This window comes from Macaca mulatta, chromosome 11, assembly GCF_049350105.2.
Source record: "Macaca mulatta isolate MMU2019108-1 chromosome 11, T2T-MMU8v2.0, whole genome shotgun sequence".
Lineage (NCBI taxonomy): Eukaryota > Metazoa > Chordata > Mammalia > Primates > Cercopithecidae > Macaca > Macaca mulatta.
This window is the reverse complement of record NC_133416.1, coordinates 72,444,123-72,732,480: the sequence shown is the minus strand read 5'-3', so window position 1 is coordinate 72,732,480 and position 288,358 is coordinate 72,444,123. Positions and strand designations below refer to the sequence as shown.

At 38.4% G+C, this 288,358-nt stretch overlaps 1 protein-coding gene, 1 long non-coding RNA gene and 2 pseudogenes across 4 annotated transcripts in view; 3 read left to right on the top strand and 1 right to left on the bottom strand.

The window, feature by feature from the left end:
* The window catches only part of LOC144332945 (uncharacterized), a 134,334-nt gene extending 71,073 nt beyond the window's left edge, over window positions 1-63,261 (top strand). The window contains exons 4-5 of one of the 2 annotated variants that reach the window (XR_013401205.1): window positions 23,551-23,628; window positions 62,753-63,261. This is a non-coding gene — a long non-coding RNA (uncharacterized LOC144332945). Of the gene's footprint in view, window positions 1-9,417; window positions 10,349-23,550; window positions 23,629-62,752 lie in introns of those variants that run through there. The other variant, XR_013401204.1, reaches the window with a different exon arrangement.
* Window positions 63,262-94,375: 31,114 nt separating this feature from the next.
* LOC717674 (large ribosomal subunit protein eL32 pseudogene) lies at window positions 94,376-94,872 on the top strand (annotated as a pseudogene). The gene has a single exon (XR_001448072.3). The product of XR_001448072.3 is annotated as a large ribosomal subunit protein eL32 pseudogene (transcript).
* Window positions 94,873-98,709: 3,837 nt separating this feature from the next.
* Window positions 98,710-260,059, bottom strand: MSRB3 (methionine sulfoxide reductase B3; the record flags this gene model as incomplete). Its single annotated transcript, NM_001257851.1, is given in 6 exon segments — window positions 98,710-99,590; window positions 108,957-109,054; window positions 208,049-208,077; window positions 239,992-240,069; window positions 241,666-241,774; window positions 259,929-260,059. Coding segments are annotated over 6 exon segments (558 nt in total). The 3' UTR covers window positions 98,710-99,422.
* LOC144332985 (keratin, type I cytoskeletal 18 pseudogene) lies at window positions 154,437-155,215 on the top strand (annotated as a pseudogene).
* Window positions 260,060-288,358: the final 28,299 nt, after the last annotated feature.

The window sequence follows — 288,358 nt, the reverse complement described above, 5'->3', positions numbered from 1 at the left end:
TAACAATTAAATTGCCTACCACTCCAACTGTCATTCATGACTCTAACTTGCTCTCTGAACTCTTGTTTACCAATTCAAGAAAATACAAGGATGTTTTGCAGAGGGTGTAAGCATGTTGCAGAAATAGCAATGACGGTCTTTTTCTTGCTTCCTCAGGACTGCCACAGCTTTGTTGGCCATGCCTGAGCAAAGTTTTTTATAAAATGACCTGGGACTGGGCATTCTGCCCATGCTCACACCTGGCAAATCGTAGCCTCCCCTCCTTGGGAACTCGGATGCACACTGAGTTCCCGTTTTCTTTGACTGCAGAACAGACAAGGACCAGCTGGTTAGTGCTGACAGGGTTCACACTACTGATGGGAACACTACTTAAGTGTTCTGCATTTGCTCATTATTTATCAATGGGGAGATATTTTTCTGGAGAAAAGCAAGTCCTTTGTCTTCTATAGAGTGGAAAGTCTATTATTCCGATGGGAGATGACCTAGGAAGGAAAAGTTGATCATTCATTTCCCATGTGTAAAGTCCCAAGTGTAATTCCCCATGTGTGAGTTTTTATTTTAAAGATTTGAGTTCTAATATAAGAAATGAATTGTGGCCCTAGAAATACCAGATACTTAACTGTTTTCTGTAGCAATATAATTTTTAATAGCCAAGTATGTCATTTTTCATATACCAGGTTGCTTTTATCACCAATTTGAAGCATATATGATTGTTATAAGTATTATTAATTACTTGTATATAACTTTATACTGAAAATAACTTCTGACATCGTTGGCCTCAAGACATCCAATAATGCCATGCCGTGTTTCGTGTGTGAGTATAGAGAGAACACGTTCCTGTGTGGGTGTGCAAACCTCATTTGAGTCTGGGGACTCTGAGACATAGAAAAGTGGAGAATCAGGCACTTAGCTGATGAAGGGGTAGGGAAAGAACCTCTAATGCCTGTCCTGTTCTCTCCTCAATATTCCACCTATTTTCCAATATTATGTGGGACAGCATAGAAAGAAATTAAAAATAAAAATTTCTACACCTTTACCTGAAATTTGAAATTCCCAAGCTTTTATCCTTTCCTTCCTACAACTCTTCCATTTTTTCTTTACCTCTCCTTCTCTGTCTCCACCTCCTCCTCCTCTTCTCTTCTCCTCTTATTTTGCTCTTTTTAGTCTTGTTAGATCAAATATCAGGTTCTCTTTTGTCTTTATTGCTCTGTTTAACATTGAATATTCATATTCATCCAAGTAAGCTCATTTTTGCATGTTTCCCAACCAAGAAACTAACAGAACATAATAGAAATGTAACTGATACTAAGCTATTGTCCTTGAAACAGATCTCATTACAATTATATGTAAGAGATATTTAAAAATAGCTCTAAACCAGGAGGCATATTTATGGTCTTCTGAAGATGAATAGACTTATTTATAGGTGAAGAGTCATTCTGTAAGATAAGCTAAAATTAATCATACTGCTGAATTTTCAAAGAGGTTAGAGTCCAAATTAAATATAGAAGGGCAAACCAGTTTCTTCCTCTTATGTATTTTAATGAAGACTAGAGAGGCTGGAGAAATATTTATATTCTTTTATTCATATTTTCAGGATTGCCTCATGTCTCAATTTTCTTCCCCCAAATCTCCCCTTTAAGTGAGGGGACTTCAAAGTGAATATGGAGATTCTCAACTCCTCATATCTTTTTGTTTAAAAGGGAAGAATTAATGGGGCTGAAAATTTAAAACAACAGATGTACTAAAAGTGTGATTACTGCTGTGAATAAGACATATGGGGGAGTCCCACTCCCTGTGGTTGAGGGCTGTGGTGGAGGTCTGATTCCATCCCAGAGGAGCTGAACCTCAAGCCGCCACTAGGAAAGGACTGCTGATTTCCCTCAGCGTGAAGAAGATAAGGAGCCATTGCTGTCTAAACGTAGCTATCTCGCTGCTTGTGGTTAACAGGAGACCCTGCTAAGAATTTGGGGTAATTCAGTTAAAAATGACTATTGGAATGTGCTGTGTGGTAAGGGAGAAAATCTACTTCCAAATGACTTGCCACATGACTCTGATGGAATTCAAGGGCAGAGAGGAACCAACTCTTCTAGACTTCTCCGCCGATGGCAACATGGTGAAGTGAGCTGCACTGCAGAATCCGGGGTCACAACAGTTCCAGTTGTGCTTAAATGCTATCTCTTCCATTCTGGCCCCAGATATTTTTTTTCTGTCTCTCGACAGAGCTACATAGCTGAGTCATGACGCCTTGAGTGAGAAAACAGCGTCTTCAGACAGTGGCTGAGATAAGAAAAAAAGTGAAGTAGAGTCCCCAGCACAGTGGTGTGTATGTTGATATCACTGAGTTATGGACTATTTCCTTTTAGCCAGTTTCAAAAGATGACTTTCTCCATATGCAATTAATTCCACATATAACTACAAGAAACTGCATATTTCAGAACAGTTGTGTCATCAGTATGAATGTTTAAACAAGCTCTGTGGTCTCTTTCCCACAAACTGATTTAACATGTATATAAAGAGGCTTTGGAATGAGCACTTTACATTTGCTTCTCAAACTTCAGCGTCTGTTTTCAGTAAATATTGAAGATGAAACTTGCCTCATTCATGCCTGGAGCTCGGGCCGGTTACAACTAAGGAATGCGGTTCCTGGGTTTCTCGTGAATAAAATTCTCCTGTTGTGAACCTAGCCTTTCTCAGGCCATGTCAACAGCAAAACAACAGAATGGATGTGGAATACAGCACTTGTGGTCAATCTGTTGAGCTGGCTACAGATTATCCTAATTAATATCCCAACAGTGGGAGTAACACAGACCCACGTTCAAATTCTGCCTCTATCATTTATAGGTGGAGTGCCCATATATTTGAGTTTGCCCAGGGTGGTTTCAGCTCACTCTTACTGCTCTGGTGTAATTATTGTTAGCAATTCCTTCCTATTTCACATGTGTCCCAGTTTGAGCTATAATACATATGCTCACTCTACTCATAGCAACACCCTGCTGAGGTCTCTGTGTCCTTGCTTTTTACGGGTACAGCAGTATGTGTTGGGGTTCTATTCTAGAGACCAATTTCATATGACAAAGTCATCAAAACTGATTATAAAATAACTTAATTAAAACACAACTACATATATGGTATAACAATTTATTGAAATATTAAGATATGGTTTTTCTCCCCACACATCTTTTTCCTTCTTTGCTGATTTCAAGTAGGAACCAGTTCCTTGTATGCTCCTTTGCCTCAGGGACATTTTGCAGGATGGAAGGGGAAACCCCTGAAGCCCTCTGTGACTATTTTTGTCTTTTGTAAAAGCCTCAGACCCTTGAAGAGATAATGTTAAGTGCCCCCTACTCCAAAGAAGAGAGGCAAAGGCACTGGAGGGCAAAGTGAGGAGAGAGAAGCTCTTCTGCCTAACAGGGTAGAGGAGGAAGGCTGCAGACCCCTCTAAGAAAGCAAGCAGAAGAGGTGCTAACTAAACCCATCAGTTTTAGGATCAGCTTTACAATTTGCAAGGCCCAATGCAAAATGAAACTGTGGAACCTTTTGGTCAAATTTCAGGACTTCAACAGAAGAGCACTAAAACAAGCTCAGGGTTTTTCTGAGCAGGGGACCCTGTGAGACTACCCATGTCACTTGTGCATAAAGCTAGCCCTGCCCAGAGGAGATGGTCCTCAGGGCGTCTAGAGGGAGGCACTTTCCTCAAAGCCTTCTAACCACAGACTGGCACCACCAAAATTCAGGGCACACTGTGGGCTTCACAGTGGGATGCCAGTGATACCTTGAAAAATTGGAGGTTAGAGCTCCTTCCTCAATTGTCCTCATCCCGAGCAAGCTTTCCACGTAGTGGTATGGTTTTGGGAAGGAGAGGGGGCCCCCAAAAGGATGAGGTAGATGTTTTTACCATCTTTGAAGGATGGAGGCTGAGAGTCAGAAAATTAAATTGATTTAAAGAAATGAGGAAATTGATATGTTTTGAACACTTCAGTTTGTAGACTAAAATTTATTCAACGTATGCTTTTATAAATATTTAAGTACATAAAACCAAATGTTTAATATAAGATCCACATTGTAAATATTCCTTTGAGAGTATTTTTCTGCATGGACTGGAATGACTGAGCTTCTTAAAATATAAGTGCATGAAAGGGAAGGAAAGATGCCTGCTTTTTCTTCACTGCTGCAAGGACTTTTGATCTCCATTTAAAATTCAGATTGTCACAAACATTTTTCTTGTCCATTTCATGTGCAAAAATGCTCTAAGAGTCATTGAATGGTAGATTCTGTGAGATGAGAAATTTCCATGGCTTTGGTAACTGATTATAAATATGAGCATCTCATTTAGGAAGGAGTAAATGTTTTTTTAAAAGTCACAATTCTCTGTAATAGTATGATATTTGAGCAAGTTCCTTAACCTGCTATATAGTATTATTATCTGTAAAATGAGGATCATACCTCTTGGGTTGTTGTCAGGACTAATGAGGTGACATACACTGTACCTGGCATACTAAATGGTGGATCCAGGACATGACTCTGCCATGTTAGTCATATAATGGGGACCCAATTTCTAGTTTGTGGTTACTTCAGGCTGCTTCTTCTTCTCCCTCTTCCTCTTCCTTTTCCTCCTCCTCTTCCTCCTCCTCTTCTTCTTCTTCTTCCTCCTCCTCCTTCTCCTCCTCCTCCTCCTCTTCGGTTGTAAGAGAACCCCCAACCACCATGAAGTGCTGGATTTTTTTTGTTTTAACATTAAGGTAAATTGCCTTGTCTACAAAAGGACAAGGTAGCGCCAATCTCCTCAGATGCCCATGGACCATGGAACAGATTATTTCATGCTGCTGTCAGTCACTCTTGGCCTTGGGCAGACATTGAATCATTGGGGATTAGAATCAAAAAGGACCAGAGAATCATTGCCTTCACTGGTCTTCGAAGTGCATAGCTGGGAAGGGCTCTGTGGAGGTGATTTAGGGACTTTCTAGGGAGCCCAAGGGGCCCTCTAGCATATGTGGTCCCAGACACCTACTTCCCATTTTGCCAGAGGAAACTCCAACAGTATCTGTTTTATATATTGGCCATCTAAGTCAGAGTTTAACAAAAGGGCTCTGCAGCCATGAACATTTGAAAATCATGGATCTGGTCCAACCTTGTAATTTTAGAGTTGACGAAATTTCGAAGTAGAAGACTAAGTGTCTTAACCACCATCACATAACTAGTTAGTGGCAGAGCCAGGAGTAACCCAAGGTCAACTCCCAGTCCTGAACAGTTTTCCTTCTAGCAGGCTGCCTCTTGCTGAAAGATGAAGCTAAAATCGCAGATGTTGCAGGGTCAAGATTAACACCTTGCAAATCAGATGTACAAAAACAGTAGCTTATTTATTTTCTATAACTGATTTAATCTTGCTCTGAAGCTCTCATTTCTACAGATGGTGGAAATAAACTTGCTAAGTTACAGTCTCTTCCAGGGTGAAAAAAAGGGGACGAGGGCTTACTTTACTCAATTTGATGCTGAAACTCCCTATCAGAGTCTATTCTCTACTTTCTATAGGTCTCCCCTTCCGTCCTTCTTCCCAAAACGATGTCTAGATAATGGAGAAGTTATGGATCTGTTACTGGAAAGGGGTGTCAATCCAGACCCCAAGATAAGGTTCTTGGACCTCTGGGCAAGAGAGAATTCAGGGTGAGTCCGTACAGTAAAGTGAAAGCAAGTTTATTCAGAAAGTGAAGGAACAAAAGAATGGCTACTCTATAGCCAGAGCAGTGGTATAAGCGGCTCAATTGAGTATACTTATAGTTATTTCTCGATTATTTGTAAACAAGGGGTGGATTATTCATGAGTTTTCCAGGAAAGGGTCAGAGATTTCCCGAAACTGAAGGTCCCTCCCCTTTTTAGATTATGTAGGATAAATTCCGAATGTTACCATGGCATTCGTAAACTGTCCTGGTGCTGGTGAGAGTGTCTTTTAGCAAGCTAGTGCATTATAATTAATGTATAATGAATAATGAAGATGACCAGAGGTCACTTTCATTGCCATCTTGGTTTTGGTGGGATTTGACTGGCTTCTTTACCACATCCTGTTTTATCAGCAGGGTCTTTGTGACCAGTGTCTTATGCCAACCTCCTATCTCATCCTGTGACTAAGAATGCCTGACCTCCTGTGAATGCAGCCCAGTAGGTCTCAGCCTTATTTTACCCAGCCCCTATTCAAGATGGAGTTACTCTGGTTCAAATGCCTCTGTCATGTTCTCATGGAGGCAGGAGGAGGGCTGTATAAACTTGCAGGTTGTGTTTCTCTGCAGGTTGCTGCTGCTGTGCAGCTGAGGTACAACCCCTCTCGTTCTCTGGATATCAGCCTCTTTTCTCCCTACATGCGCTGTGTAAGTGTCTGCAGCTGGTGTAATTTGTGGTCTGTTCTCTCAGCATGGGCAATCTATGGTGATAGCTCCCATGGAGCTAGGCCATCTCTCCCTGGGAAAATTCTAGCCAGGGTACTGGTGCCATGGGAAGGCCATCTTCAGAACAGAACTGGCTGCTCTTTAGGGAAGCTTCTCTTTATCAGGCACCTAAACGACTGAAAATTAACTAGAATGCTATACATTCTTTCCTTAACATTTTCTTGAAGTAGAAAATTAAAAGCAGACACGTAATTATTTTGAAAAGTAAGTCTTCCTGTTAAAGACAGCAGAGTAAAACCACTTACGCCATTCCCCTTTCTAAAAATCCAATGAAAACAATAAATGGAACAAAAATAGAAGGAAAAAAAAATCTCCCCATCATGAATGAAATGAGGAAACAGCTATAATCCCAAACCACAAACTCTGAAGGATACCTGCCACATATTGTGAGCATGGATGAAGATAAGGGAGACCCTTAATGCTGACAAATGCTTCTTTGAATCTCAAACAGGATATATATTTATCTAAAATTAAGTGAAGTAAGCTAGAAAAGTCAAGCCAATTGTTCCTTGATTAGAGAGAAGGGCATGAATAAGACCAGGGGAGAACAGAGACTGTCCTTAGACATATACTGAGTTTGGAATGCTACAGATTATTCTCTTTCTCCTTTGTACTTTTCTGAAATTTTTGAGTTTTTTTTTTCATAAATACTTTTTGCTGAAATAATAGTCATTCTAATAATCAGTAAAAGCTAAACAACCACCCTCCACCCCCACCAAAAAAAATAACAACTGGTTTTGTTAACTCTACAAAAGGGTTAAAGGATAATAGCTACACTGGAAATCTTAGAGAAGGACAGCCTTTATTATAAAACCCTAATAGGCTATAGAGTATAAAAAGATAAATCAGACCAGAGTCTGGAAGAAGGGGGAAGAATAAATTGAAGTCCAAATTGTTCTGCATTTAAATATGGGCTCAAGTAGTAGGACTTGACTGAGTTTATTACTCCCAACAGTCAAACAGAAAGAGAAGGAGCGAGGAAACCAAGAAACAGTGGAATTAGGCTGGGAGTGGAGGAAGTACTAGAACTTGGGTTGGCAGAATTCATCTTTGTAGTTCAAGAAGCCTGAAGTTTTACAGTTATTTGCATCACCTGGATAGAAGACTTTCTTGGCTTTCTAAGCTTTCTGTCACATCCATAAAGATCTTGTTTTAATTTACTTGTTTGTTTACTTTATTTCTTTATTTCATGAGGCTGAATAGAAATGAAGGAAACCAAAGGAATGATACAGTACTTGTGGGTAGGAAATGACAACAGAAGTCTGAGCTCTGAATCAGAGCTAATTGGGGAAGCCATGAGCTCCTCCCATCTTCACCCCCAACCTACCCCTTCCCTGTTCCAAACTCCTTCCCTACACCTGCAAAGGGGTTTGAGCCACTTGAATCTGCACTTCAGCTGACCTCTAGATTAACTGCACTATAAGCTTTAGGTTGGGAAGGAGAAGGACAGAGCTGTTTTGACTGAGTCCAGGTAAAGGTCATTGCAAGGAGTAGGGAAGAAGAGGCAGTGCAGGGAGATCAACATGGCTTCTGTTCACAGGTGACCACTCTCCATTTGAGGCCACCTGTATCCTATCTACCCACCCACTCTCACCATTTCTAGACCACTTTTCTTCGCCCAGTTCATCAATCAGAAGTAAAAACAAACAAATCCAACAGGTGAGAAAGAGGATAACACAATGATTCTTAATGGTATTTGGAGACCTTCAAGGTCTCAGTCCTTGCTAACACACCTGAGCAATGTTTTAAGTCCAGAACACACTCCTCATTTTGAGGTCTTTGTTCTGAAAAATCTTCTGTCTTAAATAGTAAGGCTAATGCTAATTGTTTAAAAAAAAAAAAAAAACAACAACTATTACTACTCAAAGCCCAAAGCTCAAAGACAAGCTGTCTCCCAATACCCACTCCCAATTATACAAACGTAAAGAAAAAATGGGATAACCAAGATTTTGTTTTAAACTTTCAGTTTAAAACATAGACTCAGCATTCCTGAATGAGTAGCAAATAGCAAACCTTGCTGAATAGGGATAGCAATGACACTTACTTGGTTGGTGATTCTAGAAGCTGCTCTCTGGGATGATCTTCTTGTTAATGATCCCCTACGGATTCATCTTTGATGGGCAATAAAGAATTGCTTTCTTGAGGGACACACAGCTTCTGCAGACCTCTTCATGCTAGTGTGGGTCTAGAGGCCTGGAATTTGTTTTAAAAATAAAAATTATAGGCTATTTTCAGGCAGGCTTGAGGTGTCTTTGACAATGTGGTTTCCTAAAAATCTTAGTTGGCTTCTGTTCTATTTGCTTCCTATCAATTGTATGTGTGTAGACACAGTCAAAGATGCTGTGTGTAGACACAGTCAAAGATGCTGTGTCCACAGTCTTTAAACCTGAAGATTCTTGCCCCTTTACTTCCAACATCACTGATCTATCCTTTTCTAGTTCTTCTTCAATGACTACTTCTTTGAGACAATTTGAAATCGTAGCTTCTCATGGGGAAACACTCCCCTGAACTGGAACTTTTTTAATAGGTTCAAGGTTTCTTGCAGAGAATCCTTAAATAATGGGAGAAAGTCCAGTGGGCATGCCTTGCAAAATAATAACAATAATGATAACAATAATAATGGGAGAAGGACTTCAGGTCTTTCTGGTTAAGGTTGCTACTTTGAAGTCATTATTTCTGCTGCTTTGGTGCAGATAAAGAAGCAGTTGGCTTTGTCAGTGTTTCAATGCCCCACGTCATGGAGCTTCTCTCCATATTGGGTTGTGGCCACAGTCAAATAGCACCTGCCTTAGGAAGGCAGCACTGGAATGTTGTACCATATGTAGTACTTTGTACATAACAAAATACACTTTGCCTTCTGTCTTCCTGCCTGCATTGAGCCCAATTCTGCATTTTTTATTCTTATAGATTTTAGATTGACCTTACTTTCATGGACCAAATTTATTAGTCTCTTTTCTTTCTTCCTTTTTTCCCCCTTTAGTTGCAAACTATAGAAACCATTTGGGTTGGTTTGAGCATAAAAGGAAATTACTGAGAGTTATTAGGAGCTCGGTGATTCATTGGGAGGTCTGGCAAAAAAAGAAGCTCAAGGCTAAGTTCATAGGAACACAGCCTGGCATCTCACCCAGAAGAGGATTGATGAGGATTCTACTGCCTCCACAGCTCCTGCCATCATCTTCATCTGCACCATAGATGCTCAGAACCCAGTCTGTGTCCACATGTTGCTGACTTCCTAATCAGAGCTTCATGTGGGTGTATTTGGTTGGTAGAACATAGGTCCCAGACCTAATCCCTGGGAGCTGCAAGGGATGCCAGGAATTTCTGCCCTGGAAAAATAAAACTCACAATGTGGGAAACAAAGAAAATGTACAGCAGGGGTTTAACAGAATGACAGGTATCTGCTAATGAGAACATTGATGAAAAAAAAAATTTTTTTAATAATAAAAAGCACAGCAATTTTCCCTTTAGAGCCCCAGAAAGATTCAGGCCTTAGAGGCACTAAGTACTATAGAAAATGAGGCTGAAGCATGGGGCTGAAACTTGGTTTGGCTGAAGGTCTGCAGAAGGTGGAGCAGTTTAACCTCTAGGTTCCCTCATCCACCCCCATGCAGCCAGACAATTATCCCTCCACCCTTCTCTTTTCCTTCCCTCTTCGTTTAGAAAACTAGAAGTTTATTCTCTGGAGAAGTTCCAGGCTCAGTGACACCAGGTCAAGGTGCTGAACCGACAACAATTAGATTAAGTTAAAATCTGCTTGATAAGTGTACAAGTAATCTATTCTCAAAACCTAAGAGATGTCTTCAGTTATCTCTAACTATATGCCAGCAGTAGGCCTTCTAGGAAACTGTACTATGATTCTAGGAAACTTGGTTGTGGGCTGGGGAAGGACAATAAAGAGGATTGTATGATCATCTGCTTCTGTTACTGGAAAGGGGTCCCGATCCAGACCCCAAGAGAGGGTTCTTGGATCTTGTGCAAGAAAGAATTCAGGAGTCCATAAAGTGAAAGCAAGTTTATTAGAGAAGTGAAGAAACAAAAAGATGGCTATTCCATAGACAGAGCAGCACTGAGGGCTGCTGGATGGCCATTTTTATGGTTATTTCTTGATCATATGCTAAACAAGGGGTAGATTATTCATATGCTTTCTGGAAAAGGGGAGGTTCCCAAAACTGCGGGTTCCTCCCCTTTCTAGACCATATAGGGTAACTTGGATGTTGCTATGGCATTTGTAAACTGTCATGGCACTGGTGGGAATGTTTATTAGCCTGCTAATGCATCATAATTAACGTATAATGAGCAATGAGGATGACCAGAGGTCACTTTCATCACCATCTTGGTTTTGGCCGGCTTCTTTATGGCATCCTGTTTTATCACCAGGGTCTTTATGACATGTATCTTGTGATACCAATCCTGCTGACCTCCTATCTCATCCTGTGACTAAGAATGTCTAACCTCCTGGGAATGCAGCCCAGCAGGTCTCGTTCTCATTTTTACCCAGCCCCTACTCAAGATGGAGTCGCTCTGGTTTGAACGCCTCTGACATTTCCACTCTCAAGGAATGGTGTTTTTATTCTCTTCTCCCCAAAATGTACTTGTGGTCGTTCCCACTGTTCCATTCCACAGCATTTTAGGAGGTTCTCAAGAGTGTCCTAAACAAGCAGAGGAGAATGGTAAGCCTTACCCAGTCCTAGTTTAAGAAATGAGTGAAATGAGGTCTGAGTTATTTCACAGGTGAGCTAGACATCCTCGAAATAAAGAGCCAGAGTATCAGGCAAATCATCTAACAGCTAAAATGAGCGTACTTCTATTCCTAACTAAAGTTTATATTCCCGTGGTACAGTTGGCTTTCCCAGGCTCTCGGCGTCCATGCTGTCTCGGCGCTATCTCGCAGCCTGACGCCACGCGCCATCTGCTGGCCTTGAGCTGTATAGCTCTAGAGTAACTTCAGAGGCCACGAGGGAACAAAGAGCACTCGCCTCCTTCAAAGGAGCTCCCACAGGCCCTCCGTTTGCTTCAAGTGTAGGACTGAGCAAGTCCAGACCACTACCTTAACAGGTATGAGGAAAATGAAGACTCTCCTATTTTGGCACGTATCTCAAAATTGTCATCATTCACTCAAAGTTCATAACCACAGAGACCTTCCTACTTATTTTCTCAGGTGTTTTGAAGTTTTGACATGGGAAGAAAATAGCGCTTCTAAAAACATAAACTAGACTAATTCAGAGTGCTCTAATTTTGACACCGACCCTACTCTCAAAGCACATGGCATCTTCTTTAAGGAGTTGTGAATCTTAGATTCTATACCAGCCTAAGTGTTGCTAGACTGCATTCCATCAACTATCTTACCTGGCTTCCAGTCTTTGTTCCCAATTGTTTATAAACCAACCAACCAACCAATAAAAGATTATCTCACAACGCACACACCCATATTTGATCTAATAATCCAGTAAAATGAGTGCCAGAAAAATAATACAAATATCCTTGTATATTAAGAAATACGTTTAAACTAGTCTGGCCACTATTTGCAAGTTGTAGCACCAAATGCAAAAACAAAACCAAAAACGTACAAATAATGTTTTCATGGCTCCTATAGTCAATCTACATGCAAGGGCCTGGAATTCCAAAAGCCAAGCCCATCAGTCTGGAATGGAGAAAATTTCTGAGTCTTGCTCAGTCAAGTCACACGTGCACATTGGCTGCTGTGAAACCAAAATAACCAATTGATTCTTTCTCTTACATTTTGTACAGTGGAATAAGAGCTATTAATTTATTAAGCAATTGGCTTGGAACCTTCCCTGACCACTCTTTGCAAAGAGAGAGAGGTCTGGAAGACTTGTGGGGAGTGAGGAAGTGATGGTACCTGATATTTTCCAATTTTCTGCAGGTCATTGATGGAAACTTTGACCAGTATCTTTGTTCCTCCCTCAACATATGGCCATCCTAAAAGTTAAGGCATAGATTTCAAATTCTCGAGTCAGTTTTTGTATTTAGGTCTCCAAGTACAGAGAGAAACTGGCAGACAGGGTTGGAGAAGTATTGAGAACTAATTTGGATACCCTGAAAGCTGAGTTCTAGACCCAGTGTTGCCAGCAATGAGCCAAGAGACCTTTCACGAGTTAATTTACCTTTCCATGTTTCAATTTTCTAATTCCTGTCCTTATTCCCTTCTCGCCACTCTGAGCCCCTTCCCCTTTCCTGACTGGGTAATAGGACAGGGAGCCGGAGAGGGTCTGTGAAGCTTCCTCCTTAACGTCCTAGAGTAATGGGTCTCAGTCTTCACTGCACAGTCAAGTCCCATGGTGCGTTTTTCAAACTTACATACCTGGCCCTTCCCTCTGCTGAATTCTGGTCTGCCCATAATTGCTCCCTCCTTTCTCTTTGTTTTCCTTTCTCCCTTCCTTGTTTCCTTTTCTATACCTTTCTGTCTCTGTTAGAACTTCCTTTTCCTGGTATCTAGCCAATCTCCTCATCCTGTTTTACTTTACTGTCCTAAGATGCTGTCTTCTTATGCCTATGTGTACTTTCTTTAAAAAAAAAAATGTTTAAAAATCATTGTGTGTTTGAGTGGCTGGGCTCACTGAAAAAATGTTGGAATATATTGTAAAGCACATAATGATGATGATGATGATGATGATGAGCTATGGTTTATTGAGCACTCTCTTTTTGCCAGGCAATGTTGAAAGTCGCTTCACATGTATTCGTTCATATAACACTGTGTCAACCCCATGAGGTAGGGACTATTATTATTTCTATCTTGCAGGTAATGAAACTGAGGCACAGAGAAGTAACATAAAAACAAAAGCTAAAAATTACCGATAATGCCATGCTGAGAATTCAAAACCACCCAGCATCCCTGTTTCTGAATGAATGGTATGCCTCTTCCTTCATGCATACATTTATTCATTCAAAAACCACTTATGCCACAACTCTGCATTGCCCTGGGGCCAGTTGTGGGGATCAAAGGACCCTTTCCAATAACTGCATTTGAAATGTGGCCTTTTGTCACTGAAGGCAGAAGGAACTTCTGGTCAGTGGAAGGAGAACTAAGATAAAATTCACCACTATCCTACATCCCTACTCCCATATCCAGCCATATGACAGAAATTCAAAAAAGAACTCAAGCTCTTGCCAAGAATGGGCTGTCCAGTGATGGCAGCAACTGTAACACACACACACACACACACACACACACACACACACTGCATGTTTAATCATGGAAAAATGCTTATGACGTATTAAAGGAGAAAAGAAGTCAACAAGTCAGAAGGTGCAGTATAACAGCAGACATTATAAAAAGGCCCAGGATCAGGGGGTGGGGAAGTGCAGGGGCAAATGTATCGAAAAATAATTTTTTTAAAAAATGAGTGATTCTGCCTAAGATAGATTTTCTTTTTTTTTTTAAATTACCTGAATTTCTGCAGTGAAGATGCATTACTCATGTGTTTAGGAAAAAATAGTTAATCATGTTATCTTGTAAAAAATGTTGCACAAATTGTTTAAGAGTTAATGTCAACAAATTATATTCAGGTGAAATTCAGAGTTTCTGATTATATTTTAAAAGGGAAGAAAACTAATATTTATTGGCTAAGCTTATTTTTTTTTTTTTTTTTTTTTTTGAGACAGTCTCACTTAGTCACCCAGGCTGGAATACAGGGGCATGATCTTGGCTCACTGCAACCTCCACCTCCTGGGCTCAAGCGATTCTTCTGCCTCAGCCTCCTGAGTAACTGGGATTACAGGCACCCACCACTAAGATCAGCTAATTTTTTTGTATTAAATATTTTTAGTAGAGACAGCGTTTCCCCATGCTGGCCAGGCTGGTCTCGAAATCGTGACTTCAAGTGATCTGACCACCTGGCCTCCTAAAGTGCTGGAATTACAGGCGTGAGCCACCCCACCCAACCTGACTAAGCATTTTCTCCTGCATTAATTTTATGCAAGTTTCAGGGCAATCTTGTTCAATTGTTTCGGGGACAGCAAGTAATGTACCCAAGGTCACTTGCCTGAAAAGGGTCAGAATGCCCAATTCCAGCCAACTCCCAAACTCAGACTCTGTTCTCCAGACCAACAGTGTTTCACCATTTTATTTTCTAATCTGAGCATAATATGCTTTCATCTGTAACAGTGGCTTTTTAAAGTAATAATGGAGGCTAAAGGGTGTGGAGGGAGGCAGGAGGTACATCTAAGGGTCAGCCGAAGGCCCCCAGGTGATCCAGATCTGCTTACTCTGCCCCCAGCCTCTCCAAGAGTATAGTATCATCAGAGTACTGATGGCCTGCAAGTTCGACAACTTGATTTCCAGGGTACTGAGAAGGCCCATCATGCCAGCAAAATACCTCCCCAGAGACACCCTTTGGCTCAAGGTTCTTTGTGCAAATGTGTATGAACATAAAAATGCCTTAAACCACATCACTCCTGAATATAAATAAGTTTGTCAACTTATCTCTCAAGTAGTGAAAGAGAATGACTATTGAACATCCAGAGGAAGACAGATACCACGAAAGGCAAGAAGGACATTGAAAAGCTACTAGAATCTACATGTCCTTCTTCACGGTCCTGCCAATGGCTGGACTTGATTATAATATTTAGGTTTCGATGTTTATATCCTGTCAAGGGAAAGTAGAATATCACATTCTATCAAGTCACTTGAAAAGAACCACTGATTTACAACTCCAAGGCACTAACAGTGTGTTTGATTTAAAGGAGTGTGTCTATGTAACTGGAATAAACACACCACACTCCAGAAAGTCTGCAGATAGCTTCTCTCTGAGTAAATGGCAGAGAAGAACTAAGACATGTTTATATTCCTTCCCTTCCCTAAGGGTTATCAGGGCCTTTTTCATCACGTTGGATGGAAAACAAATGATCAAAAGATGGATGACCCCACGTCCTTTCCATATCTCCTTCTTGGTATGCCAAAAGTCTTTCCAGCAATGCAGGGCAAGCTAATTATTTTCTTCTAATCAATCAGCTATTTTAATGATGTGTGACACTCCAGATCTATCAGTACCATTAAGATAATGCCTGTTCTGTTAGGCAGCAGCCAGTTTATAGACAACTCACTAGCCAACCTGGACCTTTGAAAACTCTAAACTCATGTTCATCTGGGTATATACTCCAAGGCCTCAAAGGAAAATCAGACCCGGAGGCAGTATCTGGGCGGCCGTGACTCAAGGATTATTACTAAATGCAGGACTGCTCCAAAGGCCTCCCTCAGAATTTGTAGTTCCCACAGGTTCCACTGAATTTTTTTCTTGGCCTTCAGGAGAAGTAGTTGTTTTTATTATTTTTTCAATTTATCCCTGAGCATAGGTAGGCGTTGCCTTCCATTCCACAGAACCTCAGAAACTGTTGTCCGAACAGTTGCTTTTCAGCAGCGTGCAAAGAGATAGAAAGATCTGGAATGTTGCTGGGGTATCCCAGTCCTCTCCTTGGGAAGAGGGATGAAATGGACAGGAGAACATGAGGGTCCTTGGGAAGCAGGTCAAGAGAGATAATGTTAAAAAAAAAAAAAAAAAGTTGGGAAGTCTGGCAGAAATGTGGACCTAAGTTAATTAAAAGACATTCAGTTGTGATGCTCACATTGCCTTCAAAGACGAAGAGCTTTCCTCTTGGACTCTGTGCCTGGCGGGGAACAGTGCCTCATTTTCAAGGGCCCGAGTTCCCAACCATGGGGGAAACAGAATCCAGTGGTGGCCACTGGGGGAAGGAAGCGTGGTGAAAATGGACCTGGCAGGCTGTATGCCGCTGCTGCTCCTCCTTCTCCTCCTCCTCACTTTCTCTGCTGCTTGAGCACCTCTAACTGTCCCACACGATCAGCTGGTGAGCTCACAGGTCTCTGTCTCACTGGCTGACAGTGGCCCTGATGAAATGTTTCACCTGAAGACTTCACATCCCTCTCCCATTAGGTAGTAATTGCACTAGGGCCGTAGGGAGGGGGGCACTGGTCTGCTCGGCCACCACTGGAAGCAGCTTTTGTTCCGGATGGTTTCAGCTTGAAAATCTGCCCGAAGAATGCTTTCCTTTCAAAGGATTGGGAAACCCTATTTCGGCCTGGGTACAAGCTGCCTTCACTTCTGAGTGGGGCAGGCAGTGGGGTGGGAGCATCCCATCCTTCCTGTTCATAGACCATCCTTTGTTCAGCAAGAGGAACCAAGGGCAGACATCGCCGCCAAGGAGTGGCCAGCTTTCCCTGGGCCCTTCTCTATGACATATATAAAATCTGTAGGCTCCCCATGCATGTGTATATCATGTGAATATCATATTCTGCACTAGGGCTAAAGATGGAAAGAGGAATAAGATAAGCTTTTTGTCCTCAGAGAATTCACAGTGAAAGGGAAGGAGTACAGGAAGATACACACATAATTACAAAACAGAGGTCTATGTGATAGTGTGAAGACACAAAAAAGAGAATATAAGAGAAGCTTTCACAGAAGGAGAAAGGGTGGTGTTGGTTCTGGAAGTGGAATGAGTAGGAATTTGGAGATCAGCCAAGGGTAAAAGGGAGCCCAGATAGAAGCAACTGCATGTGGAAAAGTAGGGAGGCGTGAGGAAGTTATGCCCTATGCAATCACCCCTGCTCTCTGTAAGAAAAATTAAGGAGAAAGTCAAACTTGTATATATTCCTTTAATATTTTTTTGCATCATCCTAAGTTTCAAGTGCAAGGGTGTGGTGAGTAACCATAGATTTATCCTACCTGGATCTTGCAGTTTATTCCAAGAGACAGACAAACAAATAAACAGGTGCATGCATTACAGCTCAGGACAGGTGCTTTGAAGTAGGCAACCAGAGTTCTGTAATAGATAACAGAGGAGGATTTGCCCAAGTCAGGATGCTAGTGAGGCCTCTTGGAGTCGAGGGGAAGAATCAGCCATTGAAGAGCCTTCCAGTCTAAAGAAACAGCCTATGCTATGGTCCTGAGGCAGAAAGAAGTTTGGAAAATTTGAGGGAATAAGAAAAGGCCAGTGTGGATGGAGGTATAGGGAAAGAGGTTACATATAGGAGATGCCTTTGATGAGATGTTAGGGACCAGATCATGAAGGGACTTCTAGGTCAAGGCAAAGGGTCTGGGGTTTCTTCCAAGTGCAAAGAGAAGACATGGAATAGTTTTAAACAGGAAAGAGACATAATCTGAATTTATCTGGAAAAAAAAAAAAAACTGCTGGCTTTTGTATGGAGAATGCATTTGAGGAAACCTAGAGAAAAATTAGATCAATAAAGAGGACTTTGCCTGTACCCCAGGTGGCTCCGCCAAAGGTAGCAGCAGTGGAAATTGAAGAAATGAATGGGTTTATGATATTAATTTGTCATTCTGGTTCTGTTTCTGGTGTCACAATACTTTCTCTTTTTTGGATGTCATAATTTAAACCCCTCAGAGAATAACACGTCACTTATCTTTATTCTTCTACCGTAACAGGTACTTGACATGTGTCCTTGGTCTAGAAAAGAAGGAGGAGCCACAGATGGCTGAGGTGAAGGCTCCAGCTCAATGGCCTGTCATTACAAGAGGCTCTTGGAGCTTCTGATCTTCTTTGCCTGTCTCTATGCCCAACTCTGTCTAGAGTGTGCACCTCGGCATGGTTTTAAAAAACAGCATGGAGAAAGAGAAGTTGAGGTCAGTCTTTCTCCTCCAATCACAAAGTATCCATTAAAAGCCATTCCCTCCATAGAGCCTTTTCTTGCTTCCTGAGATCGCATAGAGGATTCTCCTGGGACCAGCTTGCTCCAGGCATTTCTGCAGGTGGTCAGAGCTGGACTGGACTGTTACATTGTCTTCTCTCCATCCTTGACCTTGAAGCCTTTCAGATTATCCTCCGAGCACTGCTCCAAAAGCCCAAGAGTGCATACAGAAGGGAATCAAAAACGCTCAGGGTCGTTTATAATGTATAATCTAGCGCCTTCAAAAACTCTCGAGGGAAGCCTCAGTCATCTTCAGGTTCCTAACTCACTCCTCAGAAAGTCTCCACACAACCTCCCCTTTTGATAAATATAAAGATTTAATTTATGTCATGTGCTTTTTGATCCAACTTCATTAATCTTTCATTATACTTTGCAATAAATGGAAGACAATTGTGCGTGTGTATGTATGTGTGATCTTCAGTATACAGAAAACATTAGCGGTTATAAAGCACTTTCCCATACATTTTCTCATTTAGTCCTTGCTACAACCCCATTTTACAGATTAAAAAATGACTCTTAGAGAGACAAAATTATTTGGTTATCGGCATACAACTTATAAATTCCAAGAAAGTAGAGGCTGTGTCTGCATTGTTCTTCATTATATCTCCAGAGTCTGGTACAGTGTCTGACACATAGTAGACATTTGATAAGTATTTGTTGAGATAATTAATTAATGAATTAATGATGCCTTGACACATCTGGGATTAAAATTTTTAATTCTAACCTCTCTATCCACCATGTATTTATTCCCTCTGATAAAACAGTGGGTCTACCTACAGAACTCAGAATAAATGAATTATTCAACTCTGTCTTGTTTTTTAGAAACATTTTTGTGTTATACACATCAAATCCATGCCCTGTATTAGTAACTCTACCCATTTAGTAATTTGTAGATTGAACAAGGCCAGGCAGAGAGGAATTCCCAGCCCATGGGTGTCTCACTGTGCTCTGGCTCCATGTCCCTTTGTGGCTCTATACATCCCTTCTCTCAACTCCAAACCGAAAAATATGCCTGTGTGCTCACACAGTTTTCAACACCATTTTATGGAGTGCACAGTCAGACTCCCTGCATAAGTTCAGGATTGTCTTTGGGGGCTTTTATTGCCAAAAGTGGTGTTTTAATGCATAGTAAGAGGCCAGGTTCAGTGGCTTATGTCTATAATCCCAGTGCTTTGGGAGGCCAAGGTGGGAAGATTACTTGAGCCCAGGAGTTTGAGACCAGCTTGGGCAACATAGTGAGACCTGTCTCTACAAAAAAAAAAAAAATAGCTGGGCATGGTGATGTACACCTACAGTCCCAGCTTCTCGGGAGGCTGAGGCAGGAGGATCACTTGAGCCCAGGAGATCAAGGCTGCAGTGAACTGTGATCACACCACAGCTCTCCAGCCTTAATGACAGAATGAGACTTTGTCTCAAAAAAAAAAAAGAAAACATAGTAAGGGCCTCTGATAAACTATATGTCACCATAATGTTCATAGCCATTGCTAGGTTTCCAAAAGGAAGAAAGAAAGGAAGGAGAGACGGATTCACAAAAAGTGGTGCTCTTCATTGCATCAATAGGGGAACAGACAGGTCACCCTTCTACTCAAGAAACCTCAGAGCAGCCTGCTGCTTAGTTGACTAGTTTTTTCATTTATTTCTGTAGAATGAGAGAAGGTTGATTGTACATTAAATCCTTGCTGACCTGTGGCTAGGAGCTGAGTAGGCTGACACATCTCATCAAGTCTTGGTTATTCATGTAAATATGATCTACTTAATGATTGATTTATCCTCAGAGAATTTTGAGTCCCAGGCCATTTTTTTCTTGCCCCTTTCCTCCACTAATATTCTTGGTAAATAAAAATAGAGTGGTTTTATAAACACTCTTTTAATAAACCCCAGAAACTGAGCCAAGACTAGCATCTACAATCCCACTTTCGGGAACAGGCCCCCTTTCCTCAGATCATTATTCCTTGTGAAAATACCACATTCAGTTAAACAGACTTGCTGGTGTGGTCAAATAAAATGGTAAAACACAAAATAAAAAACCTTTTGTATGTAGGAATGAATGAAGTAAAATAATTCTCCTGCCAGCTCAAATACATCTAAACATCTCTGGAGTTCCATGACCTTCAAAATAAAGATGAATTTGTGAAGATTAGCAGTGACAGCCATGGGAAGGAGAGAAGGATAGCAGAGCCCAGCCAAGCCTTTAATGAGGAAAAAAGAATTCAACCATTGAGAAGTCAGAGGCCCCAAATCCTGCATATAGCAACTGAATATAATATAAGCTTCCCATATCCTGCTTGTTACCACTGTGCCCTCACTTTAGAAAGGCCATATTTCTAAAACAGAATGAAAATCTTATGCTATCCATATATAAAACATATTTTTCAAATTATGAAAGAAAATATATGACACACATATAACATAATAAAATACATTTAACAAAATTATGTATATTAAAATATGTGTTAATATATACCTATATATAGGATGCATATATAACCTAATAAAATATATTTAACAAAATTATATCTATTAAAATATATGTTAACATATGCCTATATATATAATATATTAACAAAAAAGTTTAATATGTAGGCAAGCTGAAAGTAAGATTATGATGGCAAACATATATTTAATGCTTGCTATGTGTCAGGCACCATCCTCAGTATTTCGCCTATATTAACTTATTTGATCCCCACAACTCCATGAGAAAGTTATTGTCACAGTTTTATAGCTGAGAAAACTAAGGCATGGAGAGATTCAGCAACTTCCCCAAAGTTATACAGCTAGTAAGTGGCAGAGCTGTTTATTTTAATTCCAAGTGGTCAGAATCTAGATTCTACGCTTTTAATCATTACTCAAAGAGCTCAAAACGGAAGTTGAAAATAAAATTTCTTACAGACATGTTGGAAGTGGAATACTCCTAGGGCTTAGGGAAGTATCAGCTATGCAGGACTTATGTTGAAAGCACTATGTGTGCTGTAAAGCTAGATCCTAAATTCTGCCTAAATCTAGGTGCTTGGAAGTTCTGTCTTGATAAAACACTAGGAAAACTCTATCCACCAGGTCAGGTATGTGGAACTGCAGAAGAGGGGAAAGTCACTTATGAGAAACAGAAACCCCAAGACCACCCTGTCCAATGGCAGGTTCCAAATTAATGCTACCTATATAATACAAGAATGAGAAATTAACATAAAAACTGGTCCACAAGCAAACTTTGTACCTCTTCAAAGAGATGCCCCCTATGAAAAATAACTCTCCCTGAAGATGAGCTCACAAGTACATAATAAACTTCCATGAAAGACTGAGCAAATGCACAAGAATAGAAATAGTTGAGAAATCTGAAAGAGATTTTTAATATGCATTTAAAAAATATTCATGAGAAAAAGAAAGAAATGTGCAAAAGTTCTTGGGAAAAAAAAGTGAGAATTTTTTTTTAATGGCAAATATAGGTTCTAGTAATGAAAAATATAGTCACTAAAAATACTTTAGAGCCTGAATATATGAGTGAAACAGCAAAGTGACCTCCTAACATTTACCTCTAATTTACTAATTTTCCCTCAGGGAAACAATTTTCAAAAAGATAAAGACATTAAGCATATAAAAGAGAAGATAAAAAGACATGGAGATACAATGAACAACCCAACATGTGGGCAAGAGGTATTATTTGAAGACAATGGTAGAAATATTTTCAAAATTAAAGAAAATTATAAATCCTTAAGTTGAAAAAGAACATGGAATCCAAAAATGATAATTAAGCACAAATCTGAACCTAAACACATATCATTGAAACCACACTACATGAAAATTAAGATAAATTTACCAGAAAGAAAAGACAAATTACCTTTAAAGCAAAGATAATTAGATTATTAACAGATGACTTCTCATAAGCAACAATGGATTCCAGAAGACAATGGAATAATATCTTCTCTGTGCTTATGGGATACGATTATTATTTTAGCTTTTTATATCCTGTTAAAGTTTCACTCTTAAATGATACAAAAATAAAGATATGTTCAGACTTCCAAAAACTAAAAATGTTTACTACTAAGGCCTTCATGGAAAGAAATACCAAAGGATATACTTTAGCAGGAGCAAAATTTAACCCAGAAAAAACAAACGAAGTGCAAGAAGCATTGATGAAAAAAGAAACATATGGAGAAATTTAGGTTAGTATTGTTGGTGGAAATGCAATGCCCTATCGGCAATAATACAGATGAGGGAGAGTCACTTTGGTATTAGGAAGTCCTGAGGTACTTGTCTAATTCAGAGGAAAACTTCACTGACAAACTTCACACTGAAAATTATGTCATAAATGTAATGGTAAAATACACTAATTGAATGCAATAGTATTTTCTAGTCTGTTAACCAATCATTTCTGAATCCCTTGAGATATTTTTTAAAAATATGGATTTCCAGTCCCCCTAGATGGTTCTCATTAAGTGTATTTTGAGTAGGCCTCTGCTTCTGTATTTTTTACTCCACACCCCACACCCACTAATTTTGCTGAACAGTCTTGTTGACAGACGAGGTCAGTGGGGCACACCATCTGGGTTCTTCCTCCTTGGGTCTCCAAGATGGAGGGGCAAGCTGTAAGCCAGAACACACTGTAGAAACCAGTGTGCCATAAGGAGAAGCTCCCTGGGCAAGTGTCCTGAGTTTGAAATGGGGAAGGTCTCTTTATTCTCCCTGGCATGTAATGTTTTTTCAGGTGATAGGTTTAAGGAGGTAATTTAGTAGATCCCAATAATCGGAAACAAATTATTTTGAAGTGACAATTTAAATTGGGTATTGGCAGGAATTAAATATTTAGGCATAATGAGTATAATTGAGTATCAGGAAGTGTTTTTTACAATGATGTAATAACTGTTGGCATTCTGTGTGTAATAGCAGGAAGGTTTAAGTGTTTGAAGTGTTTGAACAGCCACTGCTTGTGAGAAAGTGCTTTTAGAAAACATGTAAAAGTTATTAGCTCCCTTTTTAGCCTTGAAAATACAGCTTGGGTCTGACTAAAATTTGATGTCACTTCCCGGATCCTTGAGTAAAAGTCTCATGACCTATTTATGAAGAATTTCAACTGGTGGGGCCCAGCTTCCCCAAACTCAGCAATAGATGCCCTACATATGAAGAGGCATGCAAGGCCTATATGAAAAGCAAATCCACCTCTTTTTTTATACTGGTATACTGAATTTGGGAGATTTTTTTTTAAGTGTGTAGTGTGTTATATTAAAACCCTCCCTCTTTATTTGAAGACCTCGGAGTATGGAGCAGTTGGGATTTAGAAACCATGACCTTTACCTATAGGGTTGAGCATACCTAGTGTTGGATTAGAGAAGAATGATCCCTCAGTTCTTCCCATTGTAGGCAACCCTAAAAAAGCAAAGTCCTGCCAATTCAACCACAATGTATTGCTATTACTACTGTGAGTGTTTCTGCTCTCATTAGACTCTGAACACCTCAAGAGTGGGAGATTGGTCTTGTTAATCAGAGAAGCTCCAGGTCTAGCCTAGTACCTGGCACATGGTGAGTACCCAATAAATTTATGTTTTTGAGTGAGAGTGAATGAATGAAGCCCCGGGGTCAATGTGCTTATTGTTATCTCAGAAAAAAAAAAAAATTTATTTCCTCTCCTCTTTAATAATCCTCTGCCCTATGTAGCTTGGGCTAGCTCAGGACTTGGTTCATACAGATCTATGCTTTCCAATATGGTAGCCACATTTGGCTATTTATATTTAAATGAATTAAAATTAAATAAAATTTCAGTTCCTCATCACACTAAACACAGTTTAAGGGCTAATAGCCACATATAACTAATGGCTACTGTATCCAATGGCATAGCTATAGAACTATGCAAAAGGTCTATTAGATAGGGCTAGTAGAACTCCTAACTGAAACCCCTAGAGCTCTTCAGCCATCTCTGAATCTACCAGTTATTAATTTTATGACTGGGTGAACCACTCAATTTCATATGCACAAGCTGTTCCCTCTGCCTGAAGCACTCTTCCCTCCTGTGGTATCCTAATTACTTATCATCTTTTAAGTCTCAGCCCAATCATTATATCCTCAGCTAGGTCAAGGCCTTTCATAGTACCTTGTCCAATTCCTTGTCAAGGTTGACATTTTATTTATTTTTATGTGACTACTTGATTAATATCTGTCTCTTGGGCCAAATTGTTAGACTTGGAAGGACAGGAGCACGTCTGGTTTTGTCCAGAATGGTATCTCCAGTGCCTAGCAGAGTAAGTGGCATGTAGTGAAGGCACAATATTTATTGTAGAAATCAATGAATAAGCCATCACTGTCTTTACCACAGCCACTGCAAGTGATTGATGCTCTGCTGGACTGATGCTCAGCTGAGACACTCAGGTAAGGCCACATATTTTTCACTGGATCATCCTTTCAATTGCTCTCAATGTTCATTACCTTTCCTTTTTGCTTATGTTAAATATTCCCAACAGCACTCCTGCTGGTTCACCAGCATGGTTAAGACTTTCAAAGTGAATAAATTGACTGTGCCAATTGAACATTCACAAAGTTGGAGATGAGCACAGCATTCCATTTAGGCTTTGAAATAGGCACTATTAACCTTTATATACAGAAGCCACTCATCCAAACTCTTCATCAAGTCAGAAACCTGATACTGATACCTTGAATGGTTTTCTGGAAACTCCCTACTTCCAGGGTTTAACATCCAGCCCCACTCTCAGGATTATGTATGGGAAGTTAGAAAACATATACGTCAATGCTCAAAAATTCTATTAATAGCCACATTTCTTCCAAGTGCCCCAGAGGTTTGCAACTGTCTGAGCATTCCTGAACATCATCCTAAGTCTCTTGTTTTAATGGAAACTAGAGGAAATGGGGATAGTTCCAGCTGAATGTCCCCTGAAGTGCTCAGGTCTGCACATACCACAACCACTGAGTACAGGCAGACCAAAACAGCAACAGAAAGGGCCGCCTACTTGAGCTCCTGTGAGCCTTCACGTCTGAGTTCATGTAGCTCTCACTCAGAAACGGAAGTGGAAAACCAAATAAAGTCAACTCCATGGAGGTCCTGGGGACTTAACACTGAGCAGCCACACGAATACCAGAGTGATGCATCATGATTCATGTTATTACAATAAATGCCTAAGAAAGAAATAAGGATTTGGCACTTAGTATAAAGCATTGGCAAGACAGCTCAAAGTTTTCTGCCTGCTGTAAAGTATAGCCTGGGACATTTTCATTCATTGAGCAATATGCATTAGCAATGTTATCTATGGTAGTAAAGGAGTAACTCATAAAGCTTTATTAAGTGATGTCAAGACTCCTTCCTCCCCGTGTTCTTTTCTTCTCTGGGAGAGGCTTTAGAAAAGACATTAAGTTTTTATTTCTTTTCCCAGTGTGTCTACACCAGCCTGATATTAGAGGATGAAACACATAGCTAAAGGATTAACAATCTAGAAATCACCTTTCCCAAAGTGACTCAGTTTGGGAAAGAAGTGCTGGGAAAAGCAAAACAGGTACTCTCTTGATTTAATTCTATTCCTATTTACAGAATAGGCTCTATAAAGGACAGAAACAAGTCATATCAGAGAGCATTCTTTACAGCAAACATTTAGGGAATAATGGGAAAAAAACAGACTCCAGCTGGTTCTCTAGGTCTTCATGAGCATGGGAAAGGGTGTGATGCCTCACCAGAAAAGGGTTTTTTTTCTCACTTAGAAAAACGAAATAATTAAACTTGCATCTCCATGGTGGCTCAGCTGGCTGGTGGTGGTCCAGCAAACACATCCATGCTGGTTCACTTTGTGATGGACACATCATTGCTGGCAAATCAACTGTGTGATGACTTGTGTCACTCTTCAAGGTGGCTGAAATACATAGGGAAGGTGTAGGCTATTTATCTTATACAGAGTGAACACCTCTCTGATGGATGGCCTTATGGTATGGATTCTTGGTTTAGAATCAAAGACTTGAAAGGGATCTTGGGAAAAATTCGCCTTCTTTTCTCCCTGCTAATGTGAGAGTTGCCTAGACAGCATCTCCCACAGTTTTGCAGATCTACATTCTCAATCAACAGGAGTCAGAGGAGAGATCAAGGAGAAGAGGAACACATTTGGAGAGCAATGACTGTCCAGAGCAAAGAAAGGCCTTCCACCTTCTCTCCCCAGGGTTCCCCACTTCCTCACTGTCTCGCCTGCCTTTAGGTTTTTGCATATGGGATTCTTTCTAATTAAGACCCACTCCACCTCCAATTCATCAACATCCTTGCCTGGCTAATTCCTACTTTCCTTGTAGGCCATCCCTTCTGCCAAGAAGCCCTCTCTGACTTTGCAAGATTAGTTTCTGGTGCTGCCACTCCTCTGGCTCCTCCCACTAGGGTGACCAACTGTCTGTTTGCTTGGGACAGAGGGACTTCCTGGAATGTGGGCTTTTAGTGTTAAAATCAAGATAGTCCTGGACAAATCAGAACAGTCACCCCACCTCCCGTGCTCCCTGTGCTTACCTTCCTCAGACTTAGTATCTGCCAGTTTGCTTTTAGCACTGTAGACTGTCACTTTCCTGAGGGCAAGGATGGTGCCATTCATCTCTGTTATCCTGCTAGCAAAGGTCTAACACATGAACAAGTAACCAAAAGCCACAACTGCAATAGCTCCTCAGTGCTAGATAAATGAATGAGTGAATGTAAAATCCACATCTTTTTTTCCAAGAGGTCTCTCATTCCTGCTTCTTGCCTTTGCGGTCCTTCCTTAAATGCAGGCATGGTTCCTAAGATGTGCTGCGGTACCTCCCCAGCCAGCACCTAGAACAGCTCATGTGTGCTTGCCAGAGGCTCCTGCATACAAATAAGGCACTCTTCTTCCCTGCTCCCACTCATCATTTACCCTTAGTTACTAATATAAGACTAAGGCCTAGGAAACATTTTTATTATTGCTCATTTCTTTGGCTACCATTAATTGAGAGTGTATGTGTCAAGGACTATGCTAGGTCCTGTCATTCATTTTTAGATATACCATTTTCCAAATAAGGACTCTGTAGCTCAGAGACATTAAACAAGTTGCTTAAGGTCCCAGTGTAATGGAACATACGGTTACAGGTGACCGGGGCTAGAACCCAAGCCAAAAACGTGACTCCAAGCTTATGCTTTTAGCCACTATCCTCTGTGGCCAGATGCTTCCTGTAGCGTTGTGGGGAGTCAGTCTAGGGAAGACTTTGCTGTCCAGTCCACAGCACGGTAAATTGAGGCAAGGGAAACACAGGGCCTGTTTCTTCATCCCTTGCCCATTACTCAGAATGAGCTTGGCCCCTTTTGGTTGAAAGGAAGCATGGTTCAGAAGAGTGTACCGGCCGGGCGCGGTGGCTCACGCCTGTAATCCCAGCACTTTGAGAGGCCGAGGCGAGCGGATCACAAGGTAAGGGATCAAAACCATCCTGGCTAACACGGTGAAACCCCGTCTCTACTAAAAATGCAAAAAAATTAGCCGGGCGCGGTGGCGGGCGCCGGTAGTCCCAGCTACTCGGGAGCCTGAGGCAGGAGAATGGCGTGAACCCGGGAGGCGGAGCTTGCAGTGAGCCGAGATCGCGCCACCGCACTCCAGCCTGGGCGACAGAGCGAGACTCCGTCTCAAAAAAAAAAAAAAAAAAAAAAAAAAAAAGAAGAAGAAGAAGAAGAAGAAGAATGAACTTCAGGGAAGCCTAACACAGAGGTCTTTTGAGAGAACTGAATAAACAGCTGATAAAACAGGAAGGCTCTCAACCCTTTTATCTGATAACTGCGAAGCTGCGATGGAGCGAGGGTAGTCCTCCTGTTCAAGGTAGCAAAGTCAGACAGTGGCACCGACAGGCCTGCAGCCCTAATCCCCTGACTTCCTGCCCATGTTTTCCCCCTACCTTCTACCCCCATTCTACGACTATAAAAAACACACAAGGCTCTCTTTACCACATTCCTCAGGTTTTAAAGCCACTGCTCCCGCTGTCCTGCCTCTCCACTCCTAATGCTTTTTTCTTTCTTTTTAACATTTGAGGAAGAAAATGTTATGGCTAACTGCATTTGAATTCCACAATGTCACTGTAACATGTAATAAATACCTTTTATTATTTATTACCAAAATGCTTAGGGGCTGTGGAAGACTAAAGGCTATTCTGTTCTTTCTGATGCAGCTCTAACAAGTTTATTCCAGTTACTTGGGGGAGGGGGCACAGCGGGCTCGGTAATTTAATCTTCTCAATGCCACAGGCCATGTCTCCGTGATTTTGCTAGAATTGTATGTGACTGGAAGATTTGTTTTAGCTCCATCTTTGCAGCCTTGAGGATGGCAGATTCTCAAAAACACCTATCCAGCCCAGCAGCACCACCTGAATGAGCAAGGGGGGAACCCAATGAGCAAGAGTCTGGGTCGCTCCAGAATCTACAGCAATCAGACAATTCCGTTTCAGGGTAAGGGCTGCAGAAAGCACTGCACATTCAGAGTTAGCCGGGCAAACTAACTTTGGCGATATTTTTGGCACTTTTAAAAACTGTGGCTAAAACGACCCAGAGACTATGAGCCCTCCACATCCCACTCCCATAGCCTTTCATACCTGCAACCCAGGAATTTTACTTGCACTAAAAAGGCATCTTCCAAGAGGACCTATGAACTTAAAACAAATGCTGTTTAATTTGCCATTCATTAGGGGTGTATCTGGATTGATTTATTGCGCCCTTCTGACCCTATGTCTTTGGAACAGCATTCCTTCACGATTACACAGGGAAAGGACCCAGGCAGGACTTCCAAGGATAAGCGTAGAAGGCCACAATGATACTTCAGATTGCTGTGTATCGGGTAGCCCGAAGGAAATGCTTCGCCCAATTCAACGTAGAATGCACATGAGCCAAAAACTGTTTATAAATTTTTTGACCCAGGTTTCTCGAGCCTTTCCTAAGGGATGTGGCCAGTACAGACCACTATTATCCAGATTATGGGCTTTTGAGTACTTCCACATTCAGGATATTCTGAGAATGTCTAACCACACACAATTGATCACAGAAATTGCAATCCCTTTTGATCCCGAGGAAGGAGGAAGTGAGCTCTTCCTGGTAACTACCCAGCAGCAGCAGAGAGAGGAGGGGGAGGGAAAGAGAGAGAGAAAGAGAGAGAGAGAGAGAGAGAGAGAGAGAGAGAGAGACAGAGAGAGAGAGAGAGAAAGGCGTGGTGGGGGGGTGGTGTGGTGGTGTGGGAGGGAGAAATGCACCAGGGAGAAAATAAATTTCTACTGGCAGCTCAATAGGCCAGTGGTAATCAGAAAATGAGAAAAACCTTGTAAAGCTCTCAGACGAGCCAGGCTACAACAATTGCCCTTTAGAAATGAGATCAACGGCCTCTCTTGTGGGTGGCACAAGTATAATTACTGCAATTAAGAGAAAAGACTACAGTTTTTTTGTTGTTGTTGTTTTTTTTTTTTTTTTTTTTTTTTGCTCTTAATGTATAAACAAGCAATTCCGGCACTTGTAAGCCAAAAAGAATTGGTACATGGCTTAATTCTATCTACTACTGTGACTCTCCTTGCTTTAACTGGCTTCCAGGAAAATTTCATGAGCCTTTGTGGTAGTGGTTTAGTTAAATACACACATTTACCTGGAGGCAGGCTGTGGGAGGAGAGCAGAGTGCTTTCACTGACTATCCAACTCCCTGCAGACCAGTTAGCCCCCAGGCTGCCCGACCAGAGTCCGTGAGGCTGGGAGGAGAGGGACTCTGGCTGAGGGTCTGTGCTCCTATACTTCCCGTGATGCCTTGAATACTGTGTCCCCTTTGGAGCAGCCATAATTTCATGTGACCTCTACTTCCTGCATTCCTCTCCCAGTCTCCCTTCCTCCTACCCCTAAATGGCATGTGTTGGGGTGTCTAGCAAGCATCCAACTCTTGTTCTGTTTTCCCACTGAAGCCCAATGGCCATAGAAGAAGTAAAGAGGAGTCTGAAGCAGTGGATGAGCTGGAAAGTTTCTCATTTTCTGTGGTTGGGGGCTACTAGGAAGCCCCTCTCAGCACCAGCCTCCTCACCCAGTGGCTGACATTCTACTATTTGTGAGTGGCTGGCTTCCCTAAGGACTGCTTAGGATTTATTGGTGCAGTTAAATAAATGAATCCCTGGCTATCCACCATGGAACTCAGCTACATGGAACTGCTGCTGTGAAAAGAGCTTGATTGCAAATCAAGGCCTGCAAATTCTCTAGAGGATGACTTCTGACCTCTCCCTGAAGAATTTGGTGCATGCTTCATATAGCTGTAACTCAGATCATCCTAAACATAGTCTCTGCACATAGTGACAATCCATCCAGCTATTTTCTCATGATGCAATAACAGACCGGCAGACAGAAATTTAATTTTATTGATAGAAATTTATATCTTTGGTTTAAGAATTGCCTTACATTGCACTTTTGAAATGCAAATGTTTTTGCTTTCCTATTTTGGCACCCATGAAAAATAAGAGGAACTTTTCTCAAGATGAGGCTGATAGGGGAAATGTCACTGGCTAGGTTGGAAGACCTGAGTCCCTCCCATCATCTCTGTAGGGAACCAAGAAGCTGCCTGTGTGGGCTTTCTCACCATCTTGTACTCCTAGGGCAACACTCTCTTGCTTATCCAGGTTGTCTTCCTTACTGAATTTTTACAGGAAGCTCTCACTACTCCCTCATACTTTCACAGAGCTCACCTAATGGTCCTCTTGATGATTCAAAAGAGGTTAGAGCTGGTCGGGAACAGCTGGTATAGGCTGGTGAACAGAGTGATTCCTGGCCAGCTCTCTGGGATGAGTTGAGGGCCAAATCAGTATGGCCTACCAGAAGGTTCAGCAGGGAGGGGCTTTGTAGAAGCCTTTTTCTCCACACTGGGCCATTTATCAATGCTACTGAAAGCCTGGGCTAACCCAGGGTAAGGGGCTGAACTAGCATTTCAGAGGAAAGAGAAACCAGAGGTCCGGTAGGAACTGGGAGTCACCCAGTGCAAGAGAATTATGGTGGTTTTCCCTCTATACCCTCCATGAATGCTTAGGTGGCACTGTGGCCCACCAGCTCATTCTGGCCCACTTCACAGTTGTCACCAATCTTCAAAGATGACTCAATATGGTAGTAGATGGGGTAGGGGGAGTTGAAGAGTATGGGTTCCACATGCTTCCAACTGCCCCATCCTAAGCTCCTACCCTATTCCTTCTATCTTTTCTGACTGGCCTCACCCTCAAACTCTTCTGCCATTCAGACCCTTTTCGCTTCATAATTTTTGCTTGGCATCATTTGATTGAGAAGTCTTAATGTCTTTGGTTATTCAATGTCCTTTCTCCATACAACCTTCCTAGGTCTATGATCTTGGAAAGGTCCTTAACCTTTCTCTGCATTTGTAAATGGTGCTAATTACGCAACTTCCTTTGTTGGGTTGCTGTGGAGTTAAACTAAGAATATGAAATGAAATTATACACATATGTATATATACATATATATATTTTTTAATTTTTATTTATCTATTTTTTGAGAAAAAGTCTCACTCTGTCACCCAGGCTGGAGTGCAGTGGTATGATCTCAGCTCACTGCAACCTCTGCCTTCTGGGTTCAACTGATTCTCCTGCCTCAGCCTCCCGAGTAGCTGGGATTACAGGGCATGTCACCACAGCTGGCTAATTTTTGTATTTTTGGCGGAGATGGGATTTTGCCATGTTGTTCAGACTAGTCTCAAACTCCTGACCCCAAGTGACCCATCCACTTCGGCTCCCCAAAGTGCTGGGATTACAATTGTGAGCCACTGCGCCCAGCCTAATATATATATCTTTAATAGCTACTCAATACCTAACTGCTATTAGAAGTATTAGAATTAATCTTAACAAACACTGTACTATGTCTTTTTTTTGTTTCCTCTGAAAATAACACATTTGTGTAAAGGTGCCAAAGATGTGCCCAAGGACTATCCTTTTCTTTAAAATTTATTTAGCAGCCAGGTGTGATGGTTCATGCCTGTAATCCCAGCACTTTGGGAGGCCTTGATTTATGTCAGGCACCACCTGTAGGAATTACAATCTAAGCCATTCACTTAAGTTTCTAGCTGACTGCTGGCATTCACTTAGCACAAAATGCAACAGAGAAGATTACAGGAATGCATCGCCAGAGACTGCTTATGTAGACGGTGACAGAGCTAGCATAGGGGAATGCATTTCTGACGATGGTTCCACCAAGTAGTAGCAAGAAAAAGAGATGGAAATAACAGAAGAAAAGCAGCAGAAAATTGCAGAAAAGGCTTAGAAAAATGTGTGGAGAGTGGCTTTAGAGGGGGTTGGGATCTTGGAAACCATATGCATGACTGTCCTGCAGGACTGGCCCTGGGGGCTCCTGGTGAGGAATGTAAAAGCCTGAATGGAAGGACTCTGCCTTTGGAACTTGCTCTGAGACCTGGTGTGGAGTTTGGTGACCCCTAGAACACAGGATAAGCTTTTGGCTTCAAGTCAACCTGCACTTCATTGGGCAGAGGAATACTTAATACTAAGTGACAAGACAAAGCTATTTAGTGTCAGATTTTTGCCAGATCTTTCCATCTTGAAGCTTAAATTCAAGCCAGGGCCAGAAAGAAAGACTCGCTGTCGGGTAAATGTGGCTCAATGAGGGAGTGGGAGGTTGGGAGTTTCACCACTGATTCACCATGGGACAATGAACCTCTTGGAGAGCCTATTAATGATGACAAAGCTAGAGAGAAAAATCTTTAGCACCCATTAAAAGCATGGCCATTCCAAATGGTTTATGACAATCTTTCTGGGAAAATAATGTACAATTGAAATAACATGAGAATCAATGGGAAAATGCGTAAGTACACAAGACTCCCCTCCATCCCCAACACCCTATAATGTCATATCACATCACAGAAAAGAAAATAGAAAGAAAAATGTGTCTCTGGAGAGTTTAACAAATCTCAAGCCTATTTGTCCCAGGACAAAAATGTTTACATCGTATATCCAAAGTGCCATATTAGGAAATTGCTTTTCTGCAAGGTTTTTCTCAAATGGGTAATGAGCAAATGGATCCAAAATGATTAGGAAAAAAAAAAAATTATTTCTGTGGTTCTTCAAAGCTTTTTTACAACTCTCAGTTTCCATCTCAATGTGCAGGCAAGGGTAGGGTGGCTGAATAATGCTTGCTCTTTATGGGAAAAAGAAGGCAGGAATGGTCCTGGGACTCTAGTGATATCTGTGGAAGGGTTCCAGCCCCTCTGAGGAAAAATCAAGCCACCCAGCAGGGGGACATGCAGGGAGAATGAGGCCTTTTGACCCTGGCCTAAATAAGTTGACTGGCAGAGAACTGGCCAAGGTCCTGGGTCCCTGCTCAGTGAGAAGCTCTACTCAGCACACAGAAGTTTCCAATGAATATCTCAATGGCCAGCAGTGTAAATGCTGAGAAGGCTCTCTGGGGCGCTTTGCTGGGTTTGAATTTCAACTCTACCACACATTAGCTGCATTGCCTCAGGTGACTTACTAAACCTCAGTTTACTCAAATGTAAAATGGAGATAACGAGCCAAACGCGGTTGCTCATGCCTGTAATCCCAGCACTTTGGGAGGCCAAAGACGGTGGATCACATGAGCTCAAGATTTCGTGACCAGCCTGGGCGACATGGTGCCTCATCTCTACTAAAAATGCAAAAATTAGCCGGGTGTCATGGTGTACGCCTGTAGTCCCAGCTACTGGGGTTGCTGAGGAAGGAGAATCACTTGAACCCGGGAGCTGGAGGCTACAGTAAGCCGATGTCATACCACTGCACTCCAGCCTAGGTGACAGAGTAAGACCCTGTCTCAAAAAAAAAAAAAAAAGGAGATAATGGTGCCTACCATTAACACAGTTAATAAGTATGAAGCACTTATCACTAGCACTTATAACAATGACTTGCCCATAATAAGTGCTCCATAAATGTTAACTATTCTTGCTATTTTTATTAGCTTGGGTTGCCATAACAAAATACCATAGACTCAGTGGCTTAGACAACAGATATTTATTTTCTTACAGTTCTGGAGGCTGGAAGTCCCAGATAAAGGTGTTGACAAATTTAATTCTTGGTGAGGGCTTCCTGGCTGGCAGACAGACATCATCTCAGCTATGTTCCTTGTTGTGTTTGTGCCCAGACAGAGTGATCTCGCTCTTCCTATGAGGACACTAATCCTATTGGATCAGGGTCCCACCCCTTATGACTTCATTTAGTCATAATTATTTCCTTAAAGTTCCCATCTCTAAATACAGCCACATTCGAGATTAAACCTTATTTCAGTATATGAATTTTGGAAGGACACAACATTTAATAACTGATATTATTTTTATTATTGAGATTAGTATTATTCTTACAAAAGTGTACTTGTCTTGTCTTCAAAGATGTCCCAAAGTATATGTTTAAAAATCTTGGGTTAGGTGAGCCCATTGCAGAACTCTGTAGTAGGTAAAGAGGGCTTCTGCATTCCCTGCATTGAACCAAGTTCAGTTAGCCATCAGAGACCCTTGACCAGACTGTCAAATATCTTTAAGCTTCTAATGGCCCAGGATGTTCCCTCCTGCCTGCGTACAAAACCAACAACTACTGCCACACACAAACACACCTCAGTCTCTGAGGCCTTTGGTTTATTCCCACTCCTGATCTTACTGACTATGGGATACAAGGGATTAGGAAACTTGTCTTTGTGGGACATCCCACATTACTGTGGCTAAAGGCTTCTGCATGTACAGACATCTCCTACCTTTTAGGCCTCAACAAGACAGAGGGCAAGGACTGGTCTACCTCATGGCTCTCAGGCTCCATGCTGTATGGAGCATGTTTATGGCTGCTTTCTCCGGGCTTAGCAATTTCTCCCCTGATTAATAGAGAATACATCTGGAAGGTCAGGGCCAAACTCCTTAGCATCCCAAGATCCTTTACAGTCAAGTCTCTGCTTAAGTTCTTCTGGTTCATTCCCCACTAGTCCTCCCCACAGACATGCCTTGCTCCTCTACACTCACGACACTTTGCATGCTGTGCTGCTTATCCAGAAGGCTTTTCCCATACTCCTCTTCCTGGCAAGTTCTACTTAAAAGCCACATCTTTGGTGGACTTTCCTACACTTCGTTTGGTAGAGTGAGATGTGTGCTTTGCTCCCATGACACTTATTATTAACCTGTGTGACCATCTTCCCAATCAGATCACTTCTTGATGCTGTGTTCAAATCCCTACCATAAAAACTGTGAATGTAATAGATGCTTGCTAGGGATGAATTCTTTTAAATTAGCTTTTAAATTCTGGAGAAGCTCCCGGCTTTTGTGAATGGTGCCCACTGGAGGTGTATGGTACTCAGCCTGTGTGGCCATTTGCAGTAGCTCATGGGGTGAGGCTTTCCTGATACCTACAATGATGCAGGCAGTACCCATGCTTTCTGTAAGCGAGATCTCTGCAGACAACATGCAACCCTTTCATGACAACATTTTAGCTCTCACTTTTAAGTGGCATGACATTTTAATGACTATAGGCTTAATTCTGCCAAATTAGGTTTATTCTCTTTCTCTGTTAAGCATTTCATTTTGAAAGTCTTCTGCTCACTCATTGACTTATTCCAATTCCAAGTAACTTTCCCCTACACTCTCCACCTTTTGTGAGGACAGGGAGAATTTTTCCTTTATAAATGAGTATGTACCTTGATTATTCATTCATGCACTAGTGAGTCGCAAATGAATTAAGTTTGATCAGGTGAATCTATTGCTACTTTGACTTCATTCATTCATTTAGAAAACCCAAATACATCTATGCTGGGGACTGGGCCAGAGATGAAGACATCTTCTCCCTGCCCTGAAGATGTTCACTGCCGATGATTTTCCTTCTGGCTGCCTAGTCCCTCCATTCCCTCAGGGCATCTGGCTCACCAGTTCCTAGATCTGGGAGGGAATCTATTTCAGCATTAGCAAAGGGAGATATCTCGTCAGAAGGAACTCTCAGGAGCATGGTATTTTTACCTTACGGTGGACTGATTCCCTGTTTACAGAAGCAGCACTGAGCTGCAGTCAATTGCAGTGTTTTCTGATGAAAAAGAGAACATATAAGTCAGAGGAACAGAAATGTTAGGGATAATCAAGCCATAATTGTGCTCAGCCTCTGGTCCCCTTTAGGGAGACCAAGTATCTCTCTTCAAGCTGAAAGCTCCTAGTACAGTGCAGACCATGATGCCTTTTGGGAGAAACACTGATGAAATCACCCAATGCAAGGTGCCCAGCCAGCATTCCAGTCATTGTTGCTGCCTAACAAATCAGCCCAAAGCTTGGTGGTTTAAAAGTTGTTACACTGTCTCTCTAGGTTCTACGCTCAGCTAGATGGTTCTCACACAGGCTTTCTCATGCAGTTCAATGGCTGCTAAAGCTGGAGTCATCTCAAAACCTTTTTCACTCATAGGTCTTGGGTTGATGCTGGCTATTGGCTGAGACCCCAACTGGGGGTGTCAGCTGAGCACCTACACATGGCCTGTCCATGTGGCCAGGGCTTCCTCATAGCTTAGTGGCTGAGTTCCAAGAGGGAGCATCTCATGAGGACCAGGTGGAAGCTGGATCACCTTTTATGACTCAACCTCAACATTCACATAGAGTCACCCCTACCACATGCTATTAGTCAGCCAGATTCAAGGGGAGGATATATAGACCTCCTTCATGGGAGCAATCAAAGAATTTGTAGACATTTTTAAACCACCGAAGTTAAGCAGAGGAAATCATTAAGATATCATGGAATGACTATGACCAAATGAGGAATTTGTGTCTCATTGGTAAAATAAAACCAAAACACACTCTTGGAACAGAGGTTGCAGATTTTAATGTGTTACATCTGTTGCCCTAAATGCTAGAAAGTTCGGACAATGGCATGACTACTGGCCTGGAAAGTAGATTGTTTTCATTCCAACGCCACTGTTTGCATTTACTATTATTAGTTGAACTTGGGCAAGTTACTTAACAGCTACGAATCTCAATTTCTTTATCTCTATGATGAGGATAATAATACTGTCTATTTTGTGTGGGTGTGTGGGTCATGGATATTTATAAGAAAGCAATGAGATAAAGAATTCAAAAAAACGTTGAAAACGATGATTTCTAATTAATATAAGAAATCTAAAATGTTTTAGGAATTTTATTCTTACTCTTCCTAGGCCTTGGTCTTTAAAAAAAAAAAAAAAAAGTCTGTGATAATGACGTGTTGGAATAGGTTAGTTTCTCAGACTTGGTGATATAAGGACACATTTCAAGGGAAGAATAACTTTAATAGACTCCTGAAAATACATCTGTGGGCCCTGAAGACTCCATGGATCCTAGTTGGACAAACAGTGACTTAAGGAACTAAAGTCTTATGACTTGAAATGTCTCTCAATTGTAAATCATTAGGGCAAACAAGAGGATCTTTTTTTTTTCCTTTATAACCAGTAAAATACGTTTTAGATTATAATCAAAATGAAAACCACAAAATTAAAAGACAATTACTCTAGAGCTCTGTGACCCTGGAGAATATGTCTGTGAACCTGGACCAGATGATATTTCAGATGCTGTCCATTTTGCTGCATAAGTCTGTGGTTTTGTAGGGTGATTCACAGAGCTGGCTTTTCCACTAAGACATAAATTCCTGGAGAGAAAGGATGTGTCCCAGAACTCTTTGAATCTTTCAAGGCGTTTTGCATATAAGATGTTCTCAGTAATTTTTGATTGAAAGGAAATACAAATGGAGAATGGCAATGAAAATAATAAATAGGGTAATATATGGACATTTAAATTCCATCTTTCTCCCAAGCTAGTGCTTTAATATTGGCCCCACCCCCAATCCAGCTCTTCAGTGGAGAATGCCAGCAGCCTTGCTCTGAATTGGCTGTTTCAGGATCTATAAGGCTGGCACAACCCATTAATGGCAAAAACCGCAATTACTTTTGCACCAACCTAATAATTCACTCAATGATAGTGTGTTGCATCCAATCCAGTTGACACTAGTAGAAAGTGCTTTAAACAAAACTGATTGGAGGGAGAATTCAAAACACAAAATCTTGCTCTTGGCCATCAGGTCCTGCATGATCTGGGCTCTCTCTGTCTCTTGAGCCCCACCTGAACCCACTTTGCCTCACCTCTGCTGTTCCCTCTGTCCAGAACCATTTCCCCAAGCTCTTTGCTTGCATATTTCCTATCTATCTACCAGGCGTCTGTTTCAATGCCTCTTCCTTGCATCCTGAGCTCCTCAATCTAAGCGAGAACCCCTATTGTATGTTGTCCCTCTTGGAACCCTATATCTTTCATTTACAAGCACTTATTTATATTAGTTTTGGTGTTTGTTCAATTTCTATCTTCCCCACTAGACTGTAATCTTCATGAGGGCAGGAATGAGGTCTATTTTGCTCATGATTGTCTTCCTAACAGGTACTAGTATAGTACCTGGCATAAAACAGGCATCTAAATGAATATTTGGTGAATGCATATGTGAAACAGCAAAAGAGGAAATTTTTAAAGCATTGTATGTTTGTGCAGCACTGTGTTAGTCAAAAGAAATCGGTAAGTTTCTCAGTCTTTTGAAGGAAAAGCAAAAAACTTCTCTAAAACTAGGATTTCTCTTTTAAAACCAGCAGTCCAGCCTCTGTTGCCTGTCAAGCAAGGCTGTGTTGGCCAGATTGATTCAAACCAGATCTACTTCCAGGCCCTGCTTCACACCGTTTCCAATAGGATATGAATCAGACAAGATACCATCAACCAAGCATTCAGTCAGGAAACAGGGCCCTGGTCAGCCTTTTCGGGTGACCTGCCTTACACGGCCAGGATCCAGCTCTAGTGACAGCATCCATTATAATGCTGAGGAATGAGAACACACTGAAACCTCACAAAATGTGCTTTGGAGCCAGGCGGCCGGCAGCCACGGGAAGTGTGCTAAGTGTGGAAATTCCTTCAAGCTTTTCAAGCAACTCAAAGTCATAAGCTAAGGAGAGACTTCAAAACTCCAAAGAGAAATTCCACTTTCCTTTTCCTCAGCTCCGGTCTTTCCATTCCAAACACGAGTCCTGCTGGTTTGAGCCACTTCATGAATGTGGGATTGTTAGGGTCGTTCCAGAGACTTGCCACTATTTTTCTTAGGTAAAAAAAAAAAAAAAAAAAAAAAAAAAAAGGAAAAAAGAAAAATTGGCATACATGTTCTCTTTCATTTGCCCTGAAGAAATCAATATCCCAGTCTGGGGTTACCAGCTGTGGTTCACATATACCCTGAGGCACAGCTGCTTTATTTTATAGCTGCCGACATTCTTCTCTAGAGCTCCCAACCCTCTCTCTGGTCCAAGCTCAAAGATGGGCTTATTATGTAGTCAGTGCTTTGACGAGGTCCTTCCTTATGAGCGGTTACAAGGACTTACCGTAAGAACCCAATTCCCACCTCTCACCTCCACTCACTTTTCCCTGTCTGCCCTGAAGCCATTCTAAAGAGGCAGAATGCTATCTATTTTGCTTTAAAAATTCAAGGAAATTAAATGTTGTTTAATTACTGCCTCCACCAATTGCTAACTATGGGTTTGGAGAGAAGTTCTTTTCTCTCAAGGCCTCAATTTCTTTACCATAAAATGGAAATAGTCATTGCATATACTTCATAGGGCTGTCATAAGATAAAAAGCCATGCTGCAAGAAAAGCGCTCAGCACAATATGGTAGAATAAAGACAGTCACCAATTCTTTTTTGCCTCTTTCATTGAGGGGTAAAATCTAATTTCTCTCCCTTTGATTATGGACTCATCTTGGTGACTTGCCTGATATGTAGATGTGGTGCAATTGATATTCTGAGACAGCCAAGGTTAGGTCCTAAGAAACCTTCCAGCTTCTGCCCAGTCGATTGGAACCCTCATTCTGAGGAAGCCAGCTGCCACGTGAGAAGTCCAGCTACCCAGAGACCACTGTGCTGGAGAAGCCCCAGTTAGCCACATGGACAGGCAGTGTGGAGAAAGAAAGGAGGCTGGCTTTTCCAGCTCTTCCAGCCCAGCACTGGACATATCAAGGAAGAACGTTCATTTCAGTTCCACAAGATATACCTTGCAGAAGAATCAAGGAGCCCAGGAAACATTCAGAACCAAGGCCCCAGGCACATGGTCCTAAGGAAGCCATCCCAGCCATCTCCAGACATTCAAGTCACCCAGCTGAGGCCCCAGTCAATGTGGAGCAGGGACAACAGTTGTGAAGCTGTCCCTGTAGTGCCCTGCCCAAATTTCTTACCCACTTAGTGTAGTTTCATGTCACTGAGTTTTGGAGTGGTTTGTTATGCAACAATAGAAAGCTGGAACATACAGTAAACCAAGTGGTCATTATTACTTAATAAAAATATTATTATCAGCATTTGCGGAAGATGTCACGAATGCTCCATTAAATTCCCAGCTTTGCTAACTGCAAGGCACAAGCTTGTTGAGGGCATGTGGGGTCAGGAGGATTATAAAGCCACAGAAGATCTCAGGGTTCCGCACTGGGCTTGGCATTCCATAGATGCTCAATAAAACACCATTCTTTCACAAATGAGTATCATTGATCATGAATTTAAAATGTCATTATTTCATGAATGAGTGATAGACATCGTTTATCTTGATACGGTTTGTATCTGTGTCCCCACCCAACTCTTATAGTGAAATATAATCCCCAAAGTTGGTAGGAGGTGATTGGATCATGTGGGTGGTTTCTCATAGTTTAACACCATCCCTCCTTGGTGGTGGTGTCACGATAGTGAGTTCTTATGAGATCTTGTTATTTTAAAGTGTGTGGTACCACCCCAGTCTCTCTTTTGCTCCTGCTCTGGCCATGTGAAGTGCTGGCTCTCCCTTTACCTTCTGCCATGATTGTAAGTTTCCTGAGGCCTTCCCAGAAGCCAAACAGATATCAGCATCATGTTTCCTGTACAGCCTGCAGAACCGTGAGCCAATTAAATATCTTTTCTTTATAAATTACCCAGTTTCAGGTATTTCTTTATAGCAGTGAGAGAACAGACACATCATTTTGGAATATCAATTTTACTTCAAGATTATTTTTTCTATCTACCAGATTTTATAATGCAGTAGAATATAAAAGTCTTTAAGATAAAACACGAGACGGCCAAAAATTACCTGGTAGGTTGGCCATTCAGGTTCTGAAGCTGCTCTGTATGGTTATGATTTCCCTCTCCCCTACCATTGGGAGTAGCTATGTAATTTATTCATTTAATAAATAGTTGATTGCTTCCTCTGTGCCAGACACTATTGTGAATGCTAGAGACAGAGTAGTGAGCAAACAAAAAGTACCTGTCTCTTAGAGTTAGCATTCTAGATGTGGGAGATAATGAACAACAACAAAAAAATCAGGTAAGTGTGTGATTTTGAGTGCTCTGGCTGGCGAAACACAGAGCAAGGGGAGAAGGACACAAAGTGCTAAGAAGGGGTAAGGATTTGCTGTTGTTAAAGGATGGAGAGCAAAACCCTCCTAGGTAAGATGACATTTGCGCAGAGACTAAGGAGGCCTGGGAGTGAGTCATGAGTGAAGTGGGTGCAGAGCACAGGGCACAGCACTGTGAAGCCTATGCAGGGAACAGGCAGAGGATAGACAAGGGAGCACTGTGCCTGTAGTCATAAGCATCTCAGGGAGGTACAGGGAAAGAAGGCCAGAGAAGTGGTTGGGCTGGGAACAGGTCTTAGAACCCCTTATTATGGGCCATTGTAGACTTTGGCTTTATTTAGATAGAAGTGGGGATCTACTGGAGGGTTCTCAGTGGAGAAACAGTATAAACTGATTTTCATTTTAAGGGAGTCCCTCTGGCTGCTGGGTGGAGAATAAGCTGCTGGGAGTTGGGCAAGTGCAGAAAGAAGGAGAGAGGTTGGGAAGCTATTGCTGTTGGGAAGCTGATGGAAGGGATGGTGACTTGATGAGGAAAAAGCTGAGGAACAAAGCTCTGGAAAATAAGACCCCCCACTCTGCCTCTGAGTGTGGCGAAACCAAAGGAGGAATCTCCATCTCTGCAGTGCCCGCCTCCTTGGAGTCTTACCTAAAATTAGAAAAGCAGCAACAGTGTAGACATTTCTGATCCTGCGGTGGGTCCACCAGAAGTAAGTCATACATGCATGCATGATTTCAGCACTCCTGATTCTCACCATCTTTGAGGGAGATACTGGCATAACTGACTTTTATTCATAGCCAGTCAAGCACTGTTCACATGCCAGGGAGGACAGCTTCTTTCAACGGCATCCCAGGAGGCTCCATTACTTCCAACCATGTAACTATCATTCAAAACGTGTTGGCCATGCATCCTCTTTTGAAATTGCCCTCAGGACTTGCATGTAAGCCTCAAAAGGAAACCAGTCACATTGCTGTATAAAAGGCACTTCCCTTTTATTTTTTTAGAAGAAAATAAAAAATATTGTCAGGGAAATTAGGGCAAAAACTAGTAGTACCTTCATTTTCCTAAGATACTTCGACAATGCAAAAGTAACAGCCAACATTTATTGAGCATTTACTATGTACCAAGCACTCTTCTAATTGTCTTACATGAATCAACTCATTTAAACCTCTTTACAACCCAATGAAGTAGGTCCTATTATTACCCCCATTTTATTTTTTATTTTTTATTGAATTTGATTTGATTCGAAGTTCCGGGATACATGTGTAGGACATGCAGGTTGGTTACATAGGTAAACGTGCACCATGGTGGTTTGTTGCACGGATCTACCCATCACCTAGGTATTAAGCCCCATATGCATTAGCTATTTATCTTGATGCTCTCCCTTCCCCACCCCCCACGCCCTGCCCCCCACAGACCCCAGTGTGTGTTGCTCCCCCTCCCTGAATGATGCCTTTTTTGACTCAACAGGATTCTACAGTTTTGTCACTCATCTCTCTTCTGAGACGCAGCTCCTTTTGGCTTTTTAATGTTTCCATTTGCTGCAGAAGCTTTCTCCTCTGTTTTTCATTTTAGCATATCCATACATATTTTTAGATTTTTGAAAGTTTCAAAAAATTGAGGTATTTATCTCCCTAGCACCTAGTACAGTACCTAGCATAAAACAGGCATCTAAACAAATTCCTGGTGAATACATGAAACAAGCGAACAGGGTTGTTGTTTTTTGCAGCACTACGCTAGCTTTTAAAAATTAAGTTGAATCATCTGGACAAATTCTGGGATAACTGGCTATCCAGAAAGGGAAGAGAGAAGATAGAGCTAGTGGGAAATGTGGTACAGACAGATGAAAAGGAAGGGTCCTGAACTCTCTGTCCCCTTGGGCCTGTGGTAAAATGCAGTCTCACTTAACGCTAAGAACAAATTAATTGACTCCCTCCTGCTGGTTGGGGTTTAGCCGGAGAGAGAGTAAAGAAAGAAAGAATGGTAGGATTGTCATTTCTGACCGGTGGTTAGATGGACAGGCTGTTCCGAAGGCCTAGCTTCAGTGCCTAGTAACAGTTACCTACCAAAGGGGCTGCTTGGAGGCATGTCAATGGTGGCAGCACCAGTGACTCAACCATGCAGGCACAGGGCTGGTAGAACAGGGCATAGGGTGTTTTGGTTCTCTATCCTTACATCACAAGCTACTCCAAAACTCAGTGACTTAAAACAGCCATATGTTGCTTCTCATGTTTTCAGAGGCCTGCTAGACTCAACTGGGTGGCTCTTACTTGGGGTCTCTGATGCTGGAGTTATCTGACAGCTCAACGGACTGGACATGCAAGATGGCTCATTCACATGGCTACAACTGATACAGGCTGTTGTCTGTAAGTTCAGCTGGGGGCTGTCAACTGGAGGGCTTCCTTCTGGCCCCTTGCCAAGTCTTAAGTTTTTCATAATTTGGTGGCTGGGTTCCTAGGAGAAGTATCAAGATTGAGTGATCCAAGATACAGGAAGTAGAAGCTGCTAGTCCTCTTAAAGGAAAGGCAAAGAATTGTCCCTTTTGCTACACAATGTCCCTTTTGCTATATTCTATTGGTCAAAACAATCACAGGTCAATTCAGATTTTAGCAGATGGAAGATAGACTTCACTTCTTAATTGAGGTGGGGCAGGGGGCAGTGGAAAGAGCATAGAGCACAGAGGGAGGGAAGAAATTGATGCCAGCCTGCTTTGAAGACAAACTACCACATGGATTGTCTCCAGAAAGTACCACCTTGATTCAGTGAGGGTCCCACTGAATGGACTGAAACTGACTGTCGGAAAATGGAGTAGTTATGAAGAAAATTTAATACATAAATTTAAATAAACCCCTTTAAAAAAAAATCTCAATTCTGCCCTCTCTCCTTCCCAGTATTGCTCCCCACTCCCCAAACATACACCTGGAGGCAGAATGAGGTAGGTCAGAATTCCAGCAAACCAGCTGGTGGAGCTGAGCTGGAAGTAATGGACTTATGTCATTGTCTTATCATTTGACTATTCCCTCCGGCTGGTATAGCCTGGATAATCACTTGCTGCACATAAGAATTCAGACTTAAAGGACTACAATTTACCATCATCAAGGCAATTCAAAAGAATGTACTGTAGGTTTGAAGACAATTTCCAGAGAGACATGCATTCTCGGAATGTTTTCAGTAATGGCAAAATCATTGGAATAAGGGGTTGAACTCCTCCCTGGGGGACCATGCTCATTAAGATGTATGTGCTCAGGACTGTTAAAATTCCAACTCATTACCTAATAGTTGTACCTTATGCACTTGGATACCTCTGAAAATGCTTCTGGCCCTTCCATTTCAGTCATAACAACCAACTGACAGTCTCCTATACCTTTGAGAGGCCTTAACAGAATATTGCTTTAGCAAACTTATAAAGAAAAAGGAAAAATACTCAAGATGTAAGTACTATTGATAATCCTTTCTGTTCATTTTCTTTGAAGTAATCTAGGATATATGAAGAATGAATTCTTCCCAGCCTTGGGGTCAGTGCTCAAGTCTTCATTCATTCTTTTCTCTCATTAATTTGAACATTCCATCCGTGAAAAAAGATAATTCAATATCAAGAACAATTCCAGAGCCGAAGCCAATAGTGTCTTGGAGGCAATGTCAACCAACATTCATTAATAACTAACATTTGTTCTTCAGGCTCTAACCCAAGCATCCCTTCCACTGGATGCTTCTTCTAATCCCTCTTTCCTGTGGTAGAGTCAAATCATTCCCACCACCATGCTTCCTTTCCTCTTCTATGAAATCATTTAACTCTTCCCCCACCCCCAACTTCTTTATCCCTACATTTTGAGCAGCTTGAGGTCAGGGACTATATTGCATTTATCTTTGATGCCAAGCTGGGGCTACAGTCGTAAAGGCTCAACTAGGGATAGAGGACCCATTTCCAAAATGTCACGTTCATATGACTGCCGAGTTGATACTGAATGCTGGCAGAAGGCCTCAGGTCCTCAACAAATCGACTCCTCCATAGACTGCTTGAGTGTCCTCACAGCATGGCAGCTGGCTTTTCCCAAAGTGAGTAGTGTAAAAACAAGGCAAGCGTCACAAAGTCTTTTATGACCTAGCCTCGGAAGTTTTTTTCATCATTTCTGAGATATCATATTGGTGACATCCCTGTTCAGTGTGGGAACAGACTATGCAAGGAAAGACTCTTTGTGGACTAATTTGGAGGCTAGACACCAAAGGTGGCATAATTTTCAAGAGCCATTTATGGTAAAAGTTTGTTAGCTGAACAGACAAGGTTCCTGCTTTTATAGAGCTCATGTTCAAGGTGAGAGGAGACAAAAACAGTGAAGCAAATTAGTTGAGAATTTCATCCAGTGTTGAATGTTGTAAAGAAAACTAAGCAGGTAAGGTGAGGTGAACAGGGGTACTGTTCTCTAGTGGATGGTCAGGGAAGGCCTCTCGGGGAAGGTGACATGAATTAGGATATGAATGAAGAGAAAAGGTTAGTCCTGCAAAGATCCAGGAAAGAGTGTCCCAGACAGGAGGAAGAAGAGCCAAGATCCTGAGGCAGGAGCATGTATGATGTATTCAAGGAATGGGCAAAGTAGCAGGTTAAGCATGGAAGAAAGTAGAAGGAAACAAAGTCAGGGGTGTGGCAGGGGCCAGAACAAAGAAACTTGTAGGACAGAGTAAAGAATTTGGATTGTATTCTAAGCATATTGAGAAGCCATTTGAGAGTGTTAAGCAGGTAAATAACATGATCTGATTTACATTTTCATTCGCTCTTTGAGAGAGAGATCCTTTATGAGGCAATTGCAGTAACTCTACAAGATGTTAGTTTGCACTAGGACTGCAGCAGAAGTGATGGGAAAGGTGGTAAAATCAGCACATATTTTATGCTGGGTTCCTAGAAGCGTCCCAAGATTGATCCAGGAAGTAGAAGCTGCCAGTCCTCTTAAAGGAAAGGCACAGAATTGGTACAATGTATCTTTTGCTATATTCTGTTGGTCAAAGCAATCACAGGTCAGTCCAGATTTTAGCAGACGGAAGACAGACTTTACTTCTTAATGGGGGGTAGTGGGGTGTGGAAAGAGCATAGAGGATGGTTGCGACAGAGAAGAATCAATGATAAATCTACAGTTTTTAATTTGACAAATAGGATGGTGCTGCCATTTACAAAATGGGAAAGACTGGTAGATTATCAAGTTTTGAGAGGGGAAAATCAAGAATTCTCTTTTGGACATGTTGATTGGAGGTGCCTATAGGTTATCCAGGTGAAGTCAAGTAAGATGTAAGATAGATCTGTATAGACAACAGAGGATGTAATCTAAGCCTGGTGTGCATCTTCATGTGCACAAATTAAGAGAAATCTTGGTTGTATGATTTCAGAAGAGAAAGAGTGCATATTCCCACTGGGCATATTATGAAGGATTCATGGAGGAGGTGGTGGCATTGGGGCTACCATTTCAAAGGGAATTTGCCAGTGGGAATCATGGAGGAAAGTTTAAAGACCACAGGAACAATTTGCAGGGAAGTAAGAAGACCAGTTAGGAGACTGTTACAGTAGTGGATTTGAGGGTTGATAATGGAAGGGACAGTGATGGACAGCTAGAATGAAAAGGAAAACATACATTCCATGCACCTTACATAGGCAGTTGAAAATAACATGAAAGTTGACTAAGCTGGAAAGAAGAGGGAAGAATCAAAGAAGACTAAAGCTTTGAAGTGAAGAACAGTGTTATGATAGGGAGATGATTTGGGGTTTTGTCTGTGGAGGGAAGGGATGAGGAGAAGCGGCTGGGGAAAATGAGGAGTCTACAATGCCAGCAAGATACCTAAGTGGAAATGCCTACTTTGGCTACTCCAAAAACAGGTTTGGAAATACAAGCTAGGGCTTTTGCTACCTGAAAATGTTCCTGAAGGTTAGAGGAAAAGACTTAGTTAAGAGAGGAAGAGAGGAAGAATAGAACTTCCCCAGGCTAGTTCAGGTGGGCAGGGCCAGTCACTCAACTCCATAGATCACAGGCAGCTCTCAAGGCTGATCCTTTTGGCTCTCTACTCCCTTGGACTCATGACTCACTTATTCTCTCTTAGAACATAGAAGGTGCTCAATATTGAATACATTTCTGTGAGAAGTGACTATCATTCCACAACTGCAACTGACACTGGAGTCCCCTGTGTTCTGCTGTGGCTTCTACCATTGTCACTCCTGAAGCTGGGCATCTCCTTGCTACTCCTGGAGACCCCAGCATTACCCTTTGCACTCCTTGGAGGTTTCTCCTTCTATCATTGCTGCTTCTCACAGGGTGTATGGATTCTCTCTGAGCTGCTTCCAGCTCCCTGGTTGGGGGTGAAGATGTTAGCTGTTTAATTTAGACTCTAACTCTCTCTCATCTTTTGTGGTTTGTTACTTGTCCTACTCCTCTATGCACTGGGCATGTGGGGGCAGGAACGGGGCTCCACAAGTTTAAGTTGAAGGAGAGAGGCCTAATGTCATGCTGGGCACACTGGGCACCTTGGTCCCTCCCCGGATACATTAAAATGAGGCATGTGCATTAAATGTGTATGTTTGGGTGGGGAAGATTTATCCTTAGCAACCCCACACATTTCTCTTATTTACATAAAAATGAAAAAGAAAATGCTTTAGCAGGAAACTATCCCTCAGTGTCAAAAGACACTAGAGTGAATAAGGCAAATTCATGGAACATTTTACTTTAGGGAGATGGTCTGGGCATAAAGTTATTGCAGCCCCTGCCTCAGACATGGGTTAGCTCCTCAACAGACATGACTTGTTATAATGTAGTATCTGTCACAGTATGACTTGATTTGCCCCTGGGAAAGTGACTGGACTGTCACATCACACCCTACAAGTTAAAACTGCTCATGTTTCTTGGTTCTGACCCAGGGCCAATGACGCCTTCCTTTTCGGCGATGTCCAGATGGGAGTTTGAGGGATTGTTCCATCCTTTCTCATGAATTCCCATGTCAGTTTCCTCAGGGGACAAAGCGAAGGCTTCATATGAGTTGCTGTTTAGGTTCTAGTCCCCAAGCATGTCCCGCTCCTCATTTTTCTTCCTGTTGGACTGCTGTGCAGTCCGTCTACTGTAAGCCTTATCAGACAACCCATCTCTTTTTTCAGTTCTGCAGAACAACTTGTCCTCCTCTCCAACAGCATCTGAGCATTCAAATCAGGGGGGCAAAAATGTATCTTTCCCATTTTTGTTTTGAGACATCAGGGACCTGCATTCTTTAGTGAATTCTCCTGCATCTTGCATGACCAAGTCCTCACTGGTAAGCTCCACTTTCTGCTTTTCCTCAGGCCTCACAACTCTTGCTCCCTCTCCTGTAATCAAAGGTTAATCTCCAGTTCTCTGGAAAAGAAAAACGCCATCTTTCCCTGCTCACCACTCTGTGTTAAGGTTCTGAGCAGAGTTGGGCCGGATTCCATCCACAATAAAGGGAGATGGAGGAACCCTGTATTAGTTTGCTAGAATGGCCGTAACAAAGTACAACCAACCGGGTGACCTAAACAACCGAAACTTATTTCACACAGTTCTGGAAGCTGGAAGTCTGAGTTCAAGATGTTGGCAAGGTGGGTTCCTTCTGAAGGCTGTGAAGGAAGGATCTGTTTCAGGACTCTTTTTTTGGCTTGTGGATGGCCGTCTTCTCTCTTCACATTGTCTTCCCTCTGTCTATGCCTCTGTGTCCAAATTTCTACTCCTCATAAGGGCACTAGTCACACTGGATTAGGGCCCACCCTAACGGGCCCTAAACCCTTACTTTAACTTAATTACCTTTTTAAAGGCAATTACAAATACAGCTACATTGTGAGATACTAGGGGTTAAGATCTCAGCAGATGAATTTTTTGTAAGGGGATGGGAAGGGGCACAATTCATGCATTACAGATCCACATTAGACTCTCGAGGCTGGATCTGGGGCCAGGCTGAGCCCTGGTTGAGAAACAACTCCATCTCCGAAGCCTACAATTCATGGCCCTGCTGCTCTCCTGCTGCCATAGCAACCTCTTGCACCCACTTGCCTGTCCAGGAGTTGCCTTCCCACTGGGAAAAGCTCATGACATTTGTGCTTCTTTCAACTCTGAAAGGTGGATTATGTCTCAAATCCCTGGGATAATTACTGCTCCTTCACAGTCATTGGAGGAAGAGGTAAAAGAGGAGAGAAAAAGCCCATCAAAGGGCATGATGTCACATCTCTTCTGGGCCATTCTTTCCTTTTTACTTACTCATTGGACTACACTGAAGACAGGGGGTGAAAGCATGTGGCATGTGCCTTTTGCCGGAGTTCAAATCCCCTTCCTTAATGAAGCCATCCCTGTCTATTTCCCACCCACTCTCCCACCCTGGCTGAAAAACCCACTTTCTCCTCTGGATTCTTGCATTCCTTATACATGTGTTTACTTGAACACTGACCATATCACTATGATGATTTACGTATCTGTCTATCAGTGTACACCTTGTCTGTGAGAAGAACTATCTCTGTGTCCCTGGCATCAAGCACCCATGACACAGGTGACACCATGACATTTATCCAATGTTGAATGACTAAGAGTGAACAATGGTCCACGTATCTAAGAAGATGTTAGTACTAATACAGTACAGCCATGGTGGAAAGCCCAGTCACTGTGCGTGTAACTTCAGGTCCTCCAAGAAGCAGACACCAAGACAGGGATTTGGACACATAAGAGGTTTACTGAGGGAAGTGTATGTGGGAGAGAAAAGGTTGAAGGGAAGATGAGCAGAAAACACAGGGAGAGGGAGGGGAGGACAGAAAGGTAACAAGGTAGGAGAAAGTTGCAGGCTGTAGCACAATTTCCAGGAACTGCTGCCAGGCTGACGGGAAGTCTTTGAGCTAAAGTCGCTGCTGGAGGAGTCCTTGCTCTCTTAGGGATTGAATGAGCTTGTGTTGGCATCCATATCATGCTCTGTCAATGGCCTGGAGCAGCCCACAGGAAGCATGGCCTTGGGTCAAGCAGAGTAACATGGTGAGAATGTGGATGTGGACTTAGAGCTTGGCAGCTGGGGTCATCAGCCAGCTACTCTCCATCACTCTCCCTGAAGCAAGGGGTCTGAGTGGCACCATTTCATGGCAGCCACAGTACAAAATAGTAATAATAGCAATAATTAATAATAATAATTAGCACTTACCAATATGATGCTATGTGTTTTCTATGCATGATCTCATCACTGCTCACAACAACACTAAGAGGTAACCCATTTGACAGATAAGGAAATGGAGGCATGAAGGTTCTTCCCTCAAGAACCCTCTCCACTGAGCTGGCCAGAACCCAGTTGGCATCCATATCATTCAACTCTCTGATGCCAGGAACAAACAGGGGATGGCAAACGCCTACTGCCAGCCTCAGCCTGCTGCCAGCAGCAACTCAGTGGCTCTGTTAGCCTCTGGACTCACACCACCCTTCTGTGGCTCAGCGTAGGCCTGAGCCTGTGCCTACATTCTCGTGCACATTTTGTGCGGTCCTCAGAAATGTGCCTTCTGAGGTCTGCCGATAGGGAGAGCGTGCACTACTGCCTGCGCTAACAGGATTGAGCTTTATGTGACAGGAAGACTAATATCGGCCCTGAGCCATGTGCTGCTGGAGAGGAGTGTGGATGCTCTTTGTTAAGCTCCCGGGGTCTGGAAGGAAGCAGCTATGCTCTTGTTTAATTCCATATGAGCAGCTTTTTTATTTTTACAAATAGTCCTCTTGCTGTTAGGGAGTGAGTGAGCGACATAAATCATCATCATGTCTTTAGCAGCCAGGATTTCTTGGGCATGGTCCTCATTAAAGTCTTTAGTTGCTGGGTTCCTGGAGACCTTCCTTTGATACCTAAAAACATCAAACTGAAAAGGCCATGGTGAAAAGGAGGAGGAGGAGGAAGAAAGGGGGTGGAGAGGAGGGGGCAGAAGCTCATGAGGACCCCAGAATTGCTATTGGGAAACAGCAAGGCAAAACTAGGATTATTATTCACAGCTACAAAAAAAAAAAAAATTCAGGAGCAGAAGCAGCAGGAGCTATAAAACTGTCCTGCTGAACAGAATCCAATATGCTGGGACAAAGAGAGAAAGCGGCCTAGGCCAGGCGGGAAGGGTGGCTTCTTTCGGTGATTCACAAAAAAGGAAAAGTTCTCTGAGCCTTTCCCTCCCCAGACCTCAGCCCAGCAGGCCCCGGCCGTCAATGAACTAACCTTTTCCTAAGGCCTTGTCTCCCTGCTGGGCGGGAATCCAATCCCCGGGCAAAGGTCACTGAAAATACCATCACGCTGTTGGCAGTGGCTGTTCATTCACAAAATGAGCCCCTTTGTGATAAAAGCGGGGAGAGCAGACCCAGGGCTTGTGTGCATTCCAAGCCGATGGAGGAGAGCTGCCAACGCGCTCGTCAGTGGGAGCCCAGCAGCACATGCGGCTCACTTTACACGATTGATGTGGCCCTGCAGAACCATGTACATCGAATTCCTATAAATCAAATCACATTTTAAATGCACCAGGGGAGCCGGCCATTTAAAGGAACCCTGCAGTGAATATTTTTGAAAAGTGAAAAATCACTGCTGAATTGATCTATTTTGCCACGAAGTAACAAATATTTACTGAGTGCTTATAACGTACCATGCAAAGCACTAGGCGCGGTGAGCATTTCTTAAAATGGGATGTCCCTGAGCCAGGGAAGAGCCCTTGGAGAGGGTTGTTTTGGGTTTTGGTTAAACTAGGATGAGCTAAGTACAGAAGCAGGAGGAGAGACTCCAGCTGGAGCCATATCCTCATGTCACGGCTAAAGGATCCACCAGTTGGTCTCCCTCTGGGTAACCAGGCAATATTTCTCATTCATGATGACAAGCAATGCTTAGTGTCTTTTTAAGATCTGAAGGAGGTTATGGCCAGAGGCCCAGGGGAAAGGCCAGGCCCTCCTATCAGGGCATACAACCTGAGTCAGTGTCTGAATCAATATCCACCAGTACTGGCAATCATCTCTTTCTGTGGTTCTTTCCAGGAAACTCACTGCCAAGCTTATTCCTTCTTGGCTCCTATGTATTGTTGGTATATGTAGAAGGAGATTTGTATATAACTTGAGTTAAATCATATCTGCAAGACATATATGTAAGTTGTAGCCTCTAACATTTGGGAAATGCATCATGCTTGAAAACACTTTCAAAAGAGACCGTAAGATAATTGAGGCTGTGGAAAAACAAAACCAAACAAAAACATTTTCCTGGATTGAACCTGGGGATGAGAACACAGACTCAGATGTGAGACTGCCAGCACTGGAATCCCAGATCTATCATGTTGTTATATGACCTCAAGCAAGTTATTTATCAGCTTCATATTTTGGTTTGCTTACCTGTAAGATGGGGATATATAATAGAACCTACCTCAGAACATATTTGTAAGGATTAAATCTAAAGTGATTTTACATCTAAAGGCTTAGTACGTGCTCAATAAACGTTCATTATCATGACGTTGTAGTTCACTTAAAAAGTAAAACCCTAGGCTTATGTTGCATAGTTTTAGAGGCTGACTGTATGGTAGGAGCTGGTTGTCAATTGGATGAAGCATCATAAAGGAGGGACAATATGTGCACTAAAGTATTGTCATTGTTGGACTTCATATGTCTCCAGAGGAAAATGAACTCTGCAATCCAAGCAGTGTTTTTGCAGACACTATTTAGAGAAGCATCGTTGGCATTTAGAATGGAAAAGGGATCTTTTAAAAAGATCACCTGGTCTAAACTCTTAACTTTATAATGAGGAAAAACAAAACAAAACAAAAAACCAGAAGTAAGAGATTTAGCCAGGGTATACATCTTGGCTAAAATAATAATAATAATAATGTCTATGACCTTCCAATCCAAGATGCTTCCTGGTTTTAAAAAGGTTTTCTCCAAAGCTAGAATAAGATGCAATGTGCTTCATCAGATCACCTTACTTTCCTTTGGTAAGTAGCTAGGTTATAAGCAGAAACTGTCAACAATCCCTCTAGATATAATTGGGGGGCAGGACAGGGAATAATATACTGTCTCCAGGAAGAGAGAGACAATAGACAGGTAACAGGTTTCATGATAGGGTTCTTGTTTTTAGGGGTAAAAGTTTGTCTCAAAGTTCTAAGGAGAACTTTGATGGTGACAGTCCTCATCTTACAAAATCGGAAAAGAATACAATGAGATGTTGGTGTGCCGCTGACACAGTGTTAGTGTTTCCCACACATGGAGGAAACTTGTCGCTGGACAAACGTAGATAACATTCAAGGGACCACCCCACCCAGCCAGGAATCAGAGCAGGACAGCCGGCAACAGCACACCAGTTCTACTCACATGAACCATTACAGAGGGGGGATTGTTACTACTCAACCTGAACCTCTTACCATGAGCAGAGAAGATTTAGTGGCAATAAATCCACATTGGCCAAGCAATTGTGGATTTACCATGAACAGAAAGAATTTTTTTTTTTTAACCTATAGCAACTCTGTAGGCTGCACATGCTCCCCAGATGCTGTCTCCTTCAATGTTCTTTATTAAAACAGAATGTACTGAGATAATGTCTCTTGGAAACCTCTCAGGCAAAGCACAGATCCCAGGGAATTCCCAGAGACCTTCCCTTGCATCTGGGTCGAATCCACAGTGCCTTCAGGAATCTCCTTTCCTCTCCAGGTCTTCTAAAACATGTCATCCCCAGCACTGAAGCAGAGACTTGAGCTCATTTATAACCAATGACAAGATCATCTCTGGGCTGGGGCTCCCACCCACATTTTCTTCCAGAGCATGCCTCCATCTGAATGTCTTTCTCATCCAACGCCCCATGAGCTCCATTGGAAAAGTGTCCCAGCTACATTTAACTGTGCTTGAAAGTTAAAGCCACAGCATTCAAGGTACAGTCAGCCCTCCACATTTATGTGTTCCCTATCTGCAGATTCAACCAATTGCAGATAGAAAATATTCAGAAACAAAAAAGCAAAACAGTAAAAAATACAAATAAAAACAATATAGCACAACAATTACTTTACATAGTATTCATGAGATGATTTAACGTATATGGGAGGATGTGCATAAGTGATATGGAAATAGTGCACCATTTTGTATCTGGGACTTGAACATCTACAGAGTTTGGTATCTGCAGGGGGTCCTGGAACCAATCCTCTGCAGATAGTGAGAGGCAACTGTATACACTGAATTGAACAGTAGACAAAATGATGTCTCCAGTCAAAATAGAAAAAAAATAAGGCTTGGACAACCCAGCCCCAGGCCAGATAAAATCAGAATACAGATGCCAACATGAATAGTTAGATTGGCAAAAAGTGCAGTTCAAAAGTATACGTGAGGGCCAGGCACAGTGGCTCAAGCCTGTAATCCCAGCAATTTGGGAGGCCGAGACGGGCGGATCACGAGGTCGGGAGATTGAGACCATCCTGGCTAACGTGGTGAAACCCCGTCTCTACTAAAAAATACAAAAAAACTAGCCGGGTGAGGTGGCGGGTGCTTGTAGTCCCAGCTACTCGGGAGGCTGAGGCAGGAGAATGGTGTAAACCCAGGAGGCGGAGCTTGCAGTGAGCTGAGATCTGGCCACTGCACTCCAGCCTGGGCAACAGAGCGAGACTCCGTCTCAAAAACAAAACAAAACAAAACAAAAGTATACGTGATAAAAATTCAAAGGCAGTTGGAAATGCTGCAGAAGGCAAGGAAGAAAGCAGTGCGTCTCCTCTTGTGGGGGCCACTAGGAGGTGACCAGCATAAGAGTTGAGACAGCATGAGAGTTGAGACAGAGAAATAACTGAACTGAGTTTATCTCCCTCTGCAGAATAACCCACGTGGGAAGCTTGAAAAGGGAGAAGAGGCTGAGGGAAGCAGCTATGTATTGGACAGGTGTGCTGTGTCAGGGAGACACTGTTAAATAGTTAAAAATGTGGCTGTGAAATTCCTAGGGTTGATATTCAAAGAATGAAAGAATGAAAATCATAGGCCAAGCTGCAGAGGTGTATGTCTGACTGTGGTACTAGCAGGAAGCAGGAGAGCAAGTCTTGCTGAGGTGCCCAGAGGAATCCTAACTTCTCACAGAAGCATGAATGTCCATGGATTGAATGCCAAACTCTACACCTGAAGAAAACCAGACCCTACAGTGGAAGGCCACATGGCAATTCTCTATGTTTTTGCCTTTGTCTCCACCCTGCCCTCTGGAAAGTCAATGAGCACACTGGACAAGTGACCAGGGACTCGGTGCCTCCTTGGAGAAGACAGTGACCCAGTGGGGAAAAACAAATGATAAGGCTCTCAAATCCTGAGAAGGGGCTTTGATGTCAAACGGATGGATGCAATGCAGGGAGGCAATGAAAATGAGGAGAAAGTCTGGAAACATCAGTGGACCACAAGCTTTTGAAAAGTAAAGGTAGTGTCTTCCTCATTTTCATATACCTCTGCCACGCCTGGCTTTCCTGCTTTGCGAGGAGCTGCTAAATCTAATGTCATGGAGGGACACTGTGCATGGGTCTTGTCTAGGGTTGGAAGTTATTTTTGCACTTACCAGTTAGTGGCTTCAGGCAAGTCTGTTTGAATCTGTGTTTCAACTTTCTCATCTGCAAAGTAAAAACCACGTCCACTGCACAGAGTTGTGGTGGGGATGATAAGTAAAGACTTTTATTTAGAGTGTTGGCACATTGCCTGGCACAGATAAAACTTGCCATCATCTTTGTCTTCATCATTGCCATCTTCCTCCTAGTTCTCCCTCAAGCCCATTATGGATATGTGTTTCAGGCAGGAACTGATATTTCCATCCATGAAGGGGGGCAAGCAATATCTTCCACCTATTCCGTATGTAATAACGGCAATAATGACTAAGTACCTGTGTGTCTGCTCTGCTGAGTTCTAGAAGGAACTCCTCCCAGACTGCTAATGTGTGAAATTGCCACCCCATCTCCCCACTCTTGCCTTGCCTTCTCTCCGTGCAGTGTTCTGTGTAGCTGCCTGGGAACCCCGCCCCTCAGGTCTACACCAATCAGGACAGGCAGAGAAGGCGAAGGAAAGAAAGAGCGGGAAAGCACCAAAAAGGATAATCCCCAACACCAGCCTTTTCCACCCTCGTGGCAGAGCCTCTCACCTCTATAGCCCAGGCTTCAGCTTCCCTCCTGGCCCCTTCATTCCGACATACCCCACCCACTCCTTCGAGGAGACACCAGGAAGACATTAGAGTCTGGATTTTCCCCAACCAGCCTTGTAGGTGACTTCAGGCCTTCATGTCTCCGTAGTGCTGTTATTATCTCTAGGGGAGTAATTCTCCTCGCCTAGGTGGTCTAAGGGAAAAAGGAGGAAACGGGGTGAAGGGGACAGCTTCTTATGCCTTGCCTGTTTCCCGTTTTTGTTAGAGATACAGACCCTTAGAAAGCCTCCCTGTGCTCAGGGAGGTGAGAATATGAGACTAACTTCTATTTCCACTACTCTCAGAGTGGGGCGAGGCCACATCGAGGATGCCTGTCCGAAGCAACATGTGGAGGCTGTGTAAAGAGGAGCAGGCAGTTCATTCCTTGTGGATCTGAGGGGAAAGGGGAGCCGAAGGCTAGGGCTGAGCAGGGGATTCGCATTAACGAGGTTCTCCTCACCCCTCCCGATCAGCTTTGTCCCATTGGCGTTCTTACCCAAATCCCTCAGAGTCCGGGCTTGTGGCTCCTGAGCTGACAGAGCCCCTAGGCTGACTGTGCCACTAGAAACATCACGAAATCAGAGAGGAAGTGCTTGTCTTGCTGTCTGGGCCAAGGCTGGAAGGCAGCGTAGGGCTGGGGAGGAGGGAGTATGTGCCACCTTCTGCCCAGGCTGAACTCAGGAAGGTATTTGCTAAGGCGATGCTGGGAGTCATGGTAATGATACCATTGATACCAAAGCGATGCTGGGAGTCATAGCCCAGATCCTGAGAGCACCAGCCTGGAAACCCAGTCTTGCTTGACATAGCCCATGCTCTTGAGATCAAAGAAAACCCAGAAATCTGTGAGAGGCCATGTTTTCTATCCTGTTGATTCTAGCAACTTAATCAGATGGAGAGGAGGACCAATCCACAGAGTTTTGGGAAAACAAAGACTCAAGGGAGAAATGCCTCTTATAAAAGAGTTTGACATAACCACGGTTATACTTCCAAGAATCTCTCGTAAGTCAATAATCAGAAATGCATAAAAATGGATATAAAAGATGATCCACAGACCATTATCTGAAGAGAGAAAAACTGGAAGGACCTAGTTTATCAATGGCACAGGATCAAGTAAGTCTTGGTATGTTCAAACAATGAGGCTTTATTCAGTCAATCTGCAGAAAAATGTTTAATAACACAGATAAATGCCTAGAATGTATTAATAAAAAGTAGGATACAAAGCTATATGTTTAGTATGATCTCAATTACATAAATATTTACACATAAAAGACCAGAAAAAAATATAGGAAAACATTCACAATGATTTTCTCTGGGGCATATAGATTAGGACTGATTTTTTTTCATCTTTATATGTTCCTGCATTTTAAGATTTCCTATGATTAACACATTTAATTTTTCTGATTATAAATGTGTTTTAATTTCTAATTAAATAATGATAACATTTTTTTAAAAGAGAGAAAATTCCCTTTTTGATGACCAAATGGGGCTTCATTATTTCTTCCCTCAACAACCAATCTGCCAAGAAAACAGGGGCAAGTCATTGAACTCCCTCTGTAAAAATAAACAGCATTGGCTTTAAATTTTGTAACTTAATTACTTTTAAGGTCTGTATCTGAGTTCTGCTGTCATGAGAAAACCCCATGATTTCCACCCCCTACAAAGAGTTAGCACTGAGGTCATTTCTAAACCTCCTTCATCCAGGTACTTAGACTGCTGAGGTCATGTGAATATTAATATTTATCTGAAGTTATGTGATTTCCAGGGAAAGTGCTAAAAGCACCTCTGCAACCTTGAGAAACTCCCTTTGGGCAGCAGGACAGCCTCAGTCAGTAAACAGCATGCTCTTCAGGAAACCAGCAGTTCCAGAACCCTGAAGGACCCCAGCATTGGTACCAACAGCAGACACTGTTCGTGCTTCTTTTTTCAATCTGAAAGGACCAAGATTGTTATTATTTTTAAATACCTGTCTCCTCTCTTTGTCCTGGCCCTCCTTAGGGCCACCTCACCTACCTCCTTCCAATGTGGTACCAGTAAAATATAGATCTCCAGATAAATTTGAGTTTCAGATGAACAGTGAGTAAAATTTTTGGTGTAAGTATATCTCAAACATTGCTTGGGACATACTAAAACTTATTCACTGATTATTTAAATTCAGGTTTAGCTGGTGTCCTGTATTTTATTTGCTCAACCTGGTAAGCTTCCTCCCCGACAACCTCCCACCCCCATGCCACTCTGGTCATTCTCTAATGCTGAGAAATCACAAGAATAAAAGTAAAACCCTTAAGGAAACCAACCAGTTGCCTTAGAAACAAAAGAAGAAAAAAAAAGCCCTTTGCTAATCAGGATTTCCCATGACTAGGTATTCAAAACTGTAGACTTCAAGAAGAGGGAGAAATAAATTCTCATTGGGTCCTTTCTAACAGCTGAAATTATCATTAATATTATTTTGAAAAAAAAAAAAAGAGTTAGAACCACTCTTGACAACAACATTAAATAGTGTTGTGGTCCAAGCTGGCACATTTTGGATTGCTTTGAATTAATTATTCTTTTATCAGAGCTGCTTCCCAGCTTAGGGTTTAGGAATAACCAGTTCTTGCTCACCTGTGTTGCTAAGTGCTAATGAGTCTGCACATGTATTTCTGCCATAGGACTGACAACAGCCATCCCAGACCACTGATGAGTTTTCTTGGAAAATAGGTAGGCCTGTTCCTGATAAATACCATTGTTGTTGTTCTTGTTATTGTTAATAATGACATTTTTATCACCTCATGTATGTAAGGCTGTAACAGATCTTCCAGTTACTCTGCACCAAATACACTGAGTTCTTTATAAGTTTTCACTGGGCTCAAGAGACTGAACAACATCACCCAGCTATCCTTCTGCCTCTGAAAAGACTGCGTTCAAGTCATGCCAGCATGACTTGAGTCTCCTCAGCTGTGAAATAAGGTCATGGTGAGGATGACATGAGTTAATGTATGTAAAGTTCTTAGGACAGTGCCTGGCACAAAGATGAGGTCCACAAGGGTTAGTGATTATTAATATTATCCTTTTACATACTCTTATAGATTGTCTCAACGTTTCCAGAAAACAATACATCAAAAATCTTAAAGCTGTTCTTACCATTTGACACAATTATTTATAATTTTGAGAAATCTACCCTAAGAAAATAATTGGAGATGCAGTCACACAAATAGGTACAAAGAAATTCACCACATGATGTTATTTTTTTTTTTTTTATGGCCAGACACTGGTAGCAGCCTAGAGTTTAACACCAGGGAATTATCAAATAAACAGTGGTCTATCAACATGACAGACTATTTGCACAGACGTGAAATACCATGTTTTTAAGGAATACTTATTTAATGTCATGGGAAATAATTAGAATTAACTAGAAAAAAGGATAATAAAAATAGTTTTGTTTCATCCCACAACCTGCAGTGACAGACCCTGGTTTTGACTACAAGACAAGAGCTATTAGCTATGTCTTTGCTTTTTAGATTGAGTTATACTCAAGATAAGGGGCAGAATCCTTGGCAAATTACATATGTGTATTCTGTTTAATGGAGCAGACAGGAGAAGCACAGATGACTACAAGGTCATTAACACATTCACAAGTCCAAGAAAGGTAACAAGTCAAGTGGTGTAGAGAGATGGCTAATGGATTTTCCCCGATGCACTGCTCCAATTCAATGAGAATCATTGCTTGCTCGATGTGCTCAAAGTGACTCTGAGACTCTGTCCCTGTTCATGAGAAAACGCACCGTGTTCAATTAGTAATGCCTGCTGTGGACTCAGAAAAGTGTGCTGGCAAAGGTACAATGTATATTTGCCATCCCTGACACTAATGATAATGGCAGCTAAGGTATCAAAGAAAGGTGAATTTATCCAAGAAAGATCTCAAGGAAGATTCCAGATTCTTCATGAAATTAGTCTAGAATCTTTAATTGTAAGTATATAACATGTCACACTGAACATGAGCAAATTATTGATTAGATTAGGAAGAAAAGCTGGAGACCACATAGGTTAGCCTGGAGACAGAGAACAGGTGGATAGAACACATCATTCACCACGTTTGTCGGGAAGTCATGAAAAGCCAGCATTTGGGGAAATCTTTGTCAGGACCAAGGAGAGTGCTGGTAGCAGGAGTCAAGACAAGGACAATCGAACTTTATCTCTTTTAATAATCTCAATTCCTTCATATGGTAGAAAATGTGGTCCTTATTTTACCAAGAGGAAACCAAGGCTCAAAGATTTTAGGGTCAACAGCTAGAAATTTGCAGAGCTCTCCTTAATCACAGGTATGTCAGATGACAATGACTGGAGTTTTTTCTAAGCCCCCACCCACTTCTCTCTGACAGTAAGGCACGGCCCACTACCCCTGGATTATGGAAGGATTTTGCCATAGTCTAAAATCCAAGGCAGAAACCAGATATCTAAATATTCTTAGCTTGACTATTTCTCTAATTTGCTCTCATCACTATATTTTCTTATCAATGTTATCTGATTTGGCTAAATCAATTAATGATCAATTAATAAGTTTTTAATAGCCACTGAGATAAACAGTGATCTCACTGAATCTTCACAACCATCCCAGACAGAATGCCTAAGAGCACAATGATGGTGGAGAATACCCGGTTTTGTCCAGCAGGGTGGGAGATGAGGTGTGTACTGAGAAGGTCAGAGAGAATCCTCCATGCCCACAGGTACTAAACAAGCCCCGGGTAGACCTGCGACCTGGCCCAGCTCTAGCTTCTCTCAGCATGGACTCAGCAGCAGGGTTGCCAAAGGCCAAATCAGATTCAGTAAACACAGACTTCTGCGAAGCAAGTGCTCTTGCTTTCACTCAGTGTCAGCTGGGAGCTGCGTGTGCCTTGAGTACTAAAAAGTTCTGCAGAGAGGCCAAGTGCAGAAATCTGTGCCTGAGATTTTCTACTTTTACAAGAAGAATGAGCATATGGGGCGCTCAGCCAAGGTCAACCTGGAATTGGAAGGCTGAGCCCAGGCTCAGAGGAGCCAGAGCCAAGGTGGAAAGCTCCAGGCGCTGGGAGGGCAGGGACAGGGGGCTGGAGTAGAAGGCCAAGTGCAGGAATGTTTATTGAAAAGAACCCAGCCCTCACACCTCAGGGATTTGGGAACTGGCCGTCTGCACTTGAGAGTCCTGCCAAATGAGTTCAGCCATTTCCACTTCATAAAGGTCTTGGTGCAAAAACGAATGGCAAACTCAGCCATGAATGTGATTTCTAAAAGAAGGTTATTGAAAAAAAATCATCTGCTTTTTCAACCCTCTCTTCTGGTGGTCAGGAGGAGGAAAGAGGAGGGAGAAAAGTCTCTGGACACTTGCAAACATACCCATCAGATTCCACAAACTACTATGCAGAACAAGGGAGTGTCATATCTTCTAAGATTTCTCACCAGAAGGAAAAGGCTAAAATCTGAGCCTAAATGAACCTGAGTATGCATCTGGTTGCCAGGAGAGAGCAGTAGGGATAGGAAAAAGGAAGAGCCATCCCTTTGTGAGCCCAAAACAACATGACCCCCAATTGCCCCCGGGTGACAGAACTTCAAGGTTTACATTAGACAAGCAGCTCGAGGAAGAGACATACTGATTACATATCTAATTTGCTGTCACTATCTTCATGACATCACATATGTCACTGTGGTTTTCCAGATTACTCTCGACCCTGTAGAGTAAAAAACTATTTTCCCTGATGACTCAGTTTGAATTTTTTGTTGGCAGGGGTTTCATTTCCTTACTTCCTGTCGGTCTCACTTCTTAGATCTTTGTTGGGGTCTTTGGCGCCTCCCAAACCCCCAATCTACAGGAACTTTTTCCAGACTGCAGAATCTTCTGGCATTTCTCCCTCCTGATCTCTCAAAATGATATAAAGCCTCACCAAATGATCTGGCATTGCTGCTTCTGGAGATAGCTCTAGCCCAGCTCCCCACACCCCAACCCCTTGATCTTTTTCACTGTGTTCAAAACTAGGCTAAAGTGAAGTCATCACAACTGCTCTTTCAAGCTTAAGGAATTTGATAAATGAAGTTGTGTGGGGTCCTGGCAGGCAATATGCTTGAACAGAGCACAGTGATCATCTGCGGACCACTCTTTATCCCTTTATTGTAGACATGTATTCAAGTTCAAATTGCTTTGTTAAACCTTTTTGTGTGTCTCTCTTTTTATATTTCAGCTTTATACAATTATTTCCAAATCTTCCAAACTGACAGTGAGGGAGAGTAATTTGAAAGGACTGCTCAACTCACATCATTTGAAGATTTGCACCATAGCTGCATTTTTCCAATTTCCTGGCATCTATTCTGCTCTCCTGGACTTTTCAAAAACAATTGTAAGTGGATGAATAAATATAATAACTGATTCCATTGATACTCTTGGACCATCCTTTGGACTTTCTTCTTTTGGACATTTTACAGTTTAAAATGTATTTAGCATCTATCGATGTTTCCAAAAGAAGGACTCAAAGTACACACTGTCAAAGATCTCATGGATCTAATTAAGGATAGGGAACATGTACAGAGTCATACGATGTCTCTACACAGAGGGGATAATTCCTGAAAGAAAGAAGAAAGTTAGCAAATTCCTTAATCACCCTTATGATTATGACTATGCAATTGAATTTGTCTACTGCATCAGCTTTGGGAATAAAATAAGGCCGTACACTTTTCAGTTTTTCAAAGAAAATGTCCTGTCTTGCTATCAAGAGAGCAAATTTTCTTTTTCCCTCCCTGGGATCCTTTCCCCTCTTGTGATAAATACAAGCACTAATGGTAGGTCTGATCCTAACTGTCCCAGAGAATTCAGTTTAATCAGCAGGGGAGATTTCAGCTCCTGTACTGTGAGCGGCATCTTCTGGCCCGGCGACATCCCTGGCGGGCCAGCAGCTTTGCTGCACTCAGTGCCTCAGACATGCATTGTCAACTCCAGTGGAACTGGAGCTGGGTTTTGACACTACCTGCAAAAGGTCTGCGGACTCAGGTTCTTCCTTTATAAGCCAAAACCCCTTTCCTTCTGCCATCAGAAATGCTTCTTCTTTGGACTGGATTTTCACTGAATTAACAGGTTAATTTGGGGAGAATTGATATCTTTTCATGTTGAGTCTTCCCATCAAAGAACATAAGCTTCTGACTTTATTCAGGATTTCTAGCATGTCCTTTAGTAAAGTGTTATAATTTTCTTCATATAGGCCTTACCTATTTATTGATAGATTTGTTGCTATGTACTTTAGAGTTTTTGTTCCTTCTGCGAATAGGGCCTTACTTTCCTTTATTTTCTAATTGAGCATCACTATATACCCCAGATAGCATATATATGACTACCTTGATGAACTATTTTCCTGGCTCTAAAGGTTTTTTCACTTGCACTTCCTGTGTTTTCCAGATGGACAGTGTGCTATTTCAAATAAGCATACATTTCTATTTCTTATATTGTTGTAATGGTTAGGACCTTCACCATGTTGCATGATAGCTGATATCATTGTCTTATTTTCACTTTAGCAATCTGCTTTAGTATTTCACCAGTACACATATTTTTTATTGTGGTTTTATTTTAGCTACCCTTTATGGAGTTTGAGAGAGAGAGAGAGAGAGAGAGAGAGAAAAGTCTTTTTAATCCCGAGTTTGCTAAGATTTCTTATTACGAAAGATGTTGCATTTTATCAAATGCAAAATCTCATGAAACACAGGGCTTTCATAACAACTCTTGGTAATTCAGAATAAAGCTCATTTTGACCACAGTTTTTTATGCTTTTGCAACCTTTCCAAAATAACTGATATCACAGCAAAATATCAAAATATCTGTAAATAAATGTACTTCTTGGGAAAAATGGACCTTTTTCTTGTCATGATGGAATTCTATTTTTAGAGTTTTTAGTGGGGCATGATAAATAAGGAGTGTCACTTATTTTTCTAGATGACATCCATAACAATAAAATAATACAAAAATATCAAAATTGTGAGTACTAAAACCCTTATAAATATCATTTCATACTCTGATGAAGAGAAGGGCACTTCAAATCCTGCCTCTATAAAGCTAATCAATTCCCCTCAATCTGAGTGTTAAAATGCTTTTTCCCTTCACAATATAATTTGTCTCTCTCCAACTCCTAACTCCCCAGACCTAGTCTCAGAAAAAAGACCAGCCTGAAAGAAAGATTGTAGTTCTCCTCCATACCCAGGAATCATACTTCACTTAAAACAAACAGTTGGTAAAACTGCAGACCCAACAGGGATGGAACACTCAACAGCTTTGCCTTTCATGTGGAGAAGAGGGAAATAGGCTGTTGTAGAATGGGGACCAATATTAGCCGATGTCTGGAAATGTCAAAACGATTAGCATGAAATACTAAACTCATGTGAAATCAGGGCTCTAATGGTGTAACTCCTGAATGCTCTCTGTACCATATTGCACACCAGGATTAAGAAAACAGTCCTTGAGTGTTTCACAATAGTGCCCTCTTCACAGCTGACCTTGTGTGCTTTCCAAAGTCCTTAATTCTGCCACTTTCAGCATCCCTGTCTCTGCGGATTTACGATGTGTCACCAATATTATTACTTTCCCTGTTTCCACCCCTTCCACCCCAAATATCGTAGGCATTGTAAGTAACACATTTCCACAGAAGGGTGCTGAAAAGTCAAGAAGCAGAATTTCTCAGCAAGAAGAGCTGTAGGTAAAGGGGCTCCTCCTCACCCTCTGGTTGGCACTCAGGAGGCTTTGTAGACTATAGGGAAAAATGGAATAGAGTGAACAAAGACATCCCAAGGGCGACAAAGACAGTTAAGGGAGGAGATTGCCTGCCCGCCATTTCCCAGCATGGTGAGTACCAACCAGCCCTGACAGCAAGAGAACTCTTTGAACTTTGTACATGTGATTCCCTTAGCAAGCAAATCAGCACCCTAACTTCTGGGACTCTGGGATACCTGGTAGCATGGAAAAGGATTTGTTCATCTGTGCCATCACCAAATCAACCTGTACAGTGGAGAACCAGCCAGTCCTTCTAGTCCACCATCACCTTTGTGAGAAGTCAAAAACTGACTGATTATGAAATGATTTCCATGACAAATTTCCATTGATCCTTTTGGGAAAGAACTGCTATTACCATTCTTATCTCTCTCTGATTATATAAATGTGGGGCTCTTTTTACTCTCTGGGTATAAAATAAGTACTTTTTGACTGACTGATTATTCCTCCCTTGCTGATAATGCAAAGTAGAAGTAGGTCAAATGACTGCTGGGCTAATATCCTGCTGTAACCTGATAGATAATCTCAACCAGAAACCCTCCCAATTCTGCATCAGGTTGTGGCCCTTGTGGTGGATGCTAGGGTGCCCAAACTAGATCACCACCCGCTTCAGGACCAAGGCTTTCAGTCCCTCTGCTTCCAGGAGCGTTGGTTGCAACATCTCACAGCTGCGTTTCTAAGAATTGCCTTCTGCTGAAGGAAGCTGCCTTGTCCAAGACTGCAATGTCTCACTGGGGCCAGCTCATATCCAATGCCTGGCCAATGGGGTGGGTACAAAGATCTGGCTTCCTTACCTCTATGGGGACAAGTCTGAGGGGCCAGTTCAGTTCCAGAATTCCCCATGAGATCCACTAAGGCCTCTGGTGCAAAATGTGTTATAATGCAGATTCTCCCTTTGCCCCATTCTGCTTCTTTCACTTGCTCACAGATATTGGTCCTGCAACTGCATGTAAATTTCCATCTCAGAATCCCTTTTCAGGGAACTAAGCATAAACCCCTTCCTCCTCCTGTTGTTTGGTTTCCAATTTCCTGTCTGTTACTCCTTCTTCATATAACAGATATCTCTATCTATACATACATATATATTTTGTGTGTGTTTGCATTGCAGGAGTTGCAGGGGCATATAGATCCCTTTCACATTTAGTCAATATCCAGTCCAATCAGGGACTGTTTCCAATGATAAAAATCTGACTGAGATGGCTTAACAGAAGGGCTCACAGACTGGGAAAGTGCAAGAAGTAGTCTGACTTTAGCAGCAGTTTGATCAGGCATTCAAATGATGTCACTGTGACTTATTTCTGTCTCTCTATTTCTTAGTCTGTCACTGCCCTGTTGGCTGAATTCTGAAAGAGCCTGTATCAATTAGCTATTATCACAATGATGCTGCCTAACCAGCAACCACAAAGTATCAGAGGCATTCAACAATGAACATATCTTTCCCATACATCTGCCAGACAGCTGATGTCAACTGGGCTTACTCAACCCTGTGGGAGGGCTGGCACAGTGAGACTCTGAGTGGCTCTGCTTCACATGAGGCTCTTGCTAAGCTTGGCTCCTCAAGGTTGGTTGGGAATTCATCTTAAGGTCTGGCTGAGAGGGCAGGAGCTACCCTGAGAGACTCTTCTCATAACCGCTGTAGAAGCATAAAGAGCAAGCCCAACGGCACCAGCACATTTCACGCCTCTGCTGCGTTACATCTGCTGACATCTCATTGGCCAAGGCAAGTTATATGGACGAGCCCAAATTTAGGGACTACTCAGATAGCAAGTCACATGGCCAAGCTCAACATCAGGGCAGTCAAGAGGAAGTGGGTGGGGGGAAGAAGGTAAGATATGTAAACAATCATCAGACCTAACAGAGTCCTTTTCCCATTTCAGTCCCAAAAGACACAACGTCCTCAGCATTTACCTCTTCCCAACTTCAGGTCCGAGGAGATGAATGCCTGTCTCAAGCCCCAGCCAGAGTCTCCTTGCTCCTCACTCGCCCTGGTGCATCCTCAGCCTTCCCTGCACCAATCACTGTGACAAACAGGATCACAGGCACTGACTCAGGCACTGACTCCCCAGGCACTGACCAGAGCTGGGGAGGTGGATCACCTCATTCAGATCGCATGGGTTAAATTCCACAGACGAATCTGAACACAGTTACCAGAATGACAGTCAACGCATCTTGGGCTACAAGAAACCACAAGGGTCCACAGTAGAGACCTCATTCTGCCTGCCCCCAACCCTCAGTTCCCCTTCTCCGAATGCTGGGGCTGTTTCTCATTGGCTTGTGTTCATAACACTTCCATTCTTCCCACGGGGTCTGCCCAGGAGAGCCTTGTTGGGACTCTGGGCGCCTGGGCTCAGCCTCCCTCGTGCTTGCCTCTCAGGTTGCCCTCCTCAAATACTCCCCAAATTTCTCTTTCTCTTAGCTTTCTTTCTCCAGATGGCCAATCTCAGGCCACAGATTTCTCTATGGGTCCCTACCCTGGCTCTGCCCCCTAGAGTCAGAGAGCTCGCTGACATCAACCGTCTCTTCCCTGCATCATCTTGACACCTCTGTCTCCAGCTCTGGCCCAGGACTGGGTTGCCATCTCCAGGCACACTCCAGCCTCCCTGACACCCAGGTCTCTGGACTCTTGGCTGCCCTGGGGCCTTGTCCAGGTCTGTTGTATGGGAGAGAGATTTATTTCCTTGACGTTTTAGGGTCAAGGAAAAGGGAAAAGACTTGCTTCCTGGAGATGTGCCAAGAAGGAGGCGACCCACCCAGGAAACAAACAAGAACCTTTTCTCTGTAGTTTTCCCTGCTTCCCCATGTCAAGCACTCCCTGCTCCCCGTGAGTAAAAGGAAAGCTGTCAGGATCAAAGGCCTGTATTTGTGATAAACTGCTGCTGGCTGGACTCAGGAAGGACTGTAAGCACTTTAACTCTTTGTTACCCACTGTGTGCTGGCTGCACTCATAAGACTTCTGAAGTCACGTTTCAATAAATGAAACATCTTTTCATAAGCAGAGAGCCATGCCAACTGGAAGGTTTGAAAGAATGATTAAGGACTCCAAGGGCAACAAACTCCGCCTTGGAGTATTTCTTGATGTCCTCTGTTGCTTTATAATAGATGATCTAACATATTTGCCCCAGAAGAGAGAAAAGACTAAGAACATGGGTCCTGGAGGCACTCCTTAGCTAGGAGATCTTAACTAAGCCACTAGACTCTCTCTACCTCTGTTTCTTCATCTGTAAGTTGGAGCTAAGAATTATAGGGCTCATGTGTAGTTGGGAGGAAAAAGTGAGATACTTTATATGACACATTTACCCCAGTGTCTGGCATATAATACAAAAGTGTCATTAGCTTTCACTGTGGTTATCATCATTACCATTTTCATTATTCCAAAGGAGGAGAGTGGGCAACACCAGGCTTGTTCACTCCCTTCAAAGGCAAAAGTGACAAGATGTGCCCAGCATAATCAGGAATTACACAGGCTCAGAGCCCAGGGTCTTTCAGCTTCTGTTACATTAGCATGTGACAGGAGATTTGCTGTGCCTCCCAAGACAACAAAATGTCATCATTTTCCAAGGGAAAAATGCCTTATAGCCTAAGATTACTAAGCAATCATGCAGATGGAACTGGGAGGAAGACTACACCATGGATCATTCCCAGACCTCTTGTTCCCTAATTACTTTCTAAGGACTCTGGTTTCATGATACAGCCATGAACAAGAGGGGTTTGCAATTGAATGGAAGAGATAAATACCATAGATACATTGCTAACTCTATGTCTGCTGTGAGGCTACACAAATATAAATCAACACTCTGGAAGGATTTTGCAACTCTGCACTTGCTTATGGGTACTTGAAATTCTTCATTGCAGAACCCATTTTACATTACTGCGAACTCAGGGCAGAGTTAAATAGTTGAGAAAGCACCCAGTGCTTTTGAAATTCTAAATTGTTCCATTAAATTCTAAATAAGGATAACATGAAACTTTGGTAGTTTAGCCCTGGCAACTTCCAAGACATTTCACTTCTTGTCAAATACATGTTATTAATTTACTTCCATGGGGTTCCAGCCATTAAACGTTTCTGATACCACCACCATCATTCAGTCTCTGGGTCTGGAACCGTTACGAACCATAACACAGCAAATGAGGACAGCCACAATGTCTGAGGAAACCACAGTGAACCACATGTCACTTGTGGCTATTTTCCTAGAGCCAAATTAAGGAGAAACGGGATGGTTTCAAGAAGCAGACTGTTAAATTTATGGAGTGAAAAAATATCTTACTTTTAATTATAGTCTAGACTGCCTATCTTGGCAACCATCTCCCCCAACAGAGAGTAATTTGCTGAATGTGGGGTCAGTAAGACAGCAACAAATGAGAGACCACTTGTCTTAGCACCCTGTGGGAAACCCACTTCCTCTCCATTTGCTGAAAAAGCCAAATAGATAGAAAATTAATGAAGGGCAAAATATTCAGATAAGACTCTTATCTAGAAATCCAGTAGAAATGGCAAAATGGCAATGATAGTACTTCAGATTCTTTACTTATTCCTATGATATTTATTTTTATTTATTTAACTTTAATTTTAAGTTCAGGGGTACAAGTGCAGGTTTGTTACTTACTTGTGGGGGTTTGTTGTACAGATTATTTCATCACCCAGATATTAAGCCTAGTAAGTCCCTATAATATTTGTGTGAAAGTGAGAACTGCCATCATGACTGGACTTAAAATATTGTCAACTGGAATAACATTCTTCGTTGATTGTAAGGAAACCACTATACCTAAGATCCTCCAATTCTCTCTTGCACCAATGAGTTTTAAAATGTTAGAGCATAAAGGGGGTTGATCTATTCAAAGAATTCTGGCAGAAAGTCAGATTCAAAAAACATTAGACACTTCGGCTTTGAGAAAAGTAGGCATCAATGAAGAGGGAAGAGGGAATTGAGAAGTAACACAGCTACCAAGAGAGTCTTTCCTCACTAAAAGGCAGAAGGAGGAAGAGGAAACAGAAAACAAGAAGAAAAAGAGAAATGGGAGGGGCAAAGGAAGAAGAGAGGTGATAAGGAAGGAGAAAACAAGGATTCAAACAGACTAATGAAACCAAAAAGCACCTTTTAAAAATTAATTAATTAATTGAATTGACAAATTATAATTGTATATATTTATGGGGTATAATGTGATGTTTTGATATATATAAAATTGTAGAAAGACTAAATCATAACTATTTAACATATCTATCACCATGACACCTTATCATTTTCTTGTGGTGAGAACATTTAACATCTATTCCATTAACAATTTTGAAATATATCATTATTATAAACATGGTCACCATGCTGTACGGTAGATCTCTCTAAAATGTATTCTTTCTATCTGAAACTTTGTACCCTCCGACCAGCCTCTCCCCTTTTCCCATACCTCCCCAACCCAGCGCCTCTATGAACCACCATTCTACAGTCTGTCTCTGTGAGATCAACTCTTTTAGATTCTACATATAAGTGAAATCATACAGTATTTGTCTTTTTGTGCATAGATTACTTCACTTAACATAATGCCTTCCAGGGTCATCCATGTTGTAAATGGCAGGGTTTCCTTCTTTTTAAAGGCAGTATAGTATTCCATTGTGTATATATTCCACATTTTCTTCTTTTATTCATCCATCATCCATTAATGAACACTTGGGTTGCTTCCATATCTTGGCGATTTTGAATAATGTTGAAATGAACATGGAAGTGCAGATATCTCTTCAACGTATTGATTTCGATTCCTTTGGGTATGTACCCACACAAAGCACTTTATGTTAATCCATTTTCTTCGATTGTGAAGTTTTTCCTGTTGCCACTAAAACAGCCTCTCACAAAGAAAGACCCATCATTTAGAGAGAACAAAATGAGTAGTAATTTACAATTCAAGGAGAATTGAAGGAACATTGATTCGATACCTGCCAGACAGCCTATCAATGCCACAGTGGCAAAAGATAAGACATCTGATAAGACCCAAAGCTCTTCATTGGTTACATGGACCCTAAGTGAAAGAGAGCTGTAGTCAGACCTGGCACTAACTTTTTGCAGGCCCTGAAGCAAGATAGAGGCACTTATACCTTATAAATAAATATTTTAAAATTTTAAATCAAGCTCACAGACTTTTACATAAAACATTTTTTCTGTTTCACAAATTTATGTCCATAACGTTTGACAAATACTGCTTCATAAGAACAAAATTTTAAAATATGGATAAATATATGTTTTTTAATGATGAAAAATCAGTACAATAGCAAAAGAGTAAATTTTTTTATTATTGGTCAGGTATGAGTATTCTATTGATGGCCAATGATGTTCAGGTGCGTAATAAAATGAAAACATACATAATTCATAATTTATTATGTATGAATTTCATAAAATTGATGGTCTTTACCTTTAAGTAAAGTCTATGTTCAGTTGATGGTAATGATATGAAGGATTAAAATATAAGTAAAATCATGTTCAACATATAGAAAATTTGGACTTTTTCATCAAAATGTATATTAAAGTAAATGTTAAATATAATTCAAATTATTTTTAATTTATAAATTGAAAAGTTGTCACCATTAACACTCAACATTATCTCTTAAATTTAAAAAGCAAAATATAAATTATAATTGATAATAAAGTTTTAAATCATACTTATTTGAGAAAAGCTGAGTTTTTATCTAACTTTTTGAAAATCTTTTTAAAAGCAATTTTCTTAAGCCAGGTGCAATGGCACACACCTGTAATCCCAGCTACTTGGGAGACTGAGTCAGGAGGATCACATAAGCCCAGGAGTTGAGGACTGCAGTACCTTATGATTGTGCTTGTGCAGAGCCACTGCACTCCAGCCTGGACAACATAGTGAGATTCCATCTCTAAAAAATCCAAAAAATTTTAAAAAACCCTTTATTGAGGTATAAATGACATACAAAAACTGCACATATGTAATATATACAATTGGATGAGCTCAGACATATGCACATGCCCAGGAAATCATCACCATAATCAAGGCAATAAACATATTCATCACCTTTAAAAATTTCCTTGTGCCCTTTTATTCATTTTTTATTTTGCTTATTTTTTGTTTTTGTGGTAAGAACACTTCATGTGAGGTCTACATTCTTAACATATTTTAAGTACACAGTATGGTATTGTTAACTGTGGGCACTATGCTTACAGCAGATCTTTAGAACTCATTTATCTTGTATAACTGAAACTTTATACCCATTAAACAACTCCCCATTCCCCACCTCCACTCCCTATCCCTGGCAATCACCATTCTATTGTCTGCTTCTATGAACTTGATTGTTTTAGATACCTCATATCAGTGGGATCATGCAGTCTTTGTCCTTTTGTGACTGGCTTATTTTACTTAGCATAATGCCCTCCAGGTTCATTGACATTGTTGCACATGGCAGGATTTCCCTTTGAATGATATTCTATTTATGTATATACCATACTTTGTTTATCCATTCATTCACTGATAGACATTTAGGCTGCTTCTGTGTCTTTGCTACTGTGAATAATGCTGCAATAAACATGGGAGTTCAGATGGTTGTTTCAATTAGTTTAGATATATACCCAGAAGTGGGATTGCTGGATCATATGGTAGTTCTATGTTTAATTTTTTTAGAAACCCCCATAGTGTTTTCCATAGGGGCTATATCATTTTGTGTTCCACCAACAGGGCACAAGGGTTCCAATTTGTCCACATCCTCATCAACACTTGTTATCTGTTGTTTTGTCTTGTTTGATCATGGCCATGCTGAGAGATGCGGGGTGATCTCTCATTGTGGTTTTGATTGGCAATTATCTGAGGGTGAGTGATGTTGAGTAACTTTTTGAAAATCTTAATTAACCTTATTCAACACTTTTCTAAAAGTAAAATTAATTTTATTAATTTTATTAGCTAAAACCAATTTTAACTAATACAGTATCAATTAATTGCCAATGTAAAGAATTAGTGTTTTGTGCATTTCAAATCAAGACATAACACATACAAATTCAACAGAAATATGCATTGTTTAATGGCATAAAATATTCCTCAGCCACCATGCGTAATTGTTGTGAATACACAAAAACTTACAAGCACTTGTGGAACCATCTTTTGGGACACAAAATGAGGCAAGTAAATGGACCCTCAGGGCTACGAAAATGACTTTTCATTAGTCATAATCAATAGATTATAAATACATAATCTATTGCATTCATGCCAAGAAAGAAGGATTTGACAAGTTAGTGAAAACTGTGTTCTCCCTAACCTAGGTGCCACTGCCTCAATCCTTCCTTCATTCAGATGTAGTGTCAACTTCAATCTCAGAAGTAGAAGGAACCACAGACCTTCGCAGCATTTGAACCATCAGTCATTGTTCACAACAAAGGGCAAAAATATGGAGAATCCATTTCGTGGGTCCTGAACAAGTCATGAGAACAGAATTTGTTTGGGGTGACAGGTCATATTGTCAAATACTTGAGAGCAAAGTGCACAGTTATTTGTGATATGTTGGGGCTTCCAAAGCCCAGAGCAGGACCATCTTGCCTGGGTATAAGGAAGGTACAAGTTGTGGTTCAAGTTCAAGGCAAAACAAAGGAAATTTAAGTCAGATTGTAAAATTGTATATGCTCTAACTATTCTTTTATAGTTCTTTAGACTTCATTTTTACCTATATATTTTTCCCTACATAATTCTTACAGTGAATAGTTAATACATGAAATTATGACCACTCAGCATGGAACCTTGGGCCAGTCACTTTTTCCTCTGTTTTCTCATCTGTAAATGGAGACAGATGAACTAACTATATAATTTCTCTCTTAAAATTACTAGCTTTTGAGTTGCTATCTTCTTGCTTAATAAGAAGGAATTTTTAGTGAAGGAATAGCAAGGGACTGTAAAGTCAGTGAGACCTCGTTAGCTCTGTGATTTGCAGATCTCGTCTTTCTGGACCTCAGATTTCATAAAATAGAGAAATGTATGACTGCCTTAGAGGGTAGTGCTCAGGACTAAATGAATTAATATGTACTAAGTGCCAAGCAGAGTGCCGTATGCACAGGCAATGTATAGCAAAACTCACATTTGGAAGAGACAGCAAGAAGAAATATGTGCAAGTGTTTATGTATGTGTGCATGATGTGTGCATGCCTGCACATACACATTTATTGGAAACATTGAGGACATAGAGCATGGGATCTGGGGTGGGAGTGGTGGGGAGTGGATTGGAACTCATGGAGCTAAATAAGAAATTGCTGATTGCAGAATTTCATTTTGTATTTAGAGAAAATCCCTCTAGAAATTATGGGAGGAGCATCTATGTTTCTGAGTAAACATTTTTTATTGAAGTGTAACATGAACACAGAAAAGTTAACAATTCATAAGCATGCAGTTCAAAACATTTTCACTGAGTGAGCACACCTGTCTCAGTCCATTTTGTGCTGCTATAAGAGAATACCACAGACTGGGTAATTTAGAATGAATAGAAATTTATTGGCTCACATTTCTGGAGGCCAGGAAGTCCAAGATCGAGGGGCAGCATCTGGTGAGGTCTTTCTTGCTACACTATGCCAACATGGGATGACAAAGAGGGTAGGGAGAGAGAAAGGGATTTAACTCACTCTTTTTTTTTTTTTTTTTTTTTAATTTGAGACACAGTCTCACTCTGTCGCCCAGGCTGGAGTGAAATGATGCAATGATGGATCACTGCAACTTCTGCCCCTGGGCTCAAGGGCTCCTTCTACCTCAGCCTCCCAAGTATCTGGGACTACTGGTACATGCCATGATGCCCAGATGATTTTTGTATTTTTTTGTAGAGATTAGGTTTTGTTATGTTGCCCAGAGCTCAAGCAATCCACCCACCTTGGCCTCCAAAAGTGCTGGGATTACAGGCGCGAGCCATGGTGCAGAGCCACTCCTTTTTAATAACAAAACATGCCCTAAACAACAAGATTAATTCATTCATGAGGGTGAAGCCCTCATGGCCTAAATCACTTCTCATTCAGCTACACCTTCCAACACTGTTGCATTGTGGGTGACGTTTCTAATGAACACTTTTGTGGCATCATTTAAACCTCAGCAACACCCATGCAACCAGCATCTAATAAAAAAATAGAACATTTTCAGTACTTACACAAGCTCCCCTTGAGACCCCTCCTACCTAGTCACTAACCACTGCAACAGCCCATGTGAAAGGTAACCTCTGATCTGGTTTCTACCTCAAAGATTACTTAGCTGATTTTTGAACCTTATATAAGGGAATTGTATAGTATGCACTCTTTTGTGCTTGGCCTGTTTCTCTGAATACTATGTTTGTGAGGTTTATCCATGTTGTTGTGTACAGTTGTAGCTTTTTAATGCTTAGTACTGTATAGTATTTCAGTGTATGAATATATCTCTATTATATTTCTCTATATAATTATATATAATATACAAATATATAACATGGAGATATATAATAGAGAGATTCACACACTGAAACATACATATCTCTATATCTCATTCCTCTCTTGTGGCTAGAAACATTTTAGTATACATCTTTCGGTGAATATGCTTGGGGTACACCTAACAGTGTAGTTGAGTTATAGGGTATGCATGTATTCAACTATTACAGATACTGCTGAACAGTTTTCCAAAGTGGCTACTGCTTTACACTCCCACTAGCAGCACAGGGAACTTCAAGGACCTAATTTTAAGATTCTGACTGAGAAAAGGACCCTACACATTTGCTTCTTGTGCTGTTGGTTTGGTGTTGAATTATAAGTGACTTTTCTTTCATTTCTCCATTTTGGCTCTCTATGCCATGTGAAAACACACAAAGCCCTCCCTACAAACCTTCCCACATCCTCTGGTGCAGTGTTTGCCATAGAGTGTGTTTGTGGCAGTGGACAGGGGAGGAGGTTCACTCTCCACTTTCCTAAAGTTGAAAGTCCTCTTTGGTGACTGTATTAGTCCATTTTCATGCTGTGTTAATCTGGTGGCCTGTATTAGTCCATTTTCATGCTGCTGATAAAGACATACCTAAGAATGGGTAATTTATAAAGAAAAAGAGGTTTAATGGACTCACAGTTCTACACAGCTGGGGAGCCCTCACAATCATGGCAGAAGGCAAAAGGAACATCTTTTTCAGATAAACAAACAAACAAACAGAGGATTTGCCTTCAAAAGACATTGACCAAAGAAACTTCTAAAGAATGAATGAACTTCAGGACTAAGAAAATGATCTCAAAAGAGACATTTAAAAAACAGAAGAGAATTGTGAGCAAAGAAATTAGCAAACATGTAGGCAAGCTGTCATTATCTTTATGTATAGTCAGTATAATAGTGTTTATTTTGTGAGAGGGGAAAAAAGTAAAAGAACTAAAAGTGTATTACAAAAATATCCAAGTTGAGAGGAGGATGCTCAATGCTAAAGTACACTAACTTTGTTGAGTTGATCCAGATATTGAAAAACCCAGATATTGTTAAGTTCACTACACATGATAAATTCCAATGGCAACATTTTAAAAAGAGAGGTTATGACTTTCTAACTAGTAGAACAAAATAAGTGAAAAAGTAAAGAAAATCGATTTTTCCAAAAGCATTGCAAAAGCAGAAAAACCTAAAGCACAAAGTAATATAGTTTAAACAAATTCAAATATACCAACGGTCCTAATATTTATACTATATTAACTCAAAAGAGATTGTGAAAATGGATTTTAAAAAAGAACAGTCCCCCTACCTACTATTTAAAAGAGACTCGCCAAAATATAAACTAATGGCAAGATTTAATGTAAAAGGTATATTAAAAAAATATATGCCAACCTCTATCTTTGTTTATGGGTTGGAAGAATTAATATTGTTAAAATGTCTATACCACCTGATATGGTTTGGCTCTGTGTCCCCACCCAAATCTCACATTGAATTATGATCTTCAGTGTTGGAGGAGGGGCCTGCAGGAGGTGATTGGATTATGGGGGTGGATATCCCCCTTGCTGTTGCATGGTAGTGAGTGAGTTCTCATGAGGTCTGGTTGTTTAAATGTGTAGTGCTTCTCCCCTTCACTCTCTCTCTCTCTCCTACTCTGCCATGTGAAGATTGTGCCCACTTCCCCTTCACCTTCTGCTATGATTATAAGTTCCCTGAGGCATCCCAGCCATGCCTCCTGTACAGCCTGCAGAACTGTGAGTCAATTAAACCTCTTTTCTTCATAAATTACCCAGTCTCAAGTAGTTCTTTATAACAGTGTGAGAATGGACTAATACAGAAAATTGGTACCAGAAGCGGGGTATTGCTATAAAGATACCTGAAAATGTGGAAGCAACTCTGCAACTGGGTAATAGGTAGAGATTAGAATAGTTTGGAGGGCTTAGAAGAATACAGGAAGATGTAGGAAAGTTAGGAATTTCTTAGAGACTTATTGAATAGTTTTGACCAAAATGCTGATAGTGAGATGGACAATGAAGTCCAGGCTGAGGTGGTCTCAGGTGGAAATGAGGAACTTATTGGGAACTAAAGTAAAGGTCACTCTTGTTATGCTTTAGCAAAGAAACTGGTGGCATTGTGCCCCTGCTCTAGAGATCCCTGGAACTTTGAACTAGAGAGAGATTATTTATGGTATCTGGTGGGAGAAATTTCTAAGCAGAAAAGTGGTCAAGATGGGTCTGGCTGCTTCTAAAAGTCTATACTCATTTGCATAAGCAAAAAATTAAAAATGACCTGAAACTAGACCTTGTATTTAAAAGGTAAACAGAGCATAGAAGTTTGGAAAATTTGCAACCCAACCATGCAGTGGAAAAGGAAAACCAGTTTTCTGGGGAGGAATTCAAGGCTGCAGAAATTTGCATGAGTAAAGAAGAGCTGAATGTTATTAGCCAAGACAATGAAGGAAATGCCTCTGTGGTATTTCCAATATCTTCATGGCAGCCCCTGCCATCACAGGCCTGGAGACCCAGGAGGGAAAAATGGTTTAATGGGCCAGGCTCCAGGCCCTGCTGTTCTGTGCAGCCTCGGGACATGGTGTCCTATGTCCCAGCTGCTACAGCTCCAGCTGTGGCTAAAAGGGGCCAAAGTATGGCTCAGGTTGTTGCTTTAGAGGGTGCAAGCCCCAAGCCTTTGTGGCTTCCACATGGTCTTGGATCTGTAAATGTGCAGAAGGCAAGAGTTGAGGTTTGGGAGCCTTTGCCTAGATTTCAGAGAATGTATGGAAATGGCTGGATGTCCAAGCCGAAGTCTACTGCAGGGTTGGAGCCCTCATGGTAAACCTCTACTAGGGCACAGCAGAGGGGAAATGCGGGGTTGAAGCTACCACACAGAATCTCCACTGGGGCACTACCTAGTGGATCTGTGAAAAGAGAGCCAGCATCCTGAGACCCCAGAACGGTAGATCCACTGACAGCTTGCACCATGCAACTGGAAAAGCCACAGATACTCAATGCCAGCCCATGAAAGCAGCTGTGAGGACTGTAACCTGTAGAACCACAGGGCCAGAGCTGCCCAAGGCCTTGGGAGCCCACCCTTGCATCAGTGTCTCCTGAATGTGAGACATTGAGTCAAAGAAGATTATTTTGGAGCTTTAAGATTTAATGACGTCCCCACTGGGTTTCAGACTTGCATAGGGCCAGTAGCCCCTTTGTTTTGGCCAATTCCTCCCTTTTAGAATGAGAACATTTACCCAATGCTTGTACCCCCATTGTATTTTGGAAGTAACTAACTTGCTTTTGATTTTACAGGCTCATAGACAGAAGGGACTTGCCTTGTCTCAGATGAGACTTTGGACTTGGACTTTTGAGTTAATGCCAGAATGAGTTAAGACTTTGGGAAGGCATGATTGTGTTTTGAAATGTGAGAAGGACATGAGATTTGGGAGGAACCAAGAGCACAATGATATGGTTTGGCTCTATGTCTCCTCCCAAATCTCATACTGAGTTATGATCTTCAGTGTTGGAGGAGGGGCCTGCTGTGAGGTGTTTGGATCATGGGGGCAGATTTCCCCCTTGTTATTCTCATGATAGTGAGTGAGTTCTCGTGAGATCTAGTTGTTTAAAAGTGTGTAGTGCTTCCCCTTCACTCTCTCTCTCCTGTTCCACCATGTAAAGATTGTGCCTGCTTCCTCTTCACCTTCTGCCATGATTATAAGTTTTCTGAGGCCTCCAGGCTGTATTAGTCCATTTTCACATGGCTATAGAGAAATACCTGAGACTGGGTGGTTTATGAAAGAAAGAGGTTTAACTGACTCACAGTTCCAGAGGCTTAACCGGAAGCATGGCTAGGAGGCCTCAGGAAACTTACAATCATGGCAGAAGGGGAAGGGGAAGCAAGCACATCTCATATGCCACCGAGAGAGAGAGTGCAGGGGAAACTACCATTTATAAAACCATTAGATTGCATGAAAATTCACTCACTTTCATGAGAACAGCATGGGGGAACCACCCCCATGATCCAGTCACTTCCCACCAGGTCCCTTGCTTGACACCTGGGGACTACAGTTCAAATTACAATTCAAGATGAGATTTCACTGGGGACACAGAGCCAAACCATATCACCAGCCATACCTCCAGTATAGCCTGTGGAACTGTGAATCAATTAAACCTCTTTTCTTCAAAAATTAGTCTCAGGTAGTTCTTTATAGCAGTGTGAGAATGAACTAATACACCACCCAAAGTGATCTATGGATTGAATGTAATCCCTATCAAAATTCCAATGGCATATTTCACAGTAATACGAAAAATTCTAAAATTTGTATGAACCAAAAAGGCCCTGAATAGCCAAACCAATTGTGTGGGTGAGCATGCCTGTTCTCCCACCATCAAAATCTGTTCCTGGTCAAATGTCAAAAAGTAATTTATACTGAGATATAATTAGTCTTGAGTGACAGCCCATCTCCTTAATGGCTTACTATTTTAACAGAGATCAAAACAGAATACTGTTAATAGTAGTAGCTCATTTGTTAAGAATTTATCATCATCTTCTTTTGGAACAATAATACAAGATAGGGTATATTAATGTTTCTATTTTATAGTTGAGGAAACCAAAGCCCAGAGAGCTTTCATAACATATTTAAGATCTCCCAGCTAGGCAAGAGGGGAACCCAGGGGCCCAACCACAGAATCTGTGTATTTGCCATGCAGGATACAGTCCTGTGAAATTTCAGCACACTGAATTCTGCTCCACCTACAGCAGCCCCGGGAGGGTGAGCAAGTTAGAGCAGGATCTGCACAATACTGTACCATGCTGCCTTGCCATGGAAAAGCAGAAGCTAGAATGGTGGAATTTCAGGCAGCAGCCAGTTGGTAAAGATTTCATTCTGGGGAAAGAGCTTCTGTAAGACCCTGGAATTATACACCCTGGAGGCTGTCCCCATATTGACTCTTCCTTTGGCTTCACTGGGTAGCAATTGAGCCCCAGTGTTCAGCGATAGTTCACAAAGGACTCTGGGCTCACACACGCACTGGCCTAACTCAGCAGAACTTCTCTGCAGATGAACCCAACAACCTCACTGATGGGATTACAGGAGAAGCTCCTTTGGGTCTGCAGTCTGAAGTTCCAGGGAATGCAACCTACAACCCACACTTACACCCAACTCCAACCCCTAGTAAAGACCATTTACCATCCTCTGAAATACCCTCCCTCCCACCCAAATCTCTCCCATTTGCTTAGGCTCTACTTCCAGATATGCCTTTTCCAGGAACCCTTGATCACTTCTTCAAATAAGGTTCAGGTCTCTGCTCCAACGTCGTCCCCCTGAGAAAGGCCTTTCCCAACTACTACCCTGGAGTAGCCCCTCCAATTACTCTCCATCTTACCAGCATGACTTATTTTTTCAATGCCACTTTTATCTATCTAAAATTACCAAAGCAGTATCTTGAGTAAAAAGAATAATAAAGCTGGAAGCATCACACTACTTGATTTCAAAATACACTACAAAGCTATTGTAATAAAAGCAGCATGGTACTTGCATAAAAACAGACATACAGACCAATGGGACAGAATAGAGAGCCCAGTAATAAATTCACACATTTACTATCAATTGGTTTTTCACAAAGGTGTCAAGAACACAAAGCCTCTTCAGTTAATGATGTTGGGAAAACTGGATATCCACAAGCCCAAGAAGGAAACTGGACTCTTATCAGACACCATATTTTAAAAATCAACTCAAAATTGGCCAGGCACCGTGGCTCTTACCTCTAATCCCAGCATTTTGAGAGGCTGAGGTGGGTAGATCACTTGAGGCCAGGAGTTGGAGACCAGCCCAGCCAACACAGTGAAACCCCATATTTACTAAAAATAGAAAAAATTAGCTGGGCCTAGTGGCACACACCTGTAATCACAGCTATTTGGGAGGCTGAGGCATGAGAATTGCTTGAACCCAGGAGGTGGAGGTTGCAGTCAGCCAAGATCATACCATTGCACTCCAGCCTGGGTAACAGAGTGAGATTGTCTCAAAAAAAAAAAAAAGTCAAAATGAATTAAAGACTTAAACAAAAACTCAAAATATGAAGTTATTCAAAGAAAACATAAGGAAAAAGCTTCTTGAGATTGGTCTGGGCAATTGTTTTTTTGGATATGACCCAAAAAGCATAGGCAACAAAAGCAAAAACAGACACATGAGATTGCATCAAACTGAAAGGCTTCTCCACAGCTAAGGAAACAGTCAACATAGTCAAGAGACAACCTACAGAATGGGAGAAAATATTTGCAAACCGTACATCTGATAAGGGTTAATATCCAAAATATATAAGGAACTCAACTCAACAGTAAGAAAGCAAATAACCCAGATAAAAATTGGACGAATAATCTGAATAGACATTTCTTAAAAGAAGACATACAAATGGCCAACAGGTGTGTGAGGAAATGCTCAACATCACTAATTATCAGAGAAATGCAAATTAAAACAAGATACTACCTCACGCCTATTAGAATGACTACTATAAAAAAGATTAAAGCTAAGTGTTGGCAAGGACGTGAAGAAAAGGGAACCATTGCATACTATTAGTGGAAATGTAAATTAGTACAGCTATTACAGAAAATAATATAGAAATTCCTAAAAAAATTAAAACCGGAACTACCATAGGATCCAGCAAACCCACTGCTGAGTATATATTCAAAGAAAATAGAATCAGTGTATCAAAGAGATACTTGGACTCCTATGTTCAACGCAGCATTAGTCACATTTGCCAAAGTGTGGAACCAACCTAAATGTCCATTGATGAATGAAGAATGAAGAAAATGTGGTATATAAAACGCTGTCATTTGCAATAACATGGATGAACCTAAAGGACATTATGCTAAGTGAACTAATTCAGGCACAGAAAGGCAAATATTGCATTATCTCACTTATATCTGTAATCTAAAAATACTGAACATAAAAGCAGAGATTAGAATGGTGGTTGCCACGGGCTGAGGGGTAGGAATGAGGAGATTTGTTCAAAGGATACAAAGTTTCAGTTAGACAGGATGAATAGTTTCTAGAGGTCTATTGTATAGATGATGACTATAGTTAGTTATGTGTTGTATACTTAAAAATTGCTGAGAGGAGATCTTAAATGTTCTTACCACACACACAAAATAAGTATATGAGATGATGGATATGGTAAACAGGTTCATTTATTTCACAATGTGTGTGTATATATATATATTACATTGTATATCATAAATATACACAATTTTTATTTGTAAATTATACTTTGATAAAGTTGGGGGAAAGATGACAGATAGATATGATAGATGATAGAGACAGCTAGTTAGATAGACAGATAGATATAGATAGATAGACAGATACATACATACATATATATCAGCGTGTGAAAGCAGGAATTGCTACATTTTTTACCAAAGAAAATAAATACCATCCTAATTTCCAGGACCTGTGACTATGTTACCTTACATGGCAAAATGATAGGATTAGTGCCTTATAAAAGGGTTGGAGGGAACTAGGTAGGCCCCTTTTTGCCCTTCTGCTCTTCTACTATAGAAGAACACAGCATATCTAGAAAGCATCCAGCAAAGACATTTGACTATAATGCCTATGCTCTTAAATGGAGGTCTCCAAACTTCTTGATCCTACACCTCCATAAATGAAAAATGTTAGCATGTCTACCTAATATGTACATTCACTTTTAAATTATGTATGTTCACTGCTATAGTAATATAGTATTCAATTCTAAAATACATGCAAAGTGAACAATTTTAAAAGATGAGAAAAAAATTTAAAACATGAATTTTAAAATAATTTTAATGTTATTTAAGATGGCATAAAGATGTTTACCTTTACTGAAATAAGATGTTAATAATATCTTTAATGACAGCAGTGTGATTTGACTACATCCTTATTTTTTAAAACCTGGGTTTAAGAATTTGTGAAACAGTGTTTAAAGGTCTGGATCTAAATTCAATTTATCTTAATATTTGCGGAAGTGGTTGACATAGCTGAAAACTGCATTCTACAACAATGTCCCACATGGAAAGGTGCATGTCAGGCTTGCTTACAGATCATGATACTCATTTTTTAATCTCAAACGCTGGTGTACAGTGGTATCTGTGGAATTTTGACCAGCAGGTCTTCATATTCTCAGATGTCAATGAGTATGACTAACAATTATTCAAATAGAAAGAAAATATTCACATATTTTAAAAATACTTAAAAAGTTTTCAAATGCCATTGAACAGCGTTAAAAACAGGTTTTAAAATTCTGATCTCAAGTTTTTTGAGCATGCAGTTATGAAAGATTCTTTAAGGTAAGACACAAACATGAGATTCTTTAAGGTAAGACACAAACATCTTTTTCTTCAATAAAAATCACACAATGGAAGCAGTTCCAAACATTCATTTTCAAAATGCTTTCTCCAGACCTGATTTTCTTAAAAAAAAAAAAAATAATAAAATAAAATAAAGAGCAGCAGCAATTATGCATTGTTGACATGGCATTTTTACCTGAAAGAATGGATTGAGTGTATTTTTCAAAGATAATTTTTAAATAGGATACTACGGGCAGACAATTGTCATCACAGAAAATGTTGGAAAATTTAAACTTTTTAAATTTAAATTTTAAATTTTAACTTGGAACTCATTTTTATGATTGTTAACCCTTTCATGAAATAGACCCAGTAAGTATAAAATATTTTCTTGGAACTCTTAAAAAGAACTCATCTTGATGAATGATAACCCTTCCATGAAATAGCTGGCAAGTATAAAATATTTTCATAGATATTATTTATCTCACTGCAAGGTATTATAAAGATTTGACTGTATTTCCATGACCTATGTTCTAAAATTAACCACACACAGTAGCACTTCTGGCTTCAGTCCCTCAGCTGAGCATTTGTCTACAAGTAAATAATGCATTGGGTGACTTTCACATGCAGCACTCTTTCCAGAACCTTCTCGTGGAATCTAGAAACTGTGGAATCAGGAATCTTGTGGAATCTGGAATCTCATGGAACATTCTTTTCCCCAACACTCCAGCCAAAGCAGCCACCTCACTGGTGTTCACACCTAACAGAGTTTGCCATAAAGCATTATGTTTATTAAATTGATTATTTCCATCTTTTCTTTTTTGGCTCACAAAAAAGTTATGCATTATTGAAACAAATGCAGCAAATACCATAAGCCAAGATGTGCTAAAAACATCTACTCTTAATGCAACTACAAAGGAAATCTCTGCACTATGTAATTGGTTTGAATACTTGCTTTTTCACATCTTCACCATGCTGTGTCTGCATCTTCCAATTGCATTTACTTTCAATAAATACATTTTAGTTTGTGACTATTGTGATAATTTATTATACAAAGTGGAGATATCACTGTCACATCCAACTAAAATAGAGTCAAGAGGCCTTGAAAAAAACATGCAGGTGACAAGGGGACCACTTAAATAGAAACAACTTGCTGTGACTTCAAGACTAGTTTGTTTGTTTGTTTGTTTGTTTGTTTGTTTCTTTTCCTTTCTTTCTTTCTTTCTTTCTTGCTTTTCCTTTTCTTTTTCTTTCTTTCTCTTTCTTTTTCTTTCTTTCTTTCCTTCCTTCCCACCTTTTTCTTTCTTTTTTTCCTCTTCCTTTCTCTTTCTTTCTTCTTTCTTTCTTTCTTTCTTTCTTTCTTTCTTTCTTTCTTTCTTTCTTTCTTTTTTCTTTCTTTCTTTCTTTCTTTCTTTCTTTCTTTCTTTCTTTTTCTTTCTTTCTCTCTCTCTCTCTTTCTCTCTTTCTTTTTCTTTCTTTCTTTTCTTTTTTTTTTCTGACAGGGTCTCTCTCTGTTGCCCAGGCTGAAGTGCAGTGGCACAATCACTGCTCAATGCAGCCTTAACCTGCCAGGCTCAAGTGATCCTCTCACCTCAGCCTCACCTGTAGCTGGGACTTCAGGTGCATGCTATCATTCCCAGCTAATTTTTTAATTCTTTAATTTTTTTTTTGAGACATGGTGTCTCACTGTGCTGCCCACGCTGGTCTTGAACTCTTGGCTTCAAAAGATTCTACTATCTCAGCCTCCCAAAGTGCTGGAATTACAGGCATGAGCCACCACACCAGGCCAAGATTAGTTTTACTGAGGTAGTAACTGTCACCACTGACCAACCAGAGCTCCCCAGCTCAGGCATAGCCACAAGTGTTAACAAACTTTCTTTCAAGACAATTTATGTAGTTTTTCTCTCTCCCAACAAAAGCCCAAACTTCTCCTTTGTTCTTTGGACACACCAGGGGCCACCCCAGTCTGTTGAGTGTGCCCTGACTTGTAATTCTGTTCTTTGAATATTCACAAATAACACCTTTTGCTTGGGAATGCATCCCTCCATTTTTATTTGATATTGACACTGTCTTCTTTCCAGATTATGGTAGTTACTGTCCCTGGGGCAGGAAAAGCAGTTGCAGAGAGACCATCTTTTCTATGCCTGGGTGAATGGTCATATCCTTTCTACTTTTGGATCCACTTCCAACACTTCACCCTTTGCTCTTTCAATGTTGTGAAATATCTCCAAGAGGTGCTCTACGGAGACGTTTTATTTTCTTTTGACAGTGTCACTTCTTCTGAGGCATTTTTATCCTTTCCATCACCTCCACTTTCCTCATTAATGTCAATAAGTTTGCCTTCACTATATTCTCTGGCTGCAAACCTAGAGTGTCTCAAAGGATGGCAGTGTGGACATCCATGATCCCCTGTTTCTTCTATAACGCCATTTATGTTAGATTCTATTTCACTTCCAGCATTATCGCTTTTCATTTCTTTGCTGCATTTTCTTATTTGTTAATACCTTATGAAGTTTTTCACAGTTAATCTACTGTGATAATTGAAATTTGAGCTGTGTTGCTGGTAGACTAGTATTATTTAATGAAGCTGTAACTAAAATTTGTGCATAATGGAATCATGCAAAGTGATGACTACCTATACTGTCAAAGCTTATTTTATTTAATTTTTCTTATTTTAGATAAACATTTTTATAATTAGTTTTAAAGTTTTCCCTACCTCCCAATACAATGTCATGTGTATTTGTGCTATTCTGGGCTTCTAACATGAACTTAAAGAGCTAAACAACAGAGGTAATCATGATAACTCCAAGACATAAGTTACATTTTAATAGGGCCCCTAAATACATAAGTACTGTGGGAATTTACACAGGATCTGTTGGATGACATCCTTACCCCAACTACTGAGTCTTGGTTCCCATATCACTCTCTCTTCATAGGTAAACTATGAAACTACTTCTTTCATTGACTCTCTAGTTAAGCTTTTATCTTCTGACATTGTCTTAGTTATTTGTGTTGCTTTAACAAAACACTTGAGACTGGGTAAGTTATAAAGAACAGAAATTTATTTCTCACCGTTCTAGAGTCTGGAGGTCCAAGATCAAGGCACCAGCAGGTTTCGCTTGTATTGAGGACCCAATCGTTGCTTCCAAGATGGCACCTTGTTGCTGTGTCCTTTAGATGGGTTGAATGCTGTGTTCTTCTATAGTAGAAGAGCAGAAGGGCAAAAAGGGGCCTACCTAGTTCCCTCCAACCCTTTTATAAGGCACTAATCCTATCATTTTGCCATGTAAGGTAACATAGTCACAGGTCCCGGAAATTAGGATGGTATTTATTTTCTTTGGTAAAAAATGTAGCAATTCCTGCTTTCACATGCTACAGTGTGTCTGCACTACATCCTGCAGTGGATTCCAGGTACCCAGATTTATAATTTCAAAAGGTCACTGACTGCATTGTGGAGGCTAGGAGGAGGGGAGAGAGCCTGGAGACAGGAAGCCAGTTTGGCAATGCTGCAGAGGTCCAGATAAGCTCTGCCCTGAGCAGAGGGAGTAGACCAGAGGTGTAAGCAGGTAGGAAGGACCTGACAGAGTCTGCTTTCTTCTTAGGTGTGGGATGCACAAATGGAAGAAATGGCACTGAAGCCTCTCCCTAAGCTCTTCCTCCTCCTCCTCTTCCTTTGGTTGTCTCTCTCTTTCTGTGTATATACATACAAGGTATGCCTGTAGGTATGTATGTGTGTGTGTATATATAAGTATATGTGTCCATAGACAAACACACATACATATATACACATATACATATAAATACACACACATACATACATACAGGCATACCTTGAAGATATTCTATGTGTTCAGTTACTGATCATGGCAATAAAGTAAACATTTCAGTAAAGCAAGTCACACAAATTTTTTGGTTTCCCAGTACATATAAAAGTTATTTTTATACTATTGTGTAGTCTAGTAAGCCTACAATAGCATTATGTCTAAACATTGTACAAACCTTACTTAAAAATACTTTATTGCTAAAAAATGCTAATGATCATCTGAGCCTTTTTTTGCTGGTGGAGGGTCTTACTTCAATGTTGATGGCTGCTGACTGACTGGGGTGGTCGTAGCTAAAGGTGGGAGTAGCCATGGCAATTTCTGAAAATAAGACAGTGGTGAAGTTTGCTGCACTGATTGACTCCTCCTTTCATGAACAATGTCTCTGTAGCATGCAATGCTGTTTGACAGCATTTTACTCATAGTACAACTTCTTTCAAAATTGGAGTCAGTACTCTCAAACCCCACTGCCGCTTTACCAACTAAGTTTATGTAATATTCTTTTGTTGGTGGTGTCGTCTTAGTATTTTTAATTTTTGCTCTTTTCCCATTTATATACTTCCTTGTAAAAGTTCATGTAATGTTCTAAGTCCTATATTGCAATTTCAACAACATTCACAGCCTCATCCCCGGGATTAGATACCATCTCAAGGAACCACTTTTCACGCTGGATGCAGTGGATCAGGCCAGTAATCCCAGCCCTTTGGGAGGCAAGGCGGGAGGGTAGCTTGAGCCCAGAAGTTTGAGACCAGCCTGGGCAACATAGCAAGAGCCTGTCTCAAAAAAAGAATAATAATAACTTTCTTTGCTCATTTCTAAGAAGCAACTCCTCCTCTGTTCAAGCTTTATCATGAGATTGTAGCAATTCAGTCACATCTTCAGATTTCACTTCTAATTCTAGTTTTATTGCTATTTCCACCACCCACCACCACAGTAATCTGCAGTTACTTCCTCCACTGAAGTCTTGAACCCCTTAAAATCATCCATGAAGGTTGAAATCAACTTCTTTCAAATTCTTGTTAATGTTGACATTTTAACCTTCTCTCATGAGTCATGAATATTCTTAATGGCATCTTGAATGGTGAATCTTTTCCAGAAGATTTTCGATTTACTTTGCCCAGATCCACCAGAGGAATCACCATCTATGTCAGCTACAGCCCTACATAATGTATTTCTTTTTTTTTTTTTTTTTTTTGAGACGGAGTCTCGCTGTGTCTCCCAGGCTGGAGTGCAGTGGCGTGATCTCGGCTCACTGCAAGCTCCGCCTCCCGGGTTCACGCCATTCTCCCGCCTCAGCTTCTTAAATAAAAAGACTTAAAACTTTCCCCTTTGATCCACAGACTTCAGAGTGGATGTTGTATTAGCAGGCATGAAAACAACATTCACCTCCCTGTACATCTCCATCAGAGCTCTTGGGTAACCAGGTACACTGTCAGTAAGCAGAACTATTTTGACAGAAATCATTTTTCTGAGTAGTAGATCTCAACTGCAGACTTAAAGTACTCTGTAAACCATGCTGTAAAGAGATATACTGTTATCCAGACTTTGTTGTTTCATTTATGGAAAACAGTCAGAGTAGTTTCAGCATAATTCTTCAGGGCCCTAGGATTTTCAGAATGATAAATGAGCATTGGCTTCAGTTTAAAGCCACCGGCTACAGTAGACCCTAACAAGAAAGTCAGCCTGTCCTTTGAAGCTTTGAAGCCAGGCATTCACTTCTCTCTAGTGACGAAAGTCCTAGGTAGCATCATCTTCCAATAGAAGGCTGCTTCATTTACACTGAAAGTCTTTTTTGGTGTAGCCACTTTCATCAAGTCCCTTGGCTGGATCTTCTGGATAACTTGCAGCTTCCCCATCACACTTGAAGCTTCGCCTTGCACTTTTACATTATAGCACTGTTATATTACACCTGGCACTCAAACCTTATGAACTAGCCTCTGCCAGCTTCGAACTTTTCTTTTGTGGCTTCCTCACCTCTCTCAGCCTTAATATAATTGAAGAGAGTCAGGGCCTTGCTCTGGATTAGGCTTTGGCTTAAGGGAATGTTGTGGCTGGTTTGATCTTCTCTCCAGATGACTCAAACTTTCTCTGTATCAGCAATAAAGCTGTTTTGCTTCTTATCATTCATGCATTCCCTGGAGTAGCACTTTTAATTTCCTACAAGAGCTTTTTCTTTGCATTCACAACTTGGTTAACTGTTTGGTGCAAGAGAATTAGCTTTAAGCCTGTCTTGGCTTTCGACCTACCTTCTGCACTAAACACTAAACTTAATCATTTCTAGCTTTTGATTTAAAGTGAGAGACATGTGACTCTTCCTTTCACTTGGACACCTAGAGGGCATTGTAGGGTTATTCACTGGCCTAGTTTCAATATTGTTGTGTCTCAAGAAACAGGGAGGCACAAGGAGAGGGAGACAAAAAAAATAACTGGTTATTGGAGCAGTCACAAAACATGCATTTCTTAAGTTTGCCATATATATAGGCTCAGTTGGTGGTGCCCCAAAACAATTATGAGCGTAACATCAAAGATTATTAAATGACAGATTGCCATAACAGATGTAATAATAATCATTAAAAAGTTTGAAATATAGCAAGAACCACCAAAATGTGACACAGAGACATGAAGTGAGCACATGTTGCTGGAAAAATGGCACCAAAAACCTGCTTAAGGCAGGGTTGCAGTAAACCTTTAATTTGTAAAAAAAAAAAAAAAAAAAAAAAAAAAAAAAAAAGCACTATATGAGGAGCACAATAAAGTGAAGCACAGTAAAATGAAGTGTATCTGGATATATATACACACACACACATATATACATATATATGTATATGTATATATATATGTCTTAAAAAGGAGGGGGGAAGCAAATGCAGAAAAGCATCTTATGAGACGATCCTAGACAACCACTACTTATCAAAATAATTAGTTCATCCCTTTTCTAGGGGAGGATAATTCATGCTTCTCCCAGTTAGTTTTCATTACATTTAATTCACACTTCTGCATAACCCTATGCAACATGCCAGTGTTATGCATAATTAGCTGCATGTCTGTTTTTCCAGCTAATTGCATGATGCAGGGAGTCTCACTCAGTTTGGGGTTTCCTGTGCCAAGCATGCTACGTGGTACACTAGTACGTGCTCAATAAATCATGCTGAATGGATGAACTCCATATACTAGAGGGATAGGCTGGAAACAGAGACGGTAGTTGGTTTTGTTTGCAATTTTTGTTGTTGTTGTTCTTTGTTTTGTTTTGATGCTGTTGGTTAGTAAGGTAAAGTTTGTGATAGTACCTAGCAGGGTAAAGATTCAGCATTTGTAAAATTTTGACATGATCTGCAATCCACATTAGAATTCTGGGATTTGGTAGTGAGGAAAAAACACTGAGGAGATTTGAAGAGATCTCTGTTTCTTCCCTAAAGGCCTTTTCCCTAAGGGCATAAATAGAAGTGTTGGGCATAAAGAATCAGGAACCCCACTGGCCATGTGTGGGGAAAAGGCCCCTCCTATGTAATTGGATGTAAAAAAAGAAAATCTCTTTTAGACAGGCAAAGGGTTTTGGCTGAAGTTCAGCGAAATACCTATTCTAAGCTGAATTTGGGTATAGCCCTAATAATTACAGTTACTCTTTAGAGAAAGAGCCCAAGAGGTTTACCTGGAGATTTTTTCCAGATGTAAGCAGGTATGCGAGAAGCGCAGTAATGAAGATGTAAACCGGATGAGGCCATTTTGTGCCCCATAGTCTTTCCTCCAATCGCTCGAATGCTAGGAGATGTTCCCCAGCAATCATAAGGATGATGCAACACAGCCGTCTAACAAACACCAGATGCCTGAGTAGCCTTTTAAGCTCTGGTGTTAAAGAGAAGGGGGGAAAAACCCCAAGTTCGAATGCCTCTGCAGTTATCAATCTGTCATGAATTGTAATCAGACAGAAATAAACCTCTTTATTCCATCAGTTCCTGGGATAGGTCCATCATGTGTGCTGCAGACAGGTTCTGAGTGTGGTGAGAGCCCTCACAAACCTGTCCTCCTCCTTCACCCTCCCATGGTAGAGTCTGACTTAGCGACACTGGTAAAGGTGCCCTACCCCCACCACCTGGGCTTTATATCTTTTTGGATGAGAAAGGATGAGCTGGATCAGCTATGCCAGAAACTGAATATTTTGGTTAAATGCATCTTTAGTATCACCTCTATTCTTTCCTTTTTCCGTATGAATCCCGAATAGGACTTTCTTTTGCTGTGGTAGTTAAAATTATCAGGAGTGTTACTTGGGTGATGGATGCACTAAAATCTGAGAATTTGCCACTATAGAATTCATCCGTGTTACCAAAAACCACTTGTATCCCAAAAGCTATTGAAGTAAAAAAATTGTTTTAATTTAAAAAACAATTATTAGGAGTGTTAAAGTTAGCCCTTTGAAGAAAAATATGAAACTCTCTGTCACCAAAGTGTAAGAAAATCAAGACGTACAAAGGCTTAATTAGGCCTCTCTGAAATAACACAGTCTACAATGCAGAATGTATCTTGGAAGTGTGAATTGCAGTTAACTTGAAACAAATAAGAAATGCTATCTACATTTTCCCCCAGGTTCAAACTCACCACAACTGAACACTATCCAAGCAGCCAGTGTCGTACATGGGAGGCAGCCCAGAGTGGAGCTAGGGGCTCAGTGTTTGAAGTCACAGGAACTTGGATTTCAATTTTAGCTTGGCCATGGACTAGCTATGTAATTTGTCTTAACTGTTTTGAGCTGTTAGCACCATCATGTGTAAAATGAGGATAAGACTACCTACCGCACAGTAGAAATAATTGATCAAGTGCCTGACTTATTGACAGAGGTTATTCAATCCACAGTATCATTAAGGTAAAAAGAAATCCTGTGGTGGGATTGAAGGCCTTGGAAATAAAGTTCAGGCAACTGCAACTTAACAATTATGACTCTCTCCTGGGCTGTCTTTATATATATAACCTCTTTTACTTTGCTTTCTAGTTATTTACACTTCTATACCTTGCCCATGTCAGGGCTGTGCTGAACTAAGCACTTATTAATTATTGATCAACTTGCCCTTCTGCTTATTCCAGAAAATTTGTCTGGTTCCAGTCTCACCTGCATGATAATTAGGGTGAGTGAGTATATGTTTACTGGGAATAGCAGGGTAGACATTGCAGGGAGGAGAGTTGAAAACCTTGAAATAAGAATGAGGCTCCTTGGCCAGACGTGGTGGCTCATACCTGTAATCTTAGCACTGTGGGAGGCTGAGGTGAATGGATCACATGAGGTCAGGGGTTCAAGATCAGCCTGGACAAGATGGTGAAACCCCATCTCTACTAAAAATACAAAAATTAGCCAGGCATGGTTGCCTACCTGTAATGCCAGCTACTTGGGAGGCTGAGGTGGGAGGATCGCTTGAACCTGGGAGGCAGAGTTTGCAGTGAGCCAAGATCATGCCACTGCACTCCAGCCTGGGCAACAGAGCAGTGAGACTACAAAAAAGAAAAAAGAAAGAGAGAGAAAGAAAGAAAGAGAGAAAGAGAGAAAGAGAGAAAGAAAGAAAGAAAGAAAGAAAGAAAGAAAGAAAGAAAGAAAAGAAAGAAAAGAAAGAAAGAAAAAGAAAGAAAAAGAAAGAAAGAAAGAGAGAGAGAGACTTCCTGGCATCTGTAATCTGACAAGTTGGTATGGCTTTGTAATCAACTAAAACTTAGGAAAATCTCATGTGGGCTAGGAATCCGATTTGGTTCCCAAATTTCAGGTCACCATGGTTTTATTTCATGAGGGTTCCATAAAAGCTCCTTACATCCACAGGACAGCCTTTCAGGTGTTTTGGGCAAGGGGTGTCAGAGCTGCCTCATACAGAGCTTACAGTCATTTTCAGGCCAATTCCTCCTAGACTGGCCCACAAGACTGACTTCTGGGAGTAAGTGGATGGGAAGCATTCTTGCCAGAATATTCTTCTATGGCAGAGGGCTTTTTCAGGTAAAAAATCATCAAAATATGGTGAAATTTCAATCTGCTGTGCAAAGCACGATGAGCTCTGGTTTGAAACCTGTATGGGGTGCTAGTAAGCTTGTCCCAAACACAGTTTTTAAATTCAACCTTTTTTGAATGCCAGTATCTTCCAAAAGTCATTTTGTTGTTAAGATCTGGGTAACAATAACAGTTTTCTGATAAAAAAGAGTTGAAGATTTCAGTACATGGCACCTTTGAAGAAATCTCTTAAATGGTTAAAAAACGTGATGATAATGTTGAAAGGAAGCACAAGAGAATGGAAGAGATGGGAAAGGTGATACGTAAATTTATACACTGAGGTCTGCTCTCTAATTCTTGGAATTACTGTGATGAACCCTGCCATGGATATCCTGTGGTCTAGAAAGGCACTGGGAAGCACCATTGGGCGGGCCAGGCTCAGTCCAGAAATGCACATAGGAATTAAGGTGGTGCTAGTGAATGAAGACAGGCTAGTCCTCCAGGACAAGACAAATGGGCAGTGAGGAACGAGAAGAGCTAAAAGGTATGACATTTTGGAAAAACTATCCACCACCCCTATAGAAAGAAAAGGGTGGCAGCCATCTCCTCCTCGGCATCATGGCCGCCCTCAGACCCCTTGTGAAGCCCAAGATCGTCAAAAAAAGAACCAAGAAGTTTATCCGGCACCAGTCAGACCGCTATGTCAAAATTAAGCGTAACTGGCGGAAACCCAGAGGCATTGACAACAGGGTTCGTAGACGATTCAAGGGCCAGATCTTGATGCCCAACATTGGTTATGGGAGCAACAAAAAAACAAAGCACATGCTGCCCAGTGGCTTCCGGAAGTTCCTGGTCCACAACGTCAAGGAGCTGGAAGTGCTGCCCACATGCAACAAATCTTACTGTGCTGAGATCACTCACAATGTTTTCTCCAAGAACCGCAAAGCCATCGTGGAAAGAGCTGCCCAGCTGGCCATCAGAGTCACCAACCCCAATGCCAGGCTGCACAGTGAAGAAAATGAGTAGACAGCTCGTGTGCATGTTTTCTGTTTAAATAAATGTAAAAACTGCCAAAAAAAAAAAAAAAGCCATTTTCGAGGGTCAGATATAAATGCCTTTAAAATTAATACTAATTGAAGTTTTCTCCCTAAAAGTTCCAAGGCGGTGGTTCTCAAATTTGAATAAACACAAGAATCGCATGGAGGGCTTTCTAAAATGCAGATTGCTAAGGCCCCAGCCCAGAATTTCTGATTAAGGAAGCCCAAGATGAGGCCTGGAAACTTGTATTTCTGGCAAGTTCCCAGGTGATGCTGATGCCTCAGTGTCTGAGGACTACACTATGAAAAGCAGTGCTCTAAGGCACACTACATAAAGTTGCTGGCCTGTGAATTTTAAGATCCCAGGAATATGACTTAAAGAATTGGCTGAAGAACAAAAGTCTTCATCACCTCACTTCTGCCTCCTAAAGTAAATAAATCAACAAAACAAAACAACTCAACATTTCAACAACAAATAATACAATACCAAAACTCATCTGTAGAGATGGCTTTTATCAGTGAAATCATCTGTAAGCAGTGGAAAGCTCCTAATATACTTCCCTAGAGACCAATCCTCGACGATAGTATAAGTTTTCTGTCAAATTTTTTTAACAGAAGCCAAGGCATCAGCGTGGTATCATTCCTGCATTTTTACCCGCAGAGTTTTCATGGTGGAACTCCCAAATCCATGTTTTAAGCAAAGAAACATACACAAGCTACTGAAGATTTTGCTGAGGTGAGGTGAAGGTTGAGTAATTCTGCAAATGTTTCCCTTTCCTCCAGTCTTTCAGATCCCTGGAGGCCTCTCCCAGGGCTTGTGGTATGGAGAGTTGGACCTGACCCTACTGTGAGAAACCCAACTTTCAAAAACTGCATCAGATGAAAGGCTCTCTATACAGACTACAGACTTGTCAGCTGGTTAGGGAGGCAAACAGAACAGTCTGCTACGAACTCTAGTCCATGTATCTCTGCTGAAAATAAAAGGAGTCTTTAGGAATCAAAGAAGAAAAGATTTTTATAAAGAAATTTTATTGCATAATTCTTGTATACAATAAACATAGGAAAAGGGTTTTTAATGAAAATTCATGTCATTTTTCAAAAGTTTTGAACTGTCTGGAGAAAAATTATTACAAAGCTATCTAAGGCAAAAATAATATTTAACCTTCAAAACAAAAGATAATCCCTGTTACCATTTTTTTTTTTTTATTTAAAGCAAGACTTTTAAACACAATTAATACGGAGAAGTTTTCAAATTGCTACGTCATTTGCATTAAGAATTTAAATGCATCTAAGAAGTGAAGAGTATAAACACATGGGAATGTTCTCTAATACAACAGATATTGCTTTCTTCAGATCCATTCTGTTTGAACGTAGGGCTGTACTTTTTGCATTTTCTAATGGTACAGTAAGAGCTGGAGTGCAGAGAGGGAAAGTCCCATGCACTTCCTATGTTAAATGGCATAACTCCCACAGATCACATACACCTCGCCATATTGACTCAGTTCATTGCACTCCATATCCTGCAAAAATAAATCTAGTGCTCGACAGCTGACATTATTGCTCACTGACGTTTTAGTAATATATTTCTTTCACGTAAGACAGAAATATACTGAAATTTGATACCACTTAAACCCAAAAGCAATCTGGAATTAAACCACATGCATACATCCCACTTTTTTTCAATAGATGTTGCGTTTTTCTTAAAGTTGATCCTGGAAAATGTGGTAAAAGAAAAACTGGCTTTCCTTGAAACAAAGACTAAGGATTAGAAAAAGAAGGGCTTTTTTTGAGTGAAATGTTAAGCCCTGCAACATAAATGAAGGAACAATGACAATCCAGTCTCTGTGGAGAGGCAAGAGGCCTCTGATTGATCCTCCTTGTCTCCCTCAACACTGTGGCCCACATCCCACGGACCCCAGGGGAGGCTATCCCACAGAGCTGGAGCAGCCCAGAGGTGCTGTGTGTGCCTCTGAAGGATGGGCTGCAGGCTGTGGCAAAGCCCGAAGAGACCTATTTCTTTGGCCGCCCCAACATGGAATCCTGGGGTCACTGGGAAATACTAGGGCTTTCTCTGTGAGGTTGGGAAAGACTTCCAGGATGGTCTGGACACTGATGGCTGAGGTCTGGTCTTAAATTTTACACCTCATTTCTAGAAAGACGTGAAGTGTACGAATTCCCGAGTGAATCTAGGGCCCCGGGTGAAATGTCTTGGAATCTGAGGGAGCATCTGGATGCTCAGATGGAAACCTCTTATCGGAGCATCCAGATAAGATCAGGGCTCATCTGGAATCAAGCGTACATTACTATAAAGAGTCTACCGGGATGTCAGGCTTCTTAGAAAGGTGCCTGTAGAGAGAGACATGGAGGAATGTGGACATGGCCACACTGACACTGTTTGTCACAGCTTTTCATTCTAATTTCTTCTTGTTTCTTTAAAATTGTCAAATGTCCCTCTTCTTTTTTTGTCTTAGTGCTTACAAGGAAAGCTGTCAGTCTTCATAAGCTTTCAAAGAGTTACAAAAATACATACATATTTTAAACTACAATTCAAGATTAGCATCCAAAGCTACAAACACGATGTACAATCATCACACACCATACCTTCACACCTGGCTACAGCACTGTTGACTTATATCACCGTTGTTTATACTTGTGAAAACTTTATTGTGCACAGTGACATCCATTCCACCAGACTTAATGTTATAAAGCAACTGAGCAGAGCTTCTCAAAGTAAAACTAGCTGTGTTGCTACAAAGGAAAATTCTGGCTCTTGGCCCAACTGTTTCCATACCAATCAGCTAAGTCAGCCTCCTCTCTGCTTCTTTCCATTTCAAATGCCTGGGCTTTGGCCTTTGAGGCAATTAGAACCAGATCAGTTCAATTTTACAACACTGATCTCAACTGTATAGCAATATAGTGAATTTGCCCTGAGAGTATCAATACATTTTACAAATACTATGAGTCCCAGTTTATACATGAAGAAATAGGCACAGAGAGGCTAAATGGCTTGTCCCTTGTCACACAGAAGATTATGTTGAGTATGAAACTTGAGCTTCCGTTTTAGCTTTCCATGTGAATCCCCATGTCTCTCCAGAGGTCACCTGGAGCTCCGTGCACAAGGAACCCCCCCTTGGATTCTGTTTGTTACTTGTAGTGTCCTGTCAGTTTTTCTGCCCAGCACTGAATTTTTCAGTACTCAAGACTTCATCCTTGATCTTCTCTGCTCTCTCTCATTCCTGCTGCCTTGATGACGTGTGTTGCCCCTAATATTTTATTTTACACAGTGGAATTTACCAAAATGCCCTTCCAGCTGCAGCTGCTTTTAGGTGTGGAGAGAAGGACTTATAAAAAGGTGATGGACAGGCGTTCTTCTTTTTGAATTTTACACCAAGTGGGGCCCAATATTTTACAGTTGTTTTACATTCCAATGCTGCTTTCTTTTTCTTTTCTTTTCTTTTTTTTTTTTCTTTTTGTCAGAATCTCACTCTGTTGCCCAGGCTGGAGTGCAGTGGTGTGATCTCAGCTCACTGCAACCTCCGCCTCCTGGGTTCAAGCAATTCTCCTGACTCAGCCTCCAGAGTAGCTGGGACTACACACATGCGCCACCATGCCCAGCTAGTTTTTGTATTATTATTACTATTATTTTTGAGACAGAGTCTCGCATTGTTGCCCAGGCTGGAGTGCAGTGGTGCAATCTCGGCTCACTGCAAGCTCCACCTCCTGGGTTCACGCCATTCTCCTGCCTCAGCCTCCCGAGTAGCTGGGACTACAGGCGCTCGCCACCTCGCCCGGCTAATTTTTCGTATTTTTAGTACAAACGGGGTTTCACCGTGTTAGTCAGGATGGTCTCGATCTCCTGACCTCGTGATCTGCCCGCCTCAGCCTCCCAAAGTGCTGGGATTATAGGCGTGAGCCATTGCACCGGGCCTCCAATGCTTTCAATGGAAAATAAAATAAAATAAAGGCCTAACAGTGAGGTAATGTTTACTTCTCTGCCACAACACTCAGTATGCCCCTTCAGATCTGGCAACAATTTAACATAAGGAAAGACTTTAGACCTTCACACCCTTTTAGCGAGGAAAAAAAAAAAATGACCTTAGCTCAAACTTTCCACAAAGCTGAGCAGTCTCATTAAGACATCACTCCATCCCTATCTTAGGTGGGTCTGTGCAAAAGCCTCAAGGCCATGTGTCTTGCAGGTCTCCATGCCCTGCACTGCCCAGCTCTGGTCTCTACACTGCAGAGGAGATCTCTATTTTCACATTTGAAGACCATGAACCCTCTGCTTCTGAATCAAAGGGGGAAAAACTGCAAAAGAAGCCATGTGCTCAAAGAAAAGAATGCCAAAGGGTATAAGTGGCTTGTGAAGAAGTTTCACAAAGCTGTCTCCATTTGCTAAAGCTATAAACTGTTATTGATCTAGTCAATAGCAAAATACATGGATGGCCAGGGCTTCTGTTTAAGCAAAAGAAGAAAAAATATCAATAGCACAAAACTGCCCTTATAGTTTTTGAAAAAATATATCTATTAAGATAAACAATTTTGATTTTTTCAATAAGCTGTGCATTAAGTACACTTTGTTTCCATCACTCTCATTACTCTAGAGCTCCGCTTTGTCCACCTGGGCTGGGCTGGCGACCCCACTGCCTCCCTCGGCGGCGTCACTGCTATCCGCAGGTGTGAAAGACAAGGCAGCCGAATTTATGCAGTATCTTTTCCCAGTTGGACGAGGCCCATCATCAAAAATGTGCCCAAGGTGAGCACCACACTGCAAGAGAAGAACAAAACATCAGGGAAAAGCATGTACAAAGCAGGCTTTGAGAGGAATTCACATTAAGCAGTTTAAATGGATGACCAGCCTGTAGAGAAATGAAGGAAACCATCGTGGATGATTTCTAATCCGCCTGTCAATAGCCGCAAAGATGGTTTCTGGCAGGCTTTGTGCCACATGCTGAGAATAAAAAACACCAGAATTGTGCATATCAGAAATCGTTTAAGAGCCACTGTATTTTTTGATCTGTGAAGTCTCTCAGCCGGCTGAAAAATGACTGCAGTAATTTTATGAATCAAGTTGACCCTTGATCTTCCCTTGTAAGAAACATGGCAGAATGAAATCTTTCCCCCTGGCATTACTTTTGGCTTTGGATGGGTGGGTTTCAGATATGCAGAAGTCCACTGAAAAGATACTGTTTAACTGGCCATGACAGAGGTGATGTTTGCTTTCATGGGCAGTAAAACTTAACATCAGACAAGCATTGGATGTTCTTGGAACTCAGCGAAGCAATGGCAAGGCTCAATGGATTTATGTCACAGTCACCAGGGCTGCAAATGTAGCAAAAGGAAACATCTCTAGCGTACACAATTGTTTTTTTCCTGGCTTCCAATAAGTAGAGTGTCATGTTGGCTTCTTTATCCAAATGAACTATAATATAAAGAAAAGGAATAAGCTGTTTAGCTAAAATCAAGTTTACTGACTATTCAAAAAGCTGGGGAAGAAGAGACATAAGGTCTAGACAGAGGCAGAAGGAGCATCATGTTGGTGTTTGAGAGAAATCCAGCCCAGAGAAAGTTTCTCCAAAAAGGCTGGCTCAGTGAATACCCCTACACTAACTGCGTTGATGCTGGGTTCAGCTCCAGGAAAGGAAGGTACATGTCACACTTAGATATCTACTACCCTCTTCCAGCAGGGACAGGGTGAAGGAAATGGAGACACTGGTGCACCATATTCAAGCAGGTTGTGAAAATCCATCATTTATCATGGAACAAAGAAGCCAAAGCCTGGGGTAAATGACTTCCATTCATTCACTTATTAATGGAGTGCCTGCTATATGCCAGGCACTGTTGTACACTCTGGAGTACAGGCAACAATACCTGGCCTCATAGAGCTTACATTCTAGTGGGAGAGACAAACAGTACACAAGAAAACAAGTGAACTATAAAGCATGGAAGGTAGAAAGCAATGCTAAGGGAGGAAAAAAGGAAGGTGATATGAAATGTTAGGGTGGTGAGAAGAGGCCTACCTGGGGTGACTTTGGAATAAGGATCTGGAGGAAGTGTATCTCTAGGGGAGGGCATTTTGAGGACAGGGAAGAGTCATGATTTAGGTAAGAGTATGAGAGAAAAAGCATATCAATGATTCGTTAATTCTCACTGTGCTGGTTTGGTGTATAAAACACTTACAAGTTTCAAGGGAAGAGTATGAATTGACAAGGGACTGGGGCTGAGATACCAAATGGAGATGAAGAGAGAAAAATGAGGGAAGGCGCTCATTACAATGAAAAGCACTAGAATCTTAGTTTCGCTGTTGAACATGCTAAGCTCAATTCTCAAGCGTTCCCTAGTTATTAATAAATAGCAGAAATAGCAACTTTGACTGTATGGCACTTCCATGTTAAAAGTGCATTCTCATTTCACTGCCAGCAAACTCTGTCAGTTTATTAAAGAGCTAAAAATGAACCCTGAACTGATTTGATCTATTGCCTAGAAAATATGAAACAGGCCTAAAAAACAAATCTTGTATTATTTTACCACATTCTATGCAGGTTTAGGTAATATCAAGGCTGACAGCTCAGATTGCTTTTCCTTTCTATAAACAATTGATGCCAAATTTTTAGGCATCCACAGCTAAGATGAACCAGTAAAAATACATATGCTTGCCCAATGGACACAGGAAAACACCCATTTCTGCCTGCCAAAATAGTCAAGGTGCCGTCCAACGGGAACTAGTGCTCTCGGTGACCAGTGTGGGTGCACAATTACTGATCTCAGATGCAGCTCCAGCACTTGGAACACTTGGCAGTTAAGAGATGAAGTTTTCACATACCTACAAGCCTTAGGGGTGTGTGTGTGTGTGTGTGTGTTTAATGAGAGAATGCAGCTATCTGGGAAAAATAAGTGATATTGCCTTTGCTAATAATCTCTTGAGCATCTTTAGAAAATATTTCTATTTATTCTACACCAAAAATAAAGCATAGTAAGGATATATTTGAAGGTGTTTAAGAATAAGTTATACGGTCTTAATTTCCCAAATCATATTTTAAAAATCCAAATTATAGTAATTGAATCTGTTGAATTGGGTTTTCAACCTATAGTTTCATTTGCTAATCTGGAACTAGTATTCTGGTTAAATAGAAAGGAAAACACTGATTCTAGGTGTGTCCCTAATACAAGGCAAAAGAAAAAGGAGAAGTGAGGAAGAGAAATTATAGTTAGAAAAAGACAATGAAAACCATTTGCTAACAAATATATGGGTTGAGGATGGAGGTAGAAAAATCCTCAGAAACAGATTGAGTCCCCTGAAAATGATAGTTATGGCTTCATTATACTTGCCACAGGGTGCTCTGGAAGACTCACAGCAGCCTTAAGTTACTGAGGGAGTAGCATCATCTCAAAACATAGAAAGGTGTTCATCCGTATCTGTGGCACCACATACATGCCCACCCCACTGCCAACAAAGCCATTTGTCTGAGGGAAGCCTAACCATGCAGTACCATTCGTGCCTCCTCCCACGTAAACCTAGTCTCCCAGAAAGGACTGTTACCTGGTTTCTTTGAAAAGTGCACAAGCCTTAAAGGCTCCTTCCTGAGAGGATGCGCATGGAGCCCATTCTTTGCAGCTTCTAGTCCTGGGAAAGCTGGGAGGATAAATGGTAGTTGCCAGAGATGCATTGTTTCTTTTAGCTGCCTGCAAGCTCTGCCTCCCAGGTCCCAGCCAACTGGCAATGTGTTAAGGTCTCTCAGCACAATTGGTTGTAACTGAAATAAACTGGTTGCCCGATGAAGAAATCGCTGAGACCTGCTGTTAATGATTTATTTCAGGATAGAATCTTTAGTGTGCATTTTGAACGTTATTTTTAATGGTTATGTGTTTCTTTATTTCTCAGGTAAATGTACCTGAATATTCTGGTCTTCATTCTGAAGAGCATCAGATGATTGTTTAAAAGAAAAAATTTGAATTCTCACAAGAATCCTTTGTCACCTAAACCTCCTACTCAGAAACGCTGGCAGCTGAAGAATCTGCAGAGAACCAAGGGAAAGGACCCCCCTAAAATAAGTGTTTGAGCATCAAATTTAACATAATTCCTTAAAATCTGACTGCAGCTCTCAATTGTATACATAAGAAACACAAATAGTGTATTCAACACAGTTACATTTTTCTGCACTGATGTATTTCCCACTGTCTTAGAGGTTTTTCTCCTAGCTATTCCTAGGATGTTCAGGCTTTATTATTGTCATTTTCTCTTAAGTGTTTGATCTATGAAATGAAGCATTTTCAAAGCAGGGCTTTTACACTTGGGCACATGGGGCAGGATGGGAAGTTTTAAGAAAAGCAATCTACTTTGCCAGTAGTATTCTATTTTCTCCCAGTGTTATTGAAGACACTTGTGTGTAAGTGGGGGCTTTTTTCCTCTGTGCTTGTGATATTAATCTTTTGCCAAGGAAATGACTGTGAAGTCACCAGTTTAGCATTATGATTTTACTGAAAGATCAAGAAAAAGAGAGATGGGCTGTGAGTCTGAAGCCCTATTGTAACATATGTGTATCTTTAATCATCAGCAATATGTGAGTTGTCATCTGTAGAAGATTAATAAGGTTTGGGGTTTTTACCAAAAACTACTTAACTTTTGAAAAATACTTTCTATTGGTGCATATTTACCTTTCTGTTGATTTCGCTGACTTAAAACAAATTAATAATGATCTTAAACAAACTTAAGGGACTACACCATAGACTCAAGCAGTAATAGCAGAACTCATAAATAGACTCCAACACGGGCAATTTCAGAGATCTGATGGTTTCTGCAAAGAATATTACAAAAAGTTAAGTGATTTATTAGTCTCCCATTTGCTCCAGATGTAGAATTTTGATCTGAAGAGGGACGAATTCCCCAAGTATTCTAGAAGGAACTTACTTCACTGAACTACAGGTTAAACTGTGGAAATCTTACCTCTTTGCACTGAATTTAAACTCCTGACAAAGTGTTGCTTAACAGGCTGGGGTTGGAGGATTAGGGAGAGGCTGTCAAATAATTATTCATAGTAGTCAGTGAAACTGGAATAGAAGCGATGTATTTTATCACTAGTTGAAAATATAAATTAAATTAAGGAAAATTCTTTATGGCTGCAAATTGTTACAAAATGGCTGCAGCTGGAGGGAAAATACATGTGCCCACCAAAGTGAGTAAATTTAAGATGAAGATCCTCTTTGGAAGAGATAACTGAAATGTAATTCCTCAATTCAGTAGGTGGAATAACGAAAGAGAACAAATACAATTGCAACCAAAATCAGAATATAACAGGGTACCCATAGGCAGCAATTATAATGAAGACAGTGAAGAATCTCTCCCACCCTTGCTTGTTTTCAGTGCTGTCAATGCAAAGATTAGGCAGTGTGCTATTTCCTACACAACAATTCTTTTAGAAGAACCTCACTGCAAGACTTGTAGAAAAAGTAGTGACAGGACTGAACCAATCTTAACTCTCTCAGTAAAAATTTACTAAAAACATTATCTGAGAAGCCACTGGACACACGGACAAACCTCTTTACAATGTACTGTAAAGAGGTGGTAGGATATTGGCTCCCAATGAGTCTACAATTCCTATGCAAATATGAAGCCTAATTCACTGCATGCATGGTGTCATCCCTACCACAATTTTTTTTAAAAAAAGAATCCTAAGCACTAAAGTGAGAATTAGGTAGGAACCAAAAGAACAATGAAATATTGCCATATTGCCAAACTGCTGATCAGGTTGAGTCGATTTACGTTTTGTCCATGAAAGCTCAGTTCATTTGTAGAAGTTGGCAGTTAAAGGTTCTTTGTATTTAGATATTACATCTTTACCAAAAGGAGAGAAATACACCACATAATATATCCAACAGAAAATGTCTACAACACACTAAAAGCATCTAATAGATTTTTTATAACACAAAACATATTGAGGCAATTCAGTCCAGAGAAAAGATAAGCCACATAAATAAAAAATACAACAATGATTTTAGAAAGAGAGCAAACCAGGTAAGTTTCCCACATTATCTCACCAGCAAAAATAATAATAAAAAATAATAAAATAAAACCCTTAAAAAATGGGAGAAGTTGGCTGCATAAATGTCTTCTTTTGAGAAGTGTTTGTTCATATCCTTCACCTACTTTTTGATGGGTTTGTTTTTTATCTTGTAAATTTGTTTAAGTTCTTTGTAGATTCTGAATATTAGCCCTTTGTCAGATGGATAGATTGCAAAAATTTTTTCCCATTCAGTTGGTTGCCTGTTCACTCTGATCATAGTTTCTTTTGCTGTGCAAAAGCTCTTTACCTCAATTAGATCCCATTTGTCAATTACACCATGGAATACTATGCAGCCATAAAAAAGGAAGAGTTCATGTCCTTTGCAGGGACATGGATGAAGCTGGAAGCCATCATTCTCAGCAAACTAACACAGGAACGGAAAACCAAACACCACATGTTCTCACTCATAAGTGGGAGTTGAACAATGAGAACACATGGACACAGTGAGGGGAACATCACACACCAGGGCCTGTCGGGGGATTGGGGACTAGGGGAGGGATAGCATTAGGAGAAATACCTAATGTAGATGACGGGTTGATGGGTGCAGCAAACCACCATGGCACGTGTATACCTATGTAACAAATCTGCACGTTCTGCATGTTTCCCAGAACTTAAAGCATAATAAAAAATAATAAAATAAAATAAACGGGAGAAGTTCTGAGCAAGAGAAGAGACTACATGAACTGAAAAACTATAAGGTAAAAAAAGATAAAGAGATAATGAAAAAATAGTGCTAAAATGAGAAACTAGGAAGTAAAATACAAGTGACTGTTCTAGCATGGGAACTATTAAATCTTTTATTTTATCAAGTCAAGGTAAAAAATGATGCTTAGAAAAAGGAAAATTTTAAAAAAAAGAAAATTGTAAAACAAAAGGAAAGTAAATGTGCATGGAACACACAAATAAAAGACAGAGAAATTGAAATGAAAGATACCCAGTCCACTTGAATTCAGTATGCTGTTTTTGTGCTTAGGTGGCAGACACCCCCTCCTCCATCCACAAGGGCAAGTGTGTGGCACACATACTATTCGTTAGTGCTGGAACCTCATTCTCTCCTACGTGGAACTTACTTTACTCCAAAGTATGTATTTTCATACATGCCTTAGCAGAACAAATTCCTCTCCCTCTTTTCTTTAAATTTAAGAGTTCTATTTAAGAAAGGGTCAAACACTTTCTAAATATGAGAAGTGAAGGTTGTGGAAAAAGAAGTCAAAAGGGAGCAGGTCTGTAATGGTTCATCATACAACTGTTAGGAAAGAACAGGAACAGTCACCTTGGGCTTTAACTGCGGGGCCAACAGCTATCCTTGGTTTAGCTTGACTTCTTTTAGGAATGTTGCCTAATTTTGGCATTGTTTGTGGGTTTCATTTCTCTTTGGTCACTGTAGGATATCTTAATAATGATCTTTCCTAGACTATTACTGATGTTATCTCTGTGACTGGCACAGAGAAAGAAAGAAGTTTATTCCAACAGTGAATTATAAGAATTTGTCACAAAGAGATTGGAGAGTAGGGTCATAAGGAAAGTTAATATCTTATGCTTCATTTTTCTGTGGCTTTTAAATTTAGTTTTCATAAGATTCAATGTTTGAAAATGGGTTCTGAGTGAAAACGAGAAAAAAACGATCATGTAACAGCATTTGTAGCTTGAAAAGGAAAAGAAACAATGATAAGTCTTAAAAGAGGTTTACTAAATACTGTGTACCTAAGTTACAAATTAATGTGAGCCATCCTACTTATAGTTTACCTTTTTGTGACAGTTATAAAATCATCGATCAAATTTAATTGAATTTAAAGTAAATTGCAGGTTGGGCACGGTGGCTCATGCCTGTAGTCCCAGCACTTTGGGAGGCTGAGGTGAGTGGATCTCTTGAGCTCAGGAGTTCAAGACCAGCTGGGCAACATGGTGAAACCCCGTCTCTACCAAAATTACAAAAAGTTATCCGGGTGTGGTGGTGCGTACCTGTGATCCCAGCTACTTGGGAGGTTGAGGTGAGAGGATTGCTTGAGCTCAGCAGGTGGAGGGTGCCGTGAGCCAAGATTGTGCCACCGCACTCCAGCCTGGGCGACAGAGTGAAACCCCATTTCAAAAACAAACAAAAAACAAACAAAAAAATCCCCAAAACTAAATTGCATTAAGCCAACTGCTGGAAGATCATGGGATTTTTAAATTTTAATGACTCTTTTCAAGCTGTCTATCTATCTGGGCACCATAAAGAGCTCTGGAGAGTACCCTAATTCAAGTCTCAGCTCCGCCACTTAAATCCACATAAACTGACCCAAGTTTAATTGTTCTCTTTGTGCGTCAGTTTCCTCAACTGTAACATAACAGAGAAAAAAAAGTACCTACCTCAGAAGGTTATTGTGAGCATTAACCAGAAGAGCTTTTAAAAATGCTGCTCCCCACACTAAACCCGTCCAATTACATTAGACCCTCTGTGGGTGAAACCCAGCACTAGAAAGTTCCACTATCACCATCAGAGACTCCATTCTGAGAAACAAGAGTGAGCTGAAAATGTGATTCAGATAAAATATGAAGTCTAATTTTCAAGGGAGAGAGTAGTCCTCACACTTGGAGGACAGGAAACTTGCCAGTCTTTTTTTTTTTTAAATAAAAACAAAAATTCATCAGACGGTTAGGTTCAAACCAATCTCCCTCCCTACTTGGTAGTAAATATGCCACCTACTCCCTAAAAATCTTGTGCCTGGTGGAGGGGGTTAAAGAAAAATGGATAAAGGGCAGGTAAAGAATGCTGAGGGAGGCCCATATGGAAATCACTTTGCTATTACAGCTGCCTGATCATGCCCCTGTACCTCTGATATGTCCAACAGATTCCCCAACAAAATACCCTGTGGGGTCAATAACTTTCAATGCCACAATATTGCAAACTTTACATTTCACTTATTTAAAGCAGATTAAAAGAACAAGACTGACTTCCATAGAATACGCAGCTGCTCTTATTCCATGTAGATGGAGATTCTATGTCTCTGTGTTTAAGCACAAAATACCCACAAGTTCAAGTATCTCGATTGTGGGTGTCAGATTAACTATTTTTGCCTCCTCCTCAACACATGCTCATTTGTTTCCTTAGAGCCAGCATTAATTTGGTTAGAGCAGATGGACAGAACTAATTAGAAAATTATTGGAAATGAGGATGTCTGTATATGAGGAGAAGCAAAAAAGGAATTACCTTATCTCATATAGCTGACCTACCACTGAACTTTCACTTCCCACAGCCTCTCTTCAACCACCTTCCTCACACCCACATAAAAAAAGCCATTTCTGAGGTCTTCCTTGATTGTCTTTGGATCACTGCCATTAGAGGCATTCTGACTGAACAGTGGGTACACAGAACTGCAAGGAGAGGGAGATTATCAAAAATATCAGGTTATACAAAGCCACATAATGAATCTTCATATGCCCCAGGAACAGCCCACTCTTCACTTTACCGAGCCAATTGAAGATGATTTTTTCCTACCACTGATTTTGTTTAATAGTGGTGAAGCCAATAACTGGCTTTTACTTTATTTTATTTTATTTTATTTATTTGACATGGTCTTGCTCTGTTCCCCAGGCTGGAGTTTTATTTATTTATTTATTTGACAGGGTCTTGCTCTGTTGCCCAAGTTGGGGTACAGTGCACGATCACAGCTCACTGCAGCCTCCTGGGCTGCAGCAATTCTCCTGCCTCAGTCCCCTGAGTAGCTAGAACTACAGGCATATGCTACCATGCTCTGCTAAGTTTTAAAATATTTTCTGTAGAGACGAGGTCTCACTATGTTGCCCGGACTGGTCTTGAACTCCTGGCCTCAAGTGATCCTCCCCACTCGTCCCTCTCGAAGTGTGGGATTACAGGCATGAGCTATCATGCCGGCCTTAACATTCCACTAGACTTGCTAAACACCTGAACATAGGCATCCCTCGGACTTCATATAGACTTCGTCAAGCTTGTCTGTCCTTCTTGTGACCAGTCACTTGGCCTTAGTTGCTATATTTAGCATAACCAGGAGTCCTGAAAGTGTTTGCAATGCAGAGGGAGCAGTGTATTGGATTTTCAGAAAGGATGAACTCACCTGAGAGCAGCTTGTTTCCACCCTGTGCATCCCATGGGAAAAGTCATCTGTGAATGTGATTGCCTCAGAACCGATCACATCGTGGAATGAAGGCCAACCTGGGGCACAGCAGGCACAAGAACCAAAGCAGAGACGAGAGTTACATAGCCTTGGGTTAGAATGCATTTTAAAGAATACTAAGCAAATAATGAAAATCCTTAGTGTATGTTTAACATTTCAACCTGAAAAAAAGAAAGGTCAAAAGCTGAAGGAAAATATATTTTACAAGAGTACAGTAATTTTTTAACCCCTTCCTCACATTCAGATTACAGTTGCATTGGGGTTTGGTGCTTCATGAGACATTCTTAGACCATCCAATAGTTTTCTAAAGCATCCTTGAACTTAGAAGGTTCTCTCTCACCACTCTTTCTCTTGTCTTCAGAGTCACTGGGCATGGCCCTGAAGCACTAAGAATCTTCCATTATGATGTTTTCCAAAACACAATTAGTTGGTCTGGCTGTTAACTTTTCAACTACTCCATGTCTCCTTAGAAAGCAAGCTTTTTCAGTACTTAGTTTAGATAGTTAAAATATTTTTTAAAAAAAACAACTATCCTGTTATCACCATCCTCATCTAATTTCCTGGAACAAGGGCTATCTGGAAATCGTAGCATCTATCTACTTTTATGGGCAAGAAGCTTGTTCACTTCACAGGCGACTCATAGAGCATCAGTCCTCAGACATCTCTGGGTAGCACCTTGTCTCAAAGAGCATCTAGTTCCAATTTTTATTTATTCTAGTGATTTTAAAAATATATGCACACTTTAAGAAACTTGATGGTAAATGGATCATAAGATTGTACAAATGTTTTGAGTGTACAGTCAGGTTTTATTGTTTTTATGTTTTTATGGCATGTTTTTATGTTTTCCCAAAATATGTCTGGAGTTACTGAGCTGAAGCCTGAATCCCCAAAATGATGAAAGAGGGGCGATATTGCTGAAGTGCTGGTGCATTTTTTTTTTCTTTTTCACAAGTCAAATTTACTTCTGCAGAAAGGAAGAAGCTTGTTAAGAACCTGGTGCTTTGTGGTAATACATCTATTGAAAGAAAACAGAATGCAAACTTCAACAACATGATTTGCAGTTTCAAACAAAACAAATCAGATTAGGCCAAATCCCCCAAGTTCCCTCATCTCCCACAGTGCAAGAGTATAGTATTGATAGTCAGTGCTAGATTTAACACCGAGAGTTTTAACACTTTCCAATTCCTTGATTTGAGCTCAAAATTGCTACAAAGCACCAGGAAAACCTTAACTTTCCAGGCTATACCCTTTCACAAAAATTAATTATGCTGAGACATACTAGTATTCTTAAGAAAATGAGTATCTTCCCATTTTCTAAATTCTAAAGAGAATTTCAATATATTCCAGGCTATAATATTTGGTTCACAATGGTTACTTGACACATTTAGGGGTTCTTCTTTGTTAATAATAGAAGTGCCAATTGCTAGTGAAAACAGGTTTAATGGTGATATTTGAGGACATTGAAAAATAAAGTCATTTATCTATGAAAAGAAAGAAAACGTTCTGTATTTTCCTTTTTAACCTTCAAGGGCATAACTCATTTAATTGCAATTTAAGGCAACTAATATTATGGGAGGGACACACTTGATTTAGTAGTAAACAGGCAAACAGGTTTAGGAGTTTCGTTGTTGTGTTAAATTTACTATAAAACTACCTTACCCCAGCACCACATAGTCCTATTCCTAGAATTCAAAATAGGTATAGAGAAATAGATATACACACATATATTTTTCCTTTATGCTACATTGCATCTTATATTTATTTATCTTGTTCTAGACATCACCCTGGATTTGTAATTTATTTTCATGCCTTCCTCCCTAACTAGTTAGTGAACACCTTGAAGGCAGAGTCTAACCTCATTGACCTGAGTATTCTTATTGCCTAACACAGTGTCCAGTACAAAGGCACAACTCAAATGTTTCTTAAACTGATTTCCAGTTAGCCTTAAATAAGCAAATGAGATCAACAATTACAGCACATCAGAGAGTTCCACAAGAAAGAGAAAGAATAAAATCGTACTGCTTACAGACTAAATTAGGAAATGTCAATGCTAGTTTCTCACTGCAGTACCCAACTTGGCTCAATCACTGTAATTAAGCCTCTTTATGTAGGGGAGAGGTTTACTTCTTGTGTATTTAGGAGAGGAGAAACATGAAGTTCATATAGTTCACTCATTTTACAAGGTTTTGGGGGTGGGAGGGAGGAGAAAGATAAGTTATTTGCCAAGGTTACACAGGCAGTAAGTAGCAAAACCAAAACTAGGATATGAATACTCTGACTTTAGGACTCTCTTCTCATGTTCTACTTTCTTCCTCAATTTTTTCTACCTGAATTAGATATGCACAGGATTTTCCAGAAAACTATATTCAAGAATAGAGCAGGATGAGGGAGGTTGAAACAGAGTGCAGGTCTCAAAAGATTTCAGTGTTTCTGGGAAACTGTTGATGCTTGAATAGTTTGTTGTTTACCACGGCATTATTTAAACATTAGAAGAGACACTCAAAAAATAAAAATAAATAAAGATATTTCAAAACTCCCAAAAACTCACAATCTCCCTTTGCCCTGTAGAAGAGATGGCAGTTTTCAAAATGGAATATTCAATATGTCAACCCAAATCTTGATTAGTGGAGATGGACAGGAAAAACCACGCTGGAGACTGTAACTCCCTGTGGTGGAACACACATTTCAAAAGAGAATCATGACTAACTTGGCCAATAAGGTTAACAAAGGAGAATGCTGAGTTGCTTTGCTAGACTTCTCAGAAAAAGTGACATTCTATAAAAGAGTACATCAGAAAGGTAAGTACTTAATGACAATCAAACTAAGAAGGACCTTCCCACAATAATAAATTGTCTTATGGCAGGGAAGCCACAGTGATGACAGCACTTTGAAAACGGAATTCCCTCATCATGTGAAAGTATTTAAAGAAGGAACTCTTCACTGCTGTAAAAATCCTCAAAGGAAACCTTGCCCCCACTCCTAATAATAAGGAAAGTGCTTCAAAGGGTGATAGGCAAAGACTGAAGCAATCTGCGTCTTGTTGAGAAAATTATCTTGAGCAAAAGGGTGGGGGAAGGGGAGTGTGTTTATGTCAGTTTTGACATTAAAGAAAGATAATCCATCCTCCTTTCTCTAGGATTTTCCTTTTGGTCTTCCAACAAAACATTATTTGTTTTGGATGCATTCCATGCACTTTTTAAAAGAAAAGTCATGTGAAAACCTGTATAAGCAGTGTCAGTTCACCCCACCCCCAATACATCCCTTAGTTTCTATTTGATGAGACTGGATTAGGCCTATTATAATTTCATTTCAAATAATATAAACTGTACATTTTAGATATTAGCCTATTATTATCAAGCCTATTATTAGCCCTTATTTTCAATAAATAGTTTCACCCCTCAAAGAATTCCCATCTCTAGATAGCAAATAAATATATGTAGTACAACTGAAGCAGGCAGGTTGAAATATGGCAGTTCTGCCTCAATTTTATTCACCTATCAGGCCACACTCATCTGCAGATATAATATCATACTACTCATATCATGTGAAGCAAGTCCAGAATATGCTCATCTTCGTCTCAAATATAAGAGCAAGTGATCCAGATTAGTTGTTTTAGCTTCTTTGGTTGGTGCTTGCTATATCATCTACACTAGAATGGATTTTTTTAGATTGCAGTATAAATAATTATTCCCCCTCCAACCCATAATTGAATAATGGCATAGCTCTCCAGTAGTATTCTGTTGACAAATTCTAAATGCTTCATGCCAACTGCCTCATAAGGAAAACTTTCTTAGCTCTCCATCCCAATCAATCCCACCTTCTTTAAAAAAATCTGTGAAACATGTTGTTAAAGTTAGCAACAGAGTGTAAACAAGTTGAAGCCAATTCTATCTGTATCATGTCTAGAAAATGTGGCCCTCATTGTCCTATTCTTAATTTAACAAGAACTGCTATTCAGCTTCCACTTCCCCTAATCCTTCCCCACCCTAAAATAAAAATTAGAAACCTTGGTAGTCAGCTACATGACTCATCTGTAGAACCTAGCAGAAACTACTCATGAATGAGAACTTATTGAATTGAAAGGTAATTACACATGTTTTGTTATTTTCAAATGTAAAGTAAGTTTGAACACAATGAATCCCACTGGGTTTGGGTGATGATTCAATAATGATGATACATATTTTAGCACAGTTTTGATGAGACAAGCTGGAGGTATAGGTCCTTATTTGTGTGTGTATCAGTCCTCACAGCTCTCTAATTCCAGGCCATATTTCTTTTCTTTTTTTTAATTTATTTATTATTATTATACTTTAAGTTGTAGGGTACATGTGCATAACGTGCAGGTTTGTTACATATGTATACTTGTGCCATGTTGGTGTCCTGCACCCATCAACTCGTCAGCACCCATCAACTCATCATTTACATCAGGTATAACTCCCAATGCAATCCCTCCCCCCTCCCCCCTCCCCATGATAGGCCCCTGTGTGCGATGTTCCCCTTCCTGAGTCCAAGTGATCTTATTGTTCAGTTCCCACCTATGAGTGAGAACATGCGGTGTTTGGTTTTCTGTTCTTGTGATAGTTTGCTAAGAATGATGGTTTCCAGCTGCATCCATGTCCCTACAAAGGACGCAAACTCATCCTTTTTGATGGCTGCATAGTATTCCATGGTGTATATGTGCCACATTTTCTTAATCTAATCTGTCACTGATGGACATTTGGGTTGATTCCAAGTCTTTGCTATTGTGAATAGTGCTGCAATAAACATACGTGTGCATGTGTCTTTATAGCAGCATAATTTATAATCCTTTGGGTATATACCCAGTAATGGGATGGCTGGGTCATATGGTACATCTAGTTCTAGATCCTTGAGGAATCGCCATACTGTTTTCCATAATGGTTGAACTAGTTTACAATCCCACCAACAGTGTAAAAGTGTTCCTATTTCTCCACATCCTCTCCAGCACCTGTTGTTTCCTGACTTTTTAATGATCGCCAGGCCATATTTCAAAATTTGTAGTATTCGGATTATTTGTAGCTGGAATCTGCTAACCTTACTGATCACAATTTACCTTATCACCTAACTCAAAATAAATAATCCAACTCTCTGTGTAGTCCCCCTGCTAACAAGAATTGTTTGAAGCTTACAGCCCTGACTCTTGCCAAATTATTTAATATTCACTTGAACTGATGCTTCAAGTATAACTTGTATCTCACTTAAAAACTGATTCTTTATTCCCCTTCAAAGACCCATTTGGTTGCAATATAGTCTTCCAAAAATTTAAGTGGTAATCAACCAAATATGTGCATGTGGTAGAAAATCAAACAAGATGGATCATAATGAAACATTCCCTGTCAGTTTCGCCATATCCACAGGAAACCATGATAAATAGATTTTCTGTTTAATTCTTTAAAAATATGCTTATGCTGCTGTCTCTTGATTATTTCATTTTAAACCTGTGCTGTCCAATACAGTAGTTATCAGTCATGTCATTGTTTAAATTTGAATTAATTAAATTTAAATAAAATTACAGTTCCTCAGTCACACTAGCCACATTTCAAGTTCTCAACAGCTACAAGTAGCTAATGGTGACCATATTAGACAGCACAGATATACATATAGAATATTCCCACCAAGATTTCCACAGACATAGAACATTTCCATCATTGCACAGTGACGTTTTAGACATTATGAATTGATTTCTTCTTATGAAAGATTAAGATTTAGCATTCTTACCTACATAATCTCCCCTCCATTCCCCTTTCCAATCTTTTAATACTTAGGTTATTTTTAATTTCTTGAAAACCTCATTGGGTAATGTCTGCCTCTTGAACTAGAATGTAAGTAAAAATAAAAGCAGAGAGTTTGTTTCATTTACCACTGCATTGGCAACAAACTAAAAAAGTGCCTGCTACATAAAAGGTGTTCCAAAAAAAACTATCTCATAAATGAACAACCAAATGCATGAATATCTAGCTTAAGTAGATATTTAGTAGCTTAAGATAACAGCATTCGGCTCCCCACTCTCATCTTCCTTGGCACCCTCATCTTCCCTCCACCTATCCTTTGCCCCATTCCAAAGACCAACCATAATTAAGTTTTCCGTGCTTTTCTATAGATTCTAAGAGTTGAAAATTAAGCAACATTATTTGTATTATTCTGTCAAATCCTTACTGCAACAAGCAATCCTAGGAGACCAAAAATTAAATTAATTTTCCATTTTTTCACAGCAACACTTGTTAAAAGGCATGCCATGCTTCTTTTTATTTTTGTTTGGATTATGACTTTATTACACAACTGTACAAACTTCTGTATTCAAAGTTTTACTTTTTGAGTTTTTAATTACAAACATTTCAAGCATATGCAAAAGTATACAAATAATAGACTAGGTGTCCACAATTTAACAGATGTTCACTGCCCAGGTTTCACAGATATTACCTTGTTTTCTATATTGGCTTCAGGTTTCTTTCTTCCCCTCTTTCTCCAACAATTACAGCAGATCTGCCTCTAACCTTATTCCCTACTCTTATGCCTCCTGGTACTCCAAAGACAATTACTTACCTACCATTCCCACACTGATTTTGATTCATCTTCTACATATGTCTATATCCAGAAACAATATATACTGTTTTAAATGTTTAGAATTTTATATAAATGGTATTGAATTGTAGGTATTTTTTTGACAACTTATTTTTTCACATTATTGTTGATCTCTGGCTTTCTTGGTAACCATATCATCTTATTTTATAAACAAAGTATCTTTTCAAATATTCCTGAGAATATTAACTAGAGAGTTGTTTTATTTTAGTTTTTCTATGATTCTCTAAAATATCTCTGCTCCTTCTGGGGCAATTCTTCTCCTTATCTTGATTTTTAAATTTCAAGTTCTTGGTTTCCTTCATATGTCTTTGGTGATCTTTGATCAACAGTTCCTATTTAAACATGGAAGCAAGGTCAGTTATCCTACACATCTGATGGAGGTTTTCTCTGCTATTAGATGTAGTATGGGTCTGTATCCTTAGCCAGCCTTTCCTCTGAATATAAAAGCTGCCTGGGAACTCCAGGACTGCTGTCGTCAGTTGCTGATGGACAAGGTTTCATCCTGGGGTTCCCTGAATACCTCAATGGGGAATGGTTTACTCTGGAATATCAACACCTCAATAGCAGCCCCAATTATCCCAGACAGGCTGTTTAATATCTTAAGAGAGCAGTCTTCCAGGCTTGTTTTCTTGTAGGTAACTAATGATCTGTCATTCTAAATACAAAGATAAGGAAAATATAAAACTAGTCTAGTTGTTCTTTAGACTTTCAGTTAAGCATCTTGTTGTCAGGCCCCCATTTTGCTCTTGCAAATTGAAGAATTGAGTTCCGAGCCTTTTTGTAATTCTGCTGGGCATCTGCAACAACTCTTGTACATATTTTGGGCTGCAGCTTTCTTTAATCGGTCATACCCATTAATGCATTTCCACCCATTTTTTTATTTCTTGGGAAAACTTTGAGCTTCCTTTTCTACTCAAGGCTCCCTACCCCACTCCAATTCTCTTTGCAATGGATTTCTTCTACTTTTACTCCTTCTACTCTTCCTCTTCTTTTTCTTACTCTCATTTTGAAAGAGGTCTCTTGTGAGAGAGGGGAAACAAACATGTATGCTCAGTTTATCATCTTGAATAAGAAGGTAAGATTTTTTTTTAATAAACTGCAGACATTAGTCTCTTGATCTAATATTTTATTTGAAGAAGCAACAAATTTGAGGCATCGTAATTTTTCTACTAACTACAATTACATTTTAAAAGCCTTAATGATAAAAATATCAAAATCAGTGTAAGTTTTAGCAGCTTTAACTGGCTCAGATTTCACTCTGTGGCTAAAAATGGATTATGGGTTAGCTATATGAGATTAACACAAACTTTTATGACAACTGCAATGGCATCTGAGTTAGAATCAGTAGGTTAGGATGGTCTCTTCATTGCCTAGTTCAGTGGAAAGGAATTTCTTAGACCACTTTTCAAGTTTATATTTGCTTGGTATTGTTTGAGAATTTCTTGTATTTCTTCCCTCCTGCCATTGCAAATATAAGGACGTGTCCCCCTTTATGCTGATGACATGATTTCATTACTTCAAACAAACAGTAGTGTCAAGAAGCAAACTAGTTCAGTTCAGACAAAGAGTAAATATGACTAAAAGAAAATCACTGGTTTTGGCAAACATTCTCCCATGCTTCATTCAGCTTTATTAAGAGGTATCTGAAATAAAAAATGATACTTAAAATATTTATCTTGGCCAGGCACGGTGACTCACACCTGTAATCCCAGCACTTTGGGAGGCTGAGGCAGGTGGATCACCTGAGGTCAGGAGTTCAAGACCAGCCTGGCCAACATGGTGAAACCCATCTCTACTAAAAATACAGAAATTAGCTGGGCGTGGTGGTACATGCCTGTAGTCCCAGCTGCTCTGCAGGCTGAGGTGGGAGAATCACTTGAACCTGGCGGGTGGAGGTTGCAGTGAGCCGAGATCGTGTCACTGCACTCCAGTCTGGGCAACAGAGTGAGACTCTGTTTCAAAAAACAAAAACCAAAATATATCTATATATCTTGAAAAGTAGGGAATTTAGAATATACATAAAATTAGCATAAACCTATAGACTCTAAAAATTCATGCAGATAAAAATGCAAATAAAATTTAAATGCAACGTACTATTCAAAAATTAACTTTATTTTGGTTAACAGGTTGCCCTGCTTTCTCATCTAGTTGTCCAGGAACTCAGTAGTTGTAAATGGTGGTGGCACTGCTGCCAGGGGTATTCTGGATAAAATGATGATTGGGGTCCACCTGAAGGCTTTTAAGCAGCCTAGTAACATGATCAAATTTGTATTTTAGAAAAATGGTTCTGAAAGCAGGCTGGAGGGATTCGGGATAAGAGGGAACATGGAAACTTGTACATCAGATGAGAGACTATACTGGAACAGAAATAATGAAGCTTTAACGGGACTGGGAAGTAGGAGAGAGTTTACAGAGCAATCAAGAGAGCAAAATTTACTGATTTTGGCGACTGCAGTACATGTAGGGCAGTGAAGAAGGGCAGGATCACATTATTACTAGGTTTCCAGCTTGTGTAACTAGCTGAATCATGCCAGAGATACATTTTCACAGAGAAAATAACAAAATCAGTTTCTTGTGGATCTAGGAGACAAAGGAATATGTGGGCTCAGAAATGAGAGCCAAGTTCTAGATGCAGATTGGAAAGTCATCAAAACATAAAAGACAGTAAGGTCCTGGATAAAGATATGTAGGAGGGATGAATATAAAGGGAGAGGAGAACCAGACAGGTATTTAAATGTTGAGCAAAAGAATAAGAGTCAGTAAAGGAAAAGAAAAGAGAGCATTTCAAGAAATAGGAAGAGGACAAGGGAATCAGGACAGAGTCTGAAAAAAGAGAAAATTGCTTAAGGATAGAGGACAGACAGCAGTCACATAATCTACAGAAAGGACAAGTTAAGTAAGACCTGAGAGACACTGCAGATTTCAACAATGAGTATTAGATTGGAAAGCATAGTGAAGAAGAGACAGTGAACAGAGACTACTCTTTTACAGCTTGCAGGGAAGGAAGGCTACAGGAAGAACACAATGAGGTTTATTTTAAGATATTTGGAATCAAGGTCCCTATCACTCATCTGATGTTTCTGTGTTTTCTGAAGTGTTCAAATGTCACAATATTACTTTCCTAATGGAATTTTTGCAATAAAATTAGTGACATAAAAATATTTAGACCTGTTAAAAAAATTTTAAGCATTACTTAAATGCTCCAAAGGATACTGAACAGAAGCCATATTTGAAGGAAGAATACAAGAATATTTTATTTTTATATTTTTTAAATTTGTTTGATGTTCCTAATATCTTGTGGTCCACCAAACTGAGAGTTATGGCTGTAATGCTTTCAATGACCATTGTAATCTGTTTTGTTTTTTGACACAAAGTAGGTGCTCAGTCAATATGTCTGGAGAAATTAATCCAGAGCTTTCATTCTAGGTCAGGCTCCCAGGTCAAACATGTTTGCAGCACCCAGTAGTACTTTTTTTTCAAGCCATGTATAATGGTTTGCAATTATTTACTTATATGGGTAATTTTTGATTGATGTTTGCTTCTTTCACTAAGTACTATGAGACCATGATTACTTCATTAACTACTACAACGTCAACACCAAGCTCATGGAAATACTTCTTAAATGAATTATAAAGAAAATATCACATATTTCATTATTTACATTCTATTTACAATATTTGACTTAATTAAAAGATAATAACTTCCCACTTAGAGCAGTCAAAATTACAGAGACAGAAAGTAGAATGATAGTTGCCAGGGGATGGTGGGAAGATGGAAAGGGGCATTATTATTTAGGGGTCCAGAGTTTCTGTTTTATAGGATGAAAAGAGTTCTGAAATTGGAAGGTGGCGATGGTTGCACAACAATGTGAATGTATTTCATACCACTGAACTGTACACTGAAAAAGAGTTAACATACTAATTTTCTTATGTGTATTTCACCACAATAAAAAATCAGAGAAAAAAAAATGATGATGACTAACTATAAGCCAGGATAGAGAACTCTCCCCAGGAACTGAATCAGTGAGCTCCTTGATCTTGGACTTCCCAGCCTCCAGAACTCAGAGAAATAAATTTATTCTGTTTAAGCATGCACACACAAGAAGAATCCCTTAGCCTGAATATGACTATCACTGGGTCAACTGAAAAAAAATTTTTTTAACTAGGCAAACAATTTCTACTGTTTTACTTTAGATTTTTTTTTATAAATATCAAATTTATCATGTTTACTTTTCCTGCCTATCAAAAATAGTGCACTTCTTCAAAAAATGATTAACTAGTTCAGATGTACAAACCGTGTAGCCTTATCACCCATAATCATTTCAGGCATTTGAATCTATTTAAGGACAATATGACTAAGACTGTCAAGAACATTGAGGTGTCCCTGGGCACTGTGAACATCTGGTATCTATTCTCTTTGGAGATTAATAATGTAGCTGTACTGCAGTAAGCTTTACTAATTCCTTTGAGCCCTGCACAACATTTTTAAATGGTTCCAAACACACAGGATCTCTAATTGGTATGGATTTCATCCACAGTTTTCTTGCAATCTCAAAATATCTCAGCAACTCCTAAGCAGGAATTGACAGGGGCCAGCTTCCCTATTTCCCTTTGTGAAGGCAGCTATTAATAATATTTTTTCAGGTTCAATAAAATTACTGAACTCAAACCATTTCAACCAAAAACCTGGAGAGGGAGACTTTATTTTCCCTGGCCTGAACACTGTCTCTTGCTACTTTAAATCACAGTTAATGTTTTTAAAAATATATCTTACACAGAAGTCAGTTGTAGACCTTCAGCATCAAAGGACCTGAGCCACATCACATGTAACAGCCTGATCTTTAGCCATAATTTCTAAATGTCATTAAAAAATGTCTCTCAAAATGGTTTTAAATTTAGTGTTGACCTAGTAACCTTGATCCAAAAACATTCAACTTTAGATGATTATTTTATTTTGCTTCCAAAAGCTCTTCAGTCCAGTGAGGCATCCATTAGGAAGCTTCACAAGGAGTTTGAAGTTTGCTTAGAATTTATTAGCTACATCAGACAGGAAGATGGTGATGTGGGTTGCTTGCTGAGCAAAGATTATTTACTGTGCTTAACTGCCCTTAAAAATACAAAGTGAGATATAGGATGGGGAAATTCAAAGAAATACAGATTCTACTCTCAGCAACATGCAATTCAGACTAAAAATGAAATAATGATCCATTCAACTGCAGTCCTGAATTAGGGCTATTCACTACAAAGCATTATTTGGGACTCTAAGACAAACTAATACTTACATTTTTTGGTTGGGTACTTATCAAAAATGTCAGAGTAATTCCTCTCATAAATATATGTACCTGATGAAAATGTAAGATTACTTCTGAGGGGCAGTTAAGTCTCAACATTCTTTCCCTTATCTAAACTTTCTCCTGACATTTTTCTCTAACTGAAACCTCTCCAACTTCTGAATAGGCTTTAGATCTTTATTCTAGTATATATATTTTAAATACTACAACCTGAATTTCCTTGTTTTCATAAATCTTCTATGATCATTCACTGATCTACAACACCTTTTTATGATATATCAAAACTTAGTCCACCTACTAAAATTTAAATTCTGAAAACCATTCTTGAAAATACTGTTTTCAACTATCTTTAGAAACAGAAGAGATTGCTCAGAAAAGCTATTAAGAACAAATATTTTAGGACAAAATAATTACTTAGAGTTGTTTACATGACAATGGTATTTTGCCTTTGTGGCAGGCAGACACATGGCAAAATTGAAGCAATTTAGAAAATACTGTATGTTCCCTAATATATTAATTTTAAAAAATAGATTATATCGAAAAGGCATGAAGGAACCTACATCGAACCAAAGCATATTCTATTACCACCCCTTCTTTTTAAAATCCTTTAGGGAAATCTTTGCCGACCTCCAATGCTCTACTTTGTCACATACGTATCACTTTCCAATATACCGTAACTGTTTATTATGCTTTTTGTCTCCTTTATTTTCCCAGCTAGAATGTAAGCTCCAGGAAGGGAAAGATAATTGTTTTGTTCCCAGTGTATTCCAAACTCCTCAAATGCATTTTGGTTGAATGAATTTTCTATATACATTCCTGTTACCCTGGAAATCTGGAAATTAAAGACAATACTAGCTTTGGTTTTAAAATACACAGATACAAGTCTTTGTAACAGAATTAGTTATAGAGTCTCCAGGTAATCTATTAATATTTATTGAAGAGTTTGGCACCTGATGACAGTCTTCTCTAAATCCCAAACAACTGCCTACATTCTAGGAAACCTCAATGAAGGTAACCTACTTATCACTCCTCATATTGACAGCTCTAGGAGTACCTCAGAGAACTAAACTAAGTTCATAGAGCCAGGGTCCTGCAACAAGACCTTTAGGTACCAGGCACCCTTGCAATCTGACGGTTTCAATGGCTTTGCAACTGACCACTGACAAGCTTAAAGTGCGTTAAAATTAGATGTCATCACATGAAGAGTGTTGAATCTCAGATGGATAAATTTGGCAAAGACACTATGGTACTGTAGTCATATTTTAATGTGTCCACTGGACCTCTGTTATCAAAAAAAAAAAAATGAAATTCAATAAAGGTCCAAGCATACCCATAATATAATCCATGACCCACACTTTGACATATTATTTTGTCAGTTGTGCAGTAATATTTAAGTCTCACTCCACTAAATGGTAAATTATTAATAGGCAAAAGATATAGCCCCTTAGTACTCAGTAGGCCCTAAATAGATAACTTGTTAAATAAGTGAGCCAACCTGGGGCTGAAGAAAATATTAACAAAAATTGTGAAAATGATATTACAATCAATCAATTTCTATATTTCAGATATTTGTAATAAACATCACCTCGCAAGTATTTATTACTACTTATGTCACTAGACCAGAGTAACCATAGGTTACTATTTCTTGGTAGTATACTGTGGGCACCTATGAGATCTCTTTGATCTTATCTAGTTCGGGTGGCACGAAAGTTTGGAAGCCTTAGTCAGAATCCACAAACATAAAGCACTGTAGTACTATTACAGCATTATATAGTCTTTTGATATTTGGCTTCCTTTTAGTGTTTAAAAAATTACAAAAGTCTCAGGAAGGTATTATTAAATTTTTATGCATTGTTATTTGTAATGGCTGTTTCACACAATTTTTACCTCTCAATTAATCTCAACTTTTTGCTTAGTCTCTGATGTTTCCCTTGGTTTCTGGCCTCCAAGATACCTTAATGTTATTATGCATTGTTGCTTTTTAAAAATCTTATATGCATATTTATTAAACACATATAAATGCATAATTGTGAACATATCATACACATCTTAAGTACAAACTTTATTATCTTTTTTCTTGGTCCTTTTCCTCATCTTATAGAAAACCTATGTTAACAACCTAAAGAGGGTTCTACCACATTTTTGTTCATGTTTGTATAGCCATACAAATAATAGACATCTACATATACATAAATGTAAATGTTCTAGTAGCTGCATAATATTCCACTGTGCAACTCTCTCCTGAATGACTGTGTTTCCAACTGTTTTTTCTCTATGAAACACAGGGCAATGAAATCCTTGCATATATGGTCTTACATCCGGTGGAATTTTCTATCATCATAGGACAAATTCTTAGGCCAAAGGGTAAATGCTAGGACAAAGAGTATTTTGCATTTAATAGATATTTCTAGATAGCTTTCCAAAACTAATACAGTTAAATACTCTTTTCTCCATGCCCTCAGCAACAATAGGTGTTGTAGTTTTTATAAATTTCCAGTAAATTATTACCAGTAGCTAATTTAAACAAAATTTGTATTTCATTGACTATGTGTAAGGTAGACAGCTCTTAATGTTGGCGATTTGAATTTGCTCTTCTGGAACTTGCATCTTCATATTCTTTGTCCATTTTCTATTGGGTTAGTTGCTGTTTTCTTCTTAACTGATTAACAGTTCTTTATAAATTATAGATATTAATTACTAACATCTGCATTATAATTATTCTTCTATATCTATTGTTTCTGTATTTGACTTTGCTTTTGATTATTTTATTCAAATATGCCTGTCCCTTTCTTTTGCAGTTTCTGGGCTACCAGCCTTGGTTAAAAAGAGTTCCTGCCCCTGAACTATACACACGGTATCCTATATTTTCACATAGGATGTTTGTTTTGCATTCAGATCTTAATCAGGAATTTCACTAAGTATACGCTATAATATTATAATTTTATTTTCTTCTAAACAGAATACCAGTTGGGCTATCAACAAATTTTAAACTGTTCATTTTTGACTAAGTTGAAATACCATGTTTATAAACTGTTGTTTACACTGTTATCTACAAGTCTGCTCTACTAATCTATTTGTCTATCCCTATGCCAATGTAAGTTTATTATGGTGGCTTTATAGACTGGTCTTATATCAGGAAAGGCAAGTATCTACTACTGTATTTCTTTTTCATAAATATCATAAATATTTCTGCTCTAGGTTTTTTTCTTTAATCAGGTTTATTATGAGTTAATCTATTTTTTTGATCTTTCAAAGAACCAACTTTGGATTCTTTGTTCTTTCTACTCTTGTTTGATGTTTTGTTTCATTAGTTTTAGCTTTTATCTTTATTCCCATCTTCCTAGCATTTTATTGTTCTTTTTATAAAGTTCCTTTATTTTTCACTTTTTTCTATCATAATGAAGGTATTCAAGATTACAACATTTCCTTTAAGTTTAATGTTCATTGTATCCCATAGAGTTAGGTATTTATCTCTAGTTTTATTGGATTATTATAAAAATACAGCCCATACAAAATCTCTAGTTTCTAAAATTCAAGATTTTCCTTGTAGTCACACACATGACATATCATCTTTTAATGTTCCATGAGAATATAAAATTATATTTTTTATTTGAAAGATGTTTTTTATTTGAAAGATATTTCATCTATAAAAAAAGTTGATTTTACTATTTGGTTATCCTCTATCCTTATTTAGTTTGACTACACATATATCTCAATCTGACAGAGAGATCAAAGTTATCCACTATAACTGTGTATTTTTAAATCAAGTTTTCTTTCATTTCTAAGGTTCTGATTCATATATTTATTATTTATGTTAATTTATTCCTATAGGTTTATGATTGCTCTGTACTGTTCATGGATAGTACCTTTTTATTGTCATATAATTCCCCTTTACCTTCTGCACTTTTTAGCTTAATTTTCACTCTGCCTGATATTAATATTGCCATTCTGCTTTCTGTTTTGTTTGCCTTGGCCTAGTATATTTTAACCACAAAGCTTTCTTTATACTTTGTTTGCTTCTTGTAAGTAGCAAATAACTAGAACTTAACCCAATCTCTGACAATCTGTCTTGTAATGGGAGAATTCAGTTCATTCATATTTGACTTAACAAGAGACATACCTATTTTCCTTTCATTTTTCCTTATATTTATCCATTTTATGTTGTGCTTGTCCCCCTTTTTCTGCTACTCAGATGAAATTCCTATTCATTCCATTCTTGTCCATTATTATATCATTTTCCTTTTTGTATGTGTATGCTTATAAACAAAGAATTATCTGCTGTTATTGGAAAATCAGATACCATTTCCTCCATAAAGACCCATTGTCTTCCATATCAAGATGCTATATCCTCCCTTTTCTGCTTCCCTTTCCTCCCACCCAAGTAAAATAAAGCCTTTGGAAAACTCTCATTTTCCTCCACTCTGCCTTCCTCTCCTGTAGACGTTATCTGTAGATGTTATCCAGCTATCTTTCTATTTTCCAGGATTGCAAATGAGAAACTTAATGCTAACCTGACACTTCTCTTGTAAATTTGGAAGCTTATAAGATTTTGTGTTTATCCTTAAAGTTCGGGAATATCATCTTACTAGGCTTTACCTTGCTCATTAATCGTATGTAGAATTTAGTGAGCCTATTCAGTCTGTAGATTTGAGTGGCTCTATAGGTCTCCCAAAAAAGTTTCGATTATTTGCATGTTAAGCCTCCTGGATCTATCTTCCAAGTCTCTTAATTTTTCTTTCATGATTTATACCTCTTTGTGTTTTTGCTCTGTGCTTTGAGATATTTCTTCCAATTGATCTTCTAGGCAACGAATTTTGGTCTCAGCAGTGGCTTCCTTCAACTCACCTACTAAATTGTTAAGGTGGGAAATCATGATCTTTTCAAATCTCCAAAACACTTTTTGGGGACTAGACATGAATTCCCTTAATTGTATCAGAAAGAATTTTTCAGCTGCAAACAAACAAACAAACAAACAAAAAACCCACAAATAAAAGTGCCTTATGCAATAAAGGAATTATTGTTTCACATAACAAGGAGTCTATATTCCAGTGGTTCCATGTTGGTCAAGTCAGCGGCATAATTACCTCATCAGGGCCCATGTCTGCCCTCCTCACAATGTCAGTGATATCCGCCTCATGGTCACACAATGGCTACAGTAATTCCAGACACCACAGGCAGATAAAACAACATCTAGTGAAAAAGGGAGCACTTCAGCCAGTGTGTCTCTTTTTGTTAGTGAGCAAAACCTTTAGCAAAAACTCCCAGAAGATTTTCCCTCAGATCCAACTGACCAGGAATGGAGCATCTGTCCAACTGAAATCAACCACTGACAAGGGAAATGGAATTTTATGATTGGCTTAGATCAATTATTATTTATCTGGGGAATATTCACTTCTGTCCTGAGCAAAAGAGATAAGTATAATTGGATTAGGCAAACAGTGTCATGACAACTGGCTTTTTTTTTTTTTTCTTGGTTTAGTTGTCGTCTGTCTACTGTAGGTGTTGTTTTATTGGATATGTGTCTATTTGCTCAGACTGATCCTGTCTCGCTGCAGGACTCCCTTAGATATGTTTTCATTTTTCTTTTTTTGTCCCACTTGGGATCAGGCCTGGTTGTTAATATAATCCAAAAACTAGTAGTCCTACGGATAGTGAAAATCCAGACACAGATGAACTACCAGATCTTGCTGAGAGAATAAGAGGATAAAGAATAAGAAAAAGCCTCCTGTATCCAAAATTCCTGTTACGAAGAGTGATGCAGCTCAGATGTTTAGCCGCTTCTTAGTCTCTGGGAATAAGAAAGCTGGGTACACTTAGAAGTGGCTATGCCGGCCGGGCGCGGTGGCTCAAGCCTGTAATCCCAGCACTTTGGGAGGCCGAGGCGGGCGGATCACAAAGTCAGGAGATCGAGACCACAGTGAAACCCCGTCTCTACTAAAAATACAAAAAATTAGCCGGGCGCGGTGGCGGGCGCCTGTAGTCCCAGCTACTCAGGAGGCTGAGGCAGGAGAATGGCGGGAACCCGGGAGGCGGAGCTTGCAGTGAGCCGAGATCGCGCCACTGCACTCCAGCCTGGGCAACAGCGTGAGACTCCGTCTCAAAAAAAAAAAAAAAAAAAAAAGAAGTGGCTATGCCTACCTCTACTCTTGAAGTCCATAAATCTTCTTAAGTCAAACTCCCTCCATGATCTGTCACATTCAAAATCCCGCCATCATGCTTTGTGATGCTGCTCTCTGGTCCCTTAGTCTACAGGGCAAAAACTTTACCCAAGTTGTCCATACCAAAATTACTGTCACTATTTAGCTCAAGAGGTTCAGAAAGACTGGAATAGAAAGTATAAGGCCACACACAGGACCATCTCCATTGAATATTATTGTTATTATTTGTGATGTTATGCTAAGTGCTTTACATTTATTGTTGCATATATTGTGTACTCATCCTATTTATTCCCATTATACAAGTAAAGAAACTGGGGTTTAGAGATTATTATGTACCTTTCACAAGGGCACTTTACTGTGCACCGTTAAGTGAAGTTGGCATGTAAATCCAAGATTATTTCCAAAATTCTTTCTTCTAAATCCTACACCAAACAATTTCTGTGGCAGCTCAGAGAGTTGACAAGTTGAGACAGTCTATTACAGAATATAACTAGTGATGAACAGAAATAAAATATTAAGAAGCTAGAAACATTTCTGAAAGCTAGAAAAGTTCACATTCTACCAGATGATTAATGATTTTTGTAAATGTTCTTCTCAATAAACAATATTATATAATGAAATCCTGAGTTGCTTAATGTTCAGTAAATTAAAAAAACTCTAGAAATGATGAAATGATGCTATAACATCCACATCAGCGTTTCTTGAATTTTTGTTGTTGCTCCAGACCCTTTGGAAGTCTGGCAAAGCTTTCAGGAAAATGTTTCTAAATGTATGAGAACAAATACATGGGATTACAATGAAAAAATGATCTTTAAATACTGCTATCAAAATACTGAAAAAAACAAATGTGTTATATAGTAAAAATGTGCTTCTTTATTAACACATTACATAACAAGCTTTAATGGTGGATCTACTAATTATCATAAGTTGGAAGTAGTAATGAGTGTAAACGTTATTTTGAGAAATCTGTGATGACTGTATTACGATATGAAAATATCTGTGATTTCTAATGGTGACAAAGTCATAGGTACTTCTGTGGGTTATCTATAACATATATCATAATTGAAGGAAATTGTGATTAGCGAGAATAAAATATGGATTTTTTTCCCATCCTAATTCATGGACCTTCTGAGTTTAATTCAAGGACCCCAGGTTAAGAACTCCTTATCTAAAGCCTATGCCTGAATATTCCAGGGACACTATATTGAAACCTCATTCCTACCTGGGCTGAACTATCATGACTTTTCCTAGAATATAATCATTTTTCACCATGTAACTTTTCTAAGTAGGATGTATTAAGTGGAAAAAGCATGGAAGATACAGTTTTATTTAAACACACATACATAAGCTAGGTTCAAATCATAGCTCTGCCATTTGCTATCTGTGTCTGTGAAATCTCTGACAAGTAACTTAACCTCACTGAGCCTCAATTTATTCTTATATAATCTTCTTCTTATATAATCTAAAATTAAAACTATACTTCCTAGAATTATTGGTGATTATTGAAAAACCAGACAAAATATCTGGACTTTCCCTAGAAAAAAATAAATACATAAACCAAGCTTCAGGGTTCACAGACCTTGGTTTACTAACTCCAGCCTTATCTTTTATTGCTACTTTGATAAATTCCTTTCTTATGAGAAATGAATGTCAAGACCTTTACCTTTCAGAGTAGAAGAAATGCTGCCTCCAAGTCTATCAACTCTAGAAATCTCCACAAACTGTTATCCAAATCTTTCAAAGTGCTTTATAGAAAATATAACCTGAATCTGGGTTATATACTGGTTATATATCTAGGTTATATATCATTTTTTCAGTGTAGTGTAACATTATACTGGTATGAATATGAATAAACAGGTGTACAAGTATTAAGAAACTTGATGTACTACTCTTTGTTCAAAATCAATATTGCTCAGACTATAACTCTGACAAAGTATTATGACCAAATCTGAATTTAACATCATGAGAAATATGTGGAGAAGCTGGCAACGATTCAGAAAAAAATATCACATATATAATAAAAGCATTAAAAACATCCCTATACAAATGGCTAAATAAACTAGCAACTAGGATTATGTAGCCTGGCAAAGAAAATACTAAAGAGTAAACTCAAAACAGTCTTGAAACATATGAAAAACATTTTAAAATATAGATTTGATCTTGGCCAAAAGATAGAAAAGCAACACAAAAAATTTTAAACAAGGTGTAATGAGTCAGAAAGAGATATTTACTGCCTTTTAAATAACAAAAGAAATGGGCTTCAAATTACAAATCAGGGACTTGACTTACATATATTTTTCTGTCTCTTAATTATGGCATCACAACTCTTTGAGTTACCAATATTCAAAGTATATCTGTGGTACTCCTATATCCACTTAGTCATTAAGTGCTATGGAGCCTACCTCTAATTTCCATCCCTTCCTCTCCATTCCACAGCCACCATCAAAATTTGGAGCCTCACCATTTTCTGTCTAGATAACATCTAACTGGTCTCCCAGACACAAGGTTCTCACTGCCTAAATCGATCCCAGCTCTACTATGCATGAACTATGAAATTTCTGGCAAGATACTTAGGATGTGATTTACTCATCTGTGATTTTACAAAGCTGTTATGAGGACCAAATGATATAATTATATCAGTGCATCTAAAATAGCTAATCACCACACAAATGTAAGGAATTTATATGATAGTAACCTCCAGACGGAAACGATCTTCAACAGCCTCCTATTTGCTATCTCATTAATGGAAGGAAAATAGAGTATTTTGAGGAGATCTTTATTGTTGCATCAATATGCCAAGGTCCTTCCCACCTTCTTCCTTCATTCATGTTCCTTCACTGGACTGGAATTTTTACATCTCCAAATCCCAACGTTCATTAATATCTTGTTCAAGTCCCATCTGTCCACTGAAGCTTTCCGTAACTATTCTACACTATTTCTGAATGGCGATGACACCTATCAACACCTATTATACAATAAAACTTACTTGGTGATAGTTCATATTATTCTCTGTTGTCTTACCATGTTGGACTTATCTTCCCAACTAGATATTAAACTGCCTGCACCCTGGGTAGACAACATGATCTAACGTATATACTAGAACAGAGGTAGAAGGGTAGATCCCAGCCAAATCCTATAGGAGACAGACACCAGAGTTGGGGCAGAATGATCAAAGGAGGAATGCCAATTCCAAAGGAGCTGGACTGAAATTAGGGGCTAGAGTCAAGAGCCTGAAATCAAATGTAGACATAGATGTGTAGGTCTAGCTCCCAGGTGTGGATACAAAGCAGACAGTAAGATTCTACTTGTCTAATTTTCAAAAACAAAAAACAAAACAAAACAAAACATGGAGAAAGGACAGACCCCACACACTATATAAGGAGTCCTTAAGCCAAAAGATTCCATAAAAGACTGCTGCAAGAGTAATTTGTTCATTTAGAAAAGTAGGCACCTCAAAGTGCAAAGACTCTCTACCACTGAGGATTTCAAAAGAATATGCCACGATCTTTGAAAATAAAGGAAGTGATCAAGTACTCCCTGTAGATCAGGTGGTCCAGACAACCTGAAATGCCACATCTATTGAGGCACCAGAGATATACAAGTGGAATGGGTCATCTGTTGTTGGGCTGCAGGATAGGAAGCTAAGAGAGAATCTTGGAGACATGCAAAATACAAACCCAAATAGCAACCCTGGGGTAGGGAGCAGTGTAGAGACTTCAAGATTTCCATAAGCGGAAAATAAATGTAACAAAATGAACTTTTGAAAAGACAAATATTTTCTCAGTCCTGAAAGCTAGGAAAGCTATCAATATCATACAACAACCTTGGAGAAAGGCCATCACAGTGAAGCAGGAGGGTGATGAAATTCAGAAAAGGCAGAGTGATAGTTTCCAGGTCTGTGGGCCACAGTGTAAAGTATCTCCCTCACACCATTCTGTGCATGATGGTGTGAGGTACTGCAGAAGACTGAGATCAGAAGAACTACTGAAATTTAACATTAGAAAATTCTGGTTGCACTGAATACCATGGACAATTACAATTTTTTTTTTTTTAATTCTAAGAGGAATTTGGAGAAAAAAGATGAAGTTTTTTTCTGGAAGTTTTTTTTTTTTTTTTTTAATTAAGAAAAGTGTTTTATTTTTTATTTTTTATTTTTTTTTAAATTTATTTATTATTATTATACTTTAAGTTGTAGGGTACATGTGCATAACGTGCAGGTTTGTTACATATGTATACTTGTGCCATGTTGGTGTGCTGCACCCATCAACTCGTCATTTACATCAGGTATAACTCCCAATGCAATCCCTCCCCCCTCCCCCCTCCCCATGATAGGCCCCGGTGTGTGATGTTCCCCTTCCTGAGTCCAAGTGATCTCATTGTTCAGTTCCCACCTATGAGTGAGAACATGCAGTGTTTGGTTTTCTGTCTTGTGATAGTTTGCTAAGAATGATGGTATCCAGCTGCATCCATGTCCCTACAAAGGACACAAACTCATCCTTTTTGATGGCTGCATAGTATTCCATGGTGTATTTGTGCCACATTTTCTTAATCCAATCTGTCACTGATGGACATTTGGGTTGATTCCAAGTCTTTGCTATTGTGAATAGTGCTGCAATAAACATATGTGTGCATGTGTCTTTATAGCAGCATAATTTATAATCCTTTGGGTATATACCCAGTAATGGGATGGCTGGGTCATATGGTACATCTAGTTCTAGATCCTTGAGGAATCGCCATACTGTTTTCCATAATGGTTGAACTAGTTTACAATCCCATCAACAGTGTAAAAGTGTTCCTATTTCTCCACATCCTCTCCAGCACCTGTTGTTTCCTGACTTTTTAATGATTGCCATTCTAACTGGTGTGAGATGGTATCTCATTGTGGTTTTGAATTGCATTTCTCTGATGGCCAGTGATGATGAGCATTTTTTCATGTGTCTGTTGGCTGTATGAATGTCTTCTTTTGAGAAATGTCTGTTCATATCCTTTGCCCACTTTTTGATGGGGTTGTTTGTTTTTTTCTTGTAAATTTGTTTGAGTTCTTTGTAGGTTCTGGATATTAGCCCTTTGTCAGATGAGTAGATTGCAAAAATTTTCTCCCATTCTGTAGGTTGCCTGTTCACTCTGATGGTAGTTTCTTTTGCTGTGCAGAAGCTCTTTAGTTTAATGAGATCCCATTTGTCAATTTTGGCTTTTGCTGCCGTTGCTTTTGGTGTTTTAGACATGAAGTCTTTGCCCATGCCTATGTCCTGAATGGTACTGCCTAGGTTTTCCTCTAGGATTTTTATGGTATTAGGTCTAACATTTAAGTCTCTAATCCATCTTGAATTAATTTTCGTATAAGGAGTAAGGAAAGGATCCAGTTTCAGCTTTCTACTTATGGCCAGCCAATTTTCCCAGCACCATTTATTAAATAGGGAATCCTTTCCCCATTTCTTGTTTCTCTCAGGTTTGTCAAAGATCAGATGGCTGTAGATGTGTGGTATTATTTCTGAGGACTCTGTTCTGTTCCATTGGTCTATATCTCTGTTTTGGTACCAGTACCATGCTGTTTTGGTTACTGTAGCCTTGTAGTATAGTTTGAAGTCAGGTAGCGTGATGCCTCCAGCTTTGTTCTTTTGACTTAGGATTGTCTTGGAGATGCGGGCTCTTTTTTGGTTCCATATGAACTTTAAAGCAGTTTTTTCCAATTTTGTGAAGAAACTCATTGGTAGCTTGATGGGGATGGCATTGAATCTATAAATTACCTTGGGCAGTATGGCCATTTTCACGATATTGATTCTTCCTATCCATGAGCATGGTATGTTCTTCCATTTGTTTGTGTCCTCTTTTATTTCACTGAGCAGTGGTTTGTAGTTCTCCTTGAAGAGGTCCTTTACATCCCTTGTAAGGTGGATTCCTAGGTATTTTATTCTCTTTGAAGCAATTGTGAATGGAAGTTCATTCATGATTTGGCTCTCTGTTTGTCTGTTACTGGTGTATAAGAATGCTTGTGATTTTTGCACATTAATTTTGTATCCTGAGACTTTGCTGAAGTTGCTTATCAGCTTAAGGAGATTTTGGGCTGAGACAATGGGGTTTTCTAAATATACAATCATGTCATCTGCAAACAGGGACAATTTGACTTCTTCTTTTCCTAACTGAATACCCTTGATTTCTTTCTCTTGCCTAATTGCCCTAGCCAGAACTTCCAACACTATGTTGAATAGCAGTGGTGAGAGAGGGCATCCCTGTCTTGTGCCAGTTTTCAAAGGGAATTTTTCCAGTTTTTGCCCATTCAGTATGATATTGGCTGTGGGTTTGTCATAAATAGCTCTTATTATTTTGAGGTACGTTCCATCAATACCGAATTTATTGAGCGTTTTTAGCATGAAGGGCTGTTGAATATTTTCAAAAGCCTTTTCTGCATCTATTGAGATAATCATGTGGTTCTTGTCTTTGGTTCTGTTTATATGCTGGATTATGTTTATTGATTTGCGAATGTTGAACCAGCCTTGCATCCCAGGGATGAAGCCCACTTGATCATGGTGGATAAGCTTTTTGATGTGTTGCTGAATCCGGTTTGCCAGTATTTTATTGAGGATTTTTGCATCGATGTTCATCAGGGATATTGGTCTAAAATTCTCTTTTTTTGTTGTGTCTCTGCCAGGCTTTGGTATCAGGATGATGTTGGCCTCATAAAATGAGTTAGGGAGGATTCCCTCTTTTTCTATTGATTGGAATAGTTTCAGAAGGAATGGTACCAACTCCTCCTTGTACCTCTGGTAGAATTCAGCTGTGAATCCATCTGGTCCTGGACTTTTTTTGGTTGGTAGGCTATTAATTATTGCCTCAATTTCAGAGCCTGCTATTGGTCTATTCAGGGATTCAACTTCTTCCTGGTTTAGTCTTGGAAGAGTGTAAGTGTCCAGGAAATTATCCATTTCTTCTAGATTTTCCAGTTTATTTGCGTAGAGGTGTTTATAGTATTCTCTGATGGTAGTTTGTATTTCTGTGGGGTCGGTGGTGATATCCCCTTTATCATTTTTAATTGCGTCGATTTGATTCTTCTCTCTTTTCTTCTTTATTAGTCTTGCTAGTGGTCTGTCAATTTTGTTGATCTTTTCAAAAAACCAACTCCTGGATTCATTGATTTTTTGGAGAGTTTTTTGTGTCTCTATCTCCTTCAGTTCTGCTCTGATCTTAGTTATTTCTTGCCTTCTGCTAGCTTTCGAATGTGTTTGCTCTTGCTTCTCTAGTTCTTTTAATTGCGATGTTAGAGTGTCAATTTTAGATCTTTCCTGCTTTCTCTTGTGGGCATTTAGTGCTATAAATTTCCCTCTACACACTGCTTTAAATGTGTCCCAGAGATTCTGGTATGTTGTATCTTTGTTCTCATTGGTTTCAAAGAACATCTTTATTTCTGCCTTCATTTCGTTATGTACCCAGTAGTCATTCAGGAGCAGGTTGTTCAGTTTCCATGTAGTTGAGCGGTTTTGATTGAGTTTCTTAGTCCTGAGTTCTAGTTTGATTGCACTGTGGTCTGAGAGACAGTTTGTTACAATTTCTGTTCTTGTACATTTGCTGAGGAGTGCTTTACTTCCAATTACGTGGTCGATTTTGGAGTAAGTACGATGTGGTGCTGAGAAGAATGTATATTCTGTTGATTTGGGGTGGAGAGTTCTATAGATGTCTATTAGGTCTGCTTGCTGCAGAGTTGAGTTCAATTCCTGGATATCCTTGTTAACTTTCTGTCTCGTTGATCTGTCTAATGTTGACAGTGGAGTGTTGAAGTCTCCCATTATTATTGTATGGGAGTCTAAGTCTCTTTGTAAGTCTCTAAGGACTTGCTTTATGAATCTGGGTGCTCCTGTATTGGGTGCATATATATTTAGGAAAGTTAGCTCTTCCTGTTGAATTGATCCCTTTACCATTATGTAATGGCCTTCTTTGTCTCTTTTGATCTTTGATGGTTTAAAGTCTGTTTTATCAGAGACTAGTATTGCAACCCCCGCTTTTTTTTGTTCTCCATTTGCTTGGTAAGTCTTCCTCCATCCCTTTATTTTGAGCCTATGTATGTCTCTTCGTGTGAGATGGGTTTCCTGAATACAGCAGACTGATGGGTCTTGACTCTTTATCCAGTTTGCCAGCCTGTGTCTTTTAATTGGAGCATTTAGTCCATTTACATTTAAGGTTAAGATTGTTATGTGTGAACTTGATCCTGCCATTATGATATTAACTGGTTATTTTGCTCGTTAGTTGATGCAGTTTCTTCCTAGCCTTGATGGTCTTTATATTTTGGCATGTTTTTGCAATGGCTGGTACCGGTTGTTCCTTTCCATGTTGAGTGCTTCCTTCAGGGTCTCTTGTAAGGCAGGCCTAGTGGTGACAAAATCTCTAAGCATTTGCTTATCTGTAAAGGATTTTATTTCTCCTTCACTTATGAAACTTAGTTTGGCTGGATATGAAATTCTGGGTTTAAAATTCTTTTCTTTAAGAATGTTGAATATTGGCCCCCACTCTCTTCTGGCTTGGAGAGTTTCTGCCAAGAGATCTGCTGTTAGTCTGATGGGCTTCCCTTTGTGGGTAACCCGACCTTTCTCTCTGGCTGCCCTTAAGATTTTTTCCTTCATTTCAACTTTGGTGAATCTGGCAATTATGTGTCTTGGAGTTGCTCTTCTCGAGGAGTATCTTTGTGGCGTTCTCTGTATTTCCTGGATTTGAATGTTGGCCTGCCCTACTAGGTTGGGGAAGTTCTCCTGGATGATATCCTGAAGAGTGTTTTCCAACTTGGTTCCATTTTCCCCCTCACTTTCAGGCACCCCAATCAGACGTAGATTTGGTCTTTTTACATAATCCCATACTTCTTGCAGGCTTTGTTCATTTCTTTTTCTTCTTTTTTCTTTTGGTTTCTCTTCTCGCTTCATTTCATTCATTTGATCCTCAATCGCAGATACTCTTTCTTCCAGTTGATCGAGTCAGTTACTGAAGCTTGTGCATTTGTCACGTATTTCTCATGTCATGGTTTTCATCTCTTTCATTTCGTTTATGACCTTCTCTGCATTAATTACTCTAGCCATCAATTCTTCCACTTTTTTTTCAAGATTTTTAGTTTCTTTGCGCTGGGTACGTAATTCCTCCTTTAGCTCTGAGAAATTTGATGGACTGAAGCCTTCTTCTCTCATCTTGTCAAAGTCATTCTCCATCCAGCTTTGATCCGTTGCTGGCGATGAGCTGCGCTCCTTTGCCGGGGGAGATGCGCTCTTATTTTTTGAATTTCCAGCTTTTCTGCCCTGCTTTTTCCCCATCTTTGTGGTTTTATCTGCCTCTGGTCTTTGATGATGGTGATGTACTGATGGGGTTTTGGTGTAGGTGTCCTTCCTGTTTGATAGTTTTCCTTCTAACAGTCAGGAGCCTCAGCTGTAGGTCTGTTGGAGATTGCTTGAGGTCCACTCCAGACCCTGTTTGCCTGGGTATCAGCAGCAGAGGCTGCAGAAGATAGAATATTTCTGAACAGCGAGTGTACCTGTCTGATTCTTGCTTTGGAAGCTTCCTCTCAGGGGTGTACTCCACCCTGTGAGGTGTGGGGTGTCAGACTGCCCCTAGTGGGGGATGTCTCCCAGTTAGGCTACTCAGGGGTCAGGGACCCACTTGAGCAGGGAGTCTGTCCCTTCTCAGATCTCAACCTCCGTGTTGGGAGATCCACTGCTCTCTTCAAAGCTGTCAGACAGAGTCGTTTGCGTCTGCAGAGGTTTCGGCTGCATTTGTTATTGTCCTGTCCCCAGAGGTGGAGTCTACAGAGACAGGCAGGTTTCCTTGAGCTGCTGTGAGCTCCACCCAGTTCGAACTTCCCAGCAGCTTTGTTTACCTACTTAAGCCTCAGCAATGGCCGGCGCCCCTCCCCCAGCCTCGCTGCTGCCTTGCCGGTAGATCACAGACTGCTGTGCTAGCAATGAGGGAGGCTCCGTGGGTGTGGGACCCTCCCGGCCAGGTATGGGATATGATCTCCTGGTGTGCCTGTTTGCTTAAAGCGCAGTATTGGGGTGGGAGTTACCCGATTTTCCAGGTGTTGTGTGTCTCAGTTCCCCTGGCTAGGAAAAGGGACTCCCTTCCCCCTTGCGCTTCCCAGGTGAGGCAATGCCTCGCCCTGCTTCAGCTCTCGCTGGTCGGGCTGCAGCAGCTGACCAGCACCGATCGTCCGGCACTCCAGTGAGATGAACCCAGTACCTCAGTTGAAAATGCAGAAATCACCGGTCTTCTGTGTCGCTCGCGCTGGGAGTTGGAGACTGGAGCTGTTCCTATTCGGCCATCTTGCTCCGCCCCCCCTTTTCTGGAAGTTTTATCCCAGAAATCAGAAAAAGAAATCAAACCACAAATACTTCACACTCTAAAGAAAATTTAGAAGAATATGACTCCATAAGAAATTTTAAAGAAAGATAAATGCATAACAGAAGAAACTAAAATGAAAAGTAGTTGGCAGAGTCAAGGAAAAAATATTTCAGAAATAAGAAATGCATGGGAAATATCAAAGAGCAGAATTGACACAGAAGAAAATTGAAGTAGTACTTTAAGTAGTAGCTCAAGAAAACAGAATACAGAAGAAAATAGACAAATGAAAGCAACTATATAAAAAGATGATGTATTTTGAAGGGCAGACAACCAAAGATGAAGACTTTGAAGCAGAAAACAAAATAAGTAAAAGACAAAAAAATTTCCTAAGTTAAAACAAAAGAGATATTTCCTACAATGAAGAGCTTAATCTGTAGATCACAAGGGTTCAAGGTATTCTGGTAAACTTTAGTATGTACCATGAAAACAGAATTACATTGAGGAAATTACTTAGCATTAAAGATACAAACTCCTATGAGCATCCAGGCAGAAAAATCAGTTGCCCACAGGAAAATAATTGTAACTCTGTTTGCTTATTTCATTCAAGGGTCATCCAAGAAGTTCTATTTTTAAAAAGTAGTTTGATGTTCTATTTTAATTTAGTTTGATATATTGTTCCTATCCCTCCATTTTTAACTTTTGTGTTATTGTGCTTTGAGTGCCCTTTTCAGATAGGGTGCTCCTTTAAAGAAATTTGATTCTTTAAACCAGGTATCTATCTATCTCTTAAAGGGAAAGTTTATCCCTAATATTTATATAAAAATGGACCTACTTCATCTCAACTCTGTCATCTTATTTTCTGATTTTATATGTCATTGTGATTTCCCTTTTCCTTAAATTCCTTCCTTAACTGAAGATACACTAGACTTTTTCTCTGGTGAGTTGGAAAACATACATACTATTTTTATTTTTAGGATTACCTTCAATAATTCAAATACATTATACGTTCACTTGTATCAATTATATATTATCGACAGCATCTATAGAAAACCTTGTGTGTAAGAAGAGAAAATCAGGACACATTTACCTACCGTCACACCATTCTTTCCTAATTCTACTGTTTTGGTTGGTATAATCTGGAATTTTTGACCCAAGTTATTATTTGTGAAACGATCCATTTTAACCTGATATATCTATGCTTCGAAAAATCCTATTTGACTTTGTATTTTGTGGGGATTCTATATATAAAACAATCATTTAAACTTAATTCTATGTTTATTGTTTCAATGCTCATAAATATGCTTATATCCTACAATTTCCCCATAATGGAGCTCTTTATTTTGGCTCATTTCTCAGCTGTGTGGAATATTACATTAAGTAATTTTTTTAAGAAAGGTATGTAAACAGTATGCTTCCTAAATCGCTTACATCTAAGAATATGCCCCGTTCTTTGATAAAGGAATAAGTTTGACAGGATATAGAATTTAGGCACTACAATTTTCTCTTTCTCAAAACAAAAGCCAAATTGTTTCATTGTCTTTTGCTGAATAAGGCTGAAAAGATGTCTGAAACATGGCTGATTTTTTGTTCCCTCAGAGGTTTTTTTTTTTTATTTTTTCTGTTCACAAGCTTAAAAATGTATTTTTGTGAGTTTTGCTTCTTGGAATTCAAAAATTTCAGCAGAGTATATCTAGGTGCTGCTATTTTTTCACTAATTTTCAGAGACCATAGTAAATGTGTCTCTAAAACTTGAAATTCCTATCTCTCTTCATGTATGTCTTATTATTGTTTCCTTTATTCTTCTGTTTTTCTGTTTTCTTCTTGAAGGATATCAATTTTCCTCTTAGTTAGATCCTTGTTTTCTATAGACCACATCTATCATCTTATTGCTGAAAATTTCCCAATCATTTTCCTTTTCCTCTGCGTTACAGAACAGTTGTTCAAGTGGTTCTCCACATCATTAACTATATATTTAGTAGGTTCAATTTGGTTCTTCACTGCTTCTAGTGAGGTTTCCAATTCTGCTATAGGATTGTTAGTTTCTCTCCAGGATTTTCTTGATTCTATCAGCTCTGTTATATCTTAGCCTGTGATCACATTTCATCTTTCATCCCTTTCATAGAATTTTAAAAATCTTTTCTTGAGAGTGCAAATATTTTTTCAGTAATAAATATTTTTAACATGCATATTTTCCCCCACGTGCTTTGTTATTTTCACTTGCTTATACTGCAGAATATTTTGTAGGTCCCATGTTTGTTTGTTTTTTTCCCACATCAATGGGAAGAAGTATACTTAGGCCTGCTATTGGCCCCAAATTAATACGAGTGTATTTCCCTTGTATACTTTATTGCCCACCTATATACTGTTAGAAGTACTAACATCTACGTACTGTTATATGTGCACCTATGTACTGGTATATGGAGGGCTAGAAATTTGACTAATTTAATTTTATACTACCAGTTTGGTGATCTAGTACATTGAGGGAAATAACTGAAAGCAAGTGCTGCAGGTTGTCCTCATTGGGGTATTTGTCTCTGTATACCTTTCAGTGTGTTTAGCAAATCGTTTATGCCAAGGGTCATTTTTCCACATCCAATTTACTCTCTGACCTGGCCTTGTTCGTGATGAGACTGTGTCCAGGGTCCATATGATTGCTAGCTACTGTCTGGCCCGCAAGCAAAGTTCCAAATGCTTACCTCTTCCTATGTTGTGTAATGGTAATTGCCTTTAGACATCTTCATTCAGTTGCTTCTCAATGTAATTGTTCCACAGTGTTTAAAGGATTTCCCAAACAGAAAGTTCCTCATGTGTCCCATGGACCAACCGGGCCTCTAGCTGTCAACCCTCTAACTTGAGAAGTATTTATTTGTGTTCTGATGGGAACACTCTAACTTACAATTATACCACTTTCTCATGAAGAAGGATAAATTTTCCCTTAATATCTTCTATCACATTCTAGTCTACTTTATCTGGCAGAAATTCTCAATTTGAAAAATGTTTTACATTCCTTTATTTTAATTGAAAATTGGAAGAGACGAATGATGTCTTTTCATTTTGCCATTGTGCTTCAAAGTCTAATTTCTCTCTTTTAAATCTCTAGGTATAGGTTGGGCAGAGTAGTTCACGCCTACAATCCTAGTGCTTTGGGAGGCTGAGACAGGAGGATCACTTGATCCTCACCTCAAGACCAAGAGTTCAAGACCTGCCTAGGCAACACAGTGAGACCCTGGCTCTACAAAAAAATAAATAAATAAATAAAAATAAACCAACAGAAATAAATAAAAATCTCTAGTTATGATGGTTTTAGAAAATTCTTATATAGAACTTAAAAATACATATTATTAAATAAAAATGAAGGTAAATAACATTAGATAACATATAAAATGTATAAACATTATTATTATGGTAAAATATACATAACAAAAAGTTCACCATTTTAGCTATTTTTAGGTGTACAGTTCAATGGCACTATATATATATTCACACTGTTGTGCAAGTATTATCACCATCCATCTCCAGAACTTTTTTATCTTCTCAAACTGATTATTGGAATCCATTAAATAATAACTCTCCAGATCCCCTCCCTCCAGTCTGGTAACCACCATTCTACTTTCTCTCTATATAAATTTGACTATTCTAGGTACCTTATTTAAGTGAAATTATAAAACATTCATCCTTTTGTTTCTGGTTTATTTCACCTGGCATCATGTTTTCATTGTTTATCAGTGTTGTGGCATGTATCAGAATTTAAATCATTTTTAAGACTGAATAATATTTCATTATATTATACACAATTTTGTTTATCCATTCATTCATCAATGGATATTTGAGTTGTTTCTACCTTTTGGTTATTATGAATAATGCTGCTATAAACACCGGAGAAAAAATACTTGTTTGAGTCTCTGCTTTCAATTCTTTTGAATATATAACTACAAGTGAAATTGCTGGATTGTATGGTAATTCTATGTTTAATTTTTTGAGGAACTGACATATGGTTTTCACATTGAGTGTACCATTTTACATTCCCACTAGTAACGTATAAGATGCCAATTTTTCCACATCCTCTCCAACACTTATTATTTTGTTTTTTAATAATAGCTATTCTAAGAGACTCAGAATATATTTTTAATGAGTCACTGTCAAATTCACAAATCGCTTTATCTCAAATTTATACAAAAAAGGATTAGGGGTATAGTATTTGTCGGACAAAGATCTTTTCCACTGTATAAAAATGCTCACATTGGCTATCTAACATGTGACCCCCAGCATCATTAGCAACATACTCAAAGCAATTAAGCCAACAGGTACAGATCTCTGACTGGTACAGATCTGTCTCTAACTGCTTTAAGAACTAACTACTCTAACTGATGGAAAAAACAACTGTAAAAAAAATGCTGCAAATGGAGATGGCGGGGGATGGGGAGACAGGCTGCAATGCCGGATATCTTTGTTCCTATCTTCATCTGCTAAAAAGGTGAGTAAATCCATTTACCTTAGTCAGGATTAGAAGAGCTAGGAGGGGATATAGATAAAGAAGGAAATTAATTGCTTTGTCAGCTTGTGTTAACATATATATATTTAAACCCCCATTTCAATTCTCTTATTTTGTTGTGGAACCATCAAACTTTTCCCCCATTTTAAAATTTTGGAATCCATTCATCTTTCCTTACCACAAAACAGTCCTGTGCCAGAATCTGGTTCTTTTCTCAAGGGTCTAACATTTCAGCTTGTTATAAACAGCATATGGATACAGATTATGTAATGATAATGTGTGCTACATTCCAAGGACTTACATTTTCTGCATATATGTGAATAGCAAGTAATTTTGCATTGATTTTTTCTACTCTCAAAATAATACACTAATCAACCAACTAAAACATTAACTTGGTATATTCCTTTGTGGTTTATAGACAGAACCCCTTCTTTTATTGATTTTAAAGTTTTAAAAAGTTATGTGTTGAAGGAGCCATAATACAAATAATACATAACTACCTCGCTTTTGGGGTAAAATTTTAGATTTGTTCTTAAAGAAACCAAAAATACTGAAGTCTAGTGAAAGATTTCCCAGTAACCAACTTCTGAACAATTTATTAGTGTCAATATTCTACTAGCCTTATATTTTTTGTTTGTCCATGCTGGTTGAATGTAGCCAAAGAGCACATCCAGACTTAGCACATCCGTTGTGCATACTCAGCTACTGCCATTTATAAACAGAAGAGTTAGGCATTATCTTTTAAAACACACAAAGACATGCACATGCAGATGAAGCTCTGTACGTAAGCGGAATGTGTATCATAATAATCACTAAGAATTTCTTAAACTCACATGTCAAAAAGTATCATGTTCACTTCCTAGGATTTTTCAAATAGGAACACACGATGGTTCTGGCTTTTCACTATAACCTGACTTTCACCTTCTTCAAAAAGAACTTTAAAAAAAAAACAAGAAGAAAAAAGTAAAAGGATATCCGAAGACATTTCTCATCAATAGCTATATGGTCCAGTATATTTGTAATTCTATCCCATTTTCCTTTATACCAAGTGAGTGATGAAAACCTGATGGGAAAGGCAAGCAACATACTAACATTAAATCACTGGGATGTATTCACAGAAATAGACAAAAATGGCCCTAAGTAGGTGCAAAAAAAAAAAAATAATGCTGAAAATTGTATAGGCAGCAAGTGAAAACATCTCTGTCATGAGAGGAGGAGGTTAAAAAGTTTAAGAAAATTTCTGAATAAAATTACTAAGACTAAAGCAATGAAAGGGATTAATTTTTCAATTTTCTTGAAAAACAGGAGTCAACCTGTGACCTGGCTCCCCAGGTATTACATGCAGGCCTCAGGAATACAGTTATTTAGGAAGTAACTGTTTCAAGGAGTCCAGCTAAAACTACAAAGACATGAAATTCCAATCAGACACCGGAAATTCTTTGGGGAATAAAAGAATTTTATGACTCATAAAATGAAAATCTCCTGAATACTCACTAATCTAATGAAGTATTGTCACTAGGAAAGGAGTTTGATGAATTTATGTGTTATGTAGGCAAATTTTAAGCAAAACAAGAAACTGAATAAACTTGAGCTTGTATTCATTTTTAAGTTTTCCTCTCAGGGTAAAACTAACTTTAAGGGCACCAGACTTTCCTGTATGAAATGGCATTCTATAGGATGTCACATTTTTAACTTCTAGGATTCTAAGCAAAATTCCATATCCATTTTCAAAAAATAGAACAGGTCAGCTTGGGAGTAGGTCCAGGATTCAAATGTGGGTCATTTTGAAGGTTCTTAGTCTTCAAATTTAATACGATTTGAAAGAAGCTATAAGAGTTGAAGGTAAAGGCTTAAGACAGATGCCAACGTAATAAGAAAGAAGGAGGTCAAGTTTTTCCTGAGGAAATTAACAAACAACAAAAACTAGAGATACCATCATTTTCTTGACTTTCAGATAATGCTTTAAGCATAGGAGAAAATCAACACCAAGGAGCCTACCCTGACCTTACTACTTTTTCCATTTATTTTTAACTTAATTCCAATTCAAAATTTTGCCTGTTCTATATGAAATTCTTTTCTAGTAACAGGCTGTAAAAATAGAGCAAGGAATGAAAGCCCTCTGTTTAATCTTTCCCAGGGACAAACAGGGTATGCTGTACAATATGTATTATAACCATGCGTTAGATTGCAAATTACTCTTATTTAATTTAGTCTAGTGCATAGCTTCACCTCTGAAATATCAGTCTGCATCCTTCTATTTTGGTTTGATTCTATAGTCCACTTAAAACAGTAAATGTTTACATTAAAAGGACAAAAGAATGTGTGATGTATTTTAACTGTCAAAAGTGTTGTGAACAGCAGCAGCTGGAAGAAGAATGTGTCATCCACTTCGCTGTTACCCTGAAGCCTTTTAGATTCTTCAAACCAGACTTATATCCTTCAGTGCTCAGGAAAGAAGGAAGGAACAAGGAAAGAAGGAAGGAAGGAAAGCAGGCAATTCAATCGTCATCTCTGAAAAAAAAATGTAGTAAAATTTCTAGAATTTACATGTGATCTTTGCATTGGATTCTACACTAACTTTCTGCTAGTGCAGGGACTGAACTGGTCACTGGAAATGGAGCTCTTCTTTCATTATTTTAGGTTCCTGGATCATACTGAGACAAAAACCAGAAGCAAATGAAACGAGATCGATCTAGGGCTTTGCTTAGACGTCTGTATGAACTGTGCGTATCCAGTTCCTCTGCAATCATCATTCACATCATCCTGAATTCATTATGATATAGCTGTTGTTAAAGGCCTACTGGTAAGAGCAAACACTGAAAACAAGTTGCTTCCTTTAATGTTTCCAGATCTGGTAAAATTCCACTAATAATACTGAAGAGAGAAATGTATGACACTCTTACTCTTATTGCAGTGGGCCCAGTGGGAACATGGCTGGAGAGAAATGAAGCCTAAGGCTAGGTTGGAGGATAAGGACAATATATGCAGAATTTGATTTCAGGCTTGACACATTCCGTGCAAGAAATATTTGAAGGTGGACAAAAGCCTGCATTATCCAACTCCTGCCTATCTTTCCAAACACATCTCAAACCACTCTTCCCCTTGTGCTTTGACCACACTGGTCTTCTTTTGGTTCCCACACATATCAAATACTTGCTTTCTTTTCTGCTTTGAACACTCCCTCAAGCTCTTTCTGTGGTTGTATTCTCATCCTTCCAGCCTTGGCTCAGACATCACCTCCTCAATGAGGCTTTCCCTGAAATGCCTATTTAAATGAGTGTCTCCCTCCAACCACCATCTTCATTCCCTATCTTGGGATCAATGATATCAAAGGATTAAATAGATCCTTTCTATTTCCTGTATGGTTCCTATCAAATATCATCCCATTTATTTGTTTCCTTGATTAGTAATTCATTAATAGCAGGAGTCCTGTCTGTTTGCCAATGTATCTCCTGTCCCTAAAGTGGTAGATATTGACTTAATGGATGTGTTTAAAACTATACTAGAGGCCAAGGGTAAAACAACAGGAAACCATACAGTCCCACCCTCAAAAAAATTACAAAGACAGTGGAGACCGGTAAGTAATCATAATACACTAAGACAGCTGTTTTACAAGGGGCATATAATTCTAGTAGAAAGAAACCTCATGTCTCTCTTATGGGGAAAAAATGTATATTCCAAGGGAGGACACTCTGTATGTAGGGGCACAGAAACAACAACAACAGCACAATGCATTCTGGGGAATTAGTTTGGCGTTTTCTAAAATACCAATTGCTAAAGATGGGGGTGGGGAGTAGAGAAATTGAACATAGACAGAGAAAGGTCCAGGTCATGAAAGCCTTTGATTGCATACAAAGCAAGTGATATTTCATCCCACAGTCAATTAGAAGCCTTGGAAAAACTCTGAGCAGAGGGGTTACATGATCAGATTTGCTAGTGCCAATAATGTTGTACTCCTCTTTGTAAACTTATTTTAAAAATTCACTCAATTAGGGAAGGCCCTGAGTTTACACTGTACCATATACATTCAGTGCCCAGTCCATTAGAGCTGGTGTTGAATTGGTATTTAAAAGAATGAATGAATAATAGGGATGTAACCACAATGGCAGAGTAGGAGATATCAGCCTTCTCCCTTTAGCACCCCCCAAAATAAACATAGGCAGCTATCTACAAACAAAATACTCCCAGAGAGTCCCCAAGATCCTATTAAAGATTTTGCAACAATACAGTGGAGCAAAAAAATATATACACACAGAAAATAAATAACTGGTAAGATCAGTATACCTGAGATGCCAGGATATTGCCCAGAACAAAGAATAGCAGAGGCTGTCTGTATCAGCCATGTGGTGAAAACCACCATGGTCCTCAGCAGCCTGCTCTGCAGATGACAACAATATCTTTTGCGACTAAAATAACAAACCATTATTCTTCATAGAGAACCCCAGAGAGGAAGACACAGCTATACACACCTCTCCAACCCAAGAAGTGGCCACTGTTGAGCTGCTTTGGGAAAGGAGCTACCAACTCTCCAAATCCAATATGTGCCTCAACTCTGGACACCTCTTGAATCTTTACATTCTAGACCTGGTTTCTGTGGCTGCATTGGGTTTGTCCACATTTCAGACACTGGAGCATTTCAGATACTGGAGCTTATTAGCAAGCTAATTTGTACTCCAGGACCTAGAGTTAAGCTCTTGCTGTGCATGGCTGCACTCCAGGGACCAGCTCAACCACCACAGAGAGTGAGGCCCTGCTCTGACTCCAAAACCACTGTAACTGCACACATTTGTGCTCTAGTTTTTGATTTCCCAGCTACTTTACAAGAATCTGAGTCTTACATTCTGTTATCAATGTGGCAGTGAGAGGGCCTGTACACTGGACACCAGTGCCATTACACCCCAGATTCCAGAGCCATATTCCCTCCCTGTGTGCCTGTGCTTCAGGTCTCAGCTCCATGGCTGCTCCATGGGCACCACCCATCAGACACTAGTGCCACACCAAACTGTGAGTAGGCCTGCAAGCCGAATCCAGTGCCAATAGAAATACCCTCAGCCACGACTTCCTCAGTGGAAGAAAAAGAGATCAGGAGGCCCTTAGCTGCCATTATAGAAAACTCAGAAACCCTCACTGCCACTGTGGACAACCCTCACTGCCACTGCCATTGTAGACACAGAAAACCCAGAAACCCTCACTGCCACTGTGGCATCAGCTGCTGAGTATCACTGCAGTCTTATTCAACATTGACCTCAGCTGACAGAGCTACAGAGACATACACAGCTGCACCTTCACTGGTGCTAGAATTGCTACATACCCCACCCAGCAAGTTCCCTGGAAGCTCCAGATAAAAGAAGGTCTTTCCACAGCAAAGCTAGCCCATAAAATCTAGAAGAGATGACTGTTCCACCAAATGTGCAAATATTAACATAAGGCAACAAGAAACATAAAAAGCCAGGCAGACATACCACTACCAAGAGAACACAATAATTTCCCAGTAGGTGACCCTAAAGAAGCAGAGATACGCAAACTGCCTGACAAAGAATTCAAAACAATTGTTTTAGGGAAGCACAGCAAACTTAGTATAATATAGAGAAACAATTCCATAAGATTAGGAAAACACTGTAAGATAAGAAATTTAACAAAGATTAAAATTATATTTAAAAAAGAAATTAGGGAGCTGAAAAATACAAGGAATGAAATTTAAAACCCAATAGAGAAGTAAAAACAACAGAACTGATTAAGCAGAAGAAAGAATCTGTGAACTCGAAGACAAGTTATTTTACAAAAATACAGTCAGAGAGAATAAACGAAAAAGAATGAAAAGGAATAAAAATTTAAGGGATTTATCAGATAGCATCAGAAGAGTAAATATTCATGTTACAGGATTTTGGGGAGAATAAAGAGACAAAGAGCCAGAAAGCTTTATTTAAAGAAATAATAGCAGAAAACTTTCCAAATCTAGGGAAAGATACAAATATCCAGGTATAGGAAGGTAATAAATATCATCAATCAGATGAAATCCAAGTAAGACTACAGCAAGACATACTATAATCAAACTGTCAAAAATTAAAGACAGAGAGAATTCTGAAAACAGCCAGAGGAAAGAAGCAATCACATTTAAGGGAGTTCCAATAAGGCTAGCAGTATACTTCTCAGCAGGAACCTTACAGGCCAGGAAAGAGTGAGGGTGATGTAAGTGCAAGGGGAGGAGGGGACTGCCAACCAAGAATGCCCACGAAACCTGTCCTTCAGAAGTAAAGAAGAGATAAACACTTTCCTAGATAAGCAAAAGCTAAGTGAGTTCAACATCACCATATCATCTTAAAAGAAATGCTAAAGGAAATACTTTAAACTTAAAAAACAGACAAAAAATAGTAACATAAAAACATTACAGGCTGGGCACAGTGGCTTGCACCTGTAATCCCAACACTTTGGGAAGCTGAAGGGGGCAGATTGCTTGTGGTCAGGAGTTCGAGACCAGCTTGGTCAACATGGTGAAACCCCCTCTCTACTAAAAATACAAAAAATTAGCCAGGCGTGGTGGCACACGCCTGTGGTCCCAGCTACTCAGGAGGCTGAGGCAGGAGAATTGCTTGAACCTGGGAGGTGGAGGTTGCAGTGAACCAAGATCACACCACTGCACTTCAGCCTGGGCAACAGAGCAAGACTCCATCTCCAAAAACAAAAACAAAAACAAAAATTACAGTATGAAACTCACAGATAAAAGTAAGTACACCCTCAAATTCAGAATACTTTTATTCTGTAATCATTTATATGGAAATCATTTATATTTTTAGTATGAAAGTTAAAACAAAAAAACTATTAAAAATAATAGCTACAATAATTTGCTGAGGGATATACAAAAAAAAGATGTAAACTGTAACAGCAAAAGTATAAAGTGTGAGAGAAGTGTGGAGCAAAAGTGTAGGATTTTGTAATACAGTCAAAGTTAACTTGTTATGAGCTTAAAATAGCCCACTATGACTATGTTTTATATGTCTCATAATAGTCATAAAACAAAAACTACAGTAGATATACAAAAGGTAGAGAGCAAGAAATCAAAAATACCACTAGAGAAAATGATCTACTTACAAAGGAAAGTCATAAAAGAGAAAGGAAAACGTGAATTTTCAAAACAACCAGAAAACAATTTTTTAATGCCAGTAATGAGGCCTTAACTATCAATAATTACCTTGAATGTAAAGGAACTAACTTCTCCAATCAAAAGGCAGATTGGCTAAAGGAATAAAAACTCAAGACCCAACTATATTCTGCCTACAAGAGACTTATTTCACCTACAAAGACACACATAAATTGAGAATAAAAGGATGGAAAAAGATATTCCATGTAAATAGAAACCAAGAGAGTATGTGTAGCTATACTTACATCAGATAAAATGGATTAAAAGTCAAAAACTGTAAAATGAGACAAAGAAGGCCATTATATAATGATAAAGCAGTCAAACTTCAAGAGCATATAACTATCATAAATATATATATGTATAAAACCAAAACCAGACAACTTAAATATATATAAATATATATATATATATATATATATATATATAGAGAGAGAGAGAGAGAGAGAGAGAGAGAGAGCAAATATTGATACAAATAAAGGGAGAGATAGAATATAATAGAATAATAACAAAGAGTTTCAATATTTCTGCTTTCAATAGTGGACAGATCATCCAGACAGAAAGTCAATAAGGAAACACTGGACTTGAACTACACTTTATACCAAACAGACCTAACAGACATGTACAAAACATTCTATCCAACAGCAGCAGAATACATATTCTCTTTGAGCACCAGTGGAACATTCTCCAGGACAGATCATATGTTAGGCCACAAAACATAACTTAACAAATTTAAGAAAATTTAAGAAATTTAAGATAATTTAAGAAAATAACAAATTTAAGAAAACTGCAATTGTATCAGGCATCTTTTCCAACCACTATAATATGAAACCAAAAATCAATAATAGGAGGAACTTCAGAAAATTCACACATGTGAGGAAGTTAAACAGCATGCTCTTAAACAAACAAAAGGTCAAACAAAAAATTAAAAGGAAAATGCAAAAATATCTCAAAATAAACAAAAATAGAAATACAAGATCCTGACACAGGATGCAGCAAAATCAGTTCTAAGAGGAAAGTTTACAGCAATAACTGCCTCCATCAAAAAAAGAAGATCTCAAATAAACAGCCTAACATTACATCTCAAGGAACTAGAAAAAGAACAAACTAGGCAAAAAGTTAGCAGGAAGAAAAGAATAATAAAAATCAGAGCAGAAAAAAATAGAAAATAGACAAAAAAGAAAACTTCAATGAAACCAAGTTGGTTTTTTAAAAAGATAAAACAAGATCAACAAACCCTTAGGTAGATTAGGGGGGAAAAAAAAGACAACACAATCAGAAACAAAAAAGGAGATATTACACAAATATCACACAAATACAAATGATCATGAGTCTACTATGAACAGTTACATGCCAAAAAATTGGATGACCTAGAAGAAATGAATAAATTCTGAGACACATACAGCATACTAAGACTAAATCATGAAGTAAAAGAAAACGTGAAGAGACCAATAACAAGGAAGGATATTGAATCAGTAATAAAATATCTCCCATCAAATAAAATCCCAGGATCTGATTGCTTCACTACTGAATTCTACCAAACTTTTAAAGAAGTACTAATACCAATCCTTCTCAAACTCTTCCAAAAAATTGAAGAGGTGGGAATACTTTTAAACATATTTATGAGGCCAGCATTACTCTGATACCAAAGCCAGACAAGATATTAAAGAAGAGAAATTATAGGCCAATATCCCTGATGAATATAGATACAAAAATTCTAAACAAAATATTAGAAAACTAAATTCAACAACACATTAAAAGAATGATTCATCATGACCAAGTGAGATTTGAAGGTGCAAGGATGGTTCAACATAACCAAAACAATAATATGATACACCACATTAACAGAATGAAGGACAAGAACCATAAGATCATCTCAACAGAAGTAGAAAAGGCATTGAAAAAAATTCAACATCCTTTCATGATAAAAGCTCTCAACAAATTAGGTATAGTAGGAATGTGTCTCAACACAATAAAGGCCATATATGACAAGCTTACAGCTAAAATCATACTCAAAAGTGAAAAGTTCTCTCTAAGACCTGAAACAAGACAAGGGTGCCTACTCTTACCACTTCTATTCAACATTGTACCAGAAGTCCCAGTCAGAGCAATTAGGCAAAAAGATGAAAAATAAAATACACCTGAATTGGAAAGGCAGAAGTTAAACTGTCCCTGTTTGCAGATGAAATAATCCTTTATATAGAAAATCCACCAGGCATGGTGGCTCATGCCTGTAATCCCAGCACTTTGGGAGGCCGAGGCAGGTGGATCACCTGAGGTCAGGAGTTTGAGACAAGCCTAGTCAACACGGTGAAACCCCATCTCTACTAAAAATAAAAAATTAGGCATGGTGGCACATGCCTGTAATCCCAGCTACTCAGGAGGCTGAGGCAAGAGAATCACTTGAACCCAGGTGGTGGAGGTTGCAGTGAGCCAAGATTGCACCACTGTACTCCAGCCTGGGCAACAAGAGTGAGACTCCATCTCAAAAGAAAAAAAGAAAAGAAAACCCTAAAGATGCCACCAAAAACCTGTTAGAACTAATAAATTCAGTAAAGTGGGTGGACACAAAATCAACATACAAAACTCAGTTACATTTCTATACACTAATAATGAACCACTCAAAAAAAGAAAACAAGAGAACTATCCCACTTACAATAACATAAATAAAATAAAATACTTAGAAATAAATTTAACAAGGAGGTGAAAGATCTGTACCCTGAAAACTATAAAAAATTGATTTAAAAAATTGAAGAAACAAATAAACAGAAAGATATCCTATGTTCATGGATTAAAAGAATTAATATTGTTAAAATGTTCATACTACCCATAGCCATCTACAGACTTAATGTAAGCATCATCAAAATTCCAGTAATAATTTAATTATACATTTTAAAATACCTAAAAGAGTATAACTGGGTTTTTTATAACACAAAGGAAAATGCATGAGGCGATGGATACCCTATTTACCCTGATGTGATTATTACACATTTTATGCCTATATCAAAATATCCCATATACCCCATAAATATATACATATACTATGTACTCACAAAAATTTAAATTTAAACACTTTCAGGTCCTAAATATCTTTGTTAATTTTCTACCTTAATTATCTGTCTAATACTGACAATGAAGTGCTGAAGTCTTACCCTACTATTGTGTGGGAGTCTAAGTCTCTTTATAGGTCTCTAAAGACTTGCTTTATGAATCTGGGTCCTCCTGGGTTGGGGACATATATATTTAGAATAGTTAGGTCTTCTTATTGAATTGAGCCCTTTGCCATTATGTAATGCCCTTCTTTGTCTTTTCTGATCTTTGTTGGTTTAAAGTTTGTTTTGTCTAAAAATAGGATTGCAACCCCTGCTTTTTTCTGATTTCCATTTGCTTGGTAGGTTTTTCACCATCCCTTTATTTTGAGCCTATGCATGTCATTGCATGTGATATGGGTCTTTTGAAGAAAGCATACCACTGGGTCTTGTTTCTTTATCCAGCTTGCCATTCTATGCCTTTTAAATGGGGCATTTAGCCTGTTTACATTCAATGTTAGTGTTGACATGTATGGATTTGATCCTGTCATTGTGTTGTTAACTGCTTATTATGCCAACTTGTTTGTGTGGTTGCCCTGTAGTGTCACTAGTCTGTGTACTTAAAGGTGTTTTTGCATCAGCTGGTAATGGTCTTTCCTTTTCATATTTAGTGCTCCTTTCAAGATCTCTTTTAAGGCATATCTGGAGGTAAAAAACTCCCTCGGCATTTGCTTCTCTGAAAAAGATATTATTTCTCCTTCACCGAAGAAGCTTAGTTTGGCTGGATATAAAATTAAACGTAAAACCCAAAACTATAAAAAACCTGGAAGACAACCTAGGCAATACACAGAAACTGAAACTGTCAAAACTTTCATGATGAAGATGCCAAATTCAATCACAACAAAAGCAAAAACTGACAAAAGAGATCTAATTAAACTTAAAGAGCTTCTGCACAGCAAAAGAACCCATCAACAGAGTAAACAGATAACCTACAGAGTGAGAGAAAATATCTGCAAACTATGCATCTGACAAAGGCCCAATAGCCAGCATCTGTGAGAAACTTAAACAAATTTACAAGAAAAAAACAACCAACCACATTAAAAAGTGGGCAAAGGATATGAACAGACACTTTTCAAAAGAAGACATGCATGTGGTAAACAAGCATGAAAAAAAGGTCAATAGTGCTGATCATTAGAGAAATGCAAACCAAAACCACAATGAGATACCACCTCACATGAGTCAGAAAGGCCACTACTTAAAAGTTAAAATATAACAGGTCCTGGCAAGGTTGCAGGAAAAAAGGAATGCTTATACACTGTTGGTGAGAGTGTAAAAGAGTTCAACCATTATGGAAAGCAGTGTGGCAATGCCTTAAAGAGCTAAAAATGGAACTACCATTACACCCAGCAGTTTCACTACTGAGTATATACCCAAAGGAATATAAATCATGCTGCCATAAAGACACATGCATGCTAATGTTCACTGCAGCACTATTCACAATAGCAAGGACATTGAATCAACCTAAATGCCCATCAATGGCAGACTGGATAAAGAAAATGTGGCACATATATACCATGAAATACTATGAAGTCATAAAAGAACAAGATCATGTCATATGCAGAAACATGGATGGAGCTGGAGGCCATTATCCTTTGCACACAAGAACAGAAAACCAAATACTGCATGTTCTCACTTATAAGTGGGAGCTAAATGATGAGAACACAAGGACACAAAGAAAGAAACAACAGACACTGGGACCTACTTGAGGGAGCAGGGTGGGAGGAGGGAAAGGATCAGGAAAAAAATCACTATTGGGCACTAGGCTTAGTACCTGGGTGACAAAATACTCTGTAAAACAAGCCTCTGCAACATGAGTTTACCTATATAACAAACCTTCACATGCACCCCCAAACCTAAAAGTTTTTTTAAAAAATTAAAAATTTAAAACAATAATAAAGATTTTTAAAAATTCCAGTGACATATTAAACAGAAATAGAAAAAAAAAATCTTAAAATTTGCACAAAACCACAAATGACTCCCATATAGCCAGACCAATCATAAGGAAAAAAAAAAAAAAAAAAGCTGAAGGCATCACATTACCAGATTTTAAAAATCTGCTATAAAGCTATAGTAAACCAAACAGCATGGTACTGGCGTAAAAACAGACACATAGACCAATGGAATAAAATAGAGAGTCCATAAATAAAGCTACAAGTTTATGCTCAATTTATTTTTGAAAAAGATGCCAAGAACACACAATGAGGAAAGGATATTCTCTTCAATGGTGCTGAGAAAACTAGATATCCACATTCAGAAAAATAAAATTAGAGCCTCGTCTCACACCACACAAAACTTAAGGTTATCAGCAAAGCCTGAGTCCTCTCTTCTCACTCTCCTCCCCAGACAACATGAGCTTCACCACGGGCTCCACCTTGCGCACCAACTACCCATCCCTGGGCTCCACCCAGGTGCACAGCTATCGCGCCCAGCCGGTCAGCAGCACAACCAATGTCTATGCAGCTACTGGGGGCTCTGATTTCCGGATCTCTGTGTCCCGCTCCAGCAGTTTCCCAGGCTGCTTGGGGTCCAGGGGCCTGGCCACAGGGATGACCAGGGGTCTGGCAGGAATGGGAGGCATCCAGAATGAGGAGACCATACAAAGCCTGAAGACCATCTGGCCTCCTACCTGGACAGAGTGAGGAGCCCAGAGACTGAAAACTGGAAGGTGGAGAGTAAAATCTGGGAGCACCCAGAAAAGACAGGACCCCAGGTCAGAGACTGGGTTCATTACTTCAAGACCATCAAGGACCTGAGGGCTCAGATCTTCGCAAATACTGTGGATAGTGTCCACATCGTTCTGCAGATCGACAATACCCATCTTGTTGCTGATGACTTTAGAGTCAAGTATGACACAGAGCTGGCCATGTGCCAGTCTGTGGAGAGCGACATCTATGGGTTCTGCAAGGTCACTGATGACACCAATGTCACTTGGCTGCAGCTGAAGACAGAGATGGAGACTCTCAAGGAGGAGCTGCTCTTAATGAAGAAGAACCATGAAGAGGAAGTAAAAGGCCTACAAGCCCAGATTATCAGCTCTGGGTTGATCGTGGAGGTAGATGTCCCCAAATCTCAGGACCTTGTGCAAGATCATGGCAGACATCTTGACCCAATATGATGAGCTGGCTGGAAGAACCAAGAAGGGCTGGACAAATACTGGTCTCAGCAGATTAAGGAGAGCACCACAGTGGTCACGCAGTTGGCCAAGGTTGGAGTTGGCCAAGGTTGGAGCTGTTGAGATGACACTCTCAACAGATGAGCTGTAACATACAGTCCAGTCCTTGGAGATTGACCTGGACTCCATAAGAAATCTGAAGGCCAGCTTGGAGAACAGCCTGAGGGAGGTGGAGGCCCGGTACACCCTGCAGATGGAGCAACTCAACAGGATCCTGCTGCACTTGGAGTAGGAGCTGACACAGACCCAGGCAGAGGGACAGTGCCAGGCCCAGGAGTAGGAGGCCCTGCTGAACATCGAGGTCAAGCTGGAGGCTGAGATTACCACCTACCACCACCTGCTGGAAGACGTCAAGGACTTCAATCTTCGTGATGCCTTGGACAGCAGTAACTCCATGCAAACCATCCAAAAGACTACCACCTGCCAGATAATGGATGGCAAAGTGGTGTCTGAGACCAATGACACCAAAGTTCTGAGACATTCAGCCAGCAGAAGCAGGGTACTCTTTGGGGAGCAGGAGGCCAATAAAAAGTTCAGAGGTTAAAAAAAAAATCAGCTCAAAATGGATTAAAGATGTAAAAATAAGATCTGAAACTGCAAAACTACTAGAACAAAACAGGGAAAAGCTCCATGACATTGGTCTGGGCAATAATATTTTTAGATATAACTCCAAAAACACAAGCAACAAAGGCAAAAATAGACAAATAGCATTATATCAACTAAAAAGTTTCTGCACAGCAAAGGAAACAACAGAGTAAAGAGACAACCAACAGGATAGAAGAAAATCTTTGCAAACCTCACATCTGATAAGAGTGTAATATACAAAATATAAAAAAAGGAACTCCAACAAGTCAATAATAAGAAAACAAATAACCCAATTTAAAAATGGGCAAAGGACTTGATAGATAACTTCCCGAAACCCTGTCTCTACGAAAAATACAAAAATTAGCTGGGTGTGGTGACTTGTGCCCGTAACAGAGGCTGAGGGAGGAGAATCACTTGAACCTGGGAGGTGGAGGTTGCAGTGAGCCAGGATCGTGCCATTGCACTCCAGCCTGGGCAACAAGAGCAAAACTCCATCCCAAGATCCAGTGAAGCTATGGAGAAAAGGGAACCCTTGTACATGTTAGTGAGAATGTAAATTAGTACAGCCATTATGATAAAAAATTGAAGACAGATCTACCCTATGATCCAGCAACGCACTACTGAGTATATATCCAAAGGAAATGAAATCAGTTTGTTGCGATATCTGCACTCCCATGTTTACTGCAGCATTATTCACAATAACTAATATGTGGGAATCAACCTAAATGTCCATCAGTAGATGAATGGATAGAGAATGTAGTATATAATCACACAAGGAAATGCTATTCATCCTTTATAAAGAAGAAAATCCTGTCATTTGAACAACTTGGAAGAACCTGAAGGATGTTATGTTAATTAAAACAAGCCAGGCACAGAAAGACAAATACCACATGATCTAACTTATATATGGAATCTAATAAAGTTGAATTTATAAAAACAGAGGAGAATGGTGGTTACCAAGGGTAAGGGAAAGGAGTTTGGGGAGATGTTGGTCAAAGACATAAAATTTCGGTTAGGAGAAATAAGTTCAAGAGACCTATTGTACATCATGGTGACTACAGTAAATAACAACCTATTGTATGTTTGAGAATTGCTAAGAGAGTAGATTTTAAGTATTTTCACCAAAAATAAGTATGTGAGGTAATGCATATGTTAAAAATAGCTTGATTTAGCCATTCCACAACATATATCTTTATCAAGACACCAGTTGTATACCATAATTATATACGATTTTTACTTGTCAGTTAAAAAAGGAAGTTGACAAAAGAAAATAATCTATTTTAATCTATTATCTTCTTATTAGCACAGTAAAGGTTAGAGATAGAGTCCTCAAGGACTATTTCTCATTTTCCTGCCTGCTAATGTAATTAATTCCCTTAATGAGGGGCAAACACCAATTAGATTAAATATTATAGGACAAATATCTGAAGCAGAGGTAAAATACTGATTACAATTCATAATAAAAATGAATAAACCATGATCTTATAGTTGAACAAATGTGTCTTGATTTGGAAAGTAGTAAAGAGGGTCTTCTAGAATCAGAAAGTAAACTAGAATCTATTAAAAAGGATACAGTACTTTTCATTTTATTAAAGAAAGAGGTGCATTGTGTCTGTAGTGCTTGTGTTGTCTGAGCAGGGGATAAAATGGATCATATATGTGACTTTACCAATATAAACCGAGATGTACTGAAACCCAAGCAGGGCCAAAATAGAAAGAGAATCCAAGGCTACACACTATAGAGTTGGCAATGGAAGGGGGCTACTGTAGGCCTTCAGGTTTCTCCACCACTACATGTTCCTATCACAAGTGTCACAAAGGATAATATGGTTACATGCTAAGTAACAACAATCAGGTCAACTATGGACTGCATATATGATGGTGGTACTGTAATATTATAATGGAGCTGAAAAATTCCTATCACCTAGTGACATCTTAGCCATTGTAACATCTTAGTGCAATGCATTACCTTTTCTATGTTTAGATATGTTCAGATACATAAATACTTACCAGTTACAACTGCCTACAGTGTTCAGTACAGTAACATGTGCAGGTTTGTAGCCTAAAAGCAACAGGCTATACCACAGAGCCTAGGTGTGTAGTAGGCTATCCCACCTAGGTTTGTATACACTCTCCAATGTTCACACAATGACAAAATCACCTAATGACAGACTTCTTCAAATGTATTCCCATCATTAAGCAACACATCTATACATTGTTACATGGGATCACAAAGAGTCCTGCAATACCTAATGGACAGGTGTTTTTCAAATTCCAGGACTCTGTTTAGAACGAGGAGATAGAATCACAACCAGGGTAAGTCTTCCTGTGTTCTGAGTGGTGGAGAAGAGATGTATGTACACAGGCAAGAATGATATGGAGCTAGAAATTAATGGGGAATATTTCACCAGGTGTTGATTTAGAAACGGGAAAAAACAAAGGCAAAGTTGTACCAAAGGACTGGCTTCCTTTAAGATGTATCCAAGTTGACTAAGACAACAAGCAAACCATTTGTAAGATGCCTCTGGGCTGCTTCATGCCTTATCCTCTGTAACTGTTGACCCACTTTCTATATATAGTGAACTTTGTCCACCTCCCTAGAGACCCCATCTTCCCCAAGCACACACACAAATAGTGTCAGATTTTGACTTGGCATTGCTCTCTGGACTTTGAACTGGTGGCCAGGGACGCAATCCTTAGGTGTTAGTCTTAGAGTTTGCAAACACAACTTGGCACTATAAGCCTGCCAGGGGCAGAAGTGAGGGTTAAATCCATCAGTCTTTTAAGGTTATGCAGGGCAGCTGATCTAGGATGGGGTTGGTAAACTCTTCCAGGGACTATTCAGTCTACCTTTCTTGTGGCGTAATTTTTGGACCAGAAAACAGAAGAGAATCACTCCCTTGACACAATGGTAGAAGCATATTGAGTACACAACCTTATATTTTACCAGTTCAACAAATGCTTATTCCAATTTCCCTAAATTCTCTTGTAAGACCAGCAGAAATTTCAATCTTGTACCTCAGGACCTACACAGTCTGAAACAGTGTTGATCAGGACCCTGACCCAGGTGCTATCTATGGGATATATGAATCTGTCCTTCCTGTAGGTTGCTAGCTACAAACTTCAAAAGTCCATGGCCTTCTATCAAACATCTCTCAAAACTCCAGACAGCCATCTGAGGCTGCTGTCAGAACAGGCTGGACAGACTGTAGATCAGTTTTCTCATAGCTCATGGAAAGAAATTCCTCTCTTGAGAAACCAGGAAATTCAGTAAAATTGCAGTGACCTCACTTAGAAGCAGAGGGGTTTGGTCAAATTATAAAGCATCCTAAAGAGTATGAGCTTACCACTTTTGCTTGGAAGATACTGTGGTCTTGAATTTCCTCCTATCTCACAGCTACTCCCTCCCTGTATCCTTTGCTGGTTCCTCCTCTTTCCCCAACTTCTAAATATTGCAGTGCTCCCAGGCTGACTCTGATCCTGCTCTCTAACGAAAGCCATTCCCCAGTGGTTATCTTAGTCACTCTCAGGGCTTTGTATATCACCTGTACATCTTACCACTCTCAAATTTTTATCTCTAGTTTTCTCTTCTAAACTCCAACACTTACATAGCATTTCCATGGGGATGACTCATAGGCATGTCTAACTTAACATGTTCAAAACTGAATTACTGATTTCCCTCACCACTCCCCCAGGCCCCACCTGAACTTATTCTACCTGAAATCTTCCTCATTTTAATTGCTGCAACTTCATCTTTCTGGTTGCTGAGGCCAGAAACCTTGAGGTTTTCCTCGACTCCTTTCTCACACAACTCATTTCCTATCGGGAAATACTATTGGCTCCATGTTTAAATTACAGTCACGTGTTGCTTAGTGATGGGGATGTGTTCTGAGAAATGTGCTGTTAGTCTATTTTGTTGTCATATAAACATCACACAGTAAATTTACATAAACATAGACGGTATACCTGCTACACACCTCGACTACATGCTATCACTCATTGCTCCTAGACTACAAACCTGCACAGCATGTTGCTGTACTGAATACGGTAGGTGACTGTAGCACAATCCTAAGTATTTGTGTATCTAAACATATCTAAACATAGAAAAAGTAAAGCAAAAATACGGTATTATAATCTTATGGGACCACCATTGTTATATGTGGTCCAGTCATTGACTGAAATGTGATTATGAGATGCATGACTGTGTATCTGGAAATCTACCATACCTCATTCCTATAGCTGCTACCATCTGATGTGAGCCACCATTTTCCCCACGCCGTATTACTGTAACAGCCTTCTAATTATTCTCTCTGCTTTCACCTGTGGCTCTCTACAGCCTATTCTGTATATAACAGCCAAAGTGAGCTTTTAAAGATAGAAGTCATACCATGTCACTCCTCTATTCAAAACCATCTGGTGGTTTCCTGTTTTACTCAGAGTAAAATCCAATGTGTTCACAGTGGCCTAAAATGTCCTACAGGACCTGATCTTCATTTCCTCTCTGACCTCCTGCTACCCTTCTCCACCTCACTCAACTACAGCAATACGGGCCTGCTTCTCTGTTCTTCTTAAAAACCAGGTATACATTTATCATAAGGCCTTTGTACCATTTTCCCCTAGGATATCTGCATTGTCAGCTTCCCTTTCTTCTGCATATATTTACTTAGATGTCTTCTCCCTGAGACCTACTCTGACCTATTGAAACTGTGACTGTACCCCTGTCTTCCCTAGCATTTCCAATCCCCCTTACTCTGCTGGGTTATTTTTTTTTAATAGCAGTTACCTCCTAATATATTATAAAGTGTAGACATTTAGTACGCTTTTCTTTAATTGTCTGTCTGCCTCCCGCACCCAACTAGAATTTAAGATCCACAAGGGCGGAGGTTTTTGTCTGTTTTGTTTACTAATGTACATTAAGCACGAATAACAGTGATTGTCACATAGTAAAGCACTGAAAAAATATTCAGGATTACTGAACGAGGGATGAAATTAATCTATGAAGAAAGACTAGAGTTCAAGGAGCAAAAGAAGAGAATAAGCTAAAACAGGAACAAGAACATCTCAGAGCCAAAGAACAGTACTAAAAAGTTATCCCAAGTTATACCCTCCTTTACTGAGGGCTATCAGGAAACAACTAATCAGGCATTTGCTTTTATCATAGGAGGTCAGGCAACCAAGCAAAGAAGGATGCTGACCTCAAGAGTATTTGTGATAAAGCACCTACTATCTGCTAGATATTCATAGAGTTAGCATAAAGATGATGGAAGTAAATATCTTAGCCTTTCCACATAAGAGATATATGCCACTAAACACTGGTAGCTTAAGCCTGCCTTTTATCTCAGTCAGGAGATGGTTTCATCTTAATACCTTATGTACATTCTGACCTTTTAGCAATTTGAAGAGACACTGTTGACACAGGGCAAGCACTAATTACCAAGAGGTGAGTGTAGGATCTCTTAAGAACAACTAATATGGTGTGGCTCTGTGTCTGCATCCAAATCTCATCCTGAATTGTAATCACCATAATCCCCATGTGTCAAGGGAGGGATGAGATGGAGGAAACTGAATCATGGGGGCAATTTCCCCCATGCTGTTCTCATGATAGCAAGTGAGTTCTCAGAGATCTGATGGTTTTATAAGGTACTCCTCTCCCCTCACTCAGCACTTCTCCTTCCTGCCACCTTGTGAAGAAAGTGCCTTGCTTCCCCTTTACCTTCCTCTATGATTGAAGGTTCCTGAGGCCTCCCCAGCCATGATAAACTGTGAGTCAATTAAACCTCTTTCCTTTATAAATTACCCAGTTTTGGACAGTTCTTTATAGCAGTATGAGAATGGACTAATAGAACAACTTACCATAGAGATTGCAAACCATATACCTCTCAAAGAGTGGGAAAGAAAATTACTACGTTGGTGCAAAAGTAATCGCATTTTTGCCATTCTTTCAATGGCAAAAACGACAACTACTTTTGCACCAACCTAACAGTATTATCCAGGGGGTACAATGATCCATGTAATTACACAGAGCTAGCTGTATTTTTAATATGTTGTTTAATAAGAAAGTTGTTTAATAATGAGATTGGAAACATCATTTTCAATCTTAACTATTGAGCCCAAGTTAATTATGATGGTCTTGAGTTCCTTTGAATACAGCACACAATTTGAAAGTCTGCAACAGGCATGTGGCATGACACTTCCTGAAGGGGACAGGTGAAGGAGAAATAAAGTAACTACTTATTCCTCTACTAGGGCCATAAGATGGGAATATACGTAACACTGCAAGTACTAGTGTGGTTGTTCTTGCACATTTTCAGTGAAAGCAACCTTAATTGTTTTTAGTAGCTTCAGTGTCTAATAAGATGGCTCTTGTTTAAAGGAAATCTGCCAAGTTATTAAATAGGAAAATCTTGAACTGGCTTAACCATGTAAAGAAATAACTGTGAAATTAAAAATAAAGTTAAAATAAAAAGGGCTTGAAATTGAGTGAAAACATGACTATAGTCAAAGGAAGTGTGGTCTCATGAACACAGCCCTGGATTCTTCAACAGGTTCTCCCACATGAGACTTTGAGTAAGCCATGTGCTGCCTTTCTAAGTTTATTATTTGTAAAATGAGAGTGTTGGACTACATGATCTTTTATGTTCCCTTTTCAAGCACTAGCATTCTGTTCCTGTAAAAGCAAATAATGAAAAATCACATCCTATGTTTTTATATACATATAAATCTATATATTAAATAAATTTATATGTAAAACATAAGTATATAATATAAATTTATAGTCCTATTACATATATTATATTTTAGTATATTAAATATAAATATACTGTATATATATTATAAATCTAGCTTACTTCTACATTAATATACTGAGTAGCAATACAACAGTGATTCTATCATACTTCTATTTCATCAATGACCAATTTTTTTTGCCTTCTATAAGGCATGAATGATTGAATGCCTGAAAACTACAAACAGCTTATAAAAGAATTTCATGAGGATTTAACCATTTGCTAATCTAATGATCATAAAGCTATGGTGATTACTGCAAGTTTTTCAAAGGTAAAAGAGTACAAATTTTACATTCATTTCTACATGTGAGGTTTTAAAAAGGAGATCTGAGTATAATGGGTAGCATATGTACAAAAGTTGCACTGGTGGTCATAGGAAGGACATATTTTATTCAACCACAGAATAGACAGATATGTAAAACATATAAAAAGTAACAACACAAGTAAGACTTCCCCATCGAAGGCTCACATTCCCATTCCTCTTAACTTTTGGAAGAGAAAAATGTCACTAATCAAAAAAAGAAGTGAGATCTTCATGGCATATTCAGAGCTAGAAACACCCATTTATTCACTTGATGTATCTCCTACTTCAATAATTGCCACTGTTATGTAAGTAGGAAAAAGCAACTTAGCAAAATTATACACTGTATCTGAAAACAGGCCTCTATTTACTGAGCTTTATTTACATATTTGAAAAGTATACTTAAATGAAAACCAACACAAAGAGTATTCAACACATTCCCAAGACATTAAACAAAAAGAGAAGAAGATTATGTATTAAATATGCTACCCCATAAAAGGGGTGGGGGTGGGGGAGTTTCACAGAGGGAAAGGTACATGTGAAAAGGCCAGAGAGGGCAACAAATATAACTTATATATTCATTAATTTCACATCATTCCCTTTATTTCTGCTTTGGTCACTGTTTAAAAAAAATACAAACAGTAACAGCCAGAAATGATTGTTTACTAAATTATGACAGATACTATGCTAAACCTTTTAAGTAATCTCTCTCAACAACCCCATGAAGTTGGCACTATTGTTTTATATCAGTTTTAGCAAGAGCTAAAAGTTATTAAGCAATTTCCCAAGATTACACAATGAGCAAGTGGCTGAGCTGGGGTTTCTTTTTTGAGACAGAGTCTCACTCTGTCATCCAGGCTGGAGTGTAGCAGTGCGATCTCAGCTCACTGCAGCCTCAGCCTCCTAGGTTCCAGCAATCCTCCCACCTCAGCCCCCCAAATAGTTGTGACTGCAGGTGCACACCACCACACTCAGCTAATTTTTGTATTTTTTTGTAGAGACAGTGTTTCGCTGGCCTCAAGTGATCTGCCTGCCTCGGCCTCCCAAAGTGCTGGAATTACAGGCATGAGCCACCATACCTGGCCTGTGCTGGAGTTTCAATACAAAGTCCATGCACCTAATGATTTCCCTAACAAAATGCCAACAAGCATTGATCTGGTGCCAAACAGAAAGCAACATAAATAAATCTAAAAACATATCAACCAGATAAAATAAGATGATCTAATAGCCTTAATATATAAAGCGATCTTACAAAGCAATAAAGTATATAGATACTCCAATACAAAAATAGACAAATGACACAAACTGGCAATACACGAAATAAAAAAGTTGCATAATTACGTTATAAAATTTAAACTCAATAATTAAATAATGCAATTAAAACATAAATGGCAAACTAGGTTTCAAATACAACATGCCAGATAACATAAAGAATGAAAATATTCAATATGAAAAAAGAGGGAATGGAAAAATTGAAACACCCATAAAATTCAGATGGAAGTTAAATCAGCACAAATTTTCTGGAAAGCAATTTGGTAATAATTACCAAAAGTGTTTATAAAAAGACATGGAAGTACTCATTACCACTCCTGTTCTGATTCTAATCATTCTGTTTCTTAAAAATCAGAATATAAAGCTCAAGTAGATGACTTACTAAGAAACAGCAATGATAAATAAAACTAATAAAAGTTATTTTATACTAAATCTAGATAACTCTTGATAATATGGCTTTGAAGTATAATGTAACACACAAAAAGGATTTTATAGATGGATGAGGTATTTTGTTAAGAAAAAAATTACTAATAATCTGGAAGCAAATTCTCAATTATTCTAAAGAATCTGAAAAGGCAAAAGAGAGGAAAAGGTAAAATTATACAGTCATAATGCCACATAATGACATTTCAGTCAACAACTGGAACCACATATACAGCAGTGGTCCCCTAAGATTATAATGCCACATTTTGGCTCTACTTTTTCTATGTTGAGATATGTTTAGATACACAAATACTTAACACTGTGCTACAACTGCCTACAGTATTCAATACAGTAATATGATATACAGATTTGTAGCCTAGGAGCAATAGACTATATTATATAGCCTAAGTGTGTAGTAGGCTACACCATCTAGGTTTATGTGTGTATATATATACACACACACACATATATACACACACACATACAGGTATATCCTTACAGTTACTATTAATGGGTACATATATTTTATATATAGATATATAGGTATTTTATATATATAAAATATGTTACTGTAATTAACAGATTGCTGGAGGTTCAGCAAGTTTAAGAGTTTAAAACTCCAGAGAGGTCCACTTTTGGAAGGAGCGGATACACTTTTTTTTTTTTTTTGAGGCGGAGTCTCGCTCTGTCTCCCAGGCTGGAGTGCAGTGGCACAATCTCGGCTCACTGCAAGCTCCGCCTCCCGGGTTCACGCCATTCTCCTGCCTCAGCCTCCCGAGTAGCTGGGACTACAGGCGCCTGCCACCTCGCCCGGCTAATTTTTTGTATTTTTAGTAGAGACGGGGTTTCACCGTGTTAGCCAAGTTGGTCTCGATCTCCTGACCTCGTGATCCGCCCACCTCGGTTTTACCTCTAGAAGCCCTACCAGGTTGTCACAGTGAAGATCAGAGAAAAGTCCCCTTGTGATTCCAGCAGGGGGAAGAGGAAAGTAGCCATTTTAAAATACACCCAGATGACTGTGTTATGTTTAACAAGGCCTGCCCTCATGGAAAGTATTTTACCAGAGCCTAATCAATTTGTCATATACTAGCGCCTAATCAAACTGGGAGAAAGAAAATACCCAACTCCAGCCCACTCCAGCCTTCTATGTTGGGGAAGGGAAATAACCAATCTTGGCCCTTTCTAGCTTTGTTGTCTCATCAAATGGGGAAGGGTGAGACAGAAGTCACAGCCCAAGGGCGCAGGCTCACTGAAAGTCGGAGACCTAATTTGGGTCTATAAAATGCACTACCCCTTCCCATATCTTACCACAAGATCAGAAGAGCTGCTGTATAATAACAAAAGATTACAACCAAAATAACTACACATCTCAAACCATATTTAAGAAGCCTCTAGCCACAGATACAGTAAATGCAGTCTACCTCCTAGTCAGATAAACATGAAACTTCACACTAAAGGCCTACTATCTCAGTTCCTTTTATCCAGTATATCACATCCAGCTTTCACAAAAAAATGATAAGGCCGGTGGCTCACATCTGTAATCCCAGCACTTTGGGAGGCCGAGATGGGTGGATCACAAGGTCAGGAGTTCGAGACCAGCCTGGCCAATATGGTGAAACCTCATCTCGACTAAAAATACAAAAATTAGCTGGGCATAGTGGCAGGCACCTGTAATCCTAGCTACTTGGGAGGCTGAGTCAGGAGAATTGCTTCAACCCAGGAGGTGGATATTGCAGTGAGCTGAGATCGCACCACTGCACTCCAGCCTGGGCGACAGAGTAAGACACCATCTCAAAAAAAAAAGAAAAAGAAAAAAGGTATACTAAAAGACAAAAGCACATTTTGAAGAGATAGAGCAAGCTTCAGAATCAGACTCAGATAGGGCAGAGATTTTCTAATAATCAGACCCGGAATTTAAAACAACTATAGTTAACATGCTCTAATGGAAAAAAAAACAAGCAACATTGCAAGAAAAGGTGATAATGTAAGCAGAGCAATGGAAACTCTAAGAAAGAATCAAAGAAAAAATGCCAGATATCAAAAGTACTATAGCAAAAATGAAGAGTCCTTTTTATGGGCTCATCAACAGACTGGACACAACTGAGGAAAGAATCTGGGAGTTTAAAGAAAGGTCAATAGAAGCCTCCAAAACAATTAATGCAAAGGGAAAAAAATGAAAAAGACAGAACAGAATATCTAAGAACTATGGGATAATTTTAAAGGGGTGTCACATTTGTTTAATAGGAATAGCAGAAGGAGAAGACAAAAAGGAACAGAGAAAATGTTTAAAGTAATAATGGCTGATGATTTTCCAAAATTAATGACAGATACCAAACCATATATCCAGGAAGCTCAGAGAAGACCAAGAAGGATAAATATCAAAAAAATCTATGTCTAGCAATACGATATTCAAATTGCAGAAATCAAAGACAGATAAATTTTTGAAAAAAGTTAGAAGGGAAAAAACACTTTACCTACAGCAGGAACAAGGGTAAGAATTATGTCAGACTTCTCCTCAAAAACCATACAATGAAGAGAGCACAGTGAAATATTTAAAGTGTTAAAAGAAAAAAAACACCACCAGGACAGAATACTGTACCCTGAAATATTTTAAATTGAGAAAAAAAGTGAGAAAGTAATAAAGACTTTCTTAGACAAAAAAAAAAAAAAAAAATGAGGTTTTTCAAAACCATTTATTGAAAAGACTGTCCTTTCCCCATTGTGTGTTTTTGGCATCTATGACAAAAGTCAATATACTATAAATGCATAGATTTAGTTCTGGACTCTTTACACTGCTCCATTGGTCTATGTGTCCGTTTTTATGCTAGTACTATGATGTATTGATTAGTATAGTGTCTTAACCCATTCCCACTGCTATAACAAAATATCTTAGACCAGATAATTTTATAAAGAACAGAAATTTATTTCTCACAGTTCTGGAGGCTGGAAAATCCGAGATCAAGGCACTGGTAGATTCAATTTCTAATGAACGCTGGCTCTCTTTGCTTCCAAGATAATGCCTTGGGTGCCAGGTCCTCACATAGTGGAATACAAAAAGGCAAAACGGGCCTAGCTAGTTCCCTCTAATTCTTGTATAAGGCACTAATCCTACACTTGAAGGCAGAGCTTCCTAAATGACGCCAACTCTTTTTTTTTTTTTTTTTTTTTTTTTTTTTGAGACGGAGTCTCGCTCTGTCGCCCGGACTGGAGTGCAGTGGCCCCATCTCAGCTCACTGCAAGCTCCGCCTCCCGAAATGACCCCAACTCTTAACATAGTGGCATTGGGGATTAAGTTTCAACATAAATATTGGGGAGGACACATTCAAACCATAGCATAGATGTGTAGTAAATTTTGAAACCAGGTGGTGTGATGCTGCAATCTTTGTTCCTTTTGCTCAAGATTGCTTTGGTTATTCAGGGTCTCTTGTACTTCCATACAAATTTTAACGTTATTTTTTCTATTTCTGTGAAAAATGTTATTTGGATTTCGAAAGAGATTGCATTGACTCTGTAGACAGTTTTGGGTATGTGGACATTTTAACAATATTAATTTTTCCAACCCTTGAACATAGGATATTTTTCCATCTAATTGTTCTTCAATTCCTTTCATGAACGTCTTATAGTTTTCAGTGTACAGACCTTTCACTTCTTTGGTTAAATTTATTCCTAAGTATTTTGGCTTTTTAGTAGCTATGGTAAATGGGATAGTTTTCTTGATTTCTTTTTTGGATAGTTTGTTGCTAGATTATAGCTATGTGGCAGAATGAAACTGGACTCATCTCACACCATATGCAAAAACTAACTCAGATTAGATTAAAGACTTAAATGTAAAACTTGAAACTGTAAAACTACTTGAACAAAACACAGGGAGAAAGCTCGATGACACTCGTCTGGACAGTGTATTTTGGATATGACTCCAAAAACACAGGCAACAAAAGAAAAATTTAAAAATGGGATCACATCAAACTAAAAAGCTCCTGCACAGAAAAGAAAGCAATCAACAGCGTGAAGAGACAACCTACAGAACAAGAGAAACTATTTATGAACTTTTTATCTGATAAGAAGTTAATATCCAGTATACATAAAAAACTCAAACTCGATAATAAGAAAATAAATAACCCAATTTAAAAATGAGCAAAAGACATGAATAGATATTTCTCAAATGAAGACATACAAATGACCAACAAATATATGAAAAAAATGCTCAACATCACTAATCAACAGGAAAATGCAAACCCAAACCACAATGAGATATCATCTCATACCTGCTAGGATGGCTATTATCAAAAAGGTGAAAGTTAAAAAGTGTTGGTAAGAATGTGGAGAGAAGGGAACACAGTATACTGTTGGTGGGAATGACCTTACAGAAAACAGTATTGAGATTCCCCTAAAAATAAAAAACAACTACCATATGATCCAGAAATCCCACTACCGGGGTACACATCCAAAAAACATGAAGTCGGTATATTGAAGAGATAGCTGCGCCTCTAGGTGCTCTACAGCATTACTCATAATAGCCAAGATATGGAATGGATATCTCTGTCTTTCAATGAATGACTGGATAAGGAATATATGATATATATACACATATATTATATATAGTATATGTATATACAGTATATACTGGATATGACTCCAAAACCACAGGCAACAAAAGAAAAATTTAAAAATGGGATCACATCAAACTAAAAAGCTCCTGCACAGAAAAGAAAGCAATCAACAGCGTGAATATAGTATTATATTCACTATATATAGTGAATATAATATATATAGTATAGGTATATACAGTATATACATATACTATATATAATATACATAATATATGTGTGTATATATGTATATATACATATACTATATATAAATACATATATGTATATATACATATACTATATATAATATATAATATATAATACATATGCTGAATAGTATTCTATCATATATATGTACATATATAATAGAATATATGATTGAATATATATGCCAAATAGTATTCTATCATATATATGTACATAAATGATAGAGTATATATGATAGAATATATGTGTACATATATACATACATATATATGATAGAACACTATTTGGCATATACATATATATTATACATATATATATGATAGAATACTATTCGGCCTTAAAAAAGAAAGAAACTGTCAATAGAGACAGCAACATAGACAAAGCTAGAGGACATTATGTAAACAGGAACAGAAAGACAAATACTGCATGCTCTCACTCATATGTGGAATCTTAAAAAGTTGAATTTATAGAAGTTAAGTAGGCCAGGTGTGGTGGCTCATGCCTGTAATCCCTGTATTTTGGGTGGCTGAGGCAGGTGGATCACTTGAGGTCATGAGTTCAAGAATAGCCTGGTCAACATGATGAAACTCATCTCTACTAAAAATACAAAAGAATTAGCCAGGCATGGTGGCACACACCTGTAATCCCAGCAACTTGAGAGGCTGAAGCAGGTGAATTGCTTCAACCCAGGAGGCTTTCAGTGAGCCAAGATTGCACCACTGCACTCCAGCCTGGGCAACAGAGCGAGACTCTGTCTAAAAAAACAAAAAGTTGAGTAGAATGGTAGTTATCAGGGGCTGGTAGTCAGGGCTTGGGAGGAATTGGGGAAATGTTGGGCAAAGTACACAAAATTTCAGCTATACAGAAATAAGTTATAGAGCTCTATTGTGCAACATGAAGACAATAATTAATAACAAGGTATTGTATACTTGAGGAAATTGCAAAGAGTAGATTTTAAGTGTTCTCACTGCAAATAATTAGTATGTATATATTAATTAGCTTCACTTTGTCATTCCACAATGTATACATATTTCAAAACATCATGCTGTACAGCACATAGAAAAAAAAATTTTTAATTGAAGGAATTTGTTGCCACTAACTTGACTTGCAAGAAATGTTAAAAGAAGTTCTTCAGAGAAAAGGAAAATGATATAAATCAGAAACTCAGATCTATGTAAACAAAGAGCATTAGGAGAAATAAATGTAGGTAAGAAATTTTTTTCTTTTCTTATTCTATCTAATGGATAGCAGTTTGTTCATAATAGTAATAGTAAATACAAGTAAATCACTCGCATTCAGTGTTTAAAACTTACTGATGAGTGAAATGAATGACTGCAATGACCAAAGGGATGAGAGGAAATATTTGGGAATATTCTGCCATAAGGCATTTTGTTACCCACAAAGTGGTATGGTGCTATCTGAAAGTGGGTTGGATTAGTTGTAAATGTATATTGCAAACTCCAGGGCAACCACTAAAATAGTTAACAAGAGTTGGGCACAGTGGCACACCTATAGTCCCAGCTATTTGAAAAGGTGAAGCAAGAAAATAACTTGAGCACAGGAATCTGAGATTGTAGTGCGCTATGATTGTACCTATGAATAGCACCTGCCCTCAGTCTGGGCAACATGGTGAAACTCCATCTCTAAAAAAGAAAAAGAGGTGGCTGGCAAGATGACCAAACATGAGCAGCTCCGATTTGCAGCTTCCAGCGAGATCAATGCAGAAGGCAGGTGATTTCTGCATTTCCAGCTGAGGTACCTGGCTCATCTCATTGGGACCAGTTAGACTGTGGGTGCAGCCCACAGAGGGTGAGCTGAAGCAGGGTAGGGTGTCACTTCACGCAGAAAGCAGAAGGGGTCAGGGAACTCCATACGCTAGGCAAGGGAAGCCGTGAGGGACTGTGCCATGAGGAATGCTGCACTCTGGCCCAGATACTATGCATTTCCCATGGTTTTTGCAACCCACAGACCAGGAGATTCCCTCAGGTACCTATACCACCAGGGCCCTGGGTTTCAAGAACAAAACTGGGTGGCCATTTGGGTAGACACAGAGCTGCTGCAGGAGTTTTTTTTCATACCCCAGTGGCACCTGGAACACAAGTGAGACAGACCGTTCTCTCCCCTGGAAAGTGGGCTGAAGCCAGGGAGTCAAGAGGTCTAGCTCAGTGGATCCCACCCCCATGGAGTCCAGCAATCTAAGATCCACTGGCTCGAAATTCTCACTGCCAGCACAGCAGTCTGAAGTCAAACTGGGAAGCTTGAACTTGGTGGGGGGAAGGGCGTCCACCATTACTGAGGCTTGAGTAGGCAGTCTTCCCCTCACGGTGTAAACAAAGCCTCCAGAAAGTTCAAACTTGGCAGAGCCCACCGCAACTTGGCAAAGCCACTGTAGCCAGACTGCCTGTCTAGATTCCTCCTCTCTGGGCAGGGAATCTGTGAAAGAAAGGCAGCAGCCCCAGTCAGGGGATTACAGATAAAACTCCCATCCCCCTGGGACAAAGCATCTGGGGGAAGGAGCAGCTGTGGGCACAGCTTCAGCAGACTTAAACATTCCTGCCTGCCAGCTCTGAAGAGAGCAGCAGATCTCCCAGAACAGCGCTCAAGTTCTGCAAGGGACAGATTGCCTCCTCAAGCGAGTCCCTGAACTCCCTGTCTCCTGTCTGGGACACACGTCTCAGCAGAGGTCGACAGATACCTCATGCAGGAGAGCTCCACCTGGCATTTGGCAGGTGCCCCTTTGGGATGAAGCTTCCAGAGCAAGGAACAGGCAGCAATCTTTGCTGTTCTGCAGCCTCCGCTGATGATACCCAGGCAAACAGGGTCTGGAGTGGACCTCCAGAAAACTCCAGCAGACTTGCAGCAGAGGAGCCTGAATGTTAGAAGAAAAACTAACAAACAGGGAGCAATAGCGTCAACATCAACAAAAAGGATGTCCACACAAAACTCCATCTGAAGTTCACCAACATCAAAGACCAAAGGTAGATAAATCCATGAAGATGGGGACAAACCAGTGCAAAAAGGCTAAAAATTCCAAAAGCCAGAATTCCTCTTCTCCTCCAAAGGATCACAACTTTTTGCCAGCAAGAAAACAAACTTGATGGAGAATGAGTTTGATGAATTGACAGAAGTAGGCTTCAGAAGGTGGGTAATAATAAACTCCTCTGAGCTAAAGGAGGACGTTCTAACCCAGTGCAAGGAAGCTAAGAACCTTGAAAAAAGGTTACAGGAACTGCTAACTAGAATAACCAGTTTAGAGAAGAACATAAGTAACCTGATGGAGCTGAAAAACACAGCACAAGAACTTCGTGAAGCATCCACAAGTATCAATAGCCAAATCGATCAAGTGGAAGAAAAGATATCAGTGATTGAAGATCAACTTAATGAAAGAAAGTGTGAAGACAAGATTAGAGACAAAAGAGTGAAAAGGAGTAAACAAAGCCTCCAAGAAATATGGGACTATATGAAAAGACCAAACCTACGTTTGATTGGTGTACCCGAAAGTGATGGGGAGAATGGAACTAAGTCGGAAAATACTCTTCAGGAAAATATCCAGGAGAACTCCCCCAACCTAGCAAGCCAGGCCAACATTCAAATTCAGGAAATACAGAGAACACCACAAAGATACTCCCCGAGAAGAGCAACTCCAAGACACATAATCATCAGATTCACCAAGGTTGAAATGAAGGAAAAAATGTTAAGGGCAGCCAGAGAGAAAGGTCAGGTTACTCACAAAGGGAAGGCCATCAGACTAACAGCAGATCTCTCTGCAGAAACCCTACAAGCCAGAAGAGAGTGGGGGCCAATATTCAATATTCTTAAAGAAAAGAATTTTACACCGAGAATTTCATATCCAGCCAAACTAAGCTTCATAAGCAAAGGAGAAATAAAATCCTTTACAGACAAGCAAATTTGGAGAGATTTTGTCACCACCAGGCTTGCCTTACAAGACCTCCTGAAGGAAGCACTAAATACGGAAAGGAAAAACTGGTACCAGTCACTGCAAAAACACACCAAATTGCAAAGACCATCAATACTATGAAGAAACTGCATCAACTAATGGGCAAAATAACCAGTTAGCATCATAATGACAGGATCAAATACACACATAAAAATATTAACTTTACATGTAAATGGGTTAAATGCCCCCAATTAAAAGACACAAACTAGCAAATTGGATAAAGAGTTAAGACTCATCAGTGTGCTGTATTCAGGAGACCTATCTCACGTTCAAAGACACACATAAGCTCAAAATAAAAGGATGGAGGAATATTCACCAAGCAAATGGAAGGCAAAAAAAAGCAGGGTTGCAATCCTCCTCTCTGATAAAACAGACTTTAAACCAACAAAGATCAAAAGACACATAGAAGGGCATTACATAATCGTAAAGGAATCAATGCAACAAGAAGAGCTAACTATCCTAAATATATATGTACCCAATACAGGAGCACCCAGCTTCATAAGCAAGTTCTTAGAGACCTACAAAGAGACTTAGACTCCATACAATAATAGTGGGAGAGTTTAACACCCCACTGCCAATATTAGACAGATCCATGAGACAGAAAATTAACAAGGATATTCGGGACTTGAACTCAGCTCTGGACCAAGTGGACCTACTAGACATCTACAGAACTATCCACCCCAAATCAACAGAATATACAATCTTCTCAGCACCTCATCACACTTATTCTGAAATTGACCACATAATTGGAAGTAAAACACTCCTCAGCAAATGCAAAAGAGCAGAAATCATAACAAACAGTCTCTCAGACCACAGTGTAATCAAATTAGAACTCAGGATTAATAAACTCACAACCACACAACTACATGGAAACTGAACAACCTGCTCCTGAATGACTACTGGATAAATAATGAAATGCAGGCAGAAATAAAGAAGTTCTTTGAAACCAAAGACAACAAAGACACAGTGTACCAGAATCTCTGGGACCCAACTAAAGCAGTGTTTAGAAGGAAATTTATAGCACTAAATGCCCACAGGAGAAAGCAGGAAAGATCTAAAATCGACACCCTAACATCACAATTAAAGGAACTAGTGAAGCAAGAGCGAACAAATTCAAAAGCTAGCGGACGACAAGAAATAACTAAAATCAGAGCAGAACTGAAGGAGATAGAGACACAGAAAACCTATCAAAAAAAATCAATGAATCCAGGAGCTGGTTTTTGGAAAAGAATAACAAAATAGATACACCACTAGCCTGATTAATATGAAGAAAATAGAGAAGAATCAAATAGACACAATAAAAAATGATAAAGGGAATATCACCACTGATCCCACAGAAATACAAACTACCATCAGAGAATACTATAAACACCACTACACAAATAAACTAGAAAATCTAGAAGAAATGCATAATATTTTAGGATTTATTTTTTAGATGGAGTCTCACTCTGTCACCCAGGCTGGAGTGCAGTGGTGTGATTTTGGCTCACTGTAACCTCTGCCTCCCAGATTCAAGCAATTCTCCTGCCTCAGCCTCCTGAGTAACTGGGAGTACAGTTGCTCTCCACTATGCCTGGCTAATTTTGTATTTTTAGTAGTGACAGGGTTTCACCATGTTGGTCAGGCTGGTCACAAACTCCTGACCTCGAGTGATCCACACGCCTCAGCCTCCCAAAGTACTGGGATTACAGGTGTGAGCCACCACGCCCAGCCAGGATTTTCTATATACAAGATCACATCATCTGCAAATAGAGACAGTTTTACTCACTCCTTTCCAATCTGAGTGCCTTTTATTTCTTTTATTTTTTCCATTTTCTGTTCTTTCTTTTTTCTCTTTTGGCCTAATTGGCTAGAACCACCAGCATAATGCTGAATAGAAATGGTGAAAATAGACATCTTTGTTTTAGGGAAAGCATTTTGCCTTTTCACCATTAAATATGGCATTAGCTGTGGGTTTTCACATACGTCCTTTATCGAGTTAGGAAGTTTTCTTCTATTCCTAGTTTATTGAGTGTGTTTATTATGAAAGGTTGTCAGGTTTTTGTCAAATACTTTTTCTGTGTCTACTGATACAATCACCTTTATTCTTTTGGTGTATTGGGGGAACCAGCCCCCGATACTTCAACGTATGTTCTTTTGTATTGTCCCTAAGTGTTGGCCAGTCTGAGAAATATAGGGAAAGAGTACAAAAGAGAAAAATTTTAAAGCTGGGTGTCCGGGGAGACATTACATGTCAGCAGATTCCGTGATGCCCCCCAAGTCGCAAAACCAGCAAGTTTTTATTATGGATTTCAAAAGGGAGGGGGTGTACAAATAGGGTGTGGGTCACAGAGATCACATGCTTCAAAAGACAATAAAATATCACACAGCAAATGGGGGCAGAGCGAGATCACAGGACCAGGGTGAAATTAAAATTACTGATGAAGTTTCATGTCCCACTGGGCATGCATTGTCATTGATAACATCTTATCAGGAGAAAGGATTTGAGAGCAGACAACCAGTCTGACTAAAATTTGCTAGGCAGGAATTTCCTCATCCTAATAGGCCTGGGGGTGCTACATCCCTTATCTACAACCATATAAGATAGATATTCCTAGAGCGGCCATTTTAGGGACTTCCCCCTAGGAATGCAATCTCTTTCTCAGGGCTGTTCCTTGCTGAGAAAAGAATACAGTGATATTTCTCCTATTTGCTTTTGTAAGAAGAGAAATATGACTCTGTTCTGTCTGGCCCCTCAGGCAGTCAGGCCCAGTGATTATCTCCTTTGTTCCCTGAACATTGCTGTTATCCTGTTCTTTTTTCAAGGTGCCCAGATTTCATATTGTTTAAACACATATGCTTTATGAACAATCTGTGCAGTTAACACAATCATCACAGGGTCCTGAGGCAACACACATCCTCAGCTTATGAAGATGATGGGATTAAGAGATTAAAGTAAAGACAGGCACAGGAAATCACAAGAGTATTGATTGGGGAAGTGATATATGTCCATGAAATTTTCACAATTTATGTTCAGAGACTGTAGTAAAGACAGGCGTAGGAAATTATAAAAGTATTAATTTGGGGAACTAATAAATGTCCATGAAATCTTCACAATGTATGTTCTTCTGTCACAGCTTCAGCAGGTCCCTCCATCTGGGGTCCCTGACTTCCCACAACATTGGTGTAGCATATTACATTAATAGACTGTTCAATGTCAAACCAACCTTGCATTCCTAAGATAAATCACACTTGGTTATGTTTTTTATGTTGCTGTATTTGGTTTACCAGTATTTCGTTGAGGATTTTGTGTATGTATTCATAAAAGACATTGATCTATAGTTTTCTTTCCTTGTGATCACTGTCTGGATTTCATCAGGGTCATAGTGACCCTTTAGAAAGAGTTGGGATGTGTTCCCTCCTCTTCCGTTTTTTGGAAGAGTTGTGAATAATTGGCATTAATTCTTCTTTAAATATTTCATAGAATTTATCAGTGAACTGATCCTGGCTGGGACTTGTTTTTGTGGGTAGTTTTTTGAGCACCAATTTAATCTCTTTACTTGTCTATTCAGTTACAAGTATATCCTATTTCTCAAGTCAATTTCAGTAGTTTCTGTCTTTCTAAGAATTTGTTCATTTTATCTAAGCCACCTAATGTGTTGGCATTTGCTTGAATATTTTAATTGAATGTGTTAGTTTTATTTTTTATTATGTAAGTAATACATAATGATATCCTCAATTCTAAACTTTCAAGCAAAAAATGTTTTAAGTAAAATAAAATTAAAATTCAAGCATAAAGAAGTCTTTAATATTTATATACAAGCATATAGAAGCATCTAATTCATACACATGCATACATACAAACATATGTTTTATCTAAATGGTTTCATATTCCATATATAATTCTGTAACTAGATAATCTTTCCACCAGTCTATATATTCCTACTTAGTCAGAGTATAGAGTAATTTACCTTACTTATTTATAAATGCCTTGTATTCAAATGTATTTTAAAACCATGAAGGCATATTATGGATAAATATTTAGTGGCATCACTATTTAGCAGGTTACAAAGCAATATACTCAAGATAAATTCATTTTTATTAAAAAAATTTTTAAAGAATCATTTTTTTTTTTTTGAGACAGAGTCTCACTCTGTCGACCAGGCTGGAGTGCAGTGGCCAGATCTCAGCTCACTGCAAGCTCCGCCTCCCGGGTTTATGCCATTTCCTGCCTCAGCCTCCCGAGTAGCTGGGACTACAGGCGCCCGCCACCACGCCTGGCTAGTTTTTTGTATTTTTTTAGTAGAGACGGGGTTTCACCGTGTTAGCCAGGATGGTCTCAATCTCCTGACCTCGTGATCCGCCCATCTAAAGAATCTCTTTAAAGAATTCTTTTTAAAGAATCTAGAAGTACACACATCCATACACACACATCAACAATAACACTGAGTCATAGGATTATGGGAGATTTTCTGTATTTTATAATATTTCTATTATATGTATACATGTGTGTATGTATATCCTTTATAAACAGGTAAATACACACACACACACACACACACACAAAACAAGAATAGCAAACAGAAACCATAAAAGAAGATGGTAGGCTTTTTTTTTTTTTTTTTTATGAGACAGAGTCTCGCTCTGTCACCTAGGCTGGAGTGCAATGGCATGAACTCGGCCCACCACAAGCTCTGCCTCCCAGGTTCATGCCATTCTCCTGCCTCAGCCTCCGGAGTAGCTGGGACTACAGGCACCCGCCACCATGCCCAGCTAATTTTTTGTATTTTTAGTAGAGACAGGGTTTCACTGTGTTAGCCAGGCCTAGATCTCCTGACCTCGTGATCCGCCCACCTTGGCCTCCCAAAGTGCTGAGATTACAGGTGTGAGCCACCACGCCAGCTGGCATTTTTTAAAGCACCTCCCTTATAATAAAATGAAAGGTTGAAATTCTTCAATTTGAAAACAAATATTCTCATAATGGGTAAAAAATAAAAATAAAAATTCAGCTATATTTCTAAGAGGCACATATAAATGAAGTGACAAATATGGTCAAATATAAGACAATAAACATAAGGAAAGTAGAGATAATACAATTACTACTAAACCAAAAAAATCAATTCCAAAAAAGTGACAAAAATAAAAAAGAATATTTTCAATAGAAAGTAATAATTCACAAGATATAACACTAAAGAATTTTTATTTACTATAGAGCAGTAAACTATATAAAACAAAAACTATTAGAAATACTAAGAAACTTTGTAATCCTCAAATATTGTGGGAGCTGTTAATGTACATCTTTCAATACAAAAAATAAAGGTAAAAAATGAGGAAGAAAATATGAATAATATAATTAACAAGCCTTACTGAATAATAGAACTCTTTTTGTGCATTTACAACTACAATTAGTTCCAGAGCAACAAGTCAACCAAAGGGAGCATGAAATGGAAGAAACAGAACACACTCTTGAGGAATCTTGGAGAAAGTAGTACTGAAGAAGTCAAAATGTCAGCCAAATTTACAGGCTCGCAGCTAGTTGGCTGAGATTCAGGGGCAACATTCTGGATCTTAGAAAGTGAGTCTGACTTGAGAGGATCACAGTTCTTGGCAGGTTCCTGACAACAATGACTGAGAAACAGTAACCAAGCAAGAAGGAATGAATCGGGGTACCAAAGATATTACTTGGGAATCATACAAAAGACCAGCTGTATGAATTGAGACACAGTCAATAAAGGACTAGTCATAAATTGTGCCCTAATGCTGAACTATAATATATGGGATTAGAGCTAGTTAAATCCATTCATTCTTCATTCCTTGATTCACTCTTTTATTCAAGCAAATATTCACTGAATTTCCATTAATAATCAAGAAGTATGCTGGATGCAGAGGTAAAATGGTAGAAAAAATAGACACCCACTATTTCTACCCCTGTGTAATTTATTACTACTTCTAAGGCTGACCCCTCCTTCTACATGAATTTAGAATAATCTAGGGAGCTTTTAAAACAATGCCAGTGCCTGGGCTCCAACTGCAGATACTTTGAGTTGATTGATCTAGGATGGGCCCAGTCACCTCTGTTTTCAAAAAATTCCTCACATAATTTTTATGTGTGGCTAAGATTCAGAAAAACTGTTCTAAAAGCAATTTGACCTGGTAAGCAAATTTAGGGTTTGGCTTAAATTGAGTGTAAATACTAACAATTCCAGGTGCATATAATAGTACTAGTGTAGCAGGAAAATCAGGCAGGCCCTTTAGAGTTTTATCATTCAAGGAACTCTACTTTGGAAGTCTTCAATTATCCTCTTCTCCCCTCCATCTGTGGACCCCTAGGATACTCTCCCATTTTCTTTTAGCACTTGGCTCCAATTTTCTCTTTCTAATCCAACTTTTCATGATCCTCTATAACTTCAACAATTATATTGATAACTCTTCCAGCACTCGGGCTTCTTCTTTAAGCATATTATAAATTAAAAATATTTAGTGAACTAGCATTAAAATCTAATTTTTCTGTTATGTTGTTTCCATAGTAAAATATATTCTAAGTTCAAAACAACCAACTTACAAATGAACTTTTGAAAAACAAGCTATTCACCTTTTTGAGAATATTCTGCTTATCACATACTGGCCATTATTTGATATGACAGTATTACTTGTATGAATATAAATTATGAACAAAAAACAGAGCCAAGGGACCTACATGGTAAATTTCAGCCTACATCTGTAAAGTCAGAAATTAAAAGTCTACAACCAGAACCACATATCCTGGATATCTCTATTTAACCAACAACAGCAGCTTCTTGCCTCTGAAGAGAAATACTCTCCTGTCACTAATCACTTTCTCACAGTTTCTGGGGAAGGAGCCAACTCATCTTTATTTTTAACTAAAGGCTGTTTGGCTGTTAGTCTTACATTCAGTGAAAATATTATGAGACAATCTACCCAGTATTGATGTGAACCTACCTCCTCTCAGCTTGAGCCGATCGGTTCCTTTGTTTCCAGTTGGTTCTCTTCCTTCTCCTTTAATGCTTCCACCCATCATTCACTGAAGAGTTCCTCTTTTCCCTCGTCTAACATTTTGTGCAGGTCAACATGTTCCTATTGTTCAAATGCTTGATGGAAAACCCTATGCAAATCACATTTCCTTTCCTTTTCATCATGAACATCAATACTACATAAAAGAAAATTTAAAAACAACTGGAACATACTGAAGGCTTATGGACATACAAACACCATTTCACAAAAACTCCTACTCTATTCTTTTGCCAAAGGCAAAGACAGTGGGGGTAGAAGGATTAGGAAATAATATATATACCTTTTATATTTCTGAATACAATACATGTTCTTGTAAATTAAACTAGAAAATCATAGAAAACTATAAAAAAGATAACAAATCGGCTGCAATCTTATCACAATGAAATAACTACAATTAAAATCCAAAAGGAATTTGGATTTTTTCCATGTAGAGAGTATGGTACCTTGCCTGCCTCTGTTATTGGACATTTAGGCTGTTAAAGGCTTTTTTGCCACAATAAATAATGTTCTATGAACATTCTATCACATTTATCTCTGAATATTTTCTTCATAAAGTCTCCCAAAGTGGAATTACTGGGTTAAACAATTACCAAATTGCTTTTCAGAAAGATTGCATCAATTTATGTTCTCACTAGTAATATTTGGGAGTAAACATTTCCCCATAGTCTTAAAGCCCTAATTTTTGAGTAAATATTCTTACAGTCGATGCAATTTGCATTTCTGTGAGTAATAGTGAGGTTAAACTTTTGCAAATGCTTACTGGTCTTTAGTAATTCTTCAGTTTTCCTTTTTTTTTTTTATTAGGTTATTCCTATGAATAAAATAAAAAACAAACAGCGTAGTGTACTGAGAATCTTAATTCCAGTGGAAAGAAGAGATAAGAGTTAAAAGAGGACAAAGCGGGGTTTTATTTGATTTTCTTTTTAAGACAGTATGACTTGAGTTTATCTTAGGCTGTGGGGAAGAAGTAAGCAGAATTAAAGACCTTCAGGAATTAAGAGTAAATGACTGATGGAGTAACATCCCATAGGAGAGAGTTGAGGGGACTACTTTGAACTAGAAAAAAGGACATCTCTTCCTCCAAGCATACAGAAAGGAGATTCAGTGTGGATATAAATGTTTGTTAGTTTCGGGAAAGAAAAGCTCAAGCTTCATAGCGTTAAATTTCTCTATGAAATAGGAGGCAAGATGATCGTTCAAAAAGAAAATGGTGGTAGAAAAGGGGATTTGAGAAAAGTGATAAAGACACTGAAGGATTGCAGAATAGTGCCAAGAGGCAACCTGAAATTGAAGACCATAAATCTTTAGTGGCAATTATCCCATAATTATACTCTTTCCTCCAGCAGGGCCATGCAGCCTGTGTGAAGGAGCTACAACTGAAAGCAGATGGTTGAGGATTTTTCCAGGGAATTTAACATAAGGAAAACAAATCCAGGACCCACAGGGCACTGGCAAAAGTGACAAAATGGTCACCATAGAGTCTAGGATGGATGGGGAGGGAAGTAAAGTGACAAAGTATACAACAGACTGGGAAGAAAGGGAGGGGTCAGGACATGGAGGTTGAAGACACTCAGTTGCTGATTGGACGGTCCACATGGTCACTGAAATCACATGTGAGGATAGCAAGAATTAGAGTGGAAAACTAAAGTCCTCAATAAATGAAGGGCATTACCAGGGAGCTAATAAATCACAGCAATGATGAAAGTTAATAAGTGGCTGTATAAGGAGTTCTTATATGAGAAAGGAAAAGTGAGGTTCTGAAGGAGGTAATGAAGAGTTATTGCCTCCATTCTTGCAGCTGCAAGAGGAACCTTGGGAGAGAAATAAGTCTCAACTTAAAAAAATGAAGAAAACATTTTGTGAAGAGATTTGAGGATAAAAAAGAATGCATTTACAATGGAATCACAGCTCCAAAGAGCACAGTAGAAATGACTGTGAGGATAGTAAGAAAGAATCATGGATAAGAAGCTATGGGGTAATATAAGGGCAGGAGAGAGGAATACCATAGGATGGTTATGTACAGTTGGAGGATGAGACTTCTGCAGAGCACATTTTGCTGGATACTCCACACAATGCTGATTAATTTACCCATAACAATGAAGACATGCAAAAGGGCATGGTTCCAGATATGTCATTAACATCATTATTTACGAGGAGGAAGAAGTCATCCCTTAAGAGCTCATGGATTAATAAACAAGGTAGAAGAAAAGAGGGGGGCATATTTGTACCAGTGCTTACTTGGTTTTTGCTCACAATACTCAAATTAAAAAGCTTTTTTTTCTCTTTTCTTCTCTTCTTCTTTTCTTTTGACAGGGTCTCACTCCGTCACCCAGGCTAGAGTGCAGCGTACAATCATGGCTCACTCCAGCCTCGACCTCCCTGGGCTCAGGTGATCCTCCCACCTCAGTCTTCTGAGTAACTGGGACTACAGGCACCCACCACCATGCTTGCCTAATTTTTGTATTTTCTTGGAGAGACAGGGTCTCACTATGTTGCCTAGGCTGGTCTCGAACTCCTGGGCTCAAGCCATCTGCCCACCTCAGGCCCCCAAAAGTGCTAGGATTACAGGCATAAGCCACTGCTCCTGGCTTCTTTTCTTTTATAAAAGTGCCTGCATTAAAAGCTGCTCAATTTAGTTGAATTACACAAGTGGATTTAGATAAAATAATCATTAATTTATCAAACTATTTCAAGAACCATTTTGAGATAACACTGAAACACAGTCCCATCTGATAAAATGGTGTACTCTGGGCAGTGCACAAGGAACCTGGTGGAAGAAACAAGTGGGAGCTGAACTCCAGCGCCTGTTCCCCTCACTCCCAGGGCTGTGTACCTGCCTTGACCCACAGGAGTCATTTAGCTGCAGTGTGGGCGGGGGTGTGGGGGTGGGAAGGTGAGGACCCTTTTTCTCATTCATTGGCCCAAGCACATCATCATTTTCTAGTGGATACAAAAGCACTGTAGAGAATAACAGAGACCCTTCCTAAATATACAAATAATCCTGGGGAATGTACTGTCAGTCTTAACACATTTTTTAAAAACTTGTTAAATATGTGAACTAATGTTTCTGGATTTCTTCAACCACAGTGAATGCTAATATTTTCCTGAAGAAATAGAAAGATTATAGAATTATTAGTTTCTTTCTTAGTCTGTGTAACTAAAATTGATGATTCCATTTAGAACTCAGTCACATTCAAAAACACTTTCATCATATTTTTACACTTTTTGGTGTGAAGAACAATTTTCTTAGTATAAACCCAAAGTAAATACCATAAAAGAAAGAAAAGACTGACATATACTAACTACAATTATGTTTTATTTTTGTAGGAAAAAAAATCAAGCAACAAACTGGGAAAATATTTCCAGCTTTATGTTTTATCAGCAGCAGCATCACTAATGTATACCAAGCAAAGTGCATGGTATACATTTAACTATATTTATTTTATTTAATTCTCATAACATTGAGGTAGGCATTATAATTATAAATATTGTTTTACAAATGAAGAAACTGAAGCTCAGAGAGTTTATATTACTTGCCCCAAATTACACAGTGCTTAAAAGACAGAGTCAGGATCCAAATGATGGTCTGTCTGACTCAAGCCCTGTTCTTATTTCCAGCCTCACCAAAGAAACAAAAGTTAATAAGCAATTCACAAAGGAAGTATAAACAGTCAATGTACATAAGAATAAAAATATTCAACATCCCTAGTGATCAAAAATGCAAGTTAATGAGAGTCTACTTTTTACCTATCACATAGGCAAAGAAAATACAGATAGAAATATTCAGAGCTGGAAAGAAAAAAGATAATAGTAACACTCAGAGACTGTCAGTGTGTCCAAGGGGAAAAAAAAATTACCACGCACAGTGGTGAGAGCAGAAATTGGAACAATTTTTCTGGAAGGCTATTTCACAGTAAAACTTAAAAGTCATAAAAATGTGTAGACTAGCCATTATTTTCATAGATTTTATATTTATTTATTCATGTTGCTAATTTTTTTAGTTCCCCTTGTTCATTGCCTTTCATTCTCAAACTATATTCTTTGTTGTGTTAAATTTACTCCCTCAGTGCTTTTAAAATGAGATACTGCTGTTGAACTGTAATCCTGTCACCCATTAGCTCTACAATAGCCTTACATAAATAAACTCAGAATTGAAATAATGAGATAAGACCAAGAAGTATCAGGATATATAGTCTATATTAAAGGTACATGTATCTGTGTAACCAATAATTCTACTTTTTCACTGATGACAAAACTGACATGAAAGGTCTTTGCTACATTTGTCTTTGTAAACTACAAAAACAAACTAAAATCCTGTCATCCTTTGAATTGCTCTATTGTTGTTAACTAAGTATCCAAAAATAGTAATACTATTCAAAAATTGATGCAATGTGTATTCTGATTTAATCAAAGATGATACTATTTCTTTAAAATTCAATTTGTATGTATTTAATTTAAAAATACTACTCTTGAAGAAAAACAGGAACTATCAAGCCCAAATTTAAGCTACAACATGAAAAGATGCACATCTTAATATTCTAAACCAGATATCTACTTAATATGTTTCTTCTCAATACTGGATATTTATTGCATAGAAAAGATGTCTAGGAAGTATTTGTTTAAGTGTATTTTTAACCGTATGATGCCTAACAAATTCCTTCTTTTCTCCAAGAGAAAAACTTTAGAAAATGAGTTATAAACTAAATTCAAATCATACTTATGAAAAAGTTTATCATTCAAAAGAAAAAAGATTCCACCCTTAATGGAAGCAACATAAAGATCCCAGAATCATGTAAGTTCTCTTTACCAACTACTCTTAAAGAAAAAATGTGTAATGGTGTGTCTTCTGCCTCTAATCTTTTCTGATACCATAAGAGGTGTAAATAAGCAGTCTACATATAAAATAACCCAGATATTTGCTATCTAGAACCATTTCTGAAAGAATAGCCAAAGAAGAACAGAAGCACAATGAAAAATAAGTCTAAAAAAGGTAAAGATAGGACACAAGAAGTAGTAATGAGTAAATAAATAGGTAAAATTAAACAGTTAAGTTTAAACGGGAGTTAACAATGATGCTGTAACGCTTAATAGCATTCTTTTTTTATTTATTTATTTATTTATTTATTTATTTATTTATTTATTTATTATTATTATACTTTAAGTTGTAGGGTACATGTGCATAACGTGCAGGTTTGTTACATATGTATACTTGTGCCATGTTGCTGTGCTGCACCCATCAACTCGTCATTTACATCAGGTATAACTCTTAAAAAATGATTCTTAAGTAAGTAGAGGCATAATGGGAAACATGCAGGCATCAGAGACAAAAGTGTACTAAAGTTCTCATACTGAAATAAAGGAAGGAAGTTATAGATATTAATTAATTCACAATACCAACAGAAAAAATATCAGGTTAAATATGTTTGTTAGAATTAGATGGTAAACAGAACAAACATAAATAGTATGTTTAATTTACAACTAGAAGTTTTCTTAAAAGGGCAAAACTTTAATCCAACTAAAGGAAAGAAAAAGACCACAAGGAGGCATAATAAAGAGGAAACAAGATGGCAGAAGTAACACCAAATATATTAGTTTTCACAATAAATATAAGTAAGCAAATGTAAGCAAATAAAATTAATTCATTTTAATTTTTTTAGTGCTGGGGATAAATATAATAGAAAAATTTAACAGGGCCTCTGTCCGAAAAGAATTCACAACATAGCAGGTTAAAGAAAGTTATTTTATTTAATTTTGTGGGGGTTTAAATTTAGAAATAATGAAAATTAGAAGCAGATATAATTAAGAGAAGGTAATACATTCTCTTTCCCGTACTGGAATTATAAATTCATATATACGGCTTTCCAGAAAATGGTGCTATAAGCAAAGATTAGCTTCAGATTTCTGTCAGAAATCAATACAAGTTTTCCTAACTATGAAAATAGGAATGAATATGCAAATAGTAATGAAAATTAAGAAGTGCTGTAACAATGTCGGGTGGCATTGAAGCGATTCCCCTAAGCAGAAACAATCAGAAAAATGTATCCAATTTTTAAAGGGATTTAATACCAGTTCATATAATATGCCACATATTTTTGCTTTGGTCTTATCCATCCTCCTCCTTCTCCCACCAAATAAAACCCATATCACTATCCTTTCAGAGACAGGCTGATGTATTTGTTTAAGATGAATGGTATCTTTAGACAAAACAGACTTCCTTCCATTTGCTATTTTATGTAATATTTACACATAACCTCAGTGAAGGAGAAAAATGAGGGATTAAAAAGACTTCCTCTAGGTAAATATGACAGAGATTGAATACACATCATTATCTTTGGATAAAAAAGACAGAGCCACTAGAGTCAATGGGCAAAACTCCAACATTAATACTCATACTTGCCACCTATTTATGCACATAGAAAACATTTATAGTTAAACTTTCTAAAATGGCCTGTTTCCAAATGATGAAGATCTGCCTAGTTGTAAGGATAAATTTTTAAAAATTACACACTGACTGAAGTGTTACCCTGTCTAATTGAAAACATAATCTTAGATCTTTTATGTTAAACCTAGTAAATATTAACACTTTAATGAATTTATTTAAGAATAACACAAAAGCTATATTTCAGTTAAAATTTGCTTTAAATTTATGCTATTTTTGGCTAAAAAGAAGGCACAATTTGATAAGGTAAAACACAACTTCAAGAGGATTATGAATGATATATTTTTCCTATAATATTTTACTAGTTGTAAATTTTAGGGTAGAAACTTAAGATAGAGGTCATTAAAAACAGAATGTGAAAATATTTTAATCTTCTTCAGTCATTAATCATGTCATTTGTACCAGATTGCCCTGCTAAGTTATTTGAAACAGATTAAAACGTTTTCTAAACCACAGCTTTCCTGTTTTTGATCATCCTATATAAAGCCATCGTGTTGACTCTTATTAACAAATGTAGATAACAGATAAATCTAGAAACTTTCATCTTTTTGTTACATAGACACATTACTTGTATGGTGACACATAATAGATATCAAAATTCATATGAATTTGGAAATATCTTTCAAAAAAAATCATTCCAAAAGAGGAAAATTATTAAATCTACCAGTAAGTAGAATAAAGTAGAAAAGGAAGTTCCTACCAATCTTTTTATAAAAAACATAATGTCCTTTGAATTTCTACAAAGCAAATTAAAGTACTTTGAAAATGCATAAAATATTATTTCTTTTAAACTGGTTACAAAATAGGGATTACATTTCATCACATTTAAGAATATAATCTGTCTTTAAACATTTCCCTCAAAATATACAGTCATGTATAGTAAATAATAAAGCTGATTGTTATCGAGCATCATATCTCTACATTTAAAATAATTTGGCCAGGGGCGGTGGTTGACGCCTGTAATCCCAACACTTTGGGAGGCCGAGGCGGGTGGATCACCTGAGATCAGGAGTTCTAGACCAGCCCGGCCAACATGGTGAAACCCCATCTCTACAAAAATACAAAAACTAGCCAGGTGTGGTGGCACATGCCTATAATCCCAGCTACTTGGGAGCTGAGGCAGGAGAATCACTTGAACCAGGGAGGCGGAGGTTGGAGTGAGCCGAGATCATGCTACTGCACTCTAGCCCCAGCAACAGAACAAGACTCCATCTCAAAAAAAAAAAAAAAAAAAAAAAAATTTTTACTAACAACGCATCTTTGTTCATTTATGTGATTTCCTACTTCAGATAAAAATATCAATTTATCATTATTTTATTGTTACCCATACCACCAAGAAATTTACAAATACTAAAATATTGTGAACAGTAAATAGCTGTTGAATCAATACTTAAATTAATGGCATAATTAAAGTGACACTGTGATCTGGGATTAATTTTTCCTTAAGTATGTGTAGGCATGCAAGCAAAAAATAATCAAGTCTCCCCTGGCCTTGTTAACTACAAAATAAACAGGCTTCAGAAAGAGGCAATCTTCTTTCATACTTGTCACAATCATGAAAGACTATCCTACCATTAGTATATTTCTATGCCAAGAGTTATTTCTGCTAGATACTAAATTATTCTACAAACTTCACAGCTAGCTTGTTCAAGGCAATGTACAAAACTCAGAGTGTGTGATCAACAAACATTTGTGAAATTAAACATGGGTAAATTAAAATTACAAACTGATGAAATCACATTCATTTTGACATTAAAATTTCCTTTTTGATTTGTACATTTGGTCATAAAAATGTATATCATTTTAACAAAAAAATGTAAATATAGTTCTATGAAGTTGCTTCCATATTTGACATAACTATATTTGCTATTTATAAAATTCTTAAATTGCATAAAATGCATACTAATTTTACAAAGAAAATTTCGGAAAAAAATTATATTTCATCATAAATAAATTAACCTGATTTTAAAACGTTTAGGAGGAAATTTTTAGGCATATACATATCCATATATATACACATATATGCATGTATATATACACATGTGTGTGGGGGGGTTGTGTGTATAACATATATGCTGGAAACTATAGGCAATTCTAAGTTCTAGATATGTAATATTCTTCTACAAGCCTGAAAAAATAAAACCATATAGCTATAAAAAATAAATATATTAGTACATTACTTAAAACAACAAAATAAGCCCCAACAAATCTTCTAATAAATCAGTAAAAGCCACATATCATCACAATATTTCAAGGAATACTGCTAACTAAACAGGTGGTCATGATGAAAAAAAATTGAATAAATTCCTATGTAGTATGATTGAAAAAGCAAATATGTAGATAAAAAGTGGTATCTGCCAGGTGCGGTGGCTCATGCTTGTAATCCCAGCACTTTGGGAGGCTGAGGCAGGCAGATCATGAGGTCAGGAGATCTAGACCATCCTAATACGGTGAAACCCCATCTCTACTAAAAATACAAAAACTTAGCCAGGCACGGTGGCGGGTGCCTATAGTCCCAGCTACTCAAGAAGCTGAGGCAGGAGAATGGCGTGAACCTGGGAGGTGGAGCGTGCAGTGAGCCAAGATCGTGTCATTGCACTCCAGCCTGGGCAACAGAGCGAGACTCCATCTCAAAATAAATAAAAAAGTGATATGAAACAAGCAACAAAATACAAGAAACTTAAACAGATTCCCAAAAATGTAATTCTATTGTATAAATTTAAATGAATTTTAATGTCAGTTTCATTCACACTGTAAAAATGTATTTTACTGACTATTAGTATATAACAACATGGGGAAAATAATTTTAATAGACTATTCTAACATAGAAATAAATTCAAATCTAGGATAAAACTCCAAAGTCTATTTTTGATTGACTGGGGAGACTGAGGGTTACTATTTTTGGTAGAAAAACCACGGATAGGCCATACAACTTGAATCTTTACATTGTTGTTTTGTGTCCCTATGTTCTGCCACAAAATATTTTTGTTGTCATTAAATTTTCTTGTCTTTTTTACCTCTCACCATCTACATATAGCCTTCCATTCACAATGTGAATGATTTAGATGCAAGGTAATATATAGACACATTTTATGAAAACAGGGTGATATTTGTTAGCAGCAAATACTCCACATCGGTTGGAAATGGCAAAACAACATTACTCCATATGGCATTCATTCACTTATCACTTATTCAACAAACATTATTACATGCTATTGTGTGAAAATACAGTGTCAATTATACATCTTAAATATGTATCAATTAAGTATGTCTTTAATATTAACAAAAACAAAAGTACAACTAGAATAGAAGGTTACTAATTTGCAACATCGAATACAATATAGGCCATATGGCCATTTAAGTTCTTAATTAAGGAATAATGTTTGAATATCTAAAACATAGATATTGAAAATTCACTAAGACTAGTGATCATTAAGCAAAAATTTACTTTAAATCTGTTAATTTTTCATTCCTATCCTGGGAAATTAATGAAAAATCAAAAGAACCTCTTATAAAATGTTCTTAGCATAGTTCTACAACACAAAAGACTCGATGAAAAATGTATTGAGACATAAGAAGAACTAGAATCTGTGCCAAGATGGCCAAATAGGAACAGCTCCAGCCTCCAGCTCCCAGCGTGAGCAACACAGAAGACGGGTGATTTCTGCATTTCCAACTGAGGTACCAGGTTCATCTCACTGGGGCGTGTCAGACAGTGGGGGCAGGACAGTGGGTGCAGCCCAATGAGCAAGAGCCAAAGCAAGGCGAGGCATTACCTCACCTGGGAAGCTCAGGCGGAAAGGAATTCCATTTCCTAGTCAAGGGAAACCGTGACACACAACACCTGGAAAATCAGGTCACTCCCACCCTAATGCTGTGCTTAACCAAGGGTCTTAGCAAACAGTACACCAGGAGATTATATCCTGTGCCTGGCTCGGAGGGTCCCACGCCCACAGAGCCTCCCTCATTGTTAGCACAGCAGTCTGAGATCTAACTGCGAGGTGGCAGCAAGGCTGGGGGAGAGGCACCTGCCATTGCTGAGGCTTAAGTAGGTAAACAAAGCAGCCAGGAAGCTCGACTGGGTGGAGTCCACCGAAGCTCAAGGAGGCCTGCCTGCCTCTGTAGACTCCACCTCTGGGGACAGGACATAGCAAACCAAAAGGCAGCAGAAACCTCTGCAGATGTAAATGTCCCTGTCTGACAGCTTTGAAGAGAGTAGTGGTTTTCCCAGCACGGAGTTTGAGATCTGAGAATGGACAGATTGTCTGCTCAAGTGGGTCCCTGACCCCCGAGTAGCCAAACTGGGAGACATCCCCCACTAGGGGCACACTGACACCTCACACCTCACACAGCCAGGTACACTTCTGAGACAAAGCTTCCAGAGGAACGATCAGAAAGCAACATTTGCTGTTCAGCAATATTCACTCTTTTGCAGCCTCCGCTGCTTATACCCAGGCAAACAGCATCTGAAGTAGACCTCGGGCAAACTCCAACAGACCTGCAGCTGAGGGTCCTGACTATTAAAAGGAAAAATACCAAACAGAAAAGACATCCACACCAAAACTCCATCTGTATGTCACCATCATCAAACACCAAAGGCAGATAAAACCACAAAGATGAGGAAAAAGCAGTACAGAAAAGCTGGAAATTCTAAAAATCAGAGCGCCTCTCCCCCTCCAAAGGAACGCAGCTCCTCGCCAGCAATGGAACAAAGCTGGACAGAGAATGACTTTGACGAGTTGAGAGAAGAAGACTTCAGACAATCAAACTTCTCTGAGATAAAGGAGGAATTACAAACCCAGCACAAAGAAACCAAAAACCTTGAAAAAAGATTTGACAAATGGCTAACTAGAATAACCAATGCACAGAAGTCCATAAACAAACTGATAGAGATGAAAACCATGACACGAGAATTACGTGATAAATGCACAAGCTTCAGTAACTGACTCGATCAACTGGAAGAAAGGGTATCAGTGATTGAAGATCAAATGAATGAAACAAAGTGAGAAGAGAAGTTTAGAGAAAAAAGAGTAAAAAGAAATGAACAAAGCCTCCAAGAAACATGGGACTATGTGAAAAGACCAAATCTATATCTGATTGGTGTACCTGAAAGTGACAGAGAGAATGGAACCAAGTTGGAAAACACTTTGCAGGATATTATCCAGGAGAACTTCCCCAACCTAGCAAGGCAGGCCAACATTCAAATTCAGGAAATACAGAGAATGCCACAAAGATACTCCTCAAGAAGAGCAACTCCAAGACACATAATTGTCAGATTCACCAAAGTTGAAATGACAGAAAAAATGTTAAGGCCAGCCAGAGAAAAAGGTCAGGTTACCCACAAAGGGAAGCCCATCAGACTAACAGCAGATCTCTTGGCAGAAACTCTCCAAGCCAGAAGAGAGTGGGGGCCAATATTCAACATTCTTAAAGAAAAGAATTTTCAACCCAGAATTTCATATCCAGCCAAACTAAGTTTCAGAAGTGAAGGAGAAATAAAATCCTTTACAGACAAGCAAATGCTTAGAGATTTTGTCACCACCAGGCCTGCCCTACAAGAGATCCTGAAGGAAGCACTAAACATGGAAAGGAACAACTGGTACCAGCCGTTGCAAAAACATGCCAAAATGTAAAGACCATCGATGCTAGGAAGAAACTGCATCAACTAACGAGCAAAATAACCAGCTAATATCACAATGACAGGATCAAGTTCACACATAACAATATTAACCTTAAATGTAAATGGACTAAACGATCCAATTAAAAGACACAGACTGGCAAATTTGATAAAGAGTCAAGACCCATCAGTTTGCTGTATTCAGGAGATCCATCTCACACGCAGAGACACACATAGGCTCAAAATAAAGGGATGGAGGAAGATCTACCAAGCAAATGGAGAACAAAAAAAAGCAGGGGTTGCAATCCTAGTCTCTAATAAAACAGACTTTAAACCATCAAAGATCAAAAGAAACAAAGCAGGCCATTACATAATGGTAAAGGGATCAATTCAACAGGAAGAGCTAACTATCCTAAATATATATACACCCAATACAGAAGCACCCAGATTCATAAAGCAAGACTTTAGAGACTTACAAAGAGACTTAGACTCCCATACAATAATAATGGAAGACTTCAACATTAGACAGATCAACAAGACAGAAAGTTAACAAGGATATCCAGGAATTGAACTCAACTCTGCACCAAGCAGACCTAATAGACATCTACAGAACTCTCCACCCCAAATCAACAGAATATACATTCTTCTCAGCACCGCATCACACTTATTCCAAAATAGTCCAGGACAAGATGGATTCACAGTCAAATTCTATCAGAGGTACAAAGAGGAACTGGTACCATTCCTTCTGAAATTATTCCAATCAATAGAAAAAGAGGGAATCCTCCCTAACTCATTTTATGAGGCCAACATCATCCTGATACCAAAGCCTGGCAGAGACACAACAAAACAGAGAATTTTAGACCAATATCCCTGATGAACATCAATGCAAAAATCCTCAAGAAAATACTGGGAAACTGAATCCAGCAGCACATCAAAAAGCTTACCCACCATGATCACGTGGGCTTCACCCCTTGAATGCAAGGCTGGTTCAACATATGCAAATCAATAAACATAATCCACCATATAAACAGAACCAAAGACAAAAACCACATGATTATCTCAATAGATGCAGAAAAGGCCTTTGACAAAATTTTACAGCCCTTCATGATAAAAACTCTTAATAAATTCAGTATTGATGGAACATATCTCAAAATAATAAGAGCTATTTATGACAAACCCGCAGCCAATATCATACTGAATGGACAAAAACTGGAAGCATTCCCCCTTGAACACTGGCACAAGACAGGGATACCCTCTCTCACCACTCCTATTCAACATAGTGTTGGAAGTTCTGGCCAGGGCAATAAGACATGAGAAAGAAATAAAGGCTACTCAATTAGGAAAAGAGGAAGTCAAATTGTCCCTGTTGCAGATGACATGATTGTATATTTAGAAAACCCCATCGTCTCAGCCCAAAATTTCCTTAAGCTGATAAGCAACTTCAGCAAAGTCTCAGGATACAAAATCAATGTGCAAAAGTCACTAGCATTCTTATACACCAATAACAGAGAGCCAAATCATGAGTGAACTCCCATTCACAATTGCTTCAAAGAGAATAAAATACCTTGGAATCCAACTTACAAGGGATGTGAAGGACCTCTTCAAGGAGAACTACAAACCACTGCTCAATGAAATAAAAGAGGACACAAACAAATGGAAGAACATTCCATGCTCATGGACAGGAAGAATCAATATCGTGAAAATGGCCATACTGCCCAAGGTAATTTATAGATTCAATGCCATCCCCATCAAGCTACCAATGAGTTTCTTCACAGAATTGGAAAAAACTGCTTTAAAGTTCATATAAAACCAAAAAAGAGTCACATTGCCTAGACAGTCCTAAACCAAAAGAACAAAGTTGGAGGCATCATGCTACCTGACTTCAAACTATACTACAAGGCTACAGTAACCAAAACAGCATGCTACTGGTACCAAAACAGAGACATAGACCAGTGGAACAGAACAGAGTCCTCAGAAATAATACCACACATCTACAACCATCTGATCTTTGACAAACCTGACACAAACAAGAAATGGGGAAAGGATTCCCTATTTAATAAATGGTGCTGGGAAAACTGGCTAGCCATAAGTAGAAAGCTGAAACTGGATCCCTTCCTTCCTTACACCTTATACAAAAATTAATTCAAGATGGATTAGAGACTTAAATGTTAGACCTAAAACCATAAAAACCCTAGAAGAAAACCAAGGCAATACCATTCAGGACATAGGCATGGGCAAGAACTTCATGTCTAAAACACCAAAAGCAGTGGCAACAAAAGCCAAAATTGACAAATGGGATCTAATTAAAGAGCTCTGCACAGCAAAAGAAACTACCATCAGAGTGAACAGGCAACCTACAGAATGGGAGAAAACTTTTGCAATCTACTCATCTGACAAAGGGCTCATATCCAGAACTTACAAAGAACTCAAACAAATTTACAAGAAAAAAACAACCCCATCAAAAAGTGGGCAAAGGATATGAACAGACATTTCTCAAAAGAAGACATTCATACAGCCAACAGACACATGAAAAAATGCTCATCATCACTGGCCATCAGAGAAATGCAAATCAAAACCACAATGAGATACCATCTCACACCAGTTAGAATGGCGATCGTTAAAAAGTCAGGAAACAACAGGTGCTGGAGAGGATGTGGAGAAATAGGAACACTTTTTCACTGTTGGTGGGACTGTAAACTAGTTCAACCATTGTGGAAAACATTGTGGCGATTCCTCAAGGATCTAGAACTAGAAATACCATTTGACCCAGCCATCCCATTACTGGGGATATACCCAAAGGATTATAAATCATGCTGCTATAAAGACACATGCACACGTATGTTTACTGCAGCACTATTCACAATAGCAAAGACTTGGAACCAACCCAAATGTCCATCAATGACAGACTGGATTAAGAAAATGTGGCACATATACACCATGGAATACTATGCAGCCATAAAAAAGGATGAGTCCATGTCCTTTGTAGAGACATGGATGCAGCTGGAAACCATCATCCTCAGCAAACTATTGCAAGAACAGAAAACCAAACACTGTATGTTCTCACTCATAGGTGGGAACTGAACAATGAGAACACTTGGACACAAGAAGGGGAACATTACACACCGGGGCCTGTCATGAGGTTGGGGGAGTGGGGAAGGATAGCATTAGGAGATATACCTAACATAAATGACGAGTTAATGGGTGCAGCACACCAACATGGCACATGTATACATATGTAACAAACCTGCATGTTGTGCACATGTACCCTAGAACTTAAAGTATAATAATAAAAAAAAAGAACTGAAAAGTCATTATCATTTTAAAGGATTTTTACTAAAATATTTTGATACTATAAGCAAATAACTGATAGTTTTACTAAATTTGTACATGTTCCTTAATAAATAAAATATTTTCATAGTGGAACAAGATGTTAAAAATCTTAAGCCTGCAAACAAGTAATGTGCTATAGCAAAATTTTCTACACGTTGCAGTTGAATGTAGCTTATTTCTACCCAGGAATGAGCAAGATATGTCAATTATAATGAATAGCCAAATAATCCTTGTTCTACTGCCCAAAGAAGGTGACCATGATCACCAATTCATTCCAATTTATAAATATCTATCAATATAAGGTAAATACTTTCACCTCCTGTCAAAACCATAGTAGACTGTATTAATTGAATTACGTTAATTTTGGTCTATGTTAAAAATAAAGCCCTAGTCTAAAACAAATTATTATAAATTCTCTAGAACCAGTTAACTCTTCCTCTATCATTTCTTTGCAACAAATCCTTCATGAGTATCTTTCTCAGCAGGGAATTTAAAGCTAGGGGATTAAATGCATGTTATTTTAATTAAAATTCTTACAGTACCTTCAAAATCCATTTCTCAACAGACTACTGAATCTGAGTAACTATTTGGAGGGGGAGAAAATTTCTACAACTACATGTGACTGTGTGAGCAAGTATGTCATGTGGGAATAGGGTATATGACTAAAAAATGCATAAACTATTGTTTTCATCCCATCAACTCATATTCTAGGTTTTTATACTGCATATTGGTTAAGACTCTGGAATCGGACTACTTAGGATCAAATCCCAGTTCTGTCACTTACTAGCTATGTGACCTTGGGCAAATATCTAAACTTCCTCTGCTTTGGTCTATTCATTTATAAAAGAGGAATAATAATGCATGGTCTATACAAATTACATGAGTTAATATTAAACACTTAGTACAGTGTGCATATTACGTATTAGGCAGAAAATCAATTTTGAAATTGTTTTGTTGTCATTGTCATTGTTATTATTAGCCACAGACTTAAGTACCAATTCTTTTTCTTACTGAGACAGGGTCTCGCTCTGTCACCTAAGCTGGAGTACAGTGGCGCGATCTTGGCTCACTGCAGCCTCTGCCTCCTGTGTTCAAGCAGTTCTCACGCCTCAGCTTCCCAGGTAGTTGGGATTACAGGGGTGCACCACCATACCCGGCTAATTTTTGAATTTTTAGTAGAGATGTGTTTTCACCTTGTTGGCCAGGCTGTTTCAATATCCTGAAGCTCAGGTGATCCACCTGCCTTGGCCAAGCCTGTGGTCTCTAATAGACTCCCAACTATATCAGAACCCCCCAACAAAAATATTCCAGTTCTGGCAAGTTGGATTACTTACTGTTCCTCAAATACATTTAGCAACTACGTCTCTGTGCCTGATCTTAAGGGGCCCTCTATTTAAAATTATCTCCCTCTTTATTTATATCTATCCATATTCTACCCTTGACTATTTCAGTTCTACCTCCACCATGCAACTGCCCCGATCAATCACCATACTCTAAAGTAATTCACGTCTTCTAAATTATTCTAGGACTCCATTGCTGAGACCATTCAAATTACCCTGAAGCTACAAATATCTTCATGCGTGTACATTTCATCTCTTTAATTAGATTATAAGCTCCACAAATGTAGAGACTATCTCATACTCATACATCCTCCACCATGTCTTGGAGTAAGTGCTCTACATGCACACGCAAATTGACCGACTGATCATGACTGACCACTGAGTCAAAGTAAAAATGCCTACATGCTGGTTCAATATATTAATAATGGTCTTGTGGGCCTGAGAATATTAGAAACCAAGACTGCTCAGTAAACACAACTGCATCAATGGTAGCCAAACTTGGAGCAAAATATACTTCCCAATTTATACTACTCAGCTATAACTATTGATATGTACAAATAACATGAATAAATCTTAAAAACATGATATGGAGCAAAAGCCACCATATGAAAAAGAGTATATACCATATAATTCTATTTTATATGAAATTCAAGAACAGGGAAATCTTACTGTGGTGACTGAAGTCAGAAGAGTGGTTACCTCTGATGAGTGGGGACTGACGAAAGAAAGATATAAGGGAATATAACAGGTGGAAATGTTCTATATTTTGATCTATATACTGACCTTGTTCTATATGTTAATTTAAGTATACTGACTTGGTTTATTAAACCACTGAAATTTTAATATTTATTTCAATAAGGTAGGAAACATTTAAACTGTAAATTGTCAGCTCTACAATCGCTTCCAAGGTCTGCTCTGTGAATTTGGAAACAAGGTCTTAGGCAACGAATTTGCAGTATATTGTCCAGGTCCAACAGCAAGGCTATCTTTTATATAGATGGATGGGTAGATGGTGGATAGGTAGATGGTGGATGGGTAGATGGATGGATGGATGAATGGATGAATGAAGTTGTGGCCAATTAAATTTATGTCATAAAAGGTCTCACTAGCCAGGACCATCCCTATTTGGAGACAGATAATTGTTAACTTAAACTCATAAAACTACACATTCAATTTGTTTTCTTTGTTCTTAGTCTGTACTCAACAGCAATTCTCCATTTTGATTCAACTTGTCAAAGATATTTAGCTTTAGGCTGATATGTTACAGTAAGGAAATTTCAGTCCCAACATTAATGATTTATGTTGGTAAACTGATCAAGTGAATTTTTATTGTGATTTTGTGTCTCATGTAGCTGGATTACTTACAAAAAAAGAAAACACTGATCATGCAGATATAAGTATTCTCACTCATGTGAAAATTACATTTTTCATTATAAAGAAATACAGTGGCATTCTGGCTTCATCCATCAGTCTTCTGGGTTTGTCCATGTGAGTCCACCCCTGAGAGATAGTGAAACATCTAGGTTTCTGAGCCTGAAAGTTAATAGCCAGATACTATACACAAAAAATTCACCAAGGCAATTAATGCTACTTTTTGTGTGTGGCCAGCAACCTTTTTAATGGCCTACTAATGGCCACATTGCAACCATATACAAATCTGTACTACATTTTATATTTTCAAGGTGTTTTATAATCATATCATTATGTGCTTGCATATTTGGGCTTGCCCTCTTATCTTCTACCATCATTGACAAGCATAGAACAGACCTGGACCCAACCTGCAACTAGCATGTGCCAGCCAACACCCAACCAACCCACAGACATATAAGCATGAATCAATGATGATTGTTTTAAATCACCACTTTCTGAGGTGACCTATTATACTGCATTATTGTGATACTCTCTAGCTTATCTAGGCTTGGTGACTATATAGAACATAGTATTCTATTTTTCTATAATCCTTGGTTTAAAGGATCCTTCAGGTTAGATAATGTAATTCCTAGCCATTCATTCAATCATTTATCCAAAAAAAAAATCTAGGGATATTTGCCACTAGATAATAATTATAAGCAAATAACTTTTTGCCAAGTACTAGTCGAAGCACTGAGCTAGTCAAGGTAAGTAACATTAGCTGCTATAATAAGTGATAGAAAAATCTCAGTGGCTTATCATAAAAAAATTATTTCATAATACATGAAGTCCAATGAAGATAATCTAGGATGAATGGCTCTCCTGCGTGGATCTCCTCCAAGTATGATGTATGGATCCAAACTCCTTCCACACTGTGATGGCATCATGTTCAGCATGTAACTATGAGTTAACCTCAGAAGAGGAAAAGTGATATAAGGAAAGCATATTGACTACTTAATCCCCTTAACCTAAAAATGACATACATACCACTGTAAGAATTAGTTACATGTCTCCACATAGATGCAAAGAGCTTGGAAATTGTCAACTCTGGCCCAGTAGCCACTTCCCAGCAACAACTCAACACTATAAAAGGGGAGAATAAATCTTCCATAGTTAGTTATCTCTATTACTATTAAAGAACAAAAATTTCCAACCTCATGGAATTTTTATTTATTGAGTAATTATCTCATATAAGACATCAAGACTGTAGACCAGGCACAGTGGCTTACGCCTATAATCCCAGCACCTTGGGAGGCCGAGGCAGATGGATCCCCTGAGATACGGAGTTTGAGACCAGCCTGGCCAACATGGTGAAACCTCATCGCTACTAAAAATACAAAAATTAGTCAGGCATGGTTGCAGAGGGGTGGGGGGCGGGGCGCCTGTAATCCCAGCTACTGGGGAGGCTGAGGCAGGAGAATCGCTTGAGCCCAGGAGGCAGGGAGCCAAGATCGTGCCACTGTACTCCAGCCTGGGCGACAGAACAAGACTCTGTCTCAAAAAAAAAAAAAAAAAAAAAAATTTAAAAAAAGACATCGAGGCTATAAAGGTAAATGAGACATGGCTTTTGCCTTTAAGAAATTCACAGACTTGGAAAGAGAGAAAAGATCCACACAAATAATTTCTGCAGATGATAAGTGCTACAAGAGCCAGCATTTGCACAGAGAAACAGATGGCTGACTCCTGGGAAGGTGTCAAGGAAGGTTACATTTAATTGATATAGTAATGTTTGAGGTGAGCATTAAAAGGTAAATAGAACCTTGCCAAACAGATGGAGTAGTCGGGGAAGATCTTAAGTGGAGAAAACAAACATTTGAATCATATAAAGTCTCAGAGCCTCCTTCCTTATAAAGCTATGGGATATGTGGGAGGAGGAGAGCACTGGTATTTACAGATGGTAATTGCAGCAACTTCTTGCCTCACATATGAGTTTGGAATAACATGTTTCCTCTTCACAGCAGCCTTCATTTCTTTTCTTTTTTTTTTTTTTTTTAATACTTTAAGTTCTGGGACACATGCAGGTTTGTTACATAGGTATACACGTGCTGCACCCATCAACCCATCTTCTACATTAGGTATTTCTCCTAATGCTATCCCTCCCCAGACCCCCTATGCCCTGACGGGCCCGGGTGTGTGATGTTCCCCTCCCTGTGTCCATGTGTTCTCATTGTTCAACTCCCACTTATGAGTGAGAACATGCAGTGTTGGTTTTCTGTTCCTGTGTTAGTTTAGCAGCCTTCATTTATATGAGCATTGCTCTGCAGTAATGTTCTCTACAAGGAGACAAGTGTAATACATGCCCCAAGTAAATTGGCTGCCACCAGATTTATGGAGTATGTGGAGCTGACAACACAGGGATGGTGATATCTAAACAAGCAGAATTCAGGTTAAAAAAAAAAATGACAAACTCATTCCTTTCACCGTCCTTCTCAGAAAAAATAAAAACCAAATAAATAATGATACAAAGGATTAATTATCATGAATCAGGTTGATCTAATTAAATGTCCATTGAAGCCTTTACATTGCAGAGAATATAGTTTTCCAACAAAAAAGCCACAAAAATTAAATACATGGAAGGCCAAAATTAAAACTTTAATAAGTACTGAATAATAGACTTTTTAAATAGTAGGGCCAAATTCTTTGACTACCAAACAATAAAACTGAAAAACATTAATAAAAGTAGAACGTAGAAAATTTGGAAATTAAAAAAAAACCACTTCCCTAAATAACTATCATGTTCAAAAGAAAATCAAAACTGCATTTATTTAAAATATAATATTGGGCTGGGCACAGTGGCTCATGCCTAATCCTAGTGCTCTGGGAGACTGAGGCAGGAGGATTGCTTGAAGCCAGGAGTTTGAGACCAGCCTGGACAACATGGCAAGATCCAGTGTCTACAAAGTTTTTTTTTAAATCGGCCCGGTATGGTGGTGTGCACCTGTATTCCCTACTACTTGGGAGACTGAGGTAGGAGGTCACTTGAGCCCAGGAGTTCAAAGTTATGGTGAGCTATGATTGTGCCACAGCACTCCAGCCTGGGCAACAGAGAGAGACCCTGCCTCTAAAAAAATAATAAAAATAAGTAAAATATTAAAACTATAGGATTCAGCTAAAGCTCCAATGAAGGAAATTCAGTTTTTAAATGCTCTAGTTCTAAGAAAAAATACAAAATGTAAGTATGTGACATAATGGTACATATGAAATCTGAGAAAATCAATAGGAAATTATTAGAAAGAGAGACTTACATCTATCTGACCCAAACCTCTGCACTTAGCCACTATGCCTCTCTGCTTCCTGGTCAAGTTAGTTTATAAAAGGGGATGAAGAGCCATGTCCCCTCTACTTGCTTCTATTCAATCAAGAAAGATTGCCATAGGCCGGGCGCAGTGGTTCATGCCTGTAATCCCAGCACTTTGGGAGGCCGAGGCAGGCAGATCACGAGGTCAGAAGATCGAGACCATCCTGGCTAACACAGTGAAATCCTATCTCTACTAAAAATACAAAAAAAAAATTAGCGTGTCATGGTGGCAGGCGCCTGTAGTCCCAGCTACTCGAGAAGCTGAGGCAGGAGAATGGCATGAACCCGGAAGGCGGAGCTTGCATTGAGCTGAGATCATGCCACTGCACTCCAGCCTGGGTGACAGAGCAAGACTCTGTCTCAAAAAAAATACAAAAAGATTGCTATGGGGAAGGTTGCCTGATTTTTCAGGCTAACCTTGAACAGGATCCTGTAAAAGAAATAAACAAAAACAAAGAATAGAACCATATTCACAAATATTTGTCAGTGTGTTCTCTTCTAAGTTGATTTTTTAAAAAATGATGATCAAATGGAAAATGTCGCTCCTTATTTAAAACTCTAGAAAAATTACACCCTACCCATTAGCATTATTAGGCTGTTCTCTTAAGTCTGTAGAAAACAGAATGATATCGCTTGAATAAAGTAACGAAAGGTGAATTTGTCTAAATCTAAAATAAATTGGCTTATGTTTGAATATCAAGAGGTCTCTGACTCACCATTTAGATTTAAGTTTTAGTCTTGTTAGGCCTCCTCAGTTAAGTATGCAGGTAAGTTCATGTGAATTTGTATAATGGACCATGGACCAACCAACCAGTGTAAGATTCCATGACAGAAGGACTTGTATCCATCCTGTTCACAGCTATAACCTCAACATCTGGCATATGGTATGCCCAATAAATATATATTGAATGAATGAATAGATGAATAGTCAATATTTTTCTTATTTCCGCTGATAAATGATGCCTAAATGCAGATTTCAATATTCTTATATAAATATTTATATTTTATTTCCTTGTTCATCAATGTTATGAGTTTAAAATAAGAAATTTAAAATGAAGAAATTGAACTGTATGGCTAAAAAGTATTGTCAACATATTCTCATGCTTACAAGAACTGAAAATATCTTCCTTATTAATAGCTCTTGAGGAAGGTTTACTATGTTAGGCAAATTCTCTCATTTGTTAATAAGCTTTCAAAACTCTATTTCCACTACTTTTAAATTCCTCATTTCCCTTCAACTTAGTGACTACCTTAACAGCCCCACTCTATTTTTCCCCGCACTTACGTTTTTGCCTCAAGTTTTAAGTGATTATGTTCTTTGATTTCCTTACCCTGGTGTAGATTCCTTTTTAACTACAGATCCTAAAAGCGACACTAGCTGCTTTTTGTTCCTTTGATTCCACCCCCACCCCCTCCTTCAGCATAATTATATTCTGTTGTGCCTTTTATAATCATGTCTTTTAGGCTCTCCTAACCTTCTACACTCTCGGCTTTATTTAATAGTGAGCTCCCTCCTCAACTCTGCACACTAAACCATGCTCATTAGGTTTTTTAATCCTCCATAATTTGCTTTCATGAAATCTTATACCTTTGAGTTGCTGTGTTCTATGAGCCCATTTCCTTCGTATAGCTATTCAAAGCAGCCCAGAATCAACAAGCACTAAACATAAGCTTATTCACTTTCTCAGCCAACATGACTCCATAGAAAAAAAAAAAAAAAAAAAATCTTTGTTTTGAATGTTTATGGACCATGAATCTATACCATTTAACTTGGTACTTCATTTCTCACCCAAACATTGCCTGATAAGGTTAGGAACACAGAATTACAGTACAAGCTGTCCTTAACATCCAGTTATTAACTTATAAATAAGTTAATAAGATAAGGTTAACTTATAAATAAGTTAGATTCTTCTTGGTCAGAAAGCTATTCTACTTTATTGGAACAGAAATAACAATATCCTGATGTTATATTAGTGACTAGTAAATTCCACCTATATCCTTATACCCAGAACTCAGAAGAGAAAAACATCTTTTTTCAGTTATTTTGCAAGAGCTGTGCTTTTCCAAATGGGTTGATTTTGAAAGACAAGCACGTTCTTGAAATTTGGCGACAGAGCCAACTCTTGGTCTTTTCACCCTCATCCTTCACTTTTTCTTCTATCCTACTCATTACTAGTTCATTACCCTTTGCCAATGGGTATGTACAGAGGGCCAAGAGAACATATATTCTGGATTTTTTAAAAACTTCCCAGAGACTTTGGTTTTTGAAAGTATACGTTAGCAGTGGATTGAAAGAGTTAATGAAATTTCCAAAGGTGCCTAGCTTATTTAAACAAAGTTTACACTTCAATCCTGTGCATGTTAACTTGTGATCCTCCCTATCCAGATGACAGAAAGCAAAGCCAGTAAGTTCTTTTATTTAATTGGTTTGCATCCACACAGTGACCTCCAGGGCTCTGTTTATATAGCCTATCATGCAATATGCTCCACAGTTCTCTGCCTCTTTCAAAAGCTTGTTTCTCCTGAGATTTGATATATGGCTTTCATGTTTAATCACTACATTAAACTCAATGCTCTGCTTCCTCCAGCATCAACTAACTTCCCTTCTTGGGAGGTGGGGAGAAGAGTATAGCTTCTTGCTACTTCTGAACATAAAAGGAAGTCTGTTTTACTCTATTAGTAAAATCACCAACTCCACATAATCCTAGGCAAGCCAACATTAGTACATCAACTAGGAAAAGGTATAAAATGGAAACCTTAAAACTCCTTTTAAAAAGAAGTAAGCTGACTGTTCTCAATTGGCAAAGCCAAAAACTTTAGGTGATTGAGTTATAAATCAACAGAAAAGGTTTCTAATCAGTATATTACTCAGTACATAGAGACCACAGCTAAATGGCAGCTGACATTTTAACTCAATTAATTTTGAGAATAGAAAATTTCTGGAGTTCTCAGGTCAGAATTAAGTCAGGGCCTCTGCCTTCTGGTTGAAGGTTTTCTTAACTATACAATTCACCATAAATAGGACTTTCAAAGAGTCTTCAACTGGATATGGACATGAAAATGCCACAATCCTTTACACAATCATGTGTATGTGACTCAAATTTCTAAAATAGATGAAAACCTCAAAACTTTGACTCCTTTTAATAAATCAAGACCATCTATAATTTCCAGATTGTAAAAATCACATGAAATGTATATATTTTGCTTTAAAATATTTCAAGCAAAAAAAAAAAAAGTTAAAACAAATTCAGCAAAGAATTAACAAAAGTAACATTTAGATGATGACTATATAGGTGCTAATCACACTATACTTTCTACTTTTATACATGGTTGAAATTTTTTCATTATAAAAAATTGTGAACTTAAAAAGCACAAGAGGTTGTTTGAGGATTTGCATTTGTAAAAAAAAAACAAAGATGTGATTCTGATCAGAAAAAATTTAAATCAATTTCTAGGAAAATAATCATTTGGTATACAATCAACAAATGAAACTTTTTACCATGTGCTGACAATGAAAACTTTCCTTCCTTTCTCCTGAATCTCACTCCACAGCATAAAACTTATTTACATAAACTAAAAATGTTGTGCAGTAAGCTCTGCATAAGTTGGGTACTCTCCTTGATATACTTTGTGTGTGGGGGCGGGGGAGGTATGTGGGTGTATGTGTATACACACACACACATATAATTTAACTTTGAAATCCTTTCCATTATGGCTAGTCACTGACCATGGTATTTATTTTTTATGGGTTTTTTTTTCTTAGTAAGATTGGCATATTCCTTCATTTAAAAATCTTACTTTGTCACAGCTGTATACAACATTAGACAGACATAGTTTACTTTCTGTATTTGATGAACAATAGAGAATCTGAACCCATGAAAGTCACACATTTAATTGTTCCAATATGCTACCTTATTTCATTTTTTGTTTTTTTATAAGATGGAGTCTCGCTCTTGTCGCCCAGGCTGGAGTGCAGTGGCAAGATCTCGGCTCACCGCAAGCTCCGCCTCCTGGACTCAAGTGATTCTCTTGCCTCAGCCTCCTGAGTAGTTGGGACTACAGGCATGTGCCACCACGTCCAGCTAATTATTTTTGCATTTTTGGTAGAGACGGGGTTTCACTGTGTTAGCCAGGATGGTCTCAATCTCCTGACCTTGCGATCCACCTGCCTCTGCCTCCCAAAGTGCTGGGGATTACAGGCGTGAGCCACTGTGCCCGGCCCTGTGCTACCTTATTTCTAACCAAAATTTTAGAATTTATGTTATAGGATGCCAAAGAATATATTTCTAACTTCCTTTGTCATGATTCTTTCAATCATAAGCTAAAAGGAGCTTATAAAAAAAAATTCCGTTTCTTAATTTGAAAACATCTGAATTCTTTCCACAACATATTTAAGTTTAAAATTAAAAGAATAAATAAACTTTTAATCAGTATTCCCCTATAAGATTTTTCAGAGTACAGAACTTTGTAGTTTTCAAAGACATGCAGATGTTGTCCATGATAGATATTTTTTTTAAATAAGAACTTGAAAAAAAAAATAAGTCATGCACAAAATCTTTGGTCACAAGAGTGAAAGATGTGTGCCTGTACAGATGTTATAACTATTTTCATGATAAATACTTACTTTCACTACAGGAATTTAGCAACACACTTTAATTTGGATTTGAAAACTTAACATAAATTGTCTGACTTTGACAATAGCTGCCTAATATTTCAGTTTTGTACACCACTTCCAGGTTCTACCTTAGAAATGAACCTAGTGGACTTATTCATTTTTAAAAGCTATATTCCAGACCCTGTACCCTAAAACCAGTGTCTGACTTGATATTCAGGGAATTACATCAGATCATAATCAAGTGGGTTCTTAATAAATATTTGGTGACTGGCAGGGAAAAAAAGACATGTAATTTTTATGTAAAAATGCACTTTCCATCTACTTCATTCATTTATTTTTAATTATAAAGATTTTAACTGTTAAAAAATGAAAAAGATTTTTTGTCTCATTTTGAGCCATTTGTGAATCAAGGAGTCAAACAGTTGATACAACGCCATCCCACCTTTAGTCTCTATATAGTCAATGTTTTCAACCAAAAATGTTTATCTTATACTGTCATTCACACATCTGATTCAGATGCTGCAGAAGACACAGGATACAAAGATTTCTGGAGTTCTCAAACTGGGTAAATTTGTTAACTCAAATGTACAGACTTTGTAGTTAATGAGTCTCACCAAATTCACAAAACTATACAATAAAAGACAAAGCTTACAAAGAAGAAAAAGTGTGTTATCCCCTTAACACTACTATCAAAAAGAATATATAGCACTTGTTCCTTTGTGAACGTAATAAGTAAAAACATTTTTCAAGTTACAATATAGTGAAACTCAAACCAGAGTAAAAATGTTACTTTTAAATTCAACAAGTTATATATTTTTCTGTAAATTATTTTCTCCTGGAATTCAAAAATTAATGTTTATTTTTTTGTTAGTCTACCAAAGGGCACACATAATTCCTTTGTAGGAGACATGAGGCAATTTTTGTGCTTTAATTGTAAATGCCATCAGAAACAGTGAAGCACATAAATCTCAGCAAGTGACATAATGACATAGTCAAACCTGAGAATTATATAGCTACATTCATGCTTAATGAAAAGAAAATGTCTAATGAGGCTGATATGCCACTGCTTGTGAGAATGTAAATTTTGTCATAATAGATTCAAAATAATGGCTTAAGGTGACCTTCATTTTCTATCACCCATCTAGCAATGAAATTTTTTTTAGAGAAAATAAGCTAGTAAGCCATAGACAAATTTCTATTTCTATTAGCTTGAACTCTCTATAGTTTGCTGAATTAAATGCATCTATCTCCCACATTTGGTGACAACTTAAAGAGAATTTTCAAATTACTCAGGATGCTTTGTCCACTGAGAAAATAATAATCTACTTTGAGCAATTAGCATGTATAACCCCCACCTCTGCTTTTAAAATGAAACTCTGCAGATATAGGGCATGTAATGCTTATTGTAGAGCTATGAAGACTCCAAAGTGAACATCTCAAATTATGATTTGAAGCAGTCAATAGCCCTGCTTTGAGGTGGGACTCACGTTTTGAAAAAAGACTGCCCAGTCTGTTTAAAATCAAAATGTTTCTTGATCTGATTAATTACTCCCCAGAGAATAATGTAAATAAAATATATTCAAAATAGCATTATTAATGTAAACATACCTGAACCGGAGTCAAATTTGGTTTCTGACCTGCAAAGAGAAAGAAAGTTTTTACAATATAAAAACTGTTGTAAAAGAACAGTTATTTCATGGGGAAGGGAGCTGTGGTTGGGAGGGGAGGTCATAGTTACATTTTTCAGTGTATATTTCTAAAATATAAATATATATATGTATTGTAACCATTTTAAATGCATGCATTACCCTAGGCCCTCTAAATATGCAAATATCAATACAGATAGCACAATATGGAAAAGATACTAACGTTTTAAATTTGTTTTTGGGTGAAACAGGATAAAATATGTTTTTTTAAAAGGCACCTGACCTTTACAGATTAACTTGTTTCAGTAAGTTAATAAAGCAATACAAAACCAAATTCATAATTATTCTCTTTATTATTCAAGGTTTGAGAAATTATTCAACACCAAGTAACTTTTCACTAAATTCTTTGGACACAGCAAACGAACCTAGTAACCCCATACATTTAATAATAAGAAGAAAAAATTCTGAGCTCTTGTGGGAACATTATGTTTCAGATATTGGTTAATACTGGTTGTAAATTCAGAAGCCTTTGAAGCTCTCAGTTTGGCTGTGGGAAAACTTCTGTTAGGTAATTACTCTCAAGATGCTGCTGATGTGCTGTCAAGCAGAATTAACCCTATGACTAGGCCTATCTACACAAGCTACTATAAAACAGCATTGTCTATATCTAGCTCTCAAACCAATTAGTGGGCATGCTGCCGTCGGATTTATATCACACATCAACAATCAATAGTATATATGTTCACAGCTGCCACAGCAAGATATAAGAACCGACCAGCAGGAGTCCTGTTAAAGGATGTTACATTGACAGAGAAGATTTTTTTTTTTCCTGGAGAAATGTAGTTAACTAAGTGGGAAAGGAGATCTCTTTGAAATTATGCCAGGGTACCAAGCATTTTTGGAAGCGGTGGCTTTCTGTACCTAAATTAGCCTCAAGAAAAGTTATCAAAGGGGAAAAGGGAAGGATAAGCAAGAAGTTTCCTTGGTCACAAACAATGATTTTCTGAAGTCCTCCCAAACAAAGTTTCAGCTGATACTCATAATTGTATGATTGTGTGTGTGTGTATATATATATATAAAATATATACACATACGTGTGTAATATGTAATACACACATATACATGTACATGTAAAATTGCATCCATGGTTATCAATCAGCACCGCCGTAATCCTGATGCACATTTTCCCTAAGTCCTGGCCCTACCATAGTCCTCATCTCAACCCTTCTCTTCCATGTCCCTGCCTTCTATTTCAGGTACAAACCCATTTTCATATTTTGCCCTCTCTCCAATTCTGCAAAGCCTTGTCTCATGCCTCCTCTGTGTTTCCACCATCTCTTAGCACAACTCTAACAACACTTGCCACATGTTATCTTGCTGGTTTCCTTGTCTATCTCCCCCACTCAACTACAGCCATGCCTTATATAACCTCTGTAGCCACAACACCTAAATTGGGACTAGAGTTTGTGTTCAAATGTCTGTTAAGATAATATTTTGCATCTATGCATGCCCTTTCTCCTTCTTAACTGTATAGAAGCCAGAGGTGTTCTTCCTTCTGCTTAAGCTTCCCTCCTTCTGGCTCCTAAAATGCATCTCACATCTCCCTTGAAACCATACTGTATCAATTACTCCTTTTCTCTGCCTTATTTGCAATATCTGGTTCTCCACAGGTTCCTCTTCCCTTCATCATGTAAGTGCTCCAGAATTGTTTTTAAAGGACTCCTTCAAATCTGTGCCTTGCTTTGTTATCCCTCTTTTGTCTGGCTTTACAATCAAATTGTAATGTAAAAAAGATGTATAGACTATATCCTATATCATCTATCTCCCTTTCCTAATCTCCCAACATATTCAATCCTTGAACCAGTGTGATCTGCCTTTGCTAAGGTTTATCGGAAGCTTCCCAATGTTAAATGCACAAGCCGTGTCACCGTCCTTCCTTTACTAAACCTCTCTCTTTCATCGGACATATTGCCCACTTCTTTCCAGTGTGTCTGTCACTTCCCTTCCTCCTCCTGTCCCTTAAGTATTAGTGAGCACCAGAGTTCAGCCCTCAGGCCACCTGAAACACTGTTCCCACTCTCTAGGGTACACATGTGTCTCAAAATCACCACAGGAGTTTGCTCACCTGCAGGCTCCCAGGACTTCTCCTGGTGATTCTGATTTAGTAGATGGAGCCTAGAAATTCCCATCTTAATAAACTGTCCAAATGAAGACATTTACTTGACCATATCTTGACCCATATATCCAAATAATAAACAAAATACTACCTGAATGTCACACTGTGGCCTTAAATGGCACACATCAGAAATGATGGCATTATTCTAGATTTCTTCTGCACCCCCAATATCTAATTAGCCATCAAGACCTGTGGATTCTACATCCTTCCCCTCCTCTCTATCTTCACTTTCACCATCTTTAGGCCTTTCCTTGGCTGAATAACCTCATAACCAGTGTCCTCCTTCCCTTCAGATCCACCAATAGTGAGCAAGAAGCTTTTCTCTGGCCTTCCTCTGCCTGTGCTCTTTTCCACCAGCCAAGGAGTTCTCTTTTCCACCTGAGGCTCTGATTACCAGGGTCACCATCATTCTCTACCCAAATGGCTGTAAGCTGCTTCTCTGACCTACATGGGCCCCTTCTTCAGGTCAGGTAGTACTACTAGCATGTGTGTACCTCCAGTCCAAGAAGTGGCCAGAAGTTGTCAGCTGAATGAAAGAGCTTGAACCTGAGGGCTGGAGGGACCCCTTGGCCCTAAAAGAATGGAAAAAAGGTGTGCCATAGAAAGCAGGTGCTAGCTGTCTCACTACCCCTTCACATTCCTGCTCAAAGAACTCTTAATGCAAACCCTCCTGTGAGGGTGAGTGGCTGAGAGCACCTGGGGGCCAGAGGTTGCCCTTGGACTGGATTGGCATGAACTAGATCACTTTGGAACTCAATGCCTTTGGGTATAGAAGGAGCAACGGGTGGGGGCCCAGAGCCTCTGGCAGAAATGAAAGAGCCCCTCCCCACGAAAAGAGCAAGAGAAAGGAGGTATTTATCTACAGATTCCATGGCCACTGGAAGAGAAAGCTGAGTGAGCCTTCCCTCCTCTCCTCCAGCTTGGCCCAGTTACCACTGCCCTGGCATTTCCTAGGGTAAATTCATAGTCTTTTGGTGGAAGACAAAATTAATTTTAAATTTGCACTACTTTCAGTTATTTGGTATCATTTTTCATTATAAGATATATGTGTCAAGGTAGGTTGGTGTATCCTTTTCTAACATTTTTTTGCCTTGAGTTTTAAATATTTAGCTATACTGTATGTATCTATGCTACCATTTGTCCTTTTGCCCAGGCCTTGCAAATGTTAGGGCCTAGTAATAAGTCATCGTGTAAAAACACAGGCATTACTATGGGTTGTGGACAAAAAGGTTTGAAAGCCACTGACCTGGGGACATTAAGTCCCCACTCCTCTGCATGGCGTATAAAGAGTCCTCCACGATCCAGCTCTCTGATCCATCTCTAACTCACACTTTGTATGCATCACTCCCATCAGATGAAACTACTGCCATATTATTTCTTAATAATCAAGGCTCACGTGAATCATGTTGGCATCCCGCCTGCCCCCATCGCCTCACAGGCTCCTTGCTTCCCCCTCAGTTACCCCACAGTGGGGGCCTGGCACAGCACTCCCCACATGGTGTGGCACTGACACTAAGCTGAGTGAGGTGCACACTGGGTCTCATGCATCTTCATGCTCCCAACACTGAATGCAGCACCTGACACTTAAGAGTTATTTAAAATGTGTAGTATAAATTAACACAAGAACAAATGAATCTGTATATTAATAGAAGGCCAAAAACAAGATAAATGATTAAAATGCCTATAAAATACCTAATTTTGAGATACAAAAAAAAAATCATGTCCGAACACTTTTATTCCTCAGATTGTCTTATCTCCTCTAGGCATAGCTGGTCAATACATAAAATATACACGTAAAGTGCAGAGAAAACATCTTCACAAACCAATTAGTGGCCTTGGGTATCAATTTAAAAAAATCTTCAGAATTCTCAGACACAGTACTGAACATTCAAAAGAATACAGCTACTCTTTTTTATAATTAAAACATGATAATAGAAGTTAAAATTGTCAGTATGGGGATAGGGAAAATTGGTCCTTTGTTGTTCTAAGTTAATTCAGATTCCTATTAGATTTTACATACAGACTTAAACACAGAGAGATACAAAGTACTCCTTTATCATCCTATGAATGATGATCATCTCGACTTTTAAATCCCCTTTGAGAAAGGAAGTGAAATATGGATAAGGACGAATATATGGCAAGTGTAAAAAAAGAATACATATCTAATACAGATTGTACAAGAAAAGAAAAGAAGGATGGTCATTCATTCCAAACATATTTTTACGTGTTTATTTTTAGTAGTATACTATGCTAGATGGTAGGGATACAAAATTGCACAAAATAGGATACAAAATTGCATAAAATATGCATAAATATAATTGTGTCTCCACAGACACCCATTTTACCCCGAATTATATACTCATTTCTAAGTTCAAAACTATTCAACCACTTCTTTTGGCAACTGCCAAAAGATGGTGATTACAGCACAGAATGTTACTGCCTTCCAATATTCATCCTCCCCTTTTTAATTTTAGAAAATCTCTGAGTTTTAAGTGGTCACACAGACAATATTTCCACATTATTTCCCAACTGTCTTGTTGCTAGTTGTACCCACATGACTAAGTTCTTGCCAAAAGGATGCAAGCAAAAGCGAGGTGATAACATCTGAGTTATTCCCTTATAGAGAAGGAATGTACCCTTCCTGTCTTTCTGTTCCTTGCCACTGGCTGGAATGTTAATGTAATTCCAGGAGCTGAAGTAGCCATTCTTAGATCATGAGGGGAAAACTGATATTAGAATAGTAAAGCAATAAGATAGAAGGCACCTATAGAACTGCCATATGAATCTCCAACTGTTATTTTGTTTTGTGTGTGTGTGTGTTCGTTCGTTTGTTTGTTTTTAAGACAGAATCTCACTCTGTTGCCCAGGAGCATGCTATCAGCTCAATGCAACCTCCACCTCCCGGGTTCAAGCAATTCTCCTGCCTCAGTCTCCCAAGTAGCTGGGATTACAGACATGTGCCACCACACCCAGCTCATTTTTCTGTTTTTAGTAGAGATGGGGTTTCATCATGTTGGCCAGGTTGGTCTTGAACTCCTGACCTCAAGTGATCCGCCTGCCTCAGCCTCCCAAAGTGCTGGGATTACAGGTGTGAGCCACCACACCTGGCCCCAAGCTGTTTTTTTTTTTTAAGCCACCATTATTTTGGAGTCTTGTCAGAACAGTTGAGTCTGTATCCTATCTACCATAGCAATATTGCCACATTTTACAAGATTTAAATAACAACTTCCAAATTTTTAAACCTGAAAATGAACGTTTCAAGAATTGTAAGCCAGAAAGGGTAGACACTAGGAGAATTCAAGTATCGTGTATACTACTTAAATAATTAAATTATGTAATATATGCACTCTTTTGATAATAGAGTTGCAAATTTTCAAAAGAGGTCACTTTTAGTCATTGGTCAGAGCTGTATACTCCTGGACAAATTTATAAAACTACCATTTTATCCTTACAGAGAATAGCCCAGTGTCCACAAAAGTTCTATGTGTATTGAAGCCAAAAGATATTTTATTTTATTTTATTGTCTCTCTTGGGAAATCCACAAAATCTCAGAGAACATTGCTTTTCATTTCATGTTCAACTGTATCAAAAATTTTAAAATGGGAATCATATAAGTATCAAGTACAGAAATTAGCATCACAGAAGGTATCAGAGAAGTGAGGGTGTTGTTCTTAATGTTTTTAACTGATATCAACCAAAGATTCTAGCTGCAGGCAACTGTTAGCGGGAAGGAGCATGGGTGACAGCCTGATTTTTGCCTATAAGCACATTATATATGGCAACTTCACAGCAAGGATTTTGTAAAACAATCCAAGTCAAATAATCTGTCCTGTTGTCCCCTCAACACAAGGAAATTTTTCAAAAATTCCAGTATTTCAGCGTCCTACTTGTAGACCTACAAGGTCTACCAATGTCTTCTACCCCCAGAAGTAATTCAAAGGCCTTCACCGACCAACGACTGGTGAGAACAGCAGTGAATATTTATATGCCCTTTTAATTTACATAAACACAGTATGCTTCCTCTGCGTGGAATGCTTCCTCCTCCCTCCCCTACTCTACTATACCTTAACCCCTTTGCCTACCTAACTTCTGAAACTCTCCACATCTTAGTCTAATTATCAATTATTTGAAGAAGAGTGGGCAGGCTCGATTAAATCCCTTTCATTTCATAGCACCAGTCATTCCTTTGCACTCATCAGAGTTGTAATTGTACATTTGTGCATAATAATTATTTGATCATATTAAAGGAGTTCACTAATAGTGGCGACACTATTAATTGCCTACCTAACAACCTGTTTTAATAACAGTATTCCCATTTTGAAGAGTGCTAAAAAATGTGCACTCCCCAGGGATGAATCATGATTGGACTAAGCCAATCATGGCAACCCTATTTGTTGTCAGTGACTGGTACAAGGAGAAGCACTTAGTCCAGTCCTGAGCAGTGAGAGGAAAGGTAAAGTCTGCTGGTGATGTTTCTCAGAAAGGTTTTTTTCCGCATGAAAAGGAGAAAGATGATTTAGGGAGAAGGCCCTTTTTCTATTCTTTCCCTCTTTCCTGCCTTTGAAAATACCACATAAGGATATGCCACTTAGAACTGATATAGCAATCTTGCAGCCCTGAGAGGAACACCAAGATAATCACAGAAATCCCAGCTCATAACTCTGATATCATTTCTATTCCAAACCTGCCTTTCTCTAGAGTCCTCACTGAGTTAGATAGTAGGGTCTGGCATTGCCAGTCCACTTTTACTTGGGTATTTCTATCCTTTTAACCCAACATATTAACTGACATTGTTACAGCAGCTGTAGGTTATGAGTTACCTCCTTACTGTGGTTAAAATTTAGGCATCTATGTTACATTTCCATAATAATGATTTAAATAAAAGGTGCCCATTCATTGTATGGTTAATTTTTTTAAAAAACTGAAAAAAATAGAATTTTAAAACCCAGAAATTAGAAATCAGGATAATCATGAGTAAAAGAGCAGCAAGAATTCAGTCAAGCCCCTTTGAAAACATGATACAATTACAACTGTTATGACAAATCATGTGGTTTAACAAAATATAGTATTATACATCTTTTAACTTTCATGTGAAAATGAGATTTATGGTTGCTTGGTTAAGATATATCACTAAATTAAATCATGCCAAAGTCTTAAGATTTGCCAATATCAAGAAGGAATAAATCATGTTCCAAGAAGAAGTCTAAATTCATTACAAAATATTAATATCTGGGAGAACAAATTGAGACATAAAAATGACTCAAAGAAACTAAAAGAGCAAAAGGTATATAAAAATACACTTAGAAGCTGTGGGCCACATTCATTTTTTCCACAAATTGACTTTTAAGGAAGCAGGCTCCATGTAGGCATCGGAGGTACACACGGTAAGCAAACACGTCTATTTCTTGTCCATATTCACGTAACAGTTGTGGGAAAAGAGCCAACAGAGACAAACAGAACAAGTCAAGTCCCAGCTCTCCCACTTTCCACCCTATGCAACTTTAGAGAAGTCAATGACGATTTTGAGTCTTACCATCTATAAAACAGGTAACACATTCACCTTTAAGAACGTTTGTGTGGATTAAATGAGATGATACCATAAAGTACCCAGGTAGTCCTGACACATATTAGAAGTTGAGTAAAAGGTAGCTTTCATCGAAACAATGATACTAAGTGAAGTTTACCTATGGCCACAAGCACAACTAGTAATATCATACTCATGGTACAAATACCAGTAAAGCTAAGTTGTTGTTGTTTTTTTTTAAAGCACTACATTATAAAAGAAAGAATTATTACTTTGATTAAGATCTTATGTGAGGTGAAACTTCAATATGGATGCCAAAATGATGTAGAAAAACAATAAGAGAATAGTTATAAAAATAGCTGAAGAAACTGGAAATGTTTAAGAGGGAAGGCTAATGGAAAATAATATAAATGACCTGATTATGCAATATGGAAAGGCAATCTTATTTGTTCTTAAAACACAAATAAAACATTCTCCCACTAAAACAGTGGCACAATGCACTTGAGAGCATAGTGCAGCGAGAATCAGAAGACCTGGATTCTAGGTCAGAAACCTGGACAAATCATTTAACTTGTGAACTCCATTCTTCTCATTAGTGAAATGAGGTTACTGAAGTGAGTCAATGTTGCCCGACACAAGCTATCCCATTAAAAAGGTAAATTACCTATTTTTTTCCCCCTGCATTCCCAGGAATGAAGAAAGGGGAAAACAGAGAGAAGCGAACAGAGGAAAAAGTAAGCGTGAAGGGATAAAAAGGTGCATCTGTAGAACTCAAGTCTGCAGATAGAGAATGCTGACAAAATAAATAATTTGTAAGGCCATTTTTGGCTCCCAGCTTCTACAATTCTTCCCTAGGCCTTGTTGATATTCACCTTCTCTGAATTCCTGTCTATGTGATTTATGTTTCCTCTAAAATAATGTAATTGTTTCTTGTGTATATTTATATCTCCACAGAGAATGAGGCTTTTTAAAGTCAAGGCCCTTTATCTATTGAGAATAAATTCAAAATGCTAAGAAAATAACATTAAAGAGAACAGAGTACACCTTCATGTTACTGGATGAATTATGTTCCCCCAAAATTCATATGTTGGGGGTTGATATTTTAACCCCTAATATCTCAGAATGTGACTGTATTTGGAAAAAACATTTTAAAAGAGTTAATCAAGTTAAAATGTCATCCAGGGGGACCCTAATCCAATGTGACTGGTGACCTTATGAAAAGAGGAAATTAAGACAGACACACAAGGAGGCAAGGCCAGGGAAGACACAGGGAGAAGATAACCATCTACAAGCCAACGAGAGAGACCTCAGAAGACATCAGACCTGGTGACATCTTGATCTTGGACTTCTCCCCTCCAGAACTGTGAGACAATAAAATTTTGTCAAGTCTCCCAGTCTGTGATACTTTGTTATGGCAGTCCTAGCAAACTCATACATTTCACTTCTTCTACAGTGAGCCACTTAGCAACCCCAAACCTCCAATAAAAGCCAAAAACCTAGAAGTTAGCCAAATCAAACAAAACATATACAGTTCTTCCATACTTTAACTCGTTTTACAAAATGTGTTTTACTTCCCTACTCTTCATCACTATTTTCAAACATATTCTGCCAAAGTGCTTAACCTGCATTTTGGCCATTGGGCAGCTGCTTCTGCAAATTACTGGAGACCACCAGTAGCATGCCAGAAGATTTTAATCAATGGGATCTTTGTCTGTTCATATCACTTTGTGACAATTTCCAATGCATTTATTTGTTTGTGTGTTTGTTTCTTGGTCTTGTCTTTCAAGATTGGTGGTGTGTACACACTTGCCATGTGTTCTCTGGGGGATGAAGCAGATTAGGAGTTAGTAAAATTTACCAGTTTCATACATAATATTTATTCTCTTATATTCCCCAGAAATTTTCATTTCTGCCTTAGGTTGTAATCAGGAATAGAACAATAGAAGTTATGGCTAGCGGGTTAGTTCTAGACACAATTACTGACAGATTCTAAAAGTTTAGAGCTGTAAAAATCTCAGACAAGAGCAATACCGAGTTGACTAGCACTTTGGACACTTCAATAGCCTCTGAGGACATAAATGTGGATGAGATGATAAAGGAGGAGCATCCTTTTCACTTTACAGAACTCTGTAGAGTTATTTAGAAGGCAAAGAGAGTCCTATGTGGCTCATTAGGGCCTAAATGCAACATTGTTATATAACTCAATTTATTACATATAATGATAGCTATAAGTCATAAAATTAATCATTACATTATTCTTTTTAGTAAGGAAGGTAATACTATTTAGACAATACTACATTAAAAATCATTAGTTAATAATTTGGGGGTTAAAATTAGGAAGAGGGGAGGGGGAAGAAGAAAGAAAAAGGCAGGGTGATGGGAGGCCAATGCATCCAGGAAGGGAGAATGAGAGAGAGAATGGTAAGAGATAAAGTTATAGAAGTAGGTAAGGATAGACCACAACTTTAAATGCCATTGTAAGGAGTTGCGATTTTGAAAGATATAAGGATAACCCATCACAAGTTGCAATATAATTTAAATGTACTTAAATCTTCACCCTGCTATGTGAAGAATGAACTACAGTGGGACAAAAGCCAAAGCAGAGAGGCCACCTACCATCCAGATTTTGGTTTCCAACACTACTCTCTAATAAAGAAAACCAGGACTCCTTGAAGAAATGGCTGATTCTAGGACTACGGCAGGAAATATACAAGATAAGCCTGGATCATCAAGAAGTGCCAAAAAGTAAGAAGCACTCAAAAACACAATAAAAAAAATATACCCCACATTGATGGGAATATATCAAAGGGACACAAGAGCCAACTGAAAGAGCTCTCAATGGCCAAACCTGGAACAATATGAGCAACAAAAATAAATAAAGTAGTATTGATTATAACTCAAAAGTATAAAATTAATATCTATGAGTCTATACTGATATAAATAATTATTGATTAAATAAAGAAAAGACTTGAGCCCAGGAGTTCAAGACCAGCCTGGGCAACACAATGAGACCCCCCTTCTCTACATGGGCATGGTGGTGCACACTTGTAGTTCCAGGTACTCAGGGGGTTAAGGTGGGAGGATCACTACAGTCCATGAGTTTGAGGTTGCAGTGAGCTATGATCACGCCATTGCACTCTAGTCTGAGTGACAGAGTAATATCCTGCCTCTAAAAAACAAAAATAATAATAAATGAAAGTAAAAGAGAAAAAATAGACAACTCTCGCTTGCAGAAGAATTCCAAATAATTTATGTAGAGATACTCTGCCCTCAAGGATGGGGAACATAAATCCCTACTCTTTAAGTATAAGCTATGTGTAGTGACTTTCTTCCTAAGAATACAGTAGGAAAAGGAGGAGAAAAAAGTATGTTTACAGTGGAGAAACCTAACAAACACTACCTCAGCCACGTGGTCAAGGTCAATATCAAAAGTGATGACATGTTGTTCGCATATACCTTTAATATGAAGTGATGAAAATGGTACTTAACCTCTGTGATCTTCCTCCAAAAACCCCATAACCCCAGTCGAGTTATGAGAAAAATACCAGACAAATTCCGGCAGAGGAGCATCCTGCAAATACCTGATCATGACTCCTCAAACCTGCCAAGGTCATCAAAAATAAGAAAAGTCTGAGAAACTGTCACAGCCAAGAGAAGACTAAGGAGACAGAAGGACTAAATGTGTGGTATCCTGGATAGAATCCTGGAACAGAAAAAGGACATTAGGTAAAAACTAAGAAAGTCTGAAAAAAATGGGCTTTAATTAATAATTATGTACCAATATTCATTTATAATTATAACAAATATACCACACTAATATAAGATGTCAATAGGAGAAACAGTGTGAGAGAATATATGCGAACTCTCTGAATTATCTCAATTTTTCTGTAAATAGAAAACTGTTCTAAAAAATGAAGTCTATTTTTAAAAAGCCAAAGAAGATAGGCTCATAATAATTCAGGTCAAAGAGGGTAAAGATGATGGTGGCTTAGACTAGAGCAGTAGCAATGGGTATGAAGAGGAGTCAGACTCAGAATATATTTTGAAGGTGCATAGAGCAAAATGCATTGGTAGATTAGATATGGGAGGTGAGGGAAATAATAGTTAAAGATGACTGAGAGGCTCTTCGTTCCAGTAACTCAGTGGATAATGAGTAGTATCTTCATTTAGTATATGGGGAAGAAATGAAGGAGGAGTAAGTTTTGTTCCTTTGGAGTCATTTGCCACCTCAATTTGTTCCTTATTCCTGGTTTATTCTCGTGAGCTACTAGGATCAATAAGAAAACTTCAAGCTGCATGGTCCCACACAGGATATTAGATTCATATAATTTTCTTGTTTTTTAAAAAATCATAAGGATACTAAAAGCCTACTTTATAATAGAATAGTATATAATTGCCTTGAAAAGAGATAGAATAAAATGTTTCTTGACCTAACTTGGGGACAGAAAATCAGTACTAAACCACTTGTTCCCTGGGCCCAAATCAATAATTCAAGAACACGTATGATTATCTGAATTACATTAACCTTTTGAAAAGCACAATTGAAGAATGTGGAAATCTATACTTTTAAGTTCTCCAGATAATCCTGAGAACCACTAACCTGGATGTTCTTTTAAAGCTAAGAAAATCTCACCTATTTAGAATAGAGCATTCTATCTTTCTAATTACTCCAAAGTAACTTTTTGCCTAATGAGGAAGTGAAATATGTCCCCTCACCAAAATCCCACAAATCACCACTAAAGAACTTACTCATGTAACCAAGTACCACCAGCTCCCCAATAAACTATGGAAATTTTTTTTTAAAAGTCCCCTCACATCGTATAAACTTTCACATTGAAAAGTTTTTAAACAGCACTGTTATAAAGTTGTCTTTGTGAGAAGCAAGGAACTAAGCACCAAACAAGTGAAAATCCATCAGAAAAAGACCCAGGCCCAGGGCAAAAAATAATACATTTGCTACTTTCTTAGTGAACTTATTAAAACTATTATTTTATTTTACAGCTATTGTCTCTGCACACACGAATCAAATTATAAAACCTTAGATTCCATTGATTACTCAGTCAGGGCCAACAGACCACCTAAAATGATTCATCACTAAAAAGATAAATTTCCTGTGGTCAGTAAAATTATACTATAGTAAGCCCCCAAGCAAAACTAATAAGAAAGACAAATATTCAATATCAAGAACCCTTCCTTCAAATCTGGAAACCACGAAAAGAAGTTCACTGGAAGGTCTAAACATTCATTAAGTCATAGTCAGTCAAGAGCATTTATGGAGTGCTCACTATGTGCAAAGCACTCTATTTAAAGGAAGAGGTCTTGCTTAAAGTATCCATAATTCAGCCCATAAAGCCCTTTATAGTGTAAGATCAACAGTTTGAACCTCAATGAAGAGCAAATGGATAGCTCGTTCATACTGAAAGATGCAGGTGTATTTGGTCAGTCAGTGCTGCTGGATATTCTTAAGTTCAATGGGTCTTTGCAGTCTGTGTAAATTCAGACTTCTGGGTGGTCTTCCAGAGCAATCTCAAAGAGGGCATACCACAGAGGTACTGGAGTTAATTTATGCTTATGCAGACTATGAGTCATGCGACTGCCATTAACACTATATACTTAAGTGAGTACATAGAAGTAAAATGTGCAAATCTCCAGCAGCATAAAGTAAGCTTCCTTAGAACAAAAAAAAATTGCAACTAGAATGACCACTGAAAAACAAATCAAGACATGAATGAACAAAAGTGTAGGTTGTTTCAAGTGCAATGCAACATAATGAAGATGAAATATAAACAGCAGAAGGAATCATGGTCAGCCAACTTATGATTATGAAATACAGTACTGATAAACCAAATGGAGTTAGTTATCTGGTTTGACCTTAATGGAGTCTCAGTCTCCTTTGTCTTCTTACTGGTGGTGATAAGCAGCAGCAACATGTTCGAATAGAGAAAATAACAGCATCACTAATGAGAACAGCCATGTATTGAACTCCTACTCTAGGCAAGCATACTTGACACTAATACACAAGCAAAGAAACTAGTTAATCCAAAAAACGGAATACTAAAAACTAATCTCATAGATGGACAATTATTAATCAAAAAAACCTAACACAATTATTCATCTAAAAAATTTCCTATCCCCCAGAAGGAGAAAAAGTAAACTCCTTTTCTAAAGTTTATTCTACCTGTTCTTTAATCTCTTTCCCTCATTTCTAGCACCTTAAATTCATCTCTCTGTACACCTTTCTTCAATTTATTCAAAAAACTAAAATTTTTCCTTGAATCCACTTTCCCTCCTATTATAAGGAGTTAGTTTTACCACTCCTACTCTAACTATAGTAGCATAACTATAATGACTACATTTTCGGGGATAATTCCAATTTTAAATATTTTAATACGTTGTCTCCATTTCAGCTTGTGGTTTGAAAACATGAGATTGCATCCTAACATCTTCAAAATCTTACTTTCACTACTACTTCTACTAAAATTGCCTTTTCTAAATTTTCTAATATTGCCAACTCAAATGACTGGTTCTTATTCTCGTGAGTCTCTGCAGCATTTCACTGCCTTATTCAACCCTTCCATGAAACTTACACTCTAACTTTGGCCTTTGTAGTAAACTTAAATATCCTTATCTACTTTAGCATTTCCTACGTGTGTTATCAGGAACATTAGCTTCAAAACATTTCCTCAATTAAAAAAATGTTCTGTGTTGAAAAAATTTTGAAAGTGCTACATATATTTTACTCCTGGAGCTCTACAATGAACATTAGTGTGTTGTAGGCTCCATGAGTTTTATGATAAAGCAACTATTTATTTTAATTTGGTGTTTCCCAATGAGCCATCTTTTATTTCCCTAGTCCATGGCACTCATTTTTGTCACAGAACACAATATTAACATGTCCTGGAACTAGCATTATGTAGATGTAATGGTCTGATGAAACAAATATTCAATGGAACACACTTTGGGGAAGACTCATATACCTGAAATTTTAAGTTCAAATCTCAAATATATCAGGCTTCCAAAACTGAATTCATCATCTTCCTTTCCAAACTAGGTTTTAAACATCAAATTAATCTTTAGGAATAGCTTTTCACCAATCTCACATTCAGACAGTTGATAAATCTTTTCAGCTCTCCATGCCTGTTGTTTGTACTGTTTGTTGCATGACCTCTGACATCACTGTAAGGCAGGGCTTCCTTAACCTTCACCTGGACTCATGGGAACCAAGCATAAGAACTATGGGAGAGTTTAAAAAGAAAATTCTGGAATCCACCATAATCTTTTACATCAGAACTTTGAGGAGAGGCTTGGAAGGTATGGTTCTAATGGACAGTGAGGTTTGCAAACTACTGAAGTAGACCCTGACAGCTCTACGACTTTTCCCCTTGAGCTAAGCCTTTTCAGTTCTCTCCATTGTCATTTCAAAGTGACATGGTTTTGAGTCTCCTTAGCATCAGTTGCTCTTCTCTGAATGTAGCTTTTTGCCCAATGGGGAAGTAAAAAAAGTCCCTTCACACTGTATAAACTTCCACACTGAAAAGTTTTTAAGCATTACTGTTACAAAGCTGTCTTGGTGGGAAGCACTGAACTAAGCACCAACAGGTAAAAATCTAGAAAAAGACCCCGTTCTGGGCAAAAAAATAATACACATACCACTTTATGTCTATAAATCTTTTAAAGCGAGGGTCTCATATTGAACCACACAGTGCTCTGGATATAGGCTGGCCACTTGGTAAGCTATTAAAACTATCAATTATCCATTGTCTCCTGAGTTTCTCTAGATCTCTTTCTACTCTAAATAAGCAAAATCGCTCTCTTCCCCATCCCATCCCTGCAGCAAATTATTACTAGTTATCATCAACACCAATCGGCAATAACCAGAACTAACCCAGAATATGACCATAAACAGAATATGATGCAGTAAACAAACAAACCTTACCAGAATTTTAAAGGAATACTCACCTAATAGATCTCCAGTCTCTATTCCAATAAGCAGCATGCCTCCTTTTCACTGATGAACCTTTGTTCTGAAAACTGCTATGTATACCAATCCTTACACTGTTTAATATCAATGCTTCACATGTACAGTGTTTTTTCCACTTAAAAAACATTTCAACATTATTTACTTAATCCTCTCAAAAGTTCTTGTGACAAGGGTATTATCCTCATGTTACAAACGAGGAAATTAAGGCTCATAGAGGTTAAGTAGCTTATTCAAAGTCACACACAGTAAAGTGGGGAAAGTTGTGACTTTAACTTCACATGTATTGCACCTAATCATAGCTTTTTCCACTTTAAAATCCAAGTATAGTCATTGGCCATCATCAGAAAATTAGCACCAATTAACACCAGAGTGTGATAGCTACCAGATGGTGAATTACTCAGCAAAAAGAAGAATCAGCCAGAATACAGGGAAGCATTATAACATAATAGTGAGCTGGGGAAGGGTGCCTTAGGGGCCAGACAGACATGAATCTGTGTCCTAGCTCCATCTCTTACTACCCATGTTACCTTGAGCATATTACATACCTTTTGTGAGCTTTGATTTTCTATTTAAGTCATAAAAAATAAAGGAGACAATTTTCTTTAAAGTGCTTAGCAAAATGCACGGTAAGTTATCAACCAATGGTGGCTTTAAAATATTCTCAATGTTAAAATATTCAAACATGATAAACAGTTAATAAAATCAATCCGTTTGAAAATAAATGCAGATCTAACTTTGGTGTCCCGCCCTTCATCGATTGCCTCTAGGCTTCTGGGAATAGGACAGTGTAAGTGCTACAGGAACATGGAAGATAGTCATGAGGAGGGAGAAAATTTGAAACCAGAAGGTTTGAGCAGTTTAAGCTTCCAGTGGCTACCTTTCATTAGGATGTCATCACCATTAACAGTCACTTAGGGATAAAAAAGAAAAGAAGCAGCAACAACCTAGAAGAGATGGCAGTGGGCAAAGTATCTACCACAAATGTGAGTAGATGGGCAACATGGATTTTGGCCTTTAAAAATAAATGTAGAATTACATTCTAATTCATTCCTTCAAATTATTTATTGGGAAAAGATAAATTTTGTAATAGAGAGATGATGTGTTTAAAGTCAGTTTTTAAAATAAATTGTTCAGTGTTTGTAACACATTGAACAAAGGTAATATTAAAATATTAGTGTCTTTCTGATACCCTATAAATACTTGCTAATTTTAAAAAAACTTAAAAGTACAGATTTTGAAAATCACCTATAATTGCACTATCCAGAGACAACTACTGTTAACATTTGGTACAAAACCTTTTAAACTATTTCATATGCATATATTTATAGGTATGCATATTTTATAAATATGGGATCATATGTTAATACTCTTTTAAACTTATAAATGTATTTTAAATCTCTTTCCAGATAATTAAATTTTCTTTTGCACTATTATTTGAAATGTCAGATATATTTTCACCATATGGCTTATTTACATAGACCCCTATTTTGGACATTGAAATTATTTTTTGCTATATAAGAAGAATGATTAAGAACATTCTTGTAGCTATATCTTTATGCATAAAAATGATTCTTGGAATAAGTTCCTAGAAGTGTAATTGCTAGACCTATGGCATGCAGAATTCTAAGACTTTTAAATAATTTATTACACTGCTATCCAGAAAGGCACTACCAATTCACACTCTACCCTGCAGTAGAAAGTGTTAATTTCCCATGCTCTGATCAATACTTAATTTGACAATTTGGAAATCTTCACTAATTTGGTAGGTGAAAAATTATTCATCCTTTTACCTCATTTTTTATTATTAATAGGTGAAAGATTTTTCCTAAGTTTGTGGATCATATGTATTTCTCATTCTGAAAAGTATCTGTTTATATCTTCTGCCCATTTTTCTGATGTTTGTCTTTCTCAGTTGATTTTGATATGAATCTTTTGTCCATCAAATGGGTTGGGTTGCATATGTATTTCCCAGTTTGCTTTTTGGTCAGTGCTGGGTTTTTTTGTCTGTCTGTTTGTTTACAATATACTCTCTGGTGTTTATGAGCTCTAGAAATGTAAAATATTTAGTAGTCCAATCCAATGTCTTTTACCTTTTTATTTCTGCTTTGGGAATCTTGTTTAGAAAGGCCTATATCACCCCAATGTTATACAAGTTCCCACTTACATTTTCCCCTAGGACTTGTTTTGTCATAGTGTTGAGTGGTGAGAGACAACAGAAAAAAACACTTTGGTTTTTCTTCTATACCCTTACAAATGGCTTTTTAGATTTGATGAAACATAGTATTAATTTATACTAAGAGGTTTTTTAATTAAAGAATACATTTTGAATGTGTATAAAAATCTCTTATGAGTACATATTAAAATGATTATAGTTTTCCTAAGATGTCCCAGTATTGAATCATTTGTACATCCCTGAAATAAACCTTACCTTGTCATGACATGTTACTTACTCAACATATTGCTATATTCCTTTTACTAACATTTTATTTAAGATTCGTACATCTATTTTCTTTTTTATTTTTAATTTTTGTGGATCTATAGCAGGTATATACTTATGGGTTACCTAAGGTATTTTGATACCAGCATACAATGCATAATTACCACATCGGGGTCATTACTGCAAGCATTTATCCTTTGTTTCAAGCAATCCAATTATACTCTTTTAGTTTTTTTTTAATGTACAATTATTTTTTGCTACAGTCTCCCTGCTGTGCTAGTAAATACTAGGTCTCACTCAGTTTTTCAATTTTTTGTTCTTTATAACTATTTTTTGTACCGTTTAACCATCCTCCCTTTCCTCCAACTGTTTCAGCCTCTGGTAACCATCCTTCTACTCTCTCTCTCCATGAGTTCAACAGTTTTAATTTTTAGCACCCACAGATACGTGAGAACATGTGATGTTTGTCTTTCTGTGTCGGGCTTATTTTACTTCACATAATGAACTCCAGTTCCATCCATGTTGTTGCAGATAACTGAATCTCATTTTTATGGCTGAATACTACTCCATTGTGTATATGTATCACATTTTCTTTATCTGTTCATCTGTGATGGACACTTAGGTTGCTTCCAAATCTTGGCTGTTGTGATCAGTGCTGCAATAAAATGTGAGTGCATTTTATTTTCATAAATCAGATTGCTCTGTAGTTTTTCTTTGATTGAATACCTTTTTATCATATCTTGGTTTTAGGGGTACTTTACATTTGTCAATAAGTTGATAAGAGTTATTCTGTTTTCTTTAATTGACACAGTTTATAATAGCATAGGAATAATTTATTTTTGTGATAACTCCATTTCTTCTGAGGCTGCTGGTCTATTCAGGTCTTGTAACTCTTTCCGAGTCAAATTTTGTATCTTATTTTTTTTTAGAAAATTACCCATCTCACTGAGATTTTTAATTTATTATACTTGGATTATACATAGTATTCTCTTACATTAAAATAGTTTTTTTCATCTCTTTGGTTTTAGCTCATTCTCATTTCTAGTGTTTTATATTCTTCCTCCTTTCTTTCTTAACAGAAATGGTCTAATTTGACATAAATGGTCAACTTTAACAGTCTTTTCAGAGATCAATCTCTTGAATTTATTTAACAGTTCTACATTTTTTATTTTTCATGTTAATTTATCTGGATGTTTTTAAGATTTTCTCCTTGCCTTTGATTTTCAGCAGTATGATAACAAGATATGGTTATTCATCCGGTTTCAGATTTCAAGCACTTTCTCAATCTGTAACTTGATGTTTCTTTCTAAGCTTGACAGTTTGAGAAAATTCTTGGTAATTATCCCTTCAAATATTGCTTCCTTCCCATCTTCTTTTCCCTCCCTTTCTGTGGCTCTAATTATATCCATGTTATAACTGAAACATATTTCTTATCTATATTTTTTTCTTGCTCTCCTAGCTTCAGTCTGGATATTTTCTACTAACCTGTTTTTTGCTGTTGCTGTCTGCCAGTCCTACTTTCTTGTGTGTTTAATATGCTGTTAAATTCATCTATTGTGTTTATACTTTCAGTTATTGCATTTTTCAGCCTTAAAACTACTTAATTTTTTACAACAGAGTCCAGCTTTCTGGTGAAATTCTCCATCTTGTCATCTATGATATATTAATCACAGTTATATTAAAGCCTAACTTAAATATCTGTATATCTGGGCCATGTATAGACCTGTTGGTTTTGTCAATTTATTTCCCTTGATCCTGTACTTTGGTATGCCTGGTAATTTTTTATGAATGCCAGGCTTTGTGCATGAAAAATTGCACTCCAGATAATTTAATCTTCTTGCAGAGAGGGTTCATCCTCTGATAGCTCTCTGATAGCCAGCTAGATTGGGGAAAGGAGGTGGAAGATCACCTTAATCTATTTGGGGACTGAGCTGACTTGAGGTTGGATTGCAGGTTTTGTTAAGTTCGGTCTACCTTTTGTTTGCCCCCATTACAGTGGTGTGCTGAAGCTTGGGAGAACCTATTGTTATCATTTAAAGAACCTGTTGAGCTAGTTGCTAAACATAGCCATTATTAAAAATAAATTATGTACATTTATAATTAAATGAATTATATTAAAAACAAAGATAATAAATATTCAAAATTCATCACTTCCCAGTTATTTAACTACATTATTTACAACTGTCCTATCTGTATTACAGAAATACTATATAACGGTGTTACCAAACATCTCTTCCCAACCCCACATTTAGTGATGTCATATTTGTACTTGAAATAGCCCACAGTGGAAGTATTTGCACCACAGAAATCAGAAAATACTAAAAGTCAGTGTTTGATTTATTATTTGTTGATTTACAGCTAGATTTACCATTCTGTTGGTTGTCTAGCTCAGTTGCTCTCAACAAGAGACAATTTTGTCCCAGGGAATATTTGAGAATGTCTGGAGGAATTTGTGTTTGTCACAACTGCGGAAGAAGTGGGGACAATGCTACTGGCATCTAGTGGAAGGTCAGAGATGCTACTAAACATCCTACAATGCATAGGGCAGCTCCCCGCCACAAAGAATTGTCCATCCCAAAATGTAAATAGAGCTGAGGTTGAGAAACACCTGTCTATTCATATGTCTGCTTCTTAGTAGTATGTCTCTGTCTGGAATGTCTGGAAGCTGTTTTTTTTTTGTTTTGTTTTTTTGGTTTTTTTTTTTGAGACAGAGTCTTCCTCTGTCGCCAGGCTGGAGTCAAGTGGCACACTCTTGACTCACTGCAACCACCTCCCAGGTTCAAGCAATTCTCCTGCTTCAGCCTCCCGAGTAGCTGGGACTGCAGGTGCATGCCGCCACACCTGGCTAGTTTCTTCTCTATTTTAGTAGAGACAGGGTTTCACCATGTTGTCCAGGCTGGTCTCGAACTCCTGAGCTCAGGCAATCTGCCTACCTCAGCCTTCCAAAGTGCTAGAATTACAGGCATGAGACAGCGCGCCCAGCTTGGAATCTTTACCTCTCTTCTCATGCCTAGAATTGGCAAACGCCTGGAGGAAGAAGGTGGACATTTTATCCCATTTTCTTTTATTGATTTTGTTGTTATTTTTCCAGCATTTTGAGATGAAGATTTAGTTTCATTATTTTTAACCTTCCTTATATTTGATAATAAAAAGGCTTGACTATGAATTTTTCTTTTAATGTAGTTTTGGGTGGTTGACCCTATTTTTTGTGACTTTTTGGTCTATGTACTGTTTTGTTGTTAAAGATTGTAGCCATAGACATCGTCATCACTCCCTTAGGTGAGACAGGTAGAACTCTACAGATGCAAGCAATGCTATTGTTGTAATAAGCATCTACTGAAAGTAAGTTCCAGGAGTAGTATATTAAAAACAAAGATAATAAATATTCAAAATTCATCACTTCCCAATTATTTAACTACATTAGACTACATTATTTACAACTGTCATATCTGTATTACAGAAATACTGTGTAATGGTGTTACCAAACATCACTTCCCAATCCCACATTTAGTGACGTCATATCTGCACTTGAAATAGCCCACAGCAGAAGCATTTGTACCACAGAAACCAGAAAATACCAAAAAAAAATTATTCAGAAAACATGGTAGGGGATTAATAATTATGGGAATCCATTACCAAGTATCTATCTACATTTCCACCATTTTAGTGTCAACTTGAATCATTTTATTCTGCTGTTATTCTTATCAGGATTATATTGCATTTATTTAACAAATAGTCAAGTACCTAGGATTTGCAAAATCCAATGCCCATGTAATGGAGTAGAGGTGGGGACTACAAAAGTCCTACATCATAACCTATTATCTCAAAAAGTTTATAGTTTTGTTGGCGAGAGAGATTTGCAAATGATGAATGTATTAAAATTCTCAGTTACTCATGTAAGTCACACAATTTGGAGAATTTAAAATCCACACTAAAATGTTTTTAAATTATTAAACAGAAACCAGAAACATTTTGGATGAGATGGATCACTGTGTCAAATAATATATTATAAAATATGCAATAATGTTGACATCAAAAGCCAATTATACTGACTTATTTTGAGAACTTAAGATTTGCATGCTGTTTATGGCTTATTGTGTACATTTATTTAAAGGGGCAGTTTTTACAAATCTTACTTTATACTTCCATCTTTATATCTTTTCTAGCATGTTTCTGTGATCCTTTCCTTTGATATGATAGGGTTATGAATTAGAAAGAGTTGATGTTAGTCTCATTATTTAACAGTTGAGAAAAATGAGATAGAACATTAAAATAACTTGCCTATGGTTATGCAACAAATCTGTATTGAAACTTTTTTTTTTTTTTTTTTTTGAGATGTAGTCTCACTCTGTCACCAGGCTGGAGTGCAGTGATGTGATCTCAGCTCACTGCAATCTCTGCCTCCCAGGTTCAAGTGATCCCCCTGCCTCAGCCTCCCAAGTAGCTGGGACTACAGGCATGCACCACCATGCCCAGCTGATTTTTGTAATTTTAGTAGAGACGAGGTTTCACCATGTTGGTCAGGATGGTCTTGATCTCTTGACCTCATGATCCACCCGCCTCAGCCTCCCAAAGTGCTGAGATTATAGGCGTGAGCCACCGCGCCCGGCCTGTGCTAAAACTTTTGAGACGCCATGTTTCCAACTGGTGAGCTGGATGGCTTCTATCTTTGTTTGACAATGTCATGTGATGGGTTCTTTATTCATGTGTAAAACATACTGAAGACATCTATCTGATTAAAATTTGTGCAATTCTCAATAACTATTTTTCAATAAAAGAATTATTCATTTACAAAAAAAGCTTTGTGAATTATCTCAGAAGTACTTGCTAAAACTTGTACATGATTTTTTATAAACTGCCTTTAAGTAATTTCAAAGTTTGTAAACTGGAATAATATTAATTTTCTGACTCATGTTTATCAAACAAGATAAATGTACATGAATTACAGTTAAAAGTTTTCTCTATTATGTTTCCCAGTTTATTCTAACTATCCATTCTAATTCACTGTGAAAAATGTAATCCATTTGGAAAATTAACTAAAGAACTAAGATTGCTATTTAGGTTATACGAGGCAAGGTAAGATTGTTCTTCCCTCACTTTCCTTTCCCCAAATAATACACACACACACCTTCACACACCTAGGTATTTTATATGTATGTATTGCTTCAGTTCTTTTCCATGTGTATATAACTTTTAAAAAAGAAAAATGCAGTTATAATTATCTTTGTATAGTGTTATACTTTGAATCATGCCTTGCGATAGTTTTCTAGTTTCTCAAATGGAGTTGTTCTTTCCTTTTCTTATGCCATGCTTTTAATGTTCTTTTCTTTCTTCTAAAGTCATGCTTTGGCTATGTTTTTACTCCCTGTCTCAAGTAAGTTCTTTTTTTCCAATCCAGCTGTGGTCTTTCTCTGAGTTTTCAGTTGAGTTGAAGATGGAAAAGTAACTGTCTCTATTACAAATACTTTTCCTAAAAATCATTGTATGGGGACAAGCCAGGAAGGGTCAGTGGGCTGAGAGAAGTCAATTTTATATTCTCTTCAAAATAATATATTACTTACTCAGCTATAACACAACTTTAAGTAAGCCACCACTCAGAACTCTAGTTTATTTCAGAACAGTTTCTTTATACTGGAAAGCTTTCTTTATTAAAGGATTTTGAATAAGGTGAGAGGCAATTCAAATCTTTTAAAATTCAAGTAAAATGTACTTTGTTAGAGGTTAAGAAACATTTTCTGGAATTATGAGCAATTTCCAGCTAGAGTTTCACAAAAAGAAAGCCTAAGTTAAATTTATGTTACTCTCCCTAACAGAATTCCACAGTGACTGAAATGGTTGGTAAATATCATAAACAGAGTTTTAAAAGGGTTCAGGAGACAGGATTTGAATGGAGAGGAAAATGGGAAAACTCTATCTTCTCATTGTCTCATTCTTACATCCTCCCCCACCACACATACATACACACAAAATTGCATCACAGAGGGAAACGTTCATGTTGAAAGTGTCTTTTAGTGGTGAATGGAATAGGATGCATGGAGTAGCACAGTTGAGTGAATTGTGTGTGGTACTGGACTGGAATTTCCTCAGTGAAAGGGCATATGTTCTTAAAGAGCTGAAAAATTGCTTAAATTTTCTGGTAGCCTAAAATAAAATTGCACAGGAGGCTCATGTGAAATGTAGCATGTGTGAACAGTCTTGCAGCAGAGTTCCATTTGAAATGTAGCAACACAGCTGGAGCTGTGACTCATCACACTAATATCCACTGTTAACAGACAGACTCTGTTTAATAAAGCCTGTACTTTCTCACATTATAAGGATTTTTTAGGCTGCTGTGATAGTATGATATGTTCCCCAAACTTGGACAGGTCACTCGTATTTAACATTTGTTGAATACCTGGCATATCCGAGGCATTTTTCTGCATTTAGTTTTTACACCTGTTTGGTGTTATTTACCCCATTTTACAGGTGATGAATCTGAGATCACACATCTGGCCTGATATTCAGCAGGCACCACTAGCTGCTGTTAGCCAGTGCCTGTTCTGATTGTTTGATGAAGATGAAGGGACACAGAAATTTCCAATAGTAAGACAGACATTTACAATAGTTCGTGTCAGCTGGCATCAACCTTCTCAAAAAATGTAGAGAGAGGATTTAAAAAAAAAAAAAAGACAGTGAAAATTTGGAATGCAGCTATTTGAGAAAATGTGACAGGGAGTCAATAAGTGAAAATAAAATGACCTCCCAGTTTCAATTACTAAAATCTTGCCCATAAATCCAGCTGCTGCCCTAGCTCCCAGATGTTGAATGGCCTGATGACTTCCTGAACATTGGCTCCATTTGCCTGTCAGGATTCCAAGGGACTTCCCTAAGGATAGATAATAACCTGCCTGAAACTGAGTCCTTCTTGACGACCTGCCATGATGGATCTCATTACATTTGTGCTAGCCCTTCCCACATTGAGACACTTTTCAATTTTCAACTTAAGTACTTAAATACTATGACAAACAGATTTTTCAAACAATTGAGAGATGTATGTATGTGAGTGTGTGCATGTTTGTTTGTGGTCCATTTGTTCCAATGATGCTAAGCGAAATAACCAAGAGTGATTAAAATGAAATATTAAAATTTCATTCTACTATAATTCTTTAACTTACTTCTTTTTTAAATGTTTGAGTGCTACTATTGCAAATCCATTTGTATACTGGCTGTGTGATCTTCACAAGTTACTTATCCTCTCTCAGTTTCCTCATCTATAAAATGTGTTGTTGTGAAAATTAAATGAGTTCATATACATGAAGCACTAAGAACCACGCCTGGCATATGGTGAGAGCTGTATAAGTGTTAGCTATTGTTTTAGCATTATTATCATTATCATTAGTGAATCTATAGAAAATGAGCTATTCAGTGCAAGGCCTGCTGAATAAGTGTATACAAAATATTAAAATGTCCTATGTGGTTCTTCAAGGTCTCAAACAAAATTATCAGAAGCTGATTGGACATGCATAGTGTTGAAGTTTATCAGCTAACAAGGAAAAAGAAGAGTTCCCACTGACGCTGTTAATTAACATCCCTATTTCCTTCTTTTTTCACTCCCAGAATCTATCTTCTGCACTGTTATGGCATACATCTCATTTTCATCATGCTATTACCTTATTCAAAATTTCTTCACTATCTATCTAACAAAGTTCAGATATGCATGTGATCAACAACTAAGTATTTGGTGATCACTATGTAGCCAGGGGCTATAAATACACATATGACTGAGGTATGGCCTTGCCATTGTGAAATTCACTCCTAGAGGGCAGACAAGCACATAGGCAGATAATTATAAAACAAAGTAGAAATTGCAATGATGGAAGTGCATTCAAAGTGCTATGGAGCAGAGATGAGGGATACCCAAGTTCACACCAGAAGGATCAGATAGGGCTTTATGGAGGAAAAGATTCCAAGGCTTAAAAGATTTCTAGTAGGAATTTAGATGCCTTCTCTGGCATCCAAGGACTTCCTTAATTGGTCCCCTGTAACTCCCCAGCCATATCTCCCATTACTCCCAACATAACCCACCTGCCCACTCCTATTGGACTAGTGTTCCATGTCCTTGGAAAATCCACTTTTGATCCTGTCTCTGATACCTCTTTTCATATGGCATTCTCTACTAGGCATCCTCCACCTGGGAAAAACTGAACCCCTCTCTTGGCCTGGTAAAGTGTGTTCTCACCTCTTCCATGAAATCTTGCCTGACTGTGATGTAGTCATATTCCTTCCTATTATATGTAAACGCACTTCACACAGGCACATTCAGAGAGACACTAGCATTATTTTGTCATATTTTATAATGGTTTGTTGTGTTTTTCTTACTATGCCAAAAAAGTAAGTATGTTGAGGAAAAAAAAATTTCATAAATTTATTTTATTTATTCTACAATACCTAGGAAAGTGTCAACCAAAGCAAAATATAAATGGTCAAAAATACTTTCTGAATTATTTTCCCAGTGCTTTCTTTGGTTTATCTAATGTGCAATAAATTCACTTTATGAAGTTTTAAAAGTTCAAATAACCAGAGGAGAAAACATTCTTACTTCTGTCAGTTAATTTACTAACTGAAAGTCAGTAGTACTATATGAGAAATAAACTAGCTTGGTAAAATTTGTGAATGTGAAGAAAATGTGAACCATGGAATAAATTATACATTTGGTTTATAAGAAGGTTGTGAATGAGGTTCTTGTACTTGGTAAGCAGCAAGAAAGCAGTATATTGTTCAGAGAGGGAATGTATTTAGAGTACAAGTTTGAAAATGAAATGAGAATAATTGAATAGCCTTTTTTGTGAGGAAGTAAAATACACACAGCAGTCAAGTAAATGATGAGGATTATGCTCGTATGTGCATGCACACACACATATACTTTAAGTGTGAATAAAATAACAGAAATAGCAGTGGGGGAAATGATCTTTTCATAATGATTAGATACTTCATATTCAGCACTGTTCCTATTTCTTCTCTTTTATCTATTTCCCTCCCACTATTATTTGTCATATGGTTCTTCTAGTTAATTTGTTCTGTCTGGTTTTCTACCCTCACTCCTTTCTAACAAACAGAAACTCCACACACACACATACACACACACATACCCCTCAATTGTTTCCTACACTTTTGTTCAAAGCATAAAACCAATTACCTACAGGGCCCCTGATAGTGACAACATTAATTTACCACACTAGTGAGTGGTTTTGAAACTTTTGCTCATGAACCCCTAAAATACTTTTGATATAAAAAAATAGACTTTTTGTGCCAGTTATCAAATAAAGTTAGAGCCTCTCACCTCTAAACCCATCTTCTTTGCCTGCTCTGCTAAAATGGGGCTGGGCCCTTTAAATATTTTTTTCTTTGTCAGCCAGCATGATGTTTAACTTTGCCAGCTGAGGGCACAGGAGGCAGACTCCAGGAGGAAAAGGCCTTTCCTTTCTGGTTTCGGGATGCTTGCTTAATAAGCTTCTCCAGTGCTTGCAGCATCTTTCACATCCAGATCCCATAGCCCATGCAGTTTCTCTGCTTGCAGGCTTTTGCAATGAGGGCAGCTTCTCTAGTGCCAGACTCCTGTTACATGACTGGATTCTCCTGCACCCATCTCCTCCCGTGTATGCAGCTTTTCCTGCAACCAACTCCTGCAGAGCACACAGCTCCTTCTGCCTCCAGCTTAGGTAGCATACTCTGCTTCCCAGCTACATGAGTGGCTTCTTCAGTGCCAGGTGCTGCTCTCTGTGCACAGCGATGAGCAGCAGCCAGAGGCCAGCAGCTTCCCCTGGCACTCCACTCAGATGGTTTGGTAGTGGAGCGTCTCCACTGAGACACCCTGCAAACTGCTTTCCCCAGCTTCCCAGAGGGTAAATTTCCAGCAAATTTCAGATTTCAGGAAAGCTCCAGCAAGTTGCACCATCATGGCACCATAACAACTTCTCTGATGTTTAGTGGCTACAGCCATGCCCTCTTCAACAAGATTTAGTCCTCAGCCCTGTGTGTACGGAGGGGTGCAGAGGATTTCTTTGGCTGTCTATCTCAGTCCTAGGAGTCATGATTGTTTCTTATATCTGCTATTTCTGTATTCTTTAGAATTTCTCTTCATTTCTTACTACCCAACCCCTTATTACCACAATCCTCTCTTACAGTTCATAATTCTGTAAACCTTACTGTTCAAAATACTGTGTATTCTGTGTCCTGACTGGGTGCTGACTGATACATGCTTCCTCGTACATTTTTTTTTTTTTTTTTTTTTTTTTTTTTTTGAGAGGGAGTCTTGCTCTGTCGCCCAGGCTGGAGTGCAGTGGCACCATCTCAGCTCACTGCAAGCTCCACCTCCCAAGTTTATGCCATTCTCCTGCCTCAGCCTCCCGAGTAGCTGGGACTACAGGCAACAGCCACCGTGCCCGGCTAATTTTTTTGTATTTTTCGTAGAGATGGGGTTTCACCGTGTTAGCCAAGATGGTCTCCATCTCCTGACCTCGTGATCCGCCCGCCTCGGCCTCCCAAAGTGCTGGGATTACAGGAGTGAGCCACCACGCCCAGCTCATACATTTTAAATTAAGTTAAAATGTCTTATCAGAAATTCTTTAAATTGCAGAAGATTAATTTTCTGGTGTTTTGTGTATTTTATACATACTTAAAATGTAGATTTGTCAAAACCTTAGAGATACATATTTAGATCACTGAGCAGATGAAGTCCTCCATATAATCTACAAAGCCAGTCCTCACTGTCAAATGAATCAACCAAATCAGATGTATTCCGTGTCTGAAAAAACGACTTCCATTTATTTCATTTTTGTTCGTTTGAAAAAAGATATGAGGTCGGGCGCGGTGGCTCAAGCCTGTAATCCCAGCACTTCGGGAGGCCGAGACGGGTGGATCACGAGGTCAGGAGATCGAGACCATCCTGGCTAACACGGTGAAACCCCGTCTCTACTAAAAAAATACAAAAAACTAGCTGGGTGAGTTGGCGGGCGCCTGTAATCCCAGCTACTCGGGAGGCTGAGGCAGGAGAATGGCGTAAACCCGGGAAGCGGAGCTTGCAGTGAGCTGAGATTCAGCCGCTGTACTCCAGCCCGGGCGACAGAGCGAGACTCCGTCTCAAAAAAAAAAAAAATATATGAATACATGTATTCATGGAAGCCTTCTCACTTAAGTAGGCTAGTAGAAAATGAATGGACAGACAGCAGATGGAGAGACAGACAAGCAGGCAGACAGGGAGGTGGACTGTGCTGTGCCAGGAGCCTTGCCAAGGTGAAATATTACTTCACTTTTTTTTTTTTTGTTGACACGGAGTCTCCCTCTGTCACCCAGGCTGGAGTGCAGTGGCGCCATCTCAGCTCACTGCAAGCTCCGCCTCCCGGGTTCACGCCATTCTCCTGCCTCAGCCTCCCGAGTAGCTGGGACTACAGGCGCCCACCACCACGCCCGGCTAACTTTTTATATTTTTTAGTAGAGACAGGGTTTCATCGTGTTAGCCAGGAGGGTCTCGATCTCCTGACCTCATGATCCGCCCGCCTTGGCCTCCCAAAGTGCTGGGATTACAGGCGTGAGCCACCGCGCCCGGCCCCCATTTCACTATTTTTTAGCAACACCTTTTGAACCTTGCTTTCAATGAGTCTCTTTAAAGTTCCCGAACTGTCATTTTGTTTGATGCCCTGGAGATTGTACCCCAGGGCAATACGTGGTAAGATCTGGGCTGGGTGAAAGATATGTCATCTTTTGTGAAGTGGGAGAAGGGTGTTCATGATAGAGGAAATAGGAGGAAGACCAGCCAACCACAGACATTCAGACATATCAGTTTCAGGAAAATGCACATACAGAAGTTGGCACTAGACCAATGAGCTACTCGACTACATTCTCCAGTGAAGGATATAGCAAGGAATTTTTTCCCAAAATAGACAAGAAAACAAGTAAAAAGAAGCAAACAATTAAAATTAGAAAAAAGTAGAGTAAAAGTATTAAATCACATTCCTTATAAATGTGGAAAATAAAAGTTCTCCTTGTAAGTATAGAAGTAGATGAAATAGAGGCAATATCACATCAAATGTGAAACCTGACTCTCACTAGCATCTATGTTTGGATAAGAGTCTTGCTTTTAGGATTTGTGACTCAAAAATCTCATATGGGTTAAATCGTTCATTTATAGTGGTTCTGTTTCTTATTTAAAACAGTAAGTTTTCTTTAGATCCTATACTTTAGTGACTCACATGATAGGGAAGGGGATGGAGAATCTGAATCAAAAAGTAAAGGGGATGTGGCCAATTTTTACCATTTGGGATATTAACAAGTTTAATGTGGCTCAGCAAAAACTATCTTAAGTGTTATATCAACTATTATGACACAAGCTAAAGGTGTTGAAATATTATATAAGGAGTGTGTTTTCTGAGAGGAAATGGGTGACAATTTGAAGGGTCGGTTTTTTAACAGGAGGAATACATAAGAATTCAGAACAGATTCTCAACCAATGGTAATGTTCAATAAGGTTTGTGCAATGTAAGAAACGTTTTAAATCTTTTTTTTTTTTTTTTAATTTCAAGGAAACCACTGTTTCCTGTTATTTCTGGAAAATCGGTAAATGCGGCTTTTTTAAAAGAAAAACACTTATGGAGAGATATTAAGTGTGTTTTAGCTATAAGTATCAGATCTTTGTTTATTTATTTCCCTAAGAAACTCTGTAATTCTGTTTTAAATAAATGACATTTACTTTTTTTTTTTTTTTTTTGAGACGGGATCTTATTCTGTCACCCAGGCTTGAGTGCAGTGGCGCAGTCTTGGCTGACTGCAACCTCCGCCTCTCGGGTTCAAGTGATTCTCCTGCCTCAGCCTCCTGAGTAGCTGGGACTACAGGCACACACCACCACGCCTGGCTAATTTTTGTATTTTTAGTAGAGATGAGGTTTCACCATGTTGGCCAGGCTAATTTTGAACTCCTGACCTCAAGTCATGCACCCACCTTGGCCTCCCAAAGTGCTGGGATTACAGGCCTGGGCCACCATACCTGGCCAATGACATTTACTCCCAATTAAGGTTTCTGCCTTTTTATTCCCCCAAGTCAGCAACCCATGGGAAGCATAGGGCTTCTAGAATTTTCTCCCCCTAGATAAATAAATTTTCAGTAAAGATTTTCCTTTCTTGAATAACATCCATAATCTCCAGAATATACTATCTGAATGAACTATTTTAGTCAGAAAGTCCAGTGTGCTGCCTATTTTATGGTAAACTGTTGGGATCTTTAAAATAAAGATTTTGAAACTATGCAAAAACTGTTAACCTCATATTACATAATTTGCTTACCTATGTAAAGGTATGTTCCCATGTTACATTCAATACAGGTATTTCCCTTCATTGCAAAAGTATAATCTACTTGGTGGATATTATTCAATATGAAGGATATACATGAAGAACTTTTCATTATGTTCCAATAAATATTTAAGGCCATCATTTGAAGGTTTGAAAAATCAGTAAATGCATAAACATTTCTATGCTTGCCAAAATATCTTTCATAGCTCTGCTTAGCACATGGTTATTAATATGAACAAGTTAATGTTGGGTATTTTAAAGATCCAGGTAGTGCAAAATCAGCCAGGCTGTCACACTGGTAATTTACCATGAAATCAATAATTACTTTTATTTCGTTGGGGGTAAATGGTAATAGAAAAACAAACAGAAGAAAATTCAGCAATGGAAAGATTCTAAGACGAACAAGCAATAACTAGTTTGCTGCCGTCTGTGATGTAGCCATACCTATAGGTTTTCAACATACTTACTTAAACAATGGAGTTCCACAAACAACACATTTATATATTCCAGGATCTTTGTGATGTGTGTACTCTCCTTCAAAGGCACTGATAAATAATAAACAGATCATTGAAAAAATTAAAGTTAGCATTATTTCTTACAGAATGTATTTGCTTAAAATATATTTCTCTAACAAATCTTTCAAGGGCTTTTTGTCCTAGAATGAAAACAAACAAAACGTATGGAAATCTGAACTTTACTAATACATTTCAAATCTATATAATAAAATGTGCATATAACTACTACAAACTAGTGCAGGTTACATTAAAAAAAAAAAGAAGCCATCTAGTTACGTAATGCTTAGAAAAAGATTTTTTTTCTATTAAAAAAAAGCCTGTAGTTTAGATTCACAGAAGGAACATTACATAAGATTTTGCTACTTTACAGGGTGCAAGAGTATATACCAGAAAATGCAGAAGAGTCCAAGACTTCAAGTGGAAGGAGTCTTATTTTTTGGTTTGAAAAGGAATATTGCAGCTTTAAGGGAATATTTTTCTAAGTTAACAATCTTAAAGGCTAGGAGGTCATTCAGCTAATACAAATCAGCTGTGCTAGCCCAACAAAAAGTCTATGTGCTCTGCAGCTTGTTTTTATTATCCTTTCACCCTCTTTATGAGGTCCAATTTTTTTATAAACAGAATTTTTAAGAATGACCTAATCTCTGGTTGTTTGTGTGCATTAAATCATTTTGCTAGTCATGTACACAACAGAATGGATAGAAATCCTCGCAAGCTGAGACTAAAGTCCACTGCTAGCTCATTGTATGCTAAGGGTGGACTCCGTCAGAGATTCAACATTTGGTAAATTCAGTAAACAGTAGATACTGTGGCAGGAAGAGAGTGTTGCCTGTTAACAGGGATCCCATGTGTAGTAGAGAGCTCTTTCAGTTCATGAATGAAAACAAGAAGTTACATCATTAATAAATTTGGATCAGAGGTAAGCTACGGTCTTACGCCAAGCTCCACGGTATAAATTAGACAACAAAGTCGTTGGACCTTGGCAAGTTACCTTTGAGCTGGAATCAGCTGAGAGAGGCTTTATTCACTAAAAACAGTCTTGGAAGTGAACAAATTCTTTTTTTCAGGACTTAGGGCGAACTTCCAAGGACCAAAGCCATGTGAGGGCAGTTATTGAAAATTTTTGACATTCCAACCACAAATGAGCCAATAAATACTTTCTCCACATGTGCTTCAAAAAGAAATTGGAGTGGGGTAGAAAAGAACTAAATTATGCTACCTTCTTTTTGCAGCCAAAATGTCTATACTTACAATGGCCACCTTCAAAATTTCAGCATCCTGGCATAGTGCCAAGTCCCTCATGGTTTTGCTTACTGTGATGTCTTCCCAAAAAATGTACCTAAATCGCTATTACTTCCACACATTTTGTAGTAAACTAAAAACAGGCCCTTAACAAAAGCTTTGTGACTTTATATCAGATATGGAGTGTTCATTAAATGGAGAACAAATAAAACTTAGTCTTAACCTAAACAATACCATTTTAACCTTTTCAAGGATACTAATTTGTAGACTTTAGCAAGTAAGTATAGAATGCTTTAAATTAATTGGCAAGGAAGAGGATTGCGGGGGCGGGGGGAGAAGAAATCTAGCTCTTATTTAATGACTTTTTATTAAAGCTCACCTTACCTTTCGGTCCCTTTCTCCTGAGTGACATGGTACTGCAGGGGTGTTAGCCGCTTCCTCAGTTCCTGCTGGGAAAAGACCACCTTACAGTTCTTTTTATCCCTACATGACCCTGAAAAGAGAGAGGATATGGGAGAAGAAGGCTTTTTAGCTTGAATCCTAAATAATTGCTTTGGCTGGCCGCCACAGCGCAGCTTCTGCAGTCACTTGTCAATGACCAGACCAGTCTCTAATGCACTGGAAATGCTTACCTGAACTGCAGCTGATTATTTCTCTAAGTTTAAAAAGAATGTTTCTTAAGATTCAGATTATTCCACTGGAGCAGTGACAATATGCTATAGCCAAAGTCTCTAGCATGTGATACTAAAAACTCATTGATCATTCACAAGATACATGCTTTATATCTCCCAGTATCCTGAAATCCTTTTTGTTCCAAATAAATTCAAAACATAATTTACAAACATTTACACTGTATATATAAAATGATGGGCATATTAAGTTAAACCATAAGTCTGCAATAATTTTGCAACTTAGTAGAATAGCCTGAAACCATCAAAATTCAATTTCCATTGTGGATGATTTAACTACCATCCTATTTTATGAGCTCTAAAAATATTTTTTTCTACGACCAGGAATTACTGTTCTCCATGATTGCATCAGAAACTTCACTAGATTCTGTATACTCCTTCAAAGTATAAAGATTCTGTATATCTCATCAAAGACTGTATCTTACCATATTAAATGGGCAGCAAGAAACTTTCGATAAACTATAGGAGAAGGCACTTTCACTAATGCAGATTCAAGAAGTTCCAAAGAAAGAGTGGGAAAAATAGAAAAGGAGAAAGACAAAGGAAAAAGGAAACGTGAATATGATTTTTAGAAACCTACATTTTCTTTTTGCAAAGTACATCTAGGAAGACTTCACTGATTAACTGTATTTGAATGGTGAAATAATTCTAACGTGATTCTGATAACAATGGCAGCTTTTATTTCAACCTATACAGCCTGCAGTAAAATGTTCAGACAACACCTGTTTATATGTAGTATTTTATTTTACATGAGCAAATGACTGAAAAGAAATATAACTCCAGGACAGGGTAGCCATTACTCACTGCAATAAAATTGCTTTTCTTTGCCATCCATCACAGTGGGAAAGAAGCCTGCAGATGGTCCTAAATGTAGAGAGTTTTTGCCATGTTTTGAAATTACTACAAGAAAGCTTGCTTAGTTTCCCAAATAGTAAACGCAACTTCTTTTGAAATATAAAGAAATATGATTTAGGAGTGGAAATGCTTCCCGCTTTTTTAACTTTCAAGGTACCTAATGTCATAGTATGAGATCACTGACCTTAAACTAGGAAAACATTATCTAGCCAGTTACCCTGACTGTGGGGTTGAAGAAGGATATCAGCTTGCAGAATCAGGGCCACCAAGAGAGAGTGACTGATTCTCCACAAGAGAAAATGGAGGCAGCAAAAGAGCAAGACAGAGCCAAAGAGCAAGATACACCTTGGAGTGGGCCTGCAGGTTGTCAGACAGCACCTCTGCTGACCCTCCACAAGTACTTCGGCCCTTCCCTGGCCTGGAAAGATCCACAGGCACAGCAGGCATGTCACTCCTGGCATGTTGATCTCTCATCTCACTGGACCCTGTCTTATCCTACACTTTATCCAAATACCTACTACTTGTATTTTTACTGTTATCAACGGGTTAGGTGGAAATGTTTCCCTGAAAAATGTCTGTCCTATCAGAACAAGCCTCTCAATAGCTTGAATGCAAAGTGGCCCTTTCTTAAATAATCAGTCAACAGCGATAGGTGAGTTTCTGCTCAATTCAGTACAGACTTCTTAAAAATGATTTTATTTTCATTTATTTGTTGGAAGGGTTGTATCTTAGTTAATAGTGTCACAAAATCATTAACTGCAAACTTAACATAACAAAATGACTTGGTTAAAATTTTTCTTTTCAATGTCATAAATAATTAAAATATGTACAATTAAAATCAAACAATTCTATCCAAAATATTTTTGTTAATATATGTTCATTCATACAAAAAGACCAATTGTGTTCCCAAAGTTGAGAGAACTAAGCTACCCATCTGTATGTCATTTAGTACAAGAGAAGCAACTGCAGGTTTAAATTACATGGTATTGGATTGCAATTTCCTAACATTGGATGCTTTTCTGCTTTTTTACCTTGAGTCATTTACTAAGGAGTGTTCATAAAAAGTAGCTTAAAACACAGATGCTTGCAAATCGTTTAGGCAAAGATGTTTCTCTCTTTTTCATTCTCCCTCTCTCATGAATCTCTCTTTTCTGAAGAAAGAGAATAAAACTGTTGGTCAGTATTGATGAACCATGTCAAGTATTTGTACAAGAAAAAAAGGTAAAATTGAAAACATCTGATTGAAGTAAATAATACAAACATAAAAGCTTTACTAGTGAATGAAGGGTATTGAAGAGACTTTATTTCATAGATTAGAAATTACTTTTGATCTAAACATTCTTAAAAACAGATTGTTTTCCACTATGAAACATCTCATTAACTGTGCTACAGAGACCTCATTTTAATGGCAAGCCTTGAAAGAGTGCTGCTGTACTCCTTCGTTAGTCTCCGTCTTATTTGGGAGGAGAATAAAGATTTCATTCCAGCTTTCTTTGTTTGTCTTTCAAGAACCACTAAAGCAGTATTCACACAAATTTTGTAGGAATGTGCCCTATGTCATAGCCTACAAATTATTTGGTTTTGGTGCACTTAAAGGTCACCTTCCAAATTAGCAAAATTTTTCTACATCCTGGCTTTTCAACCTTAAGTATAAATATTGTTTCCTACCTGTAAGTGAGGTTTTTCCTTTAAGAAATACTAGTGATTATTTAAAGTTGTCAAATTTTGTACGTTTTCACTCTTTGGTTATACCATATTCTCAAAATAATTAGGTTTTTTAAGTATATCTAATACCGAAAGGAAATATATGTAGACTAGAAACAACCATTGTGATTTTACATTAAACAATTCAATGAGAAGTTAGATTTTAATAAGTGTCTTGCCACATCATTTAATAATAATATACTTCCTGGACAACTTAAAGCTATACCATTACATTAGCCTTTCTACCATCAGAATCAAATATTGGCATATATAAACACAGAAAAGCTTCACTTTTGTCTCCGATTTCCCTTCTCCCTATCAGACTCACTTTTCTAAAGTCATATGGTGCCACTGTCAATCTTGAAAAAATCATTTCATTTTGAAATTCTAGAGTAATTCATTGGATGGTTTCCCTTTACTATCTTCACTCAGGTACTGTAATTTTCTTATTACACAGGGTAATTTAACATTAGTATTATATGACATCTGTTCAATGACCTCTAAATTGGCTTAGAAGTATGTTTGGGAAATATTTTTCCCTATATTTAAACGTTTAATAGTGTCTTTTGAAGGCACAAGTGAGTGTGTGTGCATACACATGTAACAAAAGTACATATTTGAGGAGATAATATTGCCATTTTTGTATCTAATCATAATACTGTTCCCTACAGAGTAACTTTGGGATAGATCAGATCCATCGTGAAGCCAGTCCAAGGATATTTTATTTATTGAAATATGCCCAAAGTCTCTTTTTATATCGAGGCTTGTCCTGTGTTGTTGCCTCAAGGCCAGTATTGTTTCGAGGCCCCAGTATGAAGCTCTTGCTATTAGTACAAATAAACATACGGCAAGAGTTTGCTTTCTGGCTCTACCTGCTTCCCAGCCACGTGACCTGAAGCAAGTCACCTTCGTTATGGATTGCCACCCTCAAAGATCTGCTGTAAGGATCACAGCCATTAGCACTTACTTCATTTTGATTACAGTGAATTCTGAGGTTAAAATTGTATTTTAAAAGATGGCCAGGTCCAGTATTTAGTGTGCAGCAATTTTTTATTGGTAATTCTTTTTCTATAATAATTCCCTGGGAACAGTATTTTCCTCACACCTTATCTTTTTTTAAAATGATTAAAGTAGGAAATGAAGAAAGAAAATAAAAAAGAAAATAAAGTTGGAGTTCTTCTACATGCCAGGCACATGTCTAGGCACTTTCACATAAATACATTTAATCCTCTCAATAATTCTAGAAAGTGACTGTCATGCCCATTTTACAGATACAGAAACTAAGGCTTGGAGAGGTTATAACATACCTTATTAAGGACAAACAGAAAGTAGACATATCAACTCAAACCCAGGGCTGTCTAACTGCAAAACCCATAGTTGCTATATTTTCTTTCTTTCTTTTTTTTTTTTTTTTTTTTTTGAGAGGGAGTCTCGCTCTGTCACCCAGGCTGGAGTCCAGTGGTGTGATCTCAGCTCACTGCAACCTCTGCATTTCAGATTCAAGCGATTCTCCTGCCTCAGCCTCAGCCTCCAGAGTAGCTGGGATTACAGACGCCCACCACCACACCTGGCTAATTTTTGTATTTTTGGTAGAGATTGGGTTTCAACATAATGGCCAGGTTGGTCTCAAACTCCTGACCGCAGGTGATCTGCCCGCCTCGGCCTCCCAAAGGGCTGGGATTATAGGCGTGAGCCACTGCACCCAGCCAATCATCATATTTTCTGTCAGGAAAAATTATGTAACAACTTTTTTCTTTCTTCTCTAACTATACAATAACTTTCAGCTTAAAAATTAACAAAATAATAAGGGGCAAAAAGTAACAATCACCTCAGTACATTAGAAAAGTTACATTCCTCTATTAGCCAATGTCTCTTTTCCCTGTATTTACTCCTTCAACATAGGGTCAGTGACAAGTTTCATACAGGATTTTCACAAAGTCTATAAAACGTTGAAAGGCTTTTTAACTTCCTGTTAAGAAGTAAATTAGATCTGTTACCTAAATCTTAGAGTACTTTCAAGTCATAAATTTTATATTTCGATGTGAAAAATCAAAACAAAACCTAAGGATCCCATAACTTTAATTTTGGTTCTAGGATCAGAAAAAAATGAAACTATTAAATATTTTCCCAAGATAATAAATGAATAAGAGATAAGAATATCTTGTTTTGCTTTGAGTTTAGTAGGTTAAAACAGTAAAGTTCATGTTGAAATATCTTGCTGCTTTATTTAAAGGTGGTATACTTTATTTTTCACTGTAATTTGGCTGGTTATTAGTTTGTCACTGGAAAACTGAGCAAATTTTTACTTCAGGCATAGTATAGTGTTAGAATTTCTAAATAATTGGCCATTTGGAAAAGCCAAATCTAGTACATTTTTAGAATAAAATGTAAAATATATACCATAACTATCATTTTTTGTTTGCATTCTAGTAATTCAATAAAGGCTTTAAGATAAAACTAAAAAGCATGGGGGAAGAAAAGCTCTATATTTGTAGAACCATACCCAATTCTGATTTTTCTCTCAAAGTAGACATATAAAGGAAAAACATTCCTGAGATTAACATACAAACTCATATGTCAGGACACTTTTGCTTCAGTCCTCTGGTTTCCACAAAACTAGAGCTGCAGGGTTTACTCTGAGGACCACTGATACAAGATTTTTTTCTTAAATTGTTTGCCTAAGTCATCAAAAATGTTGAGTGTTTATACAGTGCCAGACTCTATGCTAAGTAAGATATATTCATTAGTTCACTAATTATTTATTGAGAACCTATTATCTGCTGGCATTATTCTAAGTACTTAGGATATACCAGAGAACAAAATAAAGTTCTACTTTCCTGGAGCTCCCATTCCAGCAGGAGCAAGGGAAGACAGACAAACTACAATGAAAACAAGTAAGTAAATTACATAGTCTCTTAGAAGGTGGTAAGTATTCAGGAAGGAAAAAGGAAAACTAGAGGACTGGGAGTGAAAGGAATAAGGATTATAATCTTAAATACAGTGGTCAAGGAAGTCTCACTGAGGTGATATTTGAGCAAAGCCTCTCCTCTCCTGAAGGAGAGGAAGGTGTCTGTGCTGATCTCTGAAGGAATAGCTTTCCGAACACATGGCAGAAACGACCAATGCAAGAGATGTAAACACTAACAAGTTCATATTCCAGTGGCAGAGACAGAGACAGGTCTCTGTGCAAGTGCTAAAACCTGAATATGAATAGATAAGCAACAATTTAAATATATAAGGAATATGCTTTTAAACCAGGAAGTTTACAACTACATATCTTAATACAGACATTGTTTAGCATTACATTTTTACTTCCAAGAGAAAGTTTTGTGAATATCCATTTAGCAAAGTGCTACCCTCAAAATAGCTCTTGGAAGGTATTTTTCTGGCTGAACTTTCAATGTATGATCAGAGTGCAAGTTCTGCTAATTTGCTTTGTCTACTTAAAGCCATCCTTTTTACACTATAGATCATCATTCTCAACTTGGAGTCATATGTAAGAGGATACTCGATGGCTGTTTCTGGTGATGAATTTTGGATGAGCCTGGAGAGCAAAAAACTCTTCGACCAGACAATGCTGTTGCCCTTCTGAAACACTCCAATAACCCTCCCCTTCAGAGTAATCTTCTGGCCCTGGCAGGAAACGTCCATAACCAAAGAAAGTATAAAATTAGTACCTGTTCTATTTTTTAAAAACATTCTTAATTTTTACATTTTGTTTCAGTTTAATTTCATCTGTTCTCCGAGCCCTAAATATAACACACACAAAAATAAACCTATGAATTCTAGGACTCAGAAAAAAAAATTGTTTCTTCTTAAGGTAAAGAGTTATTCTTTCCTATATGTAAGAAAAATCATATCTTTATCTGTCATAATAATATTCACATTTAATGCCTTCTTGCTGTTTTACTATTACTTCACATAAGACAATTCCACAAGATCAGTTTCAATTATATTCCATAGACGTATGCACAGAGTTCTAATTAACATCAATGGACATTATAAGCATGCAACATACCATTGTAAACTTCTTGAATTAAGCAAGACCATATGTTTGAGTGGTGCATACTTGAATGATAAAAATGGCCTTCAGTATGGTTCTCATACTGAAGGTTTGAATAAATACACTCAGAAGATGTTGTCAAGCAAGTTTTCCTTCCAAGGCTACACATCCTGATAAATTCACCTCTATTAGCACTTTTAGTATTAGTGTATTTACTCTGCAAGGTACTGCTTAAATGGGCAAATACAGTATTATGCAATTATTCTCAAACATCTTCATTCATTTCTGCTTTATTTTCCCAAACACATTGCAAATTCTTTGAAGATAAAAACTGTTGAGCCTAATATTAATTTATACTTTCTACAACTATTTATTAAACATCTACAGTGAATCAGGAACTGTCATGAGCACTGGAAAGTTAAAAATAAATAAGGTGGTGTTCCTGCTCTAGGAGAACACATATTTTAGCAGGAAAGATAAGACAAACAATCTATACAATGTGCAGTCTTACAGTAAAGGTATGTGCAAAGTTTTGTGTAAAGAGAGTTAACAAAAAGGATGTTAACACTTTAAAATTTTCCCACCTAGATTTAATCATATCTGCTTATAAATGAAATATAGAAAACTCAAATAACTAATAGCAACAGCATTCACAGAGTGCCAGAAAAGATCCAAATAGAAAACTACATCTAGACATCCCAATAGATATAATATGATCAAATGTGTACAAGTCAAGGTGGTTATTACCCTATCCTGATGAAAAGTATGCAGTCTTTCATGTAAGAGTAGCAGCTAATTTAACAAACAAACAAACAAAAATCCGGATAAAATGTAGGTTCAGATTTGAAAAGGGAGAAATTGGGGAACTGAGAAGTAACGCAGTTTTAAAATTAAGGGGGAAAACGTGCAAACACTTTCTTACTGTAAGTCAAGGGGAGTAAATGTATTTTTCACAGTACTGAAAGGTTATTAATGTGAATTAAAATTCTAACCTTAACAGTAAAATCTCATTCATGAAGCTACATTATTTTCTTGATGGGAAACAATAGAGGTTTAGCACTACATTCATCCTGATGAAACATCCATTAATAATCCACCCGAATGAATGACAGAAGCCACATTTTACTTTTCTATCTTTCATTTGTATTATAAATTTTTAATTGTTGAATTCATGTGTATTTTATTAGCATTATTTAAGCACATAAAAAAACTAAAGAGTATCTTATCAACTCTTCAAAATTTAATGCAAATACTGAGAGCAACAATTTTTTGTGTTAATGTGGACCATAAAGCCTAGAGTTTAGGGAAATATTTTTTAAATGTCTTGATCCAAAGGGCTTTTTCTTGCTTGCAAGGCATATAAATAAGAAGAGAATTTTTAAAGTCTCTGCCATCATCAAGTGACAACAGTGGAAGAGAAAGTCACTTAACTTCAATTCTATCTGATTGCATGTGAAATGTCTGACAAACTTGGAGTTCCCTGTTTTTAATTTTTTTTCCAGTATGGGTCTTCACTAGAACGTCATAGCCCATAAAAAAAATTAAAAACAGACAGGCTCATTTCCATTCTACATTTCACATGCAATCAAAAAGATTTGCAAAAAATAGCTCGCTCTCTCATCCTCCTTCTCCCCTTGGGGAGCACCAACTGCTAGGGAGATGAGCGGTAACCACCCACAAAAAGGAAGGAAAGGAGCCTTCTCTTAGATTATCATGCAGAATTTTATTTAAATATAACATTGAGTATACTTCACCAGAAACAAAATAAAATATATATTGTCAAAAACTCAGCTTTGCAAATTTCCAAAATTACGTTACCACCCAAATCAAATTCCAAATATAAATTAATTAAGCATAAGGCCTAGAAAACAAGTCTTCAACTGCCACTCAACAAACAGCTAAATCTGAATCTATACATTCCAGAAAAATCTGAGGAATTCTGGAGAAAAAAAAAAATCCACTTTATTTTTTCACTCAGATTTATCAAGAAAAGCCATGTTTTCCCCTGACATAGGAAGACATTATTCAATATCTTCTTGAGAGACAGTGCTCATACATATTTTAGTCATCTTTGCATCCCCAGCACCTAGTAATGTGGTTGAGAAAAAGGAAGGACTAAAAGGGTATATGTTGTATTTAAACACTCAATTCTTCACTTTAATTATTGCTGCTTAAATCTTCTTTCTAACAGATGTTTTCTAAATAATGACTTTGGCTATGTTTCTTATAAATTAGTTTAAGAACAGCAACAATAACATTTGCTTAATAAATCAGTGAAATTTTAAACATAAATAACGACAGTAAAAAAATTAATTCAGTAATTCAGATTACTACTCTGAATCCTATGTTACCTCTCTAGGGTTTCATATTCAAATGTCTTATTGTAACTAATATTTTATTAATTCTCTGGATTTAAGATTATAAGATTACCTGGTCCAGCATTCCCCAAAATGCATTCTCTAAAATACTGGCTCTGAAAAAAAATGCTAACATGCTATTCCTCTTGCAGAGTGAGAAGGGAAAGGTTCCACTGTCAAATCAAATTAGGTAAATCTAGGTGACATGGGATTCTTGAAGACCTTCTCAGAGATTTTCTTATGCTGATGTGCACTATTAAATATGTGGTCATTTGATACACCATTATTTTCTGCTCCACTAGAAAAGGGGGGAGAAAGTGGCCAAACTATAATACATTCTTGTCACAATGATTTTTAAGCTGTGTCCAGATTACCAAGATGGTAGAATGTAAAACCAGTGCATCTTAGAATTTATGCAATAGGGTAGTATGCAGGGTTGGTTCTCAATTTGATGATGAGATCCATTTTACAAGGGAAAGTCAGTAGAATTAGTGTTCCTTGGATTATAATCTGGGAAATGATGAATTTCTAGTCCAAAGCCCTCAAAAGGAAATAGAGCCCAAAAGAGTTACTACTCATGGTTGCATACCTGGTTAATGACAGCCAGGTTCTCTTGTCTGCAGCTTTCCTCCTCTAGTTTATTTGTCCATTCTGTTTCTCTCTTGAACTCATGCTTGGTTGCACTTTACCATACCTATCTATTGCTAACCCATGTGCCCACAGTCCACTCCTACTCCCATCTTCTCATCCTCCACTCCTACCACCTCCCACTAATTACATCTACACATTCCTTCAATATCCTTCAGAGGAACTGGCATTGCTTGAAATCCTATTCCGAGAATTCAGTCTGCCATTCTGGGAGGAAAGAAGCACAATGCTTCTCACTTCTTCTACTCCCTGCCTCCATGGTAAAACAAAAGAGAAAGTGTTCACACAGAATCGTAAAACCTTCAAGTATATAACTCCTTTTATCCTATAGATAATAAAATTTGAACCTGAGGTGGCCATCTTTCTCACCAGAATGTAGATCCCTGAAGAGCAGAGATCACATTACTTGTAATGTGACATTATTTTGATATATAAGATGATGTTACTTATTAACAAGCATTCATTCATTCAACAAATATTTACTGAACACCTTTTATGTGACAGAAACAATTGTAGTTGCTGAATTGTAACAGTGAACTAGACAGACAAAAATCTCTGCCTTTCCAGAGCTTACTTTGCAGGAACCAAGGACTTTCCATAACTGAAATAGATTTTGCCTGATCAAACCCATCACATTTCCCGGACTTTTTGGCGTCCTCCCTTACACCCCCATCTTTTTTCCCCCAATTTCTTCTCCCTTACAACAAGGCATTTAAACTGCACAGAACAAACTTTTGGAAAATGTCAGCTAATATATAATATAATATAACAACCCTCACCTGAAGGTCATATCTAATTATAAAAGATTTGACAAGAATGTTACAAAATCCTCAGTTTACAGATGCAGAATAGGAATAAAAGGTACAAAACAAAGATTCCTGGGGCCAGAAAGCAAGTTGGTGGTAGAAACAAACTAGTAAATACAGATCAAGTGTCTAATCTCTTTCTTCATCAATACCAATAATATGATGAGAAGCTCTGAAATTTGCTGTGATATTATCTAAAATTTGCAGAAGGAAGATTAAAATATTAATCAAGTGGAATATAGTATAAACAGTTTTATCTTTCTGCGCCAACATGTACTTCTGCAACAAAACAAAATTTTAGAAAGCTATAGTTATAGGATTCTGAACTTTCTTTGCTTACCTCAAATTCAAATACTCTAATGATACAAATTAACATTCCATTCCTTCCTTGCAATTATGTGGCTCAATATAATAAATACATCTATTACTGAAATAAATGCTTATCATATAAGTTAATATATAAATTTAAACTCTATAAAAGTATATCTCTTATTAACCATCTAAATAACTGATATCTTTTGTCGTTTCATGGGGTATTTTTTTTTTTTTTTTTTTTTTTTTGAGATGGAGACAGAGTCTCACCCTGTAGCCCAGGCTGGAGTACAATGATGCAATCTCGGCTCACTGCAACCCTGCCTCCTGGGCTCAAGCAATTCTCCTGCTTCAGCCTCCTAGGTAGCTGGGATTACAGGCACCCACCACCACGCCTGGCTAATTTTTGTATTTTTAGTGGAGACGGGGTTTCACCATGTTGGCCAGGCTGGTCTCGAACTCCTGGCCTCTAGTGATCTGCCCACCTCGGCCTCCCAAAGTACTGGGATTACAGGCGTGACCACCGCGCCAGGCCTCAAGGTGTATTTTTTATAACATGCATTTTTAAATATCTAACACAAGCGTAAATATACTAAATGTTTTAAAAAATAAAAAAAAATAGGAAATTGAAATAAATGGAATGAGGATTTTAAATTTTCAAGTAAATAGTTGATTTCAAATGCAAAGGCACAAAAGGTAATTTCAGATAATTTATCATTGCATCTTAATACAATCTATTTTTAAAAATGTTAAATTTGTATTCTCTTACAGCTCTTTCTTTTAAAGAGTGTACCTAGCAGACGCAATTATGAGAAATTCAATCTCTAAATGAAATGCTTAGGATGAAATTGTAAACTAGGAAAGGATGATAGTAAAAATTCATCAAATATCTATCCACAATATTAGCGAATCTGTGAACTGTTATTCATGGCTCATTCCTTCATTAAACTTGTGTCTGTTGAGAGCAAGAGCTCATAAATCCTTCTACAATCTGTTACATAACATTATTGTGAATATGTTTAGACAAATAAGCATCTAATTACCTATATGATTCCTCCAAAGTCCATATTGTCTAGATATTCTAACCCTGTAGAATTATCATTTGTTTTCAGAATTTATGTTTTACACACTTTACAGTCATTGTTAACTAATGAATTTCTCAAACGAAACTAAGATTTAATTTTCTTGTTCATGCCTATTTAAACTCTCCCGTTACTAGGTGTTATGTATTTTATAATTCTTAAGGTATATAAAGAATGTATTCCATATTTAACAGAAAATCAAGAGAATCCACACTTAACAAACCATATGCCCAACATCTTATTCATACAGTCTTATTGTTGTATAACAATTTAGCTTTAACTAATATGCATTGTCCACAGATAATTAAAAATTCGTCTGGTAATTAGATGCTGCACAGCAACTTTTCAACATTAAAACATTTATTATAGAGCTACGAAAACAGTTTGTTTTAGAAAAATACAGCTGCATCAGAGTACTCATTAATCAACATTTTAAATATAATTTTTCTTAGTTTTCTAAAATATTTTCATTCATGCAAAAATTGATTCATGCTTAACAGTCAACATGTTAAACTAATAACAGTTTCAAGATTCTATAAAAATTCAAAACACAGCAAAACAAAATGTGAAATTTTCTTTAATTCTTGGGTGGTCTGCTGAAGAAAATTTAGCTGCACATAAAACCATAAATGACTGTTAAATCAGCTATTTGGATACAAGATAAGTTAATTTATGAAAGCTTGTTTCAGTTTATAGAAAGTCTACACATGAAAGACAATTTCAATGAAATGGTCAAGCATAAGGGAGTTGGAATCCTATTGAAAATGGAAAAAGGTTTTGTGCTCTACAAATATTGTTTGAACATAATATAAGCAGAAAAATTTGTGGTTTATAAATCCATATGTTCTTAACTGGCTATTCCTTATACACTTTTGTTTAAGTTTTCACAATGCACCTATGTGCTAATATCAATAATCATTCATGCTATGAAAGAGTGTAAACCTAGTGCCATCTACTGGAAAAAGTGGATACCATTTAATCAATTAATTGCAAATTATTTTGTGAATTACGGGTTGAAATTTGTAGGTCCTTTTTTTTTATTTCTTTAAAAAAAATCCTCTCCACAGCATTTTAATACAATCAAAGAAGTTAGGTAAGATAAAGTTAGGTCAGATGTCGGGTAAGAATGGTGAAATTGGAGAACTAAGGGCATTAATCTGAACAAAAGGGAGAGAATTCCTTTCCTTTAGGGACACCAGTACTGAAATCAGAAACACTGCGTTCTGATGAGTTTTATGTTGGGTTCATGTGCATCTTTTAGAACAGAGGTTCTGGACATGCGGTCAAAGAGCCCCCTTGAAGAGTTTCAGAAGATCTAACAAAAAATTTCTTGAAATTATATGAAAACATGTGTAGATGCATATATGTCTTTTCTGGAAAAGAAGGTCGTAACTTTTATCAAAGCATTATGTAGGTGGTCCATATTTTTTATGACCCAAAAAAGGTTCTGAAGAACTAATATAGAATGTCAATGCATTCAGTAAGTGAACAGCACACTGACGATTCTGATTATCTTTTAAGTACATCAGTTCTATTAATGAAATATTGCCAGCTCAAATTGAATAAGTACTTGCTACTTATGGATGTGGCTTTAATGTGCATCTGTAGTATTTCCTCTTTACAAATGGAGACTTTAAAGCACAATAAACAATAATCTGCTGCAAAGAAGTGATCAAAAGGGCCAGAGTTCTTAAGTCTTATGCTAAGTATAATACATCCTTATTCACTGCCTCAAACAGCTTACTACCAAAACTCAAACTGTTTGCAAGAAAAGGTAAAAGCAATTCTGGATAATATGCATTGAATCTGTTGCCACTTTTGTTATTTGTTTAGCCACAATGCGATTTATACTTATGGCATCCCCTATATTGTACTAATGCAATAAAGTGAGAAAAAAATTGTTAGACAATAAATTCAAAAGTAAACCAAACTATGAACTTTACTTTTAATCTTCCCATATAAAGGAGTTTCAAATAAATTTGTACTCTCTTACAGCTATGACTTCACCTCCACATAAACATTCCAAATGTTTATTGATTCATTTAACAAATATTTATTAAGTGCCAGGCACTGTGTTAAGCTCTGGAGCCATAAGCCGCTGATTCATAGAGTTCTAGTTATACAGATGATAGTCAATGACTTTCTAACACCATTTGCAAAATATCTCTAAGACTTCTAATTGCTACATTAGAAAACTATGATATATTTATAAGCTACAGCCATGTAACTCTTCAATTCATGGAAACTATTAAATATGCCACTAACGTCAAGTAAGAATCACAACCACAAATTATATGTATGATGGTAGAAAAAAAGTATAATTTATCACTCTAATTAGTACTATTTAGACAAATTTTATTTATTTCACCCTCACTTGGCTGAAAGCTATCATGATATCTAGTATAAGCTACAATTACACTTAATTTTTATCTAGCATTAAAACTATTTATAAAATTGTGCTTCCTGATTCCTCCTCAGATAATGCTTCAGTCTTGATTAAGAGGCAAGGAATTCTAATGTTCAACATGGAAACTGTCCTACCACCACAAGTCAGCAGACTTCTCTGTAAGTTCCCAGTATTAGTTAGTATTGAGTTTTAAGATCTGATTAACCTAAAGTCAAAAGTAAAAACAAGTGACAGTTAATAAAATCACAGAATTTAAGAACTAAATATATTATCTAACTTTAATTCCTCGTAAAGATGAAGAGACTGTGATCAGGAGAAGTTTACTGATTTGTTCAAGGTCATGCAAGTTAAGGACGGAGCTTTGGTTACAGTTTTCTAACTCCTAATCCAGTGTTCTTTTAATACATAAAAGAAACTGTTGTAAGAAATTAAGAAGAAATTCTGAGAGAGAAAAATTACCTTTAATTACAAACAAGAGTGAACCATAACTCAGATGCACTTAATAAGATCTAAATTAAAATTATACTTTATTAAAAAATAAGAAGTAAAGAAAGTCAAAGCTAAAAATAATAGATCGCTCTTTTGGGATATAGCCTTCATGCAGGTCAATCCAGTTATAATCAACTTTAAGAGCCTGCTCCAATTATATTTTAGTCCTGGAATTATTTCATATTGAATAATACTCAAAATTAGTAGGGTACTGGCTGGGGAACAGACATCTTTTTGATTTACAGAGATTTCTGTTGTAATGGGTTTTGACCAGCAACAGTATATTAAAGCAAGACTTCAAACTTTCACCTTCACTTCCTGTATTTCCAGTTTTGGCCTCTTCTTTTCCCTACCTGTACAAAGTAATAGGACGAGAATTCCCATTTCAATTTCATCTTTATTTTTCAAAATTTAAACAGTTTGTTTCATTATTGTTGAAGTTAACTTCTTCAACATTTCTATATATCTAAGAGCAAAATCCTGTTAGAGAAATTGATGATGATAAAGATTTTGCTAAATACAAGTTATAAAATATGTAGACACCGGAAGACTGACTTTCATAACACTTTAAAAACTAGGGGTGCTTGAATGGTCAAGAAATTATGGAATACTATTCTAGCCAATTCAATTTTCAAATTAAAATGGGTTTACAAGCCCTAGATAAGAAAGATGAGAGTTTATTTTGGCTTTTACCAGTACTTGGTAGTAAGAATAAAATAAATCTGTTGTATATTTATAGGACTTGAATTCTGGTTCAGCAGGGTGTATAAGTAAAATAAACAGATCAGAACAACAGATCAAGATGGTTATTTCTCAAACATAAAGTGTATTTGTGAGTCCCATGAAAGTAAAAGAATAGTTAAATGAAACATAGGACATGTTTAAAAGTTTGAAAAGTCTGTTGTATTGGAAAAACATAAACCTGTATTAATACAGATACATGAATTTCCATATTGAACATAGTGAAGACATATATGGTGTTTACTAAATGCCGGCCACATGTTTAAGCACTTTTCACATCCCAATCTATTTAATTCTCACAGCAACCCTTTCAGATTGGTACTATTATTATCCCCATTTTACAAACAAGGAAGCTAAGGCACACAGCTAGTTAGTGGCAAAGTCAGATTTTAAACTCAGTCTGACCCCAGACAGAATTAGTGTGCTTAAGCACTGTACCACAATGGTTAACTTCTTAAAAACGATTTGCTTTGGTGAATTTATCTTTGAATCATTTTGTCGTCAAAACTTAAAGATACTTATATTTCAATTAAACAATCTCATTATGAAACCCTTTAATCCATGACCGTCATTTATTGAAGAATATACTATTAATTAATGTGGTTTCTATAAACATTTAGCCTCCTCTATATTTGGCAAACCCATATTACAAGAACTATGCTGGGTACTTTTACACACTGGAGCTTTTTCCAGAGGAAAACATCATTATGTATCATCTAAATAACCTCCATAGTCTACCTGTAACACGTACTGTAGAGCATTGAAAAGGTTCTGCATAGCACAAGTAACTAGTGGTTGAGGTTCTCCCTCAAGGTCATATACAATTCTACAGACAAACCTTGTCAGTTCTACAGCCTGAATCTCTCCCAATTACAATCTTCCTTTTCAACTCTATTGTAACGGCCACAGCACTTCACATCTCCTTACAGCCTCAGACTCCTCCAGTACTCTTTACGGTGGCAGTGCAGGGGGATGTGGGCCCAGGGGGCATACTGAGAAGAGTGATTGGGGCCTCTATACATTAAGCTTCATTAGCCCCTCATGTCACCACAAACAGACTTAAAATCTACTTTTAAAAAAGTGTATTTGCTATATAAATATGGCTGCAAGACAAATACCTTACTCCTTCTAATCAGGTTGCCAACCCAGCCTCTCTCACAGAAACATCTGAAAAACCAGCTCTGACCTCCTACCATACTAAATCAATAATCTTTGTAAAATGCAAATGAAGTCATGTCATTCCTGTTCATCTCTCCAAGACTTAAATTCCTTAGAACATCATATAAAGTGCTTCATGATTTGGCTGCCTTTCCTTCCTTACCTCTTCTATTTGCCCTTGTACATCCAAACCAGCCATATGAATAACTGTATTTCTCTGAACATGCCTTGCTCTTTCAGGCCTTCATGTTTTCCCATGCTACTCCTTTTGTTAGAAACAGCCTCCCCACCACCCTGCTTAGAAACCAGGCTAACTGTGCTCCCAGTATGAGATTCAGCTCAAGCACCATATCCTCCATAAAGCCCTCCTTAAACTTCAGAGATCTTCCCTTCCTTCCAACATTTCTTCTCCTAAAGACAAGATCTAGGATCAACCTCCTCTGAATTACCTTAACACACCAAGTATAAATGCCTCTAGTCTAGTCAGGTCAACATATGATTCAACAGTCCTCACATAGTTCCATTTCCATCTTGTACTTGTTGAAAAACATCAGCTTTACCTTATTTATCACTGTATCCTCACTGCTTAACACAATGCCTGGCACATATAGTTAACATTTAATGAGCTGGAATTAAATTCTCTATACAATGTAGTGATAGATATTTACACTAATGGAAAAATGTAAATAATATTGATAATCATACTCACAGAAGTAAAATATTTAGCCATTGCGGTTTTCATAATAAAATTAAAATACTAAGCTTATGATACAGGCGCATAAAAAATTTTGGACTTTCATGCCTCACTTATTTAAATTCTTAAAATCACACTGTTAGAAAGTGCAGTCGTTCTAATTTAAGAACCCACTGATGCATGCTATATTAGTTCTGTTTATTTGGTCATTGTTAAGTAGAACTTTTTTTCTTTTTAACTACAATAAATTGGTAACTTAATTATGCTAACGTTGTTCATTTTCATTTTTTCCTAAAGGAACGACCACATGTGGAATGAAAAGCATTTTCATTATCCTTTAACAAGATGAATGTCCTATTTTGTGTGATTTGGGGCAGTTTCTTACTCAGACTGCCAGCCTCTTATGAACGTTATGATTTGCAGATGTGTAGTGTGCATTAAAGAACAAGAAGATATCATGAAATATTAGTGACAATTATACACTGGGCAAGGAAACTGGACAATGTTCCAAGGGTTGTAAGGATTGTGGAAATGAATGTTACTCAAAGTAGAGTGGTGATTTATAACCAATTTCCGTCTTCAAATTAGGGCCCAAGTAAAAGAAAATGAAATTTAGCAAAGCATGATGGTGTATCATTTCCTGCAGCAGAAACACCCAGTTGGCCCTGTGCCTTCACTATGTACAGTACAACAAGCAGCAACCTGAGGGAAGCCCACAGGCTCGAAGGGCTACTGGCTGGCTCTTTGTCACCAAATGCAGCAGGTTGAATGCAGACATCACTGTGATATCTTCACCAACAAAACGAGAAGCAAAGAACAGGGGCAAGAGCTGAGTAGGAGAAAAAACAAAAACAAAAACAAAAAACAAATTAAAACATCACAAATATTAAACACATTAATTGCACAACTGATGGTTACAGTTTTATCTGGAACTGAACACATGCACATATTGCTAATAAATTTCAAATGCCTTTTTTCAGCCGGTGAGCTTACTTTCAATCTAGCTTTATTTGTATCTTAGAGATAAAATACACACTACAAGATAGCAGTGTAATCTGTAAACACAGTTTGCAAGAGGTTGAGAAAAGAGAGGAAGTTTAAAAACAGTTGAAAGGAATTCGCATTTACTGAGTTCATACCATGTGACAGGAACTGTCTGGAGCCTAATATACACGTCGTATCATTTAATTCTTACAATAAACCGAGGAGGTAGGTTTTATGGCCCAATACATATGTGAAGAAACTGTGACTCAAAAGTCCAAGGGCACAAAGCAAATAATCAGTGGAAAAAGGACTAGAAAACCCTGTTATATCTGACTGCAAAGCCATGTTCCTTCCTTACACCATGCTGCCTTCTTCCAGCAATTACTGGCAAATCTCCCTCCCTGGAGAAGACTATAAAATAATAAGATTAAGAGACATATTTTGTTAGAATTTCATTTTATGAAATAGAGACCCAGAAAACCTATGGACAATTAACACTTTCAAAACAGCGTTAAGTTTGAATAAAGCATGGCAAATATGAATTTTCATTTAATTATATGATTTATAATTTCTAGGTCAATTCTGTGAATAATATTCATGATTTAGTCATTTTAAAAGTGTAAAATTGTTTTTTAATGTCTTTGGAAATGAATTATGTGGAAGAATCTAAAAATTGTGTAGATATTAAACTTTAGAGAAAAGTTCAATTCTTAGAATTTTCTTAAAAATCTTGTACAATATTTCAGTTGGTAAAGATTAACTTTAAATGGAAATGGAAAATACTAGATCAATAAACTTCACATATGTTATTTCAAATTAGTATTTTAAGTGACTTTAACCATTAAATGCCCAAAAATTAATACAAAATTAAAGTCTTGTTCATTTCCTGACCACTTCCCCTGCTCCCCACCCCCAAAAAAAGTCTGTTCCGGACTCTTCTGACCTCCTTGAAGAACAAACATATAATAAACAGTAATATATTTTACTAAATCACTCTGGAGTATATCTGACAGAAATCTGCTTGTATTAACATGCCTGAACTCTGACTTCCCCAAACTAAACTCACTACAAGACTAAAACATTTTTGTGTTACTAACTGCAGACAAAGGGGAGGGAAAAGGAAGGTAAGTATCACAATGCACAGCCCGAAAGAACCATTAAACATAAATAAACATGTCATTTTCACGAGTGACTGCAGAGCAGGGAAAAGAGAGCACTCCTTTGGAGCAGACTACCGACTAATAAAAGATCAAAGGTCTATACCTCACATCACTATAAATAAAAATGTATTTTTTCCTTGTGACCCTTCTCTGTGAGGAATAAAGTGCACACAGTAAATGTAATTACTTAGCAAAGCTGCAGTCTCACTGTGCTTCCACAGCTGACCATAAAACGTCTTCCTATTCTGTTTCATCAACTCCTGTACCAGGCAGCCTGGGCGCCTACCAACCACTGTGGCCATCTGGCTTATGTCAAAGCCAGCGCACAGGAAGAGAGGCAGTGATGTCACTCTGCAGGTCAGGGAAAGAACAAAGATGCATTCTACAATTAAAAACTGAGGGCCACAAATACCGGGAGCCCTCCAGCATGATATGACTGTGTGATTTAATATTCTGACTGCGTTGCCTGTATTTCTACCCAAATAGCCAGGGCTCCATCTAGTGGCAAATTAGTTTTGCCCAGTTTTTTGAAAATAGAGGACCCAGAAAGTACAACATTAGCACTAACAAAGTGGGGCAACTAAAATGACTGCTTTTAGAGCACTCTAGTCTTTCTCTACTGAAGAATGCAAAAAGCACAATTTGTCACACTGTTCTCTATTTTCTAAACCTAAAAGAATGCATTTCATAGGTTAGGATTTGATATTATCCGAATTATTTTAACGCCTGCATGGATAGTAGAAAAGGATTGAACTTTGTAAAATGCATGCAAATTGGTATTACTCATAAACCACTCTGAAAATGTGTAGCTGAGACATAAAGTGAAAAACAGTTCTAAAGAATGGATGTGTGCATCTGGATGCCTTGGTTATATCAAACTAATATGCTTATACTTCCACAGAACAAAAGAATCATAGTTAATATGGCTCTAACATGTATTTTTATGCTGAAATGGTTTAACAAAATTATTTTTAGCTCATGTTTTCCACCTAATTAATGTTTGCAGTAAATAAAACAAAACACTTTAACAAACAGATCTAAAGTACATATGTTTGCATGAAAGATGGGACATCACAATGGATGTGTGTTATCCACGGACACAGACTGTCTGGGTTTGAATGCTGGTCATGCCCATAACCAATTCAGTGACCTTGGACAACTTGCTTACCCTCTCGGGGCCTCAGCTTCCTCACTTATAAGATAATGATTAAATAAGTTAATTGGTAAAAAGTGCTTGGTACAACTCCTGGGACATAGTATATGCTCAGGAAATGTTAGCTATTATTATTTATGCCAAATATTTACTACAGTTTTAACTGCATTAATTAGAAAATTGTAACAGTCCATTTATGTCCACCCCTTCTTAGAGGTAGCAAGCTATTCTCCAAAGAATCCTATTTAGGTCAGAAAATCACTACCTGATAGATTTCCACAGTAAATTACTCTAATGAAAACAATAGAACAGAGAAATCCTAAAGATAACAGTTGACTGTGCACACAGAATGTGCCATGTACTACTCTAAGCATTTCACATTTATTAGCCCTTTTAATCCCCACAACCTAATGAGGTATATACTATCATTTTCCCTTTTTTAGACACAGAGACTGAGGCATAGGGAGGTTAAGTAAATGACCTAAGGTCTTACACTTAGTAAGGGACAAGGACTTTAAGTAATTGGGTAATCTAATTGATACATGTGAACTCAGGCCATTTACCTCCAATGCCAGTACTCTTGACCACTACACAACTGGCAATGAAAAGCTTTACAATGCACCAACCAACTCTAGATACTCTGATTCCATGTTCCCCTACTAGGTAGCATGATAAACATGTAATAAGGAAACTTAATTCAAGATTACTTGATGGCCAGGCGAGGTGGCTTATGCCTGTAATCCCAGCATTCTGGGAGGCTGAGGCGGGCAGGGAGTTCCAGACCAACCTGACCAACATGGCGAAACTAAAAGTACAAAAGATTAACCAGGCATGGTGGTGGGTGCCTGTAATCTCAGCTACTCAGGAGGCTGAGGCAGGAGAATCGCTTGAACCTGGGAGGCAGAGATTGCAGTGAGCTGAGATTGTTCACTGCACTCCAGCCTGGGTGACAGAGAAAGACCCTGTCTCAAAAAAAAAGAAAAAGAAGAAGAAAAAGAAAAAAGAAGATTACTTGAAGATTCTCTCCCTTGACATTCTCAGATTTCTAGACTTGATCTTTCTAGTTCCACCACATGCAACTTCAACTGCTTTCACCTTCCAATTTTTTCTCTAAATTCCTTGGATATACCTTTAGAATCTGTAAAGCTAACTCTATGTTAATCTACCAAAACTTCAATATGCTGATAATGTACTTTTGAGGACCAAACAAACTAACAGCTACTTCCACTCTCAGACCCCCAAACTGAAGTTTCAGTTTGGCAGCTTTTAACCATTTGTATTTCCTGAACTGTCTGAGTGAAGGCCATTACCAGAAACAATCCTAGTCCAGAAAGAAGCAAACGCTTAGCATTAAACACCCTGTAGGAATCAGGATTGAGCAAGGATCACCAGAAAATCCATAATTCTCCAAGTTTATTCTCAACTTCCTCACTTTTGCATTGCCTTTTATTCAATTACCTACATGGATGAGCAACATTTACAGATAATCCATCCACTTCGGCCTCCCAAAGTGCTGGGATTACAGGCGTGAGCCACCATACCCGACCTAATCAACATGTCATTTTTAAAAGCCAGACAAGATGTCTCATGAATCTTCCTAATCTCCCCAAATATCTGGTAGATAATTTTGAAAATAGTGGGCATTTAAAAATACTGACTGCACAATGCCTAGTGAGCAGTATCACATTATGTGTTTAGAACAGAATTAGATTCCGTAATTGTCTATAATTTCCTGCTTAAAACATTTTGATGATTCCCCCTTGTATATCACAGGGTTCTCCAAACCATGTTCTGAGAAATGTAAGACAGCCCTTCAAACAAGTTTAGTAGTCAAATAGTTGTGGAAATGCTAACCAATATAAAGGGTCTGAGAAGTCTTCAGTAGATATGCCTGCTTAACTTTGTCTCAATTGGTGCCTCTGAAATGTTTCTGATCATACAAAACCCCTTTCTGTCCTATCACCCAACCCCTAGAACACATTCTGGTAAATCCTTCTGATAAACCCAAATTCCTAAACAAAGTTTCTAAAGTATCTAAAGTTCTACATTCAGCTACTGCTGAACTCTTCAGCCTTTTCCCTTACCATACCTCTAGAACCCACTGCACCCCACACTCCTACCATACTAACATGGTGGTAATTTTCCTGATAGGTCAGCTGTTTCCTATTTCCACCTCCATGTCTTCATTCCAGATGCTTACTATCTTTGCCACCACTTACAACCTCCACCATTCCTAACTCCTCCAATTCTAGTCCCCAGTATAGTACCAAATATGCTATCATACCCCCATAACAATTTTCAGGGTACTGATTTGCTTAGATCTGTCCCTCTTCTAGATTATAAACTCCTTAACGACAGTGACAGTGTCTTTCATCCCTGCATCCCAGTACCTGGCACATAACAGTCATTCATTTATTGAGTGAAAGACTACGAAAATGACTGATTATATGTTCAGGATATGACTATATTGTTCAGGATCATCATTTCCAATGCTGCTGTCTCTGCCATCTCAACTGCTAATAATGCTTAAAGGTAATAATTTGAATTAAAATATATTATACAATTATTAGTTCCTATGAAGATGTGGGAAGTTGCAAATGTAACCTGACTTGAAATCCAAAAATAATTTAAATGCCCTATTTTGGTCAAAAATCTCTACTTCTTCATCTCCCCCGTGAATTCTAACATCCAAAAATTTGATTAAAGTTAATTGGCTAGGGTTTTGTTTTAGGTTTATCTTTTTTCCCTTTTACTTTTTTCCCTGTAGTTGAACAATAATCTTCCAAAAAGAGATGGTATAAAAAGTAATCTAGAGAACTCACAAAGCTGATAATTAGCTCCAGAATAAGTGAGCTGATGGTACTAGTGGTTTTAAAGTGTCAAACCTAAAGGTCGAATACCTTCCCAATAAATGCCAAAGGAATGTCCACATCAGTGGTTTTTCACAAGCTAGTAAAATGCTCCCCTCCACCACACCCAGAACTGTAGGAGCCAACAGTTTGGAGTTTTGTTAAATAATGACCAAAAAAAAGTCTCAAAACCCTAATCTCACCATAATATCAGAAAAGAAAGATTAAACTGACACCAAGAACTAAGAAAGCGATCTCAAGATAAAAAACATCCTTTTAAGTAGAATATGTTTAGTTTTGTGGGGGAGAATTTTCATTGTTGCTATTTTTTAATGTTATTATGAACAGAAGAAAATTCATCACGGGAACCACTAATCTATATAATATAGTTCTATAAAAACATCTTTGTTTTTATCAACCCAGTGCCTAGCAGTTTATGCTCAACTAGTGTTTGTTGAGTGAACTGATCAATCATTTAGCTACTGCTTGAAATCCATAGCTCATTGGCTAGAATTTGACATTCCTTTTGTTAAACAGAGATCCTTTTGTGATTGTATTTGTTTTAAGAAACAACAGAATCCTGGCTATTCAGAATGTTTAGTCGATCTTTCAAGTGATTTTAAGAGATAATTTTTTTAACTTACTCAATTCATCTATATAAATTCCTACTACATGGAAAACAATGTATCAGGTGCTGATGAACATGCAAAGATGTAAGACATAGTCTGTGCTGTTAAAAAACATATTAGCTTAAGTGGGAACATATGACATAAGCTAAATGAGTTAACAGGGGTAGAAATCAAGTGTTATGGAATTTCAGAGGAAAGAGAATTGCTTCCAGCTTTAGGAGAGGGAGTGAGTGGCAGGGACATACGGGAGTTTGGAACCAAAGAGAAGTTGTATGAAGGAAGACTTTCTATTTGTATTCTTTCATCTCTATATCTTTAGGGTTACCCATTCTTAAGCTTTTGGATCTCAGGATTCCTTACACTCCCCAAAATTATCAAGGACTCCAAATACCTTTTGTTCACATGATTATAAATATTAATATTTACTTATTAAAAATTACAACTAAGAAACTTTTTAACTATTTGCTTACTCCATTAAAAGCAAATAAAAAATAACTTACAAAATGACTATTCTTAAAATAGTAAAACTTTAGCTTAACCCAAAAGCTTAAATAAATACATTTATAAAAATGACATTTATAATGAAAATCAACTATATTACCAAAAATAAAAATATATGTATAATGGAAAGAGTTCTATATTTTTGTAAATTTCTTTTTATTATCTAGCTTAATAGAAAACAACTGAATTCTCATCTCTGCTTCTGCAATCGATGTGTTGTGATATGTTGTTTTGTTTGAAGTACATAAGTAAAGAAAATCTAGATTCATACAAATAAGTAGCTGGAAAGGGGAGGAGTATTTTAATAACCCTTTCAGATAATTGTATGTTTTATTCTTTGTTATCACACCGAAGATCAACAAATGGTAGTCTGAAACCATATCAATGAACTTCTCATCCTGTTACATTAAAACCCATTGGTCTATCTTGCATTTTGAATGGACCTTCTAATCTTGCATGATTTTGTAACATCCTGCACTGCTCCTTTGGAAAATATTGGTTCACCGAGTTACACAGATCTTTCGTATGTTGAAACATTTCATAACATGATATCAAAACACCATACTCATTAATATCATCACTGATTTCATCAGAAAAGTTTTTAAATATTGAGAAGCTGTCAAGCTCACAGTAGGAGATGCAAGTTTTCCAAAATTTCCATGTAGATTTTATCTATTCTTACAACTTCAACCATCACTTCTTGATAGATGAATACAAAGGTCTAGCACCAACTTTGAACTAAGCTCTAATGCTTTATCTTCTAACATCTACTAGATAATATCAACTTGCATTTGCACAGTATGTTATTATTTACAAGGCATTTTCATATATATTATGATAAAGTCTTTTAACCTTATAATAAAGGCTTTAGTCTCCCTGTATATTGTTATTGAATATTTGCATGTATACATCTATGATGAGATTATTAACAATAATCATTTTTGAGCACCTGTACTGTGTATATGTGTATGTGTGTGTGTATATATATGTGTGTAACCTCATTTAATCCTCATATCAACCCTGAGCTAGGCACTCCTATATGTAGTAGTCATTATTACTCTGTACACAGTAATTCTGGCTCTCCATCTTCCAGGCATATGGTAGGAATGCACTTTCTGGCCCCCTTGTGGTTGGGTGGGAACATGTGGCTGGCTAGCTCTGGGCAATAAATTGTGAGCAGAAATGATTATGTGTATTGCTTCCAAGCCAGAGCACTTAACTGTTGGTGCGAGACCCTCCAGAGCTTTCTTTCCCTCTGCAGCAGGGACCAGCAATGTTCTATAATTAGATCGTGGCTGCTCCATTAGTCGTGATCCTGGGATAAGGAGATATGGAGCAGAGCTCCCATCTGGACCACAGTGAACACATAGTACAAACAAGAACTAAAGTTTCCACATTTCAAGTCATTGAATTTGGGGGCTATTTGTTCCAATAGAAACTGAAGTTTAGAGAATTACCTGCTTGAGGTTATATGGTCAGTAAATTATGGAGCCAGAATTTTAACTAAACTTTAATCTCTTCTACTACATTCCAAACTCCTCAAGGGCAGAGGCCCTTGTGCCCCCAGATTGATGTCCTTGTTTTAGAAAACAACAGACTCTGTAAGGATGAGAAGTCTAATGCCAAGAACTGTGAGACCACTTCCAAAAGTCCGTAGTTTCTCTCTCATTAGTCATCCCTTCTATCCTAAATATCTCAAAGAGATTCTTAATTTAGTCAGAAGATGCGGCTGCCCTCTCATATTCAAACATTAAAGGCCAGGAGACAGCTACTTTACTTCGATCACTCAGAGCTCACAAACTTGTCTCAACACCAAAAACTAAAGATTTTCCTCAGCTGCAAAAGTGACTGAGTAGCTTCTGGTCACAATAAAATGACAATGTGAAGATCTTATTTCCTGAAGCAACTGAAAGTTTCTTGGACACTAAGCACATTCACTGTAGTTTTCTTAGTGATCTAACAAGTCAATGCCTAAATCCACACCTTATAGATAGAATGTTTGATTTAAAATCAATCAACAAATACAAGGAAAATCAATCCATTTGCCATGATGATAGAAAAATGTCTGTTTCTTCCAATAGCTGAGATCATGATCCCAGAACTAATGAGAAAGAACCACATTAATAGCTCACATTGTGACCGGGAAGTAATCAATGTGTACATAGTCATAACAATATAAGCTTTTAGAGACAACCTATGGACAAATATTTGACTGTGATTTCAGAACAGACTGTGAGCATTAGCAGCTTCATATTGTGAAACAAAAAGTATACAGCAACGAAATGTAAAGAAGGCTGGACAGAAAGGCGGAGGAAAGATTCAGGGTATCAGTGTCCTCTCTTATAAAGTAGAGGGTTAGAAGACACCAACTAGACTGGGAAACGCTAACTGACCCCTAGAATCCATGCTTCCTTCTTCTTATTAGCAATAGAACCCCCTGAAATTTTAACTGAACATACAGCCTCATTTCTCAGCTTCCTTTGCAGGTAGATGTGAACATGATACTAAGTTGTGGAAAAATGGAATGTAATTCAGTATCATGTATGATTTTTCAGGTCATCTCCTTTAAAGACAAAGTCACTTGCTTTGGATTTCCTCTTCCCTCCTGAGAAATGGCAACAACTGCATCAGTACGCTTGAACCCTGAGAAGGAAGGCACTTGAGGAAGACAAACCTAACAGGTCATGAGGCAAAGCTATTCACCAGCCCAACCTTGGACTAGTATATGAAAGGGAAACTTCTACTTTCGGTAAGTTGCTCCACTTGTAATCTCTTTGTCAGAGCAGCTTAGCCTGTAAGTCTAACAATGGTACACAAAAAGGTGAAGAGATAGCAGATAAATACTTATATTCTGTAACTGGTTATTATCTGAAACTGATGCACCAATAAATAGCACTATAACTATATTAACCAAAATTATGAAAGTAACTAGTAGAATAATGATTTTAAAATATGACTTCAGAGGAGTGAGACAGAAATAGAAAGAGGTGGAGTTGTAGGCAGGTTTTTTCACCTTAGTTCCCCTGTACCAAGAGCCATGTGCAGGTTTTTTATAAAAATAAAGCTTATACATAAAAAAAGATCCAGTGTCTCAATAGACCATTTTATCTAAAGAAAAATCCTGCTAATGCAAGCCAACTAAATCCTATGCCTGAGACTATAAACTACAGTATCTATATCACTAAAAGACTATTTTTAGTGAGCTAAATATAAGCCTTAAAAATACAGATCCTTAAATCATATTTCATATATTTTAAGTCAGAACTTTGCCACCCATTCATGGAATAAAAAGTTTTAGCACTGGAAATTACAAGTAAATATCTGTTCTTGTATCTGAATTTTTGTATCCCTCCCCATAAGTTTACATACTGTTGCAGAAAATAGAAAATTATTAAATAAAATTATAATGATGGCTTGCATCTGATGTAGCAGATAAAAGAGAAGTTTTATGAAAATTGACTCCTTATATTCCACTAAAAAGTATATTTAATGACTTCTATCAGCTATCCTTTGACATCATGTTGGGCTTAGGAGGGAGGAAAAGTCCTGAATGAGATCATAAAGTAGAAGAAATTAAATATTTTGCAAAATTTCCACTTTGTCCTATACTATTTTTCTTCATGAATTTTAGGTGATTAAAAGATGTTTTTCAAAGAATCTGAGTGTTCCACATGTACTTCAAACTGCTTATTATATCCCAAACTCAAATCATGTATTACTTTCTTTCTTCATTAATTAATCTGTCTGTATTTCCTTGTTAGAAAGTAGTTCCTTCAGCAGGGTGTGGTGGCTCATGCCTTTAATCCCAGCACTTTGGGAGGCCAAGGCGGGAGGATGGCTTGAGCTCAGGAGTTTGAGACCACTCTGGGCAAAATGGTGAAACCCTGTTTCTACCAAAAAGATAAAAATTAGCCAGGCATGGTGGCATGCACCTGTGGTCCCAGCTACTCGGAAGGCTGAGGTGGGAGGATTGCTTGAACCCAGGAGATCAAGGCTGCAGTGAGCCAAGATTGGGCCACTGCACTTCAGCCTGTGTGACAGTGAGGCCCTGACTCAAAAGAAAAAATAAAAAAAATAGTAGACCCATCTACCCAGGCACTAAAACCTCAAACCTGGGAGTCACCCTCAATTCCTTTCTACTGTAACCATTCATATCCAAACAATATTAAGTACTGTCAATTTTTTTCCAAGATACTGCTCAAATACATCCCTTTCATCTCCCATCTACAATGAGTAATGGCCTCTTATTGGTCTTTCTGCCTTCAATCTAATTCCCCTCACATTCACCCTCCATACTACTGCAAAATGCTGTGTACTAGATCTGACCATGCCATAAACCTGCATAACATGCTTCCATGGCTCATTAGAACCTACAGGGGAAATAAATCCAACCAATGTATCCTGATATTAAAGACCTATCAGGTTCGTTTCTTTCCCTATGTATAGAACCTCAATCCTCAACACTCTCCAGTACACTATATGCTTCATGAACTTTCTTGTCCCTTACTTTAGTTCTACGACTTCACACAATGATGCCTAACCCTTAGTAGGCATTCAGTAAATATCTGTCAAATAAATATAATGTTCTGATGATAGCCAACCATTTATAGTTTCCTATATAGTCTTGTCTACCCTCACCATATGACCCACATCCTCCATCTCATATGCAGAATGGACTCTTTTTTAAATTTTTACTTTAAGTTCCGGGGTACATGTGCAGGATGTACACGTTTATTACACAGGTAAACGTGTGTCATGGTGGTTTGCTGCACCTATCAGTCCATCACCTAGGTATTAAGTCCAGCATGCATTAGCTATTTTTCCTAATGCTCTCCCTCCCCCTACCCCATCCTCCAACAGGCCCCATTGTGTGTTGCCTCCCTCCCTGTGCCCATGTGTTTCATTGTTCAGCCCCCACTTATAAGTGAGAACATGTGGTGTTTGGTTTTCCATTCCTGCATTAGTTTGCTGAGGATAATGGCTTCCAGCTCCATCCATGTCCCTGCGAAGGACATCATCTTGTTCCTTTTTATGGCTGCATAGTACTCCATTATTTTTTAACCTTCAAACACAGTTTAGGTATCATCTCTTCTGGGCAGAATATTATTTACAAATCATTTATATTTATGATATACTTAGAAATCATTTATTTCACAATTGTCCCCCACTTCCTTCTCCCTATCACTTCCATGGGAAAATTAATCAGCTCTTCCTCTACGCTACTCCCTACTTCAGGGTCTCTATTATTGCAGTTTGAAGTTTAGGTTTATAAATCTGCTTCTCTTTTAAACTCCTTGAGAGTAGTCAGTGGCCTTTCACCTCTGTAAAATAAAGGCTCAATAAATGTTTCAATATCATTGAACAAATGGCACTTCCTGTTTTCCTTCATCTTTGCGCATAGTGTCCTAGTTCCCAGGGACTACAGTATCCTGTATTGCTGTCTAGGCAGTGCAGAATACAGGAAAGAGTCCAAACTGGGTTCAAATTCCTGACTCTATCATTTAACCAGCTGATATATTTTAAGCAATTTAGTTACTGTCTAAGATCGTCAGCTTCCTATGGATCTCTATAGATCCTGTTTCCTCACTTGTATAATGTGGATCATAACATGTACTTCATTAAGTTTTGGAAGAGTTAAATGAGAGAACGTTTTTGAAAGCATCTAGAAGCATGCTTAGTGAGTTTTACTTCCCTTATGGAGATTGAAAAGTAAGAAGAGGTTTAAAAGAGAGAAAGAGAATGGATGTGTGGCTGTGGCACATGTACGCATGTGTGTGAGTGTTGGAGGGTTTAATTAATTTATTTTTGCACAGGGAAAGAATGAGGTGATTGCCTAACATACAACTCAACTAAGATTACTTTTTCCATTTCAACAATTATGTTTTAGTGACTGTCAGAGAAATCATTATATTTGACAAAAAAGAAATTTCAAATTTTGTGACCAACTATTTCAGCGAATCATGTAGAGTGATCCAACTCTGTGTACGCATGAAACAAATACACTAATAAAACAAGTATTTGACAAAATAAACAGTTGGTCAACTCCAATGTGAATAGCACAATAGAAATTATAAAACATTTATTGCAATTCAACTAAAACTGCCAATATCGCTCACTCTCATTCAAAAACAAATCTGTTCTAGGGCTTATAACTAATTGTGCCTTGTGACCCTGAGAATTATCTATGACATTACAGGTCTTGAATTCCTAGCAATAACCTTGTGACTGATGTAATTTATCACCTGAATTTATGGTAAATTCCTTTTTCCTAGGTTCTTCTTCTGTATAGAATGCTAGCAACTTTTTATATTCCATAATTAAAATACTTGCTTTTAGGTTATTCTATATAGGAATTTTACAGCCTCCCAATTATGCTTCTTTGTAATCCTCTTATCAATTAAATGTTGTTTTGCAAGGCAGAGTTAACATGTTATATAATAGTGTTTAGTTTCCTCAGATAACAGAAGGGCTCAGGAAATAAGCAGGCATATATCTTTCCCTATCAAAAAACAGGGAGACATAAACTCAAAAATATACTCTAGCCAAATGATGTATGAATCAAATATCCTTAAGGATAGTTAAATTAACATATAAAAGTTGTGGTGGTAGTCACTGAATGCAGTAAATGTCATATGATTTAATGAAAAAGATAAAAACAACCCTTAAAAGGGAGAATGTATAATACAAAATCATATAGAATGTCAACTATTCAACAATAGTCATGTGTATCTACAGGCCCCACTCTAGCTAACAAAGGCAGGGCAGAGAAAAAGACAAGAATCCTGAGTTCTCCTGCAGAAAAGAGTCAAATGCTACCGCATTTTTTTATTTTTTCAATTTAATAATTAGGTAAGGCTCAATGATGTCTTTAAACACTTTTTCAAGGTCATAGAACCTAAAATAATCCCTATGAAAGATAAAAGTGAATAAAACATGGAAGGTCAGGCACAGTGGCTCACGCCTGTAATCCCAGCACTTTGGCAGTTGAGGCAGGAGGATCACTTAAGGCCAGGAGTGCAAAACCAGCGTGGGCAACATAGTGCCATCTCGTCTGCATATAATTTTTTTTAAAAGGTAACCAGATGTGGTAGGCATGCCTATAGTCCCAGCTATTTAATACTTGGGAGACTGTGGTGGGAGGATCACTTGAGCCCAGGAGTTCAAGGCCACAGGGAGCCGTGATCGCACCACTGCATCCCTGCCTGGGCAACAGAGACTTTGTCTCAAAACAAAACAAAACAAAAATCCCCACAGAAACCACATGGCAAAAGATTGAAAACCTAGGGGGAAAAAATCACAAAAAGAGCATAAAACTATAGTACAAAGAGTGTCATCAAATATGTCCATAACATAAAATATAAATGATTTAAATGTGCCTATTAAAAACAATGTCTCTCATATAAAGTTACAAAACAAAACAAAACAAAATGCCTAGAAGGAGTTTTTTTAAAGCAAAGAGAGAAGGAAATTGCTCACACATGCATGTGCATACACGCACAAGGACAAAGGTGGCAATAAAATAAATACCTTTCAAAAAGAGCTCACCCATGTTTTTCCTCAATCAGATTTCCACCAGTTCCCATTAAAATGATAAGTATAAAAACAGGGGAAAACCTACATCAGCACTGGAAACTAAAAGAATAAACCCACTTTGAAAAACTGCTGCTACCGGGCAGAGAGTCTGTATTGAAGAAAAGGCCAATTCCTAACTCATCTCATGCACAAATATTGTTACTGCAAGTTAGTGAGATTCAGCAGATTCCCAGTGGGGTTCTAAATAGGAGGAAAGGCAGAGGGCAGGTAGGCAATGAGGTATGGAGAGCTTAAAACTGTCACAGTATCTATCTGGATCCAACAGAAAACACTAACAAGCACTTCTGACATTGGAAGCCACATGAAACAAGAGTTCTGTGGTAATGCTCATGCCTAGATTTCAAAGGATTTGGGAAGCACTGCCATGCTGCCTCTTGAAAAAGACAACCTGAGAAATACTGGGGGCACTGCCTGGAAATCCTGGATAGCACTCCAGTCAGAAAAAAGAAACTTCAACCCCAGAACAGTATCTCCTCACTAGAGCCGCCTTCAGTCTGATGCTGCTTCCCTCCTGTCTACCTGAAGGTTGCAGGAGACCTCTGAAAGTAAACCTACAGAAAACTGAAACTTTTCTGTTCTCCTCTTTTGTCACACTGAAAGATTAAGACAAACACACCAACCCAGCTAGAAGGCCTCTCCTTCCCCAAACTGGGCACACCCATGCTGCATTTATTCCTCACTCTATTTAACAAACAGATGCTGGGGAGAAAGTGAGAAACAAGATGCCATGGTCCCTGCCACCACGAAGCTCATTTCTTAGTGAAGCAAAAGACATGAACAAGTGCAGTAAGGATCACAGAGAAGCAGAGTGGGGAAGATCCTATACAACAGAGGGATGTACTCTAGTTGGGGGGCATGAGAAAGCCTTCCTGGGAAGTAACATTTAAACTAAGAATAAAGGCTAAGACTGTTGCCCAGATTAAGAATAAGGAAAGAAGTATTTCAGACAGAGGAAAAGACGAGCAGTAGCCCTGAGATAAGAGTGTAGCTCATTGAAGACTGGGAAAGAAGAGCAGTGTGGTGGAGGTGTCAGTGAGGAACAGGGGAGGAAATCATGAGGCTGACAGATGCAAACCTTGGAAGCCAGTATAAGAATTTGGAACTTCATCCTAAAAAGAAAGGGAAGTAAGTGAAGGAGAACAACATAATCAGATCTACAAAATAAAAAGATAAACATGACTGAAAGGTGGAAAATGGATGGGAGTGGTGTAAGAACAAAGGTGGTGAGACACTTTTAGGAGACCACTGCAGAAATCTAGGCAAAGATATGACACAGGCCATGAGATCAATAAAAAAAATTTAAGAGGACTCCAATTCTGGCTCAAGTAACTGGGCAAATAGCAGTACCATTTACTTAGCTAGGTAACAAGGTGGGGAGGCTTAAGTTCAGGCAAAAAAAAGTTCAGCTTGTAATGTGTTTATTGTATCTAAGGCACAGCCATTTAAATAGAGATGATATAGAGGCAAATGAATACATGGAATTCTGCTTTTACCTTTTACTTTTCTCATTTAGTACACATTCTTAGACAATCTTATTTATTCCATGGCTTTAGTTCTGTCTGTATATTGAAGTTTCTTTTTTCTGATTGGAGTGCTATCCAGGATTTCCAGGCAATGCCCCCAGTATTTCTCAGGTTGGCTGTCTTTTTCAAGAGGCAGCATGACAGTGCTTCCCAAATCCTTTGAAAGCTAGAAGAGCAGCACACTACTCTTCTTTCCCAATCTTCAATGAGTTACACTCTTACCTCAGGGTTACTGCTCATATTTTCCTCTGTCTGCTCAGGAATGAGAACTGGGCTGAGTGGTAGATGGGGAGAGCTGATTATATACAGACAGAACTAAAGCCATGGAATAAATAAGACTGTCTAAGAAAGTATACTAAATGAGAAAAGTAAATGTCAGAGCCCTAAGGAACTTCAACATTCAGAATTGAGTTGAAGGAGAAAGAACTAGCGAAGAAGATCAAGAAGGAGCAGAGACCAGAAAAAGGAGAGGTCAAGGAAAGTGTTGTCCCAGAATGATGATGATGATGATGATGATGATGATGATGATGATGATGACAATGACGATGCTAGTTAACACTGGGAATTAACTCTGTGAATTACTGTGCTAAGTAATTAACATATATCCTCCCATTTAATGACTACAATAACCTATGTGGTAGATACAATATTATCTCCATTCTATAAGTGACAAAACTGAGGCACAGATAACTAATTTGCCTAAAATCATATATCTAACAATAACAGTTAGAAACCAAGAGAAAAGACAATTTCTAGAAGGAGCTGGTGGTCAGTGTATCAAATAACCTGAAGTCGGGAAGACAGGGACCAAATTGACCTCACTGGGCTCAATGATATGAACACCATTAGTGGCTTCATCCAAAACTGTTTCAATGGAATAGTATAGATGATTCTTCTCTTTTCCTTAGACTTTATATCCAATCAGCAAGGTCTCAGTTCTGCCACCACCACTGTGGTCCAAACCATTATCAATTCCTATCTGAACCACTGAAGTAGGCCTAAATGGTTTACCGCCTCCACTCTTGGCCCCCACAATCCATTCAACACAAGTCAGCTGGAGTGATTATTTTAAAATGCAGATCAAATCTTGCCACTGCCTACCTAAAATCCTCTAATGGCTTCCATCACACAGAATACTATCTAAACTCCTCATAATGATCTAAAAGCCCCATATAATCTGGTCTTCTTCTTTGCCCTAAACTCTAACCATGCTCTCTCCTGCTCCTACCACAAAATAGTCTACTTACTCTTTCTACAACATGCCATGCTGGTTCCAAACTGTGAAGGAAAGACCCTGAGAATGAGGTCCTGTGTTTCTCTGGTCCATACTGTAACCTCAGGTTAGACAAGTTAGTGCCTGACATGTAACAGGACTCAATACATATTTTTGGATGGATAGCAGATAAACAGAGACAGCAAGGATGTAAGCAACTTGTAAAACAGATTGATCGTGGGGTGGGGGCAGGTTTGAACAGCCTTTTTGCTTTTAAGATGAGAGATATTTAAACATGTTTAAATAAGGGATATTAAGAAATTACCCAAGAGCTTGGAAAAACTAAGACATCAAAAAAGCCACAGAAGCTGGGTGTGGAAACCAAGAGAAAAGACCTGTAATGCCAGCACTTTGGGAGGCCGAGGTGGGCGGATCACCTGAGGTCAAGAGTTCAAGACCACCCTGCCCAACATGAAGAAAGCTCATCTCTTCTAAAAATACAAAGATTAGGCAGGCATGGTGGCAGGCACCTGTAATCCCAGCTACTCGGGAGGCTGCGGTAGGAGAATCACTTGAACCTGGGAGGCAGAGGTTGCAGTGAGCCGAGATCGTGCCACTGCACTCCAGCCTGGGTGACAAGAGTGAGACTCTATCTCAAAAAAAAAAAAAAGCCACAGAATATAAGAAAAAAGAAAATTAGCTACCTTAGGAAAAAATTAAAGCTGTAGAAGAAAATTGTGGTACATCTCTGCCAGTGTTTCTTCTTCTGTAATTTGAGGCGTCTGGGTAAAATCAGTAGTTTCCAATCACTATCAAAAACTTTCTGTATTTCCCCTCATGATCTCCCTTGGTTACTTCATACTGAAAAGGAGTTCTGATTAGCAATTATATATGTCTGATTTTAAAATATTCATTACTTAACAAATGCAACTTACTTGAAAAAGTCAAAGCTCAGGAAGATTAAGTGATTCATCTAAGGTCATATCAATATTTTTCAAAAGAGGAAGGCATTGTCCAAATATGAAGAAACTAGTCCGAACACACACAGGAAAACAATGGAATCAATTCCAAACCACAGACCAAAAGTGAAAAACTGAAATATTTTAGAAGGATGATAAATAAGGCATACTTTCCCCCCCTCAGTTAGGAAAAAGAAAAGAAATAGTGAATCCCAGAGAATTTTTAAAAGACCTGTAGAACAAAATCACGGAAAATTACATTGTGTCATGGCTTTGAGCAACTGGTGTTGTACAGTAGAACCCATCTGAACATCACACTAGGGCCGTTCTCTTTTGAATGTCACAGAAATGTTTAAGTATCTTAAAAAGTTAAATGGGAAAAAGCATAATTAAAAGAAAAGGCTACATAGGAGTCAAAGTAGTGTAATGATTACAAACATGGACTGTGAAGCCAGACTGCCAGATTAAATCACAGTCATACAAATTACTGAACACTCTTGCCTCAGTCCTTAACCTTAATATATGATTTATCATGATGATATTGTACTTCCTTGATAAAACTGTAATAAATAAATATTTAGAATAGTGCCTGACACATAGCACATATCTGTATGTCAGTAGTTGCTATTATTATCACTGTTATCATCACTATTATTATTATTTTTAAATATATAGATAATGAAGCTAGAAAGCAATACGAGAAAATACAAATTTGATTCCATAGGAAAACACAAGAATCCTAATGGATAAATGACCAAGGAGCATAAATAAATTAAAAAGTAGAAAAACATATGGACAATAAAAGAAATGCTAAGTTTTAGAAAGATGAGTTATATACACCAATATAGATAATATAAACATAATTTTGTGGGGGATAAAGAAAACATGGTACACATACATCACAGAATACTACATAGCCATAAAAAATGTGATCATGGCTTTTGAAGCAACATAGTTGGAACTGGAGACCATAATCCTAAACAAATTAATGCAGGAAAAGAAAACCAGATGCCACATGTTCTAAGTGGGAGCTAAACATCGAGTACACATGGATATAAAGAAGGGAACAATCGACACTGGGGCCTATTTGAGGGTGGAAGGAGGGGTGAGGATTGAAAAATTACCTATACCATACTGATTACCTGGGTGACAAAATTATCTGCACACCAAACTCCCACGACATGCACTTTACCCATGTAACAAACCTGCACATGTATCCCTTGAACCTAAAATACAATTTACAAAGAAAAAAAAATGTAGGTCACAGAGGATACACAGCAGATGATAACTTTTTTTTTTTTTGAGACAGAATCTCATTCTGTCACCCAGGCTGGAGTGCAATGGCACGATCTTGGCTCGCTGCAACCTCCGCCTCCCAGTTCAAGCAATTCTCCTGCCTCAGCCTCCCGAGTAGCTGGGACTACAGGCATGTGCTACCGTGCCGGCTAACTTTTGTATTTTTAGTAGAGACGTGGTTTTGCCATGTTAGCCAGGCTAGCCTCGAACTCCGGACCTCAGGTGATCCCCCCCACCTCGGCCTCCCAAAGTGCTGGGATTACAGGTGTGAGCCACCACACCTGGCCAATAACATTTATATAATGTTCTAACACATGCAAAACTGAACAATATGATATAGAGACATACATCTATGATAAAATTATAAAGAAAGCAAGAGTTTATCAGTTATTTGTGTTCAACAATAATCACAAAATATAGGACTGTGGGTACTTCTGAATAGAGGAAATGTGTGTCTCACAGGCATCTTCACATTCCATTTCTGAAGCCAGATGAGGGTACACAGATTTTTAAAAAATATTTGTTATACCTTATATAGACACTATATATTCTTTTTTGTGTATAAAATATTCTCTCATAAAAAAGACAAATCTTATAAGTAAATTTTACAGGCAAGAGAAGACACTTTTTAAAATCATCAAATTAGCCAAGTTTTTTTCTTTAAAACTCACAGTGAAGTTTTTTTAACAATAAGACCAGATTAACTAACCTTAAGAGTTAAATACATTTAATAGGGTAATCAGAGACAAATTCTGACGGTAATATATCCTGCTAAATGAGGACTTTTCTCATCTGAAATCTATTGTCAAGCATAAATAAGCAATTCCCAGCTGCATATTTAGAAAGACATAATTTCTAGGGCTTAATACCATTACTCCAGATGGGATATTTAATATGATGCTTCTGATACATTGTAATCTATTCTTTAAATACTAAATCTTTAAAAGGGTTATGTAACTTTGCCAATAGATCAAATTACTGGGCACACTGGGCTAGGAAGTTCAAACACAAGATCTTAGATGCAGTGTAACATTTATAGTGAATTGCACAAGATAGTCAACTTGAACAAAATATTTAAAAAGAAGACATAACTTTGTATACTGTATTAAATATATTTTTCCATTAAAACTTATGAAAAGTTGGAGACTTTAAAATAATCCATAAATTACAGAATCTTTTTTTGGAGGAGGGGGCGGGGGACGGAGTCTCACTCGGTTGCCAGGCTGGAGTGCAGTGGCATGATCTTGGCTCACTGCAACCTATGCCTCCAGGGTTCAAGTGATTCTCCTGCCTCAGCCTCCTGAGTAGCTAGGACTACAGGCGCACACTACCACGCCCAGCTAATTCTTGTGTTTTTAGTAGAGACAGGGTTTCACCATGTTGGTCAGGATGGTCTCAATCTCTTGACCTCAGGTGATCCGCCCGGCTCGGCCTCCCGAAGTACTGGGATTACAGGCATGAGCCACCATGCCCAGCCTACAGAATCTTAAAGCAACATCAGGTATTACCCAGTCTAATTCATTCATTTTGCAGATATGAAAACTGAAGCACAAGAAGTTTAAACGACTCAGGCAAGAACAGGACTAGAAAAACCTAGTTTTCCAATTCACTGTCTAATGTTCTTTTTTTTTTTTTTTTTGAGACGGAGTCTTGCTCTGTCGCCCAGGCTGGGGTGCAGTGGCCGGATCTCAGCTCACTGAAAGCTCCACCTCCCGGGTTTACGCCATTCTCCTGCCTCAGCCTCCTGAGTAGCTGGGACTACAGGCGCCTGCCACCTCGCCCGGCTAGTTTTTTGTATTTTTTAGTAGAGATGGGGTTTCACCGTGTTAGCCAGGATGGTCTCGATCTCCTGACCTCGTGATCCACCCGTCTCGGCCTCCCAAAGTGCTGGGATTACAGGCTTGAGCCACCGGGCCCGGCCTAATGTTCTTTTCATAATACCACACTGACTCCCCTGCAACATGAACACGTACACAAGGATGCAAATATGCAGACAAGCCTACAATTTTTCAAGTGGCTCTGCATGCAGGTAAACATGCTCTGCCCTCAACCCTCCTCTTCTTGGTCCCCTAAGACGATCTGACTAGAAGGCATATTCGCACCCCACGAAATCAGAAACAAGGGGGACTACAGTGCACTTTTTCCTTTTTGCTCTCAATTACTGAGACCAGAGTTGCAAAACAACTTCTCACCCATTGCCCTTCTAATCTGGACTGTTACAGGAAGATACGAGCTTATCTTTCCCTAGCTACACACCACTAATCTAAGATAAAATAAGTATTCACCTATAATAGGCCCTATAGTTCTCTCTCAACCCCAACCAAACTCAGGTTCTCTGACAATCAAACACAATAAAAACAAAAAAAATGTACTGGGTGTGGAGGCTCATGCCTATAATCCCAGCACTTTGGGAGACCAAGGCAGGAGGACTGCTTAAGTCCAGGATTTCAAGACCTACCTGGGCAACATAGGGAGACCCTATCTCTACATAATTTTTTTTTTAATTAGCCAGCATGGTGACACAAGTCTGTAGTCCCAGCTACTCGGGAGGCTGAGGTGGGAGGATCACTTGAGCCCAGGAGGTCAAGGCTGCAGTGTGCAGTGAGCTATGATCCTGCCTGGGATCATGGCACTCCAGCCAGGGCAGCAGTGGGAGACCCTGTCTCCAAAAAAAAAGAGAGAGAAATGAAAGAACAAACATAAAATTTAGGGCTATCTAATTTATACAAGGACTGTCCTGAGTTGTTTTTCAGTTTTTGGTTTTGCTTTTTTTTTTTTCTTTTTGAGAAGGGGTCTTGCTCTGTCACCCAGAATGGAGTACAGTGATGCAATCATAGCTCACTGCAGCCTCGAACTCCTGGGCTCAAGCAATTCTCCCACCTCAGCCTCCAGAGGAGCTGGGACCACAGGTGCATGCCACCACACCTTGCTAATTTCTTTTTTTAATTTTTAGTAGAGGCAAGGTCTTGCTATGTTGCTCAGGCTGGTCTCGAACTCCTGGCCTCCTTCCTTGCTTCCCAAAGTGGTGGAATTACAGGCATGAACTACAGTGCCTGGCCTTGAGTTTTGTTTTTTTGTTTTTGTTTTTAATAGATTCTACAATGTTGCACGGGCTTATTTTCAATAATGCCTTAAGTCTTACATATGTACTGAAAGATGTTTTTGTCTTTAAATAAAATAAGTGACCCAAGAAACCATAAGGATTTGTCATGTAATTTATAGTAACAGAAGACATGTTATGGCTATAACGGAGATGGGTAGGTGTATACTCACATGCAAATCAACTAAATTTCACTTTAAAATAGCACTGTAGTCCTAACAACAATGCTCATTTACCTAAAAATATAATTTTTAAAAAGTATTTATTTATTGTAATTGACTTCTAATCCCTGAGACAATTTAAAAGTCCAGTCTTAGTATAAAGTACATTGTCTGGCATAACATACACAAATGCTATTGTAAGAGGATTCTGAGGAGTTTCCCTGTCATTCCAAAATTTCCGCTATGACTCAAATTTTCAAATAGAAGTTTCCCCTATACCCCACATTCTAAAGTAAGACGACAATGAGCTACTCAAAGTTGAGACCAGAACTTCCCTGAGAATATCCATAAAGCAAGAAATCAAGTGTCCATAGACTCTATAAGTCATAATTTCCACATGTATACTTTCCAAATATATGACAATGTTTTTATATTTACAAGAACTTATTTCAAAGTTTTATAGTAGCTTTTGTTGTTACATATTTTCTCAGTCAACAGATACTAAAAACATAATTACTACCACATGGAAGGGTTCCCATTATTTTTAAAGACTTGGAAATTACTCAATACTATATACTGTATGTAAATATGTCACTTTAGACAAATGTTATGAACAATACACTATTTTTATAAACCTAGAATCAGGATACACCATTCACCTGGAAGCTAGACCCTGAGAAAATACTTCCTGGCTTTTGGGGGATTTTTGTTTGTTTTCTGAGACAGGGTCTCACTCTGTTGCCCAGGCTGGAGTGCAGTGGTACGATCTTGGCTCACTGCAACCTCTGCTTCCTGGGCTCAAGCAATCCTCCCACCTCAGTCTCCTGAGTAGCTGGGACTACAGGCATGCAACACAATGCCCAGCTAATTTTTGTAGTTTTTGTAGAGATGGGTCTCACTATGCTGCCCGGGCTGGTCTCAAACTCCTGGACTCAAGTGATTCACTTGCCTCAGCCTCCCAAAGCGCTGGGATTAAAGGCATGAGCCACCAAACCCAGCTGAAAACACTTCCTATACCAGCATTCTTTCTCTATTTCACCTATATTCATCTCCGCATTTTTTTTTTTTTACACTGCCATGTTTTTCTTTATTCCTGCTCAGTACAGATTGGTGGGCATTTCTGGTTGCACAGCCAAAACCATCTCTTCTTTTCTGGATAACAGAATTCCAAACTGTTTGGGAGATACGGTGCACAACCCCAGGATATTTACTAGTGATCGTTCCGAGAGTGAGGGGAAATTAGATATATGGAGAGTCTGATGGGAGTATCTGGAAAAGGTTTCTTTTCCTTGTCAGAGAGCTATTTAAGAAGAAACCCATTTTGCCCAGGCCCTTTCTTTATGCTTTGTGTGGCAGCCACCTTGAAGCCACGCTGGGATTCATTGCCAGCAATCTGAGGATAGCTGAGAGAAAAGATGGGAGAAGTCTGGATCTTTGATAAAAATGCTTAATGGCTGCACCAACACCAGCACTTCTTACCTCTAGACTTCTGATTAGGTGAGATAGTAATTGCGAGTGTTGCTTAAACTGGTTTTAGTTAGAGTATTTCATTCTTCCAGTGGCAGGCCTTCTCACTGATAGATGTGGTATTCGGTACCATCTTTGGTTTTTGGAGAAGGCAGAAATTTCATTTCAGTAGACTTGTGTTGGAATGTAGCAAGAGAGAACTGGGTCAGGAGGGTGTGGGTATTCTGAAGCATTCAGATGGGGAAAAGGTCTGCAGGTGCATCTCCGCATTTTATAAAACTCTTTAATCTGTGTGAATAAAGCCCTCTCATAAAATAAATTCCCTCAACTTTCCTTTAGGAAAGTATCAATAAATCGCCCTGAGGTTTCCAAATCAGCACACAACTGGGTAAGCCAATCATACCAATGCCCAGTAACAATGCTGCTCCAGGCTACCACGGCCAAGTGTCAGATATCACGGCACAGTGACCAGAGTGGCCAACTCAAGTAAGTGTACAGGAACCTTGCAGTCAACACTTGAAGAGATAAGGCAAGCAAAGAATTCTGTAAAAAAGAGGGCAGTATGTGATTTATCATTATTTCTCACTTTAGGAAGTTATCAATAATTATTTTATGGATAAGAACCTGACCACGGCCACAAAAAGTGACCATAAAGGACCCCAAAAAAGTATAAAGAATATTCCATCTGGTGGAAATCATATCTTCTTCACATTCTGTCCAGTCTTGGGGAAGAAGAGGGAGGAACGAGGAGGAGTGTGAGACAGAATGTGTGTTCAAACTGGTGATGATGAAGACATTTAGGAGTTGGTCCTTTATCTGCAGAAAGATAAGAAGCCACTGAGGAAGGGTTAAGCAAGGAAGGAAGGGAAATGATTTTGTAATTCAGAAAAGTTATTGTGGATGCAGTATTCTTTGTCCAACATTTCCCATGTATTATCTCTCAAGTTAGTAAATGTGATGTCCCCTCAACAAGGAAAGCTCGTGAACAGAACGCCATATACAGACTCGGCATCTTTTAAAGTCAGATCAAATTCTCTCTTCTCTATGATGCTTTTCCTATACCCTTCCTTTTACTCCAGCTAACAAATGCTCTCTTCTTCTCTTTATTTTTAACTCTCGTTACTCATACATGTTTTATTTCCAGCCTTGATCTCTCCCTCCAAGTTCCAGTTTCACACTTCGGATTCTACTACACATCTCCACAGGAATATCCTACCAGCACCTCAAAAGCAAGAGATCTAGAACAAAACTTATTTTTACCTCCACCCACAAACCTGCTGAGATCACATTCTCTCCATCACCCAGGCTTATATGTCACCTTTTATTCATCCCTTTCTTTGCCAATATCCAACTGCTTATTTCTATCCAATGTACTTTAGCAACACTTCTACTGCAGTGCTGCTACTCTCGTTAGGTCTTCATTCCTTAAGAGAAACTCTCAAAACACTTCTTTATTGGTCCTATGACTTATTTCCCAATTCAATTCATTCTCTAAACTAGTAGATTATATAACTCATTATTCACCTTTGATTATGACATTTCAAGGATCAAAAATGTCAGTCTCATAACTTACTAACCCAATCCAAGTTCCCTAACAGCATTAAAAGCCTTCCACTTAATTTTCCATATTTGTACTTTATTGTCCCATTATCCCTCTTTATACATGCTCATTTTCCTCTACACCTGTCCTCTCTATCTGATTTGATAAATTTTGGGTGCTCCACAAAAGCTGATTTCTTTCCATATGAGTTGCTGTCCTCTCCTTCCCCCTGCCATCTCAGTTACAGGAAAGCATCCTATCATTTGTATATTCTGTCTTCATACAGGAAATTAGAGTATTCATGGAAAAGCCTGTAAAATCTAGGAAACAGACAAGTATTAAGAAAGAAGAGCAGAGTGACTGAACTCCAATTTCAAAAGAAGACAGCAGCAAGCAGGATACCATAAAAGCATCAGAGTATTTGAAAAAGTCAGAATTATTATACCTGGAACAATGGATGCTGAGAGCCTATCAGAATTCTTCTAGCTGAGTGCAGTGGCTCATGCCTGTAATCCTAGCACTTTGGGAGGCTGAGGCTTGGAGATCACTTGAGGTCAGGAGTTTAAGACCAGCCCGGCCAACATGGTGAAACCCCATTTCTACAAAAAAATACAACAATTAACTGGGCATGGTGGCAGGTGCCTGTAGGCCCAGCTACTCAGAAGGCTGGGGTGGGAGAATCACCTGATTCCAGGGAGTTCGAGGCTGCAGTGAGCCATGAGTGTGCCACTGCACTCCAGTCTGGGTGATAGAGTGAGATCCTATCTCAAAAAAAAAAAAAAAAAAGAAGAAAGAAAACATTCTAGGTGATTCACTGACATATGGAATTTATAGTTTAGTGAAGATGAATATATATGGACTTAACTACAACACAAGATAGTAAAACTTGTACTCCAACCATGGTCCAAAACGCCTTAGAAGCACAAGGAAATTACAAATTCTGTGGCAAGAGGAAAATGTCACAAGCTACCATCTGAGAGGCCTGAAGGACTTCAACCTGTTCTGATAGAGAAGAGGTCCAGGCAGTAGGAAAAGCCTAAAGGAAAGGAAGAGGCAGAAAATGTTATATATGTGTGAGAAATAGGAAAACAACTGATTAATTCTTGGTCCCTAAACTATTACTATTTCAAATATCTCTACCACTTATATAGTTTTAATGAACTTATCCTAAAGAGCCAATGGAGGTCAGCATTTTATTCAGTGAATTCCTGAAAATATGCAGATGATTATTAGCAGAGTGAATTAGTTGTTATCAAAGAAAATGTTCACAATTCATTTTGAGGACTATAACCTCATAACATAAAATGGAAAAATGCAAAATCAAACCATCTATATGGTTGTACTATGTACACCAGATAACTCTAGAATTAGAAGAGACTTTAGGGAAAATCTAGGTCAACCATGTGACCTAAACTATCAGGTTCTACCTCCCAGGAATTTAGGATCAAGGCTCAATAATATAGTTCCTCCTTATGAAGGGACACATAAATACTCAGGAGCTGCTGAGCAGCCACATCTAACCATGAAGAAAAAAAAAGAAAAAAAAAAAAAAAACACCAGCAAAGAAAGAACAGTGAAGCAAACAAAGACTAGAGACAGGGAACGTTCTAGATTTTCCAGTCCCTGATCTCAGGCCCTAAATGAGGTCTGCCTGCATTTGACTTCCAATAGTTTTCCAACAAATTCCTTTCTTCCTTTTTGCTAAAACTAGTTCATTTCTGTTACTTGCAACAGAAGCTTAACTAAGGCAATAACCAAAATCTTTCATAAAGTCAATTGTTTGATGAATTACTGATCTTTTCTGTACTTTCCTTTTTTGTACTTCCCTTAAAGCCATAAATATGACTTCAGCATACTCTACAGACAAATATACGAACAGGGATGAGGGACTGTGCTGAGCAATTTTTTTTTTTTTTTTTCTTTCTGAGACAGAGTTTTGCTCTTGTCACCCAAGATGGAGTGCAGTGGCATGATCTTGGCTCACTGCAACCTCCGCCTCCCCGGTTCAAGTGATTCTCCTGCCTCAGCTTCCTGAGTAGCTGGGATGACAGGTGTCCGCCACCACGCCCGGCTAATTTTTGTATTTTTCATAGAGACAGGGTTTCACCATGTTGGCTAGGCTGGTCTCGAACTCCTGACCTCAGGTGATCCGCCTGCCTTGGCCTCTCAAAGTGCTGGGATTACAGGCATAAGCCGCCACACCCAGCCTGTGCTGAGCATTTTAAAAGGAAAGTCCAGGCCGGGCGCGGTGGCTCAAGCCTGTAATCCCAGCACTTTGGGAGGCCGAGACGGGCGGATCACGAGGTCAGGAGATCGAGACCATCCTGGCTAACACGGTGAAACCCTGTCTCTACTAAAAAATACAAAAAAAAAAAAAAAAAAAAAAAAAAACTAGCCAGGCGAGGTGGCGGGCGCCTGTAGTCCCAGCTACTCCGGAGGCTGAGGCAGGAGAATGGCGTAAACCCGGGAGGCGGAGCTTGCAGTGAGCCGAGATAGCGCCACTGCACTCCAGCCTGGGCGACAGAGCGAGACTCCGTCTCAAAAAAAAAAAAAAAAAAAAGGAAAGTCCATTATGGCCAGGAAAGAGAAAATACAGAATATTCAAAGTAAATCCTTGATATACAGCAATAAGAAATGCTAACGACTGGCAAATTAAATAGCTGATTACCCTCCCATCCAAATTCAATTTAATCTGCTAAATCAGATAGGTAGATCCAACTCAATCTTCTCTGAGGTAAGATCCAAAGGTGATAACCCATTATAGGCTATTTCATCTGGAATGCTTACAGATAACTAGCCTTCCCAACCACGGGAATGTCTGGGTGCTCTCTGGCAGTATCCCTAACTCAGACCTAAATAACAAAACTGAATATTAAACTGTCTTAAGGCCTGGGCTTAACTATCCCCGAAAAGCAGTTAGGCATTTACCCTATGACATAATCAGCACTTTCCGCTATTAGATGAGGAAGAAAAAGTAATAGACGCTTAACAGGGAATCTGTCCA